General features: G+C 41.8%; 9 protein-coding genes, 3 long non-coding RNA genes, 1 other non-coding gene and 1 pseudogene across 25 annotated transcripts in view; 5 read left to right on the forward strand and 9 right to left on the reverse strand.

The window, feature by feature from the left end:
• Positions 1 to 2048: 2048 nt before the first annotated feature.
• LOC120718905 lies at positions 2049 to 12846 on the reverse strand. The gene is made up of 3 exons (XR_005692592.1): positions 12810 to 12846; positions 6841 to 6847; positions 2049 to 2241 (listed from the first exon to the last, which is right to left on the reverse strand). It is a non-coding gene; the product is annotated as an uncharacterized LOC120718905 (long non-coding RNA).
• Positions 4244 to 5663, reverse strand: LOC120718903 (trace amine-associated receptor 1-like). The gene has a single exon (XM_040007635.1). It carries the CDS (start codon positions 5411 to 5413, stop codon positions 4427 to 4429), a length of 987 nt encoding a protein of 328 aa, XP_039863569.1. The 5' UTR covers positions 5414 to 5663; the 3' UTR covers positions 4244 to 4426.
• Positions 12847 to 14995: 2149 nt separating the features above from the next.
• LOC120718886 (trace amine-associated receptor 1-like) lies at positions 14996 to 15958 on the reverse strand. Its single transcript, XM_040007613.1, has one exon. The coding sequence runs from the start codon at positions 15956 to 15958 to the stop codon at positions 14996 to 14998; it is 963 nt and encodes a 320-aa protein (XP_039863547.1).
• Positions 15959 to 23036: 7078 nt separating this feature from the next.
• LOC120719158 (adhesion G-protein coupled receptor F1-like) lies at positions 23037 to 52558 on the forward strand. 12 transcript variants are annotated; one of them, XM_040008154.1, is made up of 21 exons: positions 23037 to 23363; positions 26642 to 26748; positions 26829 to 26880; positions 27138 to 27281; positions 27373 to 27558; positions 28017 to 28172; positions 28269 to 28436; positions 28900 to 28929; positions 29461 to 29616; positions 29729 to 29896; positions 30199 to 30228; positions 31004 to 31159; positions 31272 to 31439; positions 31742 to 31771; positions 35403 to 35558; positions 35671 to 35838; positions 36141 to 36170; positions 36946 to 37101; positions 37214 to 37381; positions 37510 to 38148; positions 38257 to 38310. In XM_040008154.1, exons 2-20 carry the CDS (start codon positions 26647 to 26649, stop codon positions 38094 to 38096), a joined length of 2811 nt encoding a protein of 936 aa, XP_039864088.1. In that variant the 5' UTR covers positions 23037 to 23363; positions 26642 to 26646; the 3' UTR covers positions 38097 to 38148; positions 38257 to 38310. The 12 variants fall into 12 exon arrangements, with proteins under 12 accessions (XP_039864088.1, XP_039864091.1, XP_039864095.1 ...); XM_040008157.1 differs by having other exon boundaries at positions 26690 to 26748; XM_040008161.1 differs by lacking the exons at positions 23037 to 23363; positions 37510 to 38148 and adding an exon at positions 44965 to 45173 and having other exon boundaries at positions 24847 to 26748; positions 38257 to 38309.
• A 2686-nt stretch (positions 52559 to 55244) lies between these two features.
• Positions 55245 to 57655, reverse strand: LOC120719160. Its single transcript, XR_005692629.1, has 3 exons — positions 56469 to 57655; positions 56309 to 56360; positions 55245 to 55948 (listed from the first exon to the last, which is right to left on the reverse strand). It is a non-coding gene; the product is annotated as an uncharacterized LOC120719160 (long non-coding RNA).
• Positions 57656 to 59053: 1398 nt separating this feature from the next.
• LOC120719161 (PAN2-PAN3 deadenylation complex catalytic subunit PAN2-like) lies at positions 59054 to 61827 on the reverse strand. The gene is made up of 8 exons (XM_040008163.1): positions 61060 to 61827; positions 60822 to 60932; positions 60571 to 60690; positions 60349 to 60477; positions 60036 to 60235; positions 59602 to 59708; positions 59374 to 59505; positions 59054 to 59229 (listed from the first exon to the last, which is right to left on the reverse strand). The coding sequence occupies exons 1-6, from the start codon at positions 61171 to 61173 to the stop codon at positions 59678 to 59680; spliced, it is 705 nt and encodes a 234-aa protein (XP_039864097.1). The 5' UTR covers positions 61174 to 61827; the 3' UTR covers positions 59054 to 59229; positions 59374 to 59505; positions 59602 to 59677.
• A 347-nt stretch (positions 61828 to 62174) lies between these two features.
• Positions 62175 to 64193, reverse strand: LOC120718887 (PAN2-PAN3 deadenylation complex catalytic subunit PAN2-like). The gene is made up of 8 exons (XM_040007614.1): positions 64110 to 64193; positions 63872 to 63982; positions 63621 to 63740; positions 63399 to 63527; positions 63087 to 63285; positions 62661 to 62767; positions 62433 to 62564; positions 62175 to 62288 (listed from the first exon to the last, which is right to left on the reverse strand). Exons 1-8 carry the CDS (start codon positions 64191 to 64193, stop codon positions 62175 to 62177), a joined length of 996 nt encoding a protein of 331 aa, XP_039863548.1.
• A 2818-nt stretch (positions 64194 to 67011) lies between these two features.
• Positions 67012 to 74758, forward strand: LOC120719272 (annotated as a pseudogene).
• Positions 71087 to 72055, reverse strand: LOC120719273. The gene is made up of 2 exons (XR_005692643.1): positions 71754 to 72055; positions 71087 to 71500 (listed from the first exon to the last, which is right to left on the reverse strand). It is a non-coding gene; the product is annotated as an uncharacterized LOC120719273 (long non-coding RNA).
• Positions 74759 to 81737: 6979 nt separating the features above from the next.
• LOC120718901 (E3 ubiquitin/ISG15 ligase TRIM25-like) lies at positions 81738 to 88403 on the reverse strand. The gene is made up of 2 exons (XM_040007632.1): positions 88275 to 88403; positions 81738 to 83727 (listed from the first exon to the last, which is right to left on the reverse strand). The coding sequence occupies exons 1-2, from the start codon at positions 88367 to 88369 to the stop codon at positions 82146 to 82148; spliced, it is 1677 nt and encodes a 558-aa protein (XP_039863566.1). The 5' UTR covers positions 88370 to 88403; the 3' UTR covers positions 81738 to 82145.
• Positions 88404 to 91460: 3057 nt separating this feature from the next.
• On the forward strand, positions 91461 to 91552 carry trnar-ucu. Its single transcript is given in 2 exon segments — positions 91461 to 91497; positions 91517 to 91552. It is a non-coding gene; the product is annotated as a tRNA-Arg (tRNA).
• Positions 91553 to 94663: 3111 nt separating this feature from the next.
• Positions 94664 to 197188, reverse strand: zfpm1 (zinc finger protein, FOG family member 1). 2 transcript variants are annotated; one of them, XM_040007630.1, is made up of 9 exons: positions 196597 to 197188; positions 152459 to 152605; positions 146137 to 146274; positions 120000 to 120133; positions 101011 to 101113; positions 100604 to 100852; positions 99379 to 99612; positions 99050 to 99292; positions 94664 to 98810 (listed from the first exon to the last, which is right to left on the reverse strand). In XM_040007630.1, exons 1-9 carry the CDS (start codon positions 196634 to 196636, stop codon positions 96151 to 96153), a joined length of 3948 nt encoding a protein of 1315 aa, XP_039863564.1. In that variant the 5' UTR covers positions 196637 to 197188; the 3' UTR covers positions 94664 to 96150. The 2 variants fall into 2 exon arrangements, with proteins under 2 accessions (XP_039863564.1, XP_039863565.1); XM_040007631.1 differs by lacking the exons at positions 146137 to 146274; positions 152459 to 152605; positions 196597 to 197188 and adding an exon at positions 120265 to 123644.
• Positions 197189 to 204669: 7481 nt separating this feature from the next.
• On the forward strand, positions 204670 to 214843 carry ces3 (carboxylesterase 3). Its single transcript, XM_040008221.1, has 13 exons — positions 204670 to 204805; positions 207751 to 207952; positions 208033 to 208171; positions 209459 to 209592; positions 209782 to 209935; positions 210087 to 210191; positions 210804 to 210905; positions 211154 to 211294; positions 211399 to 211479; positions 211642 to 211783; positions 212932 to 213081; positions 213664 to 213736; positions 214378 to 214843. Exons 1-13 carry the CDS (start codon positions 204739 to 204741, stop codon positions 214565 to 214567), a joined length of 1680 nt encoding a protein of 559 aa, XP_039864155.1. The 5' UTR covers positions 204670 to 204738; the 3' UTR covers positions 214568 to 214843.
• A 14859-nt stretch (positions 214844 to 229702) lies between these two features.
• Positions 229703 to 246390, forward strand: part of LOC120719040 (solute carrier family 13 member 1-like) — a 17332-nt gene continuing 644 nt past the window's right edge. Inside the window, exons 1-15 of the mRNA XM_040007893.1 lie at positions 229703 to 230821; positions 233249 to 233377; positions 233808 to 233944; positions 234051 to 234217; positions 234478 to 234517; positions 234624 to 234705; positions 234822 to 234988; positions 235622 to 235741; positions 239917 to 240015; positions 240894 to 240995; positions 241886 to 241977; positions 242353 to 242447; positions 243273 to 243434; positions 245360 to 245497; positions 245603 to 246390. The exon at positions 245603 to 246390 is cut by the window's right edge and continues 644 nt beyond it. Of these exons, the coding sequence (XP_039863827.1) occupies positions 230702 to 230821; positions 233249 to 233377; positions 233808 to 233944; positions 234051 to 234217; positions 234478 to 234517; positions 234624 to 234705; positions 234822 to 234988; positions 235622 to 235741; positions 239917 to 240015; positions 240894 to 240995; positions 241886 to 241977; positions 242353 to 242447; positions 243273 to 243434; positions 245360 to 245497; positions 245603 to 245737 (1785 nt within the window). The 5' untranslated portion in view covers positions 229703 to 230701 and the 3' untranslated portion in view covers positions 245738 to 246390. The remainder of the gene's footprint in view (positions 230822 to 233248; positions 233378 to 233807; positions 233945 to 234050; positions 234218 to 234477; positions 234518 to 234623; positions 234706 to 234821; positions 234989 to 235621; positions 235742 to 239916; positions 240016 to 240893; positions 240996 to 241885; positions 241978 to 242352; positions 242448 to 243272; positions 243435 to 245359; positions 245498 to 245602) is intronic.

Consider the following 246390-nt stretch of genomic DNA (forward strand, 5'->3'; position numbering starts at 1 on the left):
CACTAACCAGTGTCAGTGTATTTAGATTTAAGAAATATTTAGATTTAATATCAATTTTATATTATTATAGTAAATATTTCAATTTAACATTCAGTCATAACACTTGAATTCAGGTGTAAATGTTTGTAAAATTTCCTGTGGAAAAAGGGTGTGTTGAAAACATAATAATCAGAGCCCTGTATCCTAAAGATTTTTTTAAGCTGTAATTGCTAAAGTTAAGACATATATGGGATGGGATAATAAATCAGTGCTATCCAGTGACCGATAATAAAAGTTGTCATGTTAAATATAACAAGAAACTAACATCTAACCAGATTATTATGTTTGCAAAGATGGGAATTTCTGCAGAGTAATACTTTATCAAAGGCTGTGTGAATGAGGAAATGAAACCAAGTCAGTCAGCTGGAACAGCTGTAGCAGGACAGGAGGAGTCAGAGAAAAACTCAGAGTTTGTTGGAGATAACTTGCCAGCATGCAGCTTCACTACTCAGGTGACTGTCTCAGAGATCTAGGTAACCCTCTTTGTCGAACAGAAAACCCAGTCGCCCCTATCTTTCACTAAGTCTCCTGTTTAAAAAAATAATCTTTTTATTAAATTGTTGGTAATCAGGTAACAAAGAAAATAATAAATTTAACAGTTACATATCAAAAACAATCACACTTTTAAAGAGTCGATTGTGCCGTTCGAAATATAGAATTAGGGTAGAGTTAGGGTTACAATTGTCACCTATGATGGCTCAAACCCCAAAAGTTTAAAAAAAAGTCTAAAATTAGATCAAAGTAAAATTCATTAACAAATAAGGAAATTTACTTTTTCATTTATTTGTTGAGGAAAATTACCCACTAGTGAGTGACAAAGGTTTGTAAATCTCTCTATATATATATTTTAAAAAGTTCTCGCCACTCGCCATGCAGGTGGTCTTTATCCTTTAAGCCTGGATCTTCTACCAAAGGCTTGGGAGCTTGAGGGTCCTGCACAGGATCTTTGCTGTTCCTAGGACTGCGCTCTTTGGGACAGAGATCTTGGATGTTGTTCCTGCGATCTTTTGGAGCAACTCGCCCAGCCATGGGTCACTGTCCCAAGTGCTCTGTCTACCAGGGATCACTGTTGCCCCACTGTTGCCTTCACCCTCCACCACGTTGTTTCATCCTGGATAGTGGTTCTGACACTCACTAGTTCTCAGTCACCTTCCTTAGCATACAATCTCAGGGTACTGGATTTGGGGTAAAAACTTCCATGCACGGTAAAAAGCTTTCTTATTTTGATGATAGTGGCTTCTACCTCTTTCTTTGGTCATCTTATTATCTAAGCAGGGTATCTGATAACTGGCAGGACGTAGGTGTTAATTGTGTTCTTTCCATTCAGCTGACTCCTCAGGACTTGCCGGACCCTCTGCAGGTATTTGGTGGTTGCAGCTTTCCTAGCAGCCTCTTCATGATTTGCCTTTGTGATTGGATTTGCCTTCCAATAGCACAATGCCCTTTGTTGTGACTACTTTCCCTCTCATTGATACCATACAATTACACTCCGATATCATTGCTATAGGTGCTCGTGGTTGTGTATCACTTATTTGAGATCTCATTCACTCCTTAATGTCATGAGGTTAGCTTCTAGAATGAAAATTTTCATCAAACAAATTGAATGACAAATAATGATTAAAAAAACAAAACAAAACTGCATGACATCTGAAGCAAATATCACAAATTTTAAAAAATGAAGCAAATATGTTTCTGGATCCAGGAGCTAAATGCATGCATATTATGAATTTAGTTCCTGACAGCCCTGTTTGGTTTTCTGTTTGTTTTTGGATGCCTCATTTCATGAGCTGTCTAAAAGAATAGTGTACTTTCTAAACATATGTTATCAGCCAATTTGTAAATAACAGATTACATCGTGTTATAGTATTAGCTAAGGTGAGAGCACAGATTGAGCTCAGATAAAAGCACTATAAAGTTAGCCTTGCAGATCTCTAAGGGAGAGGACAGCCACGGTTCGGAGGAGACCCATTTCCACCGTTTGTATCCGCGATCTCATTCTTTAGGTCACTACCCACAGCTCGTGACCATAGGTGAGGGTCGGGACGTAGATCGACCGGTAAATTGAGAGCTTCGCTTTTACACCCAGCTCTCTCTTCACCACAACAGACCAGTACAGCATCCGCATCGCTGCAGCCGCTGCACCAATCGGTCTGTCGATCTCCCACTCCCTTCTCCCGTCACTCGTGAACAAGACCCCGAGACCTCCTCCACTTGGGGCAGGAACTCGTCCGGAGTGGGCACTCCACCCATTTCTAGCTGAGGATCATGGAGGTGCTGATTCTCATTCCCACTGCTTCACACTCGGCTGCGAACCCTTCCTAGGCGAGCTGGAGGCCATCACCCGGAGAAGCTAACAGAACCACATCATCTGCAAAAAGGAGAGATGAGATCCTGAGACCACCAAAGTGAAAGCCTTCCGCCACTTGGCTACACCTAGAAATTCTGTCCATAAAAATTATGAACAGGATCGGTGACAAAGGGCAGCCCTGGCAGAGCCCATCACCCACCAGAAACGAGTCCGACTTATTGCCAGCTATGCGGACCAAGCTCTTGCAACGGTTGTATAAGGACTGAATGACCCGTAGCAACGGGCCAGACACCCCATACTCCCAGAGCACCCCCCACAGGACCCACCGAGGGACACAGTCAAATGCCTTCTCCAAGTCCACAAAACACATGTAGACTGGTTGGGCAAACTCTCATGCACCCTCAAGTATCGTTGAGAGGATAAAGAGCTGATCCAATGTTCCACAACCAGGACGAAAACCGCATTGTTCCTCCTGTATCCGAGGTTCAACTAACGGACAGACTCTCCTCTCCAGCACCCTGGCATAGACTTTCCCAGGGAGGCTGAGGAGTGTGATTCCCCTGTAGTTGGAACACCCCTCTCTGGTCCCCTTTCTTAAAGATGGGGACCACCACCCCGGACTGCCAGTCCAGGGGTACTGAACCTGATCGCCACACAACATTGTAGAGACATGTCAACCAAGACAGCCCTACAACATCCAGAGCCTTCAGGAACTCAGGACAGACCTCATCCACCCCAGGGGCTCTGCCACCAAGGAGTTGTTTAACTGCCTCAGTGATCTCGCCCCCAGAGATTGGCAGGTCATCCCCTTCGTCATGTCACGGGAACATGCATTAATTAATTTGGTGATTTATTAAATGTATAAATGATATTATACTTATAACATTATACTTATAACACTTATATTCTAATCTGCTGCTGAGTCTCTTAAGCTGATGGAAATGCAGATAACACAGAACATGCAGGAACACCTGTTCAACCAATCATGTTCATTCCACTACACATTCCTGAAGCGTTCATTTCTTTTACAACAGTGTTGTGTTTGGCTGGTATGTCTTTATTTTCTTTATTCCAGAGATTTTCACTTCTCTGGAATAGTTGGCACTAATAAGGATGATTTTCTGTAAAAGATTATTTGTATGACCAATTAATCAGACTCGTAGATGATGTTAGAATAGTTTGATGCTGCCAACGCTTTTATTTAACCATGCTGGGAAACACTGGGTTAACAGAGCTGAGAACCAGCTTTGTGTGACTGTTTATCCAGTTCCCAGTGTTAGGGTCAGTGATTCCAGATAACGGAAAGCTATCCTGGATATGCTGACCTCACTCTGTAGTATGCAGGGCTCTGAGACAGCAGCTCGACTGTACGTTACCCTCATGCTTAATATTCGCAATGAAAATATTAGTCGAACATCGTGAAGTCTGTATGTGTTTCTGACAAGCTTTGTATAGTTAAACCTAACAGTTACTACATGATGGAAACAACAATGTTATCTGTTTTTATAAAGTTTATGCATGAATACACAGGGCACACTGATTATTGATTATTTATTTCCTCCCTCTTAAACATATTCTTATTGTTAGTTTAAATTCAGAATTGGCAACTGAAACAAAGTATGTCACATACGAACATCAGGAAATAAAGACCCAATAGATATATTCTCAGTAAATGAAGTCGGTGTTCAACCTGTGAGAGGTGACAGTCAGCGGGGGTTATGACAGTTGTGTACCGGGACCTGCACTTTGCTGGCGGTATGACAGCTTGAACGCTATTTCAATAATTATTGAAATATTTATTTAATATAATTAATTTTAATTTAAATTAATTAATAAAATATTTATTAATTCATTCATTTTGTCACTCCTGGCCCTCCATAACGATAAGCAATGACAATATTTGCAAAACTATTTGAACAATCAAACAATGTGTTTGTACATTTGTACAAAACGTATTTGCTACTCAGATTATTTCTTTCAGTCGCTATTGAGACATTATGTGTGTGATGCTTCAGGTAGGGTTCAGTGGCTGTTTTATGTTTGTTTTTACTGTAAGATTTGTGAAATGTGTATATTTTATCAAGTCATATTTGTGTTGGTAAAATCCCCTTGGAATATTTTCCCACAAATAATCATTCTGATGGCTGACCTGAACCAGCTATAAAAGAAAGCATAAATAAATGGATTTAGCATTGAATTTGCCAGTGTAAGCCAGTTAAGAGTTTCAATTACAGGAACTGGTACAGAATCACTGGTAAATGGTGGGAATGTGATGCAAAGAAAAAAAGGACTCCAGCAAAATATAAAAACTCCCAAAACAATAGCCAGAGTTTTGGTCGCCTTTCTCTCCTTGATACTGGCAGTTTGTCCACACTTTGTGTTCTGGATGCTTCTTGCTTGCCTCAAAGCAACAAAGAAAATCTTTAGGTAGATACAAAGCATTATGGTCACTGGCAGGTAAAATGATAACATGGGTCCAACAGTGCTGTATATTAGAACGTCAATCAAACATGATTCCTCACATTTTTCATTATTAAATCCAGCAATGGTGACACTAATTCCAATTATCCCAGAAACCCCCCAGCTCATCATGATCATGAACACAACAACACGATGGCTGATTTTAGTTTGATATGTCAGAGGCTGGCAAACAGCATGGTATCTGTCAATAGAAATACAGCAGAGGTTCAGGATGGAACATGTGCTCAGTGAAATATCAAAGGTCCCTCGCACTTTGCAAAACAAACCCTCATGATAAAGACATGAGCTGAGAGAGAATGCCATGCTGAGAGGAAATGCTATAATCCCAACGAGCAGGTCAGCCACAGCAAGAGAGAGGATGAGAGAATTAGTAGGAGTATGGAGCTGTTTGAAGTAAATCACAGAAATTATTACAAGGAGATTTCCACATATTGTTATAACAGACAATAATGCAAGGAATGCATACAAGAATACACATATAATGGAAGGGCTGTTTGTCAGCATGTATTTGGAGTCTTGTATTACATAACAGGGATGTAGATCATTTACAATGTTGGTCATGTTCATACTGACCTTTTGTTTCATAATTAAGCAGCTTAAACCAACAATATGATTTTTTCTGCTGCACTAACCTGGGACTTGACTTGAGGTAGATTGTCCTTCAGTGCAGGTCAACTACTGATTGCTAAGAAGAGCGAGAGTCCAGACTGAGTTAAAAGAGGTTGTCAAAGAGGGAAACAGCATTGAGATTTGGTCAATTACACAAGCTCAAAGGATAACAAACAAAACTGGGAGCATCCAGAATACCCGAAGGACTCAATCAGGAGTCTCTTGTCAGAAAAGGTGACAAAAAAATATATGAATGAAAAACAATGTAGCGTGTAAACAACGTACTGGAAGGATGAATCATAATTTATTCAAAAGCCATTCTCTCATGCAATTTTCTGGTAATTGTGGTGTTTTGGCATATTTTCTAAATATTAAGGCCATAGCACAGGATTCACATTATTTTCATTTTCATCACAGAACTCACCAATAGATTCAAGCTTTGTAAATGGAAACAGGGCCATCTGCATAGAAACTGTTTATCACTGGATATAGGAAGATCCAGAGCATCATGCTGGTTTTGTAATGACTCTTCTTTGCTAGGGAAGTGAACTTACTCTACTACCTTATCCACCAATTGATCTGAAATTGGTGGATAAGGTAGTAGGGTAGATAATTGATGGATAATTCCTTCACTTTAAGGACTCAAAGGTTTTAAGTTTGATTTGTCACCTTCCTTACGTACTCTTTTGGTACAGGAAGTGCTGAATGAAAACAGACCAACCATCAACTAGGGTTAGGGTTAGGGCACAATTCAGTGTTGCCTAAAGAAATATCTAAATAACTGATCACTAATCAGTGCCAGTGTATTTAGATTTAAGAAATATTTAGATTTAATATCAATTTTATATTAGTAAATATTTCAATTTAACATTCAGTCATAACACTTGAATTCAGATGTAAATGTTTGTAAAAATTTCCTGTGGAAAAAAGGTGTGTTGAAAACATAATAATCAGAGCCCCATATCCTAAAGATTTTTTTAAACTGTAATTGCTAAAGTTAAGACATATATGGGATGGGTGGGGTTGAGTTGATAATAAATCAGTGCTATCCAGTGACCAATAATAAAAGTTGTCATGTTAAATATAACAAGAAACTAACATCTAACCAGATTATTATGTTTGCAAAGATGGGAATTTCTGCAGAGTAATACTTTATCAATGGCTGTGTGAATGAGGAAATGAAACCAAGTCAGTCAGCTGGATCAGCTGTAGCAGGACAGGAGGAGTCAGAGAGAAACTCAGAGTTTGTTGAAGATAACTTGCCAGCATGCAGCTTCACTACTCAGGTGACTGTCTCAGAGAACTAGGTACAGTGGGGCAAAAAAGTATTTAGTCAGCCACCGATTGTGCAAGTTCCCCCACTTAAAATGATGACAGAGGTCAGTAATTTGCACCAGAGGTACACTTCAACTGTGAGAGACAGAATGTGAAAAAAAGAATCCATGAATTCACATGGTAGGATTTGTAAAGAGTTTATTCGTAAATCAGGGTGGAAAATAAGTATTTGGTCAATAACAAAAATACGACTCAATACTTTGTAACATAACCTTTGTTGGCAATAACAGAGGTCAAACGTTTACTATAGGTCTTTACCAGTGTTGGGTAAGTTACTTTAAAATTGTAACTTAGTTACATTACTAGTTATTTCTCTCAAAAGTAACTCAGTTACTTCAAGTTACTCATTACTTTCAAAGTAACTAGTTACTAGGGAAAGTAACTTTGGTTTTACTCAGAATTCTCTTGTTAATGTGTTGCTTCCATAACTTTGCCAGTCTTCTAGCTTGCTTACTTGCCACAAGTGCACTGTGCCACCTACCAATAGAAAGGAAAAGATAATGTGCATATTTCCACGAGAGAAATCCCACGCCTGGACCGTCATTGACTGCTGCCATGATTCTAGCCTACGTCACAGCGTCATGTGCGCCTTTTACATCCAACACAAAAACTGCAGTCGTGGTGCTTTCGATTGTACTCAGAACTCGGAAATTCTGCCTTCTGAATAGGAAGATGTAGGCAACACCAGACTGCAGATAAGCTGCATACAGGGCTGGACTGGGACAGAAAATTGTCCCGGGCATTTTGACTAGAGACTGGCCCACCATTATAGGAAAAATCATAAAGCCGTTGAATGAAAACAAACGCTGTTGTGACAGTGATGTACACTGTTCTGATGGTATATATGCATCAATCTATCAATCGTTTGTTGTAAGATTCAGATAATTATTTTTTTAAAAGCTAGACATTTTAAATGAGAATAAGAAAGAAAAGTATTTCTTTGTGCCCCCCTTTCCCTGTTAATGCCCTACTTGGCCCCCCTGGCAACACTTTGCTAGACCCGCACCTGCACAGTTACCAGCTGTCAGCTACCTAAAAAAGGATCCTGGGGTTATTTGTCTCTCAGAAACAGTTCATAACTTCCCTTCAACTCATTCATATCCCCTAAAAGGTAAACCTGTTTCTCCATCACCTGTTCAGCTCTGATGATCCAGTAAGGACATCTCCTGGTTTCATCTTCATGTTTCCCTCTCACCAGATAACCAAACCATATCATGACCAGCAGCTTTTTTGCAGCTGTGGCTCCAGCAAACATCAGCTGATACTAGAAATTAATATTAAATAAATTCTAACAACAGCTGATCAAGCTTAAACGTGCTGCTGTTGTTTAGCGCGACATCCGCTGGTTTCCTCTTTCGGCGCAAAGTGAGCGATAAACAAACAAGAGAGCCGATCAGCTGATCATTGATCAGTTTTCATGATTGAAGCAGAAACGGGAGAGGGAGGGGAGAGAATGAAAGAAGAAGAGGCAGCTGTGCAGCAAAGACAGAATAACTCCAGCTTTGTGCCTTTTTCATTGTAGCTGAATTACGGGACAAACTGTCCCTTTTCACCTCAATAAGAAACGCGTAATATTTTCTCTGAATACCAGACGGGACGGTTGGCAACTCTAATAACTTATGAACAAAATAAAGTTCAACATCATTAACATCATAGCACCCACCCAGCTGTATAGAAACTCCGTCATGCTAGCTAGCACGCAGTACGGAAAAAGTCAGAATAACGAAAATAAACTCCACCTAATCTTGGTTTATATCTGACCCAGAGAGACTGCAGGTCATAACTTCTTACCTGAAGTTCAGTTCACACTTGGACCGGCGGCCGCCTCGGGTCTCTTTTCCTTCTGCGTCCCCTTTCCTTCATCCACCTGCTGGCTTCCACCACTTGCTAATGTTATTGAATCTGTGGAAGCTCCGCGATAGCCACCACACGAAGTAACGAGTAACGACCCTATCTAAATCCCAGTAATGACTAACGCGTTCCTGATTTTGGCATAATAACTAGTTACCGTGCTCGTTACCACAATAATAACGTAGTTACTGTAACGCGTTACTTAATAACGCGTTAGTCCCAACACTGGTCTTTACCAGGTTTGCACATACAGTAGCTGGTATTTTGGCCCATTCCTCCATGCAGATCTTCTCGAGAGCAGTGATGTTTTGGGGCTGTCGCCAAGCAACACGGACTTTCAACTCCCGCCACAGATTTTCTATGGGGTTGAGGTCTGGAGACTGGCTAGGCTACTCCAGGACTTTCAAATGCTTCTTACGGAGCCACCCCTTTGTTGCCCGGGTGGTGTGTTTTGGATCATTGTCATGTTGGAAGACCCAGCCTCGTTTCATCTTCAAAGTTCTCACTGATGGAAGGAGGTTTTGGCTCAAAATCTCACGATACATGGCCCCATTCATTCTGTCCTTAACACGGATCAGTCGTCCTGTCCCCTTGGCAGAAAAACAGCCCCATAGCATGATGTTTCCACCCCCATGCTTCACAGTAGGTATGGTGTTCTTGGGATGCAACTCAGTATTCTTCTTCCTCCAAACACGAGTTTGGTTTCATCTGACCACATGACATTCTCCCAATCCTCTGCTGTATCATCCATGTGCTCTCTGGCAAACTTCAGACGGACCTGGACATGCACTGGCTTCAGCAGCGGAACACGTCTGGCACTGCGGGATTTGATTCCCTGCCGTTGTAGTGTGTTACTGATGGTGACCTTTGTTACTTTGGTCCCAGCTCTCTGCAGGTCATTCACCAGGTCCCCCCGTGTGGTTCTGGGATCTTTGCTCACAGTTCTCATGATCATTTTGACCCCACGGGATGAGATCTTGCGTGGAGCCCCAGATCGAGGGAGATTATCAGTGGTCTTGCATGTCTTCCATTTTCTGATGATTGCTCCCACAGTTGATTTTTTCACACCAAGCTGCTTGCCTATTGTAGATTCACTCTTCCCAGTCTGGTGCAGGTCTACAATACTTTTCCTGGTGTCCTTCGAAAGCTCTTTGGTCTTGGCCATGGTGGAGTTTGGAGTCTGACTGTTTGAGGCTGTGGACAGGTGTCTTTTATACAGATGATGAGTTCAAACAGGTGCCATTCATACAGGTAACGAGTGGGGGACAGAAAAGCTTCTTACAGAAGACGTTACAGGTCTGTGAGAGCCAGAGATTTTCCTTGTTTGAGGTGACCAAATACTTATTTTCCACCCTAATTTACGAATAAATTCTTTACAAATCCTACCATGTGGATTCATGGATTTTTTTTTCACATTCTGTCTCTCACAGTTGAAGTGTACCTCTGGTGCAAATTACTGACCTCTGTCATCATTTTAAGTGGGGGAACTTGCACAATCGGTGGCTGACTAAATACTTTTTTGCCCCACTGTAACCCTCTTTGTCGAACAGAAAACCCAGTCGCCCCTATCTTTCACTAAGTCTCCTGTTTAAAAAAAATAATATTTTTATTAAATTGTTGGTAATCAGGCAACAAAGAAAATAATAAATTTAACAGTTACATATCAAAAACAATCACACTTTTAAAGAGTCGATTGTGCTGTTCGAAATATAGAATTAGGGTAGAGTTAGGGTTACAATTGTCACCTATGATGGCTCAAACCCCAAAAGTTAAAAAAAAAAAAAAAGTCTAAAATTAGATCAAAGTAAAATTCATTAACAAATAAGGAAATTTACTTTTTCATTTATTTGTTGAGGAAAATTACCCACTAGTGAGTGACAAAGGTTTGTAAATCTCTCTATATATATATTTTAAAAAGTTCTCGCCACTCGTCATGCAGGTGGTCTTTATCCTTTAAGCCTGGATCTTCTACCAAAGGCTTGGGAGCTTGAGGGTCCTGCACAGGATCTTTGCTGTTCCTAGGACTGCGCTCTTTGGGACAGAGATCTTGGATGTTGTTCCTGCGATCTTTTGGAGCAACTCGCCCAGCCATGGGTCACTGTCCCAAGTGCTCTGACTACCAGGGATCACTGTTGCCCCACTGTTGCCTTCACCCTCCACCACGTTGTTTCATCCTGGATAGTGGTTCTGACACTCACTAGTTCTCAGTCACCTTCCTTAGCATACAATCTCAGGGTACTGGATTTGGGGTAAAAACTTCCATGCACGGTAAAAAGCTTTCTTATTTTGATGATAGTGGCTTCTACCTCTTTCTTTGGTCATCTTATTATCTAAGCAGGGTATCTGATAACCGGCAGGACGTAGGTGTTAATTGTGTTCTTTCCATTCAGCTGACTCCTCAGGACTTGCCGGACCCTCTGCAGGTATGTTGCAGCTTTCCTAGCAGCCTTTTCATGATTTGCCTTTGTGATTGGATTTGCCTTACAATAGCACAATGCCCTTTGTTGTGACTACTTTCCCTCTCATTGATACCATACAATTACACTCCGATATCATTGCTATAAGTGCTCGTGGTTGTGTATCACTTGTTTGATATCACATTCACTCCTTAATGTCATGAGGTTAGCTTCTAGAATGAAAATTTTCATCAAACAAATTGAATGACAAATAATGATTAAAAAACAAAACAAAACTGCATGACATCTGAAGCAAATATCACAAATTTTAAAAAATGAAGCAAATATGTTTCTGGATCCAGGAGCTAAATGCATGCATATTATGAATTTAGTTCCTGACAGCCCTGTTTGGTTTTCTGTTTGTTTTTGGATGCCTCATTTCATGAGCTGTCTAAAAGAATAGTGTACTTTCTAAACATATGTTATCAGCCAATTTGTAAATAACAGATTAGATCGTGTTACAGTATTAGCTAAGGTGAGAGCACAGATTGAGCTCAGATAAAAGCACTACAAAGTTAGCCTTGCAGATCTCTAAGGGAGAGGACAGCCACGGTTCGCAGGAAACCCATTTCCACCGTTTGTATCCGCGATCTCATTCTTTAGGTCACTACCCACCAGAGATGGGCAGTAACGCGTTACTTGTAACGCATTACTGTAATCTGATTACTTTTTTCAAGTAACGAGTAAAGTAAGGGATTACTATTGCAAAAACGGTAATTAGATCACCGTTACTTTCCCGTAGTAACGCTGCGTTACTGCGTTACTAAAACCGTGATTTTTTGCGAGAATGTCTCACGACAGTGACGTAAGCGAGTGCGCCGTTAGTGACAACAGCTGTCTGCAGATCAACAATGGATCATATATCGATTGTGGGAGACAGTATGAGCGTGCAGCGTTTAAAGCGTGGAAGTACTGACCTTACTTTGAGTTTGATTCCATAAAAAGTGACAAAAACATTAGCGTCCATCGTGCGTGGGAAGAAAACTTCTTTTTACAGCGAAAAAAACCCCTAAACTTCCAAGCAAGCACCGAGTGCGCAACGACGTAATGGGAAATTCACAGAGAAACTCGCTGATTCTTCAACTGACCGCGGCACACCTGCACCAGGGTAAGCCTCCGCCTACCGCAGTCCTGCTTTACAGGTGAAAATAGAGCAACAGGACCACTGAGTCTTTGACTTTATTTATTTTCTGCTGTGTTTTACTTGCATCTATTTGAAAGAGTGAGTGTAAACACAAAAAATATTTTTATTTTCTGTGCTGGAATGTGTAGAAAATAGGTTTAAATGTTAAACTAATTTATTCAAGTCAGAGAATGTTGCATATGATTACATTTTTGCTTAAATTTTTGCTGAAAGATCTATCGCTTTATCACCTCTTCAGGTTGCAAATCGTGTTTTTAAAAAGTAACTAAGTAACTAAGTAATTAATTACTTTTGTAAATAAGTAATCAGTAAAGTAACAGGATTACTTTTTTGGAGTAGTAATCAGTAATTAGTTACTGATTACTTTTTTCAAGTAACTTGACCAACACTGCTACCCACAGCTCGTGACCATAGGTGAGGGTAGGGACGTAGATCGACCGGTAAATTGAGAGCTTCACTTTTACACCCAGCTCTCTCTTCACCACAACAGACCGGTACAACATCCGCATCGCTGCAGCCACTGCACCAATCGGTCTGTCGATCTCCCACTCCCTTCTCCTGTCACTCGTGAACAAGACCCCGAGACCTCCTCCACTTGGGGCAGGAACTCGTCCGGAGTGGGCACTCCACCCTTTTCTAGCTGAGGATCATGGAGGTGCTGATTCTCATTCCCACTGCTTCACACTCGGCTTGTGAACCGTTCCAAGGCGAGCTGGAGGCCATCACCTGGAGAAGCTAACAGAACCACATCATCTGCAAAAAGCAGAGATGAGATCCTGAGACCACCAAAGTGAAAGCCTTCCGCCACTTGGCTACACCTAGAAATTCTGTCCATAAAAATTATGAACAGGATCGGTGACAAAGGGCAGCCCTGGCAGAGCCCATCACCCACCAGAAACGAGTCCGACTTATTGCCAGCTATGCGGACCAAGCTCTTGCAACGGTTGTATAAGGACTGAATGACCCGTAGCAACGGGCCAGACACCCCATACTCCCAGAGCACCCCCCACAGGACCCACCGAGGGACACAGTCAAATGCCTTCTCCAAGTCCACAAAACACATGTAGACTGGTTGGGCAAACTCTCATGCACCCTCAAGTATCGTTGAGAGGATAAAGAGCTGATCCAATGTTCCACGACCAGGACGAAAACCGCATTGTTCCTCCTGTATCCGAGGTTCAACTAACGGACAGACTCTCCTCTCCAGCACCCTGGCATAGACTTTCCCAGGGAGGCTGAGGAGTGTGATTCCCCTGTAGTTGGAACACCCCCTCTGGTCCCCTTTCTTAAAGATGGGGACCACCACCCCGGACTGCCAGTCCAGGGGTACTGAACCTGATCACCACACAACATTGTAGAGACATGTCAACCAAGACAGCCCTACAACATCCAGAGCCTTCAGGAACTCAGGACGGACCTCATCCACCCCAGGGGCTCTGCCACCAAGGAGTTGTTTAACTGCCTCAGTGATCTCGCCCCCAGAGATTGGCAGGTCATCCCCTTCGTCATGTCACGGGAACATGCGTTAATTAATTTGGTGATTTATTAAATGTATAAATGATATTGTACTTATAACATTATACTTATAACACTTATATTCTAATCTGCTGCTGAGTCTCTTATGCTGATGGAAATGCAGATAACACAGAACATGCAGGAACACCTGTTCAACCAATCATGTTCATTCCACTACACATTCCTGAAGCGTTCATTTCTTTTACAACAGTGTTGTGTTTGGCTGGTATGTCTTTATTTTCTTTATTCCAGAGATTTTCACTTCTCTGGAATAGTTGGCACTAATAAGGATGATTTTCTGTAAAAGAGTATTTATATGACCAATTAATCAGACTCGTAGATGATGTTAGAATAGTTTGATGCTGCCAACGCTTTTATTTAACCATGCTGGGAAACACTGGGTTAACTTAGAGAGCTGAGAACCAGCTTTGTGTGACTGTTTATCCAGTTCCCAGTGTTAGGGTCAGTGATTCCAGATAACGGAAAGATATCCTGGATATGCTGACCTCACTCTGTAGTATGCAGGGCTCTGAGACAGCAGCTCGACTCTACATTACCCTCATGCTTAATATTCACAATGAAAATATTAGTCAAACATCGTGAAGTCTGTATGTGTTTCTAACAAGCTTTGTATAGTTAAACCTAACAGTTACTACATGATGGAAACAACAATGTTATCTGTTTTTATAAAGATTATGCGTGAATACACAGGGCACACTGATTATTGACTATTTATTTCCTCCCCCTTAAACATATTCTCATTGTTAGTTTAAATTCAGAATTGGCAACTGAAACAAAGTATGTCACATACGAACATCAGGAAATAAAGACCCAATAGATATATTCTCAGTAAATGTCTGTGTTCAACCTGTGAGAGGTGACAGTCAGCGGGGGTTATGACAGTTGTGTACCGGGACCTGCACTTTGCTGGCGGTATGACAGCTTGAACGCTATTTCAATAATTATTGAAATATTTATTTAATATAATTAATTTACATTTAAATTAATTAATAAAATATTTATTAATTCATTCATTTTGTCACTCCTGGCCCTCCATAACGATAAGCGATGACAATATTTGCAAAACTATTTGAACAATCAAACAATGTGTTTGTACATTTGTACAAAACGTATTTGCTATTCAGATTATTTCTTTCAGTCGCTATTGAGACATTATGTGTGTGATGCTTCAGGTAGGGTTCAGTGGCTGTTTTATGTTTGTTTTTACTGTAAGATTTGTGAAATGTGTATATTTTATCAAGTCATATTTGTTTTGGTAAAATCCCCTTGGAATATTTTCCCACAAATAATCATTCTGATGGCTGACCTGAACCAGCTATAAAAGAAAGCATAAATAAATGGATTTAGCATTGAATTTGCCAATGCAAGCCAGTTAAGAGTTTCAATTACAGGAACTGGTACAGAATCACTGGTAAATGGTGGGAATGTGATGCAAAGAAAAAAAGGACTCCAGCAAAATATAAAAACTCCCAAAACAATAGCCAGAGTTTTGGTCGCCTTTCTCTCCTTGATACTGGCAGTTTGTCCACACTTTGTGTTCTGGATGCTTCTTGCTTGCCTCAAAGCAACAAAGAAAATCTTTAGGTAGATACAAAGCATTATGGTCACTGGCAGGTAAAATGATAACATGGGTCCAACAGTGCTTTCCATTAGAACGTCAATCAAACATGATTCCTCACATTTTTCATTATTAAATCCAGCAATGGTGACACTAATTCCAATTATCCCAGAAACCCCCCAGCTCATCATGATCATGAACACAACAACACGATGGCTGATTTTAGTTTGATATGTCAGAGGCTGGCAAACAGCATGGTATCTGTCAATAGAAATACAGCAGAGGTTCAGGATGGAACATGTGCTCAGTGAAATATCAAAGGTCCCTCGCACTTTGCAAAACAAACCCTCATGATAAAGACATGAGCTGAGAGAGAATGCCATGCTGAGAGGAAATGCTATAATCCCAACGAGCAGGTCAGCCACAGCAAGAGAGAGGATGAGAGAATTAGTAGGAGTATGGAGCTGTTTGAAGTAAATCACAGAAATTATTACAAGGAGATTTCCACATATTGTTATAACAGACAATAATGCAAGGAATGCATACAAGAATACACATATAATGGAAGGGCTGTTTGTCAGCATGTATTTGGAGTCTTGTATTACGTAACAGGGATGTAGATCATTTACAATGTTGGTCATGTTCATACTGACCTTTTGTTTCATAATTAAGCAGCTTAAACCAACAATATGATTTTTTCTGCTGCACTAACCTGGGACTTGACTTGAGGTAGATTGTCCTTCAGTGCAGGTCAACTACTGATTGCTAAGAAGAGCGAGAGTCCAGACTGAGTTAAAAGAGGTTGTCAAAGAGGGAAACAGCATTGAGATTTGGTCAATTACACAAGCTCAAAGGATAACAAACAAAACTGGGAGCATCCAGAATACCCGAAGGACTCAATCAGGAGTCTCTTGTCAGAAAAGGTGACAAAAAATATATGAATGAAAAACAAGGTAACGTGTAAACAACGTACTGGAAGGATGAATCATAATTTATTCAAAAGCCATTCTCTCATGTAATTTTCTGGTAATTGTGGTGTTTTGGCATATTTTCTAAATATTAAGGCCATAGCACAGGATTCACATTATTTTCATTTTCATCACAGAACTCACCAATAGATTCAAGCTTTGTAAATGGAAACAGGGCCATCTGCATAGAAACTGTTTATCACTGGATATAGGAAGATCCAGAGCATCATGCTGGTTTTGTAATGACTCTTCTTTGCTAGGGAAGTGAACTTACTCTACTACCTTATCCACCAATTGATCTGAAATTGGTGGATAAGGTAGTAGGGTAGATAATTGATGGATAATTCCTTCACTTTAAGGACTCAAAGGTTTTAAGTTTGATTTGTCACCTTCCTTACGTACTCTTTTGGTACAGGAAGTGCTGAATGAAAACAGACCAACCATCAACTAGGGTTAGGGTTAGGGCACAATTCAGTGTTGCCTAAAGAAATATCTAAATAACTGATCACTAATCAGTGCCAGTGTATTTAGATTTAAGAAATATTTAGATTTAATATCAATTTTATATTAGTAAATATTTCAATTTAACATTCAGTCATAACACTTGAATTCAGATGTAAATGTTTGTAAAATTTCCTGTGAAAAAAAGGTGTGTTGAAAACATAATAATCAGAGCCCCGTATCCTAAAGATTTTTTTAAACTGTAATTGCTAAAGTTAAGACATATATGGGATGGGTGGGGTTGAGTTGATAATAAATCAGTGCTATCCAGTGACCGATAATAAAAGTTGTCATGTTAAATATAACAAGAAACTAACATCTAACCAGATTATTATGTTTGCAAAGATGGGAATTTCTGCAGAGTAATACTTTATCAAAGGCTGTGTGAATGAGGAAATGAAACCAAGTCAGTCAGCTGGATCAGCTGTAGCAGGACAGGAGGAGTCAGAGAGAAACTCAGAGTTTGTTGGAGATAACTTGCCAGCATGCAGCTTCACTACTCAGGTGACTGTCTCAGAGATCTAGGTAACCCTCTTTGTCGAACAGAAAACCCAGTCGCCCCTATCTTTCACTAAGTCTCCTGTTTAAAAAAAATAATATTTTTATTAAATTGTTGGTAATCAGGCAACAAAGAAAATAATAAATTTAACAGTTACATATCAAAAACAATCACACTTTTAAAGAGTCGATTGTGCCGTTCGAAATATAGAATTAGGGTAGAGTTAGGGTTACAATTGTCACCTATGATGGCTCAAACCCCAAAAGTTAAAAAAAAAAGTCTAAAATTAGATCAAAGTAAAATTCATTAACAAATAAGGAAATTTACTTTTTCATTTATTTGTTGAGGAAAATTACCCACTAGTGAGTGACAAAGGTTTGTAAATCTCTCTATATATATATTTTAAAAAGTTCTCGCCACTCGCCATGCAGGTGGTCTTTATCCTTTAAGCCTGGATCTTCTACCAAAGGCTTGGGAGCTTGAGGGTCCTGCACAGGATCTTTGCTGTTCCTAGGACTGCGCTCTTTGGGACAGAGATCTTGGATGTTGTTCCTGCGATCTTTTGGAGCAACTCGTCCAGCCATGGGTCACTGTCCCAAGTGCTCTGATTACCAGGGATCACTGTTGCCCCACTGTTGCCTTCACCCTCCACCACGTTGTTTCATCCTGGATAGTGGTTCTGACACTCACTAGTTCTCAGTCACCTTCCTTAGCATACAATCTCAGGGTACTGGATTTGGGGTAAAAACTTCCATGCACGGTAAAAAGCTTTCTTATTTTGATGATAGTGGCTTCTACCTCTTTCTTTGGTCATCTTATTATCTAAGCAGGGTATCTGATAACCGGCAGGACGTAGGTGTTAATTGTGTTCTTTCCATTCAGCTGACTCCTCAGGACTTGCCGGACCCTCTGCAAGTATGTTGCAGCTTTCCTAGCAGCCTTTTCATGATTTGCCTTTGTGATTGGATTTGCCTTCCAATAGCACAATGCCCTTTGTTGTGACTACTTTCCCTCTCATTGATACCATACAATTACACTCCGATATCATTGCTATAAGTGCTCGTGGTTGTGTATCACTTGTTTGATATCACATTCACTCCTTAATGTCATGAGGTTAGCTTCTAGAATGAAAATTTTCATCAAACAAATTGAATGACAAATAATGATTAAAAAACAACACAAAACTGCATGACATCTGAAGCAAATATCACAAATTTTAAAAAATGAAGCAAATATGTTTCTGGATCCAGGAGCTAAATGCATGCATATTATGAATTTAGTTCCTGACAGCCCTGTTTGGTTTTCTGTTTGTTTTTGGATGCCTCATCTCATGAGCTGTCTAAAAGAATAGTGTACTTTCTAAACATATGTTATCAGCCAATTTGTAAATAACAGATTAGATCGTGTTATAGTATTAGCTAAGGTGAGAGCACAGATTGAGCTCAGATAAAAGCACTATACAGGGAGTGCAGAATTATTTGGCAAGTTGTATTTTTGAGGAATAATGTTATTATTGAACAACAACCATGTTCTCAATGAACCCAAAAAACTCATTAATATCAAAGCTGAATGTCTTTGGAAGTAGCTTTTAGTTTGTTTTTAGTTTTAGCTATTTTAGGGGGATATCTGTGTGTGCAGGTGACTATTACTGTGCATAATTATTAGGCAACATAACAAAAAACAAATATATACCCATTTCAATTATTTATTTTTAACAGTGAAACCAATATAACATCTCCACATTCACAAATATACATCTCTGACATTCAAAAACAAAACAAAAACAAATCAGCGACCAATATAGCCACCTTTCTTTGCAAGGACACTCAAAAGCCTGCCATCCATGGATCCTGTCAGTGTTTTGATCTGTTCACCATCAACATTGCGTGCAGCAGCAACCACAGCTTCCCAGACACTGTTCAGAGAGGTGTACTGTTTTCCCTCCTTGTAAATCTCACATTTGATGATGGACCACAGGTTCTCAATGGGGTTCAGATCAGGTGAACAAGGAGGCCATGTCATTAGTTTTTCTTCTTTTATACCCTTTCTTGCCAGCCACACTGTGGAGTACTTGGACGCGTGTGATGGAGCATTGTCCTGCATGAAAATCATGTTTTTCTTGAAGGATGCAGACTTCTTCCTGTACCACTGCTTGAAGAAGGTGTCTTCCAGAAACTGGCAGTAGGAGTGGGAGTTGAGCTCGACTCCATCCTCAACCCGAAAAGGCCCCACAAGCTCATCTTTGATGATACCAGCCCAAACCAGTACTCCACCTCCACCTTGCTGGCGTCTGAGTCGGACTGGAGCTCTCTGCCCTTTACCAATCCAGCCACGGGCCCATCCATCTGGCCCATCAAGACTCACTCTCATTTCATCAGTCCATAAAACCTTAGAAAAATCAGTCTTGAGATATTTCTTGGCCCAGTCTTGACGTTTCAGCTTGTGTGTCTTGTTCAGTGGTGGTCGTCTTTCAGCCTTTCTTACCTTGGCCATGTCTCTGAGTATTGCACACCTTGTGCTATTGGGCACTCCAGTGATGTTGCAGCTCTGAAAAATGGCCAAACTGGTGGCAAGTGGCATCTTGGCAGCTGCACGCTTGACTTTTCTCAGTTCATGGGCAGTTATTTTGCGCCTTGGTTTTTCCACACGCTTTTTGCGACCCTGTTGACTATTTTGAATGAAATGCTTGATTGTTCGATGATCACGCTTCAGAAGCTTTGCAATTTTGAGACTGCTGCATCCCTCTGCAAGATATCTCACTAGTTTTGACTTTTCTGAGCCTGTCAAGTCCTTCTTTTGACCCATTTTGCCAAAGGAAAGGACGTTGCCTAATAATTATGCACACCTGATATATGGTGTTGATGTTATTAGACCACACCCCTTCTCATTACAGAGATGCACATCACCTAATATGCTTAATTGGTAGTAGGCTTTCGAGCCTATACAGCTTGGAGTAAGACAACATGCATGAAGAGGATGATGTGGACAAAATACTCATTTGCCTAATAATTCTGCACTCCCTGTAAAGTTAGCCTTGCAGATCTTTATTTATTTTAGCACCACTGGCAAGAGTTTCTAAATTAATCTTACTGACACCAACCATTAGTATGACACTGCAGGCGTGTTTTTGATTTTGATATTCTGTAACAGAGGTGCACAAAGCACTTTGTGAATAGACAAACAGACTGGCCACACAGTAAACACCTCTCAGCCAGTTTGAGATACTGAACAAGGACCATGAGGCACCGTCTGCCTTAACAAGGACAATCAACATAGTTTTTTACACATTCAACAAATGTATCAACCTACATTCGTCTCAGCGAAACCAGACAGACAGGTGTGTGACTCACACAAAGCAATGAAGGAAGTTTATTTTCTCATGTGGTGCTGTAGTCTGTATGTGAAGGTGTGCTCTTGTATTGTTCCAGGGATTTCTTGATCCATGTTTGAGGTACTGAGTCATAGGTTTTCTTGTAGTTAATCCAGTCTACAGTTTGTCAGTTTGATCTGCTCTATCTTCTAGTAGCAGGTGTTCTGCCCCTCTGATGTTTCTGTCAATTCCTTTCTGTGCCCGTTTCATGTATTGAGCCATGTGCCTGTTATTCATAGTCACTATGTTGCTTGACAAGGGCTTCCATACTAAGGCAGGTTATTGGCCAGTAGATGGCTGGTAGTTGGATGGGACCAATGCCTTCTGGCGATCCTTGGGGACCAGGACTGTCCGGCATTTGGTTAGCCACTCTGGATGTGTCTTCTCCCTTACCAGCAGGTTCATTTGTGCCACCAGACACTGGTGCCTCTTTAGCTTGTAAGTGCGAATCATGTCAGGGAATGGTTCTGTCCAACTCTTCATACAATATTGGCGACTCTGTCTTGGATGTCTGCCACTGCGATGGTTATTGGATACTATTCAGAGAGTTTGCTCTAGTCTGCTCTTAGATCTACTAGCCACTGAGCAGTGTCGCTATTAGTGGTGTGCGGATCGATATTGAAATATCAATTCTTCCGATACCAGTAATTTATGTTCTAGAATCGATTCTCATATTAAAATATTGATATTTTAGTACTTTGGGAAAAATTTGTAGTTTTTTATTAACAGGAACACAGTGGAAAGAAACTGTATCATTCGGATCGTCTAAATTGGAAGGAACTACTTCCTGGCCAGGGGCCTTTCATAGTCATATGCAAAATATGGCTGTATAAATGTGTCGCAGCCCTGGCCAGTGTTGCCAACTCCTCAGTAAGGAAAATCACTATTGGCTATCCTAAAAATCTCTAGAAGTCGCTATAGCATAATCGCCTAATTTGCATAATTGGTCATGCTAATGCAATTGTAACCCATGTTGTAGGAGAGAAAAAAAGAAGAGACATAAAGTGAGTAAAAAAACGTCCTAAATGCATTTAGAATTTATTTAGAACTACAAATTAAGTTTCTTTTAGCGATTATTGTTTTTTTTAATGTCCCAATTCTAACCCTGCTCCTTTATCTGGGCTTGGACCGGCAAAAGTGACCCGAAATAGGCACTCTGGTGGAGTTACTTTGTGTGTGTGTGTGTGTGTGTGTGTGTGTGTGTGTGTGTGTGTGTGTGTGTGTGTGTGTGTGTGTGCGCGCGCTTTGGCACGGGCGAGGTGCCCACGGCAGCACCCGCTGCTTGTTGAGAAGAGCAATACATACTTTCACGTCAAAAGTTGTCATAAATAAGTCTCCAATAACACCAGAAAAAGTCACCAGATTTGATTTCATTTTGTAATTTTGCAAACAGGTTTTAATCAGGTTCGTACAGTTTTTGGGTTCGGGGACCTTAGTTTTACTGCAACTTAGTATAGTATGGTACTGTAACATGTAGCTGACTTCACTAATGAACTGAATGAAACAAAACATGTAATAATCACAACCTACAGTTTTGAGATTTTCTTTTTTTTATTATTTTCTTGTAATATTACATTTTTGCTTCATTTCTATTTTTTCCTAAAATTATTATAAATAACAGCACTAGTAATATACAACATGATTTAAAATAAATAGTTTAATATGTGATATCACAAATGCAAACTCATGTGTTAATTATGTCTCAAAAGCCTTCAATTAAAGGTGTGATTATATAGTGTGAGTGTTGCTGGGCCCTGAGTTAATATGTTACCAAACAACAAAACACAAATATATTCTCCTTCCCCAGATCATCTGAGGTGTTCAACATGGGGCCTCACTCTTTTCCAGCAATAAGAAAACTAAAAAAACAAACCAATTAATGGCCATTTAATGATCTGAATAAAGTGAGATTATACCCACAGAGTCCAATTAACATGAAAAAAGGAAAATAGACAAGGGAATACATTCTGTGTATTTACAGGAACACATCAGAAGTTCACTTCATCCACTTTATGATGTTAGTTACACAGATATCTAAACAAATAACTATCAGATGAGTACCACAACTTTGGAACTTTTATAGCACTGGTAATATGTATAATAATACATAATACATAATAATTCACATAAACTTACCACAAAACATAAACCATGTTTGGCTCATTGTTTCTTTTCTGCAACAATGGTTCTTGGCAATAAATTTTATACAACTGGAAAGCCCATTTATTTGCTTTTTACCAATGAACAATAAAATATGAAATTTTTCATCAAACAAATTGAATGACAAATAATGATTAAAAAAAAAAACCTGCATGACATCCTAAGAAAATATCACAAACTAATAAAATAAAGCAGATATGTTTCTGGATCCAGGAGCTAAATTCATGCATATTATGAGAGAAATTTTCAGATTTGGCACCCCTGTTTGGTTTTCTGTTTGTAAACACCAGTCAGCCAATTTGAGGTACTGAATGAAGACCATGAAGCACTGTCTGCCTCAACAAGGACAATCATCAACACATTGAAGTTTATCAAGTGTATGATCTACATTTCTCTCAAAGAAACCAGACAGACAGGTTTGTGACTCAGAAAAAGCAATCAAGGAAGTTGTTTTCTCATTTGATGCTGTAGTCTGTATGTGAAGGTGTGCTGCAAAATGATTATGCTCTCCTGACAAGAGGCTTTACAGACGGCAACGACGGCAAAAGGTAATCAACTTAATGTAGAATTTCCATTACTCAGTGTCTTTTATATTGTATTATTATTCCTCATATCTTCAGACCAATTTTAAAGAAGTATCCTAGAATGTTTACCGACATATCTAATATCTAGCTATTTTGCATTTACTGCTATTCAATAAGCAGTATTGAATAGCAGTATGCTATTCAATACTGCTAAAAACAAACAAATAATTAACTTTGCAAGCAAACAGCAATAAATTAAATATTTTGAATGTTTGCCATCTGTTATCGTATGACAGCTGAGACAAGCTTACAACTCCTGCTACCCTGAATAGGGTATGTTGAGGAAGACGGATGGATTAATGGATGGATGGCTGGAGATAATACACTTTTCAATTCAGGAACAAACATCAATAACATCAATAACAGATCTGAGACAGTCTCAGGGGTACACATGCGCATTAACTTATTAGTTTCCATTTAAAATAAATTATAAGACAAAAATCTTATTAGTAAGGTTGAACTCTTGGGGTATAATGCTGCTAAGAACTGTGAAACATTTATCGGGTTCATGATCCAGAACAACTAATAAACATGGGCACATTTCAGCAAACCAAACGCCATCTTCACCTAAACTTAGACTAATCTCATTGTTACGTTTTTATGTCTGTGTCATTTCTCTAACTTAACGAAATTCTACTCACACTGTGCTGCTAAAGTCAAAAGTGAGTGTTTAAATTCTTTGCCACTGCTGTACATATAAACTTTATTTTAATGCACTTAGTATGTATTGCACAACACAGTGTCTTTGTTTCAAAGTCTGACATAAGTAAGGATGGGTATCGAAACCCGGTTCTTGTTGAGAACCGGTTCCCACTGTTTCAATTCCTTGAAATTGTTTGCCATTTTTGCAAATGATTCCCTTATCAATTCCAGTCACCTCAAATGATGTCAACACATTGCGGAGCGTCATTTACCTGTCAGGAAACACGGCGCCTAAGCAGCTCAAACGCTCAAATGTTTTGTTATACTTTATGAGAACAGGGCAACTTGCAATACTTGCAAAGTAGATATTTCATTTAAGGGAGGAAACACTATGAATATGCAAAAGCATTTGCTCGTGATGACCTTAAATGAATGTCGTGTTTTTAACCCTCTCAGGCTCAAATTAAGTTTTTTGTTGCTAATGCACAACCAAGTCCTGCAGTGGTACTTCTGAGTGAAACAAACTCATAAAATATGTATGTGGGGTAATCAGGTTGTTAGTTTTCAACTGTTGCAAATCGAGACGGTTAATTCCGCCCCGGACTCGTGAATCTCAACCCAGCAGCAGCGGTGACGTTGCACGTCCTCTCCCGTTAATGCGGCAGGTAAATAATCAACTAACAGTGCATATTATGTTAGCGCGATCTGCCTTATTACAAAACCTGCCATTACTGTGTGTTGCATTTAGGTGACCATGATGAGAGAGAGCCTCTCTCATCATGGTCAGAGTCTGGCTGGCTCAGATGCTGGCAGTTCTCGCTGCAGTCTACAGGTAGTGTCTCCTTTCAGGCCAGGATAGACGAATGTCACCGAGCAGTGACTAAGTTTGAGGTAAAAGGCTTGCACTGTTAGGAGTTGGGTTCTGGTTATGTGGTGTTTTTGTCTGTATGTGTTTTTTGGTGCCTCCCTTTTTGTATAGGTAGGCGGGGCAGTGAGTCACTGAACCTGGCACACCTGTTACTCATCAGATGCAGTAGCGGTTTTTGATACGGGCGACACGGGCGGTTGCCTCCCAGGCAACACAGGCGGTTGCCTCCCAGTCAACACACATATGTGGGGCCCAAATAGGGAGCAGCAGGGCTAATATTTGGGGCCCACTTGGGAAACCCAACTAGGGTCCAGCTAAATTTGTTCTCAGTTTCCATGGTGGCCCCAAATGTGTTTTCCTAGATGGGTTTATGCTGGGTCCGAGATAAGCCCCAAATCAGGCCCAGCCAACAAATGAGTATGGGGCCCAGATGGGTAGAAGCGGGTCTGATGGTTGGGGCCCACTTGGGCTACCCACCTGGCACCCAGCTACTTTTGTCCTCAGTTTCCATGATGTCCCCAAATGTGTTTTCCCAGATGGGTTAATGATGGGTCCCAAATCAGCCCCAGACAACAAATGAGTATGGGGCCCAGATGGATAGAAGCAGGTCTGATACTTGGGGCCCACTTGGGTTACCAACCTGGGACCCAGCTATTTTTGTCTTCAGTTTCCATGGTGGCCCCAAGTGTGTTTGTCCAGATGGAATTTTGGATAATGAAAGTAAGCTATAATTTAAATCACCTGTACAACAAAGCCAGTTTATCTTTTTCCCCCCTACAGTTTATAGGAAAAACAAATGCAGCAAACCACAGCTTCTCACTCATTCACCAATCCATTGGTCCTGAAAGAAATAAAATAAAATAAAAAATTAGTGCATTTTTACAAACAAAATCAGATTTGCGATAGTACTGGAGTTGTTTTGGAGGTTGTGCTGTTCAAGTTGTTTGACCTCCTACATTGAACTCTTTGAAGACCATGAGTATTCATGGAAACAGAAAAGCTATTTACAAAAGGATTTACCAAGTAGGCACTCAAAAATACATACATGAGGTGATCAGGGGAAGTGGAGACACATGAGGACACAGCTGACTAGAATGAAACATAATGACATTAAAGGGGAGAGTAAGACTAAACACGTAGTACAAAGAAACACAAGACCTTTCAAAGTAAAATAGGAGCCATGGGGACACGAGCCAACAGGGAATACTTAACACAGGGATGACTACATAAATGGATCTACTAAACAAGGACTAAAGAAACCTAGAAGCTAATACCAAAAGAAAGAAACAATGAATATCGAAATACAAGGAAAACTCAGAACGCTGGGTCACACGACCCAATACCGTGACACAACTGTGATAAGAAAATTAAAAGATCAGTTACTATTTTCTTATCTAAGAACAGGAAAGATTATTGGCACTCGAAAATTCTCATAATGTATATAGACCATCAGTTTTTTGTTTTTTTGTTTTTTTGCTTAGTATTACAAGTTGTTGACTTTGACAATGTTTGAAGTTAAACATTTTTAAAACTCTGTTTGCATGCTAACAAATAAACATTGACAGGCTGGTATGATCCAAATACATTTAAACAAGTTGAGCAGCACATTATCTGGAAGGCAGAAAACCTTTTGCCTTCCTGTTGGCTCCCATTTACAGAAGGAATGCCAGCAGCATGACACCATGAATAATGACTGATTTTATTAAAAGGACTTGTGTTCTTTTCTCTTTAGTTAGGATGACATTACGAAAGGTCTCGTTATGCATCGTTATTCTTCTAGTCATATGGAACTGTCTTAAGTATGAGGGACACAGAGAGTTTCTAAACGGCTTCTTTGAGGTAAGAATAAAAATGAATGAATGTATAATGATGAAAAAATACAGTGAAACAAATCATTTTCCTCCTGGATTTTCTTCCAGGAGTTAATGAGTGCAGAAGAATCCAGCATTCATCTAAGACAAAAAAGAGAAAGTGAGTAAAATTTTAGCAGTGTTACTACAACGTAATACATGTTTGTTGACTAATAATATAATTATATAATAATTGTATTTATTAAAAAAAAAACATGCTTTGCAAAGTGCTTTGAAAAACTAGACGAGGGAGGATATTCAATGAACAAGCAGAACTGAATAGCAATAACAGTATCTGACCAAGTCCAGATTATCAGTGTTATCATTGCTTTATGGTTTGTTTGGGTTTTTCTTTTTTTTCTTTTTTTTTACCTTTAGCTTCATCAAATTCCACTGAGTATGAGTTCCAAGCTGTTATAAGCGTCTCAAATCTGGAACAATTCCAGTCGATACTGAACACTCTCAGTTTTCCTTTATCGATCAACGCCACTGGTGAGATTACAAGCATTAATACAACAACAGGTAAAACATCCATTTATGTTGCATCTCCATTGCTTGCCAATCTTATTCACTCAAAGTGTCACATTGAACCATTATGTTGTGTTCTTCTCAGTGTGTTCACCAAACATAACTGCAAACATAACTGGATACCAGTGCACATGTGAGGAGAGCTTTGCTTGGTCATATAACAAATGCATTAACTATGAGGCCTGTGATGCCATCGTTGGTGATACATGTGGATGCATTAATGGACTTCCAGAAGATGGGCAATATTGCCAGTTAAAAACCAGCAACCCAGGTAGGACTAGGCAAACATGTATCACATGTGATAGGTAAGTAAGTATGTAATGTAAATGTAAGTACATTTATCCAGCATATGTAGTTAGACTGAGGTTTCTACGTCTGTGTTCTGTGAAAGGATTTAATAATGTAATTTTTTTTTTTTAAGTGTAAAGGATGTTGATTTGAATTCTATCCTAAAGCCATAACTTTGTATGAAATTTGTTTTAAAGGTTCAGTAGCTGTAGTTGCAAATATCTTGTTTACGAGAGATATTTAAAATTTATGAAATATTTGAGAAATGTTTTCTCAGTGTCAACACTAGCTACGCCAACAGCTATATCACTAAATGATATATCACATGTAATTTAATATACATGTGATATATGTATTTCACATGTATATAATATATAAAGTTGCAACAGAAGTAGAAACATCTTAAATAAATGGGGTGCTTGTTTTTTGTCTCCTCTACAGTGCCAGTGGAGTATGATATAGACTTTAACTTGCTCTTGCCAGTATCCAGCCTGCCCCCAAATTTCATTGATCTGTTCAGAAACTATGTGGGAAATTTGTCATTCCCCAAAACCATCACTCAGTCTTTAATAATAGAAGACTTGAACTTCACCACATGTAAGAATTTTGTACTCGGACAGATTTAAATGTGTTCATACTCTGGTGCATGATTTATGAGGTGTGTTTTGTCATTGTTTTGAATGACTTTAACAGGGTGCTATCCAAACTCCACTGGAGGAATGCAGTGTCAGTGTGAGGACCACTTTGGTTGGTCATGTGACAAGTGTGGCCTATACGGTGCATGCAGTAATGTCACCTCACAAACCTGTGGATGCATCAAAGGGCTTCCTCCTGATGGAGAATTCTGTGAACCAAACGCAAGTAAGAAACTTGCAGCTGAAGAAATAGAAGCATTTTAGAAGCATATTAAAGAAACATTAACAGATCTAACATTGCGTTCAAAATCCTTACTGACATTGCTATGACATAACCAAAAGTTATGGATTTCCTCTGAGTGGGGAGTTCTGTCAACCAATCACAAGTAAGAACTGCAATTGTTTAGCTGTTGGATGAACAGACTACTGCCTTTATCAAATAAATGAATGAACTTTTCAACTGTTTGATTACCTAACATTGTGTTATGAGAGTGATTAGACATTAGACATGAATTGCTCTGTGGAAACACACTGCAATTAATTCTATACTCACTGTATTAATGAAACATTAACACATCTAACACTGCATTCATTATCCTTGCTGACATTTCTATGACATAACCAAAGTCATGGTGTTTAGTTTCTGGCTTGAAAATTGAAATAATTAAACATATAATGTTTTTCCACAGGCGTCGCTCCTTGCCCAACACCACCTCCTGGTATGACAAACATCTTTGTTATTCATTTGTGGAAGCACAGTTCAATTCATTCTATACACACTGTATTAAATTATCTGATTGTTTGTGTTCAAAGACACAAATTATCTTGTTATGTTTAATTTGTATTTTGGGTGTGTTATCAAATATCAATATGTAAGAAATTATTTTTACAATGGAAAGTGTATACAATATGTTATTTAGAGAGAAAAACATGGAGGCCATCAATTTGGCAACAAAGAAAACACTTTCAAAAGATATGGCTACTGTTGTGCTTTAGCTCAGCCGCTGCTAATTTTCTAAAACTTACCAAGTAGCTTTTTAGGCATCGACCTAAACCCATGTGTTGTTAATGGATAAACCTGGACAAGTAACATACTTTAATAAGTAATGCATTCTTAAATGATAAAGATATTTGAAAATCTGTAACATGCATGAGTCGAACTTGGGTCAGTTTTACATTTTCACGTAAATATAGTTTCCCATCATTGCAACAGTTGTATGTGATGGATTTCCCCCTTTTCTCCTTCACAGCACCAGTGGACTTTGATATAGACCTTGAACTGCACATCCCAGCATCTAGTGTGCCCCAGAATTTCAGTGTTGTGCTCAGAAATATTCTGAGAAATTTCTCCTTCCCCAAAATCATCACTGGGTCTTTAACACTGAAAGAGTTGAACTTCACCACATGTAAGGACCTGATCTTATTTGACTTTTGCACTCCAACACATTTAATGCTGTTCATATGGTGCTGTATGACTTGTGAACTGTGTTTTGTTCTTCTTTTAAATGTCTTGAAAAGGGTGCTATCCAAACTCCACTGGAGGACTCCAGTGTCAGTGTGAAGACCAGTTTGCTTGGTCATGTGGCAAGTGTGATGAGTACGGCGCATGCAGTAATGTCACCTCACAAACCTGTGATTGCGTAAAGGGATTTCCTCTGAGTGGGAAGTTCTGTCAACCAATCACAAGTAAGAACTGATATCATCTAGCTGTTGGATGAACAGACTACTGCCTTTATCAAATAAATGAATGAACTTTTCAACTGTCTGATTACCTAACATTGTGTTATGAGAGTGATTAGACATTACACATGAATTGCTCTGTGGAAACACACTGCAATTAATTCTATACTCACTGTATTAAAGAAACATTAACACATCTAACACTGCATTCATTATCCTTGCTGACATTTCTATGACATAACCAAAGTCATGGTGTTTAGTTTCTGGCTTGAAATTTAAATAATTAAACATATAATGTTTTTCCACAGGCGTCGCTCCTTGCCCAACACCACCTCCTGGTATGACAAACATCTTTGTTATTCATTTGTGGAAGCACAGTTCAATTCATTCTATACACACTGTATTAAAGAAACATTGACAGATCTAACACTGCGTTCATTATTTGCAAATTCTTTAAATGTGACACACATTATATATTGTTATTCTTTAAAAGAATACTGTACAGGATGTTCTAAACATCACCTCTATTGTTTCTTTGTATGCCTGAGATATAGTGTAAACTCTTAAAACATAAAAAATTGTATTTGAAGAAACACCAGACGAACTGAGCATCCCAGTCTCATGGCAGTTTGTGAAGTCATCACTACAGAATTATCTGATTGTTTGTGTTCAAAGACACAAATGATCTTGTTATGTTTCATTTGTATTGTGGGTGTGTTATCCAATATCAATATGTAAGAAATTATTTTTACAATGGAAAGTGTATACAATATGTTATTTAGAGAGAAAAACATGGAGGCCATCAATTTGGCAACAAAGAAAACACTTTCAAAAGATATGGCTACTGTTGTGCTTTAGCTCAGCCGCTGCTAATTTTCTAAAACTTACCAAGTAGCTTTTTAGGCATCGACCTAAACCCATGTGTTGTTAATGGATAAACCTGGACAAGTAACATACATAACATAAGTAATGCATTCTTAAATGATAAAGATATTTGAAAATCTGTAACATGCATGAGTCGAACTTGGGTCAGTTTTACATTTTCACGTAAATATAGTTTCCCATCATTGCAACAGTTGTATGTGATGGATTTCCCCCTTTTCTCCTTCACAGCACCAGTGGACTTTGATATAGACCTTGAACTGCACATCCCAGCATCTAGTGTGCCCCAGAATTTCAGTGTTGTGCTCAGAAATATTCTGAGAAATTTCTCCTTCCCCAAAATCATCACTGGGTCTTTAACACTGAAAGAGTTGAACTTCACCACATGTAAGGACCTGATCTTATTTGACTTTTGCACTCCAACACATTTAATGCTGTTCATATGGTGCTGTATGACTTGTGAACTGTGTTTTGTTCTTCTTTTAAATGTCTTGAAAAGGGTGCTATCCAAACTCCACTGGAGGACTCCAGTGTCAGTGTGAAGACCAGTTTGCTTGGTCATGTGGCAAGTGTGATGAGTACGGCGCATGCAGTAATGTCACCTCACAAACCTGTGATTGCATAAAGGGATTTCCTCTGAGTGGGGAGTTCTGTCAGCCAATCACAAGTAAGAACTGATATCATCTAACTGTTGGATGAACAGACTACTGCCTTTATCAAATAAATGAATGAACTTTTCAAATGTTTGATTACCTAACATTGTGTTATGAGAGTGATTAGACATTAGACATGAATTGCTCTGTGGAAACACACTGCAATTAATTCTATACTCACTGTATTAAAGAAACATTGACAGATCTAACACTGCATTCATTATCCTTGCTGACATTTCTATGACATAACCAAAGTCATGGTGTTTAGTTTCTGGCTTGAAATTTAAATAATTAAACATATAATGTTTTTCCACAGGCGTCGCTCCTTGCCCAACACCACCTCCTGGTATGACAAACATCACATCTTTGTTATTCATTTGTGGAAGCACAGTTCAATTCATTCTATACACACTGTATTAAAGAAACATTGACAGATCTAACACTGCGTTCATTATTTGCAAATTCTTTAAATGTGACACACATTTATATATTGGTATTCTTTAAAAGAATACTGTACAGGATGTTCTAAACATCACCTCTATTGTTTCTTTGTATGCCTGAGATATAGTGTAAACTCTTAAAACATAAAAATTGTATTTGAAGAAACACCAGACGAACTGAGCATCCCAGTCTCATGGCAGTTTGTGAAGTCATCAGAATCAGAATCAGAATCAGAATGGGGTTTATTGCCAGATGTTGAGGTTTACAACATTAGGAAATTGCTGCGGTGCTTCAGTGCAAACAATAAGAATTAAAGTGCTATGTAGAAAGAAAGATATGTGCATGAGATATACATGAGATATATACATGAGAATAAGACTTATGAGTGCTACGTAGAAAGATATATACATGAGTGCAGGTGGTGATCGGTGCCAAACATGAAATGATGCAGTGACACAGCGTAGGGTCATGTGTTAGTGGCGGGGACAGTCATGTGGTTATTGTTCATGTGTCCAACAGCAGAGGGGAAGAAACTGTTCTTATGGCGAGAGGTTCTGGTGCGAATGGACCGGAGCCTCCTGCCTGAGGGGAGCAGGTCAAACAGACTGTGTCCAGGGTGAGAAGGGTCAGCTGAGATCCGAGCTGCACGCCGCAGTGTCCTGGAGGTGTACAGGTCCTGCAGAGATGGGAGTCTGCAGCCAATCACCTTCTCAGCAGAGCGCACAACACGCTGCAGTCTCTGTTTGTCCCTGATAGTGGCTCCAGCGTACCACACAGTGATGGAGGAGGTGAGGATGGACTCGATGATTGCAGTGTAGAATTGCATCATCGTCCGTGTTGGCAGGTTGAATTTCTTCAGCTGCCTCAGGAAGTACATCCTCTGCTGGGCTTTCTTGATGACGGAGGTGATGGTGGGCTCCCACTTCAGGTCCTGGGTGATGGTGGTACCCAGGAAGCGGAATGAGTCCACAGAGGTGATGGGGGTGTCAGTCAGGATGATGGGGGGGAGTGGGGCTGTGTGCTTCCTGAAGTCCACAATAATCTCCACTGTCTTCTGGGCATTCAGCACCAGGTTGTTGTGGCTGCACCAGGTCACCAGACGTTCAACCTCCCTCCTATAGGCAGACTCATCCCCGTCCGAGATGAGCCCAATAACGGTGGTGTCATCTGCGAACTTGATTAGCTTGACAGAGTGGTGGGTGGAGGTGCAGCAGTTGGTGTACAGGGAGAAGAGCAGAGGAGAAAGAACACAGCCCTGAGGGGAGCCGGTGCTGATGGTCCGGGAGTCCGAGACATTCTTTCCCAGCCTCACATGCTGCTTCCTGTCCGTCAGGAAGTCGGTGATCCACCGGCAGATGGGATCAGGCACATTCATCTGGGAAAGCTTGCCTTGGAGATGGTCTGGAGGATGGTGTTGAAGGCAGAGCTGAAGTCCACAAACAGGATCCTGGCGTAGGTTCCTGGGGAGTCCAGATGCTGCAGGATGAAGTGTAGGGCCATGTTGATGGCGTCATCTACAGACCTGTTGGCTCTATATGCAAACTGCAGGGGGTCCAGGAGGGGGGCCGTGAGGGTCTTGAGATGGGAGAGAACTAGGCGCTCAAATGACTTCATGACCACAGATGTCAGAGCCACGGGTCTGTAGTCATTTAGTCCAGTGATCCTAGGTTTCTTGGGGATAGGGATTATGGTAGAGGACTTGAAGCAGGCAGGCACATGACATGCCTGCAGTGAGGAGTTGAAAATGCCAGAAAACACCGGGGCCAGCTCGTTTGCACAGTGTCTGAGGGTGGCAGGAGACACGCCGTCTGGGCCGGGAGCTTTCCGAGCATTCAGACTCCTAAACTGCTTCCTCACATCTGCTTCATGAATATGAAGAGTTGTGGTCGGAGGAGGTGGTGTGAGATCCTCTTTTGTGTGGGGTGAGGAGGCGGGTGTTGCAGGTGAACAGTTTGAAGGTGGTGATGGTTCTATGGAGGGGGGAGAGGTGGGGGAATGAGTGTCCAAAGTGCCTCTATTGTTGGGGTCGTTGGAGGTGTGAAGGCTGCCTGATGGCTCGTCAAAACGACAGTAGAAGTCGTTAAGGGTGTTGGCTAAGAGCAAGTCGTCAGTGGAGTGGGGGGTTTTAGGCTTGTAGTTGGTGATATTCCTAAAACCTTTCCACACAGAGGCCGAGTCATTCTCTGAGATCTGCTGCTGCATCTTCTCAGAGTGCTGGTGTTTAGCAATGTCCACTTCTTTAGTGAACCTGTACTTGGCCTCTCTGTAGCAGTCCCTGTCTCCGCTTCTGAACGCCTTTCTCTTTTCCAGCCACAGCTTTTTGAGTTTAGGAGTAAACCAGGGTTTGTCATTGTTATAACTCACCCTGGTGCGTGATGGCACAATGCTGTCCTCACAGAAGTGGATATAGGAGGTGACAGTGTCCGTAAACTCGTCCAAGCTGTTAGAAGCAGCCTTCATTGTGTCCCAGTCTGTGGTCTCCAAACACGTGCGAAGCTCCTCCACAGCCTCATTGCTCCACAGTTTTTTAGTCCTCACGACAGGTTTGGAGAGCTTCAGCCTCTGTCTGTACGCGGGGATCAGGTGGATCATGACGTGATCAGAAAGTCCAAGTGAAGCGCGGGGCACCGCGCGATAGGCCCCGCTGATCGTGCTGTAGCAGTGGTCCAATGTCCTCTCCTCTCTGGTCGGGCATTTAATATACTGCTTGTATTTCGGAAGCTCATGGCTCAGATTGGCTTTGTTAAAGTCCCCAAGAGCAATGATGAGAGAGTCCGGGTATGTCCGCTCCATGTGGAGAATCTGCTCTGCGAGTGCGCACTGAGCTGCCTGCGCATCCGCGTCTGGCGGGATGTAAACAGCGGCCAGGATGAATGAAGCAAACTCCCACGGAGAATAAAACGGTTTGCAGTGAATAAAAAGATATTCCAGAGAGGGAGAGCAGTGCTGAGCAATCACTGTCACATCTGTGCACCAGCCACTATTGATGTAGAAGCAGACACCTCCACCTTTGGTTTTACCGGAGAGGGCGGCCTGCCGGTCCGCGCGCAGCAGATGAAAGCTATCACTACAGAATTATCTGATTGTTTGTGTTCAAAGACACAAATGATCTTGTTATGTTTCATTTGTATTGTGGGTGTGTTATCCAATATCAATATGTAAGAAATTATTTTTACAATGGAAAGTGTATACAATATGTTATTTAGAGAGAAAAACATGGAGGCCATCAATTTGGCAACAAAGAAAACACTTTCAAAAGATATGGCTACTGTTGTGCTTTAGCTCAGCCGCTGCTAATTTTCTAAAACTTACCAAGTAGCTTTTTAGGCATCGACCTAAACCCATGTGTTGTTAATGGATAAACCTGGACAAGTAACATACTTTAATAAGTAATGCATTCTTAAATGATAAAGATATTTGAAAATCTGTAACATGCATGAGTCGAACTTGGGTCAGTTTTACATTTTCACGTAAATATAGTTTCCCATCATTGCAACAGTTGTATGTGATGGATTTCCCCCTTTTCTCCTTCACAGCACCAGTGGACTTTGATATAGACCTTGAACTGCACATCCCAGCATCTAGTGTGCCCCAGAATTTCAGTGTTGTGCTCAGAAATATTCTGAGAAATTTCTCCTTCCCCAAAATCATCACTGGGTCTTTAACACTGAAAGAGTTGAACTTCACCACATGTAAGGACCTGATCTTATTTGACTTTTGCACTCCAACACATTTAATGCTGTTCATATGGTGCTGTATGACTTGTGAACTGTGTTTTGTTCTTCTTTTAAATGTCTTGAAAAGGGTGCTATCCAAACTCCACTGGAGGACTCCAGTGTCAGTGTGAAGACCAGTTTGCTTGGTCATGTGGCAAGTGTGATGAGTACGGCGCATGCAGTAATGTCACCTCACAAACCTGTGATTGCATAAAGGGATTTCCTCTGAGTGGGGAGTTCTGTCAGCCAATCACAAGTAAGAACTGATATCATCTAGCTGTTGGATGAACAGACTACTGCCTTTATCAAATAAATGAATGAACTTTTCAACTGTTTGATTACCTAACATTGTGTTATGAGAGTGATTAGACATTAGACATGAATTGCTCTGTGGAAACACACTGCAATTAATTCTATACTCACTGTATTAAAGAAACATTGACACATCTAACACTGCATTCATTATCCTTGCTGACATTTCTATGACATAACCAAAGTCATGGTGTTTAGTTTCTGGCTTGAAATTTAAACAATTAAACATATAATGTTTTTCCACAGGCGTCGCTCCTTGCCCAACACCACCTCCTGGTATGACAAACCTCTTTGTTATTCATTTGTGGAAGCACAGTTCAATTCATTCTATACACACTGTATTAAAGAAACATTGACAGATCTAACACTGCGTTCATTATTTGCAAATTCTTTAAATGTGACACACATTTATATATTGTTATTCTTTAAAAGAATACTGTACAGGATGTTCTAAACATCACCTCTATTGTTTCTTTGTATGCCTGAGATATAGTGTAAACTCTTAAAACATAAAAAATTGTATTTGAAGAAACACCAGACGAACTGAGCATCCCAGTCTCATGGCAGTTTGTGAAGTCATCACTACAGAATTATCTGATTGTTTGTGTTCAAAGACACAAATGATCTTGTTATGTTTCATTTGTATTGTGGGTGTGTTATCCAATATCAATATGTAAGAAATTATTTTTACAATGGAAAGTGTATACAATATGTTATTTAGAGAGAAAAACATGGAGGCCATCAATTTGGCAACAAAGAAAACACTTTCAAAAGATATGGCTACTGTTGTGCTTTAGCTCAGCCGCTGCTAATTTTCTAAAACTTACCAAGTAGCTTTTTAGGCATTGACCTAAACCCATGTGTTGTTAATGGATAAACCTGGACAAGTAACATACTTTAATAAGTAATGCATTCTTAAATGATAAAGATATTTGAAAATCTGTAACATGCATGAGTCGAACTTGGGTCAGTTTTACATTTTCACGTAAATATAGTTTCCCATCATTGCAACAGTTGTATGTGATGGATTTCCCCCTTTTCTCCTTCACAGCACCAGTGGACTTTGATATAGACCTTGAACTGCACATCCCAGCATCTAGTGTGCCCCAGAATTTCAGTGTTGTGCTCAGAAATATTCTGAGAAATTTCTCCTTCCCCAAAATCATCACTGGGTCTTTAACACTGAAAGAGTTGAACTTCACCACATGTAAGGACCTGATCTTATTTGACTTTTGCACTCCAACACATTTAATGCTGTTCATATGGTGCTGTATGACTTGTGAACTGTGTTTTGTTCTTCTTTTAAATGTCTTGAAAAGGGTGCTATCCAAACTCCACTGGAGGACTCCAGTGTCAGTGTGAAGACCAGTTTGCTTGGTCATGTGGCAAGTGTGATGAGTACGGCGCATGCAGTAATGTCACCTCACAAACCTGTGATTGCATAACGGGATTTCCTCCTGATGGAGAATTCTGTGAACCAGTCACAAGTAAGGACCTTGTCGTTTTTATAACAAAATGTATTTTTTTTATTCACTTTAAATTCATTAAGTTTGCGTCATGAGTGTTCTCGGTGTCACTAAAACAATATAAGGAATTCTTGAATGTTTCTCCACAGATATCATTCCCTGTCCACCAATGCTAAACACAACAACACCAGATCCTACTACTACAACACCAATGCTAAAACACAACAACACCAGATCCTACAACTACAACACCAATGCTAAACACAACAACACCAGATCCTACAACTACAACACCAATGCTAAACACAACAACACCAGATCCTACAACTACAACACCAATGCCAAACACAACAACACCAGATCCTACAACTACAACACCAATGCTAAACACAACAACACCAGATCCTACAACTACAACACCAATGCTAAACACAACAACACCAGATCCTACTACTACAACACCAATGCTAAACACAACAACACCAGATCCTACTACTACAACACCAATGCTAAACACAACAACAGTGATTCCAAACACAACTACACCAGATCCTACTACAACAAAACCATTACCAACAACAACAACAACAACACGGGTTTCGAGTACTACAAGAGTGCCAACTACTACAACCACAGCGATGTCAACTACAACAACAACAGCAAACACAACTACTACAATAACACCAACTACTGCTTCTGTTACAACAGATCAATTGACCATAAATGTGGAATTTAGTGACACATACAATAATCCAAACAGTGTTTTTTTCAGAAATGTTAGCACTGCTGTAAGTCTCAATTAGCCCCATCTTTGTGTCATTCAGTTTTCACATAATCTCAAACTACTCAATTCAGGTGGTTTAATTCATGTTTGGCAATGTCACTATCTCAAACAGATTCAAGCAGAAGCACAGAAGAACAAAATCACAGCACAATTAATTAAATTCCGGTAAGTCACATTATCTTTTTTTAATATACCAATCCTAACAATTGTTTCTTTGTTTAGGTTTTTTTGTTTGTTTTTTTACAGTTGTTACAGTCTTTGAAAAATTTCTCCTCTGTGTCAACACTGCAAGTCAAAAGAAAAAATCATTATGTGGCTACCTTGAAGCTTCTTAACATAAATGCCCTACAAAAAAGGGATAACTACAACCTAAAGTTCCACTACCCATGAATCACTTACACACACACCATACTGGCAAAAACATCTAGTATAACATCTGTATAATCATCACCTTATACAGAGGCAGACTGAGACTCTAATACAGGCCAAGAACTTGACTTAAACCCAGTCCACTTGGTCTGTCATTCTCTAGTCTATAAGAGCCTAGCATCAGAATGGGAAAGAAAAGTAATTTATGTAACTTTGAACGTGGTATGGTTGTTGGGGCAAGACAGATTTGTCTAAGTATTTAGAAAATGCTGATCTACTCACATCTTCCTGCACAACTAGCTCCAGGGTTTACAGATAATGGTTTGAAAAAATATATATATATATATTCACTATATTGCCAAAAGTATTCTGCCTTCACACACATATGAACTTGAGTGATATTTCCCTCTTAATATAATATCGACCAACTCTTTACAGCTATAATAGCTTCAGATCTTCTGGGAATACTTTCCACAATGCTTAGGAGTTTGTTTATGGTCATTTTGGACCATTCTTTCTGCAGCACATTTTTGAGATCAGACACTGAAACTGGAAAAGGAGATTTGGCTCAAAGTCTCCGCTCTAATTCATCCCAAAGGTGTTCTATCAGGTTGAAGTCAGGACTCGATGCAAGCCTGTCAAATATTTCCACACTAGACTTGTTCATCCATGTCTTTATAGACCTTGCTTTTTGCACTGGCGTACAACATGTTGGAAAAGTAAGGGGTCATCCTGAAACTATTTCCACTAAGTTGGGATCATGAAATTGCATAAAATGTCTTGGTATGCTGAAGCATTAAGAGTCCCTTTTACTAGAACTAAGGTTCTAAGCCTTCCTTCTAAATAAAACTACCCCACACCAAAATCCTATCTACACTTGGCACAATATGTTCAGTTAGGTACCAGTTACCCCTGTACAGGAAGTCTCGACCGGATCTGTGTGTTACTGATCCTAGGGATATTATGCTAATAGGTTATCAGAAACTGATCTAAGGCCAAGTCCACACTTTTCATTTAAAAATGCATATTTTTCTCTCCGTTTTGGCCTTCCGTCCACACTGAGACGGTGTTTTTGATCAAGGTAAACTGAGCTTTTTGAAAACGCTCTCCAAAGTGGATAAATTTAAAAACGCCGTTTATGCGTCGCAGTGTGGGCTGCGAAAACGGAGGCTTTTGAAAACGATGACGCATTTTAGTCATATGATGCAGTCATGTGACCGATTCAACTAAGATGGTGGACGGCATTGTACAGCAGTTGTTTGTTTGCTCTCAATTTTGACAGCCCTATTAAAGAATAATATAAGTTTCTACATGCTCCAGAAACCTTCAGATAAAACTCAGCACTTTTCCTCGACATTTTGCCGCGACATTTCAAAGAGCCGTAAAGTAAATAAACGGCAGACGTTTCATGCATACGCAGTACAGAACGTAGCTTTTTCAGTGTGGATGAAAACAACTGAAAACGATAGTGTGGACGCAGAGTGTTTCTAGACATAAACACCGTTTTCAAATTTATCCGGATTAGTGTAGACGTAGCCTAAGCTGGTGGTGAGGAAATTCACGTAAATCCAGATGAGGCAACCCAGGAGCAATCTTAAAGGTAGGCACCTTCAACTGCCACATCTATAAAATCAGTTTTCCTGAGTCATCTATGGACTTGGTGAATAGCAAGGTTAAACTTTAGTGCCCAGGAAAATAGGTCCCAGAGATCTGTTAATTTTAAGAGCTAGAACAACCTGTAAGAAGCATTATGAGATGTGATATTCATACCCTAGTTTTACTTTTGATGCTTCACAAAGAGTTAAAAGGAAAAAAAAGGATTGTCCACAATATTAGACTTTAAATGGAGATTGGCATTTGCTTTGCCATGCCTAATCCTTCAGTGCTCCTCACTTTAAAAACAAAGCAGATGGACCATTTTGAGGAAGAGTTTGCTCTCTAAATGGTTCATCTGCTTGTGACAAAATCCGGAGAGCAGTTCTTTATTAAGAGAAACATCACTTTATACGCTTTCACAAACTTTACTCTCCCCTTTCCCTAGTCCTGTTGAAATCACTTTTGACCCAAATGACACCAGTTGCACCATGCTTAAATCCTTTTTTTACTGTTCATCGTGACCTTTGTACAAAAACACCTCCTATTCATGATGCTATTGCACTTCATTCATTCAGAATCATTACAGAATGATTACTTCCACTTATTTTGTTACATTTATAATCCTGAATTTTAAGAAAATAACCATAGCGCAAACAAATTTTATATATTCCAGAACTCCATACTTTACCAATAATTATACGGCTAAAGATTAAGCACCTTATTTAGACCGACTCAGGCGGATGAGGCTTTGAGGATTTCAGTCTCTTCAACAGTCAGTCGTATACAGTTTTTCTGGCAACCACCAGAGCAAGATCGCTATACAGAGAAGCGTTATTAATCACTCCAGTGCTCTTGAGTCTACTGGCAGCATGCTTTACACCACCACATCCTACACTTTGCATTGCAATTGATGATGTAAGGCTTGGCCATGGAAACCCATTCCATGAAGCTCTCTACACATTGTTCTTGAGCTAACCTGGAGGCCACATGAAGATTAGACAGATTTGTCTAAGTATCTGACAAGTCATTGGCTGTAACAATTGACTCTGCTGAAACTTGGCAACATCTGAGCACTATTTTACATTACCCATCACATAAAATCCCCACTGATTATTTGCCACTAATAATTGTCTCTAGAATATTCAGTACTAAGAAAGGTTCACAGCTGTACCATTCTAGAATTCACTGAGAATGACCCATTTTTTCACAAATGCTAGAGTTCAAATTCAGATTTTATTTGTCACATACACAGTTCAACATGTAGTGAAATGCTTGTGTCCAAGATTTAAGTGGGGGAGTGAAAACCTTTGGCAATATTGTGTATCTAGTGAGCGACAGTTCTCTGTAAAAAATAAATAAAATAAATGAATGAATTTTAAAAATGCATTGCTAATATCAAAGCTCAGAGGAAAGTGCCCTAACTGCTTTGAGCAGATAGGAGGGAAACAGCAACTCAAATAACCACTTGTTGCAACTAAGCAGTGCTGGGGAGTAACGGAATACATGTACCAGCGTTACGTATTTGAAATACAGCATAATGAGTAACTGTATTCCATTACAGTTACCATTTAAAATGATGATATTCAGAATACAGTTACAAATAAATGAATTACACAGCGGTCTTTTCCTGTTTCATATGTTAGGCAATGCCCTCTCTATTTTTGGTAATTCCACGCCAGTGGAAACCCAAACAAAAAATGCATTAAGAGGATCTAATGCCTGGGTCTCAATTTTGCAGCCCATGTCACCCCTACTTGCGCCCTGCATAATGACATGAAGAAATATTTTTCAAAATTATTATTCAAAAAATTATTTAACCCACTGGGGTCGACGGACACGCCGGCACGTCAAAATCGCATGACCAAATTAAGATGAAACAGCAACAAGATGCAGCAACCCAGAGTCTCATTTTCAACCAATACCAATACTTTGTTCAAAAACTTAATGTGTTATTGTATTTCAAATTATAGCTTCATAATGATTACAGGACATCAGACTACTTGTTCTCATTGTTTAGTTATAAGAATAATCACATAGAAATTAAAAAACCTGAAGTTGTGTGTTAATTGACGCTATTTGAACGCGTATATCTTTTCATTTTACATGAATATACTTGCCTGGATATTTCAACAAAAACATTCAACATTCACACTTTCACTCATTCACAGAAGTGCTCTGCCACACTACAAAGGCAATCAGGCAGCTAACTGGGGAAAGGGTAGTGTGCCGTGACTTATGAGATGAAATCTCTGAACACATTTTAATCACCACTATATCACTGTGATTGGGATCACTGTGATCTACATGTGTTTTGAAACTGGGTTTTTGGCGACCTGGTATATGTCAATGTTTCTGTCTGTAGAGCACACAAAAAGGTTCAGACATTTTTCATTGTGCATGGTTGAGGTTTATTTTTTCCAAAGGAAAAAAGGTCTACATATTCAACTTGAACGATAAAAGCAAAGTATCGATCCAATTTCCTTTCCTTCCTTAAACAGCTCCATTTCCTTCCAATTCACCTCTGTGTCAATTTCAAGATCCTGCTTCTTACTTTCAAAGAGCTTCATAACCTCGCTCCTCCATATTTATCTGATCTTCTCCATATGTATGCCTGACTACAGACCTGTTGGGTCTAACACTTAAACACCGCTGGCTCAGAGACCAATCATTTGTGTACGACCACAGTGCTTTTTGTCTTTTACTTGCTGCAAGGGGAGCCTGAGCTCTTCATCTGATCTCAGCCAACTCCAAACTCTGGGACCCCTCTCACAGTCCTTTTATTAACATCAGTATTTACACAAACATCTCATTAATCATGCGACAGATAAGACACCCACCTGTGAACATGTGACGTGTGTGTCTGCGATGTGTGAGCATGTGATGTCACCAATATCCTCAGTCACCCCATATATGGCGTAACATTTTAACGAACCAGTGTTTAGAAAACAGAGCTGAGCATTCTTGCTAAAGATCTAATCACCTTGCTAAAGATCTAATCACCTTGCTAAAGATCTAATCATCTTGCACAATGACAACCATATTGATGCACAATTCTCTAACAGGACTTTTAGTTGTTCTGCCCCAAGACTTTAGATGCACTTCCACCAGCTCTTCAAACTACAAACTCTCTCTGTACTTTTAAAACACGTCTCAAAACCCATCTATTCAGAACTCCATACCCTTTTATACTTGTTTATATACTTTCATGCTTGTTTTTTTTACCTTATGTTTACATTTTGTTTTGCTATATTTTATTATATTGTATTGTTGTACTATTGTAAGGTGACCTTGGGGGTCTTAAAGGCACCTATAAATAAAATTTATTATTATTATTATTGTTGTTGTTGTTGTTGTTGTTGTTAATAATAATAATAATAATAATAATAACTTGATTTTACCAAATGGTAAACTACTAACTTGTAAATTGAAGAAAAATGTGAGGTTTTTGGAGAATTCTTTTTTAAGTTAAGTATAGAGCAAAGCTATTTAGGGGATTGGATTCCAAGTGCTAGTAGACTGAAAATATAAAACTCTGACTCAACTATCATTGACTTATCTGTAGGTGTGAGAGTGAAAATGTACATTACATGCCAGAAATGTTAGCGTTTCCAATCCTTTTCCATATTATAGGAGTGGAAGCACCATCGCTGAATATAATGTCACTGCTCCTACTACAGTCATCCAAACACTAAACAATGGAATTTTTGACCAGCTAGCAAAAATCTACTCTATGATATCAGATGGTAAGCACTTGTCTACATTTGTGATTTTATTCAATTTTACATATATGTTTAATGTCATATCAAAAAACATATGAGATCAGATGATTGTTTAATCATTTTTTTATATTTATGTTCATTTTTAAAGAGCCACGTTTTCTGGATTTTAAAATTGAAGGTAGTGGATTTTGGGAGGATAAAGTCATTATAACATGTGGCCATCCACCATTTGATCTCTTTGGTACTGACTGGAGACCAGAGTGGAGACGTGATGGCAATGTCATAGTTGAAGATGGAGTACACACCATTTCAAAAAACAACAATCACTCAGTCTTATCTGTGTCACAGTTCATTCGTGCTGACAGTGGTAAGAAGCAAACAACTGCATTCCATGGGGAAATTCACAAATCATATACATTTAAAATGCGAGTGCAGTCTCAGCATTTTTTAGTGATTCAGCAAGTGCAATTACAACATTCTGGTTGGCTTAAGGGTAAAACTTGTTTGGTTCAGAAAAAAACATCACATGTATCTTTTATCATAACTCTTTTACGTGGCCTATCGACACAATTTTAAATCTGGTATATAGTTTGAAGTCCGCACTTCTGACCCAAGTTGAAATGGAGTCGCTGGGTCGCTGCAACCCCAGAGGGTTAAGGAAAACGTTGTTACTGCAATGGAGCAATCAATATTAGTGCAGAAGGACTGAAATCATTTGATTTAAATAGTTAAACCATTGCTGTTGCACATACCTTTCTCAAGAGAAAGAAATACCAAATTACAAGTGCCAGTGTAAATGTGTACTTGTGTGAACACAGATGTCAACTAATTCGTATTAGAAATCCTATTTAAATTTGGAAATAAGTGGTTGCTGAGCTCTTAATAATATAACAGTAAAATAAAATGTTGCTAGACAGAGAATGGTATTCTTGAAACAAAATGGAGCAAAAACCCGTTATCAGCTACATTACTGCTTTTTTGTAGGATGTAAAATGAAACACTGAATCTGCATAGGAGAACCAGCCATATTACAACTGTATAATACAGAAATAAGTGACACTGTCAACCCATATATTATTATTTTTGTTTGGCAACACTATTTCATTTATGTATATAATAATTTACTTTCATTCCAGGAAATTATGAATGCAGGCTCATACGGAAAAAGGATGAATCATTTTATCGACAACGATCCAATGGAGCCTTCACACTCAAAGAGAAACCCTTGATCAGAGTGGACCCAATTCAAAAATTTTTGAATTGTAGTGGTCAAAATGTGCCACTAAGTTGCACTGTCAACAGTGACTACAATATTAATTTCACAAACACGAATATTAGCGGTAAATCTGAAACAAAGAATCAACAAAATGCAAATCAGCTATTGGGAAATAATTTCTCTGCTCATCTTGCAATACTTACGTTATTTACTAATATGAGACAAAACTTTTAAAAAACTAGTCTGATTAATATTACATCAGATCTGAATGTTTAGCTTGTATTGCTATTCATATTGACTTTGTTGTTTCTGTGGTTTATCCAAAGGTAAAAAAAGCATTTCCTATCAATATAAAACTGATAGCTGTGCAGACAAAGAGCAGGATACAATTACCTGTCAATCAACTACCTATCCTGAATTCAAAGAAACAATAACACTGAGATTTTACAAAGGAAGTGAGTATTAACACATTATAAAGCAATTTATTAAATTCAGGTTAAAAATTATCTACATTTAATAAGGTCTTTTTTTTGTTTTTGTTTTATTAGATCCTCAAATGTGTGATGATAAAGAATTTGGAAAGGCAGTTAGTGGTTCCAGAGCCAGAATACCCTGTGCAAACAATGAAGAAGGAGAAAAGAGTGCATTGTGCAACATCAAAACATATACTGAAATACGAGACACCTGCATACTGCAACCCATTAAGGAGCTGCTTGACCAGTCTGAGGTGACTTATATACACTGCCATGTTCTTTTTAGTTCTTTGTATTGTGGAAAATGTACCTTACAGATAAATCACAATATTACATATTTTAAAGAGTTTAGAAAGTTCACCTAAGTGAAGCCACAAAAATATTACACAAACCTCTCTTTAAGTTACTCTTTTAATTAAAGTTAATTTGCTATGTGTTTTACTTGACAACTGTGACTATAAATTTCAAAACTAGATTATATCAAATGGTAAGATAGGCTCTTAAATGACTAGTTTTTTCTACTCTACGTTTCAATTTTGCTGATGATGGAAATGACCATGTAATGTAATGTAAAATATAAATGGTTCTCAACACAATCCTGTTGATTCTATTCTGGGCTATAATGGAAGATGAATCCACCTCTCAAATTATTACAGCTCCTTCAACCAGTTTCCAAATGGATGGTATCCTGTTAGACAGCAAAACGATCATGGTCTTAGGATTAAGTGGTGTTTTTATTTCTTGGTGAACATACTTGAGTTTTAGTTGACTTTAGTTTTCTAGTGTTAGTTTCAAGTTCCAGGGCTCTATGTACTACAAAGTAAGTTAAATATATACAGGGATTCTTTCCATTATTTGGATTCAATTGCCCTAACGTCAAACATCGCAACTACTAAGTTAACTAAGTTTCAGCTGTAAAATTAGAGATATAATTCTCCTCTTTCAAGGAACATTTGAATTCTCTCTCTAGCCCAAAATGGTTAAAGCATTACAGTGATGTGAACTGCACATGTTAACTAGTATCTAGTAGAAGCTGATTTTTCTGTCTGTGTTCAGACAACAGTACCTTCTGAATGCGTTGTGCTAACATGATACTTAAAATATCACCATAAAGCTTGTCTTCTCTTCCTTCCGAAAGCATCAGAGCTGGGGCAGGTGCTGTGCCAATGGTGAAAAAAAAGAGTTAAATAAATGTTTAAATTTGCATAACGCAGTTTTAGTTATTATTCTTTCAGCTGGAACCTTGATGTTGTTTAATAGTCTGAGAATAAGTAAAATACAAATACAAAATGTAGGAAATGTAATATTCCCTAATTTAAAGTAACCAATTTATATTGTCCACAAGTACAAATAGATGCCCCTAAATTGTACGTGCTTTGGAGTTTGTATGTGCTTTTGGAGTTTTGGGAGCTGAAAGAGCCGGTTCTCTAAAAGGAGCCGGAAATCCCATCACTACAGAAAACCCTGGTTCACCCCAAAGTTACCCGGATAAGACAAAGTTCTGCTTCATAGTACAAACCTCAGAAAGTTAAAAAGAAAAAAAAAAAGATAAAAAAGGATAACCACTGCACCAAAAAACCCCGCACAACAGAAATTAAAGTAAGCTGCAATGAGTCAATGCTTATCAAGCCCTTTAACTTTGTGCAATACATGTTTTACAGTTTTATACCATTTGTGATGACAGACAAACTGTTAATACAATTTGTGATGACAGACAAACTGTTAATACAAAATAAACTTGTCACCCATTTAATAAAAATAAAACTTGTCAAATAAATAACCAAAAAGTAAGCAGGTAGTTTAAGTTTATAAAGTATGCACACAAAAAAAAACACTTTTTCAATAAATAACCACAAAGTAAGTAAGTAGTGTTTCTTTGTTTTGCCACTACAGCACTATTTACAATTTGTGATCAGAAGACATGGAAAGCACAAATGAAACACGGTATTAGTGATGGTAAATTCGATTCTTTTTACTGAATCGAGTTTTAATGAGTCACTTACCAAAGTGAATCGGTTTTTTAGTCATTTGATTCACTGTGTCAGTTGACCAGAGAGTGCAAAAAATGTACATTTTCACTCAAACTTAATTTGTTTCTCTTTTCATGTAAATCCTACTGCTAAGATGAATGATTCTAAAAGAAAACAACTATTTTATAGAGCAAAAAAGAGCAAAAACATTTCTAAAATTAAGCAATTTCCTATCAAAGTTGCTTAATAAACATTTATTTTATTTTATTTTATTTTATTTTATTAGTATTTTCCTTAAATGTGTTAAATATATATTTTCTCATCTAAATGTCCACTGAGCTGTGAGCCAGGGGGCGGTAATGCGCCTTAACATTGGTTGCCAACCAAGAAGAAGAAGAAGCTGTGAGCCAGGAGGGAGGGGGTGAGCGAGTCCTAAGTGATTCGCTTAGGCAGAGCGATGCTACTGTGAACCGAGGAGCTATTTTCTTGATGTGAGCTTCTACTCAGGGTTTTTTCTTCCAGTTCAGAGCAGAAGTTTTTTTGTTACGATACTGGATGTTGTGTTTTTCTCCACAATTTTAATTATAAGCTAGATACATTGCTGCTAACAGCAACAGGGATGAGTCAGTGAGTCAGTTGGGCTTGTGAATCATGATTCATGAGTCAGTAAAGTGATTCTCGAGTATTGAACGATTCGTTCATGATTCACGCATCACTACACGGTATTCACTGTTCGGTTTATAACTGCAGGCAGATTAAGGTTAAAAGACTGTAGTAAACGTAAGCCAGATTCTGTGAGGATTTCTACAAACAAAAACCTTTGAGATAGGAATTAGTAAATAGGAAGCCCAAGTTTGTCATTCTAACTTAAACATTGAGTTAAATTGTGAAACTAAATACTTTTTCTCTTCAACTCTTGCAGGTCTTGACTGCCACTACACTGCCAGCATTTTTGCAACAGCTCAGCAATGTTACTAATGGGAATTCTGAGCAAGTGGTTAACTCACCTAAAAATATTGATGCTGTTGTTCAAATCCTCAGAAATGTAGCCAACAGAATAGAATTATTCAATATCTCAATCAATGAAAACTCAATGAAGGTACATGCTAGTTTACTGAAGTTTGAGTATTCTAAATAATACATGCTTTTTTTAAATTTTGTATTTGTTTATTCAATCTAATACTTTTTTTTTTACTGTAGGATATCCTGATAACTGCAGGTGTTCTCACCACAGATCAGGCAAGGGACTCATGGAACTTTCTGAACAAAAACAATGAAAGTATCTCGTATAGCATCTCTAACCCTGACGGTGTTAGTTCATCATTATTGCAGTCTCTTGAAATAATAACAAAACACCTTGCCAGTTTCAATAATTCTGGTATTGACACGCCTTTTATCATCTTGAACAGAACTATATACACAAACCCTATCATTGGTGATTTTAATTCTTCAGTGGTGATAGAAATACCACAGAATGAGGGTAAAAATAAGTCAATCACAGTGATAACATTTGCCTCACTGAATAATGTACTCCCTGCAAGAGAAATAGACAATTCATCGATTAAGGTCATCGGTGGCAGGGTTGTACTTGTTCAGTCCAGTGGCCAAATCAATAATATCTCTTTGACATTTGATATTTTAAATGATACACTGAGAGATCCAAAATGTGTCTTCTGGAACTTCAGTCTCCTTAATGATCTCGGAGGATGGGATGATGAGGGCTGTGAAGTGGTAAATACAAATGAAACTGGAACTGTCACCTGCAACTGCAACCACCTGACCTCATTCTCTATCCTGATGTCACCAAACAGTCCAATTAGCCCAATTTTGGACTATATAACCTACATCGGAGTTGGCATTTCCATGGGTTCCTTGGTCATATGTCTCATCATTGAAGGCCTCATATGGAGAAAAATAAGAACGAATGAAACCTCTTACCTGCGTCATGTTTCCATAGTTAACATTGCTGTGTCCCTCCTGATTGCAGATATTTGGTTTATAATTGGAGCAGCCATTTCAGATGCAAATCATAAAAACCACTCAGCATGCACTGCAACTACCTTTTTTATCCATTTGTTCTACCTAGCTCTGTTCTTCTGGATGTTTGCCTCAGCTTTGTTGCTGCTCTACCGTACAACTAATGTCTTTGGTGGGGGTTTGTCTAAAGCATCTATGCTGGCCATTGGATTTTCTCTAGGCTACGGAGCTCCTCTAATCATAGCAACAGTAACTATAGCTGCAACTGCACCAGACAACAAATATATCAGAGAAAATGTAATCTGCTGGCTCAACTGGGATGAGTCCAAAGCTCTACTGGCGTTTGTGATTCCTGCACTTTCAATAGTGCTGATAAATCTCATTATCCTGGTTGTGGTTTTGTACAAAATTATAAGGAGAAGGGTTGGAACAACTGCTGCACAAGCAGGTGAAAAGAGCGTTTTACTGGTTATCGTCAAGAGCTTGGCTGTGCTTACACCATTTTTTGGAATAACTTGGGGTTTGGGAGCTGGACTTCTGGTGCATCCAAGAGACATAGGAATCAATATTGCATTCGCACTCTTCAATTCGCTACAGGTACAAATAAACTTTTTACCTTTTTATACCATAATAGCAGAATCTTTAATCACTGAATCCTTGATAACGGACATTACTCTGTCTTTTAAAAAAGGGCTTCTTTATTTTGGTGTTTGGAACACTGCTGGATGGTAAGGTATGTACAGCTCAATTTTAAATCAAGTTAATGAATAAGTGCTTATTGTTGAATTACTTTAAATTAATGTTAAATGATATAATTTGGTTTAACCAACAAAGTGCTTAATGTCTACAAACCTTTACTGACAAAGGAATATGAATTGTAATAATACTACACTAAAATCCTCTTGTCAAGTCAAACTTCTGCCTTTTAGTGCCATTTCATGGTTTCTCTGTAAATCCATATAAATGACTAATTCAGACTTGATGGTGAAAGTAGCAAACAGCAGGTGGGCCCACACTTCAATAAATAACAGTTATATGTATGTGTTCGTATCCCACACAAGCACACAAAAAAGCAAGATAAACATCACCATAGACTTACAAAAAGATTCCTTTTAGTGTTTGGCTGGGCATCATGAATTAATTTACTTTTACAGCTAACTTGTGCAACTTCCATTGTAGTGTAACACTTGAGATTTCACTTACCAGGTGCGGTCAGCAATATCATCATATGCACGACCGTCCAGAAGTGGGACAGGGGTAAGAACAGTTTTCGTGTTCCTTTTTTCTTTCCTTATTTTTGGATCTCAGCCAACTTGTTTTTTGTTTTGTTTTGTTTTTTCAAATATTGCATGATTTGTTTTTTGTATTGTTTTTTAGAGCACAAGTGCTGGAAACTCATCGTCAAGTGGACTTCGATTTTTAAGGAACTGGAGACGTGGAAGAGGTAAATAACAATGAAAAAATTAACATAAAGATGCAGGAAAAGCTGTGTGTTGTTAGGTGTGCTTGTACCTTAATCAGGCAGTCCAACACAGAAAACAATTGGATGGGTTGCACATTAACACAAATTTATTTTTTTAATTTTATTTATTCATACAATTATTTTACTTCTTACTTCAGTGTCTACTGTGTATTATTTTTTGCCACAGATTAACTATACTGCTCTGTTTTTTTTAGATGGCTACAACATGACATCCAGTGCATCCAGTGATTTCCATTCCGCGAGCAACACATAATTTGTGCAGAAAACTGTGGTTATTCAGATAACCAACAAGAAGTCAGGCTTTTCTTTGTTCCTTTTTTCCATAGTATCAGTGAGTTAATCTGTTGTGTTTTTATTAATAGCTTATATAATATTTAATCCCAGAAGAATTTGGCTTGGTTTTTAAGGAAAACAAATAAAGAAAAATATGTGTGATCACCAAAATATTTTTGAATGGCATAATAAATTTTGGAATTGTAATCAAACTTTAAAAGAAATTATGTCATCTTTGTCATCTTTGATTTTGATTTGCATGCATGATTATCAACACAGCACAGAGCATAGATTTGTAGTTATACTAATAGATTTTTATCAATCTAGAGATGTTTTTAAAGAAAAGAGTTGAGTGTTCTTATATTCTAAAGAGTGAGTAGATTTGATGTCTGATGTAAACATAAGTAAAACATTGTACTCACAATATACACAGAAATACAAACTACCTTTGTTTAAAAAAACGTTTTTGTGTTGGGGACATCTACTGTCTCAAAATCTTGCCGTTTCATTCTGTGTCAGTATGTATCATGGCCCACAGTCCCACAAAGATCCACATGAAAACTGTTAATTGAGCTGTAACAATTTCATTCATTTGTAATTCAATAATTTCTGGTAATTTTTTATTTTGTGCATTTTGTGAAGTAGCCGTGTGTTGTAAAGATGAAACAGATGTCAGGGAACTGTTGCACATTAGGTAGATCTTAATGCTGAAATTTCTCATACTCATGTTAATTTTACCCATTTTTTTTTTCTTTGCAGAACAGATAACTGTTATTCTAATTAGCACCTTCATAATCTTTACTGGCTACTCAAAGATTAACTAAGTATGCTTTCTGTGCGCCTTTTGTGCATTTAATGTGGTATGTTTTTGGATAGCTTTGACATGCCTTAATTTTGATCCTGATTAATAATGTATACAACTAGCTTTCTATTACTTTCTATTACTAATTATGTCCTGAATTTGTTAAACTTTTATTCAGAATTTGGTGATTTAAATCTTTTAAAAATACCAATCTTGTGTCAAACTCCAGCTTCACACACCCTGTTAAACTGGCAGATTTGTTTGAAGTATCCTAAAATCCAAATTCCTAAAACAAATAAATAAATAAATAAATAAAATAAAATAATAAAAACCTGAATTGGAATGACACACAGACGAAGTTCCTAATAGTGGTGTGCGGATCGATATTGAAATATCGATTCTTCCGATACCAGTAATTTATGTTCTAGAATCGATTCTCATATTAAAATATCGATATTTTAGTACTTTGGGGTAAATTTGTAGTGTTTCATTAACAGGAACAGTGGAAATAAACTATATCATTCGGATCGTCTAAATTGGAAGGAACTACTTCCTCTTACGCCTTAGTCATATGTGAAATAGGGCTGGATAAATGTGTCGCAGCCCCTGGCGTGCGCACTCACAGCAATGGCTGAGAGTAAACGGAGTCATGTGTGGATGTATTTTACCTCCACAAACAGCTAAGATGCAGTTTGCGATACATGTGGCAAGACAGTGATGTGTTGTGGCAGCACCACTAACCTCGTCAAACACCTGAGAGTAAATCATAGAATATGATGAGCTTATGTTGAGGCGAACTGAAGAGGAGTAGAGGGACAGACTCAAGCGCAGACCACAAACTCCTTTCGAACAAGAGTGAATTTATTTACAGTGATCTGCCACAGTGCAATATATATACAAAGGTGTTTGGGGGAAAGGGCCAGGGTTCCAGGGTCCAGGAGTGAAAGGGGCCGGAGTCCAGGGGAGGGGGTTTCCACACACAAACAGCTCCTCCTTTCTCCACCACTCTTCTTGCTCAGTCACAGTTGCACAGGGAACGGGTCCGGTGCCGATCTGCGATGCGTTTGTTGTTCTCTTTTGTGCGTAGTAGGGCCGCTTGAGTGGGCCGCCAAACTCGACAACACCTGTGTAAATTCATTTCTTTTGAATTAATCCCTTCTTCTGAAATATAAGAACCTCTCCTGGTTTAAATGGTACTTTGGATTTCCTTACTTTCTGTTCCGCTCCCAACCCCAAATAGATGCTGACAAGCTGACACAGTAACATGGAAGAGGGAAAGAAGTTGGAAGGAAAAAAATAAATAAACCTAATGCCTAACAATGAAAAATGTAAAATAAGATCAACAATAATAATAATAATGATAATAACGGTAAAAGATGAAGCAACAAGTTTTTAGTTTCTTGTTTATTCCAAATGATCATCCAGATGTCTGTGACATGTGATGACAAATACCATAATGTTTGTCATCACATGCTTAAACTCATCATATATTTTTGCATATGCTGAACAGGCAGTCAGACATGCTGTAACTGTGGGGTAGAAAACTGCATGAACACCATACGGCAGGGGTCTCAAACTCCAGTCCTCGAGGGCCGCTGTCCTGCAACTTTTCCATGTGTCCCTGTTGCAACACACCTAGTAGGTCATTAGCAAGACTATAGAACTTGACTGCATGCTGAGTTGGCATTTCAGCCATTTGATTCATGTTACACTAGCTCATGAGTGAATGAACATGGTGCAATAAAAGTATTTTTAGAAGTATATGTTTCCAAATACATGCATTTACTTACTCGATGTCACAATATTTCTGAGAGCTTGTTTTTAAGCCTCCCAATTATCAGTATTGTGATCACACTATTGCTTTAACATTATTGCGATTACTCAACACATTCATCCCTGACCTCCTCATATCCAGCTGAACAGGATTACTATACTCTGTGTAGATTTACACATTCTTTCATGGAACATTGAAATCCATTGTGTTGTGTAGATTTTCAACATATCTCCTGGATCATTACTAACTGTATGTTTGGTTTTACTTGTAGAGTTGTTGGTAAGACCAGACAAGGAGTGTAACTGTCCCTGAGACAGTTAAAATAAAGTTGGTTATTTCATGTTTCTGTGATAGATTCATGCTTAATTTAGTTCATTTATTTATAAGATAAGATGATAAAAGTGTAACATTAATTAAAAAACATGTCTAAAACATGTGATTACAAAATATGGGTTCGTTAAATATGTAAAGTGCTGTAAAGTTTGTATGAGGTAAAGTTTGTAATTGTCACATGACCAGAGTTTGGTTGAGAGCACAACCATGGCATTGTGGAGCTAGCATGGATACATGGCTACAGATGCATCTACAGCCTCAACGTTAATGTTATTGTGCATGTGGTCCAAGAGGCGCACACGGTATGGTTTCATGTATATTGTTTGTATAATGTTGCATACGTGTTCTACACTGGTAATGAGAGGACATTTTTGTGATATCCATTATTGTGCATTTTTTCTGTTCTGCTTGCACAAGACTGTTTATGGACACTGATATGAGACTGATAAGCTCAAAACATTTATGTTGTAAACTTTGTGTTTCTTCAGTTTTCACGGTGTCTGAAGACAATAAGAGTGTGAGAGAGAGAGAGAAATAAATTTCCGTAGACATCAGTATGATGCGTGGCCATTCTTTGTTGGACCCCTGTAGTTAAAACGAGCTCGAACAATTTCATTTTATGGTTCCCAAAACAAAACAAGCCGAAAAACAATGAAAATAATGACATAAACCTTTAAAAACAACTGTGTGGAAACGGTAAGAGTGTGCAGATCATCCAGCAGAGGGCACCATTATATCAAAAAATCTTTCAAATGTGACTTAAAGATTTATTAACCCTCTCAGGCTCAAATTAAGTTTTTGTTGCTAATGCACAAAAGAATACCTGCAGTGGTACTTCTGAGTAAAAAAAAAAACTCATAAAATATGTATGTGGGGTAATCAGGTTGTTAGCTTTTACTTGTTGCAAATCTGCAACGCCTGCCTTGACAGGGTTAAATGAAGCACTTCTATTAAAGTATAGTTACTACTTTTCAAAGGTGGTGGCTGTAAATGCTGCACTTGAAGCACAGTCCTTACCAGTTAGGGCATTTTAAAGATGTCGAGGTGAAATATAGAGGACAATTTTTTCAAACATGTTAAATGTGTCATTTATAGAAGAGAAATGACAGCTTTTGAAAAATTAAAAATCGATCCGAATTCTGACAAACCTAAAAAAATAAAATAAAATTCAGCTGGAAAATGAACAGTGCAACAGATTTCACAGAATCTGGCGGAAAAAAACAAACTAAATTCATTGTGGTTGGAATCTGTTTTAATCAAGATTTTCATGGATTCATGCACATTCTCCACTTCCTGGTATCAAACAACAAACATTTTACAGTGCTCAGGATGACTTCATTTACATGCAACAATTTTGACTTTTTCCTTTTTTTAAAAACAAAAACAAAATGCTTCAAATTCATATTTTGAATGATCACTTTCCCCCCTGTAAACCTCTCTGATATAAAACGCTTACATTTAGATATGATAAAAACAACTGAGTCACTGACTCAAAGCAAATAACTATAAAATATGATACAAAATAAGCAGCCCGAGCATCTTCAGGTCATGGTGTTGCTCACAGTCCCATCACAGAGGGAATCACAGCAGCACCTGTGGATGGATGGAGAGTGCATTCAGTCCACTCAGATGGACCATCTTGCATCCGAATCCGGGACTTTCCAGTTCAGCTGGAAGCCTTTGTCATAGACTTCGTAGAGCACCTTCGTCACGTAATGATTCCCTCCTTCCTGATACAGCTCCAGGTACTTCCTGTAAAGCTTCAGGGCCGTGCATGAGTCCTCCGTGCTGTCGTGGGTTTCTCCCTGGATGTTGAGGCCTGTGGACATGAAAAAAAGGTCAGGAATGATTAAAATGAAAGTGTTCAGCTTCAGATTACAGTGTGGATATGAGGAATTAACACTTTAGCTTTAATATGTGCACTCAAAAAGGCCTCTAAATACTTTGTTGTTTAGATTTAATTCCAAGATGGGTTTGATGACAACTAAAACATCATGAACTATACTGACTTAATACTGAATACTTAACTTAATACTGACAGTAATATGAGCGGATTATCCAGTTTACATATTTGGATCCTAATCCCTCTCACTGTAATAATGTGATTTAATTCGATTACAGACTCATATTTGGATTATTTGGATTTGATTTTTGTTTTTTTTTATTTCTACTAACTTACCAAGAAAATACCAAGCAAGGAATTTCGTGTCGATAACTTGATCTTTGGGAACCTTAAGAAACAGAAAATAAAAAACATTAAAATCAAAGCACATCTGTAAAAAACACATCTCTAAACTATATGAACTAATTTGAAATTTAAAACAGATGAAATAACGTACCACTAAAATAATGACACGAAAGTCATTCTGCAGGCCGTGGCCGACGAAGCGAACTCCTGCATCGATGAGGAAGCGTAGCTTCAGGTAGGTCGACTTCAGCGTGGTCACGTGCTTAGAGGATACTGTGGCATCCAGGTCTCCAGGTTCGATTCCAGAGTATTTTGTCAAATAGTCGACCACCTGGAAGAACAAATTGACAAGTTAGCGGGTGGATCCTTGAAACATTATATATTAAGCAATACAGTTAAAAATCATACACAGAATGCATATATCCATATTTCGCAGACATCAATATAATACTACCCTTTCACCCATGTGCCTCAAATGTAAGACAGAAATTGGTACCCTAACTCACAGCTTCTGGTCATGTTTGAAATTGCAAGAATATTGGTCTAATGTGTTATCTGAAATGGAGAAGATTTTCGGTTGTGAATTGGAGATGGACCCTCTGTCTCTCATACTGGGCCTCCCCAGCCGGCGATTAATATCCAAGAATAATAGGAGATTGTACTGTGTTCTCACCTATGCGGCGAGGAAGAATATACTACTCCAATGGATTTATGAAAAAGCACCAACTATTAAAGGTTGGCAAAGAGTAGTGTTGGATCTAGTGCCATTGGAATATCTTACATGTGTACTGCACTCAAAAACAGATCAATTCTTTAAGGTGTGGGAACCATACTTGAACTATGTGGAACCTGATGTTTCTAATATTATGTTACAAGGATTCTCTTGAGTGTTAAAACTGCAACGTACTACTGGGACCACAGGTATTGTACTGTATTGTATTCTCTCTTTATTTATTTATTTATTTTATTAGATGGAACTGAGCTGGTGTTCTGTGCTTAGTTATCAGTCTGTTTGTTTTTGTTTTGTTTATTTGTTTTTTGTTTGTTGTTTGTTTATTTGTTTATTTATTTATTTATTTTATTTTTGGTTCTGAATTGTACACTTTATTATGTTATGTAATTATGTACTATTTGTGAAAACAGAGAAACTAATAAAAAAAAAAAGAAGAAACATTATATATTCATTCTTTTAGGTCATTGTGGTCTTTTCTCTCTGCAGCTTCTCAATTGCTCCTGAGTGGAGATGTAGTCATCGATGAAGGGGACCCCCTCGTTGGGCCCCTGATCCCTCACACAGGTGATCCTGGCCACAGACATCTGACTGGGCGTGATGGTCGATTTGGTGCCGTCGTTATGCAGCACTGCTTCCTCCTGCAAACGCACACATTCAGGGGTCAAATTTGTTTTAAATGCATGAGTCAGATTAGCTGAACTACTGAAAATGTGTATTAGGAATATTTAAAATTGTTTTTGATCGTATATTATAATTAATGATGGTATCATAGCCAGACTTACCTCACTGAGCTTTACAAACTCAGCGTCCAGCCCCACCAGGTCACCAGCCTGCGGCATCTCACTGACTGTGAGTGGGATGAAAGTGGCGTCTGTCTTGCTCTGCTTCTCAGTCCGATATAAGTCAGATTTGACTTCAGACTGATTGTGCTGACACTCACTGCGGAGGTCGTATTTGGTGTGGTAGTTTCTCTTGGCGTAACACAGGATGGCTGGCACAACAGTTTCAATAGTTTGTGGGATTTCTGGGTCCATCCCAGGAGCCCACCTGTTGAAAAGAAACATGTTTTAGATCGGTGGACAAGGAAGAGAAAGACGAGAGAAGTTGGGAAGAGGCTCCACAAAGGAGATGGAAAGAAAATAGATGGAACAGAGAGAAAAGACACTAAAATTAACTGGATCACCTGCCAGGGGAAAAACATGCAAGAAGAGAACAACAAAGCAGGGAAACTACAGCAACAACCAACATAACCGTACATTACAGTGAATGCAAGACCAACAAGTTCAGCTCAGTTTTGCTGTTCCATAACTGATCACAATTATTCCTGATGAGCAGAAACAGAGAGACAGAGAGGGAGCGCAACCTTTCGATCATTATTATTTCGATCCCTCTCTCATATTCAAAACATCAATGAAAGAATATCTGATTGGGACCTGATTGAAAAGCTGAGTAAAATGAGAAATGTATAAACAATTTGTTTCATTGTGCATATGGATGAAATATAATGTAGATAAATGGGACAAAGGTTGAACTGAATGTTAACATTCATCAGATCACAGCTCAGGTTGTGTCAAACCAGCAAGTAAAAACATTTTTGAGACACTAGAGGATGTTACCCTTCAGAGGTCCTAAATGTACTAAATGTAATTGATAAATATAAGTTATTAGCCAGTAAATGACTTGGCAATGTTCATGTAATACAAATTTATGTATTTTATTTTTCCTGGAGGGCAACAAGATGGCAGCTGCAGTGTAAGTCAGAATGTGAAATAAAAGATCAAAGAAGACTTAAACAGTATTTAAATATTCAGGCTTTTTCAACATTTAGAAAAATTGTGTTTGAAATTCAAACTAATCTGCTGCACACTTTCTCTAACTCTGCTGCCACAAGGACAGACACAGGAAGTCGCTCAAACCACATGAAACTAATCTTTATAGTATTTGTTTTCTTTTACTCCAGGAGCAAAAGATGTTTTCCAAAAATGGGACAACTGTTGTTTAATTTTATGGTTGGTGTCGTCCTGAGAGTCGTTGAGCTTGTCTTTGTTTTTAGGGTCACAGGTTTCAAGCTGGTAATCAAGGTGTGAATCAGAAGGGTTAAATGAGCCCCGCCTGGTCTCCAACAAGCCTGCCCCATAAAAGTCGATTTGGTGCCGTCGTTATGCAGCACTGCTTCCTCCTGCAAACGCACACATTCAGGGGTCAAATTTGTTTTAAATGCATGAGTCAGATTAGCTGAACTACTGAAAATGTGTATTAGGAATATTTAAAATTGTTTTTGATCGTATATTATAATTAATGATGGTATCATAGCCAGACTTACCTCACTGAGCTTTACAAACTCAGCGTCCAGACCCTCGGCCTGAACCTTCCAGAATTCGGCCTCTTTGCTGCTGTTCACCTCACAGTTTATCACCAAAACATCTGGGAGACGTCGAATGTTGCGTGTCTGCACCTACAGTGTAACACAAAGAAATGATTACCCTGCACAACAGGTAACAATCAACCATAAATGAATTGTCATTATGAGTGAATGAAAGCTGTAACTCACTGTGGGCTGATACTTGTCACAGTTTCCACACCATGTGTGAGATCTCTGCTGCAGGCAGATGCTTTTCTTCAGGATCTCAGCAAAGTCGTGCTCCTTTATTCTTTCTCCTGAAGTGTCAAAGTACAATGAATATCAGTGTATACATCAAGTCAAGCAGATATTTCCCTCTGCTCATTCAAAAACTAAATTCATTCAAACCATTATGTAATCATTATTAGTTCAAGCTTCAAAGACAGAGTAATTCACAGTCACAGATATCCATGCTCTCAGTGCTCTCTAATGACAGAGTCGCCAGAGGAGCCCAGAGAACTGCAACACAAACACAAATCACAGTTTCAGAAACCAGAAGGAAAACTCTGCATTTATAAACAAACATAATGATAAGACTGGGACAGTGTCCAGTAAGAATGCAGGTCAACAACGATGTGTTTTACCTGCTCCTGGTCGTCCTGTAGGCCCGTGGATCCTCCTGCTCCTGTGTCTCCTGGAAGAGCTGGTACAGGATGAAGTGATTCCATCTCTGGATTAAGCGACCTAGCTCGACTGTTCCTGTCGTCTCCTCACAGTTTGAGAGGATCAGGCCCATCTCTTTGGCTTCAGGGACGTTTCGAAGTGCTCTGAGGAAGTTGCTGGCCTTAAGGAAGAAGACATTAGAGGTTACTTTGGGCAGTCACAACAAAATGAGATTTCAAAGTAAGAGCCTTGCAATCCCCAACAGATTGAAAAAAAAGAAAGAAAGAAACTTACCTGACATGGTTCTCCTTGTGACAAATCCAATATGTGGAAGAGGAAGCCGAGTTCACAAGCCAAACAAAACTCCTTGTGGCACAAATGATTCTGAACAAGGCAGCGAACTGGCTCCAGGAAGTATAACACCTAAGATGCAAACATAAAAGACCCATGGAACATTTGACAAATTGTCTCATATTAAAAATTAAATGTACACATTGTGAATCTTCAGCTTCTTACCTGGATCATGCAGTTACAGTAGGCGTTGGGAATCTGCGGCTCCAGGCCAGCAAACAACGTCCTGTTGTAATGTTTGAAGTCAAAATCTTCCCGTCCACGTTTAGAGTATTTAATTGTCACCTGAAGCACAACAAACACATCTTCGTCACATGTTTTGGAAATCAAAGCTTGTAGCAACACTCTAGAAATTGTTACATCTTAAAATTAACTGTATCTCTATGAACACCAGGGTGAAACATAGCAAATCCAACCTTTCTGTACTTTTCGGGAACAGTGTGAAGGAGCGGCTCTTCATCACTCTCTGTTGGAGATTCAGGCACGTGGTTGTAATAACCAGGTGTCCCTTCTTTATTTGCAGGGACCTGCAAACAACAAACAGGGAAAAAAAACCTAAAATACACCACGTGGAGATGGGTTTAACTTTTTTTGTAAATTTATTACAATATTGTAAAAATGACAGTTTAAAAGAGCAACAAGTTTTTTACATACCTGGTTACAGGGGCAGGCGGAAGGATTTTCCACATAATTGTTGAAGCCAACAGTTTCAATAGTTTGTGGGATTTCTGGGTCCATCCCAGGAGCCCACCTGTTGAAAAGAAACATGTTTTAGATCGGTGGACAAGGAAGAGAAAGACGAGAGAAGTTGGGAAGAGGCTCCACAAAGGAGATGGAAAGAAAATAGATGGAACAGAGAGAAAAGACACTAAAATTAACTGGATCACCTGCCAGGGGAAAAACATGCAAGAAGAGAACAACAAAGCAGGGAAACTACAGCAACAACCAACATAACCGTACATTACAGTGAATGCAAGACCAACAAGTTCAGCTCAGTTTTGCTGTTCCATAACTGATCACTATTATTCCTGAAGAGCAGAAACAGAGAGACAGAGCGGGAGCGCAACCTTTCGATCATTATTATTTCGATCCCTCTCTCATATTCAAAACATCAATGAAAGAATATCTGATTGGGACCTGATTGAAAAGCTGAGTAAAATGAGAAATGTATAAACAATTTGTTTCATTGTGCATATGGATGAAATATAATGTAGATAAATGGGACAAAGGTTGAACTGAATGTTAACATTCATCAGATCACAGCTCAGGTTGTGTCAAACCAGCAAGTAAAAACATTTTTGAGACACTAGAGGATGTTACCCTTCAGAGGTCCTAAATGTACTAAATGTAATTGATAAATATAAGTTATTAGCCAGTAAACGACTTGGCAATGTTCACGTAATACAAATATATGTATTTTATTTTTCCTGGAGGGCAACAAGATGGCAGCTGCAGTGTAAGTCAGACTGTGAAATAAAAGATCAAAGAAGACTTAAACAGTATTTAAATATTCAGGCTTTTTCAACATTTAGACAAATTGTGTTTGAAATTCAAACTAATCTGCTGCACACTTTCTCTAACTCTGCTGCCACAAGGACAGACACAGGAAGTCGCTCAAACCACATGAAACTAATCTTTATAGTATTTGTTTTCTTTTACTCCAGGAGCAAAAGATGTTTTCCAAAAATGGGACAAACTGTTGTTTAATTTTATGGTTGGTGTCGTCCTGAGAGTCGTTGAGCTTGTCTTTGTTTTTAGGGTCACAGGTTTCAAGCTGGTATCAAGGTGTGAATCAGAAGGGTTAAATGAGCCCCGCCTGGTCTCCAACAAGCCTGCCCCATAAAAGTCGATTTGGTGCCGTCGTTATGCAGCACTGCTTCCTCCTGCAAACGCACACATTCAGGGGTCAAATTTGTTTTAAATGCATGAGTCAGATTAGCTGAACTACTGAAAATGTGTATTAGGAATATTTAAAATTGTTTTTGATCGTATATTATAATTAATGATGGTATCATAGCCAGACTTACCTCACTGAGCTTTACAAACTCAGCGTCCAGACCCTCGGCCTGAACCTTCCAGAATTCGGCCTCTTTGCTGCTGTTCACCTCACAGTTTATCACCAAAACATCTGGGAGACGTCGAATGTTGCGTGTCTGCACCTACAGTGTAACACAAAGAAATGATTACTCTGCACCACAGGTAACAATCAACCATAAATGAATTGTCATTATGAGTGAATGAAAGCTGTAACTCACTGTGGGCTGATGCTTGTCACAGTTTCCACACCATGTGTGAGATCTCTGCTGCAGGCAGATGCTTTTCTTCAGGATCTCAGCAAAGTCGTGCTCCTTTATTCTTTCTCCTGAAGTGTCAAAGTACAATGAATATCAGTGTATACATCAAGTCATTTCCCTCTGCTCATTCAAAAACTAAATTCATTCAAACCATTATGTAATCATTAATAGTTCAAGCTTCAAAGACAGAGTAATTCACAGTCACAGATATCCATGCTCTCAGTGCTCTCTAATGACAGAGTCGCCAGAGGAGCCCAGAGAACTGCAACACAAACACAAATCACAGTTTCAGAAACCAGAAGGAAAACTCTGCATTTATAAACAAACATAATGATAAGACTGGGACAGTGTCCAGTAAGAATGCAGGTCAACAACGATGTGTTTTACCTGCTCCTGGTCGTCCTGTAGGCCGTGGATCCTCCTGCTCCTGTGTCTCCTGGAAGAGCTGGTACAGGATGAAGTGATTCCATCTCTGGATTAAGCGACCTAGCTCGACTGTTCCTGTCGTCTCCTCACAGTTTGAGAGGATCAGGCCCATCTCTTTGGCTTCAGGGACGTTTCGAAGTGCTCTGAGGAAGTTGCCGGCCTTAAGGAAGGAGACATTAGAGGTTACTTTGGGCAGTCACAACAAAATGAGATTTCAAAGTAAGAGCCTTGCAATCCCCAACAGATTGAAAACAAAGAAAGAAAGAAACTTACCTGACATGGATCTCCTTGTGACAAATCCAACATGTGGAAGAGGAAGCCGAGTTCACAAGCCAAACAAAACTCCTTGTGGCACAAATGATTCTGAACAAGGCAGCGAACTGGCTCCAGGAAGTATAACACCTAAGATGCAAACATAAAAGACCCATGGAACATTTGACAAATTGTCTCATATTAAAAATTAAATGTACACATTGTGAATCTTCAGCTTCTTACCTGGATCATGCAGTTACAGTAGGCGTTGGGAATCTGCGGCTCCAGGCCAGCAAACAACGTCCTGTTGTAATGTTTGAAGTCAAAATCTTCCCGTCCACGTTTAGAGTATTTAATTGTCACCTGAAGCACAACAAACACATCTTCGTCACATGTTTGGGAAATCAAAGCTTGTAGCAACACTCTAGAAATTGTTACATCTTAAAATTAACTGTATCTCTCTGAACACCAGGGTGAAACATAACAAGTCCAACCTTTCTGTACTTTTCGGGAACAGTGTGAAGGAGCGGCTCTTCATCACTCTCTGTTGGAGATTCAGGGATGTGGTTGTAATAAACAGGTGACCCTTCTTTATTTGCAGGGACCTGCAAACAACAAACAGGGAAAAAAAACTTAAAATACACCACGTGGAGATGGGTTTAACTTTTTTTGTAAATTTATTACAATATTGTAAAAATGACAGTTTAAAAGAGCAACAAGTTTTTTACATACCTGGTTACAGGGGCAGGCGGAAGGATTTTCCACATAACTGTTGAAGCCAACAGTTTCAATAGTTTGTGGGATTTCTGGGTCCATCCCAGGAGCCCACCTGTTGAAAAGAAACATGTTTTAGATCGGTGGACAAGGAAGAGAAAGACGAGAGAAGTTGGGAAGAGGCTCCACAAAGGAGATGGAAAGAAAATAGATGGAACAGAGAGAAAAGACACTAAAATTAACTGGATCACCTGCCAGGGGAAAAACATGCGAGAAGAGAACAACGCAGCAGGGAAACTACAGCAACAACCAACATAACCGTACATTACAGTGAATGCATGACCGACAAGTTCAGCTCAGTTTTGCTGTTCCATAACTGATCAGAATTATTCCTGAAGAGCCGAAACAGAGAGACAGAGAGGGAGCGCAACCTTTCGATCATTATTATTTCGATCCCTCTCTCATATTCAAAACATCAATGAAAGAATATCTGATTGGGACCTGATTGAAAAGCTGAGTAAAATGAGAAATGTATAAACAATTTGTTTCATTGTGCATATGGATGAAATATAATGTAGATAAATGGGACAAAGGTTGAACTGAATGTTAACATTCATCAGATCACAGCTCAGGTTGTGTCAAACCAGCAAGTAAAAAAAATTTTGAGACACTAGAGGATGTTACCCTTCAGAGGTCCTAAATGTACTAAATGTAATTGATAAATATAAGTTATTAGCCAGTAAACGACTTGGCAATGTTCATGTAATACAAATATATGTATTATATTTTTCCTGGAGGGCAGTCATTTTTAAAAACAAGATGGCAGCTGCAGTGTAAGTCAGACTGTGAAATAAAAGATCAAAGAAGACTTAAACAGTATTTAAATATTCTGGCTTTTTCAACATTTAGACAAATTGTGTTTGAAATTCAAACTAATCTGCTGCACACTTTCTCTAACTCTGCTGCCACAAGGACAGATACAGGAAGTCGCTCAAACCACATGAAACTAATCTTTATAGTATTTGTTTTATTTTACTCCAGAAGCAAAAGATGTTTTCCAAAAATGGGACAAACTGTTGTTTAATTTTATGGTTGGTGTGGTCCTGAGAGTCGTTGAGCTTGTCTTTGTTTTTAGGGTCACAGGTTTCAAGCTGGTAATCAAGGTGTGAATCAGAAGGGTTAAATGAGCCCCGCCTGGTCTCTAATAAGCCTGCCCCATAAAAGACTTTTTCTTTTGTTTCGTGTCTGTGGATCATGTCTGTGGATCTTTTCTTTGTTAGTAACACTAAACATGTTAAAAGCTGAATTAAGGCTACACAGGGTTTATTTCCTCGTCCGATGAGTTAAATTCTTTGCTAAAAAAGTTAAAAAGCTTAAATTTTCATGTTCTATTGCTGTGACACAGGTGAGTGGGTCAAACATGAAACAGGAAGTTGACCCAGAAAAGCACAGGCTGAGGAAAATGACTTAAGTGTCTTTATTGTAAGATCATAAACTTGTTATAGCTAGTTTGTTGAATAAACTGATGGAAACAGGAACATGATGAAATCAATAAAAGTGCTCATTTTTGTGTTTTTGAATGTTGGTTGTCATTTATTTTATTCACACAAATGCAGTTTGGACAAGTGCTGATGGTCCTTTGTTAATTAAAACCAACTATCTTTTGGTTTTAATTAACTATCTTTAATCAACAGTCAACTATTCCCTCTGGGGAACAAACGTTTCCCTCAAACATGTTTGCATTCACACAAAGACATGGAGCACAAATGTGGGTATCAGCTCTAACTTCTGACCCCTGTGATCCACAGCTCCCTAAATAACTGTGTTTCATGGGGGGAGTAATAGTTGTGTGTCTCCAGACTGGATAAGAGAGATAAACAGCAGAAAATCGACACCAAATGCTGATATAATATCCTCACGTACTGTTTTAATTAAGTAGCAGTTCCTGGATTAATCATTGCCAGCGTAAACTACCCACAGACTACAATGTAAAAATACTCAGCTTCACAGCATTAAAAAGCATCTTTAAATCCTGGCACAAACCAAAGAAATAAAAAGTGTTTTATTCTTTAAGGATAGTTTTCCCCTGTGTTTCAATCAACACAGCCACACCGCAACTTTAAGTATCAACAAAGCCAATTGTGGTGAGTTACAGTCACAATTCGGCTCTTGTTCGGGTTGTATGAAGGGAGAATTACGTGACAAACAATCTTTTCTTCTCTGAAGTGGAAGACTTTACATTTCACTATCTACTCACTATTTACTCGCAGAACATTTGAGGAACTGCAATTTCTACTGCAATTTCTTCTTCTGTTTTTTCTGTGTCTAACCTTTGCCAGAAAGAAAGAGCAAAAGAGACACAAAAAAAAAAAACCGAAAAAAAAAAAACCAGTCAACTATTAGCTTCAATTGAACTGACTCAACCAATGAGGGCATCAAATTTGGATTATATGGTTTCAACTAGGACTAAACCAAAAGTTGTATTTTTCATTAAAAAGATGAGAAAATAAAGCCTGTAAAGTTTAAAACTTTAATTTCATTTAATCAATGTTGAACTCTGAGATTAGTCCAGTCAATTTTTATTTTAATTGTTACTGAAATGTTGAATTCACCACTGATGATAATGTTTTTCATCTATATGGATCCATTTCCACAACTTTTTGATCACTACTTCAGAACAACAACTACCTGGATACACAGGATCAAGACTGAACTCTGACATTAATCCAGTGAATTTTAACAACAGTCACGCTAAAAGACCATTTAATTGATTAAATCATGGTTAGTTTGTTACAATATGTGTAACATAACTGTTGTCCAACATGCAGCAAATTTGTTGGAGAAGCTCAGAAGAATCAAACTCGACATCTGGTGCATCTCGGACATCAAGGAATTTGGTGCTTTTGACGACCTGTTGACGACGGCTGTTAATCAAGGTGTGGATTAAGCGTGCTAAAAGAGGTCCTCCCAGTCTGATCAAACTCATTATCTTGGTGCAATTCAGAAACAACACGCTCAGGCAAAAACTGGGTCAACCCCCCTCTGACACCTTAATGTGGGCTTAATGATGACACGATGCCCACGTCTCCCAAAGAATTCACACCTGTATTCATGTAAACTCAGCCGCACCCACCTTGATTCAGACCCTGAAACCTGTGAGCCTAACGTTTAATGCAGGGACAGTCAACGACTCTTAGGACCGCCTTGAATCCCAGTGGAGGTTAAATACGTGGCTCTATCCATCAGACTTTAGATCTGGACTCCAGTTCTCTGCATTTCAAGAGATTGGGATTAAACCTGCAAGTACTACTATTTACAGAAGTTCCAGTTCCTCTGCAGGCTGATTTAGCTGACGAAGATTTTTGAAGCTCTCAGCACAAGATTAGGTGAATACTGGGCCAACCATCACAGGACTATGAACTCTCTTCACTGGACTCCTCACTGGTCTCCTCACTGGTCTCCTCAGTGGACTCCTGGGGGACTGGAGCCCTCCATGAACTCATATCTGAATCCAAACCTCCACCAAGACGTGGGAGTGTGCACACAGGAGCTGGCTGTGACCGTTTCTGAGCCTGTGCACGTAAGGAAGGGGATTTTTTCTGAGCTGCACAGTAAAGTTTCAGAAGCTGGCATCCCCGTCACTGCAACACATTTTGACCTGCAGCGGGAAATGCTCTGGATGGGAAACTACACGGTAAGAGCCAAAATGATGCTTCAGCAGAGTTTGTTTCTTCTACATTCACCTTAAACGTTGCACTCTGTAATAATATTTGTGCTCTTCTCTTAGGGTCATGTAAAATCCTTCCTTGGACCTACGATGGCACGCTACTCTTCTTTCCAAGTGCACGCAACTGATGCCATCAGACACATACAGAGTTTGGAAACAGGCGTGCTGTTCCTTTCTGAGTGCAACCTCAGATGTTACACTCGTGGAGGCCTCAACATGTTTGATTATCGGTAAGTGTTACATTGGCTGTTGATGACCTGAAGCTGTGAAATTATTCCTTATGTTATTGAATTAATGGCCATTTTTGGTGCTTTGCAGGATGGAAGAAGGAGCTGATATGCACAGTCTCCTCATTACTGATAACATGCTGCTCATGGGGGGATTACAAAACTATGTGGTTGAAGTTGACATGAACACACTTCAAGAAACTCAAAAAGTAAGACACCAGGCTTATGTTTATCAAAATCCACAACTATCTATGCTTACACCACTGGCACATCATACAACTGACTTCACAGCGAGTGTCTGACTGTCTGCTGCCTTGATTGTCCTTCCAGTTCACAGTGGAGGCACCTGGAGTGACAAAAATGCGTCAGACCAATCGTTTCTTCTTCTTTGGGCACCCTTCTGGCAAAGTAAGTATCACCTGATTGGATCAGTTTGATAAGGTTTGGTTTATATCTCTCTAACACTGACCCTCTGCTGATAACAGGTGACCCTTCGAGACTTGCGCACATTTAGGACACAAAAGTTTGACGCATTTCCTGGCGGCCTGTCAGACTTTGATGTTCACGGAAACCTTTTGGCTGTGAATGGGTTCTCCAGCCGAGGGCTGAATGAACGTTTCCTCATGGTGTATGACCTCCGCATGATGCGAGCTGCAACCCCCCTTTGGGTGCATGTGGATCCCTTCTTCGTGCGCTTCCTTCCTACCTACACGTCACGGCTCGCAATCATCTCACAGACAGGTATGAAGCTGGCTTCAGGATTCTTTAGTCCAGTTTTCTGTAGCATAGTCTTAATATGTTTGGCCAATAAATGTGACACACAATTTCCTTGGGTGATTTGTGGCTTTGCTATAACTGCCTGCATTCTGTGTCTTTTTCCAGGTGAGTGTCAGTTCTGTGAGCCCACTGGCCTCGCCAACATGGCGGATATTTTCCACGTCAACACAAATGGCCACTTTCTCACAAGTTTTGAGGTCTCATCCAGCAAACAAGCCTTAGCCTTTGGAGATTCGGGGGGATGTGTGCGTCTCTGGTCCGATACTCGGGATGTTATGTTTAACGTCTACTCCAGAGAGCCCTGCGTTGTGGATGCACAGCCTCAGCTGGCCTGGAATCGTAACCTGCAGCCCTGCTCTCCCATCCCCACTGCCCAGGCTACACCCAGCTCAAGGTAACACAATCACTAACGAGACTGAAGAGTTTGCATTAGAGCGTTCATAAATATTGTTGTCAGATTCAATAAAAGTTTGTAAGATAATGTCGAGTCTTCCCCAGTTGATATAAATGGTTTGCTCAATATTTTAAAAGCAGAGTCTCATGTAGTTCCCATTAAAGGTTTCCATCTAAAACATGTTTCTTTTCAACAGGTGGGCTCCTGGGATGGACCCAGAAATCCCACAAACTATTGAAACTGTTGGCTTCAACAGTTATGTGGAAAATCCTTCCGCCTGCCCCTGTAACCAGGTATGTAAAAAACTTGTTGCTCTTTTAAACTGTCATTTTTACAATATTGTAATAAATTTACAAAAAAAGTTAAACCCATCTCCACGTGGTGTATTTTAAGTTTTTTTTCCTGTTTGTTGTTTGCAGGTCCCTGCAAATAAAGAAGGGTCACCTGGTTATTACAACCACATCCCTGAATCTCCAACAGAGAGTGATGAAGAGCCGCTCCTTCACACTGTTCCCGAAAAGTACAGAAAGGTTGGACTTGTTATGTTTCACCCTGGTGTTCATAGAGATACAGTTAATTTTAAGATGTAACAATTTCTAGAGTGTTGCTACAAGCTTTGATTTCCCAAACATGTGACGAAGATGTGTTTGTTGTGCTTCAGGTGACAATTAAATACTCTAAACGTGGACGGGAAGATTTTGACTTCAAACATTACAACAGGACGTTGTTTGCTGGCCTAGAGCCGCAGATTCCCAACGCCTACTGTAACTGCATGATCCAGGTAAGAAGCTGAAGATTCACAATGTGTACATTTAATTTTTAATATGAGACAATTTGTCAAATGTTCCATGGGTCTTTTATGTTTGCATCTTAGGTGTTATACTTCCTGGAGCCAGTTCGCTGCCTTGTTCAGAATCATTTGTGCCACAAGGAGTTTTGTTTGGCTTGTGAACTCGGCTTCCTCTTCCACATGTTGGATTTGTCACAAGGAGATCCATGTCAGGTAAGTTTCTTTCTTTCTTTGTTTTCAATCTGTTGGGGATTGCAAGGCTCTTATTTTGAAATCTCATTTTGTTGTAACTGCCCAAAGTAACCTCTAATGTCTTCATCCTTAAGGCCGGCAACTTCCTCAGAGCACTTCGAAACGTCCCTGAAGCCAAAGAGATGGGCCTGATCCTCTCAAACTGTGAGGAGACGACAGGAACAGTCGAGCTAGGTCGCTTAATCCAGAGATGGAATCACTTCATCCTCTACCAGCTCTTCCAGGAGACACAGGAGCAGGAGGATCCACGGGCCTACAGGACGACCAGGAGCAGGTAAAACACATCGTTGTTGACCTGCATTCTTACTGGACACTGTCCCAGTCTTATCATTATGTTTGTTTATAAATGCAGAGTTTTCCTTCTGGTTTCTGAAATTGTGATTTGTGTTTGTGTTGCAGTTCTCTGGGCTCCTCTGGCGACTCTGTCATTAGAGAGCTGTTTTGTTCTGAAGTTGAGAACCGCAGCCTGTGTCTCTGTGGCATAGAAACAGTCCACTCCTCCCTCATGTCGCTGTTCAACATGCATTACCCCGACTCTCAAGGTGAGTCTGAGAGCACTGAGAGCATGGATATCTGTGACTGTGAATTACTCTGTCTTTGAAACTTGAACTATTAATGATTACATAATGGTTTGAATTAATTTAGTTTTTGAATGAGCAGAGGGAAATATCTGCTTGATTTGATGTATACACTGATATTCATTGTACTTTGACACTTCAGGAGAAAGAATAAAGGAGCACGACTTTGCTGAGATCCTGAAGAAAAGCATCTGCCTGCAGCAGAGATCTCACACATGGTGTGGAAACTGTGACAAGTATCAGCCCACAGTGAGTTACAGCTTTCATTCACTCATAATGACAATTCATTTATGGTTGATTGTTACCTGTTGTGCAGGGTAATCATTTCTTTGTGTTACACTGTAGGTGCAGACACGCAACATTCGACGTCTCCCAGATGTTTTGGTGATAAACTGTGAGGTGAACAGCAGCAAAGAGGCCGAATTCTGGAAGGTTCAGGCCGAGGTAAGCCACTGATTCACTGTGTTTAAATACAGTTAAAAGAAACAAAGAAACTAATGATTTATCTATTCATTATTTACATGATTGCCCATGTTTCTGTTTTTATAGTACGCCTTCAACAAATCCATGCGGAAGACAGATCAGGATCAGCGTCACGTGTGGATCCCCGCCACTCTCAAGATGTCCCTCAGCAAAAGTCAGAGACTGGAGATCAGCAGCTGGCCTGAGGGCGAGGAGGTGAGGACTTTAGATTTTCAGCTGATCTTTGCACTTGAAGAAATAATTGAGTAACTTTTCATCACCAAGTTAAAATTTGACTTCAAGATTAAAACCATATTTCCAGGAGCAATATTTTTTAAACATTATTACACTAATCTGAAGCATTGTAGATATTGAACTATAGGTTGGTTTTAGTGTTTTTGTTTCTGTAACACATGAATTTCTCAACTTTTGTGAAATAAAAAAGTTTATCTTACAATTATTTGCACTTTCTGTTACTAGTTAAGTGCTGCTGAACAGGCGGAGGGAGCTTCTCTGTATGACTTGGTGGCCACGGTGCCGCACATCCTGGACGCTGGCGCGGGTGGTAATCTGGTCGCACACATCAAAGTGGGTGAGACCTACCATCAAAGAAAAGAGGTGAGTGACGCTTAGATAAGAAAAGTTTGACATCTGCTGACTACAAAAAGTTTCATTTTTAACATTCAAAATGATTTTATTATTTCAGGGAGTCTCTCGCCAGCAGTGGTACCTCTTCAATGACTTCCTCATTGAGCCGATTGAGAAGGTAAGGATCCTAGATAAGAATCCTGCTTGTTTATTCATGCTAACTTTAATGTGTGCAGTCATTTAAAAATGTTCTCCTTTTGTTTTCAGACTGAGGCTGCACAGTTTGATGTGAGCTGGAAAGTGACAGCCATCCTGTGTTACGCCAAGAGAAACTACCACATCAAATACGACCTCCGCAGTGAGTGTCAGCACAATCAGTCTGAAGTCAAATCCGACTTATATCAGACTGAGAAGCAGAGCAAGACAGACGCCACTTTCATCCCACTCACAGTCAGTGAGATGCCGCAGGCTGGTGACCTGGTGGGGCTGGACGCTGAGTTTGTAAAGCTCAGTGAGGTAAGTCTGGCTATGATACCATCATTTATTATAATATACGATCAAAAACAATTTTAAATATTCCTAGTACATATTTTCAGTAGTTCAGCTAATCTGACTCATGCATTTAAAACAAATTTGACCCCTGAATGTGTGCGTTTGCAGGAGGAAGCAGTGCTGCATAACGACGGCACCAAATCGACCATCACGCCCAGTCAGATGTCTGTGGCCAGGATCACCTGTGTGAGGGGTCAGGGGCCCAACGAGGGGGTCCCCTTCATCGATGACTACATCTCCACTCAGGAGCAGGTGAGAAGCTGCAGAGAGAAAAGACCACGATGACCTAAAAGAATGAATATATAATGTTTCAAGGATCCACCCGCTAACTTGTCAATTTGTTCTTCCAGGTGGTCGACTATTTGACAAAATACTCTGGAATCGAACCTGGAGACCTGGATGCCACAGTATCCTCTAAGCACGTGACCACGCTGAAGTCGACCTACCTGAAGCTACGCTTCCTCATCGATGCAGGAGTTCGCTTCGTCGGCCACGGCCTGCAGAATGACTTTCGTGTCATTAATTTAGTGGTACGTTATTTCATCAGTTTTAAATTTCAAATTAGTTCATATAGTTTAAAGATGTGATTTTTTTTTATAGATGTGCTTTGATTTTAATGTTTTTTATTTTCTGTTTCTTAAGGTTCCCAAAGATCAAGTTATCGACACCGTGCACCTCTTCCGATTGCCCTACAAGAGGATGATTTCTCTGAAATTCCTTGCTTGGTATTTTCTTGGTAAGTTAGTAGAAACAAAAAAAACAAAATCAAATCCAAATAATCCAAATATGAGTCTGTAATCGAATTAAATCACATTATTACAGTGAGAGGGATTAGGATCCAAATATGTAAACTGGATAATCCGCTCATATTACTGTCAGTATTAAGTTAAGTATTCAGTATTAAGTCAGTATAGATCATGATGTTTTAGTTGTCATCAAACTCATCTTGGAATTAAATCTGAACAACAAAGTATTTAGAGGCTTTTTTGAGTTCATGCACTAAAGCGTACGTGTTAATTCCTCATATCCACACTGTAATCTGAAGCTGAACACTTTCATTTTAATCATTCCTGACCTTTTTTTCATGTCCACAGGCCTCAACATCCAGGGAGAAACCCACGACAGCACGGAGGACTCATGCACGGCCCTGAAGCTTTACAGGAAGTACCTGGAGCTGTATCAGGAAGGAGGGAATCATTACGTGATGAAGGTGCTCTACGAAGTCTACGACAAAGGCTTCCAGCTGAACTGGAAAGTCCCGGATTCGGACATGAGATAGTCCGTCTGAGTGTACTGAATGCACTCTCCATTCATCCACAGTTGCTGCTGTGCTTCCCTCTGTGATGGGACTGTGAGCAACACCATGACCTGAGGATGCTCGGGCTGCTTATTTTGTATCATATTTTATAGTTATTTGCTTTGAGTCAGTGACTCAGTTGTTTTTATCATATCTAAATGTAAGCTTTTTATTTCAGAGAGGTTTACAGGGGGGAAAGTGATCATTCAAAATATGAATTTGAAGCATTTTGTTTTTGTTTTTAAAAAAAGGAAAAAGTCAAAATTGTTGCATGTAAATGAAGTCATCCTGAGCACTGTAAAATGTTTGTTGTTTGATACCAGGAAGTGGAGAATGTGCACGAATCCATGAAAATCTTGATTAAAACAGATTCCAACCACAATGAATTTAGTTTGTTTTTTTTCCCGCCAGATTCTGTGAAATCTGTTGCACTGTTCATTTTCCAGCTAACGTTTTGCAGCTTTCTCAGAATTCAGATCAACGTTCAATTTTTCAAAAGCTGTCATTTCTCTTCTATAAATGACACATTTAGCAAGTTTTAAAAAAATTGTCCTCTATATTTCACCTCGACATCTTTAAAATGCTCTAACTGGTAAGGACTGTGCTTCAAGTGCAGCATTTACAGCCACCACCAAAAGTAGTAACTATACTTTAATAGACGTGCTTCATTTCATAAAGCTTTAAGTCACATTTGAACGATTTTTTGATATAATGGTGCCCTCTGCTGGATGATATGCACACTCTTACCGTTTCCACTCTTACAGTTGTTTTTTAAAGGTTTATGTCATTATTTTCATTGTTTTTTGGCTTGTTTTGTTTTGGGAACCATAAAATGAAATTGTTTGAACTCCTTGTCTGGTCTTACCAACAACTCTACAAGTAAAACTAAACATACAGTTAGTAATGATCCAGGAGATATGTTAAAAATCTACACAACACAGTTATTTCAATGTTCCATGAAAGAATGTGTAAATCTACACAGAGTATAGAACCTTGGAGTCATTTTTGACCAGGACATGTCCTTCAATGCACATATTAAACAAATATGTAAGACTGCGTTCTTCCATTTGCGCAATATCTCTAAAATTAGAAATATCCTGTCTCAGAGTGACGCTGAAAAACTAGTTCATGCATTTATTACTTCCAGCTGGACTACTGTAATTTCATATTATCAGGATGTCCAAAAAACTCACTGAAAAGCCTTCAGCTAATCCAAAATGCTGCAGCAAGAGTACTGACAGGGACTAGAAAGAGAGAGCATATTTCTCGTTTTGGCTTCCCTTCATTGGCTTCCTGTTAAATCCAGAATTGAATTCAAAATCCTGCTCCTCAAATTACAAAGGTCTTAAATAATCAGGCCCCATCTTATCTTAATGACCTTGTAGTACCATATCACCCTATTAGAGCACTAAAACTTTCTTAAAACTTTCCTTTTTGCTAAAGCATATAGTTAGGGCTGGACCAGGTGACCCTGAATCCTCCCTTAGTTATGCTGCAAAAGACGTAGGCTGCCGGGGGATTCCCATGATGCATTGAGTTTTTCCTTTCCAGTCACCTTTCTCACTCACTATGTATTAACAGACCTCTCTGCATTGAATCATATCTGTTATTAACCTCTGTCTCTCTTCCACAGCATGTCTTTTATCCTGTCTTCCTTCTCTCACCCCAACCGGTCGCAGCAGATGGCCCCGCCCCTCCCTGAGCCTGGTTCTGCTGGAGGTTTCTTCCTGTTAAAAGGAGTTTTTCCTTCCCACTGTCGCCAAAAGTGCTTGCTCATAGGGGGTCATATGATTGTTGGGTTTTTCTCTGTATCTATGAAGCGCCTTGAGGCGACTTATGTTGTGATTTGGCGCTATATAAATAAAATTGAATTGAATTGAATTATAGTAATCCTGTTCAGCTGGATATGTGGAGGTCAGGGATGAATGTGTTGTGTAGTCTCAATAATATTAAAGCAATAGTGTGATCACAATACTGATAACTGGGAGGCTTAAAAACGAGCTATTACAGTCTCAGAAAATAATAATAAAATAAATCAATACGAATATTGTTGTCAATATGTGGCGAGTAAGACAGTCAAGGCCTTTGAACCAATTCAAGGCTCCGAAATCAACAGATTCTGTGAGAGAGAGGAAGCATTTTTTCAGGGGTATAAAAGTCCAAAGAAAGCTGTAACCTTTTCCGTGCCAGAGTATTGTTTAAACTTAAAAGTCAGTCAGAAGTCACCAAACACTCAGGACTCTTCAGAAGATCGTGAAGTACACTTATAACACTACGAATGGCTGGTGTGAAGCTGATATCCAGGTCCAGATTTAGTAAGTAGAAATTTCTTTGGGTGATGTACAGTGCGCTAATTCACGTGATTCATATACAAAGATGTAAACATTTAATTTCAACAATTCCCAGCCAAACGCAGCGCAAAGCAGCGGCTTACACATGAGCACATCCGCATCCACAGCAACAACCAACATAACCACAAGTAACAGTAAATAATAAATATTGAATGTTACTGAGCAGCACACAAGTCCGACAACACACACCTGTGTGCGTGTAGATCCATATATTCACAAGGGTTCTCTGTGTAACTGTCTAATAGTAGGTGTGGGGAGCCCTGCCCCCCAGGACATGAAGCAGGAATGGAGGAGATGAAGGCCCCAGACATCTACAGAGCACGAGAGTAGTGTAGCAAAGTAACTGCGCGAATTGCTTGTTATTTTCTGCAGGCTGTGTGAGGCTGTGTCTTACTGAAGTCTGACACCGACAAGGTCACACTAACAGCTGCATTTTGATATTTGAATATCGTGGTTATGTTCTGACTGAGAGAAGAAAAAAAAAACGAAGTAGACGAAAATCGCTCCAATTTCAATTATGGGTCGATCTGTGTGAGGATATTAAAAAAAGAAAAGTTCATCTCAGTTTTGCTGTTCCATAAAAGATCAGTATTATTTCTGAAGAGCAGAAACGGAGAGACAGAGAGGGAGCACAACATTTTGATCCCAACCCTCATATTTACTTATTAACAATTAAAGAATGCCTAATTGGGACCTGACTGAAAAGCCGATTAAAATGAGAAATGGACCCTTTCATTCAAAGCAGGACACAAATGTGTTCAGTTAGTCACAGCTAAACATAAAAGTACAATAACAAAAATATGAGCAAGGATTGATGCTTGACTTTAATGGCAACTTTGACAATTAATTCTCATGGATTTCTGTCAATTTGCAAATTGTATGTACTATGTATAAAATTTGTCTGTTTAATAAAAACAATTTGTTTTATTGTGCATATCTATGAAATATAATGTGGATAAATGGGACAAATGTTGAACTGAATCTTAACATTTATCAGATCACAGGTGAGGCTGTGTTAAAGCAGCAAGGAAAACATTTTTTGAGAAACTAGAGGATGTTGAATTTCAGAGGTCCTAAATATGCATTATTTAAAGGTCTTAAAGGTCTTCTGAGTTTTTGCTTTTTGGTTGTGCAAACAAACTAAATACAGGTATGTCTGTGAAGGTTCTCAGTCATCCAGGTCATCGTAGTCAAAGGAGCTTGCAAAGAAAAGCGTCTGGACTTCTTTAAGTTACTTGAAGACGTTGTAGCCGGTGTATCAGAAAAACTCAGGAGAGTTTTCTCCAAGCATGACATCCCGGTGCATTTCAGACCCAGCAACACGCTCAGACAAAAACTGGTTCACCCGAAAGACAAAACGCCAAAACATATGAGTGTACAATGTGGTGTATGCTGTACAGTGCAACGAGGAATGCCGAGACCTCTTCATTGGAGAGACCAAACAGCCACTTCACAAGCGCATGGCACAACACAGAAGAGCCACCTCCACAGGACAAGACTCAGCTGTCCATCTGCATCTTAAGGATAAAGGACACTCTTTCGAGGATGCCAATGTTCACATTTTGGACAGAGAGGACAGATGGTTTGAAAGAGGAGTGAAAGAAGCCATCTATGTCCACTGTGAGCGACCATCTTTGAACAGAGGCGGGGGTTTACGACACAAACTCTCTGCCATCTATAATCCAGTTTTGAGATCCCTCCCCAGATGCCTTAACGCCCACTCACATCCTTTTTTTTTTTTTTTTTTTTTTGTGTCCCGTTTGGATCTTTAGCCATCAGAATTGTTGTCTTAAGGCCAAGAAAGATGCCAAGCGGATTTATTTTACCAAGTGGATCATCATGGCCTTGCCATATTGGTCCATTTGATTGACCTTTATTATAATTATGTATTTATTTTATTTTCAGTTGCTACAAACGGGACAGACATGACTGGGGGACAGGACAGGGAGAACGAATGAAAGAAAGAGAGGGAGAGAAAGAAAACCAAAGGGGAGAAGAGACGGTGAGAAGGGGGGGAAGAAAGAAAAAAAAACAAACAAACAAAAAAAACAAAACACCTGGGTCACCTGTATGGAGAAAAAAAACAGAAGAGAAAGCAAACAACAAAGAGCGACATAATAAAAAAAAAAGCACCATCACAATAAACTAGCTAGCAGTAGATATCAGTAGTTACTAAATAATAAACGATATTGTGTAGCACCCAAGATAGACAGCGCACAATGTGCTTTGAGGCAGCAGCCAAGAAAGCTGTAGTCCGCGTCTGTGAATATCCAACGCCCACTCACATCCTGGGTCATCTGATCTCAGGAATTCGCATGATAAGGTGGGGCCAGGTTTCACAATGAACTCACCCGAAACTCTGGCTGATTGGGACCCACACCCAGTTTCACACCTTGGCTCAGGCATTTAGAGGATCATCAGGGGGTCCTTTTGTCCCTCTGTGGGGGGATACTCCCACTGGGTTTATATCTGGGACTCTCCACCATTTGACCTTAGAACTGAAGAAGCTTCTCGGATGAGAGGTGAAACGTCTTCAAGCAACTTAAAGAAGTCCAGACGCTTTTCTTTGCAAGCTCCTTTGACTAAATACAGGTATGTTACTTTTCCTGGAGGGCAGCCATTTTTAAAAACAAGATGGCAGCTGCAGTGTAAGTCAGACTGTGTCAGACCTTCGTCCCGTAATGATTCCCTTCTTCCTGAAACAGCTCCAGGAACTTCCTGTAAAGCTTCAGGGCCGTGCATGAGTCCTCCGTGCTGTCATGGGTTTCTCCCTGGATGTTGAGGCCTGTGGACATGAAAAAGAATGATCAGAAATTATTCTCCTTTCTTTCTCTTTTTCTCTCTCAGTCTATCTTCCACAAGCTCTTCTGGAAGCTTTGCTGATTTCAAATAACCCTTATCTTCACCTTACACTCTCTTGTTCGTGAGCATGGAAGAGCCTTTGCCTGCCCTGGATCAATTGTTTGGTCTTTTTCACTTATCCTCCTAACTTAGTAGAGTTGAAATGCCTGCTCAACGAGAGAAAGGTAAGATGACATTTTTCTTGCAGGTGACTCTCAGGTGTGACAGGTGTGCCAGCAGGAAAGAGTAATAATAACCTGCATCCTGAGGTTTGTCATGCAGGATTAAAGGAGCCAGGCTTTGTTCACACAGCTAGGATTGTATTTTACACTGACCCTGGGTCAGTATAAGTATCATACAGTTTAAACGAAGCACTGAAACTTGCACATATTTATTACAGATGCACTGAAGCTAATCGAGATATTTGCTGTCAGTCTGTGGCTGCGATTAAACACTTTACTGGAAACTTTATCAACTAGTAACTTCATCAGTCATGACAGAAGCTAATATTTCTGTGCTAACATCGTTTAACCAGTAACAGCTTTACTCCAATATAAGCTAACGTTTACACCGTAACTTTAAGCTAGCACCATAAAGACGGTAAAACACGTAATAATATCTACAAATGCATCTTAAAGCTGTTATATTAGCACTCGGTGTATTACTAACATAACCACATTAACATTATTGACACTCGCTGACTTTTAATAGTCATTCTATAAATGCTGTCCGTTTAAACGGTCTTACCTGTACACACTGCATATCCACCGGATTCCAGCCAGAGTGGATTCTGGAGTCTTCCACGCTCCTGTTAGTGATCCTCCATCTGGATGGATGAGAACAACCTTCTGAACAATCTAGCAGGAGATGGCCCATATCTATGGGACTGATTTGTGCTAATAACGCCCATTGTATGGACTGATAACAGCCGAAGCGGGTGAATAAAGTCACCCAGTAGCTAGCTGTGCCATTACCCAGCATACACCACTCCCTCCATAAATGCAATAAACGATACAAAAGTTTCGTTCTACCTGTTTTTCAGGTAGTTGTTTACATTATATAATTTATTGTGTTCTGTATACGTCACTACAATGTGATTTGGAAAATGTCTAAATATACCGACAACAGGCACTTCCGCGGCAATCTCTTCAATCGGAGGACCCTTCACGTCAATTCCCGACGCGAGGGGGGTACCCTGCGCGTCCATAAGTGCAGCAGAGGGAGCCTGACCATGCGTCACACGTTTGACGAGTTGGGAGTGAGAACGTGTTGTCACTTCAGTCTTCAGCACTTCCTCAAAACATGAAGAAATCCTTTCTCCTTACAAATATGTCTGCCTCAAGGTTTTATGACAACATGATTCTTTGATTAAAATTCATTGTTTGCATTTATTGGTAAATATTGACCCTTGAACCACATCTTCACACTTCAACAACACTGATACACACTGGGAATGTTTATGCCAGTGTTGGTGGTCATCTCAAGTTCACTGTACAGATAAATCCTGTGAGTCTTTGGCACACCTTTGCGTTCATTGAACGTCTTCTTCCTTTTGATCAACTGATGGTCAAGCGTGTGGTGTTCCTGTGGATAACCAATCCTCCTGACATCACCACCGCGTTGCTTTTATAGGAAAATATGTGAAAGGAAAAATGACACAACAGCAACAAAGACAAAACAATGTTTACAATTAAATACATGAAATACTTTTAGGTTCATGGTCATTCAGCTGGCCAAAGAACCCATCTACTTATACAAAAATGATAAGGCTGTACGGTGAGTGATGGCTCAGATTTTAGTATAAAAATGTGAATTCTGTTTATTTGCCAAACAGTTTTCTTCTTTTAAACAGTTTTTTTTTTGGCCGATTTAAAAACACTTGGTCTGATAAAGTTCCTCAGCACTGTACATAATCAAAACTAACAGTCAAATAAAACTATCATGACTTTTATAAAATTTTAATTGTACACATTTTCAGAAAAACACAAACTTGTCATAAAAACCATTTTAAAGCACTAAAATCTTTGGAACAAATTTTCTGACAGTATGCTTTTCCTTTAGTGTTTGTAATGTGCCAGTTCAGAGGATGCTGTGGATGCTGGTAAATGTTATTTCTGTTCTGGTTTGTAGCTTAACCATTTTTGTGCTTCCAGTTCCATTTCTCTATCGCCACTGAATTTATTTATCTGTGACGGCTGGAACAGAAGTGCTGCAAACAGACTTCCTTACAACTTCTTCCCTTGCAAAAGGACATTTTATTTGCAGTTATTGAGTACAAGAAACTTCATCAAGAGTTGCTGAAACAAAGCAATTCTTTTTATTTGCTTCTCCCAGATCACAAACCTCAACATATACATGAACAGGACGGGACAATTAAGTAAATAATAAACTAAGAACCAAACAGAACATAGAATAATAATCAAAGATTCAGATTCTACAGAAATTCAAAACTCTGGCTTCATGACCCAGGACACACCACATATAGTCGATTATTTACACACACACACACACACAAAGAATCCATATTTTTTCCACTTTTCCCTTTTCTGTGATGTTTAAACAGTTTTAACTTCCTAGGACCTGGTGTCTACATATGTGGACATCACATTTTGGGTCGTCTAGGGTCCGGTGGCGCCAGTGTCTGGCAGCCTCGCCTCTGTCAGTGCGCCCCAGGGCAGCTGTGGCTACAATGTAGCTGCCATCACCAGTGTGTGAATGTGTGTGTGAATGGGTGGATGACTGAATGTTTAAAGCGCTTTGGGGTCCTTAGGGACTAAGTAAAGTGCCTTGAGGCGACTTTTGTTGTGATTTGGCGCTATATAAATAAAACTGAACTGAATTGAATTATACAAATACAGGCCATTTACCATTTACCATTCAAAATACCTTATTTTGCTCTACAAGGGCCAGATGTCCACTTACGAGGCCGTGATACTGCAACTGTTCTATCGAAATTTAAATGTCCTCATATGTGGATCTCATTTTCCTCAAAAACAAAAATCAGGCTAAAAGAAAAAATCACGTAATTCTTTATTTTACATTCATCAGGTCCCAATCACCCTAAATAGCAAAGAGAAATTCAAAATTAATGCCATGATGGAGTTTGGGTCTTAGGAGCTTAAAGGAACTGCTTGTACATCATAAAAAAAGATTATGACACAAAATCTTGAAAAAAGTTGATAAATATGAAAAAGGTGTGCACATCATTATCATTCTGGTTATTGTATTACGCAGCCGAACCCACCAGTGTGGATGTTATTACCATCATTGGAACAGGGACTGAAGAACAGGTAGAGCTTCTCAGTGAAGGAGCAGTCAGAGAAGGAGTAGATAAGAGCTGCAGTGCTGACGTCATAAAAGCAGACCAGACCCTCGTCGTAGTGGACGTACACGCCCACCTTCACAGGCTTCAACCTCAGGGACAGGTGGACTGCCGGCTCCGTGGAAACTACATACCCATCAGAGCACAAACATAAAGTCCAGAAACCGTTGCTAGAACTCAGCTGGACTTGTCCTTTCACATTATCCTTCCTGGTCACTCCTAAAGTCCACGTAGACCACTTGTCAACCTTGACCTCAAAATAAAATCTTCCAGAAGAGTAACCCAGATTTGATAACACACATCTACAATCATTCCCTTTATACTGGGGGGGTCTGGGGTGAACCGTATCAGGATCAAGCATGGCATAACATCTGTACCACTGGACTCTCTTCAGCTCGTCCTCAAACAGACTCTTCATCTGGTCATTCAGCTTCTTCTCCACCTGACTCACAGCTCTCACCACCATCCCTTCATATGAAGGTGGATGGATACTGGTGTTGGTCCAGTCTTTAGTGGGTGGAACAGCTTTCACAGAAGAGAAGTTGTGGATGAACTGGAGGTGGTCTTCTGAGCTTGAGAGTTGCTCCATCTCAGAGCTTCTCTTCGTCAGCTCAAAGATTTCCTGCTCGAGCTCCTTGATGACGTCTGCAGCCTGTTTCTCTGCTGTTCTCTGCTTCTCTTTGACCGCCTCTGTCAGCTCATTCAGACCTCTCTCTATAGACTCCATCAAATCAACAAAGAACTGAACACCCCCCTCCAGCTCTCTGTCTGCCTCTTCCTTACTGAGCTGCACAGAGCGTTTAACCTCCTGAATCTTCTCCAGTCTCTTCAGGATCATTCCTTGAATTTCAGCCTGTGTCTTCACCAGCCCTGCCTTCTTCACTTTGTATTCCTCTTTCAGAGGAACAACATCATGGCACTTGTGGTCTGAAACAGAGCACACAACACAGACACACATCTGATCGGTCTTGCAGAACATCTCCAGCGGTTTATCATGTTTTGAACATATCCTTCGTTCCAGGCTCTTAACAGGGTCGATCAGCTGATGTCTCTTTAGGCCTGAAACAGTCTGATGAGGCTGCAGGTGAGTCTCACAGTAGGAGGTCAGACACACCAGACAGGACTTCAGAGCCTTCAGTTTGGTCCCAGTACAAACATCACAGAGAACTTCTCCTGGTTTAGCAGACTGTTGCTCTGATCTCCTCGTGCTGCTGCTGGCTTCCTGCTGAGCTGACAGCTTGAACTGAGCAGCCATCTCAGAGATGAAAGTATTGACATGGAGCTCGGGTCTTGTGTAGTACTTCCTTTTACAGATGGGGCACTCACACAGAGGACTGCTGTTCCAGTGCTGAGTGATGCAGTTCTTGCAGAAGTTGTGTCCACATGGTGTACTGACTGGATCTGTGAACACTTCCAGACAAATGCAGCACAGAAACTGGTCTTCAGACAGCAGACAGCTGGCAGCAGACATGTCCACACTGGGAGGATAAATGGAGAGGAAGGAAAAACTGTAACTGCATTATCGTTCAATAATTCAGCTCACAAAAGTCAGACAATGTGTGGAGGCTATAATTTACTTGATTTCTTTGTTATGTTTTCTTCCTCCTATTCACCTCTAATTTTGGAAGTAGAAGTAGAAGTACAAATACTACTGTTAAAAAAAAGTAATCTAGTAAAAGTTTAAGTACTGTTGTCAGAGTCCAGGAGGCCATTTACATGAACAGGGAACGACCATCTCTAAATCGAGGAGGGGCCTAAGGGTACATCTGTCATGATCTTACAATGCTGTGATTGCAGCCGTTCCCCAACTCTCTGTGAATGGGACTCATGGCCATTGACCAGTGGTTGTTGACTAATAGTCATCAGAATTTGCATTTTAATGATCATCATAATAATGATGAAGGAACTGACCTCCCAGCCCATTGTTCCTTCAGTGGGCTGGTTTCAGTCACTTGGATGAGTGACGAAACATTTCTCCCACTGAAAACGTCCAGATGAACAGAATCAACTTTTGGGGAGTCTCACGCTGTGAGGTGTGGTTCCTAGGGGAGGAACCACACCTCACAGCTGGTCTGGGCTGTGGTGTCGCTGCACCCCCTTTCAACTGACGGTGCCGATGCACAGGATGGGGGAAGGGGACAATCCCCAGGTCTTCCTGGAGACCTTCCAGGCCACTGCGGAGGCATGACAGTGGCCTCTGGAGGAGTGGGCGCCACCACTACTACCAATACTGGCGGGAGAGGCTCAGACTGCGGGACCGAGTCTGCCGCCGACGTCACGGAGGAACTGTCTGCTGGGCCATGCTGGACCTACTGGGCCGGGATGGGCCTTTCGAGTGAGGTCCCATCATCTCCGGAAATTCCCACCATGGGAGATTTCCCACTGGAGCAGTCTCGTGATGACACCCTACGCTCAGCCTTCGACCAAGTGGTAGACATTGATGGTCATGTGGTGTGCCCTGAAGCCGTGTGGACCTACCTGCGCTTCGTATTGTGGAAAGATAGGTTATATCGAGTGAGTTGTGAAACACACCCAGTTGTTGGTGTCACAAAGCCGCCAAGAAATTATTTTCCAGGCAGCTCACTATACACCATGGCAGAGCATACGGGATATGACAAGACTCTGGAGTGAATAATGACCCGATTTTATTGGCTTGGAATCCAGGCAGATGTGCACTGCTGGTGCGCATCCTGTCCGAAATGCTAACTTGTTAACCAGCCGGCCATACCAAAAGCACCTTTGCACCCACTCCCATTAATGGAGATCCCATTTTAGCGCATCGGCATGGACCTCATTGGGCCATTTTCTCAGAATGCACACGCCTATCGCTTTGTATTAGTTCTGGTGGATTGTGCAATGCGATACCCTGGAGCAGTGCCACTGCAATTTCTGCAAAGAGTGTGGTGCAGGCACTGTTTCAGGTCATCTCCCGAGTCGGTATTCCGAAGGAAATATTGACTGTCCAGGGCGCGTCGTTAAAGTCTTGCACACTGAAGGATCTGTGCGAGTTATTGAGCAATAAATTGACTGGGCCCAACATCTACCACCCTCAAACTGATGGGCTGGTGGAGCAGCTGAATAATAATCATTTTGAGATGCAGCCTGGCATGTTCATGGCCCTACAGGCTTCCTGAACATAAAAGGCAAAGGGAATTGGTTGAAATGCTAAGAATGGGAATAATAAAAGAGTCACACAGTGCCTGGTGTAACCCCATCGTTCTTGTAGTGAAGAACGATGGGTCTACACGGTTCTGTGTAGACTATTGCAAAGTAAATGAAGTGTCACGCTGTGATGCATATCCCATGCCACGGGTCAATGAACTCCTGGACCAGTTAGACACTGGATTTAACCAAGGGCTACTGGCAGGTTCCCTTGTCTGCAGAGTCCAAGGGAAAACGGCATTCTCCACTCTGTACCAGTTCAATACAATTCCATTCGGCTTGTTCAGAGCCTCGGCCACATTCCAGCGCCTCATGGACTGGGTGCTGTGGCTGCATGCTGCATATGCTGCTGCCTACTTGGATGATGGGATCATCTATAGAGATTGAAAATGTGACGTCATTCAGGGGTAAAACCGCAAAGAATTCTGGGAACTCGTGGCAAGAGGTACTAGCGCACGCAGGCTTTCAATTGAAATCAGTTATACAGCGATAAAAAGAAACACAAAAAATGGCAAGAAGCTGTTGTATTATTAACTGCAATAGCCGGTCACATGACAGCCGCGGAAAGCCGACGGGTAAAGAGATCGGTTGTTATCGGATTACGTCGTTGAAGAGAAATTTTTCGAGCCATGTTTCCGAAGTAACAAAGAGGCGACTGGATTGCAGCCATTCAAAGACCAAATATAACGTCCCAGAACACTCCAGCTCACAGGTTAGTCTGCTCCAAGCATTTCCACAAAGGTCAGTCTGCTGTTGTAGTTAATGCGTCATTTTTCTTAACATAATTGGTGATATAGGTTACAAGCAAGTCTGGCGCTGAACAGAAATTGTCGCACTATGCTCCTTTGTTTATTGTGCATAAATAGTGAATTGTCCTGACACAATATTGCGTTTCGCTTCTGTTATTATGGTACATTGACAAAAACATATACTTTTATTCACAGGATAAAACAGTTGTTTTGTATCACTAATTGCCCAGTACGATTACAGCATACAATATTATTGTCACTGCTACATTTCTGTAATGAACCAGAAATTATTTCCACTACTAATTAATTACCGTTGAGCTCAAAGGTCCTATTAATAAACGATTAACGAATGTGTATTTATGAAGACGATTTGTGAGACTGGTAAACTTATGATATGTACGATGGTCTTTCGTTCTACACGGTGCATTTCAAGGTCCTGTACCCATCCGTCGGTAAACTGTACCTGGGCTTGTTGCAGTGACCTGAAGTTACTAAACTTCATGAGTGTATGCGCTCACTCCAAGAACCGTATAATTATAAATATGAGCGTGGTGAAAGTTGGGCAGCACGCTAACGTATTTTGTCCCTCTGTGTGCTTGTAAGGGTCTGACCCTTTCACTGGTTTGATTTTTTTTCTCGTATCTTTGACTTTTCATCAAGTCTGTCTTTGTACGGACCGGCATTGTTCTCCTTCGTTTTGTACATACCTTTTTTGGGGGAAAAGAAAAAGCAAGAATTTATTGGAACCAAAGAATGAACGTTTTGCGGTGCTGCAAATGCTTTCATTTGATGCGGTACTTGGATTGTTTTGCCACGAGTTCCCGGCATGCAATGCGCGAAAGTCACGTGGTCTGTCAATCTCTATAGCAGGGGTCCCCAATCCCAGTCCACGAGGGCCGGTGTCCCTGCAGGTTTTAGATCTCACCCTGGGTCAACACACCTGAATCACATGATTAGTTCAATACCAGGCCTCTGGAGAACTTCAAGACATGTTGAGGTCATTTATCCATTTAAATCAGCTGTGATGGATCAAGGACACATCTAAAACCTGCAGGGACACCCCCTGATCTATAGTGACACCTTGGTGGAGCATGTGCAGCAGATGGCCGCAAACAAACCTATTTATCATGACTTGACACAATATCTGATTTGAAAACATGAGGACTTACATGTAAGCTTTAAATTTCCAGTTAATCAAACCTCACTGAGCAGTCCTTCCCTTTAAATCTACCTCTCTTCATCTTTCTCCATCTCTGAAAGAAGTTAGTTCTATTTCTTTTCTCTCCCTGTGAAATACAGCAGCTGGACCTGTAGGGGCCATTTTTTTGTGTTGTTACCTTATGTGTACAAATAGGGGTCACCTTTTGTGTTTTACAGTTTGGTGTGTTTCTGGGAATGTATTTAAGGTAGATACAATTAGCGCCAGGTGTTGCTGTTCAGAAAAACCACACAGTTTGTGACCACTGTTGTGATAAAAGACGTTGGATAAAGAGAGCTGTGCAAGAACAATTATAACTGATGGGATACAATACAAATGTTAAACAGACTAATTAAACATGAGCAGCTACAATACTAAATAATCTGAATCAAACAACAAAAGTGTCTTATTGAAAATCATTCCCACAGAGGAGAGCTGACCTCACCTCACAAACCCACTACCTTTTTAAAGCTCCTCTACCAATCACACGACAGGAGGCAGCAAACTGCCAGGTGACACTCCTTACAATAGAAACGTTGTATTTGAAATTACCTGCCACTTAAAAAGAAAGTAATTCCCTCGTGTGCACTCTTCTTCAGTAGGGCTAGCTCGATGCTGAAATACCGTAACTTATGGACACCTGCAGTTGTTCCGGTGTTTGCGTCAACAGAAAAACAAACAAACAAAAAACACCGTCCCACTTTGAACCCCTGACTATGGCACGCATCAAAAAACACTCAAGTCAAGTACAGATACCTGAAAATTGTACAAAATTCTAATTTTTTTATAATTTTCCCACCTTTGCTTTTGACAGCAACTGAGAGTTTAATTTGACAAGACACAGCACAGAATAATAAACTTGAATTTTGCATCATTGCTGAATTTTCAATCCTTAAATTGAATCTGCTGCACTCACCGCTGTTCTGTAGAGGCTTTGCTGAGAAAGTCTCTCTGACTGACAGAGACACTTGTCTGCAGCCACCTGTTGGTCTGATAAACCCTCAGTTTCATTTCAGGAACATGACGTTGAAGCTCTTCTCCTCTTACAGCCGATTAATCCAGCTCTGTGCAGGGGCGGATCTAGAGAAATTTTCTTAGGCTGGCATGGAAAAAGTATTTTGGAAACTAACTGCACCACATGCAGCACTATTAGTTCTCTCAGTCTCAGAGCAGCATTTCTAATTTTGATTGAAAGTGTCAGAGAAAACGGCAGCCTCGAGCGAGCCGGGATATTAGTTTACAGAGGCTGTTAGAATTACATGTCTAACGTTAAAATGTTGGTGACACAATAATTTCATCCTAATGGTACTGACATATTCATAGGGTTCATTTTTGAGACAATATATCATGAGGTAGACATGATTTTGCAAATATTCCACCTTGTAGTGCAGTTTGCACAAATTGTTTTAAAAATGCACTCACCCTACAAACATTACTGATGAGTCAAGATCTGCACAAATTGACAGAAACACTGAAGCAGCTCCACATTTTATTCTTATTGTCATGTATGTCCTATTTGTCAGGTGACAGAAGAACCAACACAAAGCTCAGAGAGTAATGGTGATACAAGATCACAGGTGAAATTGGATGATGACTTGATGGTTCATGACTGTATTTGAAGCACATGTGTGACTGCATGTATGTGGAATGTCTCACTGTTATTCATCAGGTGACAGAGGCAGCTCTGCCATGTTGTAGCTCAGAAAGCTCTGAAAGAAGCTTCAGTGCTCTCAGAAGACCAAAAACATGGCTAAGGTCAACAATGACTCAAATTTAAACAATGCTGCTGTGTGTCCACCAGGAGACACTGATGTAAAACCAATATGCCAGCAGTTTATCTCAGTTAACGAGAGGAGCAGGCATGTGTTTGGCTCCTTCACATAGTGGACATTGAGTTGTTGTGGGACACCAGTAGTCCGTGTCTGTTGCTGTAACAGTAGCTCATGTTGAGAATAAAAAATCCCAGCTCACTGAGTTGATCGGGGCAATAGTGCCTAAAATGTTGCACAATTTTGATGAGAGATCTTTTATTTTGTGGTAATCTTAGACGAGTAGTTTTATGGACAAAAACCAGCAGGTCACTCAGTGTTTCCTTAGTGCTAATGTGTCAGAGATGTTGGTGTAATGTAATTGAAGTAATGTTGTTAAGTCCTTAAAGTCATATTCTTTTATTGTCACGACTGTATTTGAAGCTATTTTTATTTTTATATGATACCTGATTTGTATGGAATATGGCTGAAGTAAACTAAAGCCTAAAATACTTAATCAGTCATTTGTTTAACAGTAATTTAACATTATATAATTCACATATAAAACTATGAATTGTAATTTTAAATGGTTTAAAAGCATGTAGAATAGCATATGTAGGCAAGTATAATTCTCCTTTTTTTAAAATCAAGAAGACAAAAAGGAAAAAAAAAAAGAAACAGGGCAGGTTCGGTGGTTGAATCATCCGTCCCCACCAACGCCAAAACCAAGTCTACACCCTTGCCAGGAAGTATAAAATCCAGAAAGCTGCACAACGTGTGGTGGCTGTCAGGAACAAAAATGTAAACGTAATGTTTGATGACTTGTTGGGTTAACCCTCTGAGGTCTAAAATATAATTGGCCATTCTAAATTTAATCTTACATTTGTATTTCATCTTCAGATGGTTTTATTTTATTTCATTTCATCGTATTTTTTTTTACCTTGCCTTGTTTGGTATCATTCTTTTCAGCTCAACCTCACATGTCTGAATTTACAGTTATTTTTTCACTGACATACTGTGTTGACACAAGTGATCCGAAATCACACGAAAAAACATAAACTCCTAGTCGTTATATATTGTTTTACTGTAAAAACGTATATTTAATTTTAATTGTTGCTGAGCTCAAAGTGTTAATGCCACCTTATTTTAATTGAATAATTTTAGGGTCGATCTGCCCTCGAGGCCACAGACCTGCACACGTCCATTTTTGCTAACCTGAGTCCACCTGCACTGGCTGTGAAATCTTGATCTTCTGCTTCCACTCAGGGCTCTGTGGTGCAATGGAGAGCGCATTGGACTTTTAGAAGAGCAAAGAGGAAGTAAGTCAAAGGTTGTGGGTTTGAGTCCCACTTGAGTCAATTTCTATTAATTAGCACTTCATTGGTTCAGTGATGTGAAAGTGCCTTACCAATACTGTCTAACTCACCCTCTTTAGATCTGCCTGCAGCCTTGTGAACAGCCAATCATGTTATACACCTGACATGTGACTCATGTAGCTGTTTCACTTGGCACTGCTGAAGATATGTGGTACAGTCACTGAGCTTCCTTTTTAATTTCAATTAGTCAGCTTAGTTAACCACTAACATTAAATATATATTTTACATGTAAATCAGGAGTTGTGTTTTAAAACCTTTACACATTTTCAGAAAAACATATGACTGCATCTACTTTTAGATCATCCAGGGACCCCTTATGATTTGTTTCTATGTCCAGTTTATATGTGGAGAATCTAATGCATCAGCAGGGGTGTTGACTATCTTAATCTCAGTTATCTAATGAATTCATCATATTGACTCATCTCTAACACAGAGTAAAACTCTACAAAAAGTTTTTCTCAAAGTTTTCCAAGCAAGCATTTTGAATCAAAAACATACGTTCCAGTTTTATGTCATTTTTGTACTCCATTTATGCATGAAAAGGAAAAACATGAGCCGCAGTCATTTACACTGGAGCAGAGCATCATGGAGGACAGCCATCTGTGAACATCACACTCTGATTCTGGAGAACTTGAGATGTATATTTAAGGTTTAAAAACAAGTTCAACTGTGCTTCACTGTCAGATTCTATCATGCCCTTCTGTGGCTGCAGGCTGCTGTTTGGGATCATCTCCACTAGAGGGTGTCTTGAGCAGCTGCTTCTCACCTGCTCACACACAGTTACAACAAACATAACATAAAAAACCCCCAAACATTAACATTATGTTGGTGCTGGATTTTTTAAAAAAGAGATTTGAAAACATAAGGACGGGCCTTATGTTCCAAATATGAATTTTCAACCCGTACCTGCTCGGCCATTCATACCTCAAAGTAATCAATCAATAGATAAACAATCAAATGACAAGCTGAGCTTCAAAGGGCTCTGTGGCGCAATGGATAGCGTGTTGGACTTCTAGCAAAGAACAGAGGAAGGAATTCAAAGGTTGTGGGTTCGAGTCCCACCAGAGTCAGTGCCCGTAATTTAAGTTCTATTAATAAGCACTTCAATTGATCAGTATTGGAAAACAGCTTTATTGTCAGGTCAAACACAGACCCATCACTCACATAAACAAAATCATTGACAGATTCTATCATGCCCTACTATGGCTTCAGGCTGCTTTTTGTGATACCCTCCACTAGAGGGCATCTTCTTAGTGGGCAGAATTACTCTGCTTTATATACAAATACTATATTTTATGTGAAATTAACAAACTGTTAAACAGAACCTGCAAAGTAGAACCTTTGTGATTTACACAAGCAACTACTAAAGCTGCCCCTAAAAGTCGAAGAAATGCAATCACACCAAAGAGAGAAATACAGCCACACTTCTCATCAGTGTCTCTCAGAACTTTTTTTTATTTCCCATGCATAGTTTGGATGAGTGTAGTGGAACTGAAATGAAAAACATGGACATAAAAGTGTTGACATTCATTGTGATTTTCTCCGTTACAGACATCAAAGAAATCATAAAAAAAAAGGTTTACAATTAAACAAAGAAAGGTTTTATTCAAGGTTTAAAATCTTTCAGAAACGTCCTTCAAGGTAGAGCTAGGATGCATTCTGGACGGGAAAAAGTGCCGTAAAACATAAATACGTTACCAAAAAAAAAAAAAAAAGCAGCTAAAACTAAAACATTCAGCACGTTTTTATACAACAGTGCAACGAAAAGGCGGCAAGATCTAAGGGTGGTTTCTCAGCACTCAGTTCCTCCATTTGTAACTAGGTGACATGACTGCAGCTACCACAAACCTTTGGTGCCAGGAACGTCTTTCAAGGAACTAAAAGGTCCATTAGATCATTGGGTTTCTGCATTTCCACTGTGGTGTGAGGACCTGTGACGATTAAGAAAGTCAGGCCTCTGCATGGACGCAAGGAAGCTTTTACACATCATTCCCCAAGCTGCAGATTATACAACAACGCAGACGACAATGGCATGTAATGTGAGGGACAGGGGACTGCATAACAGCAGTCAGCGTTGAAGAGATTCAACGATACTGCTGTTGCTCGTGATTTACAACTTTGCAAACAGTCACTGAAGGCATGAGCCGAGAAATGCTCGACCAAAATTAAAGCAAAATGATTTTAAAAGCTTTTGCAGATGCTGACATAGACTAGCTTAAAATGTTAGGAATAGTTGACCAATCAGAAAAGTTCAGAAAGCAAGTACCCAACCCCCAAAAAAGCTCAGGAATTTTTTGGGGTGGGGCTACCTCCTGAACAGGGACTTTCAGAGTTTAAAAAAATAAACAAAACCCTAGAACTTCATTTAGACCCTAGTCCGAACAGTGAAAACACCCTGAGCTCCTCCAAAGGTTCCTGCAAAGTTCCTGCAGTGAACAAGTGGCTCACGGCATGTTCTTCTCTTTACTTTGGGGTGGCTGTAGCTCAGGTGGCAGAGCAGGTCAGCCACTAATCAGAAGGTTGGTGGTTCGATCCCAGGCTGTCTCCTGGCTGCATGCCAAATATCCTTGGGCAAGATATTAACCCCATGTTTACCTACTGGTGGTGGTCAGAGGGCCCGGTGGCTCCAGTGTCCGGCAGCCTCGCCTCTGTCAGTGCGCCCCAGGGCAACTGTGGCTACAATGTAGCCATTGCCTGTGTGTGAATGCACTATACAAATGCAGGCCAATTACTTTTAAGACCACAGCAGTGTGATGAGTCTGGTGCACTGGTACTCCAAGCTAAACAGGAACAGGTAATGTCTCCTAAATTTAAAAAGAACTGGAATTAGGAAAAATTTATCTATATGATATAATCTTAAGTATGGAAACCACCGAGTCGGTATACGTATCCTTTAAAACTGCGCTGGTCGATCATTTTGTTCTACACTGTGTTATGTTACTGTTTTGGTCCAGTGTCTCTGAAACAACATCTTTAAAAAAACAGAGACCAACTACAAAAATGTGGATATTTAGAGGCAAAAAAAAAGTTTCTGAGGAGATTCTATAGAAGAACACAGCATAAAAAAGGGTTCTGCTTTTAGTTTTCTAATCTTGCTGTGACTGCAGGATGTAAATAACTGCTTTGCCTTGTTTCTTACATCTTTAAAGGTTACTTATGAGAATTTTCCAGTGACCTCTGATCCCCAATACGATGCTCCTTTAGCCCCTTTACACCCCCAGGGTGTGGTTAGGTGCACGTTTTCCCCCTGAATTTGTAAACAGCTGAAGACTCTTAAAAACCAGGTGATCCACTGCTTCCCTGCAGAAAAACCCCTTCAGTGTGGATGGACGCACAAAAAGCTTTCTTGGTGATATTACACCTGTTCCATTAACATCTTTGCAGCTCCCGGGACACCAATCAATCGGACCAGGTCCAAATTCTACTACAGCTTTAGTTCCACATACGTGGACTTGTGTCTGCGTTAAATGCAAAAACACAATCCAAGTGCTGTTAAGAGCATGCCAAACCAACAAGTTGGCAAAATAACCACAAGCTTAAAGTCATGAAGAAAACCATGTAAACACAGGGGATCGTGACATTAAATGGCTCCTGAATTTCTGAATGAGGCCCATTTTCAGTCATCTGGAACCGTCTGCGAGGGGCCGAAAGCTGCATCTTAAAAAAATACTTAATGCGTGGACGAGACCTCAAACCAGTCGCGTCAGGATCACAAGACAGACTGTATGTAAAGATGGACAACTCACACTGTCAAAAAAGTAAAGTGAAATTTGGCTGAATATTTAAGGAGTCTGTGAAAACCAGGGATGATTTTAGCTCTATTACTTTACATTTAGATTTGTTTCTTGAAGACCTGGCGGTGGGGTTTGTTAACAGTCTGCTATTTAAAACTGTACTTTTAGTGTCGCTTGAAAGTCTGAGTCGGTTTTAATGGCTCACAATGAAAAGAGCTAAAATCCTGAGAGAAGCTGGGGGGGGGGGCAGGATAAACGCTGTGATGTAGATGCAGATTTTTACCCCTCGGCATCTACAGGTTAGTTTGCATCAAAGTCGGAAAAATAAAACGTAATTCACAGTTCTAGGTAACACTGTATTGCAACTGCAACAGCAGCACGGGAACATCTGGTGTGTCTGTGCACAAATGAGACACACACACACACACACACCACAGCCACAACATATGGTTATATGTGCTTACTTTTCTTTTGTGAGGTCTTACACCAACATGTGACTGTTCACTGTTTTGCCTTCATTGCCGGAGAGAAGTACAATCGTAATAATAAATATGCCTTAGTATGAGAGTGAAGTTTGCAACAAATAATGTAAAGCTGTGTGTGTGTGTGTGTATCTGAAGACAAACGTCTTACTGAAAATGTGGATTTTCGTGTAACCTAAAAATGTGGAAAGCTTCGTCACTCTCACCAAAGTCTGAACGCAGCAGCGTCCAACGAGCTCCCTTCAATGTTCGGACGTGACGGTCTGGAAACAAACAGCTGTTCTGCACGAATCGTGGGGTTAAAAACAGAAAGACAAAAAAAGAAAAGCTGTGCTGGTTTTCAGACGGCATCGATTACAGCCCACATTAACAGAACGAGAAATACTAACATGATAAAGTTCAGTGTGATCCCAGTGATTACTGTGAAAAGATATTACATATCTACACTTAGAAAATTCACTTCAACACACCCAGATCCAAACAGTTCTTTCCACCAGTATGAAAAATATACAAATAAAAAATACAAATACTCTCGGACACTAAGTAGGTAGTTTTCTGTTGACATGAAATCAGTGATGACTAAAAGATAAATATTTCACATCTTTTTTCTTCTTCCTTGCATTTTTTTTTTACAGAGAAAATAAAAATTTGTGTGTATGAAAGGAAAAAAAAGTCCCATTTTGAAATATTATCCTTCAGTAATAAGTAACATCATGATAGCACATATCTGTGTGTCAGCTAAAATGCCTCAGCTTCTCTAGTAAGCAGAAAAGAGCCAGTGTTGAACCCAAAAGCATAGAATTCTTTTCTTTTCAGACATCATACACTATGCACAGATAATAAAAACATCAACAATGATCAAGTCTTTTTTTTTTCCACACAAGAGAAATGATTCCTCCGTTTAGGTCTGGGAACGTAAAAGAGCTCAGGGGGCGGGGAAACACTGGAGATGCACTATCATCATCATCATCATCAGTCAGAATGGAATTACTGCCATGAAAAGCTCAGTTCAGAGACAGAAAAAAGGTTTTGCTGACATACATCTATTTAGCGTCCCATAATAACACTACTGTGAGGCGAGGGTGTGGTAAGTGTTGAATCAGCGACTGGTGTACAAAGAGTGATCTTCGGGACGAGGGCACACCAGTGTGCAGGTAGCATGTGTCTCAGCTCTTAGTGTACTACACACTTTGACCCATAGGAGGAATTTCAGTTTCTGTATGTGAGTAACACCACCTGGGAATTCTGCTCTGGAGGAGCCAGGCATCGGGCCTTGCCAGGTGAGTAACAGTCATTCACTGTCATTCGTGGTGATGCCAGCCGTGCACCGTTTTGGCACCTATGTGGGACACTGGCGGGGGAGGAGGACCCTCTGAGCCATTTAAAACTTAGTGAAGGAAAACTTCCGCTCAGAAAGATGAAAGGGAAGGGAAAGATCAAAAGTGTCTTAGCTCACTTAACATGTTCGGCACTGTGGGAAGAGCAGTAGTATTTCTTGTGAGCTATGAACGTGGAGAGGCTGCTGAACTTGATGTTGCACAGCCGACAGAAGCGCGAGTTACCGTTCTGCACAGGGGAGATGACCGGGGTGGTTTTAGGACTGACGCTGGGTACAGGGATGTGGGAGGCCACGGTCTGGGCGGCCTTGTCCGGGACGTGTGACGATCCCAGCTTCTCCCTCAGGACCTCAGGCACAGGTGACAAAGTCAGAGACGGAGCCCTTGGGGGAGACACAGGCAGAGGAGAACTGGCTAACGGTGATCCGCCCCCGGCGGAGGGGCTGCCGTTCACCAGGGGCGAAACAGGGGAAGCGGTACCACTCCTACCCTGCCCGTTGATGCTGTCTCTGTGAACTCGAGAGACAAGTCTGGCCTGGTTGGTTGGAGTAGCTGAAGTCGCTGCAGCGGCTCCATCCCTGGGACTCAGGCTCGGGCTGCGGCTCGCTGTTCTGCCCAGATGGGGCAGAGTCTCCTGGGGTGGCTGAATGGTTACGACCAGCCCGTGGGTAGTCTTGAAATGCTCCATCAAGTCACCAGCGATGGGCCTGTTGGGACAGTATGGACAGACCATCTGAGCAGAAGCCGTGACCACGCTTTTGGCTCCAGCTCCTGGAGAGGCTGCAAGTGTGGTATTTGTATGCGAAGGAGATGCAGCATCCGAGGCGGGTAAGGCAGAGGTGTGAGGACTGGATGACGTGCCCTGAGCCTGGGCCACCCACTCAGCTGGGTGAGCTTTATTCTCCACAGGGTGCAGGAGATCCGAACGCTCCTGCTGAGGCCTGCTTTTTGGAGAGGTGGAGGCTGATCTCTTGAGCCTGTGAAGCTGCTCCAAAGTGTGGGGTTGGAGGGTGGTGGCAGGGCAGTAGTATGTTTTATGAGCCAGGTAGTTCTCAATACTGTTGAAACTGATGCTGCAGGCTGTGCACTTGTGGTAGTCGGTGAGAGGCAGGGCTGGGAGAATGCTGCTGCCGCCGCCGCTGCCGCCGCCGCTGCTGCTGCCGCCGCTGCCGCTGTGCCGTGGAGCCTCTCTGAGACGGGGCCTCTTGCTCAGGTCGATTGGGCCATCTCCTTCGGGACTTGAGCCACCTGCACCACTGGGAGAGACTTCCTGCTTTACTACCAAGCCCAGAACCGAGGGGGATGGAGCAGAGGCGGCGGCAGTGGCTGCCGCTGCTGCTGCTGCAGCGGCAGCGTTAGCTAACGCCTCGGTTCTTGCCATGTGAATCTCATACATCTTCTTTCTTTTGCGTGTTCGGATGGGCTGCGGAATGAAGGCGGCTGTGTTGGTGGTCTTGGCCATGTGTACGGCTCTCTGGTTGGACGGGTCGTGGCGCGACGCACAGTAGAAACGTTTGTGGACAGTGTAGTTGTCGTGACGGCTGAAACGGATGTTGCAGGCTTCGCAGAAGGTTCTGTTGGGATCGTCGTCAAGGTCCTCTGTGGAACCGCTAGCAGGACTCTGGCTGCCTTCACTTGCTCGTCCTCCTCCGCCTCCTCCGCCTCCTACACTCGTACCAGCACCTTCCCCTTCAGAAGAGGACGGGACTCCCTCTGTCCCCGCTGGAGGTTCAGTCTTCACCTCCAGCACCCTCCTGGATTCTGCTGCTCCACTTCCTGCAGGAGGCTCGGAGTCAGACGGCGAGGCAGAGGCGGCCCTACTTGATGCTCCGCCCTGAGGAGATGCAGATGAGCCGCGTGTCCCAGCAGAAGGCGCGGCGGCCGAGGCTGCGTCTCTAGTCAATGCGGGGCCCGAGGCTGAGGATGCTCCTTCGCCTTGATGCCTGCTTGAGCAATAAAGCCTCTTGTGTGCATAGAAATTGTTGATGTTATTGAAGGTGATATCGCACTCGAAGCAGGTAGCTCCTTTGTGAGGTGGAGTGGCTGTTGCCGTGGGTGCAGTCGGTCCAGAAGGAAAGAAGGCTGCGGCGTTGTTCTGGGCGACCGTCTGGCCCTGCTTTAGGCGACTGTGGACCATCTCTGACATTTTAGCCAGGATCTCCGAGGCCTGAGGCAAGATGGCTGCCTCGGGGTTAAACATGTACTGAGGCAGGAACAGCGCTCCTCCTGGAACAACTGAGCCTGCACCTCCCATATGGGCGGGGCTAGAACCAGGGGTGGGACTAGTGGGTTCTGCCTTCACTGTTGTTGTAGCTGGACTCTTCGGCGAGTTCGATGTTTGGCTGGAGGAGGTCGTTTGCGCCTCTTTTATGTTCCTTCCTGCCTCTTGATCTACCTCCTCTCCACCCATCTCCTCCTCCTCCTCTCCATCCTCCTTAATCTCCATTTTCTGCTCTTCTGTGTCTGAATCTGAATGAGGCTCCTCTTTGATCTTTAATTCCATGATCTGGTCATCAGCAGGACTGCAGTCTCGAGGAGTGGCTGAGCCTCCGTTTGTGCCTGGACTGGATGAAGCTAGGGGTTCCTTCTCCTGGGGAGACGGTTGGGGGTGGTCGACTGACGATGGGGTACTCTGACGAGGAGTAGGGCTTCTTTCAGCTGGGACCCTGACTTCCAGGTGAGTTCGTACATGTTGCTGGAGCTGAGCAGGTGAGTCAGCGTTGTGGCCACAAACTTGACACTTCAGCACAACACCAGAGTCTCCTGGACTCAGACCTTAACAGGAGAGTCAAGGTTAGTAAATTAAAACAGTCGCTTACATTTGAATAGATTATTCAAATTTGATTCAAAATCTCAGATTACTCAGATTAAACATGTCCAAAATTTCCAACAATCTCAGGAGGGTTAAAGGACAAAAAAGGGCCAACATGCCGGCTTTCCAGCAGTGAACCTTTTAAAGTTACTGCTACGTAATCCAAGTATAAAAAATAACAGAATATGACGGAATGACTTACCGATGGACAGGGGTAGTTTAGGGAGACCTGGCCCCGGAGAGTACACCTCACTGCGAGATCCAGGCTGGCAAACCATGTGGCTGGTGACCAGATGGCTGTAGAGGATGTCCCTCGTGGTGGAGACGAAGCCGCAGCCGTGACACACCCCGTTCAGGGTGTCCGTATGGACCTTAAGGTGCCGCTCACAGTTCGCTTTAGTGGTGAATGCTGACAGACAGATGAGACAGACAAATGGACGCTCGCCTGTGGAAGGATGGAGAAGGATAACAGTCAGGCCCAGATGCTCTGACCCTTTGTCTTTTATGCATAGATATAAATACTGCTCTCACCACTGTGTGTGCGCATGTGAATCTCGAGTGAGCTGGCACTGGGGCAGCTCTTGTTGCATTGTGGGAAGGGGCAGATGCGTTCATTGGGGTACGACTCCTTGGGTTTGTCTTGTGGAGGGGAGGAAGCTGCAGCTGGCTGCTTCTGACGGCTGGCACAATAGTACATAAGATGGGCCTGCAGGTTCCTCTCACTACGGTACCAGATCCCACAGTCCTTACATGGGAAAATGTCCTCTGTTCAGCAAAAACAAGTACACACCAGCTAGTCAGTCAAACACAGACACAAATATTGGTTCAAGAATCTGAAAAGCGCTGGTTTAATTAGCAAAAGTAAGGATGAGGTTAAGTTTGCCTGCTAAAGTTATACAAAGTTTTCATTGTAGTCTAACTGTAATCTCACAGACTTGTGGTTTACAGTTTTGAGATATGTATACATTTTCAATTACTATAGACTATTTCCAAATTTACTCACTTCATTATTTAAACCAGTTCAACTGCTCGTCAACGCACCAATATCTAGTCGGCCAATCAAATGGCAGAAACTTCATGGATTTAGGCATGTAGCCATGGTTACATCAACCTACCGAAGTTCAAGTATCAGAACCTCTGATTTAGTGGGATTTTCCCACAAAAACATCTGTAGTTTAAAGGGAATCCAGCACATTGTTTCACACATGTCTGAAGGAAAAAGGAGGTCCAACCCAGTACTACCCAGGTGTACCTAATACAGTGCCAGGTGTGTGTGCATACCACAGAAGCCTTCAGAAGTCTCCTGCCACAGAGGCACCAGATCTGATGATTGTGAATTATCTGACCATCAGTCAGACGTCACCACAGAAGCAACAGGAAACTTTAAAGTGGAAGGCACAAACTAATCAGCTGGTTTTAAAAGCGCTACAGTGCCTTCTTGTGACTGAAGAGAACATTACATTTATATAACAAAGTACATTTCAGTAAATCACAACAGCTGCAGGTACCAGTTTGAAGTTCTCCAGAGGCCTGGTAATAAACTAATCATTTGATTCAGGTGTGCTGACCCAGGGTGAGATCTAAAACCTGCAGGACACTGAGCCTTGAGGTCTCGAGTTCTTAACATGGCATCTGATACATTTTTGCCTCATTTGAAATTAATTGAAAATATGTATTGTTCTGCAAATAGCCAGTTGAACTTTTAACCACTTAAAAAATGCTCTTTTCGTGAATACGATTTGAATACGACACTCACTATTGACAACAGCAGTAGCCAAGATTGCTGCCATGCCAGCTTGCTGCGGGAGGAGCTGGATCTCTGAGTGCAGCGCCGCCGGGTACGACGGCTCCTCCTTCACCACAGGTTGTTTGTGGGCGACAAGGCCCAGTGGAGGAGAGCCTTGGGCCACCGGAGAGGAGGAGCCCAGTGGAACAGGAGACACGAACGCCACGAGCCTTTCACCGGCCGTAAGCTCTTTCATCACCTTACAGAACAAGTCCTCGCCTGAAAACAAACAGGAGGGAGTAACAACTGGAAATCTGGCAGCATAAAATGCACAGTTGTGTTTGATCTCAGCTTTCTGCTGTTTGATACACAGATTCTGATTTTGAAGGCAGCTAGAAAATAAATATCCTATTGTCGTGCATTAGAAAAAAAGTCACCTTGGCTGTAGATAGAGCAGTTTGCTGCAGAGGCGTCGGAGGTCAGAGGGAGGCGACTAATCCAACAATCTGGATCTTCACACACGACGGTCATCCGAATGTTCTGCACACACAAAGGACAGTTTTCATTGATCAGACTGATCACAGCCAAGGTTTTTATTCTTGCCTGTCAACCAACACACAACAAACACACACAAAGGGTTCTTGTTATTACTCGTTTTGCATCATAGCAGATCCACAAGGCTGCAACTGAGTGCACCCCTACCGCTGGTCCAGAACGCGTAAATCAAACGTGAAGCATCAAGAATATTTTAGGAAGTTAAACAAAGTAACCAAATGGGTTCATCAAAAGTCCCAAGATGCTGTGTTTATGAGTCACTTTTGTTTTTAAGATAAAACTGTTAATTTTCTCTCAGTCGGTCATCGGATCATTTCGGTTTTAGAGACCTGCTCAGTTTCTGCTCAGTTTCTGGGTGAGTTGTGGAAAATGTTCTGAAGCGGAGGCTAAATTCTCATAATTCTTTTTTTTTTTTTAATTTATTCCATCTATTACGGTATCATTGTATATATGTATATGGACTCCTGACTGATTAACAGATCAATGTCTGTTTTGTTAATTGGAAGAATTTATATTTTCAAAATAAAAGTTAATTTATTGTTCTAAGCACTACAACAGATTTTTTCCTCCATAATGAGCTCTTTTATTCATGTCTTTTGATTGTGGGGGATAAAATATCCAAACTTATGACTATATAATAGTAAAAGGAAAATCCTACTATTATATTTATCATCAGCTGGAATCACAAAGAACCTCTCTCTTCCTCTGGATTTATTCTTAGTGTAAAAAAACACTGCAAAATCAGACTATCAATCAGATCATGAAGCATACAATTAAAATCTGACATTAAATGAGAAAATAAATAAATAAATAAATTTTTATTTATATAGCACCTTTCAAGACAGAAAGTGCTGCACATAAGATTACAAGTCATAAAAACAACCAAAGTGTTTGTATAAGTGTAGCCCAATTTGGACTGATTCTCATATAGCGCCTTTCTACTCTCCCACAGTACTCAAAGCGCTGTATACAACACGCCTCATTCACCCATGCACTTCTAAACACAAGTGCAAACTAATCTACATTCACACTCCGATGAACACATCAGAGGGCAACTTGGGGTTAGCATCTTGCCCAACGATATTTGACATGCAGACTGGGGAAGTCAAGGATCAAACCACCAACCTTCCAATCAGCAGCTGACTTGCTCTACCACCTGAGCCACAGCCACCCAGCCACAACTAGCTTTTGCTCCATGATGCTACATTTAAATTCTGGGCTTCCACAAAGCTTGAAAATGATCATCCAAACTCTGGTGTCATCACGTGATGATGCGTGGTTTACTCATTGTGACCCCCCACCCTCCCAGATTAGATATCTAATTTGTTTCATGATAAACATGAATAAACATGTTACTGGGGAAAACCCCTTTAAAGCATGCCCAAGCTCAAATTCAACCTGTCGCCTAAACATCACCGCCAAATCAAGTAAAACATCTGCTATTGTCTTCTTCAAGTATTACCGCTCTTCTTTTAACTACCAGCAGATAATCACCAAAATCAAAGCATTAATTGTAGCCAGCTGGGACGACACAGCCACACGTGAGTATCCAGTGTGCGGCCAGCGGTAAACACCGGTTTATGAAAAGGCCGTCAGTGAGCAGAGGATGATTACAGCCCCAGAAGGAAATGAGGGAGCACAAGCGGAACAAAGCAACCCCGAAAATGAAGAAAAAAGAGGAATAAAAGAGGAAGAGGGACCTCAGGAGAAAGGAGAGAAGAAAAGGAAGAGGAAAAAAAGATCTGATGAAGTCGACAGGCAGCTATTCAAAGGGCAGCCATAATAAGATCCACGGTGGATACACTGGACAAAGAGTGTAGAGTCAACATCCACTGTCTGTATGTGTGGAGGTATGACACACACACACACACACACACACACACACACACACACACACACACACACACACACACGAGTACAATCCTGTCTTTGTCTATATGTGGCTGTGGGAGCACTCCCACCACATGTGTGTATCCCATCACTGATAACTCTCAGCGAGGCCTTTCTTCTGTACTTCTGCACCAGCACATTATTCCTCAAACACCACCAACACCACCTTTCCTCCATCAGAGTTTCTGTTTAAGTATCATACTCCAGACATCACCACGAATATTCAAAATATAATCTCTCTACAACCAACAGAGATAAATAATAATAAAAGTGGATTTGACTGGGTTGTGACAGCTGCAGCGACTCCACGGGGAAGAGAAGAAATCTCTGATGCAATGACCGACTGTCCTCACGGTGTGAGAGCTGCACAGCGATGCAGTACCGTTCACTCTCCACCAAGAGGAAGCATTCCCTCAGCACAGGACGTGACGGACCTCACTGAGCAGTTACAGTCGCTGAGAGAAGCACAGAGAAGCTTCCTGCTTTATTTTCCCTGTCATGTTCAACGCTGGCGTCTTCCATGACTTTTGGTGTTTTTAAGTCTGATTTTCCTCCAAACACGCTGTAGATTTGTCTCAATGTTTCAGTAAGTTTCCTTTTTAAAAATATTTTCTGTTTGCAAAAAAATTCCAGATATGACCCGACCACTGGGCACCTTCTGAAAGGGTTCCCCTTTTTATCAAATTAAAAGTGGCATTAAATTTGAAACTGAAGAATTATTCATTTTATATTATTATAAAATGAATAATTAATTTATATAATTATTATATTATTTATACAGAATTATTCATTATTCATATACAGACTTATTCAGAATTATTCATTCTGGGAGGAAAAAAAGGAGGAAATTCATGGAAAGCCAGTGACGGGCTCTGCTGACACACTGCATGCACTTGGCCAAAGAAAAGATGAGTGAGGCTGATTCTCGCTGCTCGTGTATCTGACCTTCACCATCTGTAACAAACCCGTCACATAAAGAAGTCCTTAAAATGATCTTTAGAGAGAACTACACTGACCACAGACAGCACACACGATCATCTATAATTGTTCTATTAGTGGAAAATGTTCAGTGTGATATACTGCATTAGTCTCAATTCATCAATATAATTAGTCATAAACTGCTGATAAACAAACACGTCAAATCACCAGTTTGGACCAGTGAGAGGAAAAAAGTTGTTTCTCCTCATCTGCAGCAGGTCTGTGACATCACAGGATTATTGGGATTATTAATCCTGCAACCAGTGAATAAATACCTGAAAATACTTTTTCATTACGGCTCGATGTTAATATTCAGGTTTCATAACTGCTGTAATTACTTATTTTATTGATTTATTTTTTAGTTTTCTGTAAAAAATTCCAAACACTTTGAATACAAATAAAATCCTCCTTACAAAAGCAGCGCTGTGATGTTCACCATCAGGTATGATGCAGGTTTTAGGAGTTAATACAAAGTTATCTTGCAGATATTAAAGAACTAATTAAACATTGATCAAGTAATGCAATTGAAAAAGTAGCGATTTCCTAATTATATAGCATTTAAAATGTGTGCATCTTTGATTGAAGTTATTTGTTGCTGGTTACATAAAGTATGATTATTACTCAACCAGTTCACAAATCTATTTATTATTTTATGTATGTTTTTCCCAAATTCAGTTTAGTCTCATTATTCTGCTTGTTTAGGTTTATTTTTGTAACTGTGGACAGGTGTAGTATTTATCACCACAGCAGTTTGTATTACTGTGTTAAAAAAATGAATAACCTGTACTGTAGTTTTATATTTTATGTTTGTTTTATAATCATCTCATTTTATTTTTATACTGAAATCTTGTTTTTAATCCAGTGAACTAAAATGTCATTATACCCATAATAAAATTAATGGAGAAACATATGAGTAGGAATCGCAAACGGCTTTATTACTGATTAGTGAAGAAGATAATGACACATTCAGAGGAAACATTTCTCATGGAGAAATGCAAATAGCAGAAAACAAACTGAGATTCTTGAGAAAGCCTGCATGTGCAGATCAAACCATCACTTTAAAACCTGTGTGTTTTTAACAAGTTTGATTTGATATTCACTTTTATTCTTGTGTAATTTGTGACACTGACCTGTTAGCATATTCAGTACTTTGTTAATGGTCTTATATTATTCATGTTTTAAGCTGCTATTTTATTGTGAAGCACCGTTGGTTTTTAAATGTGCTATATAAATAAAGTTGTATTGTATCGCATAAACACTGATGCTGTGGTGAGAAGACACTGTGCAGTGGCTTTTTCACCTTAACTTTGTGTGTTTTAAAGATGTTATATATGTCTCACCACAACTGAACCGCAGAGGACAAACATGAGGTAAAAATCAGGAACCACTTACGTGAGGTTTCAACTGTTTTAACTAAACTCTAAAAGCAGAAAATTCAGAATTTAAACTTTTAACTACAAAAGGAAAAAGAGAGCGCTGCTTCTTTAGAATTACAGGCTTGTTTTAGGAATTACTTTCAGATGTTACGCATTCATGTGAAGGCCTTCCCAAAAATATTTCAGAGCTGCTCTCCTCTTATCATCAACCTCAGTGCAGCTTAGCGTGAGCTCCTCCAACAGCTGCTGCCTGTTCATTGTTCAGAGGACATTTTAGACCAGGCTTAACTGCGCTCTAATATCAGTTTGACTGCACTGCAAAAATAAAAGACTTGGGTTAAAATTACACAAGGTTAGACTGCTGTTAACTAAGCTTGGGAAAAATCAATGGCTCGTGCACACAGGCAGCTGGCTTTGTTTGTCCGTGTGAGTGAATCTTTTCTCAGAAGCTCGTATACACAGAGAAGCCAAAAGATTTCAGCTCTGCTGTATGTATTGAGACTTTACGCCACAGAAGCGTTCAACACTCTTTGCTTATCTCTATTTTTGTGTCTGCTGGGGTAAACACTGCTGAGCAGGTATTATGGCCATTTTTGTTCTTTAAAAGCCTCCATTTACCCAGAATTCTTTGTCCCACTTAACATAGTCAATGACTAAATTTAGACATGTGCCAAACTTGTAATCATTTGGTTTGCCTCAGCCACAGTCGAGGTCTGTATTGGTGAAACTGGCCCCTGGTGAAACCTGAAAGAGTGGTGAATCGCTCCCCGCCTCTCAGGGACGTTGGTTTTATACCTAATCGTGTTACTCATTAACCTTATTAGTTATGAGGTACTGCAGCTAATTTTTTAAGCACTGCAACATTTTTCCGTTCTTTTGTTGCTCTTTTCACAACTTTTTACAGCAATTTTTCTCAGTTTTCAAATAAACGCATTTGCAATTTCATTTTGCACAGTGTTTTTTTCCCCTTATCTCTCTCTTTACATAAAGCAGCTATAACACTGGTTTGGTCAATAATACCTAACGTGAAGTCTTGCCACTGTTAGCTGAAGACATCGGGCAGTGTGTTATGATCATATGATCAGACAGCTCATTGGAATATCTGAAGAAGATGGATGTTGGAAAGACAGTGAGAAGAGAGAGGGAAAGGACAGAAGGAAGGAAGCCTCTCAGTCTGTTGCACGTTAAAGATTGAGGCAGAGCGTATTGTATTTCATGGGGGACTAGCGCTGATGTGGAGATACGGCTGCTTTTGTTTTAATTTGTAACCCAATGCTGGAGCCGTCTGAGCTGTAAGTACTGCTAATTTGCTTCAGACTAATTCATCACGGCCACGGCTTTGGAATTCACCATGATAGGGCAATGGGGAGAGCTCACTAGCGCGCAAGTGGAAATAACACACACACACACACACACACATATTTTATACATATAAATGCACAAATAGCAAAAGAAAATGGAAAACACACACACACATGCTCATCCTTTAAAGATCTAAAATAAATATTAAATAATTAAAGAGCATGATGCACTCCCTTCTCTTCTTATTTCAGAACTAATAACACTTCAGCCTCTCCCCCGATGGAGTTTCCTCTCCGACCACAACGACGTCAACAAGCTAGCACAAAAGAAACATGATAATAGAATATTTGTTTTGGAGTTATTGATTGAACGTTAACGTCATAGATGTTGTGAAATGTCGCATGCAATTTCCATTTATTTTCATATCTGATGTCTGACCAGATAAATCATCCCAGTGAGACGTGGCAGCTTTTCCACCCTCATGATGACTCACACTAGGGGCAATTCTCAAAACTATTCTCTACCATACTTCTTTGTAATCCTGTAAGCATGTAAGCCAGCTGCATGGAGGACACTGTAGACCCGAAGAGCCGAAGACTAACTATGGCCCGATTGTTTGATGTGGGTCATTAATACCATCCCAGGAGGGCATGTGGGGGCAGTTCCAGTTTGCAGTAGCAAAGCTAGCAGATGTGAAGCAGGTTCAGTTATGATTAGTTGTGCTGTGTTTTTGGTTTTGTTATGTCATAGTGTAAAAAGAGGTCAACTGGCCAGCCTCTAGATGTGAACACAGGAAACCTGAAGGAGTGAAGAAAAATATTTGTATTTAGGAGCACATCCCACATCTGTGGTCTCATTGGAATTCAGGAAACACTGCGGGAGCTACAGTAGCATGCAAACGCCTGCACGGGCTGTGTTAAAACTCCAAGATTACTTAGAAATCTATCAGTCATTCGGCCTGCTTGTCCTTGGTATGCCCACAGCTGAATCTAAAGGAGATAGAGATCAATTGTTGTCCTGCAGATGCTGCTAGTTTTGCTTGGACAAAGCTAAAGTAGATGATTCGGCTCATGGAAGTAAATCACAACGTCACCTAATACCAGCAACGCTAACAGATAATCTGCTGTGTCAAACTGCAACAAGGAGAACACGCTACTTTACACACTTTACAGTCACACACACACACACAGTTTCACATGAGATAATGAGAGTCAGCGAGGCAGAGGGCCAGATCACACTTTGTGTGTGTGTGTGTGTGTGTGTGTGTGTGTGTGTGTGTGTGTGTGTGTGTGTGTGTGTGTGTGTGTGTGTGTGTGTGTGTGTAATTAACCAGGCCAGTAGAGAATGCAGATGCCAGAGATGTGCGAGTGAGTTAAGGAGAAGGGAGAGGCCACCGGATGTTATCAAAGCCCTTTTCACTTCTCTTGGGCTGAAGCCGATCACAATGACTCAAACGGCCAACGTTCGCCTCTGGAACGTCTGGACCAACAAAGAGTCAACCTTCTCAAGTTTTCAGAGCAGCCAAACACTATTATCTAAAGGTGGATAATGAAAATAGCACAAATATAAGAATCTTAGAAACAGCCATTGTTTCATGGCCGCATCACCTCCCTGCTTTTACTTGGTTAGCAAAGCAAGGGCCTTCAGACCGGTAAGTTTGAATGCTGAAACATTGGCATTGACACCACCTTGCAGCTAACTGAGACACAGTCCGTATGTAGCATAGAACATGGAAATGTACTACGAGTGTTTCCTATTTACAGAAAGAGCCCAGAATAGAAGGTGAGGGTTTTCAGATAATGATGCATGTAAATGTGCTGGTATGAACAGTGTCTGTAAAGGAAAATAAAAAAAGAAGAGAACTCAGAGATGAGCCATTGTTTCATGAAAGCAGCACGATCAAATGAAGATCAGGAGATCCACACGGATGTCGGTGTATCGAGTGCAAAAACTCCTCGCTGTCTTTCTTCTTTCTTTCCCGTCACCTAAACTATCCACGCAGCCCTCCATCTATCAGTGGGATGTCAGGCCTCCGCGGCAGAGCTCCATCTTGGTTGAGAGCGCTGCCTTAAGCCCCATCAGCCGGAGGAGAGTCTTTGAGCTGCAGTCTAAGCCCCTCGCCCGGACCCTGGTCCCTTCATGAATATTAACCAGCCCCGAGCCCGGCTTTAATCTGCCTGATTCCCGCACTGCTGCCGCCGCGACGATAGCGAATCTAATTATTTGGTCTGATATTAACCCCCCACCCCCCCGCGCACACCATTCCCACCCCCAATACTCTGTCTCCACTACAGCTTCTGTAACATTCATGTGTGTCAGTGCAAGCACACACCGACTGAGCTCTCCAACCACTTTTTTTTTCTGCCAAAGTCATTGCACATATAACATCCATTCACACACCTCTCTCTCTCTCTCACCCCCCCCCCCCCTCCCCCGCCCGCCACCTCCAGCGCAGCCTGCGACGCCCTCTTCTTATCAGGTCCAAAAACGCCCTCCTCCTATGCTGATAAAACTTGAATGCAAATGATGCTGGGCTGATTTCATTTCTTCATTTTCTTCCTCCACTCCCTCATTCAGTATCAGAATGGCTCCTTGCTCAACCTCTCTCTCTCTCTCTCTGCAGACCCAAACACCACCGACGATGATGATGATGACGATCATCATCATCATCATGGTAACAGCAACTTTCCCAGAACTATCCCCAACACCTGACCCCATGTCACATCGCCTCGTGGTCTATGTGGATGTCAATTAAAGCAGAAGAAAAAGACTAAGAGCCGCCCTCATCTCAGCACCTCCACCAGCAGCCTGTAGATGAGCAGATTAAGATTTCTCTGCGCAGCTGTCAACTGCCACAGTTTTACTGCTACCACTGGGGAATAAGTATGTTTGTATATGCAAATAACCTCTGGTACATCAAGCACATCTATGTCTCAATGCTGGATACTGTTTCACGTCGTCTAATATAGTTTACATTGCTGTAAAACAGACGAAACGTGACCGCGGGATGGTTATTAAATGGAAAACAAGTCAATAATAATAGACACAGATCCGTGTTCTTAACAGAACCCAGATTACCCAGATTATTCCACACTAAAACAGCTTCTTTAGATAAAAACTTTAAAAAAGACGGGAAATGTCTTTGTTTTATTGAGTGTGGAAAACAAAACATAACAAAAAATGGACCTTTTGTAGTATTTATGACAGTCTGTAAATGAGGAAGAGAGAAAATTCATGATTCCAGGCCAGGAAACATGCACCAATTTTCTTGCTGTACTTAATGCAAACAGAACAAAGTTTTCTAATAGTTTCAACTCAGGAAAAGAAAACCTGAGTTTAGAGATGGAAGTGATGCTTGAGTCACACTAAGGTAAAAAAGAGACAAGAACAAAAGACTTGTAACTGCCCGGTGACTGCATGGACTTTTTCCACTTACAGCGACTCGATCGCAAGTCGTCGCGACAACCAACTGGTTGCCCAGAGTCAAGTCAAGTGGCTTTTTTGTCATTTCAACCATGTGCAGTGGTACAGTACACAGTGAAATATGAGAACGTTCCTCCAAGACCCTGGTGCTACAAATGACATATAACAGACAATCAACACAGGACTACAGAAAGTGCAAGTGTGCAAAAACTGCACAAAATGCAAAAAAACTAAACAACACAAAGACAGAGCAGAACGATACAGACACAACAGTGCAATAGAAAAGTGCAACAAGGACAGTGGGTTGTGCAAAAGACTGACCTTTGTGCAAAAAGTAACTTGATGTATATGAAGGTTTGTGTGTGTGTGTGTGTGTGTGTGTGTGTGTGTGTGTGTGTGTGTGTGTGTGTGTGTGTGTGTGTGTGTATGAGATTGTGCAGGTAAGTGCTATATAACAGGGTTATACTACCATTATAATGCACAGATCACCCAGTGGTGAGAAACCTGTCCCCAAGCAATCACAGGACGACTCAGACTAACCGCAAACACTCAGACCGACTGGAAGATTCATATAAACACACTGTTTCACTTCTACGGGGTTCTGGCTGCGCTCATAATGTCAGTAGCTAATGGGAATTTCTGTTGAATGTAGATAGCAACAGATCTGCTACCTGATAGCATTAGATTTGTATTTTCACCAATTTATACGTTCATTACTGGATTTTTGGTGCATGTAGTCACCAGCTTGACTTCATTCAACTGCAAACTGATAGCAGAGTCCATATTATTGCTGTTTTACCACCGTCTGGACACACCAAACTCACCACCTTCAAAGCAACACACCAAAGGCAACAGGACTGCAAGTTTATTCCACATGGTTCCAATAAATTTGTTATGTTTTTCCCTTGTGCAACTTTGGTTTTTGACATAGAAGGTATGTCAAACAGCTACGTTATATAGAAATTAGTAATAGCAGTTATTTTATGGAAACCAGTGCTGTGAAATACACTTCCTGTTGTATTTATTTGCCCCTTAAAGTCAATCAGAAGAACCTGGCTAAAGGAGAGGGTGGCATTAAAGGGGGAGGAGCTAAAACAGCTTGTTTAACAAACAGAATGAACTGAGCGGTTACAAAAAGCTCCACTGAAGTGTGAATCATGCAAAAGTCCTATAATAGAGCTCAAGACTAAAGGACATGGGCCTGGGAATGAGCAGAAATGATCCTGTGTAATCGTCGGCACTAGGCTTCTCACATGTGCACAATAACTCCTTTTCAGGCACTAGATATCACTGTAAAGTATGAATTTCTTTGGGTTTTGGACTGTTGAAGCGTAATGGGCATATTAGAGGCCTTTGAGCAGATCACAACATACTCGAAAAAAGCTGCAAAATCCTCTCCTACATTAAATGCTTCAAACAGTTTGTGGGAATTTAATAAGCTGCTCTGCTCCTTTCCTGACCTTTTCAACCATGGCCGTTCATTCACTCCCCTCACAGAATCATTCATTCAATCATCCCAATTCACTCTCTTCCTCCCTTCTCCACTTTCACTGTCTCTCCTGCACCGCCTCCTTCCTTTTATGCACCTCTTTCTTTCTTAATCTCCGATTCTCTTTCCTCTCCTCTCCCTCTCATTCCTACACTTCCGTCCGTCCGTCCATCTGCCTGCCCCTCCTTCCACCGTCCTATCTCTCCCTCTTTTCTCAGTCCGTCTCTCGTTCTATCTCTCGGCCACAGGAAATAGTTTCTTTTGCAATCCAGAGAGTTGGAGGGGTGTACTCACTGTCCCAAACAAAGAGGTCACTGTGTGAATCCTCCAAAAATACAAAGAAGAAAAGGAAGGCAGATAAAATCAGAAACCTACTCTCATCCGCCTCTCGCATACAAACACACATGCACACACTTTACCTCCGCTGTACTCAAGCAAAGCATTTCCCTAACATTCAACAGAGACACAAGATACTTTTTTCTTTTTAATGCTGTGTATTCTGCACACACAGGATAAATGCTGTCAGTACAGTATACAGCCAAGGCTAGGTGGCAGCTAGTGAAAGCTTATTCCCTTTAGCAGGGGTGCTCCTACACAGCCGCATGTATCGCCGCACACCTCAGAGAAGAAAAGGAATGAGGAAAAAATAGAGGGAGTCTGGTTTGATGAGCTGCATGCAAATGACATGTAAAAATATAAAACTGCGATACTTAAAACGGGGGCTGAGATAAGAGATTTGAAAATGAGGCACTCTTGGAAAGCGGGCTCCTGAACTGCAGGAGATGAGGCTCAGAGATAGACAGGATAGAGGTTTTCCCTCTCCTCTTCTCTCCTCTCCTACGCCACCACCACCTCCTCCTCCTCCTTTTTCCATCCTCCTCCACCCTGCAAAAGCCGGTGCAGATGACAGCGAGATGCAGATACCAGCCAGTCACTGCCACTGAGTGATGAACACATCCTCCCTCCTTCTTGTTTAACCCTCGTCTTCCACGGTTTTCTCACCTCTCTTCCACTTCTCTCATATTTCTCTTTGTTCCTAATGTTTTGTTTCCCTCCTTTCTGTTCGGCCATCCTTTGTTCCTTCTCTCTGGGCCAACTCTATCAGTATTGGTCCATTTTATCTTTTTTGAGGGAGTTTTTTCCTCTCTCCTGGGGTGATAGACTCTTCTGTCAGAGCCAGACTGACAATCAGACAGCTACTGTCACGATGTGGGGAAATCATATGACAGGTGAGGGTAAATGTAGCCAATACTGAGCACGCTGATTCAGTCAGATGGATGCTGGTTCCCCTTAATGCCATGATGGTCAACATTTTCAGCCATAACGTCTATCACTCAAGGGTTTTACCCCCCCTTAAAAGCTCCAGTTGTTGACATATTTAAAGCTACAGTATAATGTCAGCTCAGTCAGGACCACTGTAGTCAGAAGAGCAGGAATTTATATCTAGAGTTGTGAAACCTCCTCATCCTTTCACACATTATTCACAACAGATGACAATAATTAAGATGCAGCATTAAACGGAGGAGGTGGGAGGTGGGTTGCAGAGTGGCTTGCAGCAACTTAAATAAAAATATGATAGTATATGATATATGAGAATTGGCAATTGGATGTGTAGAAGAATATCAACTGATCTGCAGGAATTACAGCTGAGCTTAACTTTGTCGCCTGGCTGAACTGATGCTATGCTCGACTTAGAGCATGCTTAGCCGTTTGTGCTGCGATGCATTTTCGAGTGGAAGGATTATTTCTAGAGGGACTCAGTCAGACGTGACAGAATCAATTAGGGAATAGGGAATATCTAGGCAACCACACTGATCTCAAGCGGGGATTAGCACTAACTTTGAGAAGGCAACGATATGTGTGTTGTTAAGTTTGTTGTGTTTTCCGTTTGACGTGCAGTTACTACTTGCAGTCCTTACCAAAATGAAATTAGCTGAATACAAAGCTAAGCAAGAGCCAGTTTAACTTGTGATAGAAGGTATGACAGCCTGAAAGTAGCAGCTACCGCTAGCTAAAGGTTTTTTGGGTCGATAAGGTCCGCCAGTGATATTCGATATTTGAAATGGTTGTTTGTGGGAAAGCTAACATAACGTGGACAAAGCCAGCAGCAAAGGGTCACCATGCCAGCAGCTTTTCTTTGTATGATTGCAATAGCTTTTGATTACACTGGCCAAGATACCAGTCAGAGGTCCCATGGCAACCTATGGTCACTAGTGACTGCTTAGTGAGTTGTTACTGTAGGTTGTTGGCTGTTACTGGGTAAAAGTGCTTGCAAAGATAGTGCTCCAAAAAAACCTTCTTGTAATTGCTTTGGTTGCTAACACTTCTGCGACTTATCTGTTAGCGACCAAAGCAATCGTAAAGAGGTTTTGGATTTAGCACCGTATTCTGCCAACAACGTGCAGCAAATGGTCGGGGAAAACACATCCAGCCATTTAAGCTTGTGTGACCAGCTGCTGCTGTTGTTGGTTCATTAAACCGCAAAGACAGTGCAGTGCAATACTTTAAAATCCAACAAAACAACACCAAGGTGATGCGATTCGGCCATGACCACTACTGGCGATCTTTGGGATCTGCCATTGTGGAATCCGCCCACACCTCCTTCACCGGTGTCCTTGAACTGGAGTTGGAGGATGAAGGAGAAATAAATGAAATGGTAACCATGCACTTTTAGCAATGTAAACAAGGGTTTTGCCAAATAATATTCAAACACACACTTCCCATCCATGATATTGCTCAGCTAGCTACTACAAGCCACGAGCCAACAAAGATAAGCATGGCTTCATATCACATTTGACTTCATTTTTGTGTATGCCTCGGGGTGCGGGATGAGTTATCGCAAATATTTAAACATTTTACTGCAAGATAGCACAGGGATTCGATATATGAATACTTTAAAATGCAGGTAAAGGGAGACGTTTAAAAAACATTTTTTCCTGTGTCTTTAATGCTAAATATTATTGTTGTTGCACTCTGCCTCTGTTTTAGGAACGCCACTTATGTCTCACGTTCTTCTGGGGGGCATCACAGAAGGTGTCTCAACACTCACCGTAATCATCGATTTGTCATCTTCTGAAGGAGCACCATTTTAATTAACATTCTAATTTGATGGGCGGAGGAGAGAAAGAAACACAGAGGCTGAGAAACACTGTTGATGAGTCCAGATAAACTGCAAAAGATCAGAATCAGGATGTAAACAAACCGATTCAGAGTCAACACACATACACAAAAAAAAGAAAAAGGAAAAACGAGGAGAAAACTGCTTGAGAGAGAGTAAGGAGGAGACGGTGATCACCTTCACTCGTCCTTCTCGGCGAGTGAGGGAAAGAGGAAGTGGAGAGGAGAGTAGATGAGGTAGAGGGGAAGAGAGATAGAGAGTGAGAAGAGACTACCCAAAAAGTGTTTGAAAAGCCGTGGGTGGCGCGCCTTATCGCCCCAGTTCTCCTGGAGAGATTATTGGGGGATTAGTGCGAACGCTTGTTTCTAAAACATGATGAAAAGACGTTCGGCGCGTGATAACGCTTTGAACTCCCCTACTCTACTCCTTCTAGGATCGTGCCTTGGGGCTGCCTTTCCACGAAAGACAAGATTGGGGTGGGGTGAGCTGTTGGGTGCTGTTGAAGGGGGGGGAACAATAGGAACGATGTAAGCGGAGTTTCTCCTGTGGTGCAGACTTCTTCTAGGACATCTGTCCTTTTGGAAGATGCAACAGATGCAGCAAACTCTGCTCTCTCTTTAGCATCATCACTTCATCCTTCATTTGAGCTAAAATTTCACAAGTCCTACAACTTCTATCCAATCGCACGCAACCGCACTATCAGTTAATTAAAGCAGGATCCAATCAGAAGAAGCGGAGATATAATATCAGATCTGTTATGTGCGATCCAATCAGAAAAGCAGCAGTGGCGTGCTCGCTCCTGGGTTGCCATGGGAGGCTCGCCGAGGAGGACCTGGTTGTTCACTCAACCAAAAACTGTGAGGAATCAGCAGCCAGCTGATCAGTTGATCAGTAAACATTATTATACCCTGTTCTAAAGTCCAACAGCCATATCAGCCAGAATATATTTAAATAGATAAATGGTTTTACGCCTCTTTCTCAAGAGATGCAAATGGCAGAATTTCCATATGACACAGGCCAGTTAACACGCTGCTAATCTAATGAAGGAGATCTGTTGGAGGGAGAACGAGAACTGGATCTCATCTGCCTCTCTCCCTCGCTCTCTCTGCCCCACCCTGATTTCTCAGAACTCACACCCATGCATAAAACAACACACAGCTAAGGAACCATCAAAGGCGCAGTTCGACAAGGAAAAATATCTCTGATGTTTCTGTACGTGTTTCTGCACATCCAAACACAGTGTTGTTGAGTCACTGGGTAGACCTGGTATTGAAATCTTGGCTTATGGGCCCAAGTTAGTTGAGGGAGGTTAATTGAGAAAGAGTGAAGAAGGCCAATACTGCAAGGAGTGGGGCTGAGAATGGGCCGTGCCAATCTTACCAAGAAATGAAGTGAAAGCATGTCCAAATGCCAGTACAGTGCAGTGGGGAGGGTTATGTCAGGAAACGCCTCGATATCTGAGCCAAACGAAAGGCAGATCAGCCAAAAGAAGACGAAAGAGTACCTTTCTCAGGTCTGATTCAATAAGGTGTTGCACCAGAGCAAACTGGGTTTGAAAATGTCAGTATTTACAAAGAGAGCGTGGTGAGCAGACTCAGTTGCAATATGAGTTTCTTTCTCACACACAAAATATGAGGAAAAGTATATTTAGTCTTACAAACTGACTTACTAATGTTTGCGACACACAATTTCCATGAACTGCGCTGAAAAAAAGAAAGCATGTCCTATTTTTTAGTTATTTATTTTTGTATTTGATACTGAAACAAACTGACTGCCCCTGAGTTTAGGAAACAGCACGACATTTGTAAATTGCCCTGAAGAGGGGAACTCACACACGTCATTTTGACCCGTTTATTTAATCCGGAAGAATGAAAAGTGAAAGTTTTACTTTTGTTTGGTATTTTATCATAAAAATATTATTTTATTCTTATACAGAAACCACCAGGACGCATTAGAGAATGGAGGAATTGTGGAAAACTTTGGTCCCTTTCTATTATCTGGGAATAGATTACACCGAAAGTCAAAGGCCTACTGTAAGAATAAGACAACACAATATTAAACAGTTTTCACATTTTCTGTTAAGGGGGGGGGGGGGGGGGGCAGTTAGTTAGAAGTTCAAACAATATCCAATAAACCTGTGACACATCCAATGTGATCTCCGTTATTGATGAAGCGTCCTTGTTTGTTTTGTAACAAAAATACTTCATCTATAGCAACAGCGATGATAACGTGACGATTAGCTGAAGCTAATGAGGAAATACTTCAAAAGCTGACATTTGAGATGATTTGGAGGTGGATTAGTGCACATGACACAGGGAACTAGTTTATCTTGGAAGGAAGCTTTAACATCAAACACTGAAGTTATGTGAGTGGTATACAGTGCAACCCACATAACCTTTATGAGGGAACGCACCATTTAAAGAACAATATTTGTCTTTCAAAACTGACATTTTGCTCTCAAAATACTCAAAATATCTCAAAACACTGATATATATCCTGCTAGAGATTCCAAATTTTTTTAAATAGATTTGACAGAGACATCCTAACAACTAAGAGGCTGTAGGCTAACCCAGATTCATTATTAGTTAGTATGCACTTTCAGACCCAAACTCACATCTAAAACCCTGATGTTGGCCAGCAGATCGGGGTGAAAAGATACATTTAAATGATAAAAGCCATGAAAACTGTGCATTTTTTTAATTCATAAATTCAAATAAAAGCTATGTGAAATGAGTTTATCATTAGCATTGAAAGTGTTTTAGGCTCACACTTTGGCAGAGCAGAAGAAGATGAGCAGATTTCTCCTTTCCAACAGACTAAGGAGGATAGCCCTGACCCCTGCTGACCCAGGAGGGAGGGAGGCGGGGAAGGATTGAGGGTTGGATAGAGGGCGGGGGTGGAGGGGGGAATGGAGTGACAGGGGGAGAAACACAGGAGGAATGTAAGATTACGGCCACTATCTCCAGCAGATACCGAAGGTCCGTCTCCTCACTCCTTTAGTCCGCAGATAGGAAGGGGGGAGAGGGGAGGAGTGGGGACAGAAAATGAGGAAGAAGAGGGAGAAAATGAGTTTTTAAGAGTCAGGACGAGATGCTTTCCATATGAATGCCAAGACCTCAGAAGAACAGAAAAAGACTATACAGTTTAGAGGAGGAATAGGACAGTATGGGCAGCGGAAGGGGAGGGGAGGAACAAAAGGTGATGGGTGAGCGTGTATGTGTGTGTGTGTGAGAGTGTTAGAGCGCGCGCGCACACACACACACACACAAACATCTATCTGTACACTCAGAACCACACTGATAATAAACGAAATCTTAGAAATGAGAGCCTATCAAGCGGGAATCAATCACTGGGGTTTGTTGTCCAGGAGGATGGCGCCATGTGGAGATAAAAGACAGGCGGACGTCTGGGGAGAGCAGGGAGGAGAAGAGGGGAGAGGATGGAAGAGGATAGGACTCTGATGGAGAAAGGCCAGGATGTGTGGTATAAACTCCATCTAAATTTGAACGGGAGTCTTTTTGTGGACTGATGAGAAACTGGTTTGGATGCAGATGCGCCCAAAATGGGCTAATCTGACGCCTTTAAAAGCTGAGAAAAAACTGAAGATCAAGCCACAAAAATCAATCAATCAGTACAAGAATTTTGGGCAGGGAATGGCTGTGTGCGAACAACCCCGTGTGTGTGTGAGGCTTAGTGTTCGTATGAGAGTGCGTTCCATGCCAGGAAGCCTCTCCCAGCATCAGTATCATATGATTAAGATGGACTTGCGCATGATGCACAAACCCATCCTCTGATAGGGCTCCATCCGGTCCCACACACTGTTCCCAAGGAACACACACACACATAAATACATTGCACGCATGGCTGTTTTCATTTCCAACCACTGTCTCACACATGATAAGATTTGTACTCATTGTCTGCAACCATCTGACCTCTGACCTGACCAGTGGAAATCCCTTCAGTCAGGTTTCTCTTTAGTGTTTCACTTCACCCTGGTTTGCCCTCAGCTCTGTGTTACAGTGCAGAGGTGGTATAGATCAGCATGCTGAAACTCTAACTTTAAACTTTAAATCCAATAATCACTTAGGCTTAGATGGTTTCAGAGTTCTATAACAACATATTGCAACCAAAAGGCAAATTATTTCTATTAATTTAAAAGAAAATTAGATTTGAGCTTTGGCTGAGAAATAATGTTTATTTATTTGGACAACTCAACTTTTAAAAAGAAAGATTTATTACAGCAGCTGAATACAGTTTGATGCCCAAGCTGGTGGTGGTTGCAGTTTAAATAAGCCGCCAAAGTGGGAAGCTGTGAACACGACATGAGGAAAGGGAAGCCTGACTGATGTAGCTTGCAGGCTTGGCTCCATTATTAACATTGGTACACTGCAGAAAACAGACAACTGGAATAACGAGCCTATAAAACATCAACTCTGCTGCATGACATCAGCAAAAGTGGCACTGAAAGAGAATAAGGCTAGGCTGCTTGCTGCCACCACAGATGTCCCGGGACCAGCAACACAATCACAAACTAGTTGACTAAGACCGCTTTCACTGAGGTTAACTATATGAGGACAGCCCACATTAATCGTAGTGTTACTGTAGCCACAATAAAGAGCCTTCAGGAACCCTGAGAAGCTCAGGACTGGACGAGGACTTTTTTCATTTATCTCACTGGACAAAAATCCTTTACATTAACCTAGTAGCTGACAGCGTATGAGGTCTTCACACTACTGGATAAAATACTCCAATACTGGACCTGCTCCTGCTTAACCTGCCTGCATGTGTACAGTGATCTCCTACTTCAGTGTCCAACGATGCTAAAAACAAAGCTCCATGTAATAAACTAGATGGTAGGCTGTGGTAGCAACCATCTGAGAAATTCAACCTGCTTAATGTGAGTTCTCACATCAACTTGAAAGTTGCTTTAGAGTCACAGAAAATACAATATTCATTATTTTAGCAGGAAAACATAGTCTGGTAGATTTATTGTATCCAAATCCAAACATAACAAAGTCATAAAGAATATCACGTCTAGCGTTTAAACTTTTAAATGATCAATCCTCTGTTGGTCTCTGAGCCGTCCATGCTACACAAAGTTTACTCGTGCTTTCATGTTGCAGAGACGGCGGTTAAGCCAACACTTTGCTAAGCCAGTGCAAACGCAGTAAAATACACAGGAATCGTTACCATAGACATAATTCTATATTTAAATCTTAAACAGCTCCATGCTGGAAATTCAGCACAGTGCCAGAGAACTTTAAGCCGTGGTAACCACACTGGACGAGCTCTTACCTCGGTCTCCTGCTCATCGGTGCTGCTCTGTGATTGGACGATTCCTGGGTAGGGGCCCCATACTGTGTCTGGAGAGAGGTCTCTTACTGTCACCACACTGCTGTCGCCACCTTCATCACTTAGCTCCAGGTCATCTGGGAAGCAGGTGGGAAACAGAGGAGGAAATAACATTAAATAAGCCCAGAGTGGTTTAAATATTCATGTGCCGAAGAGATCATGAAGAGGTCTCTTCATCGGGAGCATGATGTAAAAACCTTGAATTCACCATTCATCAGAAAAGCTTTGAGGGTCAGTGCCACAGTGCAGGCCGTATGGGTGGCTCAAAAGACAAAAAACTCAATCAGCATGTGGCTTGAACTTGACCTGAACCCTCAGAGGAGCTCAGCCCAAACAGAAAATACTGTCAGCAGCTCAACAGCAGGGGGAGTTTGATACAAGCACAGCGCTTTCTGTCCTGGCCGGTTCAAACAGGGGAAACTTCTTGTGCACTTCCTCAAAGTGAAAAGATAAGTGCAGAAGGATGGCAGTGACAGCTGTGGTCTGAGCCCGCTGCAGCCCAGATAGAGGCAGATAGCCGGCAGGCACGGAGGACTGAACCATCTATTTAAAAACTTAGAGACAGCTCGGACTGTGAGAGTCTCTCGTTTAGAGGAGTCTCTGAACATCTGAGGATAAATGAACGAGACTGCAAGTGAGTGCTGTAACGGGAACTCTGACTAGATGGGATTAACAGCAGCAGTTACACAAGCAGCCCTGCGGTCTGCTTATTGAGGAGTTCTCTTGTTATAACCGTCCACCTACTTCTCTGATCAAAATACATACAAAATCTGCCTGCCCTCCTCTCCAGCTCCCCCTCAGCTCAACCAAGAGCTGTTTCGGGGGGGGGGGGGGGGGGGGGGGGGGGGGGGGTCGGTCTAAAGTGGCGGGCCTGATAAGAGTGTTTGTCTAACACTCTCCATGTCAAAACACTCATCTATCTTCTCTGTATCTATCCCCACCAGAGAACAACGGACAGACGCTGATAAAATGGCTTTCCCACAGCCGGTTGGGGGTGGGTGAGTGGGTGAAGGAGGTGATGTTGGTGGGTTTGGGGTTATGGAGGGGGAGGAAAAAAAGCAGGAAGAAGTGCGGTTTGGAGAAAGAAAAAAAAGTAGACGTTAATTCAATAAAATGAGTCCTTACAAGCCAAGGAGCGGTTGGAGATATTGTTTTTGCTGTCAAAGAGAGTTTTGTGGCAAAGGCGCACAGGAAGTGGTGTTTTTCTCTTAACTCAGAGCTCAGAGTTGCAATTAGACTCAGCCAGTATGACGAATAACACACAGGTGCTATACTGAGAACATTCAATAGTAACTGATGGTATCAGTTTTATCAACCTCAGGTTGTGCACTCAGAAAACACACCACAACCAGCCGTGCTTTCTCGTTCTTCTGCCCCTGTGAACAGAAGAGTGTGATACTGATGCCTGATGCCAGACGCAACAGGAGCTGGCCCGACCTGCTGTGCTCGGGTCAGGTTGGGCTGAATTTTTTATTGTGTGACTCGGGTTCTTTTTTTAATCTCTTAAAATCCACCAGGTTACCAGTGACCTGCTTAGGTTCAGATTCAGGGTCACACCTACCCCTTTATATAGAATTTGTTCATATTTTGGCATCCAGACAACATTCTGAAGAAAAAAACGCATATTCAACATGTGACTAAACTGCAGCTTAACTCTAGTTCTAACTGATTCACTGCGAGTTAAATAGTGCTTAAAATTTGGGCTACATGCACCAAACCCTGGTTCGGGGCATTGTTGGAGGCAGAGTGGGTGAAAGTCAGGAGGGGACTTTCACAAATATCCCGTAGTGCTGCTGCAGATCAAATTTAAGGACAAAATGGTTAAACAACTAAAGGCTGCAGTTAGCCAACGCCTAACAATCTGTCCCTTAATTCTGGGGACAGATTGGCCGAGGTTTAATAACCTTTAGAGCAGTGCGTAGGGATGTGCTCACGACCTTTAGCGGCGTGTGGTGCCTGCGCTGCACGCGATGACGCAGGGTTGTTTGATGCTGTCTCTGGGGACAAGGAGACGGCAGGGACTTCTTGTAAGCCCCTTCTGGCTCCAGTGGTTCACTCCACAGGAGACCCCACTAGAGCGGGATGACACCCTAGGAAGAGGGACACACCCAGTTGTTGATGCCTGAAAGCCGCCAGGAAATTATTTTCCAGGCGGCTCATTACAACCCCATGGTAGGGCTTGTGGGACACGAAAACCTCTGGATCGATTCATGGCCCGATTTTATGGAGTGTCAGCTGGTTAACCAGTCGCTGATTCCAAAAAAGCTTTTGCGCCCGTTACCATTAATGAAGGTCACGTTTGAGCGCATTGGCATGGACCTCATTGGGCCACTTGGATTGAGTACACTTGGATTGTATTAGTTCTGGTGGATAATGCAACACAATATCCCGAAGCAATGCCGCTGCATATCATTTCTGCAAAGAGTGTGGCATAGGCAGTATTTCTGGTCAAAAAGAAATACTGACTGACCAGGCCACATAGTTTATGTCTCACACACTAAAAAGAGCTGTACAAATTACTGGGCATTAACTCTGTTTGGACCATCGTCTACCATCCTCAGACTGACGGGCTGGTGGAAGTTCAGAAGTTCATTCATGAGGATGAACTCAACTGGGATCGCTGGTTAGACCCTCTGTTGTTTGCAGTGTGGGAGGTGCCCCAGGCCACTTTCCAGCACCTCAGTTGTTGCGTCCACAACCTGCAAATGCTGCTGCCTACTTGGATGATATTATCATCGACACTAACACTTGGGCGGAGCATATGCAGCAGGTGGCCGTGGTCCTGGAGTCCCTGAGGTAAGCTGGGCTCACGACCAACCCAAAGAAGTGTGCAGTTGGACAGAGGAAGGTACAATATTTGGGGTACCACTTGGGAGGTAGGCAGGTGCACCCATAGGTTGGGAAAACAACAGCCATCATTTCTTTCCCACACCCCAATACAAAAAGGGAAGTGGTGGGTGTGGCTGATTACTACCGCTGGTTTGTGCCTGGTTTTGCAGAGCTGACCAGCGCCTTGAGTGATCTCAGCTGAAAGGGTGCCCCAGATCGGGTCCAGTGGACAGAACAGTGCCAGGTGACGTGAAGTAGGATCTCTGTGGGGAGCTGCTGCACCACACCTAACTTTTCCCTCCGTTTTATCCTGCAGACGGATGCCTCGAACAAAGGGCTTGGGGCGGTTTTGTCCCAGCAGTTAAGGGGGCTGACTGCCCTGTTGTGTAAATCAGCCGGAAGCTGTCAGAGAGACCAGATACAGCACGGTGGAGAAGGAGTGTCTGGCCATCAATTCGGCGGTTGACTCTCTTCGCTATTACCTCTTGGGCTTGGCCGCATGGCTCTCCAGCCTCAGGTGGGTGGTGGAGGTATGTGGCAGAGGTGTGGTCTGCAGGTCCACTGCAGAGGAGGGGTGGTGCAGCGGGCTTGAGGGGGAGGCTGGCATTGCAGCTGGGAGCAATTCAGTAATTACACTCTTCTATTTCAGTGATGCTGAGACCTGGAGGAAGGGAGGACAGGTGGAGACAGCTGGAAAGCTGTCAGGACGATGGACTTAGTGACTGAGAAAAGCACATTTAAATAAAAACACTGTCACAACAGAGCATGTCGACGTTTTGTCACGTCCCGCGGCGTTCCTGAGGAACGCGAAAGGAGACCTTCGGCGTTCTTATGGTACGCGGCGGGTTATGGCTGGAATCCAGTGCAATGACGCTCCCGCGGTAATAGACGTTCCAGCCCTGTATTCCAGCCCTAAACCTAACCTTATCCCTAGCCCTGACCATAACCTTATTCCTGACCTTAACCAGGACTTTAATGATGTTAAATAGCGTGTTTCTAAGCGATTTGAAGAAAAAGAGCGAACATGTGTAGGTTCAGTCCAGACGGTTCTCATATTTCCTCTTTTTCCGAGGTCGTCATTTAGGAACGTGGTGGGTAGCCGAAAACGTAATATGGTGACGATTTGTCACCTAGCGTAAAATGTTACGCTTTGGGAGTGAGAACGGGTTGGTCACAAGCACGCTGGGTGTCTCGAGTCTTTACTGGGGTCACACACATAGAGTCTGAAGCTACAAAGTATAGCTGGTCTGGACTTGAGACACAAGACAGGTGTCAGATTCTCTTTGGACATGAGATTTCCCGTTTTGAAATCTGATGCTGAGCCAAAAATGAGTCCTCAGTCTGTCCTCCTGGCAGCAGAGTCTGAAGTCCAGTAATCTCCTATCACCCAGTGGGGCCTCAGTTTGGTCACTTTGACCTCTTCCTTATCTCACCATTCCATCAATGTCCAGCCACTCTTTGAGCCATTGGCCAATCCCAACCACATGGAACGCTTATCAGGCTGACCAGCTCTGCTGACCCTAATTGTGAAACGTCATGAGCATTTGACCTTAGTAAGCCAATGCAGATATTAACTTATAAACAAGGCCAACACAAGCATCACGTTGTCAGGTATTCAGCCTCAACATGTTCCAACATTTCCTTTCATGTTAGCTTTTGATGTTGTGACGGGGTCGAGGTTAAACTAACTGTCTAAATGGTTTATAGGATCTGCATGATTGATGTGCAGAGATAAATCAAATACACTGCCTCACAAGTAGCAGACAAAAAAGGGCAAAAAGTCCCAATAAATATGACACTTTTTTTAACGCTTTGGCTTACTGTGAAGTCACGTTGATTACACGATTAGGGGACGCCGCTGCCATGTTCATTGTTAAATTATGTGATTCTGCCTGCCACCGGGTGCATGCTCTTCAAAGAAAATGAAAGCTCAGTTACACAACCAAAAGAGGAAGAGGGTGAGACTTTAGTTTTCTGCAGCAGCTGTCAGTAGGTACCCCCGGGTAACTGAAAGAGTGGATGGTGGAGAAAATGGAGAAACTGTGGAAACTCCACCCAGCAAAAGAAAAGGACCATTGTTTTAAAGATCTAAAGGAGTGAGAGCTGGGGTCTACTGAGCCAACAGCAAGCTAGCCAACTGTTGTTCTGTTTGCTATCAAACATTAAGATCAATGACATAATGGCATGATCAGAAATGGTGGACAAAGGTGAGGCTTACATAAGATAAAAAGGAAAAAAAAGAACTTACTCCTCTCACAAAAAGTGCAGTATGGCCAAGTAGGAAAAAGGGAGGCAGAACTCAAAATGCCAAGCTCACCAAACCTGCAAAGCTTATCGCCAAATGGAGGCTAATATAGCGGACTGGGAGTTTGTTCACAGGAAGGATAGCTCGCTGGTCAGTCAGTAAAAAGTGTTATTTATTCAATTCTCGGAAAATGTGGGTGTGTACCCTTATATGGGCATGGACATGCTTTTATGTGCATGGACATGCATGGACATGCATGGACATGCTTTTATGTGCATGGACATGCATGAGCCCATGCTACTGCCAAAAATAAACCTCAGTTCTATATGAAATAGTGGAAAGAAATCTGTGTTTGGCCTTTTTAAATAAGAGTGAGGGTGTATTGATTGTGGCTGGCGTAAATCTTTGACTTTGCATAGTTCTCCTGTTTGTTACATTATCATCTAACCTCACAGCATTTTGCTGTTTAATGGCAGCAAAAGGTGCAAAAGGCTTGTTGGTCCATTACTGGCACATGCTAGTTGTAGTAGCACATTAAATCTTACCAGGCAGTGGTAATTACAGCTTTTTAAAATTGATGTAAAAGATTTCCTTCTAGGAAATCTTCCCACTGGGTATCTTTCACAGGTAAAAGCCTCGATTCTGTGTTTTTACCAATATACAAGTTTACATTAATGGAAACCAAGTGAATGTAACTTGTTAACTATAGTTAGCATCAGTGATGATTCTGTTTAAAAAAACACTGCCTTTTCATTTGAGAGAAAGTCCTATCGGTTCACTCCACTAATGAGTGCTTCTCACTAATCCCAACAGGTTAGCTGTCTTCACTGGGGTAACATGAGGCCTCCTACAATCCTAATCCCTGTTAATTACACTTCCTGCCCACCACAGACCTGCATAATAACCCACCGCTCCTTATCAATATGGCGGCACTCGCTGCTATTACACTTTCTGCTCCACATGATACTACCCCACATTGTAGTCCACACACACACACACACACACACACACACACACACACACACACACACACACACACACACACACACACACACTTATTTTGTTGGATGACCCATTCCAAAAAAACACAGGCCTGGAAGGGCTCGTTATCAATATCAACCAGCTTCTCAGTATCCATGCTGCCCCACTCATTTAGCTCTGACACACACACCCACACACACACACGCGCGCTCGCTTTTTCTTCCACACACACACACACACACACACACACACACACACACACACACACACACACACACACACATACACACAGGATACACACAGGTACACACATCCAGCATGCACACACCAATACAGCCCCTGTCACCAGCTACCCACACAAAAGCTTATCAATACGGACGCTTCAGCAACCACTGGGGCGTCCAGACCTCTTTGACGAGCCAACACAATAAAACAATCAGTCCGTCATTAATGAAATGACTAACGCAATTAACCGATGAGTGAGGGGAGGGAGAGGACGCACAGAATAATGGTGAGACAGCGAGCCGAGCTGAAGGTGGCAGGCAGCCGTTAGAAGAGAGCAGGACAGTTTTGATTATGTCGTTACAGGATTTATGGATCAGTGCTGCTTTTCTTGTCGTCCCGACAGTTTAATCAGCGTGTTGTCGATGGAAATTACACAAATCAGCGTTATTACAGTTTACAGATTTGCTAATGAGTTTGATATTGATGTATGTACAATATAAAGATGATTAAAACCATAAAAGACGGCACCATCTATTGTTGACTTCATTGATGACTGAAAGGTGAAAAAGCCTGTTGGTCAATAAATGAGAGGATTCCCCCCATCCTCATCACTCTCACAGAAGGCATGTATGTGTTAAAAAGACAGAAGCATTCAAAGATTTCAGTCCCGGGCCATAATGCCCGAGGCAGCAGCTGAGATTGTATATCACATATCGCTAAAGATTTAGCGGTGATTAATTTGGGAGGGGTGGAAGGTTTATGGCTGCCTTGATGAAGTTATTGGTTAGACATGCTTTAGTCCGCAAAGGTCAGTGAATGTAACACTGACTCATGGCTTTATATTGAGCTCATCTTTCATGTTTTAAAGAGATAAAGCTTAAAACGGTGCCACATACCACACAAACACTAAACATTTGAAGGAAAAAAACCCAAACAAATCTGAAGTGATTGTGAATCCATCAAGTCTTTAATGTTGCTCGTTCATTTTATTACTTTTTTTTGTAAGATTCATTTGCTGGGAAAAAAGTACGAGGAACAAACGTGTTCTTCTATGCTCAGCTGGTTAGATTAATTGTTGATACATCTTCAGGTATATTCAGCTTGGAAGGAAAATTAATTAAACCTGCAGGTGGGCTGTTATCTTAAATGATATGTCATATTATTATTAAATGCTTACTTAGTGGAAACTGTCCACAACTTTGGGAAGGATCCAAAACAGTACTCTCGCCCAGAGATGGGGAAGCAGATTTTGCTGGCTCCAAGGCATCAGAGTTTAATAAGATACTTCAGAAGTTTCCAGTCCGTTCATTTCTTTCCTGTTTTGGAAACAATAACTTGAGGGGTGGCTTTTAGTTGTATTGGAGGCCCAAACTGAAGAAATGCTGGTTTCACAATTAGTTTTTATACCATTGAATCTTTACAATGTCACCGACGGGGGGGTGTCCTTATATGGTAATAGCTATGGCTGTTTAAATTCTCTGATGATGATGAGGGGGAGCCAATCAGAAGAAAGTGTTCTTAAATGGCTAAGAGCTAAAACAGGTTTTTTGGGACAGCAGACAGAGCGAGGGGCTGAATTGGCCCTAGGATAATACAAAGAGGAATCATTTTGAACTGTTAATCATGCTAAGCTACCAAGGAAAAAAATTACAGTGCTAGAAATTATATAAGGTCTAATTTAAAATGATCTGCTACATTTTGATACACATGGATCAGGCTTAACATTATGACCACCTGTCTAATACCAAACCAATCCTGAACTGTCTTTGTTCCATTTCAGGGAATCACATTATTCCCGTGCGTGTACACCTGCAACAATGCTTAGTTAGGTGATACATGTCAGAAGGTTGGCTAAAGCGTCACAGGACCCGCTTGCCTTTTTCCCATAGTTGAGCCTGATGCCAGGTGTTCCCCAGTCAAAGGAAATGGGATTCATCAGACCAGGCCACCATCTTCCGTTACTCTGTAGCCTAGTTGTGATGCTCCCGTGCCCACTGTTGGTACAGGGGATGGGCACCCTGACTGGTCTGCAGATATGCAGCTCTATGTGCAGCAAACTGCGATGCTCTGAAACCGTTCTATCAGAACCAGCATTAACTTAGCATCAAGCTCATCTGTGTGATTCTCTTCCCACATGCATCAATGAGACCTGACACGTGACCCTTTAGCTGGTTCACACCGTTCCCACACTCACATACTGACCGCTGAAGATCGGGAACACCCCACAAAGCTCCAGCTTTGGCGATATTCTGACCCAAACATCACAACTTGGCTCTCACCAAATTTGCTCAAGTACTTACGCCCATTTTTCCTGCTTCTAACATTAACTTTGAGGAATTTTTTTCACTTTCACTGCATAATATATCCCACCCACTTACAATTGCCCTGATGAAGAGATAATCAGTGTAATTCTCTTCACCTGCCAGTGGTTATAATATTATGCCTGATCATTATAATTACTGCATGACTGTGAATGACTAGATTTTCTACTGAGCCCTGTCCCCTTAAATTTAGATTCCCAACAGCTAAAAACTACTCTGGTTCAAGGGAAGCCTTTCTTTCACACAAACAAGTTGTTAAACAGAATATCTTTCTAGTTTATTCTGTGACTTTCATATATTATCATTTTACATAATGGGAAATGATCAAAAAAAGAAAAAGCAAAGCCACATGAGAGCACTGTACCTGCTCATCCGAGGGACCGAGTATCCTCAACAAACAGCCTGCCCTTACTGGATATCAGTGAAGAATAAGTGGTGAAAAGAGAAAGGTGTAACCCTACACTGATGTTCTTCTCTATCCGGCCTAATTGATTTTTAAAAAGACTATTGTTGATATCAAATGAGCACATCGCACCAGAGCCATTGATTTTTTGACACCATACAACAGGAAATCTTTATCTGCGTGCTGCTCCGACCCCGCACTAATAGGTGGGGTTTAACCTCTGCTGAATGACAAATCCCAACACCTCCCCTTCCTTACACTGTTCTCGCTTCGGCCCTTATGGGAAACACACAGCAAATACTTCAGTTTGGTTAGTATTAGAAAAACGAATGGGGCCTGTGGTCTGTGTTTACACAAAGTGTTAAATCATTACTTTGTCTGCCAAGTCTGCAGGTTGAAAACAATACAGAATGCATTTCAAGTCCCCAGAGAGCCATGTGCTGGACCACCAACCTGAGGAACTGAGTGCAGACTGCAGAAAGAAATACATACTGAACACAGAGACAGCTGACAATCAACTATTATACAGCACTAAACCTGAGTACAATCTAAACATAAATGTTTAAAAAGCACCATGTTAGTTCAAGCAGGCTCAGCTGATTCTACTCTACATACCCAGTTGGCAAATCTCAAAGGAAGCTTTATTTAAGCTACTTGAGCCTGCCTCCAACCCTACATCACTGCAAGCCACTTTGCACCCCAGCTCCTCCTTTCATGCTGTGTCAGTCCTAAACAATGTCATATCTGTATATCATAGTCATATCAGTCTTGCCTTTATCTACGTAAATGGGTGGAGAAGCCAGAGAACACAAATGAACCACCAAATATAAATTATTAGCTGACAGAAACGACAGTCTTTGTTTGACTGAAGCTTTTTCTTTGTAAAAGGTTATGTATGTATGCAAGGGAAACGTGGTATCCCCCCTCACCAAATAGTCTGTATTGATTATGAAACAGTGGTAAAAAAAATTACCTCTAACATATTGTATTGTATCATATAGTGGTGTTTTTCAGATATAAGCCAGTTAGATACAGGTGAGTGCTGGGATCTTCCATGATTGCATCTTCTACAAAGAGTAGGCCGTTCTGAATGAATGACGTCAGTATGCATCAAATCACATCCTACATATGGCACCACATTAGACGTTTACATGAATGAAAAATACGTATTGATTGAGTCACCTTTATGTAGTGAACGTTTTTCTCAAAAATTCAATTTCAGTTCAATGAATTCTCTCCAGCTTCTCTCATTAATGGCCACTCCTGTCATTTATAAAGCTGGCTGATAAAAGACCTCAATCTTACAAGAAGCACGACCTGATTGCACGTCCTTTTCTCTTTCTCTCCATGATCTTCCACGCTGCACCCCTGGGTCCCTGGAGTCCAGCAGGCTCAGCTCAGCAGCAGATAGACATTTCTGGGATAGGCATCTACTGCTCAGGACCACGCAATCATTTCCATTTTACCCTCTGTTGCACAGGCAAGATAAGACACCTGCGTAGTCCCGCTAATCAGATGAGCTTCAACAGAACTTTATCATTGACATTTACCACTGTTTACCCAACTAATTTCTCTTAACTGCACTGCTGAACTTTTATCTACAAAATACATACACCACCAGAAAAGAGCAAGAAGCAAACATGCAAATTCACAAATATGCGAAGAAAGATAAACTGTGTGTGTGTGTGTGTGTGTGTGCGGAAGGGGGGGGACGGGACTAAAAGCAGTTTTCTGTTCAGAGGACGAAGGGGGTGACAGGACTACTGCTGATGAGATGAGTCCTCCACACCGTCCACCTCAGTGAAGACAAATGAATGCAAAGAATACCGACATTCACATGCAACAACTTGATTTTGGAATTCAGTCTCCTGACTGTTGGGAAGTTTTATTGCTGATAAACCATCTCTGTGCGCCAGTCTGAGAGAAGAGCAGCAGCATCATCCAACCGGTCACAAGATCGCCCACCGACAGCGTGGGAATCACCGTAAACCATCACAATATGTTGCAACAATATCACTATACAATGATTCTGAAATACCAGCTGCAGGATGATCTTCTTCTGCGTGTGCTTATGCAAGTAGCTAAAAATAAGTAACCTCAAATAGTGAGATAAGTGTGTAACTCTAAAATCAGCAGCTTTACCTTTAGGTGAAGCTTGTCACACTTACGATCTGGTGTGTGAATATGGTGGGTAAAGCTCTACTTTCCCACACCTTGAGTATTTTTATGCTTAATCTACAAACAGAAGCCGGGTGGGACTTTTGAGTTGTGTGGCTGACATCCCAGTATCAGCATTATCTACTCTGTGACATCATACAGTTGCAAGTGTAGAAAAAAAATGTCTGAAACAAAGTGTTTGGAGCCTGAGCTTTTGCCTCGTGAGGTTTCGTTTTATATATGTTGAATTCGTTATCTGACATTTTGACCGGGACCTAAGGAATCTGTGTTTCATTTATATCGTGTCGATGGTGGAAGGACAGTAAAGTAAAGATTCTGAAATGATAACAAACTTTATTCAAATGTCACCCTGAGGTCGAAAGTTGCTTTGACACACATGATATCTTGATGATATGGTACACCCATTTTATGTTTATGAACTCATGCATGGCTGTTAGTGTGGTTAACCACAGGGGTCCCCAGTGGCCCGGTGAACTGCTGGGAAAACACTGGCCCTCTCTTTTTACCTACGACTCTCTGTGTCGATCATGCAGGGCTCTTTCTAACGAGCACCGCTCATTTTAAATGGAGAGTCAAAGCATATGGAGGCATTCGCTGCAGCCTGGCTGGCCCGTTCCTGTTATTGAAGCTAAATCCACCATTTTTCAAAGGCTGCTGAGCGCTGCGAGACGCCGCCTGTTGAGTGTGATTAAAACAAATGAAGCATCAATGCGGCTCATAATTTATTGTTTTGATTTAGAGAAATGAAATCTAAAAAAGCCTGTTCGTTTGTCCGTATCGTCTGCACGCCAGGTTCGCATCTTGGATATGTGATGTGCATTTTAAAAGGTCAGGTACTGTTTAGCCTTCAATGACATGTTTTAAGCCCTCGATGTGTAGACACACAGATAGAGCGCTCGATGCTGCTGCTAGTCTGCTACTGCTCACAGTAGAGTGAGCAGAGTCTCCATCCATAGAGTCATCATCTTCAGTTCTATTTCTGTCTCTTTTTTTAAATAAAATCTGTGCACCGCTCGTAGAGAGTCAGTGTAACATATGTTTTTGGGGTTATTTGCAGAATGGGCAGACTGGGTTGCAATTTTCTCAAAGAAAAAGAAAAAGGTATGAAATATAATAAAAGACTTCACATCCAAACACAACACGAGTGAGTGACTGAAGCTCTTTTCTCAGGAAACTAAAGTCAAAAGAAACAAAATTAAAGCCGCTGTGGACGACAGCTGCTGGCTCATAGAGGCTGCAGAGCAGAACAGGGATGACTGTCATTGGATTTCCAAGACCGTCACGTTAGAGTTCAAAAGTAGTTGATTATTTGATTGGCTACTTTTCACCAAGTACTTATCAAATAAAATATGTGCGGATTTATTACAGAGTCATTTAATATTTCAATTAAGAATGGCTTGTGCCACTGAAAGGAGCCACATAGGTATGTGCACGTCTCTCCTCTGAATCTGAAACTGTCAGAAATGCAGTTTAACGCCACTGTGGAAGAAACGCAGGGGACATTTTTTAACCAGTTTATATGAACTAACTAACCTCAAACTGATAAGTTGGATCGTATGAATGGCATCAGCTAAAATCAGGTGGAAAGACAGAGAGAGATTTCTCAAATTACTAGTTAGATGGTTCAATTTGCTCCACAGCAAAACACCGACTGGAGAGTCACGACTCGATGAGAAAGACTGACATCTTGGAAGTAATTTTAAAACAGAACCGTAATGTGGAGGAAAAAACCCTCAATTCTAAATGTGTGTGTGTGTGTGTGAGGGCACATACTTCACAAGTATAGCCTGTCCCTTATTCACTCCCACCTCATTCTCTCCCAGCCATCTCCCTCTCTCTGTTGCAGCCTGTCACAAATTGAAAGTGGAGACCTTCCAGAAACTACCCCTGATAATCACACATAAATTAATTAGAAAATGTTTCTTGACATTCTCTATGCACAGATGGGGAGAGGAGAAAAGACTGAGGCAAAGCCACAAAATTAATTGTACGGTATGTGACTCCGATAATTAATTCAATCATTAATTCATGTCTGCTTTAACAACTCCTTCTGGCTCCTGCAAAAAAGGACATTTCAATCAGGCCGGTATCGGCAGCGCGGGCGCGCAGAGGAGACGAGTAAAAGTTAAAGAGTGATAGACCAGCTCGACGCACTCGGGGTCATTTAGAGGTTCGCCAATTAAACGGAGCAGGAGAGCAGCTGAGTGAAGTGAACAAACAGAGGGAACATGAGGAGGGATGTAAAACACTGATTCACTGAGTACACAAATACTGTTTGCCACAGCATCTTCCTGCAATATATGTGTTTAATGGCTGAAAAGGAAGCCTGGACACAGAGAGTGAGAAGACTTTATGATTCGTTTATTTTTGGCCTGACCTACATAATCTTGACTTTATATTCCTGCTGCTTCAAGAAAACCACGTCACTTTAAAGCAATAAAAGGTAGCCGAGACAGAATTCTTCCTGCTCTGCTGCTGTAATCCAACATGTTTTAGCTGTACAATATTTGTTTTACTTTCATTTTAAAAAGTAATTATAGCCAGTATGCAGCACTGAATGGCCCATTAAGAATCAAAGCTGTAGGGTAGATGGGGCGGGGCAAATTCCCCGTGCTATTAAATGTTGAAAATACACAAAGTTATATACGTAAATTCTTTCGTATGGTTAGCTTCTGTTGTTGCAGTGGTCGCCCTAAACCGCTTGCTTGGGAAAACAAGTGATTGTTGTCTAATAAAGGAAGGAAACTGGTGAGCAAGAGATACTGCAGAGGAGACAGAGAGAGAGAGAGAGACAGGACATGATAAGAGAGAGATATTGCAAGGATGGGGAAAATGAGCAGAAGGCAGAGGACGAGTGTGTCGGGGATTTTCCTCTCCATGCTTCTTTTTTACATCATGCTACAGCCTCAGTGGAGCAGAACAAAAAAAAGTGAGGGGAAAAACCCTCACAAGCCTTGACATTTGTTTTTGTTTTTACTAGTATGATGGATCGATCTGGCATGGTTCCTATGAAGTATTAGTGAATAATGTTCGAGCATCAGCCCATTTTTGGGCTTTAATTCTCGTTTGGGATCTCGACCCGACCCCTCGGTTCATCCTATGCCTGAAAGAAGATCTGCAGAAATGCTTAAATGTGAAATACATGACATGACGGCTGGTGTGTAGTACGAAATGAATGAAATTATTAAAGAACAACTCCTAAGTTATTCTATGAATTTGGATAGATTTCTGTAGTTTGCATTGCATGAAAATATCATTTAAAAGCCATCTTATAATATTTATTAGTCAGCCATCAGTATTGCATTTATACATCCCATTTATTGCAGTTTTAATATCTCTTGTGATAACATATGTTCTCTTATATCTGTTTATCTGTTTATTACGGGCACTGAGCAGCGTACCCAGACGCTCCACAGATAGCACAAAAAGCTGGCAGAATATTCATAAAGCATAAAGCGACGGCAGGTGAACGTGCAGTTACGGCGTTATCAGCCTTTATGTCCACTTTACTACAGTGACACAGTTTGGAAGTCTTGAACTTTACTCCGAGTTCCAACTGTATCCACCGGAGGTTGAAGCAGTGTAGCTGTCCCCGTTCTAAATGGGCATGGATGGAGGCAATTGAGCGGCCTGGTGCGTTAAACACAATCATGTGCCTGAGTGTATTTTTGTGCGAGAGGAAGGTATGCAGATTGTAGTGTGGTGGTTGCAGAAGAGGCCAAGCATCTGATAGGCAGGTAATCAAGCGTGCCAACATCCTGTCCCAGCCACCAGCACCAGGCAGGCCTGCAGTGGGCTCACACATTGGGTGCACGGAGAACTGCTGGGCTGATAGCAAGCCGGACAGCACAGAGAAATGTTCCTCTAGATTAGGGCCTCGTGCCTATCAATCATCAGGAATGGAGGAGGGGAGAGACACATCGCAGGCAGGCTGGAGAAAGGAGATGGGAGAGGAGAGTGTGACAGAGTGTGTGTGTCAGTTAGAATATGTGGTGTAGATCAGGAGTGGGTGATTGAAACGAGGGCAGAGCCTGCTGCTGGCTCACGAGCGTCGACTCCCAAGTTTACGAAATACAACTTCTCACTGCAAACGAGTTTTGACCTGGCAATCGTAAGAGTGGGAACTACTTTGTGTTACAGTAGCCTAAAAGTCACCAAACTGGACGGATTCATGAGACAGAATGAGACACCTTCTCCAACAGTGCACAGTGCAGCATTTCAGCGTGTCAGAATGGGGAAATCATTGTCTATTTCTTTAATCATTAAAACAGAGCTACAATCGGTGGCATTACAGAGAACTGAGGGCTTTTTAAAATTGTACATTAACCAGACCCAACTCAACGCAGGAGTAGAGAGTTTAAATTTGAGTGTTTATTTTTTCTCTTTTCTAAGATAATGAGTAAAATTTAAGACATTTCAAACTCAAATCAATTCTCGGTTATCCTAAAACCCCCAAACAGCTGGACTAAACAAACAAGTAACAGGATGAAGTGATTTTCAGCTACATTGAACTCTCGTTTGTCTGACATATAGTAAGTCTGCAATGAAGCCACGCAGGAGCAGCAAGTGTAACGTTTCAAGTATCCGACGTCCAACTCTGATTGGCCTTTATTTAACCGTTTAATATCCCAGGTATGCTCTCCCTGTGTCCGTGTCCCAAAATCCAAAAACATGCACTTAGTCTTTGGAAGAGGATGGATGGATGGAAGAGTCTTGACTTGAAAGATAACATCTACTAGTTTCAGAAGCTGCACTTGTTTAGCATATAGCAAAAATCCACCCAAAGCATAAACCTACCAGTAACCTGGTAGATGTAAAAAGGTTAACGTAAAAATATTCCTTGAAATATTTGCTTGTTTTATGTTTGTTTTATTGGGTTTGTACAAAACAAGCTTCCACCAGGCTCCTTTCTGAACTCTGAGGGGAATCAAACTCGCTGACAAGACATGCCCGGTGGACACATGACAACCAAATCATCACTCTAAAGCATTGTGACTGACAGGTGAAATTGACAGTGAGCTTGCAGGGACACCCTCCTCCTGAGAGACATGGGAGTCTGCTGGCTGCAGATATGGAGGAAGGTTAGGGAGCAGACGGAGTGAGAGTACAGTACGTATCAAGTGAGGGACAAATGGGCACAGGTCAGCCCTGTTTTACCCTGCGCCCGCAACTGATCGGTGAACAATACTCTGTAACTCAATGGCTGAAAATGAGGCACCAGTCGTGGCATCCCAACTGTAACGTTTAGCTTCTAACTCAGACTGTCCAAAACAAGCAATGAGGTTTTGCCTTGTGTTACTCACATAAAGAGAGTCGCTGGAGTCTTTCACGACCATTATGCAAACCACAAATATCTTCCCCCTAGCAGCCAATGGGAGAACTAGGCTACTTCCTTAAAGTTTAGAAATCCTAAAAGTTTGGTGACTGAAGCTGATGAAGCTTTGATTTTACAGGAACATCAGGGGCATCAGACTTGGCCGCAATCCATCAGACCAGGGGTGGGCAACTCCAGGTCTCGAGGGCCGGTGTCCCTGCAGGTTTTAGATGTGTCCTTGAACCAACACAGCTGATTTAAATGGCTAAATTAGCTCCTGCAGTTCTCCAGAGGCCTGGTAATGAACTAATCATATGATTCAGGTGTGTTGACCCAAGGTGAGATCTAAAACCTGCAGGACACCGGCCCTCGGGGCGTGGAATTGCCCACCCCTGCATCAGACGCTGGTTAAAGGAGACTTGCTGTGCTCATTTTCAGCTTCGTATTTTAATTCAAAGCAGCTTTGGATGATTCATGTTTAATGTAATCCTTACTTATCTTATAATGGATCTCGGTGAAGCTCCTGAGTTCATGCAAGCTGTTTTAGCTCCACCCTCTTTAAAGCCATGCTTCCTTTTAGCCAGCTTTCTTCTGATTGGCTGCCTCTTGCAAACAGAGGGTTCGATCAGCAGATGGACGGGGTTTGTGTTTTTCACAGCCATAAATCGAAGAGCTGGACATGTTAAATATGCGCAGGATATGTAACAGAAAATGTAGCCACAACGCCGACAAAGTCTGACTCTTCTTGGAGCTCGAGGAAAGCTAGAGTCGGAGGGCATGAATAAATTAGCAACCCATCAAACAGCTGTTGAGATATTTCAAAATGGCAGACTTACTCCACCACAGGCAGACACCGTCATCCCTAAAGCCAAGCCTCTAGCATGGCTACAAACTGTATTTTAACCCAGAGCCAATGGCTGACTGTCATTTCTTCATATTATCTCTCTGTCATCCCTCTATCTCTTAACCTCACTCGCTTTCCTGTTCCTCAATTCTAATTTCACTATCTGAATTTTACCTCTTAAAATCTCTCGCCCCCCATCTCTCGCTCTCATTGATCCTTAAACCTTAACCCCTCTTTCACCCTTCATTAGTTATCTCTGCACTCTAAACTGAATAATGTACTTCTATATTCTAACCCGCTCCGTCTTAAACCTCCCTCCCTCCCTCTCTTTCTTCTCACCTGTCCCCATATTAATTCTTTCCTTTCTTCACGCCGCCCTATTTCCTTCTTTCTTGAGCCTATTCTAACCCTTCATCCCTCCATCCCTTTCACCCCTCTTAACCTCGACGATGGAGATGATATCTCGTCTTTGACACTGGGAGTTAACCGTCTATGCTCCTGGTTGACCAGATAACAGATAGCACACAGGGAAATGCACACATTCACACATTTAAGCCCGAACATAGAGCGCGTGCAGCAAAACACACTGTACCAAAATGTGAGGGGTGTCTTAGAATCAAAGTTTTACCTACACAGATATTTGATAAGGAAACTACTGAAAATAAATTCAAAATAATTTGAACTCGAATAATTTCACATTCCTTTAAATGCACCGAAAAGGGATTAAAAAAATACAGCTGGAAGACAAGATGAGACGAGATATGAACTGCAACTTCACTGCTTGGTTGAGGCAATTCTGAAATTCTGTTAATGACTTAAGCTGCACACTGGAGCAAGTTTCCCTGTTAAATTACAGTAAAGTGCTGGCAGCTACATACGCCGGTGTTATTTTACGGTGTAGCTACTGTAAAAACATGAATGTAAGCTGTGGGGAATCAGCTGGACAGCTATGTGTTTTGTTTTTGTGGTGTTTCTACTCTTATCACCATAAACAGGTTTTTAATGTGACGAGTGTGAAATATCGTTTAATTGTGACAGAAGCTCAGGATACGTTTCCATTTTAAATTATTAATGTACTGGTTACCAGATGTATTTATTTAATTATATATTCAGTTATATATTATTTCTGCTTTGCACTTGCCTTACATTGTATTTATTGCTGTATACATATTTCTCTGTATATGGCACGATTCAGAAGGAGAACAATGCAGACAAACTAGATAAATAAATATTAGTACACAATATCTGAAGTGCAAGTATGAAGGTAAATACATGCATAAGCAAATTCATTCATTTAACTCGTGTCTAAATTCAGTTTCAACAAGATTTTGTGCATGAAGAATGAATTATTAAATCATTGATTTATGTATTTCTGGTGATTTTAATTCTGAAATAATAATGTGGACTGAACACTGCAGGCTGCTGCACTACATTCCTGATGACAGTCTATAGATATCAGACTCTGAGGTCCAGGATTTGTATAAATAGCTCCACAAAGAGACGGGCGAACCTGTAGCAGAGCAGAAAAGTGGAAGCTTTTACACAAACATCTTATCCTGCAGTTGCTGCATTCAGCCATCCATGACTAGATGGATCAAACTGAGAAACAAAGGTCTTATCACATGTGGACAAAGTGATGAGGGAGCACCTTGTGCTGCGGTGATTTTCAGGGAGGGGTGGGCCTGTGGGGGTGGGGGTGCTGCCATGCTCAGTATGCAAATGTGACACCACCAACATCTCCCGTTTCTCAGCCCAAATAAATTAGACTCTCAGCAGTGATAATATGCATATAGTGCGACTTCATGCTCCATTATAATTAACTACTGCTTGATAACCCAACACCCATCCACATTACACGCACAGACACACGCATGCAGCCACACACAGTGCCTGGTAAATAATAATAACCATTATTACGCCTGCCATTATAATGCTTTATTGGAGGTAATTTACATAACTCTGCAGAGAAGGATAAGGACCGAGGAGTGCTGGGCAAGCAGGAAAGCACTCGCCTCGCTCAGCTGGCTTCTCGGGGCCTCTGGAGTAGACAAGATGTCAGAGGGTGAGGGGACCTTCTTTATAATCTGTGCTGCAAACTTTAAGCGGCTCGGAAGCAACACAGAAAATGCAATTTGCTACACGCTTTTCAAACTGAACTGAAAAGCTTAGAATTTGATGAAACATAAGTAAATAACTCGTGACTGTGCTTTTATTTACAAGACCTCACTGTGGAGGTCAATTATCTTCTCCGTCCCAGAGGTCTCTGTACAAGGGCCGGTTTTTCCCCTGATATTAAAACACAGTCCATTTTTAATCTATGGCACATTCATCAGTGAGAGTGGGGCTGGTACTTCACTAAGAGTCACCGACTCGTCACAACCAGCCTCTCATCCAGTCTTAAGTGCGTTGATTGGATGAGGAAACATTTTACTTTTGGCTGGAGGTTTTCAGATCACGTCACGGCTCGTGACGGAGATTTAAAATGTTTATTAAATTTCTCTGACTCATGTGGTTAAGGGTTGTTTTGGCCTTACAGCTGCGTAACTGTAAAACTGATCGTTATGGTGGAAACAGCCTCTACTATAACAAAATAAATACTGACAATGAGCTACTGCACCATCTCACAGCTGTCTTTGTCGGCAAGATGTACATAAACCTGAGCGCTGTGATTGTTACTTCAGTTAGACCTCGCCTGCTGTGGATTGGTGATGTGGTTTGTTAAATTGTTTAGCCAGCATGAGGCCTGAGAGTCTTGCACCTGCCAATCACCTGTGACTAGCACTCATCTTTATGGTGATCGTGAAAACATGGCAGCATTCCCGTAAATGTGTGGAGCAGGTATTAAAGGACTTAGAGCAAAGGTTGAAAGAAATGGGAAGCAGGTAAGCAGGTAAGCACTTGCCTGACTTGTCATGGAGGTGAAGATGAAAAGTGAACTACCTTCATGGTGAAACCCGCATAAGGAAAGGTGGTTTTATGGTATAAATCTACAGTAATCAACAGGAGATTAAAGTAGGCGTAGCAGAATAATGCTAACCAAACACCTGGCAGGGTTTATCTTTTCTTTACGACGAGTAATTCAACATTTCTTACTGCAGAAGCTGCTGTTGCAGCTTTTTGCAGGTACACTATAACAGTGCACGCTGGCAAATGTAGCTACCAGTACTTTACTGTATGTTAAAGTTATAATTTGCATCATGTCTTGCTCTGCTTTGTTATATCATTGGATATAAAATGTCATTACTGGATCCTGTTAACTTTTTAGACCTTTTAGGTGTAAATGCACACGATTCAAGGTACTGGAGGTACAGTCAAAGTGACCTTTGAGCACCAGATCTAATCACTTCATCCTTGAGCCTAAATGAACACATTTAGAAGAAAAAATAATCAGAGACATTCCTGAGCTACTGTGCTCACATGAACGGGGTGGGACAGTGTAAAGCCCAACAACATAAAGCCGTCTTAAGTGACAGTGAACCTTTGTGGTTGGGGGCAGGGTTACGTACTAACTTCATCATACGCCGAGTTGTAATTTTCTTACATTTCCAAGTATTTTGGAGCCTTGTTAAACTATGACTCACATTTTCTGGCCTTTTACAGATGAAGCATTTAATTCAGAAAACAATCAAAGCAATGAGCTGATTGTTTGCTGCAGCTGTAGACCGATGGCAACCTGACCGTAGGGAGAAAACGCTTCAAGGTACAAAAATGTATTTTCTAATTTATTACTCTGCCATTTAGCCAGTTAGGTGTTTTTTTAATAAACTCAACTAAAACAATGAGTTGACTTTCACAATAGCTGAAATGAGTTTTCTCTCAATAATTGATTTGTTAATTAACTTTGTATTAGGAAGACTCAGCTCAGTCACTCGGTTTATTGGGCACCAGCGGGTACACGGAGGATCCTGGCATGATGTTTCTATGACAGGAAAGACATTTAAAGTTTAGTTATTTCGTCCATCATCACGGATATATAGCACATCAAACTTTTGCAATATGCTCCCCTTGCCCAGTGACAATGGGTTTATATACAGCATGGCATGTGGGGAACACCAGCCAGCCAGCGAATGACAAGGGATTACTGTGACATCCATTTGCATATCAAGAATTTTAAGCAGTGAGGGAGAAAATATCAAACCCTCCAGCCTGCAAGGTCACTCAAATGATAGTTTTTTCTTCTCTTCATAATTTATTTGCATATCATGCAGTTTGGACACACTGTAGATTAAAAAGGCGGCTTTAGCATATCATACCATCCCTGATAGGAAGCAGCTCCCACCTAGACTTCTCCTAGACACCATGCCACCACCACCCTCATCAAAATGGTTGAGGACACACACACCACACACACACACACACACACACACACACACACACACACACACAGAGACATCATCTTGATTGTTTTAAGACGAAAAGAAATGGCAAATTGCTGAAGCCTCTAATCCATTCCCAGTTATCATCTCTTTAATTTTTTTTTTCCATATCAATAGAAGCCACAAAGCCAACGGTTTGATAGCCGCTGTTGGCAAAAACAGCTAAAAATGAAAAGACGGAAACACAAAAAGAAGCGGCTCGACTATCATCTATGACTAAGGAATTTATTCAGATTGACATATAAACAAGTCATTACACACCGAGAAGACTGTGTCAAATATGTGGAGTGAAAAATGTTGTGTCCAGTAATGAACTGTATTATCTCTAAGCAGGCACGGCGGATGAATGGAAATCTTCTGTTGTTGTTTTCTCTGTTTTTTATGTTAATATCGGTCTGTGGGAACAATAGTAATGACCGCAACAAAGACTGATTTGAATAAAATGTTTGAATAAATTAAGAGATTATTATCCCAAGGTTTAGTTCACAGAATGTGTGCGAAAAGGGAAATTAAAAATTTCATATCTAGGAATTACTGTATTTCAGACAAGAAGAATTCATCTTTTTTTAGCTTCCAAATATAATTAGCAGATTAATATTCAATGAAATTAAACACAAGACTGCATAGAGCTTACATGTAACAGACTGGCACTGATATATAACTTACTGTTATGGATTTCTGCGGTGTATGTGCAGGGCGCTATAGGTGGAGCTATAAGGACGGGGCCCACTCTGAACTGAGATAAGAGCAGGATCACAATGTTGTGGGACAAAAAAGGACATAAAGAAAAACTGGAAGGGGTCAGAGGTCGGCTGACAGGAAGGACAAATGACAGAACAGAAAAGTTTCTGTGTGCATGTTTACATATCTTTGTGGAGACCAAAAATTGGAAGTTTACTATGCTTGTGGGGACCAACAGCCTTTATGGGGGCAAAATCCCAGTCCCCACAAAATGTGGTTTTAGTGTCAGGGTTACAATTAGGTTATGGTTAGGTTTAGGGTTAGGATTAGGCATTCATCTCTGATGGTTAGGGTAAGGGAAAAGCATTATGTCAAAGTGTGTGTGTGTGTGTCTGTTTTAAAGGGTACAGCCCTCTTTCCAGGTCCTGTAATGTGATTTGATGTGTAAAATGAGTGTTTGGCACAATATGTTTTACAAAACAGTCGATAATCCAGTCTCACAAATGATTTGGAGATTAGGCATGATAAAAACATTTGCAACTGCCTAAATTTCTGAGTAACAATCATACATTTCTTAGCTCTGCCTTCAGAATGCCAACGACTGATCGATGCTGTTGATTGTTTCTAGATGAACTTTTAGAAAAGTAAGAAAATGGTTACAAGTTTGTAAGTTCCCAAAGTGTAAAGTGTAAGATAGCATGTTACTCAATGCTAACAGGTGTTCTTATCCACAGAGAGAAGGTTTAAAGACTTCACAGCTCTGCTGAAGAATCATCACAGCGCTGCAAACCAAACGTCTTTAGGATCGACTTCACAGGTCTGTGCCAAATATCTCATATTTGCAAAAGTGACTCATTTTTTTATTTGCATTATGACATGAGCCAATTTAAAATTTCATAAATACCCATTTTATGTAGAAATAATCTCATAGGTCTTATGCTCAGCGACACAACCGGACCAACGGCCTAAAGCAGCTAAAGTGTCAGATTAAAAGCTTCCGGTTCCAGGAATGTCTAAAAGGTAAAACTGGGAGGAACAAGTGGAATGCCCAAACCCCTGTTGATTTCCATGCACACATCTCTTCTCAGCATCCCATGTCCCATACATGACGAATGTTTCATACAAACAGGAGCAGCGCTTGACAGCGACTCCAGTCCGGCCGTGACATGCAAGACAAAGAAGAAGAAGAAACAATGAAAAGATGGAGGGAAAAGAGTGAGAGATGCACGCTCCCCAGGAGGTGGAGAATGGAGAGGAGGGAGGGACTAGTGGTGATGGAGAGACCATAGGAAGGGAAGGTGGATGGATGGAGGGAGGGAGGGAGGAAGGGGAGGTGGAGAGGAGGAGGAGGAGGAGGAAGGGGGAGGGGAGGGGGGCTTGACGATAAGAGAAAAATTCAGACCGGTCAAAGTTTCCTTTTTGCCAATCGTGCTCCTGATAAAGACAGCGCCTGCTCCGGAGCTGATAGAGGGGCTATCTCTCTCCCTTACTCTCTCACCCAACCCCTCCTCCTCACCCCCTCCCTCCCCCGTCTTACTCACCCGGCAGTTAGTTTGTGAGGAGGAGAGGAAGAGAGAAAAAAAGAAGAAAGAAAGAAAGAAAGAAGGGCCGTATCAGTGCAGCATCATGGTGCTACCATCAACCAGCCACCACGCTGCAATTAATATCGCTCCAATTACTGTTAAAGGGACAAGGCTGGGACAGGACGATAATGAACACATCCTCTCTTCCCCAGCAGAGGAATTAAAACGCACACACAAACACACCCGTAAACACACACTCGGCACTACGTGCACAAACGTACATAAAACGTGTGCAGCTTGAAAAGGAAATAATGCGAGATAGTGTGGTAATCTTCTTGCATTGTTTAACTCATTGAAGACAACGGACAGAGAGAAATAAATAACCAAACAAACCTCGATAAGAGGGGAAATAAATAATAAAATTATGGCGATTTACTTGTTATCTTCTCTTAGCCGTGTGTGTGTGTTTTTGTTACGACTTGAATAAATTTTCCCCCAGCCTGTCACATCCACATCTCCCCTGCAGAACAACACAATGGACCCTGAAAGAGCCTTGCGACAAGTGACTAAAGAACGTCTGAACGCATACAGAGTTTGGCCGATCCACTCATGAACACGTGAAGAGCTCAAATGATGGTTAGTTGGTTGGAGTTTCTCAGTATGACGTTGGAGGTCACTGGGACTGGCCAATCAAAGCAGCCGTGCTTTTAAAGCCAACTTTAAGCTTTATTAAAATCCAAGCTGGTGAGTAAGAAAAGAATTCACCGACTGCACAGCTGGTATTAAGGAGGAAATGTCCATAAAGACCAAACCAGAGTGTTTTTGCACCACGCTGTAATATCTTACTATAATATCTGCCCACAAACTCCTCCTGCACGATCAGGAGCAGCCAAACTGGGCTCACAGGTACAGATATTATGACATCATCATGTTGTCCACCTACCAACAGGCAAAAACAACCACACCTCTATGTGCCCTGCCCTATTAGAAAGCCATCGAATTACATTCATTTTGATCTCTATGAAACTGTTTCTGACTGACTATGAACCAATGCCATCGTAAATGACCATAAAATAAATTCAAGAGCAGTGACGATCACTTCATCTGTCTAACCTTACAAGCACTGACAAACATACAGCTTCCAGAAGTGAGTTAGCGGGGACGCTTGTGGTGTTGCAGCTTTTCAAAAAAGTCCACAACAGCTTCAGATTTCCTCACTTTAGTGTTGCAGACGTAATGTTACTGTCAATCGATGGAATAAAATGCACCCCAGACTAATTTTGAACCAACTAAAAACAACTACAGACACACATTTACAGTATCTGTAGGTGTGAGACTGACACCTCCAGTCACTGTTGGCCTGTTCTGATCTTTCTATGTGTTATTTTGAAACAAATTGTTCCTGTTTCTGAAACGTCTTTAAGGTCCGTGTTAGTCAGCTGTAACTCAGCAGGATTACAGATGTTCGGGGTCACATCTGTCCAACTGTGGTTTCAGATAACTTACTACACATTGGGAAAGTTTTGCTGTATATTAACACACACACAGACACACACACTCGTGACAGACAGAATGACAGAAACTAGTGTGAGTAAAATGGACTCACACATATGCTAACCTTCTTTATTGTGTTTAATATGTAAAAGACAGTTGGGGGAATCAGCTAACATTACTGCGATAACAGGCCAGCTGATTACCAGCTGAGCTCTGAGGAATATGTTGATTATACTGGTTTATTTTTCTCCCTATAAAGCTTTGTTAGCACTGGCCGGTCTCTGGTGTCAGGTGGGTTTTCCTCCAAATTGAATTAATGATTCATAATGTTACTGTCATCGTAGGAAACAGCAGCCATTGCTGTGCACCACCGAATCCTGTTACATATCAAAACGCTTTCTGTGAAAAAGGCTCGTTTAATTTATTGCACATTAGCGTGACTGAATTTGAAAGCGAAGAATAACTGTGAAAAGCCCGTTCCCGACAGCCTTTTTGCACAAGCAGTTACTGTCATTTCTGAAGCAAGTAAGATTTTTTTTGAGTGATCTGATTTGTTGAAACCTCCCGCGATGTTTATCTAACTGAAGAAAAACAACGGGACTCGTCAGACCAAGAGTTCACAGCTCTGTTGCAACTCAGTGATGGAAATCTTGCAAGTGTACTGACCTGGACCCCTCCAATGTAAAACCTCCTGCTCTTCCTCCCTTTCCTCTTCCTCCTCTGCTCCGCTGTGCGTCGATGCAGGCTCCTCCCCTTCCACGTCTTTATCATCCGGGCCTCCTCCCGAGTCCTGCGTTCTGGGCTCTAGATACACAACAGAAAGACTAGCGATTAAAACAAACACCCTGATTGAAACCTGTGTGTGTGTACGTATGCGAGTGTGTGTCTGGAAGCCGTCGTTCCCGTCTGCTGATCAAAGGCCTCCCTCGCCGTGTAACACAACCCCTCGCCATGCAGAGATGGACCCTTTGATTTTCATTACAACTCAGGAGAATCAAAGACTCAACATCTTCACCTTCATCGCTGCTACTTTTCTCGCTCTCCCAAATCTTCTCCCAGCAGCTTTCCATTTCCTCCTCATCCACCCTTCCCTCCACTTCTCTTTCACTGAATGTAGGTGGGTCTCCGTCTTATGTGCTCCTCTTTTCCTCCTCTATCTTTCCATCTCCTCCCGCAGGCCTGTCACCCTCAGCAGAGACTGAGGCTGGCTGTGTTCCTGTAATCACTGCTGATATCCCTGCCATTGATCAAGCTGATTACACAGCCTCCTGCTCACTGATCAAAGATGTGCGCTTCTGCAGGTGGTGTGTGTGTGTGCATGCTTCAATATGAGTATCTGCATGTGTGTGTGTTTATCCAGAGATATGTGAACCCTGAACTTTGCCTGTGCAGCCAGTATCGGGCAGTTCATCGGGCCGCTCTGTCCCTTCTTCTTAACGGGACTCATGATTAGTTAGATTAGATTAATAGTTACATCACAGCTCTTCAGACTATCTGACCTGAAGATCTTTCTCTTCTTGCTCTCTGCTCTTACACCATCATCAGGCCAAGGGTTAGAGTGACTCAAAAGCTGACTGCATGGAACCAGATCGCAAACATCTCAATGTTCAGTTCAGTTTAAATTCATTGCAAAGCACCTGTTCGCTTTTTTGTGACATATGATATGAAGGAGAGAGCCCCGTTCATTCACGATGATATCCAAAGTGATTGAAGCTGGCCAATCTTTCTAGAACATGAAAGAAACGAATGATTCTGAATTTGTAAAACTAAAATATTCTCACGAAGAGATTATGCATCGATTAGTCATAAATGTAGATTATTTCCATTTATTAACGCATGTTCAGGGAAATTGGTTTGATAATAGTTCCAAAGTGACCGAGCCCACTGAGTAATCCTGCTTGTGGCAAACCCCCCACTCTGGGTTTTTTCTTACTGGTCTGGTTTCTGTATGACTTGTGAACAAGTGGGTACTGGAACACACCTCACCAAGTGGCTCTTACTTCTATTTTTAATGCTGAAATAAACTTAGAGTATTTTGAAAACTATCTTTACAATTTTAAAAATGTTTTTTATTTTGCGTGTGCATGAATTTACAAACCATAAGCAGGGACGGGGGAGAAAAAGGTCAGCGTACCGTGAATGAGTCTCTCTTTTTATTTCAAAGACATTTTCTGATTAGCTTTGGTTAACAAACACAAAATCCTCCCAAGTTCTGCTTTTGCTTTAGTTCAACTTCTCCCAGTGTGAATTAACTGGAAGAGCACAAAGCTTTAATGAAGCTTCCCCACGACTGCACGTTTTGATTCGTCGTCCTCACAGCTCCTTTTCTCTTCCTCCTTCCTCATTCTGTCCTCTCCTTTCCTATCTCTTTCCCCTTCCCCAAATCCCGCCCCGTCTTCACCCTCCACCCCGATAACGCCTCAGCTGTCTGCACAAAGGCCGTGTTTACCCTTGCATTCCCGCTCCGATAAACAGCGATAGCACCCGATCGATACCAGCCATAAACGCCTCGTGACCACGTGATGCCCTCACACACCGCCATTATTAATGTAACAGTTGAGAGGCTGGGTGGATGTGCACCGTCAAATAAATCCACACACACACACAGGATGCACATCCAGTTTCACGTCACGTCCACCTTTCAACCATATCCACACGCAAACACTCAGCCAAGACATACTGTACACACACACACACACACACACACGCCGCGTCCCCCTCCCCCACTCACACCCCCGCCTAAACAGTGCCATTATTTTCAGCTATAAATCACATTGAATGGCACATTGATTTTATCCTGCAGGGGCTGAAGCGAGGGAGGGGAGCTGGAGACACAGTTATTGCGTTTAATATTATCAATATTATCTCCCATATCATCTCAGACAGGGAGGCAGGTATCAGGAGGAGTCGACAGACACTTTTCTGCCAACCCCCCCCCTCTCTCTTCCCCTCACCCCCCCTACCTCCCCTCCCACCTCTCTCCCCCCCAACAGCGAGACAGTCTCCATCAATCTGATAAGCTGAACTTCCTCTGTCACACCTGCAGGGCAAAGTCACCCAACAATCCCTCGCCTCCTAACTTCTACAGTCCTCTGTCTCACTTCTGCCTGATAGTTACAACAGCCATAATTATAATGGTGTCGCCTGTTTATTGACACATCCTCCCCTCGTGTTTAAGGTCCAACTTATGCACTCAGACAGTCTCCGTGTTGGTGGAAGGAATGAAAGTGTCCTGAGAAAGCAGCAGCTGCAGCCGTCCGTCACTGAACACACTGGATCCACAGAGCTGCTGCACGCCAGCACTCCTCCGAAGACGATCAATAATGCACGTACAGAGACGAAAATAGGAAGTTCCCACATAAAGAGCAACTTATTTACACATGCTTGAATTACACTGAAGCTAATCTCCTACAGACAGCATTAAGGTTGCAGCAGGGGATACCTAAAAAAATAAAAAACGGTCCACACCAGGGGGCAGTGTCAAAGACATGCACCGCAGATGGTAACGTGGGCTACTCTTGAAAGTGTGTTGTTGTTCCTCGAGCTTAGATTTAATTTTCTCAATCCTTCTAAACAGTGTTAATATCTTTGATCAAAACTATTTGTCATCATTTTTGTCAGCGACTTTTTTCCCCCTCAACAAAAACAAGACAATAACTAAATAAAAACTAATGTGAATGAAAATATGATGAAAGATGAAAATATTCTGGAGAGACAAGTTGTGTAGAAAGGTGGGAGGAGTTTGGACGTGATCCAATCAGAAGTAATCTAGACTAAATTTGTCCCTCAGAACATTTTAAATCAATTCAAATGTTTATGATACATTAAAAATAAATAGATAAAAGTCCTGGAGTGGAAGCACAATGCATGAAGCAGTATGTTAAAAGCTAAGTGCTATCAGCGGTCCTCTCATGTCTTTTCAACTAAACGTAAACACTGTAGTCATCCACGTCCATCCATCCACAGGGAGGTGAAGCTGGGAAGCAGCACATCCTCATGATGTAAAGATTTGTGTGTCAAAACAGAAACACTGCTAAAAACTCAGTAATCCAGAAAAACTCCCAAAGCTGCTTCAAACGGAAGCGGAAATACAAGCGTAACGAAAAAAACAATAAACAAAACAGGTGAGACGATCAGGAAAGAAGGAGAAAAAAGACAACAGCAGGAAGTGCAGAACTTCCCTTCAAAATAAAACAAGAAAGGAAAGGAGGAAGTGTATGAAAACACAAAAAGTGACAATTACATGCTTGTTTCCTTTCTGCCTGTTTGACATGCATCAATCAACTTTATCTTTATGTTAAAATATTTTTAATCCTTTGAAAGTTAGTTTTTGTCAACGCCCCGAGCTGTTCCTTGAAATGAAACCAGCGGAGAGCGCCGCCTCAGTTACGTCCGTTTATGCATCACACACACTTTTCTCTATCACCGCTAATCAGATTCTGATGAAAAGAAGAGAAGAAAAAAACAGTTTACAAAAATCCTTCTGATTGGCTCAAATGAGGGCATGACAATTAGAGGTCAAAAGGAGGTAACATTACTTCCTTATCAGCCCAGAAGTGGATGTTATCGGGCTTCCTGTGATGTATAAAAATGATTGCCTTGTTATGAAAAAAGGAACTTTGCTCGTTTCTGTGGGTCGCTGCAACTGTAGAGCAATTCTGAGAAGAGAGAGGAGGGAAAGGGAAAAAAAAAATCACCACAACAGAGAGAAATGTACCAAACAGATGCTCAAGTGTGTGTCTGTGTGCAGCACTTCTTTGTATCAGCATTAATATTACTGGCTCTGGCTGTCAGGTTGAAAAGACGGGGTGTTATGGAGAGAACAGAGTGCTCGGTCCTGTTACTGCTAGAATGTGTTTTTCTTGCTAAAGTTATCAGGGTGGTTATCGCCAGTGTGTGTGTGTCTGTGTGTGTCTGTCTGTGTGTCTCTCTCTCTCTCTCTCTCGCTCTCTCTCTCTTTTCCAGATGGTGGATAAGAGGCCCTGCCTTTATTAGCCAGCGCTGGCCAGATAACGACCTGGTATTGATCCCAGGTTGAAAGAGCAGGTTCGTCAAACATGGCTGATTTACAGAGAACTGATAATGGCAGCGCTGGGCAACTGAGGAACCCCAGAGAAGAGAGAGAGGAGTAAATCAACAGTGTGATGGAGAGGGAAGGTGTGTGTGTGTGTGCACGCAGGGGTTAAAAAACACACAAAAAAACTGAGAAACAAGTACACAAAGCAAGGTTGCCATGGACAGACAAACTTCCTCACATGTGCAGTATGCCTGACTTCCCTCATCTTCGTCTTATACAATCTATTACACACATAACCCACCCCTCAACTCAAACACACACACACACGCACACAGTCTTGGAGCTAATCTCTAATCTCGTCTCGATTAGCACCTGACAGAATTTCCATGGGTTTATCAAACCGAGCCAACCAGCAGACGCTTATCACTCGCAGCCCCCAAAATTTCACAAGAGCAGGAATTTTTGAGATTAAAAAAACACAGCTGGTGAAATCTCGAATAAGTCAAAAGAATATGACTGAAAAACTCTGCTATCACACGGCGGGGGTGGGGGGTAGGCTCGGGATAAGAGGTGCACGACAGGGGCGGACTCACTGAAGCCAACAGAATTCTTCTTCTTCTTTTTTTTTATCTGTTATCCATATTAGAGATAAAAGAGTGACACGTGTGTGGAAAGCTGCAACCTCCAAATGGTGCCGCAGAGTTTTTGCATTGTCTCTGGGTGACGTCTGCAGACAGATAACAGGTAGACGTCAGTCGATTAAAGAACGGCTTGATGAAGAGATTAATCTGCTAATAACCACTAATAACTGCCAGTAAACTGCATATCTGGATTATTTTACTCCAAGAGGTGCTCACTGTTGACGGATGTTGTAAGTGTGCCACTGATATTGCGGAAAATGTGATATAAATATTTTAAAAATGAGTGAGAACACAGATTTTTTTACAGCCTTTGCTAAGGCCGATGACGTGTTTTGTGTGTAGAAAGTTCTACAGCAGATTATCTTTGTACCATCTGTGGAAAAACCCTGTGTGTGTACGACAGACAAATCTCTTGAATAATACACTTCTACGTTTTGCAGTCATGTCCAGGGCAGGATTTTTTGTAACAGTACTACCTATTGGAGTCTTTGCCAGGCCGATGCTGACCCCAGGGCCTCATGTTTGACACCCCTGTGTTAATGCATGAAGGTCTTTGGAGGGCTAACTAAGGGAACATTTTTAAAGCTAGACACATATTTATGGTACAGACATGTGGTTAGAATCAAAATATAGAAAGTAGATCTTAAGTTTTTAATATCTCTTTAATACAATGTATCAAATGAAAATTAGGATTCAGCAGCTTTTTTTAATGTTATACTGAAAAAAGATATAATTACTCCATCATGTGAACAACCTGCAGAAACAACAGATGCGTGTGAGTCAGTGCTGAGAACGAATGTCTTCAAACGCCATCTTTATGCACGTAAAACAAGTCCACGTGAACCACAGCCTGCAGCTCTGCATGGCTCTCCAAATATAATTCATGTACATTTGTAGGTTACCTGTCACGAAACAGACTTTTGTAACACATTAGCTGTCCTAATGGCTTAAATGCATTTGCAGTGATGCTAGTTTGTCACTTGTCCCGAGCTCTTTGTTTCACTGGGCATGAACATCTGCTGGTTTTAAAGAGAGATCACTTAAAAATCAAATGTTTCAGACTAATTGCTGCTGCTCGTTTTTCTTTTTCACATTTTAAATGAAGGAAACTGGAAATTAGACCTTGCAAAAAAGGGCAAACCAACTGAAAAGTGCATGGTTACTGCACTAAATACAAGTGTATGCAGCCCGTCTTCATGACTGTATATTATACATACACAGAACACAGTCGTTCTCTCGGGAAGTCTGAGACTGACCTTCTTTTTTATTACAAACCAATGTCGGTACTACTATCCTCTGTTAGAGCTCAATGTTTCGCTCTTCTTCTCACCTTCGTTGTACAATGGTGTGTACGGAGGCGGACTGGAGCTGTCGCCTTCTGCAGAATCGTCCGGGTCGGAGGCTCCGCCCTCCTCTCCTGATAGGCTCAGGTTGTCCGGTGTGTTTTCCTCGCCGCCATCGAGATCCCCAAGAGAACCTGTGGGGAAGAGGAGAGGGCTAATCAACAACTGAATGTGTCCATAGAGTGTAAGGATAGCAGTCTAATGTGAGTCTAATCTACAACATCTGCTTAAATATGCTGGTTGGACTCAAATAAGATGAATAAAAGTAATAGAAACTAATTAACTGGCGCTGAGCTCTGCAGCCAATTAAAAGACTGAAACAGTGCCACATTAAAGGGGGAGGAGCTAAAGCAACGAGTATCAGACAGACGAGTTACTCAGTACAAAATATGGTCTAAAAGTAAAAATATGGTACTGGACATGAGCAGAATAGACAAAAATTATTTCCAGGAACGCTTTTCTTACTCTGCAGAACAAAATGGGTCGATTTTTCAGTGGAACTCCTTCAGACTGGATCTGTGACCCCCTACCTCGCTGGCCAAAGCGTGACAGAAGCCCTGAAGTGTGTCTGTAAAATACACCACTCAGGAGAGTGTCTGCAGTCACACAATAACACCACCCCGAGGCTTTCATCGTCTTCCCGAGGGCCTCGAGAGTGGCAGGAGAAGTGGAAATTAAAATGAGGTTTAACAGGCTCCGTACGGTTGTATGGATGTATGTAGACAGGAAGGAAGAAAATACCCTAAACACAGAGATATGCCCCCCCAGCCCCACTTACTGGACTCATTGAAAAACGGTTTCAAGAATTGGACACGCTGAACGGTCTAATCCAGAAGATTAATAGCCAAGAAGCCAAGGGGGACCTTAAAGCCAAATTACAGTATACCTAAAATTGCAGCTAAAAGAGTGATTAGTGCAGGGCTGATCTGTATCAATTACAGTTTCATAATCCCTGCTGACCACAGTAATTATACAGTACTTTTGATCTATTTTAGCCCGTTTGAAGATTACATCCAAAAAATGAAGTGAGTTAATATGGATTTAATGTGACTTTGTTTTAAATTGCTTCATTAATAATATTCTGACTATAAGATGAACGATTGAACGGCACGTTAAGAGCTCCAAACCCCGAAATATGCTCACATTCAACCGTGAGTGTCAGAAATGCTCGTCTGCATCCGATGACACGCTTCATTCTCAGTCCCTGAGAGGTAGCCACGACAGAATTATTAACTGGGGGTGAGCGTTTCTTTTAAGAGGATTACGAGCGGCAGAGTGAGGCAGAAATGGTTAAGATGCCGCCGAACGCCAGGGGAGAAAACAGCTCGCGTGCATAACGACGATGTCCTGGAAAGTCAAGGAGGGTGGGCACATTGGTTCCGAATAACTAAATCAGCCTGACATTAATACCAAGAGAAAAAATCCAGGATTTTTTCCCCCCCGCTTTCATTTCTCCCTCAATCCAGACAGGTTGTAAATTAATTTTCATTAGGTTGTGTCGAACGAGCAAGAGGGATTGTTTCGGAGCTAAAGCCGTGACTGGGGGCGTATATATTTACAATACTGTAACAAAAGGAGTCTATAATCTATACAAAGCACACAACAATACCCGTGAATAAAGAAGCTTGTAGAAAAAGGGAGAGGCAATTTTTCTAATTCTGTTAATTTCACTCACCAAAGCAATTAAAAGCAGGCAGAGATAATGCTGGGAAACAATCGCCGGCTGACAAAGTGTTTCTGTCTTTGTAAATGAAACATCTTTAGGCTAATTTCAACTTCCACGCCTGCATGGTTCACTCTAATTTCAGATAAAATTAACACAGCTAGATTTGGACCTTCATAAAAAATGTTTTAAAAAAAAAAGAGGAGAAAGACAAGGGGAGAAAAAAAGCGATCGATCCTGTACACAATATTTTTAGAATTAGGTCCGTGTCGCTGGAGCTTTGCTAGATCTAATTTTCAGTATCTATAAGGACATTTTCATACAATTAATTTTCCTTTAATCATAATTGTACAAAGGGACTCCTCTGTATAAAATTCCAATTATATTTCCTGTTTAAAATGTAAGTTTGAATTATGATTTCTTTCCTCATTACGGCTCTGGTTTAATGAATCAATCGCTGCATCACTGCTTTCAGACATCAAATGGTGCGGAAAAAGTTTCAGCTCCACTTTCTCCCCGCTTTTATCCAAGGAGAAATATTCTCCCTTTCCCCTTCTCTTCCTGTCTCGGATAGTTGGCAGAAAGGATAGCGGGGCGTCTTGTGATAAGTGCACCACATTCTACTTCATTTGCCAGTTTTAAAGTTAAAGCCTTTAATTGTTACGGCGTGATATCCAAGAAAATTGGACTGAACTCATTCACGAGATGAAGAAATAATAAAAAGACATAACCCAAATGTGTATCTCTGTAGGAGAGACATCAATTAAGCTGAGACTTATCCAGCAGCGCCACATCATTTTTCTGGGCTGTGAGCTAAAGAAGGACCAAAAAAAAAGCAAAAAAAAAAAGCCTGAAGCTTGCATTTGTTCACATTTTTAAACTTGAGGCTCTCCGGCCAGTAAAACTCGAAACTTTCCCCGAAATGTTGAAAGTGCTTTTTGATGAATTCCTCAGTGTGTGTCTGACTGGAAGTTGTTCCTCGTACACCAGCCTCCCCTGACAAACCCCAACAGCTCTGGATTAAATGATCAGTGTTATGAGTTTTGGTTCAACACTTGGCAAAGACTGATGAATACCCTTGTTTCTAAAACTTGTAGCAGTTGTGTACGGAGCAGGCAGAAATGAATGAAACCACGAGTGCAACCGAGGTCAGAGGCGTTCATAAGGAACCACTGAAGAGCCAGCCAGCTCAACCTAATCTCCCTCTATGCCTTGCTACATTACACCTGCAAAACCTTTGTAAACCCTACACCGTGATCTATGGCGTAAACTGACATGCACGTCACTAGAAATGTGGGATGGTTGCAGCATAAAAGTATTGTGATTGGCCCGTTCAGTTCCACCAATTTGTCTGGTGCGTTTTCACTGCACTTTTTGAAATGAATGAATCATAGCATCAACACACGGAGTCCCAACTTTCAGCAAATTTCTGAGCAGAGACTGCTGAAACTGAGTGACTGCAGCTGGCACGATATCAGATTGTTAATGATTGTCATGGTCAAACACATACCAGGTAACAATATTATCACAGAAATACTGGAAATAATAATAAAACTTTACTATTAATACATTATCAGTATTTGAATTCCAAAGGATGTCATCAAACTTTGTATCGACAAATCTATCAATAATCAGCAGTCAAACTATGATTTGTGCAGGTAAGAGACAAAAAACTGGGACTTATTTACAGCGTACTGTACGAACAGAACCATAGAAGTTAGCTAATTATTTCTAGGAATATGTATCTTTTCCACAAAAAAGAAACTATCAGCAGACTATGACAGACCTCTCGATGCCTTGGTGTCTGAGTCTTAACAAAAAGTAAAAAAAAAAAAAGTCAGAGATTAGATTAGGGACTATCTGATCACATGATAACTGAGCAAGCTGATAAATAGTTTTGCTAGATGCTATGGTCACATTTCACTCAGCACTCACAGGTATTTATGCAATAAATGATTAACAGCACTCTATAAAGAGAAATCGTTCAGGTTGCTTTCAACCACAAACTTCTGCTTTTCTACTGTGAGAAATTTTTTGTTTGGACATATTTCAAAAGATGAACCAAGCTTCACATTGGGACGGCACTGCAAAGGTCCCGAATTACAGTAACAACCCCAATTTGACAGAGGAGCGATCCAATCGCCCATCGAGATGGGACCGGCACTGACGCGGCGCTACAGGACTACTTAAGCTCCCTCACGGAGACCGCAGCTGTCTGTCTCGGAGGCGCGAGGAGAGGCAGAACAAAGTGCTGCAGCTGATGAAGGCGCCAAAGATACTGCTTTATTAACTCTCCGTCCACATCAAACCTGCAGCGAGCAGCTCGCTGATTAAACACAGAGACAACACACATCAAACCTGCATGCTCAACAAGCTGATTAAACAGACGAAAGCCTCGCCGCTCTCACGCTAATAACCCGCCGCACAAAAAATACATTAGAGCTGAAAGCAAGAGAAGGAAAGGGAGAGAGGCACGCTTGTATCACAAAATCACAGACTTGTGAAGAGAAACATTAAAAGAGGATATTTAGAGAAAGAAAAGGAGGAGAGAATGGGAAGGAGAGGAGGATGTGTGAGCTCCCTCTTCAGAGAGAGAGGGAGAACCTGAGGTACCTGACACAGAGTCGCGCACTGGAGAGGAGCCACTTATTGATCAGAGCAAAGAGAATTACCCACCACAGAGGAAATACTTTTAATCAACTTTGCACTTTAAACACTCTCCTCGACGCTGCGTGGGCTCTTATCGCTCCTCCAAGGCCACCGTCCCCGCCGCGGGAGGAAGTGTCCGCGCAGGCCGCCGTTTCGATCCGTCGTGTTCAGCTTCAATAAAAATCAGCTCGTACTCCTCAGCTTTTAGCATCAGAGCTGAGCAGCACTGTCTGTTGATGTGCCCGCTTACGACAAACTCAAGCAAAGCAATAGAAACTGAAACTCTGGGGACTTATTGATCATCTCCACACTTAAAGGCATGTGGGAGGGGGGGTGTAAAAGACCACAGCGGTGCATGGGCTGACAGTCCTGCAGGTCTGCAGAGCCCCCGTGTCCTAAATGCTCTGAAACGAGTTGGTATTTCTGTTTTCAGTGAGACCTGCATGATGAGTCAGAACAGAGTCAGTTTCAAAATGTGACTGATAGAAACCTTCTCACAAATCAAACAGTTAATCAATGCTCAGTATGTTTCATCATAGTGCTCCTTTATATCTTTATCATAACCATTTGACTCGGCAGGTTGAGCACGCTCACATTAACCAGTTATGGTTTATGAATCTGAGTTGTGTATTGACCGTCTGAGACTTCAGCACACACTGACTTTCACTCCTTTGCTGAGATTTTAATTTCCAAATCTTCTTTCATTGCATTTAGCTTAAAACATGAACAGGATGGAAGAGATGCCGTGTCCTCAACAGTCCATTATCAGTAACACTGCAACAGCAGTTTGTGGAAGTTTAAGTTCATTCTTTACATTTTCTGCAAATATCACCAAAGTATCAACTCATGTAAGGCTCAAGTTTATTGTAGAACCATAGATGAAATTATAAAGACAAGAAAAGAAAGGTAGGAAACGTCCATCGCGGCCATCAGTCAGGCACACGGTGTACTGGAAGGCTGATGATGACGCTGCAGTGGCGGTGAGGTGAACCCGGCACGATAGCGAACATCAAAGGCCTAAACACTCATGAAGAAACATGCTACAGTGTGAAAAAAGGGTTTTCTTCTGAGAGCCTGTTTCCTCAGCCTCTCTGTGAAACTCAAATTCTCTCCATCTCTTCTCTCATCACTCATCTCAACCTGCAGTCTCTCCTTTATATTCTCACTTCCTCTTCTCTTTCTGTCATTATCTCTCATCCCCGCCACCCCCACCGCCGCCGCCGCCACCTCTCTTTCTTCTTCTCCGTCCCCTTTCGATATCACTTGCGCTCTCTCCATTCCTTGCACTCCATCACCTTCCCTCTGTCTCTCTCTCCCTCCCCTCCACCCCCTTTCCTTTTTTTTTCTTCCTTCGCGGTGAAAAAGCGGAGTGACTGGGAGCGTCACTCTGTGCGGATAGCTGGGAGCCGTTGGCGGTTATCGGCTCCTGCAGACTCTCTCTGCCGGTCTGATCTGTCTCCTCTTCATTAAGCAAATACGCCGACGTGGAAATGAAAACATAATAGCTATTTGATTTCCAGCGAGATATTTTGCATATTGGTTCGGAGCTGATAGCGGAATTTCATCAAGTCGTTTTTTTTCCCTCTCTCCTTCTCTCTTCCCTCACTCTCCCGCCACCGCCACCACCACCACCCCCCTCCACCACCACCTCCTCCTCCTCCATCCTCATGCTTTAAAAACTGAATTACTGAGCTGGGCCGGCTTTCAGCAAAGATTTCTTTACATTGGTGGGAAGAGGAGGGGGACAGGAGGGAGAGAGAGAAATCTAGTTCCCGAGGAAGACTACTTAAACGATTAAATATCCCCCATTCCCATCTTTTTTTTCTCTCCCTCTCCCTTTTTTGATAACAAGGAAGAAAATTTAAAGAATTCACAGTGCTTTAGGTTGACTATACTAATCAGAGATAGGAGGGAGAAAATTAACTCCTTAATGAGCAAAGCCGTCTCCCCGATAAAGGTCCTGGGGAGATGGCGGGGTGGGACACCGTCTGAACCATGGTGCAGAGACAGAGAAGACAGAAAGCAGTGGACAGACTGATGGAGTGTAATGGAAACGGACTGAGAGGCTCGACACCAAGCCGGGGCCAACAATTAGTTTTCCTCCTCTGAGGAGGAGGAGATACTTGCTTTGGCCACGATGAGGGCAGGTGGAGAGATAGCACACAACACCGCCCCCACAGTGGCACAGACAGCCACAGCGACTCGCGGCCTTGATGGATGGCCCGGCGGCGGGGTATTCTTCATGCCCCCCAGAGAGAAAAACTAGCCCTGGAGGAGGAGATCAGTAGCCCCTTCACAGCAGGCCTATCTGATAGTCCGGAGCCTCTCAGGAGGACTATTCAGTGGGCCGAGCTCGCTGAAATAAATCTCCCTGCTGCTGCGTTACATGTTGGAACACTGTGTTGCTTCAGACCTGATAGCAGCCCCGCCGTGTTACTGCTACTGTACACGCTCACACATACAGTGGAGTAGACACACACCTTTATCACAGGGCTCTGAGGCAAGGAGAGCAGCCTCGCTAAGGATCTGTTAACCGAACGGGTCAGATGCTGCTCTCATCAGCGTCCCTATACTCCCTGCCATGCCTGCACTGTCTGTGTCCATCAGCTCAAACCCGGAGACAACACAATTCTGGAAAGTTTCATTTTTCACACTCATCGGGAACTACAGAGAGCGGAACAGAGCCAGAGCTGATCGGGGAGAGCCGTTCCCTTTTCCTATTAATCCCATTGCTCAGAAACTGGCTTCAGTTCAGCAGGGGGCGCAGCAGAACTGAGTCAGTCCTCTATGAACAGAAGCTAAAAGAATGATTTACAGCTAAATTATTATTTACACCTGCTTGGAGACAAAAAAGCCAAGCTGATGTGGCCCATTAGGGTTCTGTTAATGCTTGCCGATTGGTTCTCAGAGGATTCAGGGCAGAACGCGGTCCCTTCATGGTATCCAAAAAGCAGCAGACGTTAAAAGTGTAGTTAGACCACAACAGAAACTTCCACGTGTGTCGAACAAGCAGCTGGTTGTGGTGGCTGAGGGTGGCTGCCACTAGATATTCTCTCCTGGTGATGGAGTCATGCCTGAAATCAAAAATTCGAGGCGGCTAGACCGGGCTTCTATTTATACAAGAGAGCCAAAATGTCCATTTCAGTGGTCAACAGGTCAAAAACTTCATGTTTAAACCAGAGAAATGAAATAAAATCAGCGACTTGTCCCAAAAATTACCCTCCAACAAGCTTTTCTCTATGTTGCACTCCTGCTAGAACTACTTTTACGCAACACTAACATGCTTGCATCAGGGATTTCTCCCTGCACATTTCTGCTCTTTAATTATCTTCTTTTTGACCATCTGCAGCATGTCACAGTAACAATTATGGCCAATTAATTCACACATTGCTTTCTTTGCTGTGTGTGAATTGTGAGTACAACTGCACCCCTATAGGAGAGAATAAATGTTTGATCCTGGGTCAGTTTAAGAAAAACAAAACAGCGTCAGTTAATCCCAGCAGGTCGCTGCAGCATCGAGGAACGAAGCAGCACACAGCGTTTCAACAGCAGCAAGTTAAAACTGAACTACATGACTGAGATTGTGCGATAACATTTTGGAGATGTTGCATTTCAGCAGATTTCATCACCTTTGACAGAAAGATCCTATCATGCTGGTGTGACTAATACAAAGTCACCTCTCGCCTTCTCTGAACAGCGCGCCTGCCTCGTCGTTGTTTTTGTTCAGCTTGCTGCCATTTTGGCTGCATTTTGCACACACTTTAACGTGGGGAGGTATGTTCCCCAAAACGCCGTATTTTGGAGTGAAGACTGCACGCCGCGCAGCAGGCAGATCTGTCTCAGTGAGCTAAAAGTTTTATAAGCTTGTTTTTTGCAGCCATACGCCAGAGACGCTTCGTACACCACACGTGCTGTTGAGACACCGCATGTTGTGTTGGATCAAGTCCTCCCTTTGGTATTCTGTTTCACAACCGTTTCTTCTCTGGCAGCACTTCAGACGCACTCACCCTGACAGACTGTTTCATTTTCCTCAAGGACGCCTCACTCCCACATGCATCGCACAGGAACCTCAGTCTGCAGCTTAAATGCAGCCAAAGCAAGCGGAGTATTCCTTTTAAAAGCTAATGAAAAGTGAGCGTGTGTACCAACTGGTTGAACCATGCTCCACATGTTAGCTGAGGAGACAACAGCACCAGGCAACAGCTATCAGCCTAATGAGCTAATGAAACATTTCACTCTGAGGACAAAATAGGGTTCACTTTTCCATCTGCTAGTCCCAGTGAGACTTGGATCTTTAGTCCACGACCATAAAAAATAAAAAATACAAAAATGCTTTCAGATGACTGCCACAAACCTGCCAACTCGACGCATCACTGAAATCATGTAAACGCTTAAACAGGTTTCTGTTTGCAGAATAATTGCAGCTCTGCTTCATGTTGAGTCAGACTAAGATTCACTTCACTGTGAGCGGTGACCCCCAAACCACAAAGAGTAACAAAAACCACAAGTGTCTTAAGACCAGACAGCGACTAGCTTTTATGGATTAGCTGATATTTTTAGGCAGCAAATAATCAAAACAAAATGCCAGGAAGGATTACTTTCATTACTTTCCAAAGATTTTATTTATAGAAATATATTTTTTCTAGTCTGCTATCAGGGAACGGGGCCGAAGAGTTACTATGTAACAAATCCCATCCATGCACAGGGATGTGAGTGAAAAAGAGAGATGTTTGTTTTACTTAAACAGGGCCTAAAGCAGAAAAATGGTGTCATTACATATTTTGTCCAGCAGAGCGGCTCCAAACCGCTGTTTCTGACTCCCTCTGTGCTGTCTGCAGCACGTGCAGCATCAGGGATTTGTTTCCTTCAGCCAAAATGGCTGAACAGACACACACTCAACACACAAGTGGAGAGTTAACAAACAGTGCCCTCATCATTTTCCCTTTTAATTCACAACTGATAGTAAGAATATCAGCAGGTGTGGGTGTCTGAAGATTTACTCTCAAAAATCTGCATTGGTATACATGAGTTACATGTATATACATATATTCTTTGTCTTTTCATGCTCTGATGATAAAATGTAGACGGGAAAAAGGGAGTAAAAACAGGTGGCATTTCAAAAGGGAGGAGTCTGAAGAAAAGGAGTTAGAAAGCAGTTACCATGAAGCCGGAGCTGAGACCCTGGACTATTGAAGCCAGGCATGCAGACGAGAAAGCCAGCCGATAAGCCTGGCTGATAAAAGATAGAAAATAGCAGCAGATTTGAACTTTCCCACCGTCCTACGATCCACAGGGGGAGGAGGGGTTGATTCAACTACTTATTGAATCCCCTCCTATCTACAACCAACACCCCCTCCCTCCTCCTTTACCTCCCCAAACCCAACAGCCAGGCAAGGCCAGCGAGTGGAGCGGGAACACAAGGCTGATACATTCAAAGGCACTCGTGCACTTTCCTCACCCAAAAAAAAGAGTTACAGAGCGGCCAGAAGGTTTCTCAGAGTGGACAACCGAAGGTCAGGAAGTGCTAACTGGTTTCTCTAGACGCGTACACACAAACACACACATGCCTACACAAGGTCATACAGTATGTGAAGTCTACCCATCATCGCTCTATCCTCAAATCATATCAGAGACAGTGTTTCTTTCCATATCTCTGCTCCTCTCCGCTGATATAAAGACACTTGGCCTTGAGTAAACTCGTGAGAATTTTCACCCACACATCTACACACACACAGTTTTTTCAGTGAAAGGTCATCCATGTACTCATCGTGGTAGTGAGACGCATACGTGGATGCGTTGTGGAGAATTACAGACGGGACTCATTCATATACTCCTGTAATCCACAGACAAGCAGGACTCAAACAGCACGGTACAGGCGCAATACACCTCTGTCTCGTATCCAAAAACACTCCGAAGAGGGAGCAGGGCAGGCTGAAAAGCTGCCTTTCTTTTCTGATTAAATAAGGGACACAATTTAATCTCTCTGGTCAGTGACAGTGACATTGTCAGTGACTTATCTAGGGCTGGGGTTAATGTCCAGCTCTTTTTTAAACATTGTCTTTGACCCTTTGTGAACATCCAAATGGAAATGCATTTAAGAGAAAACAGCAAAATGTTAGACACTTTTAGTTTCTGAAAGTTGTGTATCTATGTGTAAGTATGTAAAACAAGGCGAAAAGGTCGAGTTTTCAGTACACATGTAACAGAAACCACAGCACTCATGCAATAAGGGCGGCTGATCCAAAGATTAGATGCTACATCCTCGTAAGCTCTGCTGCCTGTGGACAGAACAGTGAAAAGATCACATGCTTTTATCGCCGGTCCGACATACAAGAACTGGTCATCTTGGGCTTTGCAGGAAATAATATCTGAAAATGAATTCTACATTTCCATGAGGATGTGAGTCTTTTCCTGTCTTTAAATTACATCCAGAAACCTGAAAAGCTTCACTTTTGTCAATTTTTTAAAGAAATTGCCCACTCAGTTCCTGGTGTCTGCCTATTCGTGCAAAGTGCGGTTAGAGCTGGCTAACGGCAGGAGCTGAAAACTGCAGGAGACATCAGAAGCAGGTTCATGCACAGCCTCAACAGCAAAGTGTGCGCATGTGAGAAAAGCAGTGATCGTGCATTTGTTTTGATTTAACTTTTAGAGTGATTAGTGGTCAGTTTCACTGCCAATGTGTGTGCGTGTTTGTGTGACTGCTTGTGTGTCCACATGACATCTCGATCTCAACTGGAGATGGGAGGCAGATTCGAGATTATAATGGTATGCAGGAGGAAAGAGACAGATGTGGTCCTCCCTCGCTCGCCCTTCCAGTCTGAGTGACCCCAAACGCCGCGTCGTCTTCTGACATGAACCAGCTCTGCTCACCATGTTGTTAACATTGTAAGAGACAGCGGTTTATTATTAAAACGCTTAAAGACGCCTCGATTTTCTTAACACTTCTATTCGCTTTTTCGTCATCGGAGTCTTCGTCGAGCTTTGACTCTAACCCCGAATATCACTGCACGCTTCCCTGGAGGAACAGTTGCACAGAAGGACTGAACACAAGAGACACACACAGATGTTTCTGTTAATATGAGACTAAACACACTCTGGGAGGGAGGGAAAACAGCGACACAACAGAGACAAAAACATGACAGAGTGCAATGAAAACTGCTCAGGGGAGGCTTTGTGTCTGTGTGGAAATGATGTCATTTATAAATGATGCATTTAGGTGAAACTACTCTCAAGACATCTGCAGGCATGACCTTCAACTATTACAGCAACTTCCAGCACACAGTTGGAGCGTCTTCTTCTAATCTAAATGGGCTTTCAATGCTTTTCCTGAACGAGTCAAACTGGTTTCAAATATTTCGGGACCTTAAAAGTTGTCAGATTTATGTGTGACCCATAACTCGGCATTATTTTGGTGTTTTCTGAAGATAGAGGGCAGAAGAAGCAAAGTGAGTCAAAAGTATTTAATTAAAATAGAGACAAAGCAGCAACCTTCCCTGCTGAAGAATTAAGCTGATGTAGAAATGAAAAAACTGTAGGGTAGCTCTACAAGCTCCACAAACTCCACAGCTAGTTAAAAAAACAGCCTGTACCCCTTCATAACAACTCTGTGGTGGGCGATTTTTTTCATTTTTATTGTTACATTTGAAATCAGGGGTGGGGAACTCCAGGCCTCGAGGGCCGGTGTCCTGCAGCTTTTAGATGTGTCCTTGATCCATCACAGCTGATTTAAATGGCTAAACTACCTCCTTAACATGTCTTGAAGTTCTCCAGAGGCCTGATAATGAACTAATCATTTGATTCAGGTGTGTTGACCCAGGGTGAGATCTAAAACCTGCAGGACACCAGCCCTCCCTCGAGGCCTGGAGGTTTTGATTTATATGATTTAGACTATTCTTACCGGTAAAATGAAACCCAAGAAGACATTTTACACATAGACTGAACTTTTATAGCACTTACCATGGGAGGGTTGCATGTGTAATGCGTGGACATTAGCCATTTTTTAATCCCGAGTATAAACTCTGTGTGACATAAGATTGTAGCAAATAGAGGGTAAAAGTCTGGTTTTTATCCCAAGTGTTGGCAGTCTGGGGTTAGAGTTGTCACCGATGAAGACTTGATGAACCCGAGTCATCGGTAACCCATCTACAAACACGGTTCTGTTAACCCCTGAAGTTTGAGACGGCTCATGGTCTCTGAAAATGTTCCTAGAACAAACCCGAGCTCAATCATAGACGATTACTGGTGACGTGGTGGGTGTTCAGAGATTTAATCTTTAGCTGTGATCAGTAAAATCGAAAGTTTACTTCGTAAAAGTAACGCTTATCAGATGCTTCTTTTTGCCAAATAAGAGAAGAGTTACCTCAGTGATCTGATCATTTCTCTTGCCTTGGTTCTTATCTGCAGTTTGCCCTGAGACATGACTCTCTTATTATCCTATAAGCAAAGGAAACACTTCTAAATGCTCTTTTTCTCACACATTTCTTCTATAATTACCATCGGGGTGTTGATTTTTTTTCCCCCCAAGTTAATTAAAGGATGTAAATCATCTTAATGGTCTGATCCGTCTAACAACTATACTCTTTTCTCCTCCCAACACAGCTGATTGCTCCCAGATTGGATTTCAGGAGCTTCTGTGCTGTCACCGGTTTAAAAATGTTTCCTAACCTGCACTTTTTCTCAACACTGACGATTTCTCGTGTGAGATAGATGCTGCTTTTCTCTAGCAACCTGTTTGTTTTTGCTGAATTAAAAGCACGTCATGAAACCGTGAGCAGCCTACTTGGATTAGTCTGTCACAGAGGCGAAGCTCAGCTATGATTTTTAGGTTTCTAAACGTCAAACATACAGAAAGCTTCTGTCCAAACGTTGCTCTTTTTTAACCTGAATTGACAGTAAATCTGCACGTGCCTGTTGTAACCGAGGGTCAAGTGTGACGAGGATGTGCACAGTAAATAGTCACCAAACAAGGCATTAAAAGAATTCAATATGCCACCGTTCCACATGAGAGAATCCCACGGTGTCGTACATCTGTGTGATCTCCGGCTGCCTACTGTAAATCTGCCTCTCCGCTGCCAACAAGAGGAAGCTTCTAGCAGGAAACCCTCTCTGAGAAGTCAAGAGAAATACCACGAGAGAGAGCGAGAGGAGGGGTGGGAGGCGAGATAAAAGGCCAGAGAAATGATAAAGATAAAGACTCAGACAAGCAAAGTAAAAGAAAAACAAGAGGAAGGAGAGATGGAAAGATGAGGGGGCAGTCTTTTTGTTGAAGAGAGCAGAAATAGAGAAGGAGAAAGGGGGGTACGCCACTCACAACTTGGCTTTGCATCTGTTATCTCCGCCTCCTGTCACAAGGCTTAAAATAAAAATAAAAATAAAGTGAGATGGTGGCAGCAGTGTTGCTGCGATAGCCCTGTGGAGCATGAAGAGGGGATGTAAAGGAGATAACTGGTTAAATATAACCCGCTGCATGGCTGGCAGCAGCAAAGAAAGGGGGTATTTTCAAGAGGCAGGGCATCAGTGGAGCCCTCACTACCCAGATAACATCCATGTTAAGTGTGTGTGTGTTCTTGCAAAAGACATATCCATAATTACTCTATGGATCGAACGCATGTGGCCACACGCACACACAGACAGAGGAGCAGAGCCAAGAAAAGATGCGCTCGCTCACATCTATGTATCTCTCTGCCTCACCAAAGGAAGTATCAGCAACCCCCTCCCCACGCCCCCCACCCATCTCACACACACACACACACCCCTCCAACGCAAAAAGTCACAACGGGATTTCTGATGGGAAAAATGTGCTTTCCTCAGATGATGGTCAGATAGACGGGGAGTACAGCCAAATGTCAGAGATGATAAATGGAAGGGTGCTGAGACAAGATCACACACACACACACACACACACACAGCAATACTCTCTTCTTCACTTGTACAGCCACATGCAGATACACACACAAACAACTGTTTCTTCCACAGCTGAGGGATGCATCACCGTACAAGATGAAATTAGGCAAACTTTCCTCTGACAAACTGAGCCGCGCTTGTTTGGCAGGTGTTTAATTGTTCGGCAGACCTTCATCTACAACATCTACAGAGTGCGCTGAGCTGCATCATCTGCTGCAGCTGATGACTGTTCTCACGAATTCACCGGTTAACCCACGACAAATGAGGCAAAATTAGATATTCACAAAATTTCCAGCGCACTGCGGCGGCGTCATTCGATGAGAAAAAATCTTCCAGAGCTATTTTTTCTCTCCTCTGCTGTTTGAATGATTACCTTAACTCTAATTTTTAAAACTGAACATTTCTGTCACAGAAACACGGCCATAGAGTCAAAGAAAACACAAAAATATGTTCTTTCTGAACTGCTACACACATTAAAAGTGCAGACAAGACCAACTCGCTGCACTCTGGAAATAAAGCTGAAGGTGCTTAATATTCATATTTTTGGTTTCAAAATGCCTCACACGTTCTTAAATGACACCTAAACTTCTTTATAATGGAGATGTGATGCTGTAATACAGGAAGAATGTGGTTTGGCATTATCTTGCTGAAATAAGTAATTACATATCATCAGATCTGCTGGTTAGTCACGCCAAACGCCCGTGCACTCACAGACACTCACTTTTAAAACTAATAATAGGCCAGAAGGTAAATAAACTGGTATTTATGTATCGCTTTCCTGCTCTGGCACAATCACCCATTCATGCTGTGTTTATGTAGGGTTGGATAACTTGGCAAGCAAGTAATCAAACTACTGATCTTCCTATTAGTACAAGTCTCGCTCTACCTTGGCCACAGGTGATGATTTATGCACGACTTACAAAGAGAACTTGAAATTTTGAGGGCTCGGACCGCAGGACGGTTTCCCAATTTGCCTCCGACTTTGACACGACTGACGCCAGTTCTCAGATGCACTCCACAGAATCATGTCACGTTTTCAATGCATCATTAATTTGGAATTCCGCCAGAAGTACAGCTCAGTATTTTGTCACGGTGTATGGAGGGCCAGTCGTGCAGTAAGAATTCTTCAGTGCTGAACTAAAAGGACCATTTCTGTTTGTTTATTGCTCAGTGTGAAGTCTGCACTGCTTGGATCTGTAACTGCAGCAATCTTGCATACAAACACACAAAAATAAATGTGGCGAATGTGTTCGGCATCGAGCTCTTAATCATTCCCAATGGCAGCAGGTTTCAGAGGTGATATGATAAAAGGCAACAGCATGCTTCCATGTAACATTTCCAGAAATTAGAAGATTGTTTCCATGGTTTCCTTGATAAAAGAATATGTCGCTCACTCTTAGAACAGATGCTTAGTAGGACTTTTTACAGACGCTTAAACATCACACTTTACATACAAACAGGTTTCCATAGGCTAAATCTTTTATTTTATATTAGAAGCTAACAATGTGAACCGAAAGCAAACTTCAAACTGCACTGAACACTTTGCTTCAGTGTGTTTGTGCTTTTGTGGGATAGCCCTCACATAACCATCTCAGGCCTGTTTGTGAGCACATCAGCCCGCCCACACACAAACTCTACTTTTTGTTTACGAGCTAATACTGACTGCTTCAGACAGAGGATGAATAGAGGGGCTGCACCGAAGCCCACTATAAGCCAAATAAGTGTTGTTTTGAAGTCTGAGTCATTCAAAGAATCTGTAGTAGAGTCCACAAATTAAAAAAACAGCCTGTGAATGATCACAAGACGTTCCCCTTTGCAGTGCCTTTGTGTGTAGAGATGTGTAGAGAGCTAGGGTTTCGTGATTAATCAGTCTGCAACTCGTTATTTCCATACATAGACCATACAATTTTCCAAACAGTCAAAGTCTTCAGATTGCTTTTAATGCACAAAACACAGAAAAGGTATAAATCCTCACATTTATCCACTACTCACCAGTCCTGTTATTGACACTCTTTAAAGCCACAAAAAGGGGAGAAAGCTATAACCCAGCCATGACACGTTTTTCTTACTGGTTTTTAAATAAACCTTTAATATGACTCAGTGGGAGTGTAATGTTAAGTTGATTAAGGAAAAAAGCAGGGAGAAGTTTTCTCTCTGCTGTCGTGCAAAACAAAGTGGTGAAAGACACCGGAGCTGGCTGCAGGGCTCAGAGTCTTGCTTAAAGGCACTTCTGCTCACTGTAGGCTGCGAGCCAGTGGTAGCAGCAGAGGGAGGACGCTCTCTCCTCCATTAAAGCATATTATTAGGTTATTAGGTGGTGACATCCATGATAGCATGTCTTGTCTTCCTTGGCCTGGCCTTGCCTCGTCTGGTCTGGTGTCTTATAGGGATTTAGTCTCCTGATGCCTAGCCTAGTAGAGGTCTGTGTGTGTGCATGTGTATGTGTGAGCGTGTGCATGTGTGTGTGTGTGTGTGTGTGTATGCGGATGACTTCAGAGATAATTTTAATATCAGGCCGGTGTGGATTGCTGATAGTGTTTTAAGGCAGGGCCCGGTGGACCGAGCGCTGGTCGTACCTATCTGTAATTAGTAACCATTCCCTATCACTGATAAGATAAACCACGCCTGACCTTTTCCATTCAGTCACCATAGCAACCTGAAACCCCCACCCCAGCACCGCCACCCTCCCCTCCATATTATTTTAGTGATTAAACAGCAAATAGTGCTGAAGATGTGAGGAGCTGATAAGGGCATGATTAATAATAGTCCTCCACATGGTCCTCTGAGGTGTGTGTGTGTGTGTGTGTGTGTGTGTGTGTGTGTGTGTGTGTGTGTGTGTGTGTGTGTGTGTGTGTGTGTGTGTGTGTGTGTGTGTGCTGAGGAGGGGCCCATCAGTGTCAAACAGTCACTGTGAAAAGCCTCGGTTTGGCTTTTTGTGGTGAATAATGGAAATTTAAGACGAGCTGAAAGTGAAATAAAAGCAGCGGGATGAGGACGATAGATGTCTCTCTCTCTCTGTGAGACGCTCTCTGAGGATAGGGAATATTAGCGTTACCCACACCCACTCAGCTTTTACCCACCGTGGCCCTTACATTCTGAGGGGCCACCGCGCTGGTGGAAGCGCTATCTGTCGATGAATAATGAATGCGGGACTCCAGGATTACCTCGTCCCCACTTTAAAACGCTGCGCTGTGGTTTTAGAGAGAGGTAACCTCTTGATCAGAGAAACTTGAAGTGCAGCTCGCATTTGTGACAAACGTCAAACGTCCCCTTCAGTGGAAAAATCACTCACTCATTGTGGAGATGGTGTGAGATACATTCAGGTGTGAATATGACGAAACACTTCCTTAAAAAATATCAGTTTCTAGAAATGCTGAACCTCCACCACATTACATTTAGCCATTTCACACACAGTGTTTGGCCACACTGTGCATGCAATCTATACTATTTAATCATTTGAGAAGGAGGAACAGACCAGTATCTGGTACTTTTATCTTCTTATAGCCCGTCAGCCTCTCCGCCACCAGCTTTGAAAAAGGCTTTGTAAGTGTTGTAATTATTTTTAGGTGACTAATGCTGTCATGCAAAGACTAAAATATGTATACATAGCTTTTAAGACCTGAACCTAACATGCTGGTATTTTATTCCTTTTCATATATGCATTTCCAAAATTTTATTAGCTGATTTTGTCATAGAGGGAAAAAAATTAACACCAGATAAAAATTGCTGCTAAAAGCTAACTAGCATAGCTGTGCAAAAACATTTCAGGGAGAATCTGAAAAAAGGAAATATAGTTTATTTTAAATAAACCAAAAAATATGGTCTGACACAGCTACCTGCTGTTAGATATGCTTTTAATTAAAACTGATGCCACAGGGCAATTGTAAAAGTTTAAATGTATAAAACAGAAATGGGCCAAAAAGAAAAATGCCCTGCAAAAAAAACACGTTTTAGCACGACCACTCATACAGAAACTGCCTCTGCGGTTCCCCTCAGCCTTTCACCCTCTTGTTCAATCGCTTGGTTGGTCTGAACTGCAGCAACAGCAACCAGACGCAGATTAATAAATAATATAACAAGAAGTGTACACAAACAGCAAAATCTGCCCAACAGTGAAGAAGCAAAAAGCTTGTAATTATCAATAAAAACAAGGTAGGATTCAATTTCCTTCCATTCTGGCTCTGCACAGGTTCAGTGAACAAGCATGTGTCTCTGTAGTGCAGTGGAGTGCATTACAAAACGCATGTGGCGTAAAAATCCTCCAAATCCAACAGCTGAAAGTAAATTCTGAAATTACTAGTTCCTGCAGTACTCATGAATGTATTACTGGCAGAGGGAAACTGAAGGAGCAATCTGATCATGACCCATGCACCTTACACATACATGACGATTAATACACCCAAATCTACACGCCAAACTTCCCGGCCCAGTTAATGATTACTTTAAAACGGTGGGCCACCCAACGGCTCTCAGCACTGCGCTCACTCCTAGGAACTGCAGCTCTATATCTCCCTGCATTTGCATGCCACCGAAACGGTGAGTAGGTATGCAAAGCGGCGCGAGTTGACTGAAAGGTCAGTGTGGGTTTGTTAAGGCCACGAAGCCCAAAAAGCTAAGCAGAACCTGGCCGGCTGTTATCGGTCAGATCCCTGAACTGATACGGGCAAAGGGGGAGGGTCGGGGATTCTCCTTCCTTATACTCAAAAGGGAAGTCTCCCTTTTACCTCTGCTGGTGAATTACAGCAATACAGGATGTCCCGATGCACTGCAGGTCCACAACAAAAAACTGGAGACATCAGCAGAGAAGCAGAAGGTGATAAACCAACCAAATAAACCAGCGTATTTCTCCCAGAGGTCTCTGCCAACATCTCTGTCCAGGTAATGTACAGTGTCGTTTCAGGATAAAGGAGATTTCTCACCAACTTGAAGACATTTCGAACTCTGTCATAGATTCTGAAATTACAAAAAATCCTATAAAAATAAGCGAATGACCAGAACCGTCACCCTAACCCTACACTGGTCACCAACGACCGTCTGGATGTTACAGGTTTGTTTTTATTTGAGAAAACTGACCTTTTAATTCTTGGGCGCCATATAGATTTTTTTGTTTGTTTAGTGCACCCTATCAAATATCATTTCCACATTATGTCTTTCTGGAGATGACCGGATTAATACGGCCACTATTCTGATATTGTTTCTCACACAGGGCTAAGCTCCACAATAAGGACCGGTCTCCTGACATTACAGTCGATGGGGTTGTTTGGGGGGGGGTCAGTGGAATGTGCTTGCCCCAGCGGATTTAGCCAATCAGATGAGTGTCAGCCATCCAGAGATATTTTAGAGATAATAAGCATTCTGCGATATCTCTGGAAAATTCCTGCCCCTTACAGTGGAGCAGATAATGAATGCCATACAGTGCTGAGTGATGTGGACGGAGGCAGGATCAGATTTACACAAGCAACATACACCACACACACACACATAAGTTTATATACACTACTGCTGCTGCTATAAGCACTTCCCAGCAGCACTTTGAAGGCTGTGGTACTTTCACTCACACAGACACACACAGGGACACGGCATGTCCGCATGATTGCTTGAGTAAGCGAATTAGCCTCAGCGATGGCTGAGGAGGCAATAAGTTGGCAGAAAAGAGGGATAATCTTTTATCTTTCACCCTCCCAAATGATTTCTTAAAGTCTGTATCACTTCCCTGACAGTTGACGCTCCACTTTTTCCTCTTTCATTATTTATTTATCTATTTTTGCTTTGTGTGAATTCAGCTAAAATACTTCTAAAGCGCTTAATGGCCCTATCGCTCGCTCAGATCTGCTGCCACATGCTGCCTTTTTCCCCCGCTTCCCCACATTTTCGGAGATATTCTCCGGCCCGGCCCCCGAAGAGCCGGCGCTTTATCAAACCGTCTTGACGAGAATGACACGGCCAATTATTGACAAATTATTCCTTCACAGAATGACAGTAAGACAAGGAGAGGAGTGAGCGAGAGCGGGGAGGGGGGAGAGACTACAGGCTTGGTGAGTGGAAGCCACCCCATCGCCCCCCTAACAGGCCTGAGGAGACAGGCGTCTATCAGATTCTATTAAGAGCCCGGCACTTTGGCGAACAAAGCTGCCCGCGCCCCGCCACGCATTAACTGCTATTATACGCTCATGAACTTTGTCACAATCACAATTGTTCCCCCCATTCTCTCTTTTGCACATTTTTAGTCTCCTTTTGTGCGCTTAAGAACTGAGAACCGCTTTCCTTTCTGTGTGTCTCTGTGTGTACGTGTGTCAAAGACAGGATGTAGGCGATGATGATGTAAATACATAAAAAAGGAGAGTGAGCGAGCTCCGATTTATCCTGGAAATTTCACAACTTCAGGTGTTGCAGTGCGTCTTATTGCACGATCGCACGGAGTAATTGTTACGAAAAGTGCACAAAAGCCAAAAAATGACGGCGATTCTTAAAAGTAACATTTTCTGGTTTTGATGACATTTATCGTGTCTGCCGAGTGAAGCGGACAGTCGGTATGTAAGTGGAAAAATGTGGGATCATTGTTAGTTAGAGGAGCTCTGCACAGCTTGTTAACCATGTAACCAGTAAGTCTGCGTAAGACTACTTGCAGCTCTACTTAAACCACTATTACCCTGCACTATTGGTATGTACTGTATGCACTGTTGTAACTTGTGCAGCAACCAAAAGGCCACAATACATACCCAAACTGTAGGTCGTTGTAAATTTAGACACGACAAATCACTCGGAGACACATTTTACAGTTACAGCCAGTTTGCTTTACTATAAAAAGCACAGAGTAGCACAGCAGATAAAGTAAAAGCTCTCATGTCCATTGTAACACGTTATGTGCCTGTACCTGTAAAAAAAAAAAGACTTGCAGAGGCAGAGAGCTCCGCCCTGTATGACCACTCTTCTTCTTGTGCAGTCAGAAATTATCGAAAGATGGGAAAACCTGAATCAAGGACAAATTTTCCCTGAGACTATATCAAGTGCTCGATATTAGCAGCTCGGCATTTTCCAATTTTTCCACGTGGCAGGCTTCCCTAAAAGTCATAAATACATTCAGACTGGCAGCTGTCCAGCTCGTGTTTCGTAAGCCAACAGCTCTTTCCTCAGATGCGCACCACCTCCCAATAAACATCCCCCACGCACTTCAAAATAGAATGAGCACAACAGATATGGCGAGTTTGAACTGGGCCACTAATCATTAGTCAACTAACTACCTAAAGCTTTATCAGTTATTTATTCCGCCTCTCTTATCACCTCCATCAGGGGGACTTTGAGGCCTGGCAGTTTGATGGCGAGATAGAAGCAGTTTGTTCAAGGGGATGAACTTTGACACTGACGTGACCAGCAGGTGAATAGAATGGTAAAGCAATCACATTAAAAATAAAAAATGAAATCGTCCCTTTCTTATGATGCAAACAGCAGCAGCACAACCAGTCACTTTTAAAAATGTCATGAATGATCACATCACAAGAATCGCATTAATGAATGCAGCTGCTGGTGCATATGGTCCTTCCCTCCCTCAGCCTCTTTTAAGCGACCCATCGAACTTTCACACTAAGGGGAAAAGCCAAAATGGTGTGCAGTATAAAGCCAACATTGTGAACCCCGAGGTCCAGCTCTGGTCCAGAATCGTAACCCTAAGCCGTGTTTTAGACACTCCTGTGGAGCCAAAAATGCAAAAGGAGACATCTGTGAAAGACAAAAAAAACCCTTTATGTTACATTAGCCAGCTTTGCAAAACAGTTGTTAGCATTTAGGAATTAGTGTCTTCTAAAAAACTTGTGTTAATATTGTTGTGTTATATTTGTTGCATAATTTCTGCTGCCCTCTTGGTCAGGTGTCTCCTTTAAAAAGAGGATTTTTAATGTCAGTGAGACAGACAGGATATACTATACTGCACAGGTAAAGGACCTGGTGTTTGTGGAGAAGCAGCAGCAGCAGCCCACCGCGGCCCGACCCCCCTCCCCGTCCCACGGCCCACGACTGATGCCAAGCAGACCTGTTTTCCCTCTCCAACTGCCCTCCCTAACGCTGCCGCCACCCTCCTCTTTTTCCCTTTTTCTCCACTTTCAACCTCCTGCTGCCCCTCCCTATCGCTGAGCTTTGCCAAGTCCACATCGTTGGTAACGAGGGTGTAGTTTCTTAACATTCATCATCGCTGAACTCTGAAACTTTATCAGCTCCGGAGAGCGGCGCCACAGCCCCGGCCCCGGCTTTCTCAGCTCTCAGATAGGGCCGATAACGCACTGATAGATTACAGCAGATTGTTTTACTTCAGGGGACACTGCTGCTGCAGCTAATACTAATACACAGACAAGAAGACTCGCCGGTGATAGGAGGGGTGGAGGTGGAGGGTAGGGGGCAAAGAGGCACAAAGAGGTAAGGGCAACGAAACCGCGACGGGGTGGAGGAAATTACAGCCGATGTCCCATATGTCCTTATCCTGCAGTGAAAATACGAGTTTGCAAATCTGGAAACTCGCTAATGTTCTGTGAGCTGATAATACAGACTAAGAGTGGCCGCTTTAAATATTGATGCGAATGAATGAAATGTAGATTTTTAAGCCCTTTCTAAAGCGTATGCATGCATGAGAGAGTGGTTAGACACACACTTACAGGGGTAACCTGAGCTTGCAGAGAGGAGTGGTGGTGGGGGGGCAGAGGGTAGCTCGCCAGGTGACCTCCGGTTAAAAACAGGGTCAAGTGTGAAACACAAGGACCACTTTCTCCCTTTTCCTGCCTCTCCAGCACTCTCTTCTCTCTTAGCCCAGACTCACAGTTTACCACCTAATAAAAGCCACAGTTCTTAAAAAGATCTTAATCTCAGCTGGAATAACCTAATAAAATCTAACCTCAGAAAATAAGAAATATAACCTCATAAAATATCTTCTCAAAGACATTGAATTAGCGGTTTATCGCTCTTTTATTTCATTATTCTTCCCACAGTATTTTCTCATTCCAGTTATGGATTTTTCCAGCCTATTTCTACAGGTGTACTCCATCATGATAAAAAAGGGTGATCCATTATTGTATTAAATTACTACAAGTACCACTCATGCAGATGAGCATTAACTTTTAGGAGTTAAAGCCTCAGCGGGCGGGCTCCCAGCGCAGCGATACATAACTGTTTAGTCCATCATTTGAGGAATATTTACCGCCTTGCCAAGAGTAAATAGACTGCATTTATTTGGAGCGTTTCTAGTCTTATCGACCATTCAGAGCGCTTTACACACACACACACACACACACACACACATTCACACAGTGCCTTTTCTATCACACCGGTAATACACTGGGGGTAATTCTGGGGCTTCAGAAGCTTGTCCAAGCATACTCCCTTCAACACTCAGGCTGAAGGAGCTGGGGATCAAGCTGCCAGGCTTCCTATTAGTGAACAACCAGCTTTACATACACAATTACGGACCAGGACTGACTGCAGATCAGAACGTTATAGGCTACCTCTGTAACTTCAGCCTGTTGCTACTGTAGAAAGTCCTCAGAAATACTGTTTTTGGGCATTCAGGTTTAGACATACTGACTCGTGATATTTCGGTCCATAATGCCACGCCCTCCTATGGGCAGACACTCACTTAGAGGGAACATCACTACAACAAACACAAGGACCCACACAAAGCTGTTCCAGATTTCCAGTATTGCAGTACAACATGAAATTCCCTCGGTTGGGTATGGCCAAAGAGCCAAACCGCTCGGCAAATCAAAAATACTTTTGTAGTAAAATATAACAGGAACTTCTTGGTACACACAGCCCCACCACCCCAAAGAAACAGTCTGCTGAGCATCACAGTGGCAACTCATCCTTTGTCCTTCAAGATGGAGCACATGGGGATGTTTCTTTTGTTGTCACATTTTGATGGCGCAAAAAAACAATCAGCCAGTTAAATGATTGGCTGCTTGCATGTCACATGTAGCATTCTTCACTGTCAGATGATCTGATAGGCCCTTAATGAGCAAAGAAGCGAGCTCTTCCATAGATTCATTGCATCAGAGTCATTTTATGGCCCAGGACTATTTCTATGTAAAGTTAGTGGCAAGCATTAATAAGCTAAATTAGTCCATGAGAAGACAAGTGATGGATGAGCACACACACACACTCAGTGTGTGAGATGGGAATTCAGAGCTATTGTGTGAAGCACAGGAGCAATTAGGGATTGAGATGTAAAGTGGGGTCAAGCTGCTGGCCTTGCACGTCTTTCACGTCTTCTGTCGGGACGCCAGCGGACAGCTAGGTGCCGCAAAGCGGCCGATTCCTTCCGCTGTTGCCATTGTGGAAACTCAAACCTGTCCGCCGCTGGTTTCTGCCTCCTTATTAGCGACAGATTGAGAACTGAGCTTATCTGGGCCCACCAGAATGTGTGTGTGTGTAATGAATTGGTGTCAGGGAGGGCATTAAGGAGTTAAATGAGGTCTAATCTGCTAATAGCAACAGCAAGAAATTATCAACGCACAGCTTGCGCACAATGCAAAAACCTTTATACACATATTTTTAAAATAACAACAACACACAAATAACATTAAGATAAACACGCACAAAAAAGAGCCTCCATGTATTTGGTCTTAATTTCGGCATCAACATTTTATCAGCCAACCCCCATGAATAATCCGCACGGTAATTTCTTTCTTTCTCCTCTTTTTGTTCCTGGCATTTTGGTGGAGCAAGATAAGGGCTAAAAAAACAACAGAAGGGCTCACAGAGTGAAAAAAGACAGATAGATAACATTGATATCAACTCCTACACAACACAGTCATTCTCTTATCTGGGCTTTTTATCAGTTTCATTTTTTCCCTCTATTTTCTTTCATTCTTTCTTTCTCAGGCCTGTTCTTTGTGGACTTGCCGAAGAAAAAAAGAGAAAAAAGAAGCCCTGGCCTTAAAAAGTAAAGTCAGGTTTTGGTATCAAATTAACCTTTATGGCGATTTTCTGCATCCTCCTCATGGTTAATGTGGACAAGGCAGCGTGCGTGCTGTTGGAACAGATCGAACTGGTCACATATAAGCAAAGCAGACTGTGGGCTGGGAAAGAAAATATATTTAGATAAGTGATCTCGTGAGGTGGGAGGGGAGTTGCTTATTAGCAGACACAGACAGGAAGATTGGTTGGTAGAGGCAGACTGACACACACACGCGTGAGCACGCACACACACAATCACATGCACATAATCTTGTCCTAGCCTACACTGCAGCCATATTTCTGAGAAGAGGAAAAACTATTTCGCACACAGACTTATCACTGCTGTGTGTCAGACAGAAAAGCCTCTCTGGGTCTAATCTATCAAGGTCAGCGAGTGTGGCCCGGGCAAGCAGCATGTTGTTCCATCCCGCTGCTTCCTGCTGGAGAACACAACATCTGACTGGCTCGCTGGAGAGATGACTGAGCTATGACTGTGCGACAAGCTGACCAGACCTCTCATGCACTCACAGTGAACAAAAAAAATGCTGCTGTCTAATGATGAAGCGATGCGAGGTTGCTTTAAACGGAAGTGAAAGCTGTACCTGCCGTGGTTTTAATGGATTAAACTTTGAGTCTGTGTTTCATCAGGGATGCACGGCTGTTAAATTACCCTCATTAACACGAGTAGACCTGCTGTAACTTTTGGGTAGCATATAAAAAGATCAAATCAATCAATCAATTTGGTCTGATTTGGGCAGATTATTTTCATTTTATATGGATCATTACAAATATGGGGTGTAGTTATACACTGATGACGTAGTGTGGTTGGTGTATATACAGATGTTGTCTGTACCCACCCAGGTAATGCAAATGGAAACTACAACTGACATTTGTTACAGGGCATTTTTGCTTTCATTACATCAACATACTGTCATATTTTTCAACGCTGTCTATGTAAAGATAGACAGAGTTACCATTGATATAACCCCGTGGTATGAGCACGCGTTTTGCCTATGGCCATGTTGTTGTTAGGTGCTAAAAGTGAACACATTTGGATGAATGCTACAGTATCAGCTAATATTTGGTTAGAAAACTGTATCCATAAACTACGGGTGCACCCGATATCTGTTAATTAGTGATAAGTAACAGACCAATAATAATAATAATAATAATAATAATAATAATAATATACACAATTTAATGAACAAACTGAAGCCCACTGTACCCCACAGCAGGTCATATTCTTTCGGATCATTTTATTATAAAGCTACTGACAGCACAAACATGCTAAACAGGTGCAGTTTGGTGGATTAGTGGAGGTTAGATGGAAAAAGCATCGACTGGTCATGTGGTGGAGGCGGAGTATGTCATCTGCTAATCAGAAAGTTGGTGGTTTGATTCCTGGCTGCTCGGGGAAGAGATCCTAAACTCAGAGTTGCTGTGTTCATCCAACCGTGAATGTAAGATAGAAAGCACTTAGATATAGTGTAAAGCACATATCTAATAACCAGTTCAATTAATAACCCACTCAGACACCAACTATGCATGCTTGCCCCAGGCGTAACAAAAGACTGTAGCTGCTGATGTCCTAACTCGGGTTCACAACATATGCAAAAATATTATTCTTTTAAATGCATTTATTTTGAAACAGTGGTTTAGTGTATCCTGATGACTTTGCATTAAAGCTCTCGTGGCTGCATACAGATACTTCTGGGACTCTTCAACTCTGGCCCAGATATGTTTGGATTTATTGCAACTTCACATGGCGGCCAGTCGATTCATACAGCGTGAGATTTCAAAGCTCCTCCTCCAGGAGGCGAGTATGCTGTAGGACCATCAGAGGTGAGGAGGAATGAGGATGGTGCAGATGGGGGGATTTCTCCTCATGGAAAGAAGGGAGGAAGAGGTGAGGAGGAGGAGGGACAGAAGTTCAGTTGGACAGACAGAGAGCTGGAGAGCTGAAGATAAGAGAGGGGAGGGAGATAGAGGTTGTGTGTGCGTGTTCGGGGGGGGTGGGGGGTGGGATAAAAAGCAAATGGGTTAGAGGATTTGGATGCAGGGAGCATATCCATCAGGGATCTTTCCTGGTATCAAACTGGAGCGATCAGCGATAAAAACTCAACCTGGAAACGGCTGTAGCTGCAGTGGGAGTTCACTGGGCTGCAAATAGGCCTGTCTGCCCCTAATCTTTCTCCATCTCTATGTCCCCCACCGCCACCACCCGCCTCCTCCAGCCACTCTTGTTGGCTTTATAATGACTCGAAAAGCCAGTAATACAAGTTCTCTTTATAGTCGGCCTGGTACAGATGGCCGCTCTGCACTGATCTCTGTGCCCAAGCCTTTACTGTCCACACGATCTGCAAATTTTATACAGTCGCTTCAGTCATATGACCACTCCTCTCTGCACTACGTCTCCCTCACTCACTAAAAAAAAAATCTTCACAAAAGAAAAAGAGAAATGAAAGAAGAAGCGGGTTTTTCTTCTTTCTGCTGTGCCCCACCCTTTTCTAGATAGAGAGAGAGGGAGAGGAGGAGAAGAAGAAGAAAAAAAACATAATTTATCTGTGTATTATCAAGAAAGGCAGACACTTTAATCAGTCAGCTATGAAGTCAGTATTTCCATTCTTATCTGTCGCAGGAGTGGAAATGGAGAGGAGATAGCGTTCTGGGAGCCCATCGGTGGGCAGGAATGATAATGGGGGGGTGGGGGTGGAGGGTTTAGGGGGTGAGGAAGGCGGGGAAGGGGGGGGGGGGGGGGCAGGGCTAGGCTATTGGACCGCTGTGTCAGCGCTATCTGCACCCATTATCAACAGGCTTATCGGGCCTACCATCAGCCTCGCTGTAATGGGGCCAGTTCAACTTTCCACATTATCATACCGCCAAGACCTGGTTCGCCAAGGCTAGGGGTCTGGCTGGAGACACAGAGAGAGAGAGAGAGAATGAAAGAAGGGGCGATAGAGAAGTGAAGGTGGAAGGCTGGAGATACAGGGAGTGAAGTTGAGAGAAATAGTGGTTGGTAGAGAGGAATTTAAAAAGGAGAAAAATGAGAGAACTGATGGACGAGCTGGAGCTGGACCGAAGAGTGAGAGCGTCAGAGTGATGGGAAGGTCCCGAAAAGCCATAATAAACTTAAGAAGAAAAAAAGCATTCGGGCTTTGTTATTTACGCAGATATGCCAGTGACATTGTGTTGCGCTCCGTTGTTGCGTCTACACTCAGGAGGACTGTTTACGGTCTGACTTCCTGCCTCTGTGAGCTGTTAAGTTATATTAGATCAACACGCCCACAATAAATGATGTTACAGTGGGGATTCATTAATCTGGAAGATTACATGAAGTTAGTTTTTATAGCTCACTCAATCTTTATCTGCGTCTTTATCATGGGAAGATGAAACAATGTGTCAGGATTTTGCACAAATGTCTTTTTCCCAACAGTCTTCACCATAACGTATAAAGACAGAATGGAAAAGCTGCTGCGTGCTGATGCCATTTGCTCATCACTGTTGCGGCCAATATCGACTCTTTGTAACTTTTAACATCTGAGCCTTCAAATTAATGTTTCCAGCAGGGTTGTTTTTCTTATGACGTTGGATGAGATTCTGTATCAAGCTAAGGGTCACATTTTGAGCCATACTCTACAATTTTCTGTACAAAGTTTCAAAAACTAGATTTCCTTCACTGCAGCCAACACAATATTTTTATTAGAGCTCATCTTAGAGGTGTTCAAGCTGACCCTGAAATTGGTTTTGTCCTCCAAAGTCAAAGTTACATTCAATGAGCTTCAGAATGAGGAACAAAGGTGATTTAAGCAATTTTGAACACAGCGTGGTTGTTGGTGCAAGACCGGCTTGTCTGACTATTTCAGAAACAAAAGCAGCAGTTCTCTGGGTGAAAATACATTGTTGCCTTGAGATGGCAACAGTAACTCAAAAAAAACAAACATTTGTTACAACCATGGTACGCAGAAGAGCGTCTTTGAATGCACAGCATGTTGAACCTTAAAGCAGATGGGCTGCAGCAGCAGAAGACCACACTGGGTACCATCCCTGTCAGCTGGACAGGAAACTGAAGTTGATTTCAGGACCGTTAAGATGACTATACAGATGATGTGATATCCTACATCAGCGTCAAGTTTTAGAGTGAGTTCCAACAACAGCAATCCCTGGTTCATAGATCAGAAGGGGGTTTAGCAAGACGGTGAGAGAGAGGCTAAACAGCAGCCCTGGAAGAATCTACGTCCACACTAGCCCGGATAGATTTGAAAACGGCGTCTTCGTCTGAAAACGATCCGCATCCACACTAGCGTTTTCAGTCATTTTCAAATTTGCTCGTCCACACTAAGACGGACGAAAACGCTGACGTTGCAGTTCCGCGCATGCGTGAAACGCAAGACGACTCGACCTGCGTCATTTCCCTCTGCGTTTATTTATATTCCGGCTCTTTGAAACGTGGCGGCGAAATGGCAAGACAACGAGTCACCAACGAGTACAAGGTTTCCATGCAAGCAAGAACATCGACCGAGATAGGGCTAACAAAATTGTGAGCAAACAAATCAACTGCTGTCCGATGCCGTCCACCATCTTGGTTTAAGTGGTCACATGACTGCATCATATGACCAACATGCGACATCGTTTTCGAAAGTCTGCGTTTTCGAGTGTCCACACTGCGACGGAACAGCTCCGTTTTGAAGTGTGTGCGTTTTCAAGAGCATTTTCAAAACGCTGCGTCTTTCCTTGGGGAAAACGTCATCTCAGTGCGGACGAGAGGCCGAAACGGAGAGAAAACGATGCGTTTTCAAACGAAAACGCATTAGTGTGGACGTAGCCTAAAACACCAGTTCTCAGCTAGGACTCTGCCTTTGTCTGGAGATGACCCCTGTTCAGCTTCGACTGTCACTTCGACAAATAATGATAACTACATGTTACTTCCTCACTCCCCAGCCTAGATTTTCAACACCTTCAGCCCCTCAGTCTGCACCTTCCCCCGACTGCTCGCCACTTCAGAGTTGGCAACACCTCTCTATACTTGAGTGAGATGTAAACAGACCCTTGAAGAGACAGAACTCCTGTAAAGCATCTGGGCCAGACTTGGCTTCTCCATCCAAAAGCCTTAATGAATCTAGACCCAACACTCTGAGCTCTGCAGTTACGAGGACATTTGAGCACCTTGTGCTGTCCCATTTTAAATCCATCACTGACATCTTTCCAGGCCCCCAGTTTTAATACAGAGCCAACAGTTTGGTAGATAACGCGGTTAACGTGGCACTACAGCACCATCTACGCCAGAACACCTTTTGTTTTTTGCTCAGGTCGCAGGAAAAAGTGAGAGTTAAATAGCTGTGTGTGTGTCGGCTGTGTCATAAAAAGACAAAGCAGAGCACTTCTTGCAGCAGCTGATGACATCCATATTGGTGCATAAATACTAAACCTTTTGGAAATAATTAACACAACAGTAACTTTAAAGTATAAAGTACAAAGGATACATCCTTTAAAACCTGCTTTTGTCCCTTTAAAAATCTAACATCAGTCAGGCCGCAGACTTTACACAACTATTATAACATTCAGAGTACTCCACATGACTGGTACACTGACCTTTCTGTGCAAAATGTCAGAGTAAGACTGCTCCTTTACTCAAGTGTTTAAGTATCTATGAGTGGTTCTGAATCTATTATATCTATACATCAATATGAAACTACTCTCAGTTTCAAACTAACTAAAAAAAACATAAATAGGTGGTGACTACAAGTGATTCCAGGCTCGTTGCCTACTGACAAGGAAAGTATTTTTTAAACAGAAACAAATACTTCTTTAGTTTAAGTTACTAAGTTATAATCGTGTATCCAAAACGGTCATTAGTCGCACTAGTAGGTCAGTGTCCTCTTCAGTAAGAAGCAGTGGTTTGACTTGAAAACGAGTAGTATTATAAAATAAAAAAAGGACAGGCATGAATCATTCATTCTCCTAAGCTCTTAGTAATCATGGGATAGGCTCTCACCCTTTCCAGTGGATCTCACAGGCTGTCTGAATGTTACAGTCTGCACCGGCACATTTCAGGAATTAATTAAGACAGTAATCTCAATCTTCCCAACCCAACAGCTCCAATATACATGCTGTACAGTCTATGACCAAACTGTAAAGGCCAGGCACGCGCGCGCACATGCACACAAACACACACATGCAGGCAGTTGATTGGCAGCTCACTTATCAGCCAGGGAGCCAGAGCACCATGGTTTACACAAGCACAAAGCAATTCAGAGGCCCGGATCACTGCAACACTACTGGCTCACATGACTCATAATGTACACAGTGAGTGTGTGTGTGTGTGTGTGAGTAAATGAAAGTACATCTAAACATGCTGTCCCTGCTTAAAACATGTACAGATTCTAGAAACATTTATAACAGTGCGCATATTTTTAGTTCAATACACCGCCTCCACCCATATCTGGAAAACAATTTTGTGCAATTGGGGCTCCACGTTACTGGTTTATATCGGCAGCAGTTGGATCATGATTGGCCCTGAAATAGCAGAGATGTCATAAATTTTGCTGCAGGTTCAAGCTCTCCGTTCTTTTCTCTTTCTGGTCAAATAGACTTCTGCAGATCAACCACAACATATTTTTTGAGGGAAAAAGGATTTTAAATGGAAAAACATTGTATTCTTTGTGACTTTTATCATCCTCTGTTGGTAGCCAGAGGGAACTGCAACAACATCTGGAATAGTTTGCGATGGTCCACATTTCCAAAAGACTCATTTCCACAGCAGAGGAGTAAAAATGGCACAGAGCACGTTCCAAAAGCCCGAAATCAGAAGGTACATGCATATGATCCAAGGTGATGGTGCTGTTTTTATGTAAGCAGATAGTTTGTGTGTCTGTAGGCAGACAGCGAGAGGAGCCGCCGGTCTAGACCTCCTCTGTTAAAGAGGCTCCCAGGAGGATCCTCCAGCATCTCCTCTTTCTATTCGCATTGTCTCGGACGCCGAGGCGCCCTTATCACCTCCTCGCCTCCCGTCCTTCCCGTTTCTTCCTCATTCCCTCATTGTGTCCATCTTCTTCCTCTTCCCCTCCTCATTACTGGACATGAGGTGGCCGTTCTTGTGTTTCTTCCTCATTTCCCAAACTCTACCTTCCCCTTTATTCTTTAATGTTATAACCAGCATCAGTCCCTTAATCACCCAAGCACTTTTTTACATGAAATCACATAATGCAATCCAGTGCGCAAGTACATAAAAGAATAAATATGTACCGAAGAAGATATAAAAAACTGCACTCACTATGAAGCAGGCTGAGCCGGTCACTGCCTGCATTATTAAACTGACCTCACAGCTGGCTGCAACAAAATAAGAAACTCATTTTTATAAATGATTTTAAAAGTAGAAAAGTCAGTCACCTTGGTCTGATCTGCCTGCAGCTGCTCTCTCATCCCCTGCTCACACTCCCCCTCCTCAGTATCAGGCCTGAAGCCCATCTGATTCCCCGCTCCAGATTAGCAGATTATATTATCATTATTATTACTATCATTATTAGAGCATCGATAGTTTGACAACCCCCACAGTCCACTACCGCAAACATTTTGCTGAAGTCTCTCAATCACAAAACTTTAGAGTTTCTCTAATTTAATTTCAAAAAGAAGAAAGAGTTACTGGTTCAAAGTGCTAAAGTTTAAGGATTTGATGTGTTTGCAGGGCCAAATTTCCTCAATTTTATATGTTTCATTAGACAAATGATTAATCTGGCTACCCAGAAAAATGCTGCAGATTAGTTGATAATAAAAAAGGTCAACAGGAAATTATTTTTTTGTCATGGTAATGTGACTCTCACCATGTAGCATTAAATAAAGGAATTCTATTAATGCTCTAAAATGCAGATGGATACATTTAAATTGACTAAAAAACTGTAATTACAAATTTTCGTTTTTGCTTTAATCCATTGATAACAACTCTTTATAACTAGCTAGCTGCACTCCTGGTTTGCATACTGGCAGCAGGACCAGGTCCTCATCATTCAGCTGCCTTTCCAGAGACAACCGGCCCATGTGCCGCTAATTCATTTACGAAAGCACGGGTACGCACATACAGGCGTGCACACACAGCTTACAGTCAGGTATCCCAATAAGCAATAACAGAATGACCCTGAAGTAGCAGGAGGTGCATCAGGAGTGAGAAACTGAGGCAGCTATATTCAGCTATCATCTATTTCATTCTTTACACCTGTGCTTTACTGAGACATGTCAAAATGTCTCGTGTGCAAGATAGGAGGCCTAGCCCTCTACTGCTTACCCACAAAGTATGAATAGAAGGAGCACGTTTACGTGCATTCTCTCTAAGGATGCAAGTCTGCACATTTCCGAGTTTGTGCCGTGTGAACAGCTGTGCAACCTGCAACACTGGATAAATGCTAATCAGACTTGCATATAGATCGCCATCCCGCACATACCTATTAGCTCCTACGGAATGACCGCAGACTTTTGGAGAGCTGAGAATGGGAGTCAGGTTCATTCCTGTGTGTTATGCCAATAAAGTTTATCTTGAATTTGATTATAACATTTCTCAAGTAATTAAATGTAAGCTGCTCATAAAACAGTTTATGGACTCAGTGTATTCATTGCAGACTGAAGTGACAGAGAAGAGAGAAAATACCAGAGAAGTGGGCACCGATTGTATCACTTACCACCACAATGATAAAAAAAATTCCTGTCTGATTAGCTTGAAAACAAAATATGAGCAATAGTTTATTCTGGCTCTGTATGTGAGGAAACTGCTTTTTCTTCAACGGTAGTTTGCCCCATCATAATTTATAATTACAAATTTGATCATTGTTTTACTACAAAAAAAAAAATCACAGAAGATGCTCAATATGTTCAGTTTCTTACATCTTTAATATTTTACCCAATACATCAGGGGTCGGCAACCTTTCTGATGGCGAGCGCCATTTAAAATTTCCTCAGAAGTCAGTGTGCCATATGATTGCATTAGCAATAAATTTAATAACGCTACACAATATATAGAACCACTTTACAGAGCTATATTTGTTTGCAGATGTTGGCAGCTGTCAGTGAATACTTATCAGCTATTTTGAAACAAAAAAAAACACCTTTTATCCATAACAAGAACTCATAACAGCAAATGAACTGTACAACAGAAAATGCAAGTGCTATTTATGGCCTCCTCACAACAATGATAAGAAAAATAAACTGGGCCAATATGGCATGTCTGTTAATACAGAGACACACATGTTAATGTGATCTCTGGTCTCCCACTCAGAGACACAGGTCTCAGAGTGTCCAGCATTCAGAGGCTACCTGAGGACTCATGTGAGAGAAAGTCTGCTCACACAGATATGTAGAGCCAAATACTGTCAATAAGGCCTCTGCAATGTTCTGAAGACAGTTAAACTTGTCAGGTAGTGATGTCCAGCAGGTGAAAATGCAGCTCCATGAACACGCACAGCTGTGGATTCCAGCTGCTTCGATGTTGCATTAACTGGCATTAACTCAGCCAGTTAATGCAAGACAAATCCAGCTGCTCATTAAAGATTTCTGGTTTGTTCAGAAAATAAAACATTGGTCCAAACACGTGAAAGTCCCAAAAATGCATTGTGTCTCGAGTCTACGGATGTATCCGTGTATCTCCGTGGTGCTGATGCTGCGCTGAGCACAAAGCTCCTGAAGCTTTTGAGGTGTCGGAATGTGGAAAGCTAACAACGTCCCTCTCATCAGTAGGCTAAGTTATTTTTAACCAATTACAAGTTGAATCTGGTAGTTTGGGTTGTTAGTTAAGATGCCGTCATTAAGAAGCGGCACAACTAATGTGTCTATGCGAGCTGATTTGCGATGTGCACCGCTGGTGTGGCCTTTTATTTTTTGATGCACCTTCTCAGATTAATTCACTGCGTGTCGTGCCCAGGGCTGGACTGGGACAAAAAAAACAGCCCGAGCATTTTAACTAGAGACCGGCCCACCAGGTATTAAAGCCGTAAAGCCTTTGAATGAAAACAAACGCTGTTGTGACAGTGATGCACAGTCTTGTTGGTATATGTATGATTTCTATACATTTTACATCAGATAAAAACTTTGGTTGTAAGATTCAGATAATTATTTAATAACAGCCAGACATTTTAAATGAAAATAAGAAAGTATTTCTTTGTGCCCCCCTCTCCCTGTTAATGCCCTCCTTGGCCCCCTGGCAACACTTTGGTAGACCCGCCCCTGCACAGTTACCAGCTGTCAGCTGCTTAGAAAAGGATCCTGGTGTTATTTGTCTCTCAGAAACAGTTCATAACTTCCCTTCAACTCATTCATGTCACCTAAAAGGTAAACCTGTTTCTCCATCACAGCTCTGATGATTCAGTAAGGACATCTCCTGGTTTCATCTTCATGTTTCCCTCTCACCACATATCCAAACCGACATCATGACCAGCAGCTTTTACAGCTGTGGCTCCAGCAAACATCAGCTGATACTAGAAATTAATATTAAATAAATTCTAACAACAGCTGATCAAGCTTAAATGTGCTGCTGTTGTTTAGCACGACATCGGCTGGTTTCCTCTTTCTGGCGCAAAGTGGGCGATAAACAAACAACAGAGACGATCAGCTGATCATCGATCAGTTTCATGATTAAAGTAGCAACAGGAGAGAGAGGGGAGAGAATGAGAGAAGAAGAGGCAGCTGTGCAGCATAACAACAGAATAACTCCACCTTTGTGTCTTTTTCCATCCTAGAAAAACTGCATCCCTTCTCAGCTCAACACGAAACGCGTAATGGTTTCTCTGAATGCGGGACGATTCCATCTTTTTACGGGACAGTTGGCAACTCTAGTAAATAATCTTATGAATAAAATAAAGTTCACTATCAGTAACATCAAAGCACCCACCCAGCTGTATAGAACCTCCGTCAATGCTAGCTAGCACGCAGTACGAGTTATTGTAACTGACTGTAAAAAGTCAGCACAACGAAAATAAACTCCACCTAAACTTGGTTTATATCTGACCCAGAGAGACTGCAGGTCATAACTTCTTACCTGAAGTTCAGTTCACCTGACACTCGGACCGGCGGCCGCCTCAGGTCTCTGCTCCTCCTGCCTCCGATCTCCCTCATCCACCTGCTGGTCTCCACCACTTGTTAATGTTACTGAATCTGTGGAAGCTCCGCCATAGCCACCACCAAACAACTGAGTTATTTTTACACACCGGCCAGCATCTGGCTAATCCACCACCTTTCATTGTTTAGCCCGTTACAAAAAAGAAAAAAAAAATCATTGACCCATCGAGCAAATGCCCGGTATGCCCGATGGCCAGCCCAGCTATGGCCGTGCCATCAGTTAACCCTTCGTGTGCCTTGGGTAGCCGACCCCCGCTGTACATTACAGATTACTTCGTGCATAATGCCGTGACATGAATATGGAGCTTTGTTTTAAAACTGCCTGCATCAGGGAGCGTCACATTATACATGAATAATGGAGTTAAATAAATGTTATATTAATAATACACAAATACAAACGTTGGTGTGTTTTTGTGTTTTTCTGTGGTAACAGAAACTCGTGGTTTTGCATATTTACCCCCAAAAAAGCACTAAAACAAAGAGAAAGATGATTTTTAATTTCTATTGTTATTTTACTAGTGTGTGTGTGTGTGTGTGTGTGTGTGTGTGTGTGTGTGTGTGTGTGTGTGTGTAGTCGTTTTTCACTCAATATCAGACTGCACTGGAAGCAGGTGCACACAGGGTCAAAGGTCGTTGTGAATGAGTCTGTGTGTGTAAGCTAAGCGCTTCATGTTCTGTCGGGGGACACAGTGTTTTATTTGGTCGGGCTTCTGTGACCTTTGACCCTGGCACTGTTCACCGTTTGGTTTCATATCAGCGATCTGGGAATTCAAGCTTGGCAGCTTCAACATACACTTTCATTTATTGTAGGTCAGGAGAAGAACAGTGTGTGTGTGTGTGTGTGTGTGTGTGTGTGTGTGTGTGTGTGTGTGTGTGTGTGTGTGTGTGTGTGTGTGTGGCTGTAAAAGCAGGTCAGGCGGTGTTGTTTGCCCAGGTTGCCTTAACACCCCGGAACAGAGTGCTCAGCACAGTAGGCGCAAATGGTCTGTCTTATCACTGCTGCTGGGGGGGGGCTTGTCATAACACTGGTTATGACTCTCCTTTACACACACATACACACACATACGCACGCACGCACACACACACACACACACACAAGTCTGCACAAATACACTGTACTTTGAGTGTCAAGAATCGTTCTGACCACAGATTGGAGCCACGTGGCCCTCAGGTACCTCACACACACACAAACGTCTGCTTTGCACTGCAATAACTGACCTCCATGTGATCTTTTTGATACAATGGGGTCACGTGATGAAGCGGCACAGCTGCTTGAGGAGAAGGTGTTTGGCTCCCCGGGTTGTAGAGACCACAAGTCCTCCCAAAGCTCTGTGGACCGAGCTATCAGACCTGTAATTACAGCCAGAGCAAACAGCCGGTATGCTGATTACGCTACTGTGCGTAATACTTTCTCTCCTCCCTCGAGCGCAGAGGCGTCGGCACCGAGGTCAGGGGTGAAACCGTTTACAACTGCGCTGGGCTGGCGGGGTCATAATTCACCACAAGGCTGTCCCCGCGGGTAAATAGCAGGAAAGGGTAATAACTCATCCACGCATTCAACACAAACGGTGTTTCCTCTGTAACCTCGCCAACTTCCTCCTTTGGTATATCTGACCATACACACACACTGTCATCATTGCTCAGTTAGCCACAATGCATACCTACATACTCATGAAAAGAGCAAATGCATATAAGGAGAGCAGAGAGCGCTCTAATCCATCAGGCATCTTCACCAAAAACACTCAAAACTGCTGCTTTCATCAGATCACTATCGCTGGATTTCAAACGTCTAAGAAGAAGAGAACAAATCAAGTAGAGAAAGTCCCAAAACCACGATCTAACTCCAAATAAAAGCATTTTTTAACCTTCCAGAGCCGGAAGCCGATCGAATCTGCTTCAACTGCCAGCTAAGAACGGGATTATTTCAATGTTTTCAAAGTGTTCACAGTATTTTATCCACACTCAGCTCGGGCACCGTGCACATGTGGGCATGACTGACTGCAGTCACATGCGGCTCTCACGCTGAGCTATCTGATTGTCAGCATGAGAATCTTTGCCAGTTGATACCCAATCAGTCACCATCTAGCTGCTTTAATATCAGTAGAATCAAGCGAGTCATCCTGCTGACGCTGTGCCTTTCCTCTTTTTCTTCATCTGCCGCCGCTTACTGTACGCACCCAAAAGTTTCACGCCTTTAACAAAGGAGAATATGTTTAAAACACAAACAGATAGTCATCAAATAAAATTTCCCAACATGTCTGTGCTATCACACGCACAATCTGGAAAGAGTAATACGTGCTATTAATTTGAATTAAATTAATCAATGAGGACGCTTGTTAGGGAGGAGAGAGAGTGCGAAGAGATTGAGGGAGAATAGAAATGCATTCACACCTATCATCTAATTATACAACAACATTAATCCCATTAGGGCTGGAACTGATTGCCAGGGTCTGGACCCCGGCTGCTCCTGCCTGGGCCTGTTGTTATTGCAGCCGAGCCTCTGCTCCTGCCTGCTCCGGCCTGATAACAACTCTAATCATGCTTGGCAATCTCTATCTGTGCCGGAGATCGGGCCCCCGCGGCTTATCTAAAGTTCACATCAAACTAAAAGCAGAACAAAGGAGAAGTTAAAAAAAAAAGCACACTGAAAGAGAAAAAAAAACAAAAGGCAAAGCCACCAAGGCGCAGCGTGACTCTCCTGGCTGTGTGTGGAATTTAGACAAGCTTGTGTGTTTTAGTTTCGTCACTCACAAACAATGAATTAATCCCTCAATGTGCGACTGTATGGAAATCACGTGAGCCGCGCCCACGCATTCCTGTTACACAATTTTAGTTTTTTAAAACTAGCGTTCGAAGTTTCAAAACAACTTTGAGCAGAAAGAGAACAAGAGAGAAAGAAGACGAAGACTAAAAGGAGGAGGAGGAGGTCAGCCTGGTGATTTCCTTGTCTGGCCTCTGCAGGCGTCCTGGTTTGCTTTCAGCTGTGGGAGGCAGCGCATTATTCATGCTGACCTCTGAGCTCTAGCGCTGATGTCATAGGAACCAGGCGTTCTCTCACTCTCTCACACACACACACACACACACACACACACACACACACACACACACACACACACACACACACAATCAGCAGAGTGGATCTGCAGGTTGTTATCTATCTACCATCTGCAGGCCTCCTTATCAGCCCCAAACATCTTTCTCGGTAGAGGGTGGGGGAGCGGCAGAGCAGGCTGGCTGGGCTGCCATTAAAAAACACACCACAACACATTCATCTAGCAGCACACTTTTTCACTCTTTTTCTATCTCTTTCTTCCCACTATCTACCTCCACTCCCTCTCCAAACCCCCTCCCCTTATCACAGCACTTTTTTTCCCAACCGCTCTTCCCTTTTCGCTTTTCTCTCTCCTTCTTTTAATTATCTAGACATCCAGCCCTAGCCGATCGCAAACAAAAAACCACCAACAGCAACGGCGGCGCTGGTAAAAATGGCACACAACGTCCACATGTAATTACAATGCGCCCTCCGTCCTCCATCTCTCCTTCCATCTGCCCAACCTCCCCTTCCTCCTCTCCCCCCTCTCTTTTGCTTTCTGCGATATCAGCAGCAGCGATCGCCGCCAAGTTTTATCGCGTCTCCCATCTCAACCGCCAAAATATAAGCCCAGGGATCCAGCCTCAGTGGGCTGCCTGCCTGCCTCCTATCGCCTCATCAAGAAGAGCAGCCATATCAGGCTGAAAGATCACAAACCGTTGGGGAGGATGACGCACAAAGAGACACAGACAAATATCTATCTGCTACACAAACACCCCCTTCTCCTGCTCTACTAAGGGCCTCCAGAAAGCTCTGGACTTGGACTGCTGTTTGGCAAAAAAAAATAAAAATCCAAACCTAAAAGAGACATCCATGCTACACTGTCTTAATGGAGCACTCCAGTGTGTGTGTTTGTGCGTGTGTGTGTGTGGGTGCTGCCAGTGTTCAATTGTTGCTTTTCAAACCACACCTGAGTCTGCACAGTATTAGCTACTGTAGCTATGGGGGCATTTCCAGGATTCTTGATTTCCTAAATGGAACGGGTACGGGTGGGTGGAGAGGCAACCAAACATGAACGGGGAGGCGCGGGGGGGGGGGCTACAAATAAAATTTATTACTAAAATAAATAGTTGAAACACAAGATTCAGCCATGAGGTAATACAGCTAATAACAGTGTTTCCAGTTTTATTAACTGTAATAAATTATGTTTGCGGTGGTTCATGTAGGTTTAACACTACTTTTCTTTGTTTCAAACACAAAAGTTGATGTTGTTACAAAGAAACAAAGAAAAGGACAACAACAAAAAGATGTCATCTCCATCGATTACGACACATTAATGCCGATATTTACAGGAAAAGTAGAAGTAGTCTTAACATAAACATCTTCAGTGTGGTACGAAAGGCAGGAATACTCAGTCACTTGGCTTCATGGATGATTCTAGACCACCTGAGTTTTGCTTTACTGTAACTGCACCACTAATGAGTTGGATTATAATCTGCACACATACGAAACCACCTCGCTCATTCAAAGTATCCCCACTGATTCATTTAGTGCATTTTTCACACACACTCTGCAGCCCTGAACCTTTTAAAGCATTACCTATTGGAGGTTTATGCAAGAACTCAAACATCCAACTCAGCTGGACCAGGTTTCACCTGCCAGCTCACCTGTAATGTTCGTTAACTGAAGAGTTGATGTACTGATGACATTTCTTTCATGATCAGTACAATAGTTCATCATACTATGAAACTGAGGGCCAGGGCCAAGAACATCTATATATTTTGCATTTTTTCCAGACATCTTCAACCAATAAAATAAATAAAAAAGTTACCGCTTGTAAAGTCTTTCAGCTCTTCATCACACTGCGTTTAAACATTTAGCCATTAGCCAAATTGATGCAGTTACACTAACATCACACACGAGCGCTCCTCTTTCCATCACACAAATGTAAGCTTTCCAAAATGCAAATGGCTAAATCCACAACGTGAGAAACTATAACACACAAACTTCAGGAGACATCAGGAGAATTCGGCCATTAGCTGCACTCAGATGACTGGAAATACACCAACTGTAAATCAGCAATTTCCTTTTAAATGTCTTAAACACGTCAAGCTCTCACGTCTCCGTCTGTTGAAAGCTTTAACTGGATACCAAATAACTTTTACAATAACAGGAAGAGCTGTATTGGGAGCAGGTCAACACAAGTTTATTTGTAGGTCCAAATGCAACGTTAAAAAACGAGTGGTTTACCTTCAGCTGGATGAGTAACTAAATGACTTATCGAAGGCGTGAATCATTTTAGGAAACAAAGTCAGTTCCAACAATGAAACGGCACCCAACACCACTGTGACCTGGCTGGAATTTGTCATATCACTATCAGCAAGCAGCATGCTCAAAACAACATGGTGGTTCAACAGTAACAGTAGTGGTAGAAGCTCCTACCTCATGAACCCCCCCCCCCAAACACACACACACACACACCCCAGCTGAACAAAGTCCTTATCACTCCTCACTCTTTCCTATCAAAATGTCTGCCAAATCACAAGAGAGTCACGGGGCTGAGAGCCTGGCCGGCCTCGACCACAGCCGGGGCCTGGTGCACAGGGAAGCACGGTGGACCAGAAGCACTGATAAAGATGGCCATGACACCCCTGAGACGCGCACATATACACGCTGTCTCATACACACCGGGTCTAGCCTGAGTTTATCAGCCTTGGGGTCTGGAATACATCTCCAGGCCTCGCTGCTGGCCTTACTGGAGGTGCCTGCTGGGAGCTCACTTCCTCTCTATGGGAACCGATGTAGGAGGGGTAGGGTTAGGCATCATCGAGAGAAATTCCTGATGGAAATCCATGACCAAGACGGATGCCGTGGATGAATTAGAACACAAACAGCTACCACCAACTGTATTCTCCAGGTACTGAAGACATCATCATCATCATCTGCCTTCATTAGTCCAGGTTAATCATCAAACGGTTTGTTGAAGGGATGATTTAAATATCTACTTAGAGCATTTCTGGATCCAAAATGAAAAAGAGAAACTTTACTCCAAGTGTGCCGCACCATTTTGGACTAGATGCTTGAATCCAACTGAACAGAGTCTAAGCACAGCAACAAAATCTGAATCTGGAACTTGATGTACCCAAGATAAATTAGAGACATGGCACTCAAAGAGGTAGAAATCGGAGGAGGAATTCCACAGGAGCAAACACTTAATGAAACCTTATTTTCACAAAAAGCCAGCAAACTTTAAGCATTTATTAAAGATCAGATTTATTTTTAAGTCCTCGCAACGAATGAAGTTAAGGTAGATGCAGCTTCAAAATGAGTGTGTGTGTGTTCGTGTGTGTGTGTGTGTGTGAGGTGTCAAGACTTGCTTCCAGGACTTTGGACAGAACAAAGCAAATCTGTCTGCTAATAAAACTAATACTAATAATATAACACATGATAATAGTAATAACAATAAAAATACAGCCGACATGTGGCGTTACTAATGTTTACAAATGGACAAACTGCAATGACAGCACTGACTCTGGTAAGTCCAATGTACCTGCAAGCTGGAATAAAATATCAATATGTGTCATTACTGTGTCGATTATACATCACAAGAGGAAGAAGTGTGATGAAGTTGCCATGTTAATATTTTCCTTTGGCTTCGTTCACATGGATTTTAAGGAGAGACACGTCAGACCGTCTCCAGGTCTATTAATTACTATCTGCAGACAGTAAAATCAGTTTACAATGATGTTGTAGTTTGGCAAAGAAGTCCTTGCATGCATGGCTGGTTAGCATTTGAACTTTCTAATAGCCGGCCTCTCTGTGGTTGCTATGTTTGGTTTCTGCACAAGAACAACTGTTTGATTCATTTAAAAAGATCCACAGGTTTTGGGGAGGTTTTAGGTTAAATAGGACACCGTGACACAATCACTGACGACGCTGCCAAACAAACTTATGTCACGGTTTCCAGCTGCTGCTTCCAAATATTTGTTCTTCTCCAGCAGAACCACATTAACACTGAGAGTCCCCACCATCCTCTCGGTGGGCAACAGGCCCGCAGAGCAGGAGCAGAGGTTAATCACAACATCATTAATATGCTCTTATATCAACTCTGAACATCAGTTAGCAGCGATAAACCCTCACACGTTTTATAAACAGGAAGAGCTCGTCAAGCACGGAGACCAGCCAAGCGCCAGACCAAGAAAAGGGCCTTTCAAGCGGCCCCGAGATGCATTATTGAGTTAAAAGGATAGATGAAAAAACAGATCCAATTGTAAGCAGCTATCAGCGGGAGAGATCGGCCATGCGGCCTATCTCACGCCCCATCTCTAGGAAGGAGAAGTGAAAAGCCAGGAGGGGGGGATGCAGCGGCGGCCTTGGCGCTGCCTCAGACAGAAAACAAATAAAAAAGATCCAATTTTAATCTTTATCTGCGCTCACATCGGATCGCTGCTTTATCTCAGCTCACATCGGCTTTTTGCCGAGAACACTGACGTTTCCACAACAGAATTAAACAGGAAGCCCCGGCCACACTTTCAGCTGCCAATGCACAAAAACATTCCGCACAGGGTAATAAAGAAAAACTTTTTGATATTCCTGCACAGCCTTACAGCGCGGAGGCAGCTGCCGAGGAGCCCCTTTAATAAAGGCTGAGGAGGACAGGAGGGGCTGGAGGGGAGGCGACATCCTCCGGTTATCCCGAGACAACGAGCTGCATCTGAAACTTAAAGTCTTCAGAGTCAGCTGTGCTTTCTAATTTACGCACCGATGAGGGGGGTCCGGGCAGGGACGCGCGTGCGGCGCATCGACACACGAACACTCAGAAGAAGAGGGGAAACTTGTGTCATGCTTACGCTTTATCTGCCGGGGTTTGCTCTGCTTCCTCCGGGACATGCTGCCTCTGCTCTCGGGCTGAGCGGCAGAGAAGTGGTCAGGCTCTTCCTCCGGTTTCTGCCTCCTCTTCTTCTTCTTCTTCTTCGTTCACAGCTGCGACGCGGCGCTCCGAGCAGCGACCGGAGAAATCCTCATGACCCGCGTGCGCTTTCACAGCTATCTTGTGCCACGACAGCTCCCGCGAGGCTACCTGTAGCTGAGTCCCCACCTGTGACCGAGGCTCTTCTTCTCAACTACAAATATCTGCCTCCGCCTCACCTCTCGCTTTCCTGCAAACGTTACTCCGTTACCGGGCGCGCCTCCGCTGTGTCCGCTGGCACGTCACTCAGCGACACGCAGTAAATGTGTGTCCCGTGGAAGCTCGCGCTGATAAAAGTGTCAGCTGTGGAGGTCAGCGGCGCGGCTGCTGTTTTCTCTGTCAAGTTTTCCTCCGGCTGGTCCGCCCCCTTGTCTGCCCGCACCGCGTCTAAGCCAGGGAGCCACTTTCAATGGAGCTCGAGCGCTACAGTCAACTCCGCTACTACACCGGAGCGGACGCGCCTCTGACACGCCCCTTGCGTCTGACGTAGAGCGCCGCACTCGTCCCCGATTGGCTCCCGTCTACCCCGTTGTAAAGCGCAATAAAACAGAAAGTATGCCGTATAATTCCACCGCGTGATCGACTTCGCAATACAAATATCAGCAGTGTATATAAATCAACTCTAATTAATTAATGATATAATATTGCTTTATATTGTAATTATAGATGGATAATTAAAACGATACTAACCGTGATCACTGTGTCCTTTAAAAAAGTCTGTAAAGTTTAGTTTCTTAACTTTTTTCTTGCTGTTTTGTGGTTCTTTTCACTTCTTTCAGCAGCACAGTGGAGTGTAATGCTGATGTACACGCATGACAAATATGTCCCGTGCTCTCCATCCATCCTACGGCTATAAATAAGGGCTATGCTGTTTTTGTTTACTTGTTCATTTAGTAGGTGTAGTTTTTGCATCAACATCTGTAATCTATCATGGGAGCCAAACAGTGGTGACTGTCAGATCTTGGTGTCTAATGTTAGTAATGTTAGTAGACTGCATAAACATTCAAACATAGTGTGATGCAGAGAGTTAATTTTCGTAAATAGGGGACAAATAGCAGCAAAACAAACAAGCATCTGCTGTTTTCCATATGAAAAATTATGGAAAAATGTAAAAGCTTTAAGCAAACGTAGAAATTAATACTAATTAATTTATTAATATTATTAAAAATTAATACTTTTTCCAATAAAACGGAATAAATGAAATTGCCCAAATAAGTAGAAACAGATTAAAGTAATACATTTTTTTCTATTTTATGAGCTTTGATTTTTATTTAAATGATTTTGTAGACTGCTCATTGATTGACCACAAATGAAGGAAGTCAAATTATAGAAAACGTATATAAAATGTTGACTTTACTCAAAAGATAAATGTGCCACTGCCCTGCAGCAGACCCCACCTCTCACCTTACGACCGCTGGGATACTCTTAAGCACTCCACCCGTTTTCTTAACCAATGTGTTTATAAGCGGTGGGTAAATTATTCAAATTTCTTTTCTTTTGTGTTACCTGCGTGTGTATAGTCTTCTGTGTGGCATTGCTTTCATTGTCGTGCACTTTGTTTCTTGTTCAAATGTGATACAGACATGAGATTAGCCAGGATTTCCTTTTGGACTGACGACAGGCTGCTTCGGTTTCCTGCATGAATGACTCACGTTGAAATGTTTACCTTATAAGAATACCTACAAAGTGTAACAGCAGTGTTAGGCTGTGATATAATGAGGCTTTCATGACACATGGAAAATGAATATTAATAACATTAACACTACAGTTTGAAGAGCAGACGGAAAATGAAGAGAAATGCAGAGTGTTTGCACTCTTCTTTCCTTTTAATATCCTGTCTTTTTAGATATTTAGCTTATTTTAATAACTTAAAATAAAAGAGTCTAAAGATTGTTTTAGGTCGGTATAGCTTCATCACTTTTGAAAAATAATAACCCTAAGAGTGCATAACTGAAAGCCTCCTTTGACTTTGGATAGGAGCATTCAGTGGCTCAGTTATAGAGTGTTATTCTATCCAGGGATTTCAGCCAGCAACCTCTAGGTTACACACGTGCTTCTCCAAAAATGCATGCTGCCCTCAACAAGAAGATGGAAGAGGATCGAGATTAGTTTCTTCCCAGCGAAATTCACTGGCGCCATCTAGTGGGCACTTTTCGAATAACCACTGATTCCTCGCAGGAGAGCAGCTCGCCCCTCTCCTTTCCTTTATCAGTCCTCGATTCCTTTACTTGGCTCTTCTGTTAGCGTCCAAGTCCCCTCCCCCCAACAGAGAAGGAGCAGAGGAGAAAGGAGAGGATTTGAGGAGAGAGGAGGCCAAGCAACATTTTTCATTGATGCCAATTAAGATGACTGTGAGCATAGCTGCATCAGCCCAAGGCTCATTTCTCTGCTCAGTGTCTCCATGTCTCCTCTGCCCTGCATGCCTCAATGTCCCCTTAATTCAAAAGTGACTCCATCCTCATAAACTTCCAAGTTAAAAGCCCAAGAGAATATGCTTTAAAACACATTTACAGCCTGAAATAAAATAAAAAAAAAAATAGCCTCTAGTTGTATAGATAGTTTCACCTTCATAAAAATAGTGTAAAATGTTTTGGATACTGGCTGCTGGCCATCTGTTAGGCCTTATATCCACTAATTGGACTCACAGAACTGGATCTCGTCACCGTGTTTGTGCTGTAGGTTTATTTTTGGTTTATTTTTAATTGATTTATCTGACAAATAATTGGCTTTCTGGATGATATTGCCCATCAATAGTTTCAGGTTTGGTGATAAAAATTCTAGCATTTATAGGACTGTTTCTTCGAGCTATCTTAGCGCATATTTGTGTCCGTAATACCTGGAATACCAAGCTTGGGACTTGCCACCAATTGCACTTAGAACTGAAGAAGCTTCACAGATTAGAGGTGAAACATCTTCAAGAAACTTAATTAAGTCCAGACGCTTTTCTTTCCAAGCTTTTTAGACTACGATGATCTGGATGACTGAGAACCTTCACAGACAACACTCCACGTTCTTGTCTAGATATGAAAATTATGTTGCCAAAATCAAAACATGGCATGAGGTAAATTCAGAAATATGTCAGGTGCATTACATTGGCTACGTCTATCTTCACATCTAAAATGAAAAACTACGGATTAAAACTTTTATTCATCTAAGAACTATCAGCAATGACTTCACACCTCTGACTCTCAAAAGCCACAGACACACTATTCTTTGATTTTTTTACTATTTCAAAACTCATTTGTGGAACCAACCAAAAGTCACTTTCTCAGATACACTTAGTTTTTGTTGCATCTGCTAAGTTTTGTTATTGGTTTTAGAGGATGACATCATATCACCACAGTGCTGGTTTCCTGTGTGTTCATCAAGTGGGGTGCATCTAAATGTTCAAACATTTAGATGCAAAGGGCTACATTTAACATCTTGCTGTTGGAGGGCCAGGTTTAGTGCACAGTCCATTATTTGCGTCACTGTTGTGGTTTTTGGTTAGACTCGAGATTCAGACACTTGAATCTTGAGGTTTCTTTTTATACTACTACTATACGCTACTTTATGTCTTGCTGCCACAGCTGCCACAGTCCTTCTGGTACTGTGGGAAACATGCTAAAGAGGCTTACATATATTCAGGCCATCTTTTCACAGAGTTTCTCAGGTTTCTTTAATTTGATGGTGTTGAATTGGTTAACAACAGCTTTATATCAGTGAATTGTTTCACAGTTTAAACTATGAGTTTGTCAAATTGCTGTCCAGCACTGATACTTTGGAGATTTGTGTGGATTATGGGTAATTTCAGCCATTAATCCAAATTCCAGACTGTTTATTTGGACCAAGACGTTAACTCTTTATTTCAACCGAGGTCAGCTGGCAGCATTTACACATTTTGGGTGTTTATTTTTTCTGTCGTCGATTTTTTCCCTATTTATAAACTGCAGTAGTTTGATTTTGCAATCAGTTTTAAAGCAGCAACACAGCAAAGTGGTGGCTAGTTTTTGGCTCTTATCACTTTTTAGGTTATGGTCCCCCTTAGATAAAGTCTAATTTATTTATGCGCCCCACATTAGAGATTGGTCTCTTAGCTTCTATTCAGTCTTTTATTCTGTTTCCCCAGTGACCTTCCAAATGTAGCCTGTTAGCACACCTGACAATAACATGTGGATGTTGTGGTGTGAGAACAAATGGACGTCTCTCAGTACAGTATGTGAGTTGACACAAGGCATTCGGATGCATTTCTGTTTTTGTCTCCAGTGAGAACATCTGTCCAACTGTTTTGCAGGAGTCAGGTTTTGCACTCACTCAAAGGTTTTGTTGTTACTTTCACACGTGGCTAAAAATAACCGCTAGCAGCCAGCTTGTTGCAGTTGTCTGATAAATGTGTTATTGTTTGTTATTTCACTAGTGTAAAGTAGCCTATGTCAGCTAAGTAGGTGGCACTTCACTGTGGCCAGTGATGCATTTGCACACAGGCAGATAAAGGGCTGTAACCACACGGCCATGTGAAAAAAAGGTTTTCTCAGGAGACCTTTGAAAAACAAAGTTCAGCCTTACTGCTTCTATAGGAATGAAGAATGGGTCAGTTCTACCATAACCCTAAACCTGTGTGTGATACAGTTTGTTGCCTCGATTTGATCACAAGCAGGGTTTAGGGTAGTGTTAATGCGTGGCTCAGTGTCTGTAACCAGCTGCAGTGTCATAGTCATTGTCACACTCAGAGTGTAAGCTCAGTTTCTGTGAGCTCGGCATCTTCTGAGGAGGCTGACTTAAACTGACCTAGAGTGCTGCTGCAGCAGATGCACACATACCTGGAAGCATTAATTACAGACAGCAGGGGTTATGCATTTCCAGGACTTGTGTCATACTTACTGCCATCAACTGTGCAATATTTCCTTGTCTTGTCATTATTTTGCAGCTTGTTGCAGGAAAGCAGGTTGAGGTTGAATTTCTACAAGCCCTTCATGCTCCCAGAACAAGTTATCAGAACTTGGCATGTTTGCTTGGCCTCTTGAAACAATGTTTTTCTGCTGATTGTAAAAAGGTAAACACACTGTTGCCTAACTTGACCTTTGGGGTGGAAGACTGCACTGACACGCTGCTCACTGTTTAGTCAGACGAACCTTGTAACTTCTGAATTCTGTTTGTAACATCTGCCAGTCTCTTGTTATCTTTATTTTTGTCATGTTCACATACTCCATTTCTTTTATTGCTCAAAGCATGTTCTGCTTTTTTGCACCATACTGTAAACATCTGAGGTATTTAGGCAGCAGGTCCGGTAATTTGGAAGCAGGAACAGAGGATAAAACTGGCTTATTCTCATTCCCAGGGAGTGAAACAAAGTTAAAGTACCAGGTGTCCTTGGGTGGAGCTGTGCAACCAAATGGGCTATGTCATCAGCGAGATAGGTATCCATGCTGGATTTTATTGTTCTAAAGGAAGGAGTTTCACCCTAACCAAAAATAGTGACGTGAAAACAAACACATAAAAAACACATAAAAACTAAACAGACCAGTGAGTTAATTGGAGACACAAACCAGGACCTCCACCTGTCCCGCCTCCTATTGAAGACTGTGTGTGTGAAGTTATATTATACAAAAGAGAACACACTGAATAAGATTTTTAATCGGAATCTATGAGCAATCTGCTTCCTATTATGGTCACATATACAATCAGCCACATTACAAAATGGTTTCAGGTGTTTCAGGGAAGAATTTGTCCTTATAGGTGATCAAGAGGATGCAGATGGGGGAGGATTACCTAATCAGAAAAAAAAATCAGAGTGATGAGTGAACTAAGTCTACAACCTGTGTTTCCATGAGGGATGGAAAGTCTTAGGTTCAAGCTGTGCAACCACAGTGTACACGTTTGAAATGTGGTAGAGTGGTTGACAAACTGATTGGCTGAAGAATGTGCAGTAATCATATTATCATATTATCTCTTGGACAAAAAATTTCTAATGCTTTATCAAAAACCAGGGCTTTATAAGACCAGTGGTTGGCTAGGTAGCGTCCCAGGACACATATATGGTTTAGGGACTTTAGATCCACATCCATGCAATCCTGTCAGTGTGGCATTTATTTGTCTCTTTGTTTTTCTTTCTTAACATGAGAGAAAAAAATCTTAAATCCTGAGCTGTTAAACATGGGGACTCAACAAGAGCCGAATGCCATGTGGCATGTAGAGGAGTTTGGGATCTTTTGAAAGTTGTCAAATGAACTGAGCACAGTAATATCCACCAACACCGCTGGGATGTCAACATGCCAATTCTAAATGTACTATATAAACTTCAACAGATCGGAGATTTACCAAAGTATTCAGTTGAAGCATGGGGAGCCTCACAGCACGAAGGTTCTGCGTTGGAACTCGGTGGCCAGTTGGGGACCTTTCGGTGTGGAGTTTCTGTGTCTGCACGTGCTCTGACTCCTCCCACAGTTCAAAGACATGAATGTTAGAGGTACTAGTGATTCTACATTGGCTCTAGGTCTCTTAGTTCTGGATTGCAAGTCAGCCCAGAGTGACTTCCTGTCTCTTGCCAAATGTCTTCTGGGAAAGACTCAAACCCAACCATAATGCTTAAAGTACTCAAATATTTTAAACTGAGAGGCAATTATTGTACTTTGTACTCCAGTAGACTGAATTTGGTATATTTAGATCATTTATCTTCTTACATCTTCCTGTCTGACCGTTCTTTTCCTATCCTCAAAACCATTTATCCAAACCTCTCCAAACATGGTAGATCTAGTTCTTGGTAAACGAGCATGCAGAGTGCTGAATTTGATGTCTTTTGGATGTAGTTTACTAAATACTTTAATATACTCTCAGAACAAGACCATAGGAGCATTTGTCTTTGATTTCAACTCTTCTATTTTAGTCATTATAGCAGACTAAACCTTCCTCACACTGGTAAATATAGTTGGTGTCAAGAAATCCTACCTAAATAATGCTTAAAATACATTTAAACTGTACATAAATGAGAATTACCAACATCAGAACTCAAGCAATTCTTTACAAACACAGTATTTGACACCAGCGACGCCACTTTACTGTATTTTCTCTTAGTCTCATTGGTTTTACGTTGGGTTTGATGGGGACTCCACATGGTCTTTATACAGAAAGGTCTGTACACACACTGACTCCAACACTTGTTTGCTCAGTGAAGCACATAATGTGACAGAAAGCCCTCAGCTGTCAAAATATTATGGATCACCTTTAAGTGACTTTTACAAGCACACGAGGAACACAAGTGATGCAAGAACCCACAGCAGCTTTGCTCCAAGGATTTCTTTCACCTTTTTAGTGCGTTCACTGCGATCATTCACAGAAGGGCCGCGACAGAATGTGCACAATTCATTTCACAGTTATTTGGGTTTGTTTGTTGCATTTCACCTCATGTACCTCCTCTCAGTCTGACAGCAGTCTGTTTTCCTAGAAACAGAGAACAGTTTGCATTTACCCTACTGTTAGGAGTATACCAGTGAGATCTGAGGGGGGTCAAAGAGCAGCATTTCCTCATTTTTGACTCTGCGGTCAGAGTCGTGCGTGGAGTTTAAATCAATAGACGACTCCAATATTTATGCTGAGTGTTACGTCCCTCTGCAGCCCCTAATCTCCTCAATGTTTTCAGCTGATGCTAATTGGCCACACCTAGTCAGGTGTGGATAAAAGCATACCTGAGGCAAGCTTCCAGGGAGTTCACTTGTCTTTGCCTTGGTGGCTCTAGCAATTTTAGCCGACCTGGTATTCCAGTTTAAGAAAAATCCTCTTCTCACTAACACTCTGGTGTTCATCTTTTTTTTTTTTTTTTTTTTAATGTTGCGGCTTTTGAGCCGGGTCGTAACACTGAGGCTATCGCATACTGAGTGTGTGTGAAAGAGGTTAAAAGTCTGTGTACTCGCTTTATGTTTTGAATGCTTGTGTGTTTGTGAGTGTATGGGAGGTGCTAGAGGAGGGCAGGATAGGGGAGGGGGGAGTCGAAGGCTATTTCTCTGAGACTACTGTAATTCAGTCCGTCTTTTCTTTGAGCCTGGCCAGGATGAGAACAGCGCTGTTTATTGTTTATGTTCTACCTGTGCTGATTGTGGTAGCACAGGCAACACCAGGTGAGACAACGCTTCATTTGAGCTCTTTTCTGGGAGGCACATGGTAATGTCTGCAGACAGATGGCTGATTCATGGGTTCACCACAGAATGTTATAGTATGTTAGCAGAGCAGAAAAGAAGGATTGTGTCAGATAAAGTATAATCATGCTGATATTTGACCAAAGGAAACAAGTTTGTTTTTGATGTTTGCTCCATGTACGCCTTCATCATTTTGCCCACCCTCTTGAAAGTTGGCAGGTGTGTTGGGGAGGATTTCAGTGCCAGGTCTGAGGTTTTTCTTTTGGATTAGTTAAGCTATTCTGGCTGAAAGTAGTTCAGTGTTTCCATGACAGTGAATGGTGTCTGTTTCAATCTCTGTGCAGGAAGAAAACCACACACACACACACAGGCATGCTTGTGGGGCTATTTTTCTGTGCACATTTCTTAATGCATTCCCAAACCAGTTATCCCAAACGTTAACTACCACCCGAAGAAATAATGTGGGGTCCAGTTTCCATGAAAAGGCACTGGACTAGTAAAACCAAAACCATGTTAAATCATCGTGCTTCACTACATGCATGCTTCACACAGTTCAGTGTTACAGGAAATATTCAGACAGCAGATGGCAGTAAGTGGCAATCAGACAGTAAAAATACACAGTAAAGGCCCACTAATGGAAAGCATTCCGTTAACTAGCTAAACCTACCTATTTGTTACAAAGAATCAATCTGCCACTGGGCTGGGGAAATCCACCTGATGAGTTTCTTCAAGGTAGGCTAAACATTTTAAAGCTACACAGATTATGTAACTTAAAGCTGATACAAAACACTTGGATTGAGACAATTAAGCTACACAGAAGCAATGATTGGACACAAAGAACAGCTTCACACATTTGGCATCTGTGAGCTGCTGCTCCACAGTCAGGAGGCCTGGGACAGGGTGGCATGTGGAAGTGCCAGAGGTCAAACCCTCTTTGCACAAAGCATACTGATTATGATTTATCACTAGTGTTTTTTTTGTTGGTTTTTTTTATTAATATAAACCCTAATTCCAAAACATTGGGCTGTGAAATGTGAATTAAAAACAGAATGCAGCTATTTTGAAAATCTCATAAACCCAAATTTTATTCACAGCAGAACACCAACATGTAAACAGTTTGAACTGAGAAAATGTGCAGTTTTAAACATGAAGGTCGTAACGTCCCCTCTTTTTTTCAACAGACTGTAAATGTCTGGGAACTGAGAGCCGCTGGAATTTTGTCCCCTTGTCGTCTCATAGAAGATTCTAGCTGCTCGATAGTCCTGAGTCATAATGTTTTCAGGTGGTGAAAGGTCAGCACTGCAGGCAGGCCAGTTCAGCATTTGGATGCTACTACTCTGAAGCCATGGGGCTGAAAAAGTGGTTTAGGATTATCTTGTAAGACCTTCTGCATGGCACGTCGCTCTAAACCCGCTGTAAACCATTCAGCACTGATGGTGCCTTTACAGTGCAAGCTGTCAATTCCAGGGACACTGAGAACTTCAAATATTCAACAGTCTTCACTTTGTCTCAGTCCATTTTAAATGAGCTTTGGCCCAGAGAAGACGGCAGTGTTTGTGGATCATGTTCACATGCTTCTTCTCTGCAATGATGGAGCTTTAATCTGCATCTGTGGACAGAGAATAGCGTTCACTGACCGAGATGTCTGGTAGTGTACCTGAGATCAGGCACTGATTTCCATCACAGAATTATCCCTGATTTAACGCAATGCTGCCCAAGGCACGGTCCATCCAATGAAGACACTGAGCCTGGACCCTTGGGCACAGAGATTTCACCACATTCTCTGAATCTCATAATGATGTTATGTACCGTGCAGTCTTCTGCCTCTCTAAGATCCTTTTTTTACCCACTCACGTCACTGACCTGTAACCAGTTACCCTGGTTAGTTGTGAAATATTCTTATGGTTGTTTCTTTTAGTCACGATCCTGGGTCTTTGACCCTCTTTTGGAGTTGTGCTGTTTTGTTTGGTGTTGGAGATTTTCATATTCCAGCTATGTATTGGTTCTCTGTCTTTAGTTCCTAATGCGTCTGAGTTTTCATTCTTTACATTTCTAATTCTGTGGTTCTTGTTGTGCCTGTTTAGTCCAGTCTCACCTGTGTTTTGTTCTTCCTTCTGTCCCCTCCCCTACCTGTGCTGTCTCCATGGCACCGTGACACTTTTGTAGTCCTGTTCCTGTGTTCTCCCTTCATGTTCCTTTGTTCATTTCTCTGTGTTCGTCTCCATGTCTGTTTCTTGCCCAGTCCTTTTGTGCTCCCACTCGTGGTTCAGCCTCTCGTTATCCTGTGTGTGTGTGTGTGTATTTAAGTTCTCAGTTTCACTTTGTCCCTTGTAGTGTTGTCCCCGAATGCTCCGTGTTTCCCTCTTTTACTCTTAGTTAAGGCTTAGTTTTCTCCTGGCCTGAGTTTTTGTATGCTTGTGTCATTGAGTTTAAGAGTATCGTGTTACAGGTAATAACGCCGTCTTCTTTAGTTCACTCGTTTTGTTTCCTGCGTTTGGGTCTGACCTCTGCCGTCCACACAGGACTACATCACACTTTTTAGTCAAACTTACAAAGCGTTGCTGCCCTCGTTTTAATCATTTGACATATTTGACTATTTTCTGTTGTGAACTAAATATGAGTTTGAGATTCGTATATCATTGCATTCTGCTTTTGTTTGTATTTTACACACTATCCAAAATGTTGACTTTAAGTAATTTCAGTTTTCCATGTCAGTGTGTCATGTAAGTGCAATGTAAAATGTTAATTTTAATAAAATAAAGTGTACTTGTTTGACATACATTCAGTTTATACGGAGCAATTTTTTTTTTTTTTTTTTTACTTAATAATTAATTATGCTCTTGTGTTTTGGCGATGTATAAATAAAACTGCATTAAACTGAATGAATAATGATACACAGCCCATTAACGGCACACTTCTTTCTTCAGCAGGGAGAAGTGACCTCGTGGTCTCGGCGAAAAATGGTCAAATCAGAGGAGAATATGTTAGTGTGAAAGGCACGGAGAGGAGGGCAAAGTGCTACCTGGGGATACCCTTCGCACAGCCGCCCGTGGGAGACCTCCGCTTCTCTGCTCCGCGGCCTGAGGAACCCTGGGAAGGTGTGAGAGACGGCACACAAGAGCCATCTATGTAAGTCACCAAAGAGCAGAACATTTTAACAGCACTCTCATTCTGAATCACACACTCTCCCTCATCTGTCTCCTTTTCAGGTGTATCCAGGATCCTGAACTAGTTGTGAATGTTTCAAAAACCATGTCACTCGAATTCATCCCACCAGCAATTTCAGAGGACTGTCTGTATCTGAATGTCTACACTCCAGCTGAAGCAACTAAGGGGAACAAGCTTCCAGTGAGTAAAAGTGGCAGGGTGCAGGGATACAGAGTATCATAGTCTAATATTTTATATAGTATAATACAGCACTGATGCCATTTTCTGCACTGGATGAGTTTGGTGTCCTGGGCTCTTTTCCATTACAACCCTACTCCCTCCAGGTCAACAAATATTTACCACCTTAACTGAAGCCTCACAGACAGCAACACAAAGCTCACCCCAGACCTCCTGTTGCATCGTCCAAGCGACGCCTTCTTAATATGTGGGGTTCATGTTGCTCCTGAGTGGCTAACACTTCTAACAAAGCCTTTCTCCCATGGCTACACATTATTTTAGTAAAACATGCTCAGCAGAGGAAGCATAGCAGAATGTTGTGCATTGTTTTCAGGCATCTAAATCCAGACTAAGGAGGTATCTCGCTCAGAGTCCTGCTATCTCCAAATATGCCGTATATGTTCTTGCAACAGTAAAGGTTAAGCAGTCACATACTGATCTTTATGGACACATCTTAGTGAGGGTCCCCTCAGGGCCATTGCTATGGGCCAACTGTACAATTAAAGTGAGAGCTTGGTTTGCATTTCCAGGCATAATGTTCCTAGTGGGTGTTGGACTCCAGCAGGGGTGTCCTTTGCCACTGAGTCTGTTTCAAACTTTTATGGGTAGAATGTCTGGTTACAGCCGAGGGACAGAGGGTGTCACAACCGGTGGTTTCAGGATCTCATCTCTGCTTTGATGATGCAGCACTGCTGGCTTCAGTGAGTGATGATTGCCAGTGTGAAGTGGAGATTAAACTCTGAGTCGTGATTTTTATCTGAAAGAGGGTGGAGTGCCCACTCTGGCTTAAAAAAATAAGTTGATGGCCAGAGTGAAGGAGACCTGAAGGGTTCCCAAGTACCTGTGGATCCATCTCAGCCCTTAAGCAAAACAGAAAGGGCTGAGATGAGAGCAGAGTCATTTGTGGCGGTTCAGTAATCAGATTTGGTTATGTCTCCTAGATTAGAAGGATTTAGGCTTCGGGGATTGTGAACTTGGAGGATACCCTGGTGTGGGTCCAGAAATGCTGGTGATATTATCTCTCTTGGCTTGCTCGGGAAAGCAAAAGAACGCTGAAGAAGTCAAATTGGATGTCGAGAAGGAAGTCTGGGCATCTCTGTTTTGACTGATGACCCCATTTCCTGGACATGGATAAGCAGCTTTCCATTTGACCGTGTGCTTCTACTACTTTAACTACCAGCGTTACCTTTTTCTTTTCCTCCAATCGGCATCGGTCAGGTGTGACATGCAGGTTCTTTGGCTGTGTTTCAGGTGATGGTGTGGATCCATGGAGGAGGTCTGGCTATGGGTGCAGCTTCACAGTATGATGGGGCTCCACTAGCTGTTTATGAAAACATAGTGATGGTTATTATTCAGTATCGACTCGGCATTCTGGGTTTCCTGAGGTAAGGAGTTGTTTTCCTTAACCTTTCAACATCCACCTGATCACATTAATTAAATTATTTCTAACAAAAGGTTGAGCTAACTCACAATCGACTGCCAATAATAACTCCAGCTGGTTCATCAGTCATGTGGTGGATATTATGAAGTTAAAGCAATCCAAAGAAATTGTGTCAACTCTTCTTCTTCCGAAGCACTGGAGATGAACACGCCCAGGGCAACTGGGGTTTCTTGGATCAGCTGGCAGCCCTGAGATGGGTGCAGGAAAATATTGAAGCCTTTGGTGGCGATCCGCAGACGGTCACAGTGGCTGGAGAATCTGCTGGAGGAATCAGTGCATCCATACTGGTAAGGAAGAAATCAGCATGTCAAATCAACCTGCTAAACATTCGTTTAAGCTCAAATATGAGCACCTCAAAGTTAATACTGAGTAATTCAAGTGTTTGAGTATTTCATAAGTGAATTTTACATGCATTACTGTATGTCTCTTTTTGAACAGACTCTTTCTCCACAAGCAAAAGGACTGTTTCAGAGGGCAATCTTTCAAAGTGGAGTAGCAACACTTGGAACCTACACTACAAATCATCCATTGTCTCAAGCGCAGGTGCTGAAATTTGAATGCGAGGAATTTGAAGTGGCTCACAGTGACTGCTCCATCAGCAGATCAACATATCTGCTTTGTAGCTCCTTTGAACTAGCATCTAAATCTGGCCAAGAATGAACAGTTAATACTTCAGTGCTAATCAAGTCTTCACCACTATCTGAACAGACATGCATATAGATGCATTGTCCATGTTCAATTAAAAAAGAAATCCCGAGATGGTAACAGTGAAATTGCTCAGTTTAACCCTTTCATGGATGAATTATGACAATCACAAGTATTTTTATTCATCTTTACTCATGAAAAAAAGATTTTTGAACTCCTTTTTTCAAACATGTACTTTTCAAAGAGTTTTTTACATTAGGTGGACAACACTGGCTGACCAGTGGGTGGCAGGGTATGGAGTCACACATCAGTGTCCAATGTAGTGTTTTATGTGCAAGTATACCATCAACACTGACACAAATACAAGAAACAGCCTTTGAATAGCTGTCCACTATGCGTGAAAGGGTTAAAGCTACACTAACTTCACTAAAGTTGGGTGAAGTTAGTGTAGTTGGGGCAGCAAGAGATTGTGTTGTTTGTGATTGTCATTCATGTCCCCCACATACCCAGATTGTTGCGAGTCATATTGGATGTAACCACAGCAGCACAGAGGAACTGATCCGTTGTATGAAGGGGAAGAGTCAAGATGAATTAGTAGCCGCAACAAAGCAGGTAAATGATTGTGTTAACACGTGCAAGCAGACGTACTTTGAATTCACTGAGTGAAAAACAGACAATGATGATGTTGTTCAAGCCAATTGTGTGAAAACCTGCTGGATTAGAGATTAATATCACGTGCAAGAATAATACTTAATTAAGGCCACTAGATGGAAGCATTTAAACACTCTCAGCTGGCAAACTCCAGCTTCCTGTATCCATTTGACCTCTGTTGGAAGTCATCAACAGTCACTTCTGTGCAGATGAAAATTTTCCTCGGGGCCGTGGTGGACGGCGAATTTCTGACTGACTTGGCAGAGGCTCTTCTTCAGAAACACGAAGTGCTGAAGGTTCCGGTACTGATGGGAATCACAAACCATGAATTTGGCTGGATCTTACCTCAGGTCGCACAGATACCTCTACACCACAGTCTCTTTGGCTGATTCCACTCTCCTAATGTGTTTCCTGTTTAAAGTCTTGATCGAAATTTTGTTTTTGTGGATTGCAGAGCTTCGCCGTTCCTGGGTGGGAGAATGGCATGAACAGAGAGGCCGTGCTGGCAGTGGTGAACATGTTTAATCCTCCAGGGGTGAGCACAGCGACAGCTAGGCAGCTTTTCTTTATATCATTGATTCAATGATATGATTGAAGTTGAGGTGAAGTTTTTTTGAGCTCAGGTTAAAATTAGGACTAGGCGCTATAATAAAACTCACCTGATCTAATAGTTTCAAAACCTGTTTCTCTGTTCCAGGCCTCCTTTGTTAACAACCTCATTGTAGATGAATACCTGCAAGATGCTAAAACTCCAGAGGAGATCAGAGACGGATTCACTGAAATCATAGGAGACCTGCTGATGACACTGCCTGTTGTCCGAGTGGCCGGGTACCACTCAGGTTAGAGAACGGGCTAACTGATCCAGCATGCCTTTATATTTAAATATTATAGCAGGTGGACTTCCAAGGACTCCCAAAACCACACATATAATAACCACACATATAAGTGCCAGAAATGAAACACTTTCATTCAGTCAGTCTCGGGCCTCTCTATCAGAGACATTATGTGAAATGGGACTCAGCAAATCCTGAGCAGAAATCCAAACAAAACCAAAAAAACCCAAACTGCTATCCTGGCCTTGCTTCCATACATCCATTTGCTTCCACTCATCCGAGGCCAGGTTGCATCCCTATCCCCAGCCACCTCCTCCGGTTTATCAAGGGAACGCCAAGGCATTTCCAGGCCAGATGAGGGGTGTAATCTATTCAGCATGTCCTTGGTCTGTCTCGGGGTTCTTCCTGGTGGAACATGCCCAGAACACCTCACCCAGGAGTCACCTGGGAGGCATCCTTGTCAGATGCCCGAACCAACTAGACCCTTCCGGCTAGTCAGAGCCGCTCTCGACAGAACGCCTTATCCTATCTCCAAGGGAGAGGCCAGCCACGCTTTATAGAAAGCTAATTGCCACCACTTGAATCCACAACCTGAGGCTAGGGATGTAGATTGACGGCTTTGCTTTTGCACTCAGCTCTTTCTTCACCACGACAGACCGGTACAGCATCTGCATCACAGCAGCTATGGCTGAATATGGATGAATATAAAAAAGGTGACGATTCTACAATATTAAATAGAGACTCCCAGGAATCAGATGATCTCCAGTGAGCAGCACTTGGCGACAGCAGGAACTAACAGTCTCTCTGCTGAAACAGACTCGGGGAATAGAAAAGAGATGACACAAGCACAGGAGCTTAGAGACCATCCATGGTTTTTCAGTGGCTGGTTGGTTAAAATAAACACTTTTATCTTGTTAAAATCAATTCACAATGCAGCTAGCTTCTCTTTATTTCTGCGGTTATCAGTGTACCTACTCATCAGCTTAGTTTTTGCTCCTTTAATCCAACTATAACTGATGCAAGGAAAGAAGCTCCTCAAAGCTTTGTGCCAGTAGTGAACAGTGACTAACATAGTGAGGGGAAAAGTTCACTTTGTTCTGTTTAAGCCCAGCATAACCATGCTCCTCTCATCTTTTGTCTCCTTGGCTGTTCAGACGTGGGCGTTCCAGTTTACATGTATGAGTTTGCATACCAGGCTGAGATATACAAACATAACAGGCCCAGCTTTGTGAAAGCAGATCACGCAGATGATGTCGGCTTGATGTTTGGTGGATGTTTCTGGAATGGAAATATAAAAATCTTAGGTAAGTGTGTGTAGTATATTCCCTATAATACATTTTTATTGTATCACTGATGGGGGAAAGTTGTGGCTAACAAATGGCTACAAAATGTTGTTTAAAAGGGACCTATTCTGCTTTCCCTTCTTTTCTGTCAGATGTGCATGACTTAAATCAAATAAAATTCCCAAAGTTCTAAATACTGAGGTCAGCACATGTACAGTAATCACTATGAGCCAAAAGGTGTAAGACAGCTCCTTTTCAGATAGTTTTTTCTATTCTTGCGTCTATATGATGTCACAGAGAATGGATGTCCTTAATATGACGGCTATAGACGTCAATGGCAGTGAATGAGTTAATATGGTCATGTCGGGCACATAGCTCTGGCTGGGAGCACAGAAGCTCCACCCACATGCGGTTTCAACTCTGTTTATGTCAGTCATAGGGGGAAGAGTTAGACCAGCTTGTTTCAGACAGAAGATCCAGATTATCAGAGTCCAAGAATAAAACTTTTGAGCTGAAAATGGGCAGAATACATCAGCTTTAACCTTAGGAGACTGAAAGTCAGAGGGCAGCTTTGTGACTGACCTTCCACTGTCCCATCTTCAGGCAACATCACCAAAGAGGATGAGAGATTTTGCAGGACGATGATGTCATACTGGGCTAATTTTGTCCGAGATGGGTGAGTAAAAACGGCTGCAAACCGCAAAACTACCGACCCTGTACTGTTGACTTCCTTCATGACATGCTGACTATCAACTGGTAGCAACTGATACAGGGCTGATGATGTACGGTATAGTAGAAACAGAAAAGATAACTCTTGACTGGCCTCAGCAGATCTGCTTGCTGTTACTAACAACCTGTCTGGGTTTATGAGTCAGGTTCAGGTTGGCATCTGATCCAAATACAACACCTAATGGTTGCACGTTTGTCAGGGGAAATAGGTCACAGGTCAAGTCTATAACAGCACTAATGAGGCCCCGGGTTTGATCTCTGTTACCACCATGACGTTATCGAGGTTTTTCTTTTGGGATATAAGAAATATATCTTATCTCAGCTTTTCTCCTTCCAGCACATCAGCTTCCAGAACCAAATGCTTGACAGGAATTATTGCAATAAGTAATCAGTTTAATTAATATCAGCTGTGAGTGGCTGACAGGTGACTGCAGTAAATTTGCTGGTTGGAGTAGGAAATTTAAAGGATGCAACCCACAAGGGCACACATGAGTGCAGTTGCCGTATACAAATGAAATGATGATATTTCTGCAGAATGAAAGCGCAGGGAACATATACTGATGATCTTCTCTGCACTGACATCCCCAGCTCTCCCAATGGTCCTGGGCTGGTCAGCTGGCCTCCGTACAACAGGCAGAAGCAGGAGTACATGGAGCTGGGCCCGACTCAGACCGTGAAACAGAAATTGAGGAAGGATAGGGTCCACTTCGCTACTGTCACCCTGCCTCTGAAGCTCAGAGAGTTGGAAGCAGCAGCCAAACTGGTGCCTGGAAACTGATGACTGATAAAGTTTTACAGCCCAAACTCTTTTTTTCTTTGTTTAAGAACAGATTAACTGAGTGTCTTTCACAACTCTTGTAATTCTAAGTGATTTGCAACAGAACTGTAATTTAAAAAAATGTAATTTAATTTTTTTAAATAGGCATTGTTGATATAAGATAATGCTTGAACTTTGAAATGAATTTTGAAAGCAAAAAGAGAGGTCAGGTCTTTTAGGTTATGTACTTGATTTGCTGATTATTACTTTCCTAAAATAATAAATTAATAAAATGTGCCACTTATAATTTAAAATGCAATCATATTAAAAGGCAAAGGAACAATCTTCACATCAAGAGTTTTGACTATTCCATTGCATAACTAATTTTTACATATCTAGAATGAAGGAATATATCTTACTATCATGTATTTAGTCCTGCCCACACCCGGTGAACTCTCAGAGGACTTTAAAAGGACACTAAAATAAAGTTGAGTAATTCTGTCTGACACTTGAATTACTGAAGGTCTTACTGGGCAAAGGTCAGAGCCCCAGTTTTATGTTACAGGTAGCACCGTATTTCTTCTATGAAAAATCAGACAGAAGACACAAAATACCAACAGCAAGGTTTGAAATGACTGGAAAACATAAAATGATTAAATGAGACATAAAACCAAAATGAGAAACTGAAACTAACCAAGAAAATGTCAAAATAAAAATCGACTCAAATAAGTAAAAATAATTAAAGTAACTGCAAATGATGCAAGACACCCTCAAAGACACAAATAAAAAAGTGACTTAGTAACATCAAGGGTGTCAAGTTCAGGTTGTAAGCACAGAGTCACTCCGCTCAGTCTGAGCTGCCAGAATATAAAACTCCAAAGACAAACCTGCACTACATGAAGCCTGTCACGGTTCAGCGGCTGCAACAAGTTTTTAGTCCAGCACAGAGCCCTGTCCTTTATACCCCATATTCAGACGGGACACTGTTAGGATGGCCTGTAGTGGCTGGGTTCAAATAGGAGGCTTGAGGCAGAGATGAGGTGTGTTTATTCACCTATATTAAAATTCCAAAAACATAACATGAAATAAAACAACATAGCGCAGTGGTGGGACACGGTTCCAGCAGCAGCCTCTGATGTTAACTGGCAGCCCTTTATAGACTGCTGCTAATTGGCCCTCAAGCCATAACATTATCTGGGGTTACATACTAAACTACACACACGTTTCTTACCTAATAACCTTTATTAATATCACACCAATGCTGTGTACATAACAACCATAATTACAATTATTAAATAAATATATCCCACTTGGCCTACCGACTACAATCTACAGTAAAGGAATATGGCTATCCAATCCTCACTTTAATCACCTGGTACCACCAGGAAACATTAAAAAGGCACTCAAGACATCTGGGAACTCTTTTGGCTGCCACACCTTCAAGTGAAGCTGGAAGACTGCCCACAAAGAAACCCTACAGTCAAATAATCAATAAAAACAAACTTTTTAATGAGTGACCTTTCCTTTAATATAAATTTTTAAATCACTCATATGTGTTCTATATGGACAAGTAATAAATACAGACAGCTTGTATAGATCTGGGTAGAATGAATGTGAAAGAGGCAGAAAACCTCCAGAGGATACCAGCTGACCTGCAGATACTATGGATGTGGGCATACAGATGGGGCAAATGTCTGAAGTAGCAGCCGTGACTGCCACGATTGACTGAACTGGATGGATCTCTTGAAGCAGGAGCTGAAGGCCGGTTAAGTTTGATTAATCAACAATGAGATTTCCACATAGGATTGGTCAAACCCCATTAACAACAGCCGCTTCCAGTGCTGCTGACCAGTAGGGTTCTGACAGACGGCAAGACAGACAAAGAGGAAAGTGGGAAGCATCTTCAGAAGCAGCAAGCATGAAGAAAAGGTGGGAGTGCAGAGTCTGGACTTTAAATACAAACACTGACAGGAAGAGAGCTGGCTGGTGTGGTTTAGAGAAGAAAGGCAGATCCTGTGTGTGGGGGGGGGGAGACCAGGTGGAAGGGAAGTGAGGACAGGAGGTGGTGATTGTAACAGGCAACAGTTTAGGTGCAGGTGAAGGCAACAGAGATGATAATCAGGTGTTGGATAGATATGGTGTTAAGGAGAAAAATGAACGATAACAGTGGGTTTTGTGAAAAGGATAGAAACGGCTGTGGTGAACACATATCTCAACAATAGTGAGAAACATAGTGTAACATATAAAGTACACAGAGGTGGACTACAGAAGAAGGCCCATTCTGACAGTGAGAGGAGACTAAGGTGGTGTCAGGGGAAGATGTTTCTGTATCTCGTGGCAGTTCGTAGGATGACTCCAAAAATCAAGAACAGGAAACTGGTGAAGGCAGAGGCATAAATTAAGTGGTTTGGAAGCTGAAGAGAGAAGAATGTTGCTCATGGTTCAGGGAGGACACGGGCTCTGGGTGGAAAGGAAAAATGACCAGATGACTGGGGAGTACAGCTGAAGTGGTGAGGGGACATTGCAATGAAGGTATTTGGTGTATCAACTTGAGCAAAAAAAATTAGCCAAGCAGAAAGAGGAGGAACAGGAAGTATTCAAAGGAAGAAACGCAGGATAGTCGGGGAGAAGAAGAAAATGACCATGTCATGTTTTTTAGCGCTGTGTTGCATTTTACTGATATATTTTTATGATCTTTATTTTTTTTTTTATAACCATTTGATAATATCTCTGTCACAGACTGCCAGGGCAGACCGTGTGGAGTGAGTAGAGGACCCAAGAGCAGACAGAGGCAAGGAGACAAAACTGGACTTAATAAAAGGCGAGCCTTTATTTAGGGCTGAAAAGTCACGGAAAAAAACAACAAAGAAACTGAGGGAAAACCTGAACATAGACCGGGAAACTATGACTCTTACTGTGATTTTATACTGTAACTAAACAACATAAACTATGACTTACTAGGACTTGACTGGGAAACCGTGACAAGGAGTAGGGGAGATAACACAGACGACATGACACTGAACACAGCAAGACTGAGGACTACATACACACATGAGGTGATCAGAGGAAGTGGAGACACATGAGGACACTAGAATGAAACATAATGACAACACAGGGGAGAGTAAAACTAAATGCAGTGAAAAAAGAACACCAGACTCTTTCAAAAATAAAACAGGAAACACAGTGACATAGACATGAAACAAACTTGACAACAAGAGCCACACAGGCATGACACATGACAGGTAGGCGCACGAACCAGGGAGACTGAGTACAGGGGGAGATGACAAAAGGAATTTAAGAAACAAAGGACTAAACAGCAACCTGGAAATTAACTAGACGAGCCAAACTGAAACTAGAACACCAATGAATACAAAATGATACATTAAAAACCCACATACTGGGTCACACAACCCAGTACCATGACAATCTCTGGAGTAGGTGACACTCAAGGGGATAATTTTCTTTGGAAGAAGAGTCATATCAGCGATCTATGAAACGCCCCTTTGTAATTGGTCAGATGCTGGCAGTTCCTTCCCTTTCATGTGAACGTGCTGAGAAAACCCTGAAATGACTTCATGATAACCCTTTAGGGTAATTTCAGCATATGGGTATGCTGAAATTGCTTCCTGGATTAGGGCCTTGGTCAAGTCGTTGTTAGAGTACAAATGAACCAAACTTTAACTAAAGAACTCAAAGAGCACAACTTGTCCCGAAGTGAAAGGGCTATACTAAAACATTGATGTTTTATGATGTTTTTATCACAGTATGCTGACGCCAGTCTGCTTTGATAACAACAGCTGATTAGGTTTTGAATTAATATTTGATTATTTTTCCACTGAGGTGAGGACTTTGTAATTGTTCTGTTTGCTTGTTTGTGTGTTTGTTAGAAATATAGCACTCACAGCTTTCAAGACAGTGTGTTGAAATTTAGAGTGATGGTATATACCAATAACAGCTCAAACTGATTTAATTTTGTTTAAATCTGTGAAAACTTCTTCATGGATTTTCTTCAAACTTCACAACAACAAACTAGGCCTTGGAGGACTTTGACCTTAATTGTTTGGTCAAAGTTGACTTTAGAAATTTATTTTTTCATGAAACCAGATTATGAAAGGGCATGGAGAGAGCTGCACAACACACTTGCCGATGGCACGATATGGCAGCCTCGCTTCTGTCAGTCTGCCCCAGGGCAGCCGTGGCTACAACTGTAGCCTCCACCAGTGTGTGAATGTGAGAGTGAATGGATAATGGAATTGTAAAGCGCTTTGGGCGCCTAGAAAAGCGCTATATAAATGCAATCCACTATTAACTATTTTTAGAAACAAAGCACTCAGATATCACAATGATATCATAATGTTTGGCATGAATCATACATTGCATGAATAAAAATGAACTTTTACAGCTTATAGAAGCCGAAGATTTCAGCCAATAAGATGTCAAAGCATATCATATCAAATGTATTTGTATACACATTTCAAGACCAAAGTACACCAAAGTGCTTTCCAGTAAAACCGTGATACAGACAAAATCACAATATAAAATATAAATTAGAGATATAAAATAATTACATAATATAAATGCAGAGCCAGATAAAAATCACACTAATTAGCCTCAAATGCCAGGCTAAATAAGATGTTTTTAGATGTGATTTAATAGATTGAATCGAATCTTATGCACAAATGTCAAGAGGAAGATTATTCCTTAATTTGGGTGCGGCAATGGCAAAGGCACGGTCTCCTCTGATCTTCAGCCGAGACCTAGGTTGCACTAAGACAAGTTGACCCGATGATCTTAGTGCTCTCCTATACAGACAGATGAAATCTGCTAAGAAATCAGGTGCCATATTATTTAGGATTTTATAAGTAGACAATGAGATTTAAAATCGATTTGATATTTGATAGGAAGCCAATGTAAGTTGGCTAGAACAGGAGTAATGGAATCATACCTTCTAGTGCCGGTTAAGAAATGTGCTGCAGCATCTTGGACCAACTGGAATCGCTGAAGGAGGGAAGATTGGAGGCCCAAATAAAGAGAGTTACATTAATCTAGTCTTGAAGTGATGAATGCATGAATAAGTTTCTCCAGATCTTTGCGTGGTATATAAGGTTTAGCCTTAGAAATTTGGCGAAGTTGATGGAAGCTAGTTTTTACCACAGTAGACACCTGTTTATCCAGTTTGAAGGAACTATCCATAAAAACTCCAAGATTCCTAACAGCATCAGTGAGGTGAACAGCAACAGGCCCGAGTGTGCCAGTTAGTTGTCCCAGAAAATATTTCTATCAAAAACAATAATTTCCGTCTTCTTTTCATTTAGAGTAAGAGAGTTATACGATAACGAGTCTTTGAAATCCCTCAAACAATTAAACAGAGGATGTAGTGAAGATGAAACATCCCCAGTCAAGTGGAGGTAGATTTGAATATCATCAGCACAGCAATGAAAAGAGACATTATGGACCTTTATGGCAAACATGCACCCTCGTAGCAGCATTGTAGACAGACTCACATGGACCACAGTGCTCTGTACTGCTTCACAAAAAACAGTGAGTGATGTCATGATGTCCATCTTTCATAAACAGTCTCTGGTTTCAGTGTTAATGTTCAACAGGTTCAGGTGACTATAGAGAGATTTATTGTGAAATTTATAGTGAGGAGGAGAGGCTCCACTTCCTGATTACAATGAACACACACACACACACACACACACACACACACACACACACACACACACACACACACACACAGCTTTTTTAAAAAACAAAACAAAAACAACAACAACAGCTGGAGATGAATCATAAACAGTTGGTGGCATAAATTAATGTTTAAACTAAGATTAACACCGCTACTTTTACAGAGGTTACTGTGTTCAATCATTCTATGAGAGCTTCAGATTCTCCCCTCATTGAGAAAAAAACAGAAAAGTTAATCATATCCATGTTGGCACTTCACAGAAGATATTCTTAATCTTAAGAGTTCCACTTCTTGGCCAAAATATTCAAAGTTTTAGAGAGAAACAAACATTCAATAAAAAATTACAGCCATCATACTTGACTTCTAAATAAAACTTAAATATAAATCTCTATGCATAATTGAAATTCTGTTTCAGGTTCCCCAGAATCCCTCCAAATTGAAAAATGACCTGATTGTGGTTGCATGAACTCCATGGATTTTATTCCAGACTGCAACTCAACAACAGAGCAAGATCTCATCTTCTGAACTTCTGATGAGGTTGAGAGTCGATGAGCAGTCTCATTAAGCAAATCAAGATCCCCCTTGATCCTTTACCCTGCAGATGAACTGCTTTCACTGGATGTGTTTAACAGAAGAATTCTGTTTCCTGGACAGTTTGCTGGGACTTTTTTTTTATTATCATGTAATGATTTTCTGAAATATTTCCAGGGTATCTGAAAATTTCAAGCTATGATAATTAATTTATTCATAACTTCTGCTAATTTTCTCCACTATTATAACCCGAACATTTGATGCCACTTGACCCAGATTGCCACTGCGATCAAGTACCTGGATTCTCACCCAGTTGCTGCAGGGAGCAACCAACTTGTCTCAAACCCCAACACCACAGTGACAGGTTTGCCAGTGACACCACACGGACCTCGAATCATTAATGAACAGCCCGTGTAATTTTATTTCTTCTATTGTTCATATTTCCTGTAACTGTCACGGTACTGGGTCATGTGACCCAGTGTTTGGGTTTTAGGTATTTTTGTATTCATTTTCGATCTAGTTAATTTCTAGGTTGCTGTTTAGTCCTTATTTTTTAGTTGTTTCTGTCATCTCCCCCTGTACTCAGTCTCCCTGGTTCCTATGTGTCATGTTTCTTGTCTATGCGGTTAAGTTCATGTCATGTTTTATCTCCATGTCTATGTCTCCGTGTTTCCTGTTTTATTTTGGAAGAGTCTGGTGTTCTTTGTTCATTGTAGCTAGTGTTACTCTCCTCTGTATTGTCATTATGTTTCATTCTAGTCAGCTGTGTTCTCATGTGTCTCCACTTCCCCTGATCACCTCATGTGTATGTTTAAGTCCTCAGTCTTCCTTTGTTCGTTGTCGCGTCGTCTGTGTACTTCCCCTCTAGTCAAGTCAAGTGTTTTTCAGGATTCTGTGCAGTTCATGTTTGTCATTTGGTTTATGTTGTTTTTCATGCAGCCGCACGATGAGGTTCCGTGCAGGTCATGTTCATGTCTGTTTTCGTCACGCCATTTGGTTCACAGTTTCCATGCATCTGCACAGCATTCTGTTCACGGTAATCATAGTTATTCCTTTCAGTCAGGTTAGTGTTTTTCTAGTTTAGGTTTTTGGTTAGTTGCAGTCTCTGTCCCTGTTATGTTTTGTCTACTCCCTTCTGCATCAGCCCAAATAAAGGCTCGCTTTCAGTTTAAGTTCACTCCCGTCTCCTCGCCTGTGTTCGCGCCTGGGTCAACCACACACACTCTCCACACGGTCTGCCCCCACTGGCTGTGACAGTACGACGTGACCAGTATGGACCCAGCAGACAGTACGGATGGGATCGGGGAGGAGCTGCAGCGGATCAGCCGGATCATGACACGCATCTGCGGGTGCGCGGACCCTAAAGTGGTGTCCACTGGATTGGCGACCATAGACGCCATCCTCCGGAAAGAGCCGCAGCTCCACCAGTTTCCTCAGCTTATTGAGATGTTTGACTCTCTGGGCCCCCTTAAGGAGGAGCTTCGGGCTCGTGCGCTGGCCCAGAGGGTATTGAATGCAGACTCAGCACCCATGACCCCACCCAATGAGCGGGAGTCGTCATTCCTGCCTCGTGAACCGGAGGCGGTCAGAGTCGGAATGCTGAGTCTCACCACCGACCCGCCATCGGCTCACGTTTCACCAGCTTCCGCGTCTTTGCCACAGTCTAGCTGCACAGCGCGGCGCACAGAGATGACAGAAGCCATAGACTTCGGTGAGGAGGAGCGGCAGCAGGTGTTACGGGCTTATTGGGAGGAAGAGCTCCGATGGAAGCCCTGGCTCCTTCTCGACGAGGAGCTCCCACCCATCGCCCCGCCTCGGACCAGCGGCTCACCTTCACCCCCCTCGTGAGGACTTCTCTTCTCCGGCCGCTTGCCCGGCGAGGAGGTGGGCGGAGGAGGAAGAGTCGGTCCCCGCCGTTAATACCGCCGCACTCATGGCCGCTCCTAGGAAGAAGCGGCGTCTGCGGCGTCGTCGCTCCATGCAGCCGCCACAGCCTCTCCAGAACGAGGCAATACAGAGACAGAGTTTCAACCAGGAGGCTCCCTTTCCACCAGAGATTGGCTGTAGGTGAGTTCTCAGACAACAATGAGTTTATTTATCCAATTTGTGACTGCAAGGAAAATGTGTGTGAGTCAGCTATAGCCAGCTCTGGTGGGGTTATAAACGTCCCGGAAACTAGTCCTGGACATGTAAATCATGCTTCTATAGACAATCTTGTCATTAATGTAGCTCATGTGGCCGAGTGGGCTGCTTGTGAATCTGAAACCTCGTCACAGGCCGAAACTGAAGAGACAGTGTGTTACCTACCTGTGACAGAAGAAACCAACTGTATCCAGAGGCCAGGGAGTTTTGAAACCAGTACTGCTTTAACCATTAACACACTCTCTGGGGACTCTGAGACTATTAAGGATAATTCTGAGTCTGTGAAATCCTGTTCTAACAGGTTTGAGCCTGCCGTTATTCCTGCGTCCTCTGAGGGAGAGTCTTATCTGTCCGGCCCACAAGCTGGCTGGAGACCCACAGGTGTGTTCTGCTGTATACGTGAACCAAGACACTGCAACTGGTTCCGGGGCCTGTAATGAAGTAAGTTCTGCCTATGTTGCCAAGACACAGCAAGGAAATACTGAGTATACTTGTATACTTCTACAACTGTGCCATCAGCAGCGTTCTGACGTATGGATTTCTAGTGTGGTTCCCCAGCTGCACCAAGGCCGATCAGCAAGCACTCCAGTGGGTGGTGAAAGAAGCTGGCAGAATTATTGGAACAAGTCTGCCAGAGATTAGTAATATCTTCCCCACTCGCTGTCTGAGGAGGGTGCACAGTATCCTGCGGGACCAACATCACCCTGCGCGCCACCTTTTCCACCTGCTGCCCTCAGGGAGAAGGTACAGGTCTATACAGGCCAGAACATCCAGACTGGCCAACAGCCTGTATCCACAGGCTGTGAGGCTCCTGAACTCTCTGCCCCCCTCTCACGGACAATAACCATATCCAACTTCTTAATAGCACTGAACTGGTCTGCATTGGTGCATCATATCTTTATTCTCTTTCCCCCTCCTGCCCCCCCCCCCCTCTTTCTTAAATAGATAACTATCATATCTGACATCATATCTCACAGTACAATAATATTGAATGGGTTGCGTTGTTGTACTTTGTCATGTTTCTCAGGTCTTTGTCTGAATTTCTTATGAACATTACTTGTCATGTTCTCATGTTGTTGCTAAGGATTTTCTTATTGCACTGGAGTCACACTGGGTTAAATATTTACACTTGGGTTTTAAGTATTTATTATTTTCTTCATTATTTTATTTACGGGTTGTACGGAAGCCCCAAATGCAATTTCATTGCTCTTTGACAATGACAATAAATACTTAATAATAATATAAGACTGCCAGTTTACAGTTATGTTCTTAATATTTGTAAGAGCCCTGAGCTGGAAGAAGCTGTCTTTTACAACAAAATTTATTTGTTTCTCAAATGAAAACTGCTATCAAAGAACATCCATCCATCCATCTTCTTCCAGTAATCCGGGGCCGGGTCGCGGGGGCAGCAGCCCAAACAAAGAAACCCAGACCTCCCTCTCCCCAGCCATCCTCCAGCTTGTCCGGGGGAACACCAAGGCGTTCCCAGGCAAACCAAGAGATATAATTTCTGCTGCGTGTCCTAGGTCTGCCCCGGCATCCTTGTGAGATGTCCAAACCAGCTCGACTGGCTTCGATGTGAAGGAGCACCGACTCTACTCTGAGCCCATCCTGGATGGCCAAACTTCTCACCCTATCTCTAAGGGAGAGGCCAGCCACCCTTCAGAGGGAGCCAATTTCCGCCACTTGTATGCGCGATCTCGTCCTTACGGTCACTACCAACAGCTCATGACCATAGTTGAGGGTAGGAATGTAGATCGACCGGTAAATTGAGATCTTCGCTTTTACACTCAGCTCTCTCTGAGACCGGTACAGCGTCCACCTCACTGCAGCCGCAGCACCAATCCGTCTGTCGATCTCCCGCTCCCTTCTCTTGTTAACCATGAACAAGACGCAGAGATACTTAAAATCTTCCACTTGGGGCAAGAACTCATAGGCACTCCACCGTTTTCTGGCTGAGGACCATGGCCAAAGTTTTGGAGGTGCTGATTCTCATTCCCACCACTTCACACTCTGCTGCGAACCATTCCAAGGTAAACTGGAGGCCATCACCCGATGAAGCCAACAGAACCGCATCATCCACGAAAGCAGAGATGAGATTCTGATACCACCCACGTAAAAGGCTTCCGCCACTTGGAGCCCCCAAAGATTGGTGGGTCATCCCCTTGGTCCCAGACTCTGCTTCCTCCACAGAAGACATGCCAGTGGGATTAAGGAGGTCCTCGAAATATTCCTTCCACCGCCCGACAATTTTCTCAGTCGAAGTTGGCAGCACTCCACCCACTCTACCTGCACTATACACAGTGCAGGTAGAGCACTGCTTTCCCCTCCGGAGTCGCCCGACGGTTTGCCAAAATCTCTTCGAGGCAGTCTGAAAGTCTTCTTCCATGGCATCCATGAACTCCTCCCACACTTTTAGAGAGTCTGTAGAATTCATTTTAAGAGGAAAGTAGATTTGAGAATCATTGGCATAACAGTGAAATGAGAGTCCATGTTTCCTGAAAATAGAGCCTAATGGGAGCATGTAAAGGGAAAAGGGTACTAGGCCCAGGTTAGATCCTTGAGAGACCCCACATGTAAGGGGGGTGGATGTGGTGATGAAGAGCCACCAAACCTGACAGAAATACTTCTAACAGTCAAAGAGGATCTGAACCATTCAAGTGCAGTTCCTTTAACACCCACACAGCTCTCCAGTCTTGATAAGAGAATCCCATAATCCACTGGATAAAATGCTGCACTCAGATCTAAAAGCACTAAAATGGCAGAGTTACCAGAGTCAACAATTAATAAAAGATAATTGAAAACTTTAAAAAGCACAGTTTCAGTGCAATGTAGCGCTTTGAAACCTGAATAAAATGTTTCTGAGATGGCATTAATTTGAGAAAAGCCTGAAGCTGAAGGAAGACAATTTTTCCCAGGATTTTGGAAAGGAAGGGGAGTTTAGAGATTGGCCTAAGATTTGAGAGAACTGTTGCATCAAGATTAGTTGTTTGTTCAGTTACACTAAATGTTACAGGCAGCATAGCATTCTCCACGACTACTCCAGACACTTTTACATCTGTCACAGATGTGCACCCTGTGCTCAGGGTTAATCTGCTTAATGTGTGAAAATCACAGGGTGCCAGTGGTGGACCTGCCAATTCTGGTATTCTATGGCAGTGACCATAAGGTCCACTAGCTCATAAAAATTACAAACAGAATCGCTGACAATGGGCAGCCCTGGTGTAGCTCATCACTCAGTATTCCTTCCACCGCCCGACAATTTTCTCAGTCAAGTCAGCAACACTCCACCGGCACTATACACAGTGCAGGTAGAGGACCCCTTTCCCCTCCTGACGGTTTGCCAAAATCTCTTCAAGGCAGACCAAAAGTCTTCTTCAATGGCCTCTCCAAACTCCTCCCACACCTGAGTTTTTGCTTCAGTCGCATTCCACTTGGCCTGTCGGTACCCATCAGCTATCTTCGAAATCTGACAGGCTAACCAAGCTTGATAGGAATCTTTCTTAAGTCTGGTGGCTGGTGGTTACCACCACGACAGGCACCAACCACCTTGCGGCCACAGTTGTGCAGAGGCTTTGGCAATGGAGGTGCTCAACATGGTCTGGACCGGGGCCTCTGACAGGCATTCCCAGCGCACCGTCACTATATGTTTAGGCACACCAGGTCTATACAGTGTCCTCCCCCACCACCTGATCTAACTCGCCACCCAGTGGTGATCAGTTGACAGCTCAACCCCTCTCTTTACCCAAGTGTCCAGATGTCTGGTGATACAATTATAAAATTAATCATTGACTTGTAGACTTGGGTGTCCTGGTGTCATGTGCATGTATGGACACTCTTATGTAATGCAGTAAAGGACCAGGGTGCCTGACTGCAGCTTCATAGATAATGAGCAATCAGAAGTAGCTTCAACTACGGAGCCTGAGTGTGTGAATAAAACACAGGAAATAGAAATAGAGCTCAAAAATATATTATGTATGTTACGGTAAATGAGAAATGTATAGACAGATGTACAGAAAATAAATATATGCATATATATCACAAACAGAAATAATGGCAATAACACAAAACAGCTTATTAGGTCCCAAAGGGAGGTGGGACGAGGTTTAGTTCAGTATGAGAACAGTTTTATTCCATTGACCTGTGATAGGTCATGTATCAGCAGTTCAATTTAGTCCATAGATTCGCAGGTCCTACCGCATTGCAGTGGCTCGCCATCCCGCACTGATCAGGGCTTTGATCGCGGGAGAGAAAAAAAAAACCTGACCTAAACAAGGTCAAAAAAATGAAACAGTGTTCTACTGCCATGACAAAATAAATAAATCTATAAATAACAAAGTCAAATAATTAATGCCATATTTCATACAACAATCAATAAACCAATAACCAAACAAATCATAACATATCATAGTCATCATCTCTTATAATAAATTTCATTCAAAATACTACTGAAAAACATGCACGTCGGTCCCATCAAAGTAAAGTAAATTAGTAATAAGGCTAATAAACATTATCCAAGGTTAATCAAATATTTACAAAACAGATTTAATTATAGGTGTTGCGCAACAAGTTCAATAATCTAAAAGGAGTTTAACTCAAAAGTCCCATAGGCCGTTTTGGCATTAAATCAGAAAAGTAACAAAAAACATCCAAAACGGACAAAACTACAAAAATCAAATCACTCACTCAACTCTCGAAGCGTTAATTTAACATTCGGCCATAGTGGGAAAAAAACCCCCAAAACAACAATATTTAATAATAAAACCAGTAATTGTACTTAATTGTCACTAGCCTAGCGTTAGTGACAATTGGGGTGCAACGGTGGCTACGCAGTTTCATTAATTGTGACAAAACAAACAAAGCAAATAACTCACCATTGAGTGGATTGAGAGAGGGTATAAAGGTGAATGAATCGGCCAGATTATTGCACGCTGTCAATTGATATGGAGTCCGTAATTTGTCAATATCTGACAAGCACGCCAACCACAGGGACAACAGCAGCCATGGGAGCAGGGGACATGCAGCTGATTGACCCAGAATTTATACAGGTCGTTAAGTCTGACGTCACTAGCCGTGTCTGGGCCTAAACTCCGCTGCAGGTCCATATATCAAACGATCACTATGGCATTACTGAGGGTTGAAAAACTGTCTAAAGTCTTTCATCTTTAATAAAATGATCAGCGTTCTGCTCTACCAGGTGTAACAATTGAGTTTAACATCCAGGCATCCATGAAAACGGAATTTATGACATTTAACGGAGTTAGAAGTTAGCAGGGAGTTAGCTCACTAGCTTCTATCTAAATACAATATAGCATGTCCTGACTGCGGGGTTTTGGAAACAAATTAAAACGTACAGCTCTGTTATCACTTCCAACATAAATGAAGACAGAAAACTAAACAGCAGTGACGTTTGTAGGGTTACTGAAGTTTGGCTAGCTGGTATATAATGATGTGCTACGTGACCGCTAGCGACACAGCTATGTTATCATAATATAAACAAGCTAACTTTTTTTTCCACTCAATAAAAGTTAACGTGAGTGTTCTCGGTGGTCAGGAACAAATGCAATCGCATGGCAGGATGCTGTAAACGGACCAAACTTCAGCCAGGAGAACAACTGAGATAATCCATCCACAATACGAGGTTAGTCATTCATATACTGCTGCATGGGCTGGGCTGTAGTTACATCCTAAGGTTTTAAAAACTGATCTTAAATAAATGATTAGCGGTAATAAAAGCCGAGGGAGGTCAACAGTGATCACTGACTGTTTTAGGAGCTTTTTGAGATTAAATAGAAGAAAATACAAAACATTAAACATGTTAACAACACAAAAGCCATATTAAACGCAGACTACTTTAGGCCCGGAAGTAGGATTCGTCACGTCATCACTTAACGACCGGATAAAGGGATTCGCGGAAGTGGGGTCAGATGTTACCTTGGTTACACTTATATTCGAACATGGTGTTCGTTATGGCCAAACTGTGGTTTGCACAGAAGTTCAACAACGAAACACTGCTCGGGTTCAGATCCCAGAGGCCGTTCCTCCCAATCATACCCCCTCCAGGTCTCACTATCATTGCCCACATGAGCGTTGAAGTCTCCCAGTAGGACAACAGAGTCCCCAGATGGAGCACCCTCCAGCATCCCACCCAGGGACTCCAAGAAGGCTGGGAACTATAAACCGCCACTGATCCCGCAGGCCCTTGCTGGGCACAGGTTGGCCTGACTCCAGGGTGGGGCCCCAGTAACCCTATCCTGGGCAGGGTGAACTGTTCCCTTGGTGTTCTACTTATAGTGTCCTTCTGAATTGCTCTTGTCTGGTCCCTCACCCAGGACAAATTTTCCACGGGAGACACTACCAACGGGCAGAAGCCCCCGGACAACATAGCCCCTGGGATCCCTAGTAAATGGTAAATGGTCTGTATTTTTGTATTGCGCTTTACTTGGTCCTAAGGACCCCAAAGCGCACAAACGCCTCCACCACGATAAGGTAGCAATTTGCAGAGGGGAGAAACAGGAACAAATGGTTTTTTTTGTTTTTTTATTTGTGACAGGGTATGTGTAAGAAAGTACTTAAATATAGAATTTAAATTTGTTGTTTTGCTAAGTTATCTGTTATGTGTAGACACAACACTGATTCGTTCCTTGAGTTTGGTGTTTTTTCTATGGTTGAATGATTCATAGGTCAGTGTTGAGTGACTTAACAAACAAAAGCAAACATTTCACTGAAAATTGTAAGCTACAAGGACTGGACTGAAAGAGCACTTTAAAAAAATAAAGTCTGGCTCCTTGGAAGAAAAAAATAAAGAAATCAGGAGTGACTCAAAGAGATTATACAGTACTGTAAAACTCTTATCATTTTCTTGATTAAAGTCTAACTCATAAATTTAAGAGGTTTGGATGCTGTCAGCTCCGTGCACATTCCATCTGGAAAGTTTGTTTGTGAAAGTATTTTCATGAATTTGGTTTAGTCATTAGTTGTGGGTCAAAGGCAACAGGCTATAAACTCAGCTAAACTTTAATGGAGCTCTGGGGTTTTCAACATGTGTCTTATTACTTCTGACTATTCAACATGTAATCACATAACAGTCCTTATCATGTTTTTTAATCTAGTGATGATTTTAAATGATGCAGGCCGGCATTCTAGCAAATAAATATTGTGTTTAAAATATTTTACAACAAGATCAAACAAAAAATAAACCCTTAAAAATCAAAATCCGAAACAAGTACAGAAACAGTATCATATTGCCCACTAGAAGCAACTTATTAAGTCTGTATATGTATACTTGCTATACATACTTTAATAAAAATGATTCTTGATAAGAAACTTTGCATCCTTTATATTTTGGTTCTTATGTCAGAGTCTGTGACAAAGTCAAAAGGAAGATTAAGAAATTTTAGCATTAATAACACACAATGGAGTACACACCACCGATACATATAAATGCTTTGTGAATCGGTAACTTCCATTAGGTGTGAAAAAAGCATTTGTAGTTCCAGCGAAACTACTGACATTGACCCTTTCAAGCACCACGCTTGAAATAAATGAAAAGCCTTGTCACATTAACATCTGACCTTTGTCTTAGTGGAGAGATAACCAACAGTTACTAATGAGCTTTTGTATCTTGCTCAAGAAAACTGATAAGGAAATGTAAAATGAAGCTTCCAGTAGTTGGAGGACTTCCCCAAACTGGTTTCCAGCCTCTCAGTCTCGGTCAATTATTACCCTCTCTAACATATCACAGCCAAATAACTGCGGGGTCACAGTAGGAACCAGCAGGAGAGAAGAAAACAATGTACGACCGGAGGATGCTGACGAAGCTGAGCGAAGCACTGTGGAACTATCACAGCCTTCTCCTGATCATCCTCACGCCGCTGCTGCTGCTCCCTCTTCCTCTGGTCATCGGAACAAAGGTGCGTGCACAAATATGACGGGAACTGTATCCCCTCCATAACGGTTTCATTTAACTGAAATTGCACTGATCAGTATTTTTAAGCAGCTCCTATAATTAATTGCAAATTTTGAAATATGTTGCCACTGCTAGTTTTAATTGTATAGCACATAATAATAATAATGGATTGGATTTATATAGCGCTTTTCAAGACACCCAAAGCGCTTTACAATGCCACTATTCATTCACTCTCACATTCATACACTGGTGGAGGCAGCTACAGTTGTAGCCACAGCTGCCCTGGGGCAGACTGACAGAAGCGAGGCTGCCATATCGCGCCATCGGCCCCTCTGGCCAACACCAGTAGGTGGTAGGGTAAAGTGTCTTGCCCAAGGACACAACGACCAGGACAGAGAGCCCGGGGATCGAACCGGCGACCTTCCGATTACAGATATGCTTCCCAACCCCCTGAGCCACGGTCGCCCAAATAAACTTTATGATATGATCTCAGTAGGTTGTAGTTATTGTAGAGTTTTTGTGATGATCTGAACAGTCTCTGTGCTTTATTAAGTTTACGTTGGCTCTTTATTTGCTTTCCTATCAGCCAGTCATGGATTTGTACTTATACACTTTTTTCAACTCTGAGCACTACGAGATCTTTTACACTTTTCCCCGTCACTATAAATACGGCTAACAGACCCTTGTACTTAGTGCCATCTGCATATAAAACTTTATATACTCATAAAATGAAATCACATAAAACGATACCTCATGGTTAGTTTTTACAATTTAAGTTAACAAATGACTTGTCTGGGATTGCAAATAAAGCTCAATATCCGATTACAGAAAGTTTGACCTACATTGAAAATAGGTCAAAGGAAAGCCTTTGCAGTGCAAAAACAAAATTTGTTTAAAAATACAGCTTGCCAGTGGGATTTTGTTTTTCAGGCTATATTAAGATTTGATATATTTAGTTGGATTTAGTTAGTGGTCTCGAGACCACTTTTACGTGGTCTTGGTCTCGAATCCCTCAGTCTTGTCTTGGTCTCGCTGTCTCGGTCTCGCTGTCTCAGATCGACATAGTGGTCGGGAGATTTGGAGTCAACAGTATCCATGACACACAACGTAACGTTCGATAATGTGTCATGCGCAAAAGCATCAGCTCTAAGAGCCGTGCTTAGAGAGTGCTTTGTGGTGAATCAGAAGAGTCGACTCCCATTGAGCGAGAGCCGCTCCTCAATGTCCTTTCGCTGCTCAGCTCTCACACAGTGGCTCAGCTATGCTCCAATCCCTCCATATTGTGGCCAATCATGTGCGAGGATATAGGATAATATCATTATGTGAAAAACAGAGAGGGTGAGAGACGTGACAGTCAAGTGGAGCGTGCGTCTGTCCTCTCAGTAAGTGAGTGAGAGAGTAGACAGCGGTGAGGAGGGCTGTGCGAGTGCATCGCAAAAACACATAAATATGCCTGAGACCCGTAAACAAAGCAGCATCTGGCTGCAGTTTAAAGACTTTTTTGTCTCGGTCTCGTCTCGACTTTGTCTTGGTCTTCGTCTTGTATTGGTCTCGATACCCTCTGGTCTTGGTATTGTCTTGGTTTAGGCGGTCTTGACTACAAGTCTAATATTTAGTACAGATCAGAACAAGATTGTTTCAGGAGAACCTAGAATTCCATGAAAGTCCATGAAGCAGCAAATCAAGTGCACAGCATAAACTGACACGGAGCACATGAGAGAATAGCTGAGACAAAGCACAAGGGGGAGACAGCACTATTTTTTTTAAATGGGGAGCATTCAGGTCGACACATCAGTGAGGAAAAGAGACATGGCTGCATGAGATCGATGCAATTATGGGTGAGGAAGTAACAATAAATACTAGACACAAACAACCACTAATTACCAAACAAGGAGACTCCAACAGAAAAGTAAACTCTGCATAAGGAAAGGACTCAAAGGAAAAGAATGTGAAGTGAAGGGAACTAATAACTTCCGATATGCAAAGTAACTGCAAGAATTCAAGACTGACAAGATCAACAGACAAGCTAATAATAATAAAAACGGAAAACATTATTGCACTATCAAGCAGAACTTGATAGTGTGACACCCAAAATGCTGGGCCCTGACTGTGAAGCCTGGTGGTGGAAATGTTCATGCAGATCCACAACCGGATGGTTCAAAAAAAAGAAAAGAAAAAAGTAAAGATAATAGAAAGATAACCGCTGGAATGAACGTTAAATTAGACAATGCTTCAGTCCAAATAACTAGCTAAAGGTGTTTGAAGGTAGCTGCTGAGTGACGAGAGAGACTCTGGCTTAGTGGACAAGCTGCTGCGTCTAATCTTTGCATTACACTTATATAAAAATGACCTTTAGCTATAATTACAGTCATTGATGTGTGTGTGTGTGTGTATGTGTTTGTGTGTGTGTGTAATCGTGTTTTCCCTGTAGGAGGCAGAATGTGGCTTTGTGTTGCTGCTGATGGCAATATACTGGATAACAGAGGTGATTCCACTGTCCATGACCGCCATGCTCCCCGCCATCCTCTTCCCCCTGTGTGGTATCATGTCGTCCTCCAATGTGAGTCAATCAGAGTTACAGAGGACAAAATGTTCTTCGTCTTAAGGATTGTTATTCTTTATGAATGCACAGCAGCAGATGTGCTGCTTGTGTGCCTGCATGTGGAAAAAGAAGCACTGACTTCAACATGAAATGTTTCTTTTTTTTCTTGACAAATAATAAAGAGCCCTGTTTTCCTAATTTCTTGCTCTGTATGATTTACAGCTCAGAACAATTGTTTGTACTGATCCAATTATTTAATATTTTCCAGTGCATCTGTGTGTTTTTTAAAGTTGTATTTTTAATTGGTTTATCTGTTACTTGTTAACTCCCTGTATAACATTTTCTTTGGCCACAAACTCAAATTTGAAAATGGGCTTAAATTTTAACTCCTCTTCCTCAATTACCCTGTAGATGCACTCTCTGTTCTAAAATCCCTTTTCTCCTCTAGGTGGCAAAGGAGTATTTTAATAACTTCCACTTCCTGCTTGTGGGTGTTGTCTGCCTCGCCACGTCCATCGAGAAGTGGGGCCTCCACCGCAGAGTCGCCCTGAGGCTCGTCACCTTGGTGGGGGTCAACCCTGCTTGGTGAGCATCTTCGTTCTCTGCTGTTGGATTCAAATTTTGTATTTCTTCGAGATTTAAGTGTGAAGGCTCCATTGTTGCTTTTTGAACACACCACTGTCTCCTTCAGGTTGTTGCTTGGCTTCATGTCCGGCTGTGCCTTCCTCTCAATGTGGGTCCAAAACACATCGGCTGTTACCATGGTGATGCCCATCGTAGATGCTGTTCTCAAACAGATTCTAAAGGCGAATGAAGACGGATACTCTGGTGAAGACAACCCTACCCTGGAGCTGGACGGTACCTGCACAGACAGCATATTTTACTTTATAAAAGCACAAAATATAATTAAAAGTGTGAGATAGCTGTGTGTTTTTGAGCTTACAGCCAAGGCAATCCAAGCCAACTTTATTTATAAAGCCATTTTAAGACCATTGAGCACTGACCAAATTGCTGTGTGTAATTAATAGAATAAAAATATAAATACTAAAAACAAAATACATATTGAAAAAAGTAGGATGGAACTTGTGACCCTGACTATAATCTGTCATTTTTTTCAGAAATCAACAACTGTACTGCAAAAAATAAAGAAGCTCTGAGGTATGTAAAGCATGGGGATTCACTGCTGCCCTCTGGGTTCAGGGTGTTCTAAGTTTTTGTTTCTGATGTTCTTGAAGAGCAGTTGAATCCCTTATTTCTCTCTCAGTGACAGCACAGAGCCAGATGTCCCCACAGAAACCTTCACTTCTGTTCAAATACCAGCAGAGTCGCAGCCTGCAGTAGACGAGGTGCAAAAAAGCACCAAACAAACACAGAATAAAATTATTCTTTGATATTTTTCCAGTGCTCATACATGTTCTGCTACTTCCGCTATTTCTGCTTCTCTCTGCATTTTGTCTTACAGGCTGCAGAAAACGTACCCACGGCCTCCCACAGGGACACAGGATGTCGACAGGGTCGGATGCTATGCAAAGCCATGTGCATCGGCATTGCCTACTCCTCCAACATCGGCGGCATCACCACGCTGCCCGGAACCTCTCCTAACCTCATATTCGCTGAGCACCTCAACCGGTGAGTGTCTTGTAAGTAGAATCTATCAATTCTCATTGGCTGCACTTTGAGAGTCACCATGGCAAGTCAGGACATCAAAGACATTACATTCATGCAAATGAATTGCAAGCTGTGTGGTCGAATGTTTGCTTATGCTGGAGGTATATCCCCTCTCTGTTGTAATGAAGTTTTACTCAGGATCATTATTCCAAAAAAGTAATGTTTTACTCTTATTACACAGAACACAGCTAAAATTAATCCAGTATGTTACTTAATTACTCCACAGAGAAAGTAACTTGTTTTCTCTACTCATTACTTTCAAGTTTCTCTGTAAAATTACTCTGAACATATTGTCTCATAATTACCATTTAACATCAGAAACCTCCAATTACAGCCCTACACACCAACACAAATCCCTACCTAATGAAAACACACATACGATCTTTCTTTTAGTCTTCAGGAACATAAAGTCGATAAAAACCAGCACAAAGAGACTTTAAAGTGATTCTACTTTAGAAACATGAACAGGCACAAATGAAGGCTTGCCGTTCATGTTTGGTTAATTCAGTCTGCTGCACAGCTAGAATGAACTAAATGATTGAAAGACTGCTGTAAAAAAAACCAATGTTCTCCAAACACTGTCTTTACATTCAGCGTTTACCCAGACTGCAACAGCATCAACTTTGCGAACTGGCTCCTGTTGTGCCTGCCCATCAGTGTTATCATGCTGCTGCTGACATGGTTGTGGCTGTATTGGATCTTCATTGGCTCAGAGTGAGTGTCAGCATACCATCTGCAGAGCCAATCACCTGCTATCAGTGCTATTCTATTCTGACTACTCTTTGTGCACACTCCATTATTTTTTCTCTTTTATCAGTTTCATCATCCTATTCTGATTTCTTTGCATTGATTAATTAATGAAAGTATCATCACATAACATTTATGTCTTTATTGTTGTGAATATTTATTAGAGTTTTGACGATGATGAACCATTTGTTTTCATATTTATGCTTTTGTGCTTTGTTAATAATGCCATCAACAGAGACTACATAAAACAGTGTCATTCAACACGGCTGGTTTGCTCTCGAACTTTAAGTTATTTAAAAAGGAACTAAAGAACATAAATGCCGTTTGACAGTTTTGTGGGCCTATTTAAAGCAACTTAAATGTGCAAGTTTTTTATTCTGAAGGTTTACTGTTGGCCAGTCCACCACACACCTACAGGTAGCCATTGAAGCGGCTGGAAGATCAGCTAAGCTGTTAACTGAACTTTTAAAATACAGTGCATATACTGTAGTACCCTTTAAACAGAGCCAAAAACCACCCCCATAAAAACACTCGAAACCATCAATCCATGCATCCATCCATGCATCCATCCATCTTCTTCCAGTAATCCGGGGCGGGGTCGTGGGGGCAGCAACCTAAGCAGAGAAGCCCAGAATTCCCTCTGCCTGGCCACCAGCCCATCCATCACTCGTATCAGCAATCTCGTCCTTTCGGTCACAATCAACAGCTCGTGACCATAGGTGAGGGTAGAGACGTCGATCGACTGGTAAAATGAGAGCTTCGCTTTTAAACTCAGCTCTCTTCACCACAACGGACCGGTACAGCGTCCACATCACTGCAACCGCAGCACCAATCCATCTGTCGATCTTCCGCTTCCTTCTCTTGTCTCTTGTAAACGAGATCCAGAGATGTTTTCAGTCGAAGTCAGTAGCGTTCAATCCGCAATATACACAGTGCAGGTAGGCCACCGCTTTCCCCTCCTGAGTCACCTGACGGTGTGCTAGAATCTCTTTTTAGTCTTTTTCCATGGCCTCTCCAAACTCCTACCACACCTGACTTTTTGCTTCAGCCACTGCCCAAGCCATGTTCCGCTTGGTCTGTCGGTACATATCAACTGCCTCCAAAGTCCCACAAGCTAAACAAGCCAGATTGGCCTCCTTCTTCAGCTTTGTGGATCCCTTCACCTCTGGTGCCCAACATTTGGTTTGGCAATAGAGGTGCTGAACATGGTCCAGTCGGCCTCAATGTCACCATTCTCCCCTCGGAATGCCCTTGAAGCTCTGCTGGAGGTATGCATAGACGATCTCGCAAAACTATGGCCTCTGCCAGGTGTTCCCAGCACAAATTCACTATACGTTTGGGTGCGCCAGGTGTGTCCAGCATTCTCCCCCACCACCTGATCCAACTCACCACCCGGTGGTGATCAGTTGACAGCTCAGCCCCTCTCTTTACCCAAGTGTCCAGAACAAATGGCCGCAGGTCTGGTGATACGATTGTAAAATCGATCACTGACTTGCAGACTAGGGTGTCCTGGTGTCACATGCATGTATGGACACTCTTATGTTCAAACAGGTCTCATTAACATTGCCCACATGAGCGTTGAAGTCTCCCAGTAGGACAACGGATTTCCCAGGTGGAGCACCTTCAAGCACCCCACCCAGGGACTCCAAGAAGGCTGGGTAGTCTGAACCGTCAGTCGGCACATAAGAGCAGACAACAGTCAGGACCTGTTCACTCACCCGAAGGCGCAGGGAAGAAACCCGCTCGTCTGCTGGGAGAAACCCCAAAGTACAGGCAGCAAGCCGAGGGGATCCTAGGATACCCACCGCAGCATGCACACCATGGGAGACCCTACCAGGGGAAAAGGTATCGATTTGCAGAGGGGACACTCCAAACTATCCTCCAAAAGTCTGCAATATTTTCCCAAAATGTGTTATTTGCATTTGCAGTCATTGATATTTAAGAAATAAGGCAGTAGTCGGACTTCAGGAAATAACAGAGCAGATGACAGCAGGAAGAACAGAAAAAGGAAGAGCAGGGATGGAGGTGAATTTTAAAGCACTCTGCAGTTCTGTAGCAACTGTGGGTGTGGGGGGGGGGAAGTATCTTAGTTCACTATATTAGATGTGGTCAAAGGTTGAACCATCAGCTGATGTTTGCTGCCAGTGAGATGAGATTGTAATATAATGTAAACATCAGAGGGTCCCAATGTGCAGGTGGTCCTTCTTCAGTAAACATTTGGAGATGGTGGGGAGAAACCTCCAATAAAACCAGGCCCGGCGAGGGGGCTTTTATTGTGACTGGTTAGGGAGTAAGAGAGGAGAAGACAAAAATGGAGAATATGGACAGACAAACTCAAATACAAACTGCAGTACTCAGTGCATTGTGGGATGTTCATCAGCAGCCTGAGCATAGAGCAACGTCATTTCAGGGTCACCTCTTTCCCAGTATCCACTTACCTTTGCCAACAAATCATTGCTTGTAAATGTATAGATCTGACAGAGCTGATTTTTCCACTACTCAACCAGCCTGCTCCACCCAGGTTGATCAACAGCTGCGACGGCCCCATCGTCATGTGCGGTCCGGCCCCATCGTCATGTGTGGTCCGGCCCCATCTTGGGCAAAAGAGCTTACTCTGCTCGAGTTTCACTATACAGAGATGTCTTTTGCACAGCTTTCCCCTCCTGAAGACAGATCAGTTTTGTATCTTTTGCATTCCAATTCCTGGGCATTAAAATTCCCACGATAAAGATGTACCTCGGAGGCGTCAATGTTTTTGCCAAAATACTCACAGGGGGCGTTGCTTGACCTCTAAACCCATCTCAGCTTGCTACTCATCAAAGGTCTCCAACGTCAGGCTCCCATTGCAACCCCATGCCGTTTGCCCCTAACTTCTTTATCACTGCATTTCCATGCTCCGGCTGAAGTACAGTGACTACTTACTGGCATGCACACTATGTTGCTGCTTGCCTTCTTCGGGTTTCTACGCTGTTCAGAATTGACCTCCTTATCGACAAAATTCCATCCGGATCTTTATCCCTGCTTAAGCAACCGCCGCCCAGTCTCCAAAAACTGCTTCGTCTTCTTCCTCATACAAAGCAAAACCAACCAATTGCGCAGCCGCTTTTTGATATTTTACTTTAAAATAAACTCACCTTTAAGCCCCTTTGAATTGCTGACCCATTACCTCTACCTCAGAAAATCCCAGCATAACTTACATCCAGACCTTCAGCTCATCATCGAATCCAGCCACATCCCAACCAGATCATAGTTTCTTTCACATTTTTGGCAAGTTTTATGGTGTCCAGGATTTCTCCTAATCTCTTCTTTGGCCATTCCTTCCACATTGGTACAGCAACTTATGCCTCCCGCAAAGGAATTCCGGACCACTTAATCAAGCTCACGGTCCGATGGTCATCACAAGACTACCAGTTATACATTCGCAACAATCTCCAAGACCTTCACAATGTCCAATCTTCGCTTCTGCTAGGGGATGCCTTCTTTGGGGATCTGCCCCACCCAGGAGCTGCTGCCAGTCCCCTCCGAGGCCTTCCCCAAATCGCAGCATCAGTCCACGGTCTCTCATCCATCATCATTCATCGTAACTGAAGATGTGGTCCCAGCTAGTGAAAGTAAAATTCAGACCCACTAAGTATTTGAATAACTTTGTTATAATTTATATATTTTCCTCCATCCATCCACTTCTCCTTTTCAGGGTCGCGGGGGGTGCTGGAGCCTATCCCAGCTGTCATAGGGCGAGAGGCAGGGTACACCCTGGACAGGTCACCAGTCTGTCGCAGGGCTAACACACAGAGACAGACAACTATTCGCACTCACATTCACACCTATGGGCAATTTAGACTAATCAATTAACCTATCCCCACAAACTGCATGTCTTTGGACGGAACCCACGCAAACACGGGGAGAACATGCAAACTCCACACAGAAAGACCCCAGCCTGATGGTGGAATTGAACTCAGGACCTTCTTGCTGTGCGGCAATAGTGCTAACCACCATGCCACTGTGCTGACTATATCGTTTCACAACTATGTAAATATATAATTATTTCTTCATTGTCTATCTGTGCTCTTAACCAAACACAGTCAGTCATTAAATTCAGTGTGGGCACTTCCTCTCTCTCTCTCTCCCTCCCCCCTATGCAGCTTCAAGTTCCTGTGGCAATGTCGGGGAGAGCAGTCTGAGAGAGAGAGGGCGGTGAAAAAGGTGCTGGAAGACGAGTACAAGAAGCTGGGAGCCATTCGGTGATCTCTCATTCGTTCATTTACACACTTGTTTATTCTTCAAAGTAATCAGTTTGATCATTTATTCATTCATGCGTGATCATTACTGCTGTCAGGCATTAATATGTCCATTTATCTATTCATCCATTCACTGACCTCAAATATTAGAAACAGGCAAATGAATGGTCATTCACTTGTGTATTCGGTGTTTTGAATAAAAAACAAACAAACATAAAAATTGAACTATATATGTATCGTCTAAAACACCTATATTAATACACATGGTAAAAATAATCAGAATATAAATATTTACCCCATTTTTTAACCCCTTATTTGGAATTTTATTGGGACAACCTGCCTAATCCAGAATGACTAAGGGTCTCCAGAAGGTTTCCTGAAGCGTTCTTCTGTAGAAAAACCTTCACAGTTGTTGTTTGCTTTGTTGTGCAGACAGGTCATGATTTCTACAAAGAGACATTGCTTCTGCATTTTTCAGTCTTTTTCTTTTCGTTTTTGGGATTCATTCAGAATAAATGTATTTATTTATTTACTTGTTTTTTGGGTGCACTTTGAACATGACAAGGCAAGGGCCACCTGGTTTTATATTCATGAGAGGGAGACATTTATCTCACAAACTGGCCAACTCAGGCCAAATGAGATGGATAAAGAGGTCTATAGCCTGGAGGTTTGGTGAACTCTCTCTCTGTCAGCACATATATAACTTACAATATAACTCTTTTAAAGAGCTATATTTTCATTCAGGAATTTATTTAATTATACAGAGGGTTTTACATTACCTTAGATTGCCATCATTCATTTACTTGTTGATCAGTTATTGACAGAAAGACATTCCTATGATAATTTATGCATTCACACATTCATTCGTTCCCTCTCTCCAGTTCTCAGGAGATCTTCACCGGGGTGGTTTTTGTGGTCATGGTTTTGTTGTGGTTGACCAGATCTCCAGGTTTTATACCCGGCTGGGCTTCCCTCTTCCCTCAGTGAGTCACAACCTTCTTTTATTTTCTTGGAAATTATTCAAACTTATTCCCAAGTACGAGGTGTGATCTTAAAGCCCTCGATTTTTTTTCCCATTAAAGCAACAACAACAACAAACCCATAGTTTAATTTTGTCCAGTGTCCTTCTGCAGCGCTTCTGCTATAGATCGTTCTGTAGAGGTCACAATCTTACTATTTGTTCTGGATCTCTGCTACTGTGTCAACTCAAACTTGATCTTGAAATGGAGATATGGAAACTATAATGCCTGCAGGCAATAATATGCACCCTGAAAATTTCCGCTGAAAAGTTCTCTTCAGGTGTTTCTGGAGAGTCGAGCTCCCCTCCAGGAGTCTGATGCTTGAAAATTAGTGCACAACCCCATGAATATCAAGAAAGAAAATCGTGGTTCACATGCACATTCGTGTATCTGAATGTGCTGCAGGCTCTCTCCTAAAACTGCTGTCTGTTCAACAGCCAGAACAGATTTCTCGGGAAGAAATAAACAGTAGTGCTGAAGCATCCAGAGAGGCATGTGGAGACAACCTTGAAGCAAATACTTTTAAATGTCGTATCATTTTGAAAAATTCCACCTCTTCCAAGAGCAACATGAGAAGTCGTACACTGTTAAAAATATGTAGTGTTTCCTCTTTGTAATGCAAAGAACCAGAGTTACCAGCTGTTTCATGAAAGAACTTTTCTAATAAAGAGAAGTTCATCTGGGAGTCACTTTCAGTAGAAACCAACAGACTTATTGTTGGTTTTGATCTTTCCAGGCAGTTTCTTGATAGAATGATAAATATCAGACCAGATTCTTTGGGAAACACATATATTTATGATTTATCACAGCAGCAATGAACGATGACCCAGCTGATCACTTTTTCTGTTTTTCAGTAAATCCAACTACATCACAGATGCCACTGCGGCTCTGGTGCTGGGCGTCCTCCTCTTCATCGTACCTGCTCACGGACCCTCCAGAAAATATGGTAAATGTATGGAACGTGGCTTGTTGTTTAATCAGATGTTGAAGGCTAACACAAGTACTCAAAGAGCCCCAGAGCAGGAAATTAGCATAATTGGCTGAGTTTAAGTAGTGTAGATTTACTCAACTTTTGTTTTTCTTAATTCTTCTTAATACAGTTTTCCTACAATACATTATTCTCACTTCTTTGGTTATTGTGTCCTATGCATATCAAGCTTTTACATAAAAAAAATCAACTTTAAGCTGCACAGAAATGTGTGAATACCTAAAATCAGTAAAGTATTAACACTCATTTAAATCTCAGAGGTTCTGAACATCTTGTCTGTTTTTCAGCATCTGTGCCATCAGTCCCAGTAAATGTTTTTCTCTCTCCATTCAGAGTCAATGATTTCCTGGAAAGAGTTTCAGGCCTCCATGCCGTGGCAAGTTGCCCTGATGGTCAGTGGAGGCTTTGCCCTCGCTAAAGGTGCAGAGGTATGCTGACATACAAATTACACTACATTCAGAACAGTTTCCTCGTACCGAACAAGAAGAAATTTGATGCATAACATTGTAAAGTTTTCACAGCTAACACAGAAAAACCTCAGGTCCAGATAAAAAACAGCTCTCTGGTGCAGATCATTGGGGATTACAACAACTTTACCTTCTACCAACTTTAACTGGATTACTCCCCTGATTGTGTCAACATTGTTTTCAGTCAGTGCTCACAATCAGAAAGATTATAGTAAAACTTACTGAAAAGCAGGAAATAAAAAAAGGATCAAGATTGTTTAGCTTAGAGTTAAACCATAAGTACACTCAAATAACATAGTTTTGAGTGCACTTCAATTATATCTCTGTCTATCTCTGTCTCTAGAGATAAACAGTGACAGATATAGAGATAGATAAAGATATAGGCCAACCGACTGTGGTTGTAAAAAGACTTCAGGACCTACAGAGGTCAGTGGAAACACCTTCTCTTTGAATTGCCCTCTGTACGCACTTTGCTGCTCAGTTTATGGGCTCAGTCACTCATTTAGACTCAAACTGAACAAAAAAGTATTTTTTGTGAATTTTGCCATGGTATGGCTAACTGTGCATTGTCCACTGACAATTTGTCTACAATTGAAATCATTAATTAATGAACAAATGGCTTCACAGTCAGACCAGCCTGTCCTCATTGCATCTGGTCATATGTCCACAAATGTCATGTCAAATCTTCAAAATGGGCCTTCAGAAACCAGTGTTTGATATAATGGCACCTAAAGCTGGTATAAAATCTGCTGTACACTTAACATGTGTGTTTGTTTGTGTGTGCAGGAGTCAGGTCTGTCTTTATGGCTGGCCAGGCTGATGACACCTCTGGGTGACCTCCCGGTCTTAGCCACAGTCACAGTGGCCTGCCTCCTTACCACCACACTGACAGAGGTGGCCAGCAACGCTGCCACCATCACCATCTTCCTCCCCATTCTCTCTCCTCTGGTTAGTTCAGTGTGTTATACTTTACAGATCCGCCAAAATGCTAAGAATTACTGTTCAATTTTGAGCTCAGTATTTTATTCTTGGACTTTACTAGAGTACTTAAAATAATCATTATTTATCTTACACTGGGCTGTGGAGGAATCCCTCCGTTCATGGTCTGCTTGAAACAAACCATTTAAATCCACTCCCTTTAACCCTACTTTCTTCTGATTGGCTTCTCCCGACAAATACAACACGCAAGGGATGAGCAGCAATTTTATACTCATGTTGAATTAATGAGCTCTTTAGAAATCAGCTGTGCACTATGGGTGCTGGTCTGGGCCTTTCCTGCGCGTTGTTCCCCGTTTCACCGTCAAATCCAGCACTAGAGCCAAATTAGTCAAAAATAAAATAAGTAAAACTGTGTGGTTTCAGCTTCCAGATGATTCATTGTCTTCAGAATCTGCTTTTTCATTTGTTGAGCCTAAATGCTATTTGATGCCTGTAAATTCTTTAACTTCCATAACATCAACTTAGCGTGAGGTCGGCCTCCAGTTCAAGCATTAATTTAAGTGCTCGAGTGCTAAGACTATGCAGAGACACGTCTTCGAGATTCCTCTCATGTCTCCTCAGTCCTGACCTCATCAGTGTTTTCAGTCTGATAAATTCAGCTTTTTTGAGGGAAACTGCTGTAACATCTGAGTCGTTCTGCTGTTTCAGTGTTTTGCTTTAGCTGCAGTTTGTACTGTTTATGAGCTTTAAGATTTTTTTTCAACATAAAACAGAGCATATGGAACTTACAACAAAAGAGACGACCACATCAAGGCTAACAACTCTTTTTACAGTTCTGTCTCAAGTCCTTCGGACCCCCCATAAGTTGGGAGGGGTTTCTCCAGGAAGTGTGCAGAACTTACTCATTTAGCTTTTCTAAGGGACATTTAGTTCTCTGATCTCTGGGTTGGCTGAGAGATTCAACCCTCATCGTTGACCTCCAAAAGAAGATGGTGCCTCTGTATGCTGGCCTTGAGCACGTTCCTCTGGTCAATTCAAACCACTCATTTGTATACTTGTGTTTTTTTGGTGGAGCACAATTCTTGAAATAAGACTAGTCTGGATGTTCACAGGTGGTCCATCACAGAGTTTCACACCCGGGCAGTAAATCAAAGACATTACATTTGTGCAAAGTAATTGCATGTTGGTGCATGTTGGAGATATTTCCCCTCTTTGTTGTGATCAGTGTTGGGGTCATTACTAAAAAAAATGCACATATTAGAACACTTTTCGTAAAAGTAATGTAGTACATTAATTAATTACTAACAGGAGGAAGTAATTCATTACACGTCCGTAAAAATCACCTGAAACACATCGTTTTTCATTAATTTCTTTTTTTTTTTTAATGCATTGTTCCTCTTGTGTTTTACTTTTCGTACAATTACCATTTAACCATATAAACCTATAGGCTACAGACACACGTAATATTTCTCTGAATTGCCACAATGACTCTGGTTTAAAAAATACAAAAAGAACAGGTCCAAACGGAGGCAGTTTGTGAACATAGCATCCTGACCAAGTTAGAGGGGGGGATGTCAAGTTGGCAATGTCTATCTTTTCAACCAGTATCACTGCAAAGCATGCAATAGACACACCCGTCGACCATGTCCATCCCAAGCTTTGCATCTCCAAAGCGTGAAATGGACATGCATGCAAAAGGTACAGTAAGCTGCAGTACCAGCAGAGGGCGATATTTCACTTCAGGCCAACACGAACATAATCACAGGAACGCGTTTAAACAGACGTTACTAACACATTTACATGTAAATACATATTGCCCCCCCCCCTTAATCCTTTGAATGAATGTTAATAAAAGTTTTTATAATAAAAACTAATTATTGTTATTTAATCTCACAAATGTGGGAAATATTTATGAGAGATTGTTCTTGCTTCAGGCCGAGGCCATACACGTCAACCCTTTGTACATCCTGATCCCCGCCACCCTGTGCACATCCTTCTCCTTCCTCCTGCCAGTGTCCAACCCACCAGGTGCTGTGGTGTATGGCTATGGACACTTTACCACCCTAGATATGGTGAGTTCTGTCACAAGAAAATAGAGGTTGCAACTAGAAATAACTCTTTCTCTAAATGTATGCTGGCCATAATTCACAAGAAAAATCTGATCCTGTCTGCTGCAGGTTAAGGCGGGACTTGGCGTCAACACGATTGGAGTCCTCGCCGTCCTGTTGGCCATGGCAACTTGGGGAATTCCTTTGTTCTCGCTGGATACGTACCCCGACTGGGCACCGACCTTCAACTCCACGACGCCTTGATGAGCGGACTCCGGGTGTAGTTTTCAGTGGTCAGACTCTGAATCCTGAAAGAGACTCAAAAAAGCCTCCCGAGTTCAACGCTTAAGAAATAGATTAATGTGCTTTAACTAACCCAAAGTTGAATGGGTGTATTCATGTTTCTGTAGTGGTGTTACTGCTTCCTCTCCACCAACAGGTAAACATTTAGAAGCCCCTGTTTCGGTGCTGCAGTCGCGGTAAACCTGGTTGCCAACAAAAAACATTTAAAGAAGTCATGTTGTCAGCAAATCTAATGTGCAGACCCAGGCTAATAATCAGTTTATCTTACTACATCTTCTTTTTCTCTATCATAACACTCCACTGTTTTTCAAAAGTCAGGATGAGATATCCTCCTAAAAATCCCCCCAAATACTCCCAAACTGCAGCTTAGCAGAGAAGAGAATGACGTCTTTGCTGCCGTCCAGAGTCATTTTGCATTCAACAATAGACGCCCAGCCCTGAAAACCTTTGGATTTGCACTTCTTCATTGCAACTTTTGAAAGTTATTTACTATACTTTATAGGTAAATTAATATAAAAAAAATTTGCCAACTGAAGTTTGATGTCACGGAATGTTACTGGAATAAACAATCAGAGCAATTTGAGTTTTTCTATTTGTTACCATCATGCTGAGTG

The sequence above is a fragment of the Simochromis diagramma genome, unplaced genomic scaffold (assembly GCF_900408965.1).
Source record: "Simochromis diagramma unplaced genomic scaffold, fSimDia1.1 OVJJ01000545.1, whole genome shotgun sequence".
Lineage (NCBI taxonomy): Eukaryota > Metazoa > Chordata > Actinopteri > Cichliformes > Cichlidae > Simochromis > Simochromis diagramma.

What these genes read in the sequence shown, in the direction of transcription:
- LOC120718903 (XM_040007635.1), bottom strand. Translation starts at nt 5,413, where the DNA reads ATGAAACAAAAGGTCAGTATGAACATGACCAACATTGTAAATGATCTA.
- LOC120718886 (XM_040007613.1), bottom strand. Translation starts at nt 15,958, where the DNA reads ATGACCAACATTGTAAATGATCTACATCCCTGTTACGTAATACAAGAC.
- LOC120719158 (XM_040008150.1), top strand. Translation starts at nt 37,615, where the DNA reads ATGCTAAACACAACAACACCAGATCCTACAACTACAACACCAATGCTA. An exon ending in TCAGAAATGTTAGCACTGCT is followed by an intron (nt 38,149 to 38,256) that starts GTAAGTCTCAAT and finishes TATCTCAAACAG; the next exon opens with ATTCAAGCAGAAGCACAGAA. An exon ending in GTTCATTCGTGCTGACAGTG is followed by an intron (nt 44,196 to 44,964) that starts GTAAGAAGCAAA and finishes CTTTCATTCCAG; the next exon opens with GAAATTATGAATGCAGGCTC.
- LOC120719161 (XM_040008163.1), bottom strand. Translation starts at nt 61,173, where the DNA reads ATGTTTCTTTTCAACAGGTGGGCTCCTGGGATGGACCCAGAAATCCCA. An exon ending in ACTGTAACTGCATGATCCAG is followed by an intron (nt 60,478 to 60,570) that starts GTAAGAAGCTGA and finishes TTTGCATCTTAG; the next exon opens with GTGTTATACTTCCTGGAGCC. An exon ending in TACAGGACGACCAGGAGCAG is followed by an intron (nt 59,709 to 60,035) that starts GTAAAACACATC and finishes TTGACACTTCAG; the next exon opens with GAGAAAGAATAAAGGAGCAC.
- LOC120718887 (XM_040007614.1), bottom strand. Translation starts at nt 64,193, where the DNA reads ATGGACCCAGAAATCCCACAAACTATTGAAACTGTTGGCTTCAACAGT. An exon ending in CCGCCTGCCCCTGTAACCAG is followed by an intron (nt 63,983 to 64,109) that starts GTATGTAAAAAA and finishes TGTTGTTTGCAG; the next exon opens with GTCCCTGCAAATAAAGAAGG. An exon ending in AGTTTGTAAAGCTCAGTGAG is followed by an intron (nt 62,289 to 62,432) that starts GTAAGTCTGGCT and finishes GTGCGTTTGCAG; the next exon opens with GAGGAAGCAGTGCTGCATAA.
- LOC120718901 (XM_040007632.1), bottom strand. Translation starts at nt 88,369, where the DNA reads ATGAAACTGAGGGTTTATCAGACCAACAGGTGGCTGCAGACAAGTGTC. An exon ending in AAAGCCTCTACAGAACAGCG is followed by an intron (nt 83,728 to 88,274) that starts GTGAGTGCAGCA and finishes TTATCCTCCCAG; the next exon opens with TGTGGACATGTCTGCTGCCA.
- zfpm1 (XM_040007630.1), bottom strand. Translation starts at nt 196,636, where the DNA reads ATGTCCCGGAGGAAGCAGAGCAAACCCCGGCAGATAAAGC. An exon ending in CAAACCCCGGCAGATAAAGC is followed by an intron (nt 152,606 to 196,596) that starts GTAAGCATGACA and finishes TCTTCCCCACAG; the next exon opens with GTTCTCTTGGGGATCTCGAT. An exon ending in TTTACATTGGAGGGGTCCAG is followed by an intron (nt 120,134 to 146,136) that starts GTCAGTACACTT and finishes CCTGCTTCCCAG; the next exon opens with ATGACCTGGAGCTAAGTGAT.
- ces3 (XM_040008221.1), top strand. Translation starts at nt 204,739, where the DNA reads ATGAGAACAGCGCTGTTTATTGTTTATGTTCTACCTGTGCTGATTGTG. An exon ending in GGCATTCTGGGTTTCCTGAG is followed by an intron (nt 209,593 to 209,781) that starts GTAAGGAGTTGT and finishes CTTCTTCCGAAG; the next exon opens with CACTGGAGATGAACACGCCC. An exon ending in TGGAAATATAAAAATCTTAG is followed by an intron (nt 213,082 to 213,663) that starts GTAAGTGTGTGT and finishes TCCCATCTTCAG; the next exon opens with GCAACATCACCAAAGAGGAT.